This window comes from Cyprinus carpio, chromosome A12 (assembly GCF_018340385.1).
Source record: "Cyprinus carpio isolate SPL01 chromosome A12, ASM1834038v1, whole genome shotgun sequence".
NCBI lineage: Eukaryota > Metazoa > Chordata > Actinopteri > Cypriniformes > Cyprinidae > Cyprinus > Cyprinus carpio.
The window spans coordinates 26712303-26936884 of NC_056583.1; the positions used below are offsets into that span (position 1 = coordinate 26712303).

General features: G+C 37.3%; 9 protein-coding genes and 5 pseudogenes across 17 annotated transcripts; 6 read left to right on the plus strand and 8 right to left on the minus strand.

The window, feature by feature from the left end:
• Positions 1 to 1101: 1101 nt before the first annotated feature.
• Positions 1102 to 15125, plus strand: LOC109084708 (casein kinase 1, delta b). Its single transcript, XM_042768219.1, has 10 exons — positions 1102 to 1600; positions 8391 to 8501; positions 8652 to 8800; positions 8901 to 9135; positions 10191 to 10361; positions 10479 to 10624; positions 12613 to 12781; positions 12856 to 12998; positions 13457 to 13527; positions 14779 to 15125. The coding sequence occupies exons 1-9, from the start codon at positions 1525 to 1527 to the stop codon at positions 13487 to 13489; spliced, it is 1233 nt and encodes a 410-aa protein (XP_042624153.1). The 5' UTR covers positions 1102 to 1524; the 3' UTR covers positions 13490 to 13527; positions 14779 to 15125.
• A 2409-nt stretch (positions 15126 to 17534) lies between these two features.
• On the minus strand, positions 17535 to 23673 carry LOC109084713 (monocarboxylate transporter 4-like). Of its 2 annotated transcripts, none has more exons than XM_019099394.2 (5): positions 23452 to 23673; positions 20155 to 20397; positions 19819 to 19962; positions 18972 to 19739; positions 17535 to 18753 (listed from the first exon to the last, which is right to left on the minus strand). In XM_019099394.2, the coding sequence occupies exons 2-5, from the start codon at positions 20375 to 20377 to the stop codon at positions 18377 to 18379; spliced, it is 1512 nt and encodes a 503-aa protein (XP_018954939.2). In that variant the 5' UTR covers positions 20378 to 20397; positions 23452 to 23673; the 3' UTR covers positions 17535 to 18376. The 2 variants fall into 2 exon arrangements, with proteins under 2 accessions (XP_018954939.2, XP_018954941.2); XM_019099396.2 differs by lacking the exon at positions 23452 to 23673 and adding an exon at positions 21638 to 21982.
• Positions 23674 to 23695: 22 nt separating this feature from the next.
• On the plus strand, positions 23696 to 32963 carry LOC109084666 (annotated as a pseudogene).
• Positions 32964 to 41189: 8226 nt separating this feature from the next.
• LOC122147070 lies at positions 41190 to 63461 on the plus strand (annotated as a pseudogene). The gene is made up of 33 exons (XR_006161399.1): positions 41190 to 41295; positions 41855 to 41920; positions 43880 to 43921; positions 48614 to 48732; positions 48843 to 49072; positions 49238 to 49372; positions 49483 to 49667; positions 49736 to 49957; positions 50113 to 50204; positions 50306 to 50342; positions 50429 to 50538; positions 50668 to 50864; positions 50952 to 51163; positions 51649 to 51992; positions 52090 to 52329; positions 53370 to 53490; positions 53673 to 53836; positions 54182 to 54432; positions 54516 to 54651; positions 54719 to 54915; positions 55406 to 55524; positions 55627 to 55755; positions 55872 to 56100; positions 56219 to 56449; positions 57359 to 57522; positions 57608 to 57702; positions 57778 to 58177; positions 58269 to 58459; positions 58692 to 58918; positions 59377 to 59588; positions 59676 to 59774; positions 59956 to 60207; positions 61877 to 63461. The product of XR_006161399.1 is annotated as a fatty acid synthase-like (transcript).
• Positions 63462 to 63567: 106 nt separating this feature from the next.
• Positions 63568 to 66265, minus strand: LOC109084707 (cytochrome b-245 chaperone 1 homolog). Of its 2 annotated transcripts, none has more exons than XM_019099379.2 (7): positions 66056 to 66265; positions 65693 to 65780; positions 65552 to 65593; positions 65370 to 65443; positions 65187 to 65283; positions 64964 to 65108; positions 63568 to 64286 (listed from the first exon to the last, which is right to left on the minus strand). In XM_019099379.2, exons 2-7 carry the CDS (start codon positions 65778 to 65780, stop codon positions 64145 to 64147), a joined length of 588 nt encoding a protein of 195 aa, XP_018954924.1. In that variant the 5' UTR covers positions 66056 to 66265; the 3' UTR covers positions 63568 to 64144. The 2 variants fall into 2 exon arrangements, with proteins under 2 accessions (XP_018954924.1, XP_042624156.1); XM_042768222.1 differs by lacking the exon at positions 66056 to 66265 and adding an exon at positions 65863 to 65886.
• Positions 66266 to 67037: 772 nt separating this feature from the next.
• Positions 67038 to 73738, plus strand: LOC109084718 (nuclear prelamin A recognition factor-like). Of its 2 annotated transcripts, none has more exons than XM_019099400.2 (12): positions 67038 to 67343; positions 67811 to 67910; positions 68052 to 68117; positions 69595 to 69732; positions 69817 to 69949; positions 70065 to 70199; positions 71298 to 71416; positions 71704 to 71833; positions 72070 to 72142; positions 72303 to 72440; positions 72566 to 72723; positions 73033 to 73738. In XM_019099400.2, the coding sequence occupies exons 2-12, from the start codon at positions 67821 to 67823 to the stop codon at positions 73281 to 73283; spliced, it is 1431 nt and encodes a 476-aa protein (XP_018954945.2). In that variant the 5' UTR covers positions 67038 to 67343; positions 67811 to 67820; the 3' UTR covers positions 73284 to 73738. The 2 variants fall into 2 exon arrangements, with proteins under 2 accessions (XP_018954945.2, XP_042624155.1); XM_042768221.1 differs by having other exon boundaries at positions 67038 to 67322.
• A 1676-nt stretch (positions 73739 to 75414) lies between these two features.
• LOC122147071 lies at positions 75415 to 96778 on the plus strand (annotated as a pseudogene).
• A 3611-nt stretch (positions 96779 to 100389) lies between these two features.
• On the minus strand, positions 100390 to 110155 carry LOC122147091 (MBT domain-containing protein 1-like). The gene is made up of 16 exons (XM_042768223.1): positions 109971 to 110155; positions 108722 to 108923; positions 108061 to 108194; positions 107867 to 107981; positions 107676 to 107758; positions 107437 to 107554; positions 107197 to 107331; positions 106956 to 107044; positions 105837 to 106067; positions 105661 to 105720; positions 105472 to 105576; positions 104876 to 105023; positions 104697 to 104779; positions 104375 to 104609; positions 103942 to 104013; positions 100390 to 101625 (listed from the first exon to the last, which is right to left on the minus strand). Exons 1-16 carry the CDS (start codon positions 109989 to 109991, stop codon positions 101507 to 101509), a joined length of 1950 nt encoding a protein of 649 aa, XP_042624157.1. The 5' UTR covers positions 109992 to 110155; the 3' UTR covers positions 100390 to 101506.
• A 1434-nt stretch (positions 110156 to 111589) lies between these two features.
• On the minus strand, positions 111590 to 121346 carry LOC109053162 (tudor and KH domain-containing protein). Of its 5 annotated transcripts, none has more exons than XM_042768225.1 (16): positions 121194 to 121346; positions 119135 to 119240; positions 118899 to 119056; positions 118659 to 118750; positions 117630 to 117822; positions 117367 to 117506; positions 116952 to 117258; positions 115818 to 115984; positions 115537 to 115712; positions 115317 to 115381; positions 115085 to 115236; positions 114391 to 114501; positions 114256 to 114310; positions 112734 to 113675; positions 111765 to 111853; positions 111590 to 111638 (listed from the first exon to the last, which is right to left on the minus strand). In XM_042768225.1, exons 2-15 carry the CDS (start codon positions 119155 to 119157, stop codon positions 111798 to 111800), a joined length of 2637 nt encoding a protein of 878 aa, XP_042624159.1. In that variant the 5' UTR covers positions 119158 to 119240; positions 121194 to 121346; the 3' UTR covers positions 111590 to 111638; positions 111765 to 111797. The 5 variants fall into 5 exon arrangements, with proteins under 5 accessions (XP_042624159.1, XP_042624158.1, XP_042624162.1 ...); XM_042768224.1 differs by having other exon boundaries at positions 112734 to 113717; XM_042768228.1 differs by lacking the exon at positions 112734 to 113675.
• Positions 121347 to 122200: 854 nt separating this feature from the next.
• On the minus strand, positions 122201 to 145541 carry LOC109053161 (transmembrane protein 94-like). Its single transcript, XM_042768229.1, has 32 exons — positions 145385 to 145541; positions 142285 to 142545; positions 138852 to 138971; positions 138642 to 138769; positions 138417 to 138553; positions 137933 to 138141; positions 136991 to 137142; positions 136712 to 136814; positions 136317 to 136403; positions 135245 to 135361; positions 134839 to 134895; positions 132970 to 133074; positions 132329 to 132502; positions 131936 to 132151; positions 131533 to 131845; positions 130712 to 130885; positions 130520 to 130622; positions 130209 to 130417; positions 129445 to 129626; positions 129217 to 129352; positions 129005 to 129114; positions 128763 to 128862; positions 128428 to 128530; positions 127961 to 128171; positions 127178 to 127255; positions 127004 to 127089; positions 126829 to 126910; positions 126558 to 126721; positions 126382 to 126473; positions 126192 to 126285; positions 125891 to 126061; positions 122201 to 125191 (listed from the first exon to the last, which is right to left on the minus strand). The coding sequence occupies exons 2-32, from the start codon at positions 142306 to 142308 to the stop codon at positions 125119 to 125121; spliced, it is 4110 nt and encodes a 1369-aa protein (XP_042624163.1). The 5' UTR covers positions 142309 to 142545; positions 145385 to 145541; the 3' UTR covers positions 122201 to 125118.
• A 611-nt stretch (positions 145542 to 146152) lies between these two features.
• LOC109053231 (unconventional myosin-XV-like) lies at positions 146153 to 172794 on the minus strand. Its single transcript, XM_042768088.1, is given in 66 exon segments — positions 146153 to 146481; positions 146586 to 146723; positions 146818 to 146951; positions 147055 to 147182; positions 147345 to 147469; positions 148034 to 148182; positions 148280 to 148376; positions 148451 to 148528; positions 148626 to 148720; positions 148858 to 148988; positions 149201 to 149277; positions 149371 to 149447; positions 150468 to 150540; positions 150628 to 150673; positions 150758 to 151121; positions 151488 to 151599; positions 152418 to 152559; positions 153004 to 153122; positions 153217 to 153332; positions 153463 to 153538; positions 153637 to 153696; positions 153813 to 153928; positions 154876 to 155086; positions 155199 to 155289; positions 155602 to 155764; positions 155928 to 156026; positions 156126 to 156198; positions 156289 to 156531; positions 156628 to 156731; positions 156821 to 156925; positions 157507 to 157585; positions 158004 to 158074; positions 158253 to 158371; positions 158470 to 158643; positions 159397 to 159469; positions 159663 to 159832; positions 160060 to 160295; positions 160415 to 160510; positions 160629 to 160753; positions 161444 to 161501; positions 161673 to 161735; positions 161902 to 161967; positions 164030 to 164120; positions 164213 to 164384; positions 164499 to 164617; positions 165001 to 165125; positions 165253 to 165298; positions 165457 to 165602; positions 165921 to 165998; positions 166145 to 166193; positions 166195 to 166265; positions 166537 to 166668; positions 166816 to 166911; positions 167081 to 167204; positions 167308 to 167366; positions 167787 to 167900; positions 167988 to 168149; positions 168267 to 168379; positions 168449 to 168519; positions 168604 to 168707; positions 168790 to 168883; positions 169316 to 169390; positions 169504 to 169613; positions 169707 to 169770; positions 169957 to 170021; positions 170200 to 172794. Coding segments are annotated over 66 exon segments (9828 nt in total). The 5' UTR covers positions 172780 to 172794; the 3' UTR covers positions 146153 to 146385.
• A 2347-nt stretch (positions 172795 to 175141) lies between these two features.
• Positions 175142 to 190507, minus strand: LOC109053160 (LLGL scribble cell polarity complex component 2). The gene is given in 27 exon segments (XM_042768230.1): positions 175142 to 176175; positions 176420 to 176478; positions 176573 to 176615; positions 177061 to 177108; positions 178010 to 178038; positions 178151 to 178313; positions 178402 to 178663; positions 178745 to 178911; positions 179455 to 179571; positions 179687 to 179837; positions 180026 to 180173; positions 181370 to 181662; positions 182638 to 182742; positions 182849 to 183002; positions 184052 to 184119; positions 184374 to 184585; positions 184718 to 184872; positions 185218 to 185272; positions 186422 to 186451; positions 186454 to 186553; positions 186658 to 186760; positions 186762 to 186833; positions 187332 to 187475; positions 188636 to 188751; positions 188958 to 189039; positions 189589 to 189686; positions 190341 to 190507. Coding segments are annotated over 27 exon segments (3054 nt in total). The 5' UTR covers positions 190416 to 190507; the 3' UTR covers positions 175142 to 176170.
• A 16113-nt stretch (positions 190508 to 206620) lies between these two features.
• LOC109099940 lies at positions 206621 to 211384 on the plus strand (annotated as a pseudogene).
• Positions 211385 to 221575: 10191 nt separating this feature from the next.
• On the minus strand, positions 221576 to 222507 carry LOC122147093 (annotated as a pseudogene).
• Between the last annotated feature and the right edge of the window lie 2075 nt (positions 222508 to 224582).

Consider the following 224582-nt stretch of genomic DNA (forward strand, 5'->3'; position numbering starts at 1 on the left):
GTAAAAAAAAAAAATAAATAAATAAATAAAAAAGTTTTTTCCGCTGCTCCGTTTGTTTTCTGCTGTTCATATCAAAGACCACTAGATGTCCTCATTAACAAATAAATCGTATTGCAAAACAAAAACATTTCTGTCCATGATCATTAAATAATGATCTGTAGAGTTGCTATATTAGATTGTTTTTACTTGTTTATTATTTCTGGTCACTACATAATGTCCATACAGCCATTTACACCCATAATGTGTGAAAACTGTAATAATAAAAGAATAAAAAAAAGAAAAAAGATGGCTTTTATTACATTGGCATTGTGATAAATTAATCTGTATAGTGTTATTACAATATTTTATATACTTATGTTTCATATTTATGTTATATTTCCTGAACGAGTCTTTGAGTTACTCCGAGATGAGCATTGAACAACACGTGCAAGACTGTTACGCAATCTACTGGAAAAATATTACAGCCATGTGACTGTGCCCTGATTGGATCCTGTGTGACCAGGCGAAAGAGCGTCCGCCAATCAGCGAGCGGGTGGGCGGGACCAGGACCCTGCGAACTCTTGAGAAGGGGGTACAAGATGTTACTGTTCCACTATCGTCCCACTGCCTTGATTATTAGGAAGTATTTGTAGTCAGCTGGGCAGCCATAAGAGCAAAACAGATGGAGCACGTCTTACAGAGATGACGCATTGTCTTAAGATTTTAAGCCGAGTGTTTTTCCAAAGCATTTACGATTTTAAATTGTAGATTTGTTGTTGAACCGAAGCCAAATGTGGGTGTTCTGTGTTTTTTTTATGTTTCTTCTTATTTCTATTTATAGTTATGTTACTAATATTTTGTTTTATTATTATTGTTTAAAATCAATAGTCTAATAGTGATTGGTACCTATAACTTTTGTAACATTAAAAATTTAACGTAACCTTGAAAAATTGGAATAATAAAATGCAGATCACTGAATAAGATCTAACTGGGACGAATGTAAAGATGTCCATAATAAATTAATTGGTGTTCGAGACGGTTAATGAGGCTGACCTAAAGAAACCCATCCAGCGTTTCTCCCACGTGACTGTGGCGAGCGAGGCGTTGCCAAGGGTAAGTGACGTCACGGCGCTACGTTTGCGTTCACCACAGGAGATACGAGGCCTGTGACAAGCTTCTGCGACGGTGGTCCGCTCTTAAAATCCACCTCCATCTTCTATATACTTGGGGAAAATGGTGACCAAACCGATAAGAGCATAATCTACAGACTCTAAGCTTTCGCCTGATCACAATATTGTGACATTTCGGACTTTTATATATTAGAAAAGGAATGGTGAAAAGTGAACTCCGTCGGAAGAATCCGAATTCTCCTCAGGGATTCGGGGGGGTTGGGGTCGCTTAAAGATAAATAGGATCGTAGCCGTTAAATAACGCGTAAAAATATTAGCGTAAACCCAGATTTAAAGGCCGACGGAATCTGGTTTAATAGAAATTAGCTGAAATACAATCGAGTGACTCGTTCGAGAGAAACCAGTAAACACAGCGATGGAGCTACGAGTTGGAAACAGATACAGACTGGGTAGAAAAATTGGAAGTGGATCATTTGGAGACATTTATCTGGGTAAGTCTAAACTTAAACACACGTATACACTCTTGCCATAAAGCTGTCAATAATATGACACGGCTAACAAGCGGTTTTGTTTCATGTATCTGTCAACTAACTGTCAGTGGCGTTTTGTCCAAAGATTGACTCGTTATAGTCTGTTTATGAGGTCCGTTTCTCAGTCCTTTGGGCATTTATTTATATGAAAACCCGTGTTTTATAACCATGACAACAACGTATTTCAGACTACAAGTGGTTTATTGATGTTGCAGAGTATATAGACTTTACGTCCCGTTTCGAATAAGCTCATATAGGTTAGTGGTTTAAACACTCCAGGATGTCATCAAGACCATAAAAAGATGTGCTTTTGACATTAGATACAGATGTCAGTGACTCCAAATATAATACACCACTTGCTGTATATTGAGGTGTAATTTCACTGAAGCTGTGAACATGAGTTTCCAAACAGGTCCTTCCTTGTGCATAACTCTGAATTAATTTTACCTGTCCATACAGGTTTAACTGAACCACCCAAAAGGCCAAGCCTGACACATGACGGACATCCAACCAAGCCTGGCTGATGCTTTTGCAGTCTATTAAAAGTCAAATCATACTATTAGGGCTCATGATTCATTGCAGTCTCATTTTCCCGATCACAGGTTGCCTGTGCATTTTGGGGAAACAATTTTGATTGATGATGCTGTCGTGAAGCAACACAGTCAGGAGCCAAAGGACCTCTTTATTTTCATGCTAGGTGGCTTCATGGTTGAGAGCATCAGTATCCACACCAGGATGTTGTTGTTCATTTGAGTATCTATGGTAGACATTTAGAAATTGCATTGATGAGTATCTAGAGAGCTATTGGTTTGTGCTGCAATACAGAGCACCAAAGTAGGTCATTGTTTTTCTTTTGAAAGTGACAAAAAAGTGAAAGTGACGTGACATTCAGCCAAGTATGGTGACCCATACTCAGAATTTGTGCTCTGCATTTAACCCATCCGAAGTGCACACACACAGAGCAGTGAACACACACACACACTGTGAACACACACACCCGGAGCAGTGGGCAGCCATATGCTGCGGCGCCCGGGGAGCAGTTGGGGGTTCAGTGCCTTGCTCAAGGGCACCTAAGTCATGGTATTGAGGGTGGAGAGAGCGCTGTACATTCACTCCCCCCACCCACAATTCCTGCGGGCCCGAGACTCGAACTCACAACCCTTCGATTGGGAGTCCGACTCTCTAACCATTAGGCCACGACTTCCCCCTATTGGTTTTTGCTGGAATAGAGAGTTGATAAGTGGGTTTTTGTTTTTTTTAGTCTACTTTCAGTACTCTTAACCACCTTAGCATTTCATTTTCGACTCAAGCCTGTGATTAAATATACTTTTGTAGAACAAGATGTGACGTTCATCTCTTATTCAGGAGGCATTAAAGGACATTTTGCTGCTGCTGGCCTTAATTCTTCTTGCTGTGGTCTCCTCATTAACAGGGTTCCTCTCACATCATGGATTGAAACTTGTCAACAAAATGTTTAACTTAATCAAAGCTCCTCCAAACATCAGGCTCAAATGCAATCAGCTTACTTTTATTTTGATAGAGAAGCACTTTTTGGAAGGGGACTTTGCTCATCATGGTGTTAAAGTGTGGGGAGACCTTTATCCTGAAGCTTTCTGGCTAAGATGGGATTGTTTCAGTCTGTCTGTGTGTGAGAAAAGGGTTGGTGGGTGTGTTGAGATTGTAAACTCCATCTGCTCAGTTGTGTTTCATAACTGCACCCACTCTTTGGTACGTCAACATAATTAGGCTAAGTTGATTAATGCATAAATGTCAGGTGTGATCAGAGGCAGTGCTACTGAAAGATCTACAGTACATTACTTTGTGTGAATTGCATTCAAATCATCTGCTATATCATTGGCATTAGAGGCTCAGAAGATCAAACCCAACCTGATTGGACTAGTTATATCATGCTACACTGGTTACTGGCTGTACAAATCATCCAACAGTCAGCGTAAATGCAGCACCTCTCCCTTTTTCTCAGGATTCTGTAATGTTTGCATCACATGGCATCATGGGAAGCCTCAGGTGTGTGAATCACCCAGGACTGTCCCACTCTTTTACAATTCTGGTTCATTTCCATCAGCTTTTATGTAACCTCAGAGTGTTTGGATTAATGATGTGATGATGTTTGTAGGTTTGGACTGGAAGCAACACCTGTAACTTTCTTTCATATTTCAAAGCCAAAAATGGAGATCTCATTTAGCTATCAGGCTGCAGTTTGCATTGAACACCTTATCAGCAGTTTAACATCTTTTTCATGTGAGTTTCGAGCGCATTGAGTTTCACGTTTGTCCCCAATATGGCCCCATTAAGAGTCAGCTGTTGAATTGACACTTGTTTTTTTTTTGGTGAGCTCTTGGATAACCATGTTGTTTACATTGTTCATTGGCAGAGATGGGCTTGGACCTGCTCTCCATTTGAATGTTTTTCTTGTTTGATCTAAATGTAATCATGTGGTACTGACTAGAGCCTCGACCGATATGGGTTTTTTTGGGGGCCGATACCGATATTAGGGAGTAAAAAAAATAAGCAATACCAATATATCGGCTGATATTCTTTATGTGTGAGCTATATTACAGTACAGTATAGTCAATTCGTACACCCATTCGTGTGTGTCCAAACGTTTGACTGGTACTGTATATAGAATACAGTATATAGCCTACATAAACAGTGTGTATATATATATATATATATATATATATATATATATATATATATATATATATAAAATACATAAACCGATACCGATTTTTGCCGATTCCGATTTTCTTTCTAAGTGCTATAATTGAGAGCATATACAAACAAAAATGTATTTTTCTTCAAAGCAAAATTTTTTCATGCTAAAATAAATTATTAAACATTACAATTTCCCAAGTTACAGGATCTTCTCTCACTTAAACAAACAACGCTCAAAAAAATTAAAATGCTTTGTGACAGGAAAGAAGTAGAAATAACAATTAACTGAAAATAAGTTGCTTTATAAAACAAAACAACTTTATAAATTTACCTTTTTCTCTTTTTTTACTTGTCTTACAAAAGTCAAAAGATCCTATGAATGAACAACTGAAGTGTACAGTACTCTTCCAAATAATATTAATAGTGCAGTAAGTGGGTAATAAATGTTGCCACCATGTGTATAGGCAAAATGCTACTTGAGCATTAATGGCAAGTGGTTCCCCCCGTGGTTTATTTTAGCCTTAGAAGTTTCACAAATAGCAAACTTAGTGTCTTCTTCACTCATAGTAAAAAACTTCCACGCCAACGACATGTTTGCATTAGGGCTGGGTTTTGACACAAATTTCATGATTCGTTTTGATTCTCATTCACAAGCTTTCGATTAGATTGGATTAGATTACCGATTCGATTCAATATCGATTATTTTGGATATATATCAGGTACAGTACTTGCCAAATTTTCTCAAGGGAAAAAAAGTCCCAACTAATGCTGTAAAATATACATGAGTCATTTGATACTACATTATTATAATATTGAAGGTTAAAACTGATTTATCAGTTATAGCATACAACTGTTAAAATTGCACAGTGAAGTTTTTAAAATAATAAAGTTACAATTGCATAATTGTATTTCTTCTTCAATTAGTATTTTTTAAATATAAAAATTTAAATAGTGGCGTTCAAAAAAATTTTATGGATTTATTCAAACATAAATTAAACATAAGAACAGTAAAAATTATAATGAATATTTTATATGGTGCATTTAGCAAAATACCCCTCTCTACAGTTTATTTTTTCTCTCTGACCAATGAGTTTTTATGGTCACCGAATATGTTTGTTTCTGAGGTAAAATATGACATTATGTGACATTGTTTACAAGTGTTTTATATTGACATTTGCGCGGCTGAAACTCTCGCTCGGGCTCACAGCCGCATGTAGACAGATCGGCTCAAAATCGGAAAGACGTGAGACTGATTGGCCGATCACCAATCGGGGCCGATCATGCAGAATATCAGCCAATCCCATGATAAACACATTTTTGCAATGGTAACTCAAATGTGGTGATCAAACACTTATAATGATGTGACAAACTTAGGCCTATGTAGTGGAGGCAGGGTATTTAATCATTTAACAATAAATTTTATTATTAAAAATGAGTCTGACATCAGTGCACTTAACAGTAAACTTCACTTCACTTATTATAATTAACTTAACACAAATAGAACAAAATATGTATTGTATAACTTGAATTAAGAATTTAAAAAAGGTAACTATGTAAGCAAGCTACTGCCAAACCAACAGGGGCAGGGTTATGCAGGAAGCACAGCTTTTCCAAATGTAATCTACATAATAGAATGAATTTTTTTTTTTTCTTTCATAAACTTTGTGTTGTGTATTTTCTGGTAATCAAATGAACATGCAAAACATTCATATTTAAATTGTCTTTTTGCATTTTAAAATTCACATCAAAAATAAGACAAATTCCATGAAATTCTCTGTTAAACAGTAAATTCCATTTTTTATGACTGGATTCCGTCCATGTTTTCTGAATCGCGGAAATCATAGGGCCCTACTAATGTAGCAAACAAATATTATAAGCTCATTGTGAGAGTAAAAGATGGGGGTTGTTTATTTACTTAGCATTGAGTCTCTCCAACTATGTGACAACTTCTATGTTACTGACTGTACTGACAAATTATGCTGACACCGTGTCTGTGCCGCAACAGGACGCAACAAAGCGACTGTTGAACTTTGTCAGCACGTCATAAATAGAACGAGGCATCAGTTTACTTCATCTAGTGTAAACAACATCACTGACTATAATGGGTTCTATTCTACACCGGACGAGAGCGGCACGGTGTGACAAAATACAATAGAATTCTATTGTATTTTGTCGTACAATGTGATGTGACCGAATAATCATGAGTTCTGGGCCGCAGCGTGGCCGGTATAAACACCAGCATTAACTGAATGGCCGCGATAACTCCGGTGGCCGTAACACAGGCTTTAAATGGGTCCAAACTCAGTGATCCTCTGAGAAAACTAATCCCGTCCGAATGCGAATGTCTGTGTTTTGTCGGCGATAACAATGCATTTCCTTGTGTGTTTTGGCCAGCGTGAATTACCGGGAGATGCTCTTACCGCACGGATGTTTGATATATTTGCTCCCGGCCACCCGGCAACAAACAAAAAATAATAAAATCAAGAGCCAGATCACGTAAATGTTAAGACTGGCTGTTGTAATATCAGCGTCAGGTAAGATCTCACATTTATTTATGCACTCAATACATAATGATTTAATTACAGATGAAGCTATTCCTCCTTCAAACATAATGATGGATGAAGCCTACCTTAAACAGTAGGTTTACTACAAAAAAAAAGTTAAACTAAAGTAACCACACATTAACATGGTTTTGCTATAGCCCTTTTAGCTTCACCATGGTATTTGTGTGATAATACTAATGGTAATCAATCCGAATGACTATATGCAATGCACGCTTACAGAGTGTGTGATCTCTGTGACGCCCAGATAACAGACCCTCCCACCTCTGTAATAAACATGGAGATGTTAGTCCCGTCCAAATTGGTACATGAAAATCTCAGACATCAGGTGGTAAGAATCACAACTCAAACGTAGTTTAGAAAACTAGTCCCGTCCAAATAGGGCTTACGGTTAAACAAATGAATTAATGTATACAAAAAGTATTATAATGATTGCTTGTGTATTAAAAGTAATAGAAAGGCAAACATTATAATACCCATTATAATATAATTTGCCAGCAGCATTAAGCAGATACACATTGATATCATTAAAACAAATCTTTGAATGGCCAATGAACATTTAATTTCACAGACCTTGCAAACTTAGTCAAATCCAGCTGTGAGATCTTGTGAAGTGTGCATGTATCCAGCATGATCACGTGTTCTCTGGTGTTTGGTCAGTCCATGTGAATTTAATGCTTTCAAACTCATGCTTACAAATTTATGCTGCGCTTCATGCATTCTGTATTCTTTATGTAAAAGGGTTACCCTGGCTTTATTTGAAAAATATGATTCCCAATGCACACAAACTTCCCAGAATACTGAGTGCCCTGTTCGGTTACAGTGTTTTACTACTTCCTTTTTAATTATAATTTTATTAAATATTTGTTTATTTTACACATTTATTTTTAATCCATTGTCAAATGATTTCAAATTTCTTATATATATATAAGTCTTTATATCGGCTATCGTTCCTGGCTGCTTTCCAAGATATCGGCATCGGCTGTTCATATCGGCGGCAGGCTCATATCAGCTGATAATATCGGCTAAATGATATATCGGTCGGGCTCTAGTCCACACCACAGTTATGACGATAAAGGAACAGAGAAACAATATTGGTGGAATCAATTTCAGAACGATTTTTTCCAGCTGATGATTAAAACATTGACAGCCAATCAAAATCAATCCTGCTATAAGAACCTCAAGAATTTAAATCTGCAAATGAGTGTGCACTTAGAATAAACAAGACGATATCATCTGCTGATGTGGACGCTAATATAGTTATCATTCTTGGTGTGAACGGGCTATTAAGGTTGGTTGAAATAATGACTGAATTTGCTAAAAGAAATATTTTTATTCAGCAGGGGCGCATTAAATTGATCAAACTTTTTTGAACAGTAGTGTATGCACAAACTATAAATGTAATTTAATTATGATCTACAGTCATGTCAGCTTGTGGGAGATTCAGGCTGTGTTCTGACCCCATTCATGGTTTTAATGGCTCTGTTCCTTCTCTGTTTCTCACTCTGCCCCAGGCACAGACATTTCAGTTGGAGAGGAAGTGGCCATCAAACTTGAATGTGTGAAGACGAAGCACCCACAACTCCACATCGAGAGCAAGATTTACAAGATGATGCAGGGTGGAGGTAATAATCAAGGGGTTTTGATTGATGTGTAAATAAGGGGTTAAGGGGCTCAGTAAATCAATGTAATCAATGAAATGATCCATACTTGCCAACGAGCATCTATTGGGTTTCATGCTGTGTATTTAGGTGTTTTATGTGCTGCTTTTGCAGTTGGTATTCCTACTATAAAGTGGTGTGGTGCAGAAGGAGATTATAACGTGATGGTGATGGAGTTGCTCGGCCCCAGTCTGGAGGATCTCTTCAACTTCTGCTCCAGGAAGTTCAGCCTGAAGACTGTCCTGCTGTTGGCTGATCAGATGGTATGATACAAAATTATGTTGGCAATAAAAAAAAAAGTAGTTTTATGCAGAAATATAACTTATTTTAAAATGTTTTTTTTTTATACCTTGCATTCATTAGATTAGCCGCATCGAGTACATCCACTCCAAGAACTTCATTCACAGAGACGTGAAGCCTGATAACTTTCTGATGGGCTTGGGAAAGAAAGGCAACCTGGTCTACATCATTGACTTTGGCCTGGCCAAGAAATACCGTGATGCACGAACACACCAGCACATACCCTATCGCGAGAACAAGAACCTGACGGGCACTTACACTGCACGTTACGCATCCATCAACACACATCTTGGCATTGGTAAAAACACAGACTCATACCAGTTAGCTTGAAAATTTGACTGTGACACGTATATTTTTGTGTGTGTGACCCAGATTTCCTGCCATAGAAATCTAACATCACGATAATGGTAAAACTGATCATAATGATTATTTTTCTCAACTTGTAATCACGGTTATTGTTTTTGCATTTAAGTAATATTATTGAACTTTCACATAAGCACAAAGCAGGTGAACATCAACTCGTATGCATGGTTGCATGCATTTACCTCATCTTGTTTCCTGATTTATTATATCTAGCCTATCTTATATATTAACACTTTCTCTATGCTATAAATAATGGTTAATATAGAAGCTTCTCTGGAAAGCTAAACCTGGGAAATTCCTATTTTTATTTACAAACTTTCTTTAAATTTTTAGATTTTATTTTTGTTCATCACTGAGATGGTTTGATGGATTTAGTTGCAACAAACAGCACAAATGGCCATGTGAAGGAACACAGACTGCTGGTTGTATTACACTTCCATTTCAGCAGAATATCTCAATGGAGATCACTAAACTCCTACATGTTTTCTGGTGTTTTTAGATCATAAGTGCATACATTAAGTATTACACTGGACAGAAAATGTTCATTTAAACAAAAGGCATGAAAGCAGGTGGAGGCTTGTTAACAATGTAAGAATACAAATGTCAAATGGCCAAAAAAAAACCTTTCAGGATATATAAAAGTGACCAAATATCACAGATAATTATTCTTAATTAATCAAGAGAAGCATTACTCACGATCACATAAAATACGATAATCATCCAGCCCTAGCATGTTGGCTGTGGTTACTGATCATTTGACAGCATTTCCAGATAAATTTTTCTTCCCTAATTTCTCTGCTGGCTCTTTATGACATCACTGTGTGCTCATGCTCAAGTGGATGCATGTGTATTTTTAGCATTTCCCAGAAGAGACTGATTTGTGTACGTGTGTTTGCAGCAATATGAATGCATATTCATGAATCATGCAGAAGTAGTCATCCTTTCATGCTCTATGCAAGCGCCTATAATTTTGTGTGCGTATCTCTACAGAGCAGTCTCGGCGGGATGACCTGGAGTCTCTCGGTTATGTACTGATGTACTTCAACTTGGGCTCACTCCCTTGGCAGGGACTGAAAGCCGCCACCAAAAGACAGAAGTATGAGCGTATCAGTGAAAAGAAGATGTCCACCCCCATTGAAGTTCTCTGCAAGGGCTACCCATGTATGTTCAAAGGCTTGTGTAATTTCTAACATTTTCTGAATGTTAATCAGACTTTGTCTTTGAAATGATGCCTAAAATCCTGGACTGTAATATGGCTGCTTGTTTTCTGTCCCACAGCTGAATTTGCTACGTACCTCAACTTTTGCCGATCACTGCGATTTGATGACAAGCCAGACTACTCGTACTTGAGGCAACTCTTCAGGAATCTGTTCCACAGACAAGCTTCCTATGACTACGTGTTTGATTGGAACATGCTCAAATTTGTAAGTACATGTCTGGATGGTCTTTAGAGTGTGATCAAATATAACAAGCAATGCAAGTTTCAATTGTTCATTATTAATGTATATCAGACTTGCATTGTTATTCATTGGTTATGTATGTTTCATTGTGTATGGGTTACACATTTTGTGTGTAGATGGTGGTTGGATTTCTGAGTTTTTAAATAGTACACTACATTATAAAACTACTTTAGTAATGCTTTGTAGGATTGGAAGTGTTTGCTTACAATAATTGAAATATGGTAAGCGAAGTTCAAATAACAAAATCTTCAATATATGCCATACTTTTTTAAATCATTAATCTCTATCTTGCTAGTATTCACATTACTTACTTAATAGTTTACATTGACTGCAGTAGGGCTAGGCGATATAGCTAAAAAAAAAAAAGTATCACGATATAATGTTTTACATCATTCGGTGTTTTTACAAAGTTTCTTAAAGAGCAGTAGACAAAAAGGGTTAAATTTAACCACTGTATTTTTCATTTACCCAATTTAATGAAACAAACAACTTATTTTAGTTTTAATAGTCAAACACAAAATAAAATTGGAGCAAATATCTCCTTTTTTATATTTCATATGCAGATTAAGTGTTAAGGAAAAATTTGGCCTGTCTCCTGAGGCCACTGGAGGGCACAATGAGCAAAATAATGCACCTCATTAAATTGTCTATTCAATGCATTGAAATGACGGCTGTCTATAAAAAAGTGCATACCATCTAAAACTAATATTTATTAATCAAGTATAATCTCGTAAATTGCATAAACAATTATGAACAAAATGGCATCATGTATTTAAGTATAGCTTAATACAAATAGCCAAAGCACCGATCACACAATTGCATTTAAAAACAAATGAGACGCAGTGGAATGGAATATAACCTCCACAAATTCTTTTAACTTTACATGGCTTTTTATTCATGTTTTGTGCCAGATGTGAGACCTAGTTGTGCATCTCAAAAATGCTCTGAATATGCGTTCTGTGTGAATGGCTTGGTTTCGGTTTTAACCTGACCAATATCTTCTCCGCATTGAACTTCTATATTTCTGTAATATTTTGAATGAAAAATGCAGCAGCGGCGCATCTTATGGGTTCCACTGGATAGTCTTTACAAAAACATGAAAATGCAACAACACTTACATTATCAATGTACTGTTGATAAATACAGATACCGTTTTGTCTCTCAGCCCTAGACTGCAGTAATCGTGACTTTCATCTAATCTCAATTGCAATCTAAACATGATTTTTCTATTTAAATATATTTTAAAATTACATTTTATGACATATTTTAGTCAGTATTCAGGGTTGCGTGGTCCTTCATAAATTATTCTGTAGAAAGTGTCCCTCCTTCGATACATGGACTCTTCCAGTCACCCGTCATCCAGCTCGAAATACCAAAATCTTGTGAATCTGCACTCTATTGCTAGTCCAGGTTTGGGTAAGACATCATTGTTGTGCCCGGACAAACTGTAGCCTTCACCCAAACCCAGGCTAGCAATAGAGTGCAGATTCACAAGATTTTCCACAATCTAATATGCTGTTTTGCTGCTGAAGTAATTTTTCATATCAGTGTTGAAAACAATATTTTAAGCTTAACTTTTTATGTGGTAACTGTTTTTTTTTTTCTTTGAATAAATACTTTTATTTCAAATAAATGCTGTACATTTATAAATATCTTTACTGTCACTTTTGATCAATTTCATGCGTCCTTGCTGAATAAAATACTTTCTTTAAAACAAATCTTGCTGACCCTAAAATTTTGAATGTTTGTATACTTAATTCAGTGCTGATATATTTTTTTTCCTGTATTTGTTAGGTATGTAGAGTGTTTTTTGTGTGTGTGTTTTGGAATGTAAAATTTACTAGAGTATTGGAATCAATTTTGTTGATTTTTGTTGACTTTTAAAAGTCTCCTGTGCACTTCATGTAGCACTATTTGCTTCTGTGTCTAATGTTGCATTTACCCTCTCTCAGGGTGCCAACCGTACAGCAGAAGAGGCAGAACGTGAGAGGAGAGAGCGAGATGAGCGGATGAGGCACAGCAGGAATCCTGCAGCTCGAGGGATCCCAGCAGCCTCAGGCAGACCCCGCCCCACACAGGACGGAGCTCCTCCCACCCCCCTCACACCCACCTCTCACACAGGTAAACAGTCTTTCACTTGCCTCTGCCACTTCCCAAGTACTTGAAACACTGTAAGGAGTCATCTCATCTCACAGCGAACACATCCTCACCGAGACCGGTCACTGGCATGGAGCGCGAACGTAAGGTCAGCATGCGGCTTCATCGTGGCGCCCCAGTGAACGTGTCGTCCTCAGACCTGACGGGGCGACAAGACACTTCCCGCATGTCCACATCACAGGTATAAGGCAGATCCTGCTCATCCAAGCCTTCAGCAGAGCAATAATAAACCCTATTACAAAAGTAGCCAGTCGCTATCTGAATGATCTGTTTTGATGTTTGCTTACTGATTAAAGACATTTTACTTTGAATGGTTACACTAGGAATTCTTATTTTGTACACATAAAAAATGTTCACAAAAATAAATACCCGATGAAATGTTAGTACATCTTTTATTGTTTGCCGTAATTGACCTTTTGATTCTCATGATCTATATTAGAGTTTCTGACTGGTGACATTTGAGCTTGAAAAGCCTTTTCTAGGAAGCTGTTGACCTAACGTTTGTATTTCTGGGAATAGTCATTTCAGCAGCATGTATTATTTCAGTATGATGGACAGTAGGCATGGTATGATTTTGTGTTTGTGTGAGTAGTGTGTTGTGGGGGTGGAAGGCTGTAATGTTCTCTCTCTTCACCCCAGAATAGCATTCCCTTCGAACACCACGGCAAGTAGTTGATCGTCACATCCTTGTGTGAAGGCAGGTGCACCAGGTGAGTTTGATTAGCTTGTGTTAGCTGTACACTGCTTTGTGTTTTCTACCAACTGGGTGAAACTTGTCACTGGCCATAAACTTTAAAAAAGAAAAATCTCAAAATTATTATCACAATGATTGTTGTCATTTGAGAAATCTATTTTTACATTTCATTAGAAGTATTGCACTTTCACCAATAAGCACAAATCAATAGAACGTCGAATCATACTCAGGTTTTTATAAAAAAAAAATTATATCAAAGACTTAAATATACACTTTCTCTCTCTACATTATGAATACAGGTAAGACAAACAAAAAATATTATAACAGTGAAATTCCTAATAGCAGTTCCAGTAATTCCAAATTGCAGTGTTTCTCTATTTAAAACAACAGCAGTGGGGAAAGTGCATTTATTCAGCTTCCACAATTGCAAACAATGTAGTTGAGATCCATGGCCCCGCAAGCAGCTCATGAAAGAACACAGACTGGCTGAATGACAAACATAGTAGCTTGCATAGTAGAAACAAACAATATTGGTATGAGGCACTGCTGTTTATATCGATATACAGTAGTTTGAATATGAGCTCATCTAAAAAATAGCGGAGGAAGGATACATTTGCTGTCAGATACTTGCACGTTTAATGCATTTGAGATGTGGTGTTTTCCTCAGTGCATTTCACAGGTGTATCCTTCATCTGTAAATGATAGAAAGTTATGGAAATATTTCCATTTTGCTGTCAGGAGTGCTTGAGCCTTCTGCATGCGATTCTCCGCTAAACTTCACAGTCTTCAGTGAATAGGCGCCACGATGCGCTTGTGAGCTAAACAGACAGAGCATAATAAAATAGGAGTGCAATAATTCTGACTAAAATGTACATTTTACTAAAATATTTGTAGTTGGACAATAAATGTGCCATGTGTAGAATTCCATAAACACAATCGTTGTGAAATCGGGGCATACAGGAGAAACAATAATGTACAGTATGTGGAAAATGTGTTTTTTTTTTTTTTTTTTTTTTTTTTTTTTTTTAAACCCTAAACCACATAAACACATTTCATTACACCAAATACGCAAAATAATGTTATTTTTAGCAGCATCATATGACCCCTTTAAACCTTTTATATAATTTTGGCTTAAAATATGACCCTTGCATTTTTGTGAGATTCATCTTGCTGATATAAAATGCATCGTTCATAAAGAACCTTTTAAAAAGACTTGGTTTGTGGCAATTGTTTATTGAGTGTCTCTGTATCTTGTTGCTGTTTACAGATTGTCTCCATGTCCCAGAAGCCTCCACTTTGCAGTATGGAGCAGGATGGGCAACCTAACTACACACGGCTGATTGACAGCTCTCCACCATCAGCTAATAGACCAGGCGACAGAGTCTCTCTTCTATTGACCAAACCAAAATGGTGTAGAACCAACCTGACCTCTTCGCTCACAGGCTCTCTCTCCTCTTCTTCTCTCTCATGTTCTCATATTTTCTCTCCCACACTCTTTAAATGTTCTCGTGGACATGAGAGCTGCAGCCTGGTGCGAATTCACCACCAGTTGGTTGACCAATCAGAGACTGGATCAGCCAGCCACACCATTGTCATTTCCTGCTTTCCCTTCACAGTTCCACTCATACACATTCTGCTGCACAACTTTTCTCTGGTTCAGGCTCCTCGTGATTGAGGCTAATGTATCGTCTGTGTGTTGTTTTAAATGGGTCTTTTTTGTTTCGGTGTACTGAATTCTCTTTTGTATTTTAACCTGGGCAGCAGACAAGTCAGTCTGGTGGCCTTGTGGGTTCACTTTAAAAAAATGTATTTACTCACTGTATTTATTTTTTAATATACATTTTAATAGCCCTCTGTAGCTGGTGAGGTTCCTTTCCCATGGTGAAGCTGGTGGTATAGAGTGGATGGACCACAAAGGGGCCAAAATCCCAGCATACTACATCGCTCATGGTAAAATGAATCCACAGCGTGGTTTTCACTCGTACACGTCCTCACAGTGGGACCCTGTGAACTTCACCTGTTTTTGTCTGCTATATTGATCTCTTTAACTGTACAATACTGCCGCCCCCATTATTGTCTTCTGTTTCTAAGCTGTGAAATAACTGTAAAATAATCGTGTAAATGTATCCATGCGATTCTTCAGAAAGACTATGAATTGACTGCAGATGGTTTGAGTCTGAAAGTTATCACCAGTTATTTTTATGAAATCTTTCATAAAGCCACAACAATGAAGTGCCAGACTTTGGGGGTTTCATGCATTCTGAGCATGAACTTTGACTCTTGAGGATGTTGTTTTGACTCATAAACGGAGATCATGCTTAGAAATTCTATATGATGTGTCTTTTGAAAAGGTTGGCTGTGCTTTACTGCAAGTTTTTTGTTCTGATGGTTCAGATGTGTGTTTTAGAAGTGAAAAATCATTCGTTAGAGTTATCGCTTGTGTCTTGCAAAGGTTGAAAGAATGAAAATGAATCAAAGTCTTGCTCTAATGTTTAGTGATTTTTTTTTTTTCTTTTTTCTTTTTTTCATTTACGAAATATTCCAGCACTGATGTGGCTTCTCTAATGCACCTTGAAAGCTGGTCTGGTCATCTTGATCCCCTGTCATCTGTAAGGGGACATTGGCAACTTCCTGGGTGAAATTTTTCATCTGATTCGCCCCCATTTTGAAGCCTGTGGCTATTTTGGGCTCCACATACTTTTGTGGTAGTCATGCCAATTTGTCAGTTCTGTAAGAATTTGTATTACCACCGTATTTGTGTATTTTAAACAGTGTAAATAAATTAATTACTTGTATTTGCTTGTGGTTGTCTTTTTCTTTTAAATATTAAATGTGAAAATTATTATTGGGGCAAGTTGCTTTGTTCTGGGCTGTCATTTGCAAATGTAATTTTACTTGAATTTAAAAATTCTGTGCATAGGGTATAGACAAATGTAGTTGGTTTTGGTTATTCACCATTAAGGTTTAAAAAAAAAAAAAAACTTGTCCTGTTTTCTAGAAAGCATTGGGCTGTGTAGTTCATGCCAGTATCACAGTTACTGCCATTGATACCTCGGGCAGTAGAGAAACCCACTATTTCTGTCACTGTGAATTTCTCATGATGGATTTAATTCTCAAGGAGCCATGGAGCTACATCTGTCTTTCCTTTAACCCACTATCCTACTGCCTTTTGTCTTTCTATTTTTCCTGCTCTTCTCTTCGCATGCATCTGTAATCTATTTTTTTGTCTTGTATGCATCTGATTGCATAGTTGCACTGAAACATCCAAAATTGCTTTGACTGTCAGCATAGAAAACAATGTGCAATATCTTGCTCCGCTTATTTGAGTCTGAAAAAGTACTTTAGCTACTCTTCATTAACAATGCAATAGCGAATTTGTGTCAGCTTACTTTAGCTTAACATTATGTTCACTTGATTGTTAAAGCAAGTTTAGATCTGAACTTCAGATGTTCAGGACCGATGAACATGCTAGTTTAGATGCAGTTACAGATGGACACCATCTGGACTGAAAAATACTACACAAATCCTGTGCTAATAGGATCTGAATGGTGTTTGAGTAAACGGTGTGGTCAGTTTTCACTGACTTACCTTTCTATTACGATTACTAGCTACCATGATTTCAAACCATTCAGTTCACGAAGTAATTTAATACATAATTTTGTATCGAACACCAGTGAAGTAGCTGATTGAGTCATGTTGGGTTTGAGTTCAAAAAGATACTAGAATCACTGTTCAGATTTAAAAAAAAAAAAAAAAAAAAAAAAAACACATATTGTTAAACCACTGCAACACCATAAAAATGAGTCAAGGTTCAGTGGAGAGTGAAGGATGTATTTATTTCTAAAAATGATTCACAAATTCTGTACGGTTACAAAAAAGGCACAACCAAAAATAGCTCAAGTGTCTTTAACAACATAGAGGGTCCCTACTCAAACTGTTGGTGAAAGAAATAAGGTAATGTTTAACAGGGTTTTATCCATACCACCATTTTTCATAAATCCTGTAGTACTATTTGGTTTTCAAAAAAAAAAAAAAAAAAAAAAAAACACCTTCTGAGTGATTGAATTAATGAAAATGTTCCATTACCAACATGTCCACAAGTACAAGCTGTGGTCCTCTTCTTATAGATGCAGTTGGTCTGGACATTTAGATGAATAAAATACAAATATGACACTTTTATATAAATACTGAATCTAAACAAGAAGGTCGAAATGAACAGAAGAGCAAAAAAATAAAATACCACTAAAAATGTAACAGCTTTGTCCTCCAATAGTTATATATACATTGGACCATTACACAAAAAAAAAAAAAAAATAATTTCTGAACTCTACACTCAAGAATGTTTCCTATTTTAAAAAGACTATCTAGGATCTCCATTTCCGTGTCGTACAGGTTAATCTTGTTCCATTTGTCTGAAATGCAGGAGTTTAATACAATCCTGTGCTCTCCCAGGACCAGTTTAAAATGTTACAGTGGGACGATAAAAGGTACTATGAACCAACAAACCACATTAGCAAACACTGAATGCCACAAAGAAGCAAGCTGGTAATATTCAGTATAATGCTAGTGACCTGCTCTGATGTGGAGTGTTTACTGGCCTAAAAACTGGTGCCACAGTATAAATAAAATATTTTTTGAATGCAAGTTTGAGAACACATCCTGACATATCTGCTAACATACAAGGTGGTGATCTGCTTAAAAATGGCTGAATCCTGAACTGGAGAGCAGGTCTGAAAGCAGTCCTTTGCAACCACATTTGAAGTGCGATACATAAAGCATACACTACAACATCAAACGCATGTCCAGGAGTCCTACAAGGGAAGCTCTGTCATGTCTATTGTTCTAGTATCTTCACAGAGAGGATTTCAGGTTTCTACAACCACACCGTTTGGTTCAGTCACGTTTTTGGAAGCCGTCTCCACCTCTATTGAGTCCGTCCCTATGCTTTCAGGCTCTTCAACCCTTTTATCATCAGATTTTGTCATTGCTTCCTGTTCAACGGCTTGCTTCTTCCCATTTTCACCACCTCCATTGTCTTGGTCGTTCTTTGGTGCTTTGTTGAGCTCGTCCATCTCAGTGTCGATAATGGCCATCTCCATCTTGGCTGGAGGGTCAGGCTGTTCGGGCTTCCTTTTGATGAAGAGCATGTTACAGATTGCGAGCACAAGGGCCGAGAGAACCACCTCACACCCCGCCAGCAGGAAGACGAACATGTAGTTATTTGTGGCATCCAGAAGACGACCTGTGAAATGAAACAAGAGAACTATGACAAAAACGTCCCACATGGATCAGCCAGTTGGTGGTGGCGGTCCTGACAGGTCACCAGGGCAAACATATCAATGACGTATGAGCTGCAACGGTTATTGTTGGGACAACTTACTACTTGATTCACTGCGTATCTTATGACTTTTTTAACAGCACAGAAACTACAGAACATAAAAAATTAACTGCAGCACTGACCTGCTCCAGGTGGTCCCACCAACACAGCAAAGGCTTCAACCAACAGCACCAAGCCGATGGCACTGGAGAACTTCTCTGTCCCCACAATGGCCATCAACACTTCAAACTGTAAGGCTCCAACCATGCCATAGGAGATACCGAAGAAGATGCAGAACACCACGAGAGATGGATAGTCTTTGGCCATGGAGCCGATGAGATCAGTGATTCCATTAAATATCATAGCGAAGCTGAAGAGATAAACACATCGTGGCCGAACCCACTTGAGCCCAGCGATGATACCACATGTTGGCCTGGCGAAGATATCAATGAACCCTAGTATGGTGAGCAGCAAGGCAGACTTGGTGTCCTCATTACCCAGTTCCTTGGCATAGCTTACCACAAACACAGGAGGCACAAACAGACCTAACACCATGATGGCCGCAGCCACAGTGTAAATCAAAAAGCCACGATCTCTAAAGACGGTAAAGTCAAGAAGCTTGGGCTTTGGTTTGGGTTTGGTTTCCTTTTCATCCACCTCGCTTGTTTTCGGTGCTATCAAGGGTCTCATGAGGGCCCCACATGCACAGCAATTAAGTAGAATCCCTCCAAGGATGAGGAAGCCTCCACGCCAACCATACTTGTATTGAAGAACCTGACCAAGAGGAGACAAACAGCACAGAGCCACGGGACTTCCAGCTGCAGCTAACCCATTGGCCAAGGGCCTTTTCTCACTGAAATATCTGTTCAGCATGATGAGGGATGGCTGAAAGTTCAGAGCAAGACCCAAACCTGGAGTACATCATATTTGAAAATGTTAATACATTGAAGTACATCAGAATTTCATAAGCAATCACAAAACTTTACTCACCTGTTATGACTCCTGTGCAGATATAGATGTGGATGATGTTGGTTGCAAAGGATGCTAAAATCATGCCCAGCGAGGCAAAAAGGCCCCCGACCATCATCACAGGGCGACACCCAAACCGGTTTACTAGGATGCTGCATATGGGCCCTGCAACAAGCAAACTACTATTAGCATGCAGAATCATAAATTCCCAGACAGATTAGGATGAAAATACTTTTGTCCTTCCAAAATGTCAGTGTTCCACAGACCACCTAGAACCCTCTTGTGGACCTGCAGTTTGAAAACCCACTTAGCTACAAAACATTCTCATCCATCCCTGCTGCCAGTGGACTTCTGTACCTGAGCCATAAAGCATTGCAAGAAGTATGGAGGAGATCCAAGCAGTGTCACTGTAGCCCACTCCAAACTCCCGGATAAGTTCTTTGAAAAAGACGCTGACCGCTTTGGGAAAGGCGTAGGAGAAGCCTGTAATAACGAAGCAGCCAAAGAGGACAGCCCAACCCCATCCTCCATCAGGTGCCTTGACCCCACTGTCACCAGTGTCTACAACCGCTCCTCCCATGATGCTTTGTCAGATCGCAACTGCAACAAAAAGACAAGAAACAGTCTCATAAAATGTGTCATTGATGGTGCTACTGTTTATTTCAACAGGAAAGTTAGAATACTGATTGGTCACAACATGACTAAAAAAAGACCCACTAATGTTTATGGATAATAGTACTCGTTTACGAAGTATCCCTGTACATTTGTACTGTTTGCCTGGCACACATTAAAACTCACCACCAAGTAACAACTTGTAAGAAACCTGGCATCACAGGCAGTTTTTATTTTAGATCACAGATAATTATGTGGCTTCTAACCCAGAGTTTCCCAATCCTGATCCTGGGACACTGCCAGCTCTGTACTTTCTGTGTCCCTTATTTTACACACCTAATTCAGTTCATGAGCACTCAACTAACGACCTGAGGAGTTGAATCATGGGCAATAAATGGGGAAGGAATCCAAATGTGTAATGTGGGGGCGCTCCAAGACCAGAATTAGCAAAACACTTCTGTAACCTACTATGCAATGACTGAACTGTTGTGCCCTTTCAAATGTCTCTCAACAGGAGGAGCTGCCAGACAGCACTTGATGGCTACCCAACTTCCTGAAGACATCTGACATCTTGCTTGAGAGTTTGTTTTTCTCATTTCTACCCATTTAGCAAAAAATAAATAAAACCACAGATGCACCACAACTTGATTTGAACAACGTGAAGATAATGTGACATTCATCACATGCTGCTATAAAAAGCCATGACAGAATGCTCAGCCTTCCTATATTGACCTATTTAAAGGGCAAGACTGCTCCGTGACTCATTAAAACTAAAGCAACTGGTCAATGTATGCGAATACATACTCATTTTAAAACAAGCTAACGGACACCTGGTCCACTGTAGACACAGTACTTTAATCAATATGTGAACTCTGAAACTATTCATCTGCATACCAAGAACAACTATATGGCATTGTGTACTATATACATATAATAAACAAAAAATGTTTTTAAAATGTTTTTAAAATAGTAAGTTAAACCACTTAACTATTACCACTAAAATAGCATAAGACAATTTAAGCCATCTTTAGAAGTGGTGTGGTAAAAGTGTGTTCAGATGCATTCAAAACTTTTAAATCTTAAAAACTTACTATTAGTGGCATACAATGAAAATAGGAAAAGGATTTGTTCAACATGTTACACAGTGGAAATAAGTTGATTAAGAACTGTGATGTAGAAGAGCTACATTATAAGAAAAGGTCATGCAACCGATGCATGTTCGACCTACATTGCTTAAGGTCCGTGAAAACTGATTTGTCTCTCACTGTTCTAAACCTTCCCACATATCTACCGCTAGGGGCAAGCAAGGGGTGTGAGTTGAGGGGCACACCTCTACCTACCAGCCTAAATTAAGACCCTGGCATTTCTCCATGGGATTTTTAAACAGAATATGGAGTTGGGATTCAAATTATGTGTGCTATGCAGGGTTAGGATTCATTTTAGAAAGGCCATTGAATTGTTTCTCTGAAACAGGTCACAGCTGGCACTGGGCTGGTTGTTAATTATGGATGCTTCTTGTCAGGTCCATACTAATTAGTGAAACGGCTTATTTCAATCTGTCAGTCGCAATGCAATGACAAGAAGATTATGGATTTATTTATTTATTTTGGATTTTCAAACATCTACTCAATGTATATCCTATATATAAATCTGCTAATTTGTCATTGTTTTTTATGATTATAGTTCTGAATGGTATTGGATATAGTCAGGCTGCGATTTGTGAAAAAAACAGAGGGGGGGGTGCTTTTGAAAATTTTTATGAAATGTTTTTAATACGACGGAAATTGTATTTAGTGTGATCTCAGTTTAATAAAAACATTGTAAGCCTACGGTAGGCCTATTAATTGTAATGATTTAATGTCCACGGTTATTCAAACAACAAATTACATAGAGAAAGCGAGCAAAGAACACAACGGAGGTTTTTGAAACTCCGAATCAGTTAAACCATTGCGTCGCAAAATGATTCACTGTTTCGAAGCGCTCTAATCGGATCGCGTATCGCGAATCATTTGATTCAGATCGGGACTTCAAAGCGTGTATCGCGAATCATTTGATTCAGATCGGGACGTCAGAGCGGGTTTGCGTGATGTTTTTATCCCCACTGGGGATAAAAGTTATTCAGCAGAGGCAGGGATGCATAGACCAGAGGGGGGAGGGGGGGGATTTCCCCCCCGGCAAATCGCACCCTGGATATAGTGATAAAGTTAAGTCTGAGAAGGGAATTAAGGCAGATTATATACACATTACACATACCTTCATTATATATACCGCCTCCCCACACAATAATCTACACAGGTCAGTTCTTAATATAACACAAATGATTTCACACCTGATTATATATACTTGAGCTGGTAACCACAGAAACAGTAGGCTGATTGAGTATTTTGGTTCATTTCAGGATAGTACGCCGACAACGTCATAGATTTAAATACGTCACAGAGGTTAACTGTTTCTAAAGACAAATTTCCTGTCGAAATACCTTTATAAAATCAACTCCCCTGTAAGTTACTGCATGTAAAATTCGTACACTTCATGTTTACATTAATTATTATGTAATTCTCTGTTTTAATATTTGCATCAAGATCACCTGATGCACGGCGCTTTCTGGTCTACGTGCTAAACGTGACTTTTATACTCTCTCTCCTTCACCAATACACTGGCACTGCCATATATATGCCATCCTCAAGTACAAATGTTCTCATTTAAACAATTGTAGCACTATAATAGCCACAACTACTCGATGATCACACTATATCAGACTAGTATCAAATATGACAATTGTATCGGTATGTGGTTACACTTAATTAGAAATGTTTCTATTCTGTAACACGGTGTATATTTTCAACGATAAATTGACAAAAGAATATTCTTTGTGTTTCTGAACCAAAACCAGTCATCAGTCAGTCTCCACAGCATGCAACCGGCATTCAGCATCCCCATTCCGACGACGCACGCATGCATACGTAGCATGCGCAAAATCACCCAATCGTTATCTTAGAACAGATGTTGACATATTTAAACGCATCGGTCTTATATACATACCTTAACGATGCTCTGTGATTAAGGTTTTTCACTGATGATGCCCTTCTGGGACCAGGACCATCACGTTCGCACGGCACACATCATTTGAAGAGGCATTGAATGAGATCCGCTCAGCTGACTGTGGCGCTGATCTGGCTGTAGCTTGTTCTATCACCGATGACACACTTGTGCCACACTGACGTGCAGCCAATGATGCGGCTGTCTGTGTGAGCTCGGGCAGTACGTGCGCTTCCCCACCGCTCTCTTCTCTCTTGTTCCTATTCAAACCATGTGCTCGTGGGATTTATGGACCTTCCCTCCATATATGAAGCATCAATTTTGTTTCTCATTAGCTTAGCTGGGTGCTGAACAAATATATATATACTTCGCATTTCCTCCCCACATCATAGTGACTCAGGTAAAACTGAAGAGTTGCAAAACAGGGTGATGACACTTCCTTGCATTTCAGTTATTTATCAACAACTCAAAACACGTCTTTAGATACAGTGTTTGTGGTTATATTATGTATTGTAGCATGTTCTAATTGTTGTTGTGCTTAATGTTAATGTTGCACTTTATTCATTTTTGTGTTGTGAACTGTTACTGAATGTTCGAGTTGGATGTGAAAAGATGCTCCGCCCGTGTGTGTGTGTGTGAGGAGAAACAGAGAGAAGGATGGGACAGAGAAGTGCGGTTCTCTTAGAAGTCGTGGTGTGTATGGCGTGGTTTGTGGCCGACAACAGCCCAAATAATCATGGTACATTAAAACGCCTCGTCCTTGTCTGAGAACGCTACAGTATGACAGCTGTTGGTTTTGTAGAGATTGGTGAATGAGTGTAAAACATACAGGCAGATATTACAAAAACTGAAAGGAGGAAGCATCCATCTTAATAAGACTAAGAAATTATTTACATGCTACATTCTTATCAATAAATGATAGAAAATTAATCATTTATACACTAAGTACAGGTACAAGTTAGAACGTGACAGCAGGCAGGTAGAAAGCACGTGAAGGTGTCTTATTTCCCCTTTGCGTCAGTCGCTTTTGTACAGTTTTGTAAGCCGCAGGAAAAGTTGTATCACAGGTTTACAACTTTGTGAAAACTTAGTTTCAACTTGTCTTATACCTCTGGCGGGGAGGTACACAATGTACTTAAGCCTGACAGACGTGCCGGAGTCTGTAACGTAAAACGTCCTTTGTAGAACATTGTCAGAAACGTTTAGTAGTATAACGTTACGTAACTTAACCAAAAATACAATTCAAAATAACAGAATTTTCTATTTCTTATTTATGAACCTTTAATTATTTATTTATTTAATATTTATTTTCAAACAAACGTATCGGAAACGTTTTATAACTTTTATAGCGGGAAATGATAGTCATGTCATAAATAGAGCTTAATCAGAAGTGAACTCACAATTTCCGACTTTCAAAGTAAGCAAATGACGCTCAGTTGTAACATAAAAAAGGGAACTCATTCATCTGGGAAACCATAGAAACGGATGTTGCTGCAGACGCCCATTGTTGCCATAGCAATATGGAGTTGTGGTGGCACCATAGACTGTGGGTGGCACCGAGCTAGAACTCCTGCTAAGCCTTAGCTTGTTAGCTTAGCTAACCTAAACGTTAAATGCAAACTATTTTAGACATATTCCTTCGGGAGCAGCTGATGTGTATTTTGACTTTTACACAGTTCCGGTCATCTGAACTTATGACAAGAGCATAAAATAAAACAATATTCGCAGTGCAAGCTAACCGAAGTAAATACTAGGCTCTTCATTTATTCTTGGGCTGATATACGCGTGAAAGTGAGTAACAATTTTATTGAATGAAGTAGTTCTAATTCTGTTGAAATTGTTTAAAATAGCTTGTTTTTTGTGACGGTTCAGTATTTTGGCGGGAAGGACTTATGTTTCTCCTTGTAGCTGAACTTTTACGTCAGTTGTTTTTATTCTTTTCGGATACAACTTAAAATACATGCCATTATCAGATGCCCTTTTAACCAATTTATGGCTTTATATGATGTGTAGGGTTTCATTTAACATGTTTACTTATAAACTTGTTCTGAGGAGCACTTTGTAATCACTTCTTGTGTCTACAGATTTGCTTAACAGGATGTCAAGTGTTTCAGTGCCCAGCTGTTCAACATTTGCTTCGTAACCATGCAGGAAGCTGTTGAACTGGAGGCCCAGCTGGCTTGTAAAGAAAGAGAATGGAAAGAACTTAAGGCTTTGTGGATTCGACAACTGGAGACTGCTCTAAATGAAGCCACATCAGAGCTGTCCACCCCGAGAGAGTGTTTCCTCTGCTTGAGGGATGACTTCAAGTATAAACTATGTGTGTTGGAGGAGAGGGACAAAGAGCTGGAGCGTTATGGTGCCTTGGCAGCCCGCGCTCAGACGTAAGGGAGTGTAAGGCGGGAAGATATCAGTGAGCTGAGGATTGAGACAGCAAAACTTCAGGATGCCCTGGAGGAGCAGTAAAGGGTAAAGGAGGATATAGAAATGCAATGTCAGAGGAGGGGAATCGAGCATAGAGTCAACTTTGAAAGAGTCCAGAGGTATGGCCTTGTTTCTCAGGATCATCTATATTTGGTCATCCACACTGATTTCTAAATTTGCTTTTTGTGGAATTTTGATGAAATTTGTTCTGGCTTTTTAGCATGATGGAATATGAGATTCAGAAACTTCAGGAGGAGAATGAAACATTGAAACGGGATCTTCGGCAGGGAATTAGAGAGTCCGATGGTGAGCTGGCACTGCAGAAACAGGTATGGCGCAACCCGCAAGATTACGCAACATTTATTGTGTTCAAAAACACAGGGGGTCGTATGTTTAAAAAAGCTGGACTATATTTAACTAGACACGTTACAATGCCTGCGCAGAGGACATTCAAAAACACTGCAAGATGTACTGTAATGGCCAAAGATATCTGTCTGCACACAGGTGGCTGTAACACACTAAAAACACAGCCACAGAATAAAAAATAAAAAAAATTGACTTGATTAACTGACTAGACATCTATTATGGCCCATTCCTAAATTGAAGTTACAAGATCTAAAGCTGTAATATCTTTATTTGTCTTGCATATTTTCAGTTATGATGCTGTTTCTGGTCTAAAAATTAGTCCACAAAGTGGATGTCCTGGGATTAATGCCAGGACATTGTGTGTTATTTAAAGTAAAACCACTGACCTAAAGGGGTTCCAGCTGGCAGGGAGTTCTTAGTTGTTGAGCTATGTCAACTAATCGCTAAAGCAATCCTCACCTCACTCAGTCTGTAAAGTAAAATGATAAGGCCGTGAAGGATCACAGATAATGTCGGTGAACTAAAGCTATTTAGGGTGTAGGTCATTTCAAAAATAGATTATTGCTCAGTCCTCAGTGTTGTTGTTGTCGCTTGACTTTTGACATTTGAGTGTTTTATAAGCACAGACATATATGTGTTTTGTAAATCTCTTTTTGCCTGCATTATTAGTTTAAACAATATCAATTAAATACGGTGAATCTTGTAAATTGCAATCCACAACAGGAAATGATGGCAGATTTTGACAGTGAGATGAGGAAGCGGGTGCATGAATTCCATCTGAAGCTGGATGAAATGAACAGTGTGGTTCTTTCACATGAGCTCAAAGTAAGACCCATATCACATCAAACCTATTATAAACTTTATATTGGAAGTCAGGCCCATTTAGACCAGTGGATGTCAACTTTGAATCTAAGGCCTTGCTGAGGTCTCCTGGTTACGAACCATTGCTTTAGACACTACATGATCAAAACTACTGTATGTTGATAAATTGAAACGCCAAACAGGACCCTAGGCACCATTACCTAAATGTCAGTGCCTGAACTCATACAGTACATCTGAAACGTGGCATATTCCCACAGCCAGGTTCCAACCTAGTTTGGAAAACATTTCTAGAACAGTAGAAGCTGTTAGAGAACATATTTTAGATGTAGTGTTCAGGTATACTTTTGGCCATCGTATAATTCTGGCATGAGTGATCTTCTGCAAGGATAATTTTGAGTTAAGTAATAATATTAAATTGTCCAGGAAAAGCTATTGAGCAAAAAGCTGGAGGTCCACGCCAAAATTCACAGGCCTCTGAAGAACTTTACCAGCAGGCTCAAAAAGAGATCCAGTGCAGAGACAAGGACTTAAAGAACACCACAACAATGAAAGACTCCAGGTAAACTGGTAAACTGTGTGCTAAAAAGCATTTCTTTTTGAATGTTGAATATAAGAAGATCAATCATGATTACTGTTCTACATGATAAAAGAGTTTGAAGACAAACTAAAACAATTATAAAAAAAAAAGAGCAAGAAGCCTACAGCAGGAAGCAAGTACTACCCCTGTCAAATCCAGTTATTACACATAAAGATACAGTAAATGCAAATGACATGAACGTTTTTAGATCCTAATGACCAATGAAAAACATTTGAGGTCATGAACCTTTCTTTGGATGATTATTATGCATAGCTCAGATTACGCTGGGTAGGTCAGCATGTCTTGCTCTTGATGTTTTGAAATTTGATATGTGCAGACATGCAGAGCTGGAACGAAGGTCTCGGGTGAAAGAGGACGCGTTGGGTCTCATAAGAGAGGCTAATGCCAGGGAGCTCCAAGAGATCTCAGAATTGCAAGCCCAACTGGACATGATGATTGTGGAACAGGAGAGGAGAGAAAAGAGCTATATGGATGATCTTCATCACCGAGACCAGCAGATACTTGAGTAAGACACACAATATCGAAATTACTATTCACAGAAATGTTCAGTGGTTCATTTTTACTTGGCAAGAAATACTTCAGCTGTTTGGAGTACATATTATTGCATACAGATTTAAATTTTTCATGAAATTTGAAATGGTCCATTTGTGTATATAGAAGGGAGATGCATTATGCGACTCCTGCTGATGACTAAATTAGTGTAAATACATTGAGAGGAAATGTGTGGGTGTCTGAGCACTAGGATTACATAACATGTTTAAAATTCAAGGCCTCAAGGTAACAAGTGCTCCTAATGTTTCTGTGCTTATAATTTAACGATGTAAGATGCATAGGTTAAGACAGACAACATGGCCTTATCTGTACTCAGTTGAGAGACTTAACTTGTGTTTGTTACCACAGCTGCAACCAGATCCGCTTTAGATTTGAATCTCTTATTTCAGTGGTTCTCAAACCTGTCCTGGAGTACCCCCTGCCCTGCACATATTGTATGGCTCGCTGAATTATCATACCCGATTCAACTCATCAGCTCATTAGTGGAGACTGCAAGACCTGAAGTTGATTTGTAAAACGTGCAGTGCTGGGGGTACTTCATGGAGAGGTTTGAGAACCCCTGTCTTATTTGATAATGAAGGCTCAGAGTGCAGCTGGAAACAACTCGATCTGGCTGGGATACTTGCATCACGCAGATCTCAAAAGAAAATGTTGCCAAGGATACAGAGCTGCTTTCTGCCGGGGAGAGAGAAGCCAAAGGGAGAGCAGAGCTGAAAAGGTTGTAAAGAGGATATAGAAAGGTGAGGGGTCACAGGATAATAATAATTGCATACCTTTTATACAACATTTAAATTGTTTAACTGCATTGTACTGTGAGAAATAAAAGTAAGAGTACGGAAGCATCAATATTAAAATTCTGGCTGATACATTTTTTTTTTTTTTGTTATGACCAATAAAAGTCAATAATAGCCAATGAGTGTCTGATATAAAATTCTATACTACTTTTGTTCAAAATAAATTAATAAATACTAAAACACATTGTAATTATAATGTACACTATAAAATGTATATAATTATAAAAATCTAAGATTACATTTAACAGTGTAAAGTAATCAGTGTTTTTAAAGATTAACTTTATTTATTAAAGTGCTGTAGATTAAATCACTATATATTCCATCCTAATTATACAATACTGCCTTATTTGTACATGTAAATTAGATAGTTTTATAAAAAAATAAAATAAAATCATTAATTTCAACAAATTTATTGTTGTCAGTGTAGGTGCTGCATCCATTGCATCCAACATGTTTATTCACTGACACGCCCCCAACTAGGAAATTCTGGGCTTAAAGAACGTTCTGAGTTTCCCACTCATAATTGTGACTTTGTAATGCCTTTTGTGTGTGTTCAGCTCTTAAAGATGATCTTTCCAGCGTTGTGAGGAGGTGCGTTCTGAGCACTACCTGAGGAGCGAGGAGCTCACCCAAAGCCGTACACAGGCCAGAGACCAGGTGAGCTGATGCACAGACACCGTAAAATACAAACATATTCTCTTAAATATTAAAAATAAAATAATTTCATGAAGAAAGAAAATGTAAACATAACCTGTAGTTCATATTTAACACAAAAATGTATTTTATGACATATATTTGTGACCTATATTTTCTAATCAGTTAGTGTTTCCCACAAGCTTCTGGACTTTATCTTATTCATAAGGTTGTTCTGTAGAAGGATGTAATGATTTATATTTTGGTATGTGCCCTAAGAACGAGAGTTACAGGAGATGGTGACACTGCTGAAAAGTGTCACTGTAGAGCGAGATCAGGCATTACGTGGAACCAAATTAGCACTAACAGGAATTCAGGTTAGACCACACACAGCTTTCTCTGTTACACCATTCAGACTGATATTTAATACTGTGAAGGAACACATTACCATTTAGAATGTACTTTAGTAAAACAAACACATGTGGTATGATGACATCTAAAGATCTGGTGGCATCTCATCCAACAGTTCTCTGGCTTTCATGCCAAAGTGTCTGAATAGAAGGAGTCACACAGCATATGAAGCGAATCATCTGACCCTAACTTGCCCCTGGAGGATTGTCTGTCTAGTTGCTTAGAAAATGTAGCTTAAGTTACTATTTAAATAAAACAGCAGACATTATCAACATCCACATCATTTATTTCATGTAAGACCTGCTCTTTCATTCATTAAATAGAACTATAGATGAAATCCACTAGGTGCAATGCTATTACAGCTATTCTGAAGTTATATGTCACATTTAGCTGTTCAGATCAGCCTTGTCAGCTGTTTTGGTAGGTAATTTAGTATGAAACATTTACGAGACTTTAAATAGCATATCAGCAGAAGATGCTTGACCCTCATAGAATGTTGCTGTGAAAGTTCACAATCTCCCTGGACATTATGTCCAAGGAAAGGTTCTATCCACTGATATATAATAGAGAATATATATATATATATATAGAACAGTCATATTTAGATCAGTGGTTCTATCCCATAATGCCAGGTATCCATATATTCAGCATAGTATAAATTAGCTTATGTATCAGCACTTTAAATTGCCAGCCTGCATTTTTTCGAGTCTGACCGTAAAGTAATACATATCTTAATAGCACACACATTATTATGTTTGTGGTGTGTGCTCAGTCCTGTAATAGCTTGTTAACTGATTGAAAATTCAGATCTTTAAAAGTGTGTCAGCATGCCACAATCTCTTGCCTCCACCTAGTGGTTGCTAATTGGCTTATAACATAATTTTATTGTTTCATTACTTTCTTACATAACATAAAACTGTGTGAACTGCATCTGCAGGTATCTGCAGTAGACAGCAGTAGTTTCCCATCAGAAGAGATCAGGAGACTCCAGCAGCAGAACAGCACTCTTAGAGCAGTGGTGGCTTAAATGAGGAAAGAGATGGAGAACCTGAGCCAGCAGATGCCTATAGCTCAGAGTCAGACCGTAAATCCAGAGCCCAGCACTGCAGGTACACGAGAGTCTTGAAAGAAACTTAAAAGAATATTTTATTATTTCTGTGACATATTTTTCAACACTTTCAGAAATTTCTAAATTTTTACCCTACTTGTTGGGAAATAATGATCCCCATGTGCCATTTTAAAAGAATATTCTGGGTAATATACTATAAACTATATACTTTGTAAAAGAAAACATAAATCGCAGGACAATAATGCACTTACAAAAGAAGGCTCAGGAAATTTAACCTCCACCCTGTTGTAAGACAGTGATTTGTCTATTTCAGGGACTACAGGCTACAGTCAGACTCTGGAGAAAGAGATCCTGGAGCTTAAGGCCAAATGTTGTGATTTTGAGGAGCGGTTAGAGAAGTCTTTCAAGACAGTCAATACTGACAGCATTCCTGCCCTTGCATTCCCTGTTTCCTCTGACAATGCATAACTTCAAAACCACATTAGATCACTTAATGAGACCATAGGTGATTAAAAATTAAAACTTGTGTACTACTGTGGATTGTTTTCTGCGCCCCACTGGCGAAAAGATGAGGTGAGATAAGATTTTGGTAGGAGGACAGTGTTCTAAAGAAGAGTATTTGCAGGGTGGGCTGTGAGTGGAGAAAGTAGCCTGTGCCGCTGCTCTAAAGAAACAGGAAGTGAGGTTGGCTCATTTGGAGTCTTCTGTGGGAACAGTTTACCCCAGCAAGTAATAATTTTAGTCCATTGCCCAGGCGTCTTATAATTATAAAAAAAAAACCATAATATGATGTAATTCATGTTTAGATGGAAAAAAAAATTAACAGCTAACACACACACACACACACACACACACACCAGTTAGCGGAGAGCAAGTATACATGATGTGCAGTCCCTAGTTGCTTTTTTTTCTAATAAGTATGCTCTTCTGTGGCATTTCATGATGAGTTAGAGGGAAAGTTGAATACATACTGTATATGTGATTATATTTCTCCAGTGTCACTCAAAACACATGGAGAATGAGAGCTTATGTCTGGAGCTGGAAAATCACAAGAGGGCAGCAGCAGCTGAAGAAGCAAGGCTGAAGCAAAGAGTGGCAGCTGCTGAGCTGGAGTTGAATGAAGTGAGACGGGAGGCTGAAGAGTACCAAAAAGGCAGTTTGCTCCACAACCTAGAGAGTGTTACACTTGGCAACCAGGCAAGTTTTAAGTATATAGAATTTAACTTTAACCAATACTTTTGTAGTAAATGCAAATAAAGGCATGATCTTTCTGCCTTAAAGAGACATTGATTAATATAATTCCTTTCTTTATTTAAACTACTATATATTATATATATATATATATATATATATATGTGGCCAGGTTTCAGCACTGAAGGTTGACCTTGCAAGCAGGAGAGAGCCCATTGTCCTTAATCAGGTACAAAAAAAATCAGGTACCTAATAATAATTTGAGCAAAGCTAATATAATGTGTATTATATGTCATTTTCTTATGCCGCTTACATTTTACTGACATGAATTGTGTCTTATCAGAAGTATGTTTTATGATTGCCTAAACAAGAATGTATGTCCGGTTTTCAAGAGTGAGATGGTAAAGCAGCTTCAGGAGGAGAACTTGTCCCCGAGACAAACAGCTGCTGCTGCTGCAGAGTTTCATCAGAGGAGGCACTGTGGGTGATGTTGCTTCGCTTCAGTCAAAGCTCAAACAGGCTGCACTATTGATCTCCAGCCTCAGTCAGGACAAACGGCAACTCATTGAAATGGGCAACAGGCTCCGCGCACAGCTGATAGAAGCAGAACTGGAGGGTTAGTATTGCTTTTGAAGCATAATAATTGGTTTCAGTTGTATTTTTTCATCCAGAAGGAACTGGCAATGTTCCATTTCCAAATGTTTTTAAATTATATAAGGAATTATCCCTGGCTCAAGAGGGATATAAAGGAACTATATTCTGTTATTTTGTTGAAGCTTCACCATGGGCCACATGGGGTTAACAACCATAATTCACCACTCATTGTTATGCTGTTGCCCCATCACAATGGGCTGATCCACGTTTTTTACCAAGGGATTAAAGAAGCCTTAGTTTGATTCTCAATAGAGAGACCCCAAAGCTTATTATTTTGTCCCGGGGGGAAATTCTCCATGCTTTGTGTGTTTTTGTCTTGATTCAGATTGGTTATACAACTCATTTGAGAAATCATTCACTGGCACCCCACAATCATTGCTGAATATCAACACATTCAAATATTTTTACTTGCTACAAAAAACATCCTCAGTTTGTTTTATCCTGTTCAATTACAGACAAAATTGGAATTGAAGTTATGGAAATTGACTAAAGTGGACAAAAGGGATGCAAAACAATCACCTTTATGTGAAAAATTTACTTTTTTCATGTGCCCTCTAAAGCTTTTAAATAAGTTGTAAATAAAACAAAATTATTAAAGTATGTTTTACAAGATTTCAATTCTTTTTATTGTTGTTTCTTTGTAATTAATTATGAAATGAACTAGCAATTTCTGAATGAAAAATTTTTTCCTACACCAAATTTAGTTTTTCTTAGTTTCACGGCACTCAAAGATCATTCTCAAACCGACTGATCCAGAGCACAGTCTGGTGGAAAAAAGACCCCCTCTTAATGTGAGCATGGGGGGTGCACTCAAAGAGCTGCTTATTTACCCTGGAACAGCTACAGTACAAGCTAACCTCTCAGGTGACTCCTGCATAAAACAGCGTAGAGAGACTAGGGGACTACAACACCTCTGCAAGACTTTGTTCAATCAAAGCAAGAAATGCTCTCTGTATTGATACTGAGAAATATATTTCATCATACTAATCAGTTTTGGCCTCTGTATATGTACTGATGTGATATTTTAGACATAGCTTTTATTGCAATGCTATTCTTTGTCAAGGCCACTGAAGCATGGCAAAGGTCAGCGATCACTCCCTTGTCAGATGTATGAAGTACATGGTTAATTATGGTCACACTAACATTAAATTTAAATACATTAATTTTGATTCTCATTCTAGGACCTTTCTTTTCGTTCTTTTCTTTTTCATTCTTTTTCATTCTTTTCAGTGTATTTATGATTAAATAAATGCAGCCTTGGTGAGCATAAGATACTTAAAATTACAAAAATCTTACTTATCCCACATTTTTGAACATTGGTTATAATCATTGTGAGTCTTTTGTTGTTTCATTGTTTGAGTTCCTTTTCTCTGTTCCTTCCTCAAGTCTGTGGGCAGTAAAGTAAAACACTCCTCCGCAGAACCAATCTGAATTGGTATTGCTTTTGTAAATTAGGTGGGGATTCATGACAGAGGCGCATGATTGGACTCAAGGCCAATTAAATTGGCCCAATCTATTGTCATAATACTGATTAGACCATAGAGCCATTTGATTTTTTTAACCAGTCAAGCCGAAATTTACTACTTGTCCCTCTTCAATAGACATTGTCTTATACTGGCATGAAATAAAGATCCATTCTGACTTGTTTGATTTTGAATGAGAATAGTCCATATAGTGCATATTTTGTAAAATGTATAGTTTCGCTCGCTTTGGACTTTGTATTTCTTACAGTAACTTTCCTTGAATTGTGGCTCTTTAATAGCTGTGTCACGTCGTGATGGTACATCAGTTTCATCAGACAGGTGATGAAGCCATTTAGAGGAGTGGCAAAATGTCTTCAATAAATTGAAAACAAAGTCCAGTTGACTAAAAAAATTGCATCATTTGAAAACCTTGGCACTGAAACGGGTTCTTGCAATGTCAGCTCTGCGATCATGCAACCAAAGGTTCAGTGTCAGTGTGTTTATTCATAGTACATCATTTAGTCCAAATATCAAATTATTGTTTACTTAGAGAGCATTTCAGCATCAGTCACATGCACAAGTAAAGAGTTTTTTGATTTTTGCACCTCTGTCAGAAAGATTAAAGATGCTAGTATCTGATTACAAGTGCCGTTTGACCTCTATTTGGGTCAATGACAAAATACGAGATGAAGGAGAAATTTTATTTTAAACACATACATGTAAAACACAAATTCTTAGGAATGTTATCTTTGTATTGGTCTTTTATTGATTGATTTACACACTACAAAAAATTTCTCTGTTTGTTTAATCATTAATAAATGTACTGGAAATGTTTTTCAACAACCTGCCTTGCCTTTTTCTTAGAAAGTTATGCCACTTTTTTTACTTTAAGCACCACCAAAAATAGAACATTTAATTAGGAAATCAACAATTTTGAATTTAAAGTCATTGCTTATTATACAAAAGGTGTATTCAAATCATTTATTTTTAATCAATTATTTTTATTATTTATTTATTCAATTTTCCCTTTACAGAATTCATACAAAATATGCGTGCATTAATATTTTTAGAATAGGATTGATACAATGACACTTAGCATTCTGTGTAATGTGCCTCTTGTAAATTAAACCGCAGTAACCCTCTGGCCTAGCTGTCCAGCCCCTCCCTCATGATGACATCACAGCCTCAGCAGGTGTAGGATTCCACTCCTCCCCACAACATTGTCTTGACATCACCCTAATCTCCTAGCACACACCCTTGGCATTCATTCTGATTGGGTGGTTCTAAACACACCTCCGCTCACTGATTGGTGAATCTCTTTTCCACTGGAAACCGTCCAAACTTTTCATGCACTGTGTCTCTCACGTGTCTCCAGAGCTCCACAGCGCCGCCAATAGACACACCTGCTACAACACAATCTGTGTGCTGCCTTCATGCGCTGTTACTTCTGCATCTAACCAGTTACATCAATACAATGTGTATCAAACGAACATCAATTTAAACAATGTTCTCAGTATTTTTTCCCCCCCAAATTTATAGTGTGCATATTTGACTGCTCTATTTAGATTGGACCCTTTGGCATAAAAAAGCCAAATGGCCGCATTCATTAATATTTATCTTCTGTGTTATGCAAAAAAAAAAAAAAAAACACACTGATACAACTCCCTGATTCTCTGCTTATTAAAAATTTGTATTCATTTATATTAGAAATGACTTGAATACCTTTCTGTTATGAATACTAATGTATAAGGTAATCCATTTAGAGACGTTTGAAATTTTTTTTGAAATTCTTTTAAAAAGAGATGATGAAATCTATTTATTTAAGATTTCTTTAGGGAACACTAGCAACTCAAATTGTATATAGGTAATGAACAAGTATGACAGATAAAATATCGGTGCTGAGTTTCAATAGAAATCCAGTTGTGCGTGCTAAATTGACCCAATTTCACATTGTTTCCAAACCGCAGACATACGACCCGGATCAACTTGAACTTGAACTTGCTCGCACAGACCCGTAAAAAGCAGAAATGTGTGCTGCTGTGCATGTGATCATGCCGGGATGAACTCTAGTAAGCCCGGTCTTTATAGGAGTTTTTTCTCTGCGGCGGCAGGAAATCAGCCCATCACTGGCTGCGTCTACAGCCCAGCCTCCTCTCTCATTGGACTGCACCTCACAGCCAAACTGTCAGCCCATGTGGCGTGGCCATCGAGGATTTCAGACATTTAAATGAAACAGACAACACAAGGACTCAGAAAGGCGAGAGTAATTTCTCCAGGGCTTGGCCAAAGGGGGGGAACACTAAACTCTCCCATTCTGTACCGGGAGCCGACAAAGATTTAGAGGAATAAAGAAGTCAACTCTATCCCAAAGGATCTGCGTGTAACACCGCGTTAAACTGTACCCACATCCAGGTAAGCGTGCATGTATTATTAATCGTGTCAGTTCTGGATCTCTAGTTTAACCAGATGTAGACTGGCGTAGTAAAGGTGGAATCTCAGGCATAACATACAACATCGAGACACATGGGGGGGGGGAATAATAATACAAAAGAAATTAATTATTCTTGTGAGTCATGTCTTTTCAGTGAATCACGAAACAGCTACGAATCTTAGGTGAATCACCGACTCTTTGAACTGAGAGTCAAAAGCATTCAGAGTGAATCGAGGATATTATTGATGAGGCAAAATGTATTTTAATAGCTGGACAGCAGGGGGAAAACTCTGCATATAGCATTTTATTAAAACACGCAAAACATTTTTTTTTTTTTTAATCCAAGATAAGTAAATGAATTTAGTTTGTAACGTGGTGCATGGAATAAGGATGTTGGGTAATTACGCCATGACGTGAAAGAATTGCAGAATCACTTTTTTTGGACCTGTTCAAAAGAACCGATTCGCCAAATGAGTCGAACTTCCCATCACTAATTTCAACCATAGACTGTAGCTTTCAACCGAAGAATACTGCACATTTCTGAATAAACGTAACCAGCAACTCTTGACCTAATGTTCACTCACATTAGTTCAAGAGTGCTGGTTACGTTTAGTTGGCAGAATGGCGGCTGCAAAGGCAGCATGGGATGACAGCATCTCGCGCTATTTCTGTGTGATTACACTACGAGGCATTTTTTTGTAGTATTATGAGTATTATGCTTTGAATCTTTTTGTGTATACACAGAAAAGGAAGGGAATAGATATTACACCTAACAATAATGTGATATGCTAAGATGTGGAAAAGTATCAGGACGAATTGTAAGGTCAATGCGGAATTTGTCACTCTGTGAAACCTCCTCGAGGTTTGGCACGTAACCAGTCGATATAACAAATGAGCAAATTGGAGATGCTTTTAGGGCAGGGTTTTTTTTCAGCCTATCCATAGGACCTGTAGTCTAGTTTCAATTACAGTGTACATCATCATTGTCTTGTCAGGGTTGCAGCCCTAGTCATCTATGTATATATGTGTGTGTGTGTTTAATATATATTTAATTAACCATTATGTTCAGTTTACTGTATTTGTGTTCTTATATGGGCTCCTAATGGTGTGTGTGTTTTACACAGGTTAAAAAAAACACACTAACGTATATTCTCTCTTATTTAATAAAAACTCAGAATGCAGAAATGATCTTCATTAATCTATCAAAGAATTTTTTTGCAAATTCATTGTATTTATTTTATGGTCTAAAGCAGCAAGAGTGTGGCTGATGTTTTAAGGACTTTACGACTATAATAGTGTCATCAGCTAATGATAGCACTGCATCATGGGAAGTTGTTTATCGGAGCGCGGTCCGCTACATCACTAACTCAACTGCTGCTTGGGATTTGGGTCAGGTAGATTAGTCCATTCGGAAAATCTCTTTATTTTCTCAATCTGCTTCTGCCAAGCATAATGTGTGTTGTATTTGTAGTTAAATGTAAAGCAATCAGAAAAGTAATTTCTCCTAGTACTAATGTAATCCTAACCAGGATGGTGTAGTCTGGTTCACTAAAAATCTATTTAGCTGTTTTTGTGGTGCCAGTAGTTCTATCTACTGTATAGCTGCTTCATTATGTTGTGTTCAGTTCATTGATTGCTTTTTGACATGTCTATATTGTACTGTTGCATTAAATGATACTTTAATTGACTAATACGCATGCACGTTCACAGACAAGCTGGTGCATATGAGCACCTTCCCGGCAAAGACTTCTTCCGGACAGCATCCTTCCGGTTGTCACTATGGCAACAGAGAGCCTAATTCCTAATATATATATATATATATATATATATATATATATATATATCTATATATATGATACACAAGCATGAAAGTAAACCATTACACAATGTGCATTATATTTATGTGATAGCTTTGATTGAGAAACAAAAATGAAAGGGGTCATATGAACGTTGCTAAAAAAGAGAACATTACTTTGTGTATTTGGTGTAATGAAATGGTGTTTTTATGTGGTTTAAGGTTCAAAAAAACACCTTATTTTCCGCATACTGTGCATTATTTTTTTCTCCTCTATGCTCTCTGCCTTTCTGAAAACGCATGGATTTTTTACAAAACTCATCGTTCTGAAAAGCGAAGTGTACGCTGATTGGCAGCTATTCAGTTGCGTTGTGATTGGTCAAATACCTCAAGCATATGACAGAAATTTTACGCCCCTTACCATACTGTGATGCCATATGAGGCATTTGTTGCATCCAGTGGGGACATAATTACTGATTATAAAATGACTTATACTGTCTTTTTTTATGCGTTGCGTTGCGTATCACGACCGCTAAACAAAACCATGTCAGCATTTGTGATCGTAAGAAACGACAAACAACAAACTCATTTGAATCGTCAGTGTGCGAATTCTTTAAATATGAAAACGTACTTAACAGACTGTGAGTTATAAACAGCCGACATTTGTAGGTTCAGGAAACAGTCCACCATAAAGTGCGCTACACACACACTCTGCTCTTACATTTGTAAATGTAAAATACAGCTTAACCACTGATTCTAGTTGTGTCCTCTTTTGGAAGGCCAAACAAAGTAGTTTCGATTTTCACAACGAAACACACAGCATCTCCACGACATGGTGGTGGTGGACACAGCATCTCCACGACATGGTGGCGGTGGCAATAATATAGCGAGAATAAAAGTTACACCTTACTTCTTCATGTAAAAGTACATGGTTTTTGAGTCTTTTTTGTTTTGTTTTGTTTTCTTTTATAAAGAATATCCTTTGGGTTGAGACTTTAGTCTTTGCAACTTTAGGTATCTTATCTATTCACAAACAGCTTGTAACACTCCAAAGAGAAGAAAAACTTGAAAATGCGCATGCATCATATGACCCCTGTAAATTAAAAAAAAATATTATATATATAAATAAATAAATTTATATACTCTTTGAAAATCCTGCTTTTGCTGTTCAATGCACATTTACGATAGATGCAGCATGTTTTCGTTCTTGTTTTACATGCTCGACCCTCTAGCATCATATTTTTCACATAAATTACAAAAAAAAAAAAAAAAACATTACGACTGCTGAACAGATTATCTGCATAGTAATATGTTTTCAGAATTTTTCATCTGTAAATTAATGCTGTACAAATTAAATGAACTTGGTTCAAGTTTAATTTTCCGTCTTACTTGTTGAGGTTTCATTTTTAGTTACTGTGTTTGCTTTGTAAAGATATAAAGATATCAGATGGCTTTGCCTACAGTTTGCATGCTGTACAGTCAGATGAGTTGATTTCTCTCTTGGCATATTTAATGAAGTTTCTGTTCTTTGGGTCCCACCAAATTAAAATGAACCCGCCTTTGTGTTTTGAGGAAAGTGAACAGAGGGACACTGCGTTTGTATTTGTCAGCGCTTCTTGGTTGCATGAATGAACAGGATCCCATCCATGCTGTCGCTTTTGAGTGCTCTGACCTGGAAACGCGGGAACAAAACTGTGCAGGCGTTTCGCAAACCATTCCCCCCCCACACACTCCGCACTCTCACCGCCTATCCGCAGTTTTGGCACCAACTCGGTGACCCGAGATCTGACAATTCACAGATTGCTGATTTAAAATGAATGACACACTCCACATTCACACAGTTCTTGATAATGCCCAGTGTAGATCAAGCTGACAGAATCCCCAATCTGTTTTCACAAAGTTTTCTGTTCACTGACTGCTTCTTTCTTTTATTTTTTTTCCCCCCGTAGAATCAAGAAAATCTAACCAGACATGGAGGATATTGTTATAGCGGGAATTTCCAGGTCGTCTTCCCGAGTCAAAACAATTTGGAAAGAATTTTGGCAGAACCCTTTCAATGGAGTGGACATGGTCCACAGAGATGACAGGCGGGTGGAAACCAGGTATTACTAATAATATTTGAATGTCTTTATCCACTTTGAATAATTTTTATATCATTTGAAAAAACTTTTAAGTAACAGTTAGACTTAAATAATATGGTTTTTATCATAATGCTTTTCCGTTAAGACCACCCTGGGGTTGGTATGTGTCTTCCCCCGTCTGCTGGTCTCCTTGCCTACCTTGGCTGCTTGTTCTGTGCCTTTCCTTGTCCGTCTGCTTGGGTCTTATGAAGGGCCCGTCGCTCTTCTCTCTGTTTGGCACCAAGCCTAATACATCTCCAGTCATGTGCTAAAGCACAAGCAGGGCTTAGATCGGCGATGAGTCTAGAGTGCGCGTTTTGATTACCCTTTTTTTCCCTCCTTTTTTAAAAGTTTTCTTAGGTCTGTATAGGCCTTTCCCCGAAGAAAATGGAAAACTAAAAGAAATCGACAGGATTTGATGCAGCCTTCTTTGGTGGTGCATCCCAAACAGGCTCCCCACCATGGACCCACAGCTGAGGGCTCATGCTACGTAGATCGTATCTACGAGGCCATCGTCGATGGAGGTTAGTCTCAGCTCCCCTTTTAGATAATAGGTATTTAATATAAGGTATTTTGTCGGTAGTTTTAATGCCCTTGAAAAATATTTGGATAAATGCAATCCACCAAATGGAGTAATGTAAATGTTTATTTTCAGGCATTCGCTCGCTATATGAACTGTAGTGATGTCTTGTGGTATTACATGGTATGCACTTAAAACAATGTAAACATTTTGATTTCGTATATTTTTATTCAGTTACTGATGCATTGAATGTGAGCGTAAAGAATTTTATAACGTTAAAGATTTCTCTTAAAATGACTGTTCCTTTTGAAACTTTCTAACTCATCAAAAAATCTTGAAACAAGGCTCAATCATAGTGCGTCCGCAAACAACAAAATATAATGCTAGCCCAACTTTTGAAACAGATTGATAATAATAAGAATTGTTTCTTGAGTCAAATCGTATTTTGTGAACAGATAATTGTTCGTTTTTATTTCATTTTTTAAACCTAGTTTGTTTTTTTTTTTTCGGTACTTTGTGTTGAAAAGAAAAACCTTGTTGAATTTTTTTTTGTTCCCCTTTAGGGCAGAAACCACGGGTGTCTACGCCGTCGGGCAGCTCAGCTAAGACTGGCGGGTTTTATATTGGATGTAAGTGGCTTCTAGCGGCAGGATGAGGGCCCTCAGGTAAAAGACCCCCAGCAGAAGAGCTGCTTGGGATACAGCATGAATCAGTTTTGAGGCCCCCACGGGCCATGTTTGCCACCGCTTCTTTGTCTTACTTCTTTTGATTTCAATGGTATGCAAACATTACAAGTTTAATTACCTGACTCAGGTGATCATGCACGTGTAGGACAGAAGCTGCCCTTTTTTTTTTTTCGGTTGTCAAAACTCTTGTTTTTGAAAAGACTGTGTTGCTCATCTTCTTTCTGTATGATGTGATGTGGTCGTCTGAGGTGATTTTGAATAAGTGACTCATTAACACAGTCACGTCTTCCACTGGTGTAACTTGACTGGTTACTATCACATTAGGACTGATGAAAACAGTGAGGTTTTTGATTGGATTATTTGAAATCCCTTCTTATGCACCGAAGTTTTAATGTTTTTCATGCCACTTACTGCTGTTTGCTCTGATGTACAATTTGAACATTCAGGCTTCCTTGCTTACGTAAAGCCATGACCACCTAGCTACTGCTCATCTAGTCTACTGGCTCTGGAGAATGCCTTCAATGCTCCATTCGCCTCGCCCCCACTCGGCCAATGTGATGGCAAGCACCTTGTGGGCGGAGTCAATACTGCTGCTCGGGGGCTCAAGCCCAACACACTCAGTGCAGTTTATGTAAACCGGGGCATGCTCAGTCCTGAATGGATTGCAGGCAAAAGTCATTTGAGGGCCGTCAGGTGAAGTGACGTATATCACTGTTTACGTCTTACAGCTTTTCTCAGAAAGACATTAAAGGAATCTGGTTCTATTAGCATCAATCATTGCATAATATTTTTAAGAATATTGCCATCCAAGTGTTTATTATACTGAAATCAAAATAGTATTTTTTTTGAAGCAGCATAGTAATGCGAATTGCATGGTCAATTTAGCAAGTGCTGTCCACTAATAACATATTTAACTTTAATACTGTAGTTAAAGTTTTGGTAATTTTGATGTATTTGTCAATTTTTAGTTTTAGTTTTAGTATTATTAGATACGATATATATAAACATTTTTTTTATTTTAGTTATTTCATCAAGTTGACCATAGGGAATGTTAACTAAAATAACAAAAAGGTTTTTTTTTTTTTTTGGTTTTTAATTTTAGCTTTTAGTTAACTATAATAATCCGCTGAGTTGAGCACATTGGGCATTTTTGATATTATAATGACACGCAACGCTTATGCGCGATTTGCTAATATACATGTACTCAAAGTAGTATTCCATAAATTTGGGAAAGAATTTTGTATCCTGCACAAAGTTTTATTGTTTTAATAACCCTCTAGGAAATGCATTTATTGTCGCTCAGAGGCTGCCGTCGGCAGTACTCTTGACCAAGAAAGTCAATGGCCAAGAGAATCTAGCGCATATACACTGTTTCTCAACACAGGCAATAACACAGATCGGATACAAAGAGCAAGGTAAAACCCATCCCTCCCATCGCGCCACAAACTATCAAATCTGTCTCAAAGCCTCCAGCATGAGTGACATCAGCTCAGTTAATACCCTGCTTACTTGCTGGAAGCCTGGCATTGAATACTGTGAATGCTGGCGTTATACGTGTGCCGTAGATGGCTGGCCTTTTCCCCTTCCAGTGCCATTCCTGCCACACTTTACACTGTCCTCGTGTTTTTTTAAACATGACACTTGGCTGAATTTCCGAGGGTTGAAGTGTTTTTTACAATCTGCTGGCATACGTTTTGATATCAGACCCCTATAGTTCCTGTTGTGGCGTCCTGTGCTGCTACATTGAGTACAGAACAGAAGAATCCATGGTGTAGCTCACAGATGTGCATTCCAGAAAGGCATATTTTAGAACTGCTACGGGTAAATCTACACATATTCTGGAATGTGGTATTTCTCCCTCTTTCTAAGGTCCTTCTTTGTGTGACATTTCCCATTCATCAGGTGAGATGCAGCAGCGCCTGGTCCCTTACCCTTTACGGCCAGGTAGGGCCAACATATCACCTGGTGCAGGTGGAGTACATCGAGGCCCACTTTTTTTCCCGGCCACCCGGCGGTTGACTAAGGTCTAGTTCATCTGTGAAATTACATACAACAACACACAATGCATAACTTATATTTAACTATTAAGAGAGATTTGCTTTTGGAAATAAGATTATGGTCGTTGATATGGTGGGTGTCCGTGATTTATTAGATGTTGCTCTTATGATTACATGGGCAGCAAACATTTTCCAATTTAATGGGTCCTGTATTCACCAATAAATAAAGACATTGCACCAATTATATCTTAAATATCGATAAAGTAAACAATACATTTTGAGCTTTCCTCATAATATCGAGATAAACATTGTTTTTATCAATGCCACTTAAATCCATATAATAAAAAAGCAAATTATTCGTGCCTGTTCACGTGCAAATGGGACATTTCTTAAAGGGTTTGCAACCCCAAAAATCAATTGGTGGGATAGTGGTGGTTAAAAAAAAAAAGGCTTTGTAGTATTTCATTTCATTTTTTCTCTTTGTTTTTGTGAAATGGTCCAAAAACATTAAATATAACTTAAATATGACATCATAGGTCCTCGTGTATTATGTGAATGCCCTTTTGTGTTTTCTGTAGGCTAACAGGAATGTTTGTTCGCGGGGCTTGTTATGTGTATATTGAAACTAACTCGGCTCTGCTTCTTACAGGTTTTGCCTGGATTCGCTTCAGGAATGTGAATGGGGCGTCTTTGTGAGTGTATTCTGTCAGGCAACAGAGGGATCCTCTTCTGATTGGGCTCAACGCAAATCCAAACGATCGGGTTCTCTTTTCCACCCAGAGCCTGCCTTGGCTGGATTGGGCATGCTCTTGGGGCCAAAGGTTAGATATTAAACTGATTTTCTTTAAAAATCTGAATGATAATCGCCTAATCGATCAAAAATGTGACTAGTTAAATCAAGTAACTTATATTGCAATGGCGACCAGCGAAGTGGTTTTGTCTGCTGGAACATGGCGTCTGGGCTCCCAACAATCGGCTATTTCCAGCGATCAGCAAACCCCAGTGGACATTCTGCTTCTGGAACAGTAACGGCCGGGTGCCGGTCGTGCTAGTGGTTGTCGGAGAGCCCATACCTGTTTCGTCGGTGGGCATCGTGGGCTATGCAACTCATTTGGGCTTCGTCAGGCTCAATGTCCTATATTATCCCCATAGGCGTCCACATGATCAAAAAAAAAACATTCTGGCTCGTCTGTACAACCTTCTCACTGGAGTCCCGGCGAAGGCACCTTCTGGCAGGCACTCATGGGTCGGCGTTTACCGAGGAGGGCGGGTGTCAGCTGCTCCTCCTCAACAACGCCCAGTCAGGCATAAGTCAATTTAACGCCAAGCTACCTGTCTCTGTCTGACTGTATGTGTCTGGAGTTCCCACGGCAGGCATGCCGGTACAGGGGCTCTATGGCACTGATCAGGTGCCTAAAGCACAGGGAGAGCTTACAGAGGTTTCAGCAAAAGCCCAAGCCCACACCGGGGCAGGACCGCTTCTGCGTACATTTGTTCATTGTGACTGAGGGCATTTATTTTTCCATGGTGAACAAATGCTTAATTTCGCCTGCAACTCCTTTGATGCTGTAAAAGAGCTTGGGTGTAAGAGGGTGCTTCATAAAATAGCATACTTTTTATTGAAACCCAGCCTGAAGAAAACTGTTTTGCTAGATTCTGTCAATGGTTGAAAATAGACTAAACACATGAAAGCTGGTCCCCTTTTGGTATTAGGATTAGATATATTACGTCCATTTAGAATGCAGAAAAGATCCAATAAAAAGTACAAATGATACTCCGGGAATGCTTCGTAATGCGGATCAAAGCATTTTATTGCTCATTTTACATGCAATTAGGAGCATCTTATTAAAGGCACTGGTCTAGCATAAAATAAACAGATATAATGTATTAATGGTTAGGTTCTGGTGTTAAAAAAAAAAAATCACACCCTAATTAGCTTTTTATATTAAATAAAAATATTGGATAGTCATTATATAACACTACACATCTCACGGTCAGAAATATGTTATGGCTCTTAAAAGGCTGCAAAATTCATTTGTAAACAGGGATAATATTGGTGGCAATATTTGCAATATCTCTTACAATAACCGTTTTCCTATTTTAATAAGCATTTAAATATGTATTTCTGTGATGACTACAAGTCTGCAATTTGCAGTAGGCCATTGCTCCAGGTCTTCCCCCAGTTGTCAATCATGATCCTTGCAGAAATTGCATTCTAATCTGCTACATGTGTGGTGCACAAATAACATTTCTCTAGTATTAACAAGTGTTGATGTCTTAAATGATTTTTGTTATATTTTTGGAGGGAAACTTATTGTATATGGCAATAGTATTATGTGTTCTTGTATGGCAAACATGATATACAGTGTTCTTTGTTTTTATATAAATATACAGCAATAGCGTAGGAAATTAACTGATCACTAATCTCCTATTTTAAGGTTGTGATATCAGAGCTATGTCCAGTCACTCATAGATGGAACGTCTTCTACAATCATGATGACTATTGGCTGGATTTTTATTTCTGTCTGCCTGTCTTGTTCGTATCTGTCTGCCTGATCATGTATGGGTCACACAGTGGGGCATGGAGATGGGGGTTCGTACCCTGTACTGCAGCTGGCCAGAATTGCCAAGCGGGAGTCGATCCTGCGATCTCGATGTGGGTCTCTCAGAGCACACTGGGTAATGCTGTTTGTGTACGTTTGTCTCATGGATGCTGATGAGAGGCACTTGCCGTACGAATCGCACGCACTGTGCTGACGAACCAAGCATATCAGTTGACTTGCAGTCCAATCTCAGGTGCAGTCTGCGGGCGGCTGCGCTCAGCCCTAGTTTCTCCAATGACCCCCAGTGGGGTGCCCAGTGTCCTTCTGCGCTGGCTCACCGTCGATTGCAGATCAGCAATCCCTGGACGCGTCCTTCTTACCAATGTAAAAAATCTACCCGCTGATCCACCGACTTCGTGGAGCTGCTTATACTTCTAGGCGCTGCCAAATGTTGTTGCATACTCCCGCACGTCGTCATGATTTCTTTGACAGTTGCTGCCGTCTGTCTATAAAGTAGATGCCAAAAATAGCAGTTCATGTCGATACCTTTTTTGGTTGTGCTCTTAACTCTCATGTTTTCAGAAAAGCAGATACCTGATCGATACTCTACTTTCTGGTACCCTACTCACTCAAACTGCTTCATTGTCCATATCGGCTAGTATTGAGATTCTATTTGGTCCACAACCACTTTCGTCGCTACTGCACTGCATATCTGGAACACTGAGATCACACTAACGTAGTCCGTGCAACCTGGTACTACAGACGTAGTTTTATAAGGAGTGTACCAGCAAGTTTAGTGCGGATGTTTGATACACATTGAAATTGTTTTGTATTAGTAGGATCATTCCATGGCTTCTATTTCTCTCTTTCACCTTCATCGCGAATGCACGCACTGTCAATTCCCAGGGTCGGCTCGCAGATTGACATGTTGGCAGCGTTTAGAGGTTATTATGGGTCTTCAGTGCATTCGATGGGTATCGGTGGTGGGCCACTCTGTGGGAGAGGCTAGCGTGTGGTAATAGAGCGATCGGTCCTCTGAGCCAGCAGGGGGGGGGGGGGAGATCCATGTCTAAGCGGCTATCCATAGGAGATGGACTGCTGTATTAATAGAGGGTACCCAACCTGCCGCGCTTCCAGGTGGTCTGGGCACCCTATGGAGTGCCAGTGTTAGTTTAGTTTTAGCAGCAGAATGATAGACTTGCATAGTGTTTGACTTGCATTTATCATCTATGATCGCAAAGTTGTGCAATCTGGCGCTCTTCTCCCCCAACTTTTTGATTCGGGGTGGGGAGGTTGTTATCCTTAACATCGTTTTGTTGTTCAACGGATGAATGTTATATCTAGATTTCGTGTTTAAACCGTCCAACTCTTGCCATCTCCCACCGCGGCCTTCTTTTCGTCTTGACCCTACTTCTACATAACCGCTGGCCTATAAGTTATGTTTTCCCCTGTCGCCCATCGCTTAACGTGGGCATAAATGGCAAATCACAGGAGTCCACAGTGTGTCGGTTCCTTCTTGGCCACAATGCCTATGACCACAGTGACATTGCTCAGGCCCTCGCATGTATATACACGGCTAGAGCACTAAAATCACCGTAATTTCACATATATTAAAAAAAAACTACAATAACAATAAAAGTGTGTGTGTAGTTTTCTTTGAATAAGCCTGCTCATGATGGCCTGGGCAAGGCTACATTTATGTAATTAAAAATACATGTACAAAAGGAGGAATCTGGTGAATAGAAACTTAATTGAATTCTTAATATATCTTAACATGCAATTTTTTTCTGATGATAGGCAAAGGTACAATTTGCAGCATCTTCCATCTTTCAAACCATGATCCTTCAGAAAAATCAATTCTTAAAATGCTGATTTAGTTGGCTCTGAAGCCAAACTATTTTGATGGAAATCTACTTATTTAAATGAATGAGGTTGCATTTTTTTTTTTTTTTATATTCAGAATTATGGAAATTGTAATAGCCATCTTTTGAACACAATTAACGCATGCATACTGAGTATTGCCTTTAACAGTAACGTTTTTGGTTATGGCAGGACTCTGTCAGTGGTGGCCTAAGTTTGGTATGTCCAGCTGAAAGGAGAGACGGTGTGTTTGCCAAAGAAGTTTGGCAGCAGTGGCGCGGTGATTGCTGTCTCATTCCCTAGTACCTGGACTCTAATTGGCTCCGAGGCCCTCTGTGTCTGCCACTGCGAGAAGGTGAGTTGTAGAGTGAGGCATTGCAGTGCGCACAGTGCCCTCTGGTGGCCCATTAGCACCGATTCAAAACCTCAGACTCGCACTGACATTCCTGTACTCTGTTCTTGTAGGTAATACAAGAACCCAAGGGTCCTCGTTCATCACGTTGGATCAGCACGTCCATGAACCCGACCCGCAGGCAGACTGGGGAGAGCCCACTGGCCACTCTACTCATGCTGGGCAGAGTACCAGTGTCAATTAAACTTGGTCAGAGCCCTGTGCTCTTTCAGGATGGGACTAAGCTTTGTGCCAGATAGATGCTGTGGCTGTAGAAATGCTTGCTCCACATGCTTTGCTGCAGGTAACAGGGAATTATTATTATACTTTTTTTTATTACATTAATTTGTTTAAATTATTTGCATTAACATAAATCAACTTATCAAGTCGCAAACCCCGTATGCATATCTTGGAAGATTCACATGTAGATCCATTTCTATTATTAAAGTAGCCCTTGTATCATCTTCAGGCCATCCTCGAAACGGAGCCTGAAACCTTACCTAGCTCCATCCTTTCGCGCCTAATGAAAAGAGGACATGCCAACAATCTGGAGTTCATTCTTCCTTTCTCATGTGGGGCAAGATCTACGACAATGAATGGGTTGGTTTTTATACTTCCTTCACTTCCCTAGCTGTTTGTTTCGACCTGAAAATTGTCAGCATTTGCAGTGTTGAAGATAATTGACTTGATGCACACACTCTCTTGCATTTGCAGATTAACGTGGACAGTAATAAATTGTTATCCAGCTGTTGATACCCTGTCTCCGACGGGGGACACACCCCTCTCATCTCCCCTCACATTCAGTGGGATCATTCCCGAGGTCTGGGACGTGGCCCAAGGTGGAGGACCTTCCCTGCTGGCTCGGGGGGATCCACCTCAGCCATTGTGTATCAATATCGGTGGGTTAATTGTGCAAGTTGAAATTAGTGTTTTTTTTCCCATCTTTTTGTTGTCATATCATGCTTAGTTTTTGAATGTTTTGTGCAGACATGAATCCAGAGTCTCCTGATTACTACATGATTGGCCACTGCATTTATGACGTCGGGTGCTGTACCCAGCCCACAGGATACCTGGTTCTGGCCTGGAGGACTCTGGATTGAGGATCTCTTGGTGCAGTCATGGAGCACACACCTGTTACATTTGAAGAACGTCACTATCCATAGAGCCACCATCCTACGGGCCAAGACAGGTAAAAGATTTGTTTTCTTGTAGCTGTAAGATTGGAATTCTTCAGTATTTTCTTGCAGTTGTCACATTGTCTATCACAGTGATGACTCGTTCTTGTAATTGCATGTGTGGTTGAGCTGCTAAACGTGGCAAATGTTTTGTGGCATGCCATCATAGGGTCTGTCCAGCTGGAGGTGCGACACATGCCCGCCACTGTAACCAGTGTTGTTGAGGTGTCAAGAGAATGAAATCTGGCCGTCAGTGGGTGAGTTTCCAGTCAATATGTAACATCATCGTCAACACAGGAGCTTGCACTTGACATTTTTGAGTAAACAGGAGCCTTTGTAAATTGACAAATATCATATTTGAGACTCATGATCGCACTCTGATATCCTTGGTAGTCTCAGGTACAGGTTAGTGTCTTGGGAGGATGCTGGACTTGATGGCTTTCCATGCTGAGCTGAAGTACAACACTGGGCTGTTTTTTGACAAGAAGATTCTAAACTGCTTTTGGAAAGCGGGGGGACATCTACAAAGAGCTGCGTATGCGTGGATATGACGACGGCAAGACTTTCCCGGGAAATCTGGAGTCTAAACATGCGGGTAATTCCCCATCACCTGCATCTTAAACTTAAAATTGCTGGAAATAATATTGGCTAACTACGGATTGTATGTGGTCAAATAACATGATTTCCTTCCAATCCTGAGCTCTTTGTATTGTGGTTCCTTCAGGTGACTGTGGAAAGCTTGTCACTGGACAGGTAAACTGGGAGCCGAGTTCTACGACACCATGACTGCATAATGAGTGTAGTGGGGACGGCCCTGGTCGCAGCTTGAGACTGCCCACTCGCATAGCGCTCTGTGTATGTGGACCCCAAAAACTTTCATGAGGACGAGGCGTAAACGAGATATTGCAGATGGCCAGAAAGGTATTAGACACCAACCTAGCTGAAGTCGGATGTAACCTGCACCAAATTTGAAAACGTATCTGACGCAAAAATTTCTTTCTCTTTCAGCTGTGGACGTTCATGTCAAAACCGTTCACCTGACAACATAACAGCTGGGAGGAGAGTTCAGATCTGTGGGCTCATGCCACTGTAGCACCCCGTCGCCAACAGCAGCAGACTCCGCCCACTTTGGAGGAGTTTGTCTTTGTTCGCTATGTGGACTCCAGGATTGCCTGAGGAACCAATGAAAAACTTGGAGGACCAACTGAGACTTTGCAAAGGCACGTTCTGATTTGTTACTTTATTTAGAATTGGCAGCATTAGTTATATGTTTACTTTGTTTTGGTGCTTTTGAAAGACGTCTCTTATACACCACCAAGGCTGCTTTTAATTTGATTCCAGTTTTGTAAAATATTACAATTTGAAAAGAAACAGTTTTCTGTTTTAATCATATTGTGGAATGTAAATTTATTCTTTCGGCAGCCATTACTCCAGTCTCAATGTAGCAGGATCCGTCAGAAATCATTCTAATATGCTTCTAGAAACATTTTCTTATTATTATCATTGTGGAAAACACCAGTTCTTGATACATTTTTTTTTTTTTTTCATGGATTGTTGATAAATGTAGACGTTCAATATGAACAGCATTTGGTATTTAATATATTACGAAACAAAAATTGGTTTACCTTGCTCATTTTACATTTAGAGTATTGTAAGTATAATTAAGGGACCTAAAATGATTTGGTTACCATGTTTTTTGTTCCAGGTCTCGTACAGCGCCTGCAGAGGAAGTTGGCAAATCAAGGGAGTGAGGATATCAATCCCTGGGTTAGAAGGTTTCGGCTTCGATGGCCCAGCTGATTGCACGAGCTGAGGCAGAGAATGGATGCCTGTTGCGGTTGCCTCTCTGTGCGTGTGCGGACTGGAACTTGAACGGAAACCTGCGCTCTGAGCTGGAACAGACGGTTAGAGAAGGAGAGAGAGACGGGTCTGTGTACTGCAGGACACTCTGCCTCTCATGCGCCTTCTTGACTCCCAGGCGCTACGTCCCTACACTGCTTTGACACGGCCCTTGAGAACAGCACTCCGGAAAAACTCAAAGTTGTGGAGGTCTGGTTAATTGATTTTATTTGATGAAGATAGGCATAGAAGTGGATGACCTGGTTGAAATTATCAACATGTATTCTTCCTTCGTTTTCTTTCCAAGGCTTCTAGACGACGACGGTCGGGTGTTTTTTCCCTTTCCCGCGAAAACTGGTTTGGTCGTCCTCAAATATCCATCCGATGTTGCGTCCGACTTTACACTGTTCAGGACGTCTCCTCATTTGAACAACCGTTCTGCACACCAGAGACTCCATTTGGCAAGAGCAGGCAATCTCATCTCTTACAGTGGGACCCTCTTCAGGGCCCAGCACACAGTGGTCGGGATGGGGCTCTGAACGGGTTGGTGTGTATCTGTGCAACGGGCACATGGCCAACCCTGCACTTCTGATAGGAGAAACCGGACTTCAGCTGCGACGCGACTGAAGTCTGTTTTGTTTTGATCCACACCCTTCTGAGAGTAGGACACTCCTGGAGGGAGAACCGTAGGCCTGCCTAACCATCTCTCAAAACAAGCCCTGAGGCGTTCTGTGGACACAGTGTGTGTGCTTAAAAAATCAAAGGAGCGAATCTTTCAGATCCCCCAACATACTGAAAAGTGACAATGTTGTTTTTACATAAGTTGGCATTGTTTTTGTCTGTTCTTTAATTTTGTTTTGTCTGGCCATTGCAATGGTGTTGGTGTCCTAAACCGAATTGTTTTTTGCTTTCAGACTAATTGGAGAGGAGCTCCTCAAAAGGCCTCTTTAAATTGTGGTCATGCTGAGAAAGGTTCTACTATCTGCTCTGCTCTCTTCCTCTGCCACCGGCATCCGACAGTCCCCTCAGGATCAACTATATCCTTATTTTTGTAGATTCTAACTGACTACAAATGGGGTGGTGGAAGAATCAAGGTGATTAGTAAACGTCATCATGACCCTTTTTTTTTCTTACTAAAATGTGAGCTCATAATGTTTAAATCCCCCCCCATGTAAAAATGGTTGTGCAACGTTGTTCTTCTGGTGAAAATGAAAGCCTTCTCTCTGGTATACATATGCAAAACGTCTCCCATCACTTTAGTTCCTCTTAAACCCTGCGACCCTCCACCTATTGACTGTGCACGCTTGCGTTCATTTTGTGCCATAAACACCCACATCATCAAATCCAATCAACAACAAATAGATTTGCTTACGTTACACGTGGATTTATATCAAAATACAGGACAAATGTCCTGTCATTAATTCAGTTTTCATCTGACTTTTAATGATACAAACTCTATTAATGGTGTTTGCCAAGGCCCACAAATTAACACTTGGCAAATCTGTCGCAACATGCTTAAACCAAACAGCAGACTCGTGTAATGAATCCTAATGCAGAACCGTGTTTGTCTTCTTGTTTCTTGTTTAGAGGCACTGTAAGCCGAGTCATCTGATTATCCCCATCTGGCTCATTGCCACTAAAAGGTCATAATGGAGTGGTGGGAATGGTGAATTGCTCAGGCAGGAAGCCTGGAGGCAATTCTTATACGGTCAGTTCCAATTCCTGTGCAATAGTGTTCCACATATGATGCTACTGTACTGTTATGTCATTAGATTTTTGATGTTTACATTAATGCAGTGTGTTGATGATGACTGGTTTTTTAGTAATAGCCGATGTAAATTTAATATCATTCACATTGTGTTTTTGCTTTTCTCCCCCTTCCCCAATTAGTGTTTGCATGGGGTTTCTAATCTAAGTAAGGGTGCTGAAGTCCCCTCCTCTTGTTCCTACCCAAAAAAGAGATGAAGACCATTACTAAAGAAGGATCTTGTCTAGAAACGTGTACCGTGATGGGACATTGGGGGAATTTTTTAGACACCAGTTGTTAACACAAGGTGAAATAGACAGTCATTTAAGACTTTTCCCGTGATCTCATTGATGTGATGTAAAAAGATTATTAAAAGGTTAAAGTATTGATTATTTCATAATAATACTTGCAACAACATCTGGAGGCAGTCAACTTTACGCAAATTGCACAGCAACTCGTGGGATGGAAGACAGTGATGAGCTTCCCATGATGCCAGTGGTATAGTAAGTAGCATATTAGCAATACTGTACACTAACTTTTGCGAATTTGATTAATGTGTTTCACTGTGAAGACATATTCAAGGATATAACTCTGCTTAGAGTCTTTTGATGCATGGTTTGTGATATCTTCTGTTCTGTGCATTCATGTTTAGATCTTCGTGAGGAGTTGACAGAGCAGGCAGTACTGTGAATGTACCTGACTCGCGGGTGACTCTCTCATCGCTGCGGATGGTGGCGTCCCCGGCTCTGTTTCATTTTGTCCCTTCCAATCCCAACGTGCAATCTCTTGCCGGGTTTACTACTACTACGTACTCCTCCCTCAAATTCAGAGACATCATGCGGGCCACCGGCAAACGGGCCTCCAGATGCCATCCCTGGTTTGTACCCCAGCCTGTTTTTGACTGTAAGTGAAAATCTTGCATGCTAGCTTATCCTATAAAAAGACTTCTCGTTTTGTCCCATGCAGGGAGACATAGCGCTGCTTAGCAGTGCTGCTGGGAATGGAGGTTTTCAGGGGCGAGACCCCAGTGGGCGAGACGTGTAATGGGTTTGCTGCCAGCTAAAGGTCTGGCCACATGTGTGGATGCCAGACAAGCGTTCCTTTGGGATGTTCCATCTAGCGGTGAGAAGCTCGCACCTCTGAATCTGAATGAGACGTCTTCTCCCAAAACTCTCAGTGCTAAGCGAAGCTGTGTTTATGTGCAGGACACTGGAGCAGGACCCCTGCCTCTATTCCTTGTGGTGTACGCCACCGGCCTATTATTCCCTAGTGGTGCGAGGGCGGCTGAGGCCTGGGTGAAAGTGTGTGATCCATTCAGGCTCTGGAGGGTTGGACAGGCCGCTATTGCTATTGCACTTAGTATGCGCTGCAGAGTCTTCACAAACTGTGGGTAAGTGACACCCACTTTTTTTTTTTTTTTTTTACAATTCAGCTCCAATGCAAGATCTTATACTTTTTTTTTTTTTTTTTTTTTTTTTTTTTTTTTTTTTTTTTTACCATTCCTTTAATGTGTGATATGGCTAAAGGCCCCCGAACAGCAGAAATCATAAATTTTCTGTGTTCAATTGAAATATTTTTGAAAGGCCAAAAATTATTGACTGAAATACAGTGACATTTAATCAGTAATTGTCCAATGACACGATTTGACTGTCACTGTCTTTTTTTTTTTTTGTGCATGCTACATAGATAAGGTAAAACTTGCAAGCAGTGTGGACACACTTTACTGTGACCACAAATGATGCCAGGCGGGTAGCCTGAAATATCAAGAGGCGACTAGTTGATTAAAAAACCTTACGATTTGTCAAAAGAAAAAAAAAAGCTATGACTAAAGCAACTTGTGAACAGACTACCTGACGTGTATCTGGTTTTGATACAGGCTCTGGAGAGAAGAAGGCGTACCTGCAAGAAAGATTTCCTCAGATTACGGCAGAATCTTTGCTAATTCTAAGAGACGGCCTCATTTGAACAGCATGTAATGCTCCAAACTCACGGGCAAAGGGAATAGAGTATATTGCAGTGACTCTGAATAGATGGCAACATTGCATCTAATATTGCTGTGGATTGGTGTATTAACCCCATATGTATGCGTGTTTTTTCAGGAGTTTGATTTGGTATTAAATCCCTTGCTGAAGAGAAGCTGCAGGCCAGCTTGCGTTGTTTTGGCCAGACATGGTCGTTTCCTGGAGATCGGCAAAATATGGACCTTTCCAAACAACACACCACTAGGTGCGTCCCAGATGTACAGCAATTCCTGAATCCATCAACAATCATCTTAGATCTATTATTCTCTACTTTTACACTTTCACGTATTAAATGTAATTGTCCAATCGTTCTTGATTCAGGTATGGCTCTGTTCCTGAAGAACGTGGCCTTCCACGGGCATCCTGCTGGATGCGTTTGTTTGAGGAGGGGAAACAGGGAATGGGAGGAGGTATCTGAGCTTCTGAAGAAGGGAATCGCTGGTGGTGTATGTTCAAGCCATTACGTACCACTGTCTTTGAGAGGACAACCAGGTGGAGGACGCCTCTTCCGTTACATGGTCAGGGCAAACACATACATCGGCAAAGTCCTGTCTGCAGGTAAGAACCTAGGTAGTTAATTTTTTAATAAACCTGTCTAAAAAATGTTCTTAGATCACCAATTTCTTATACTTTATCCAAATTGCTTGTCTCTTCCTTTCACCTCTCAGGTACGGTCAGCAGAGTAGGAAAAGCACCACTGTTCCTACATGTGGTCTCTTCCATTTCCTTTTTCTATTCACGCTATTCCCGCTATCTTCCGTACTTCTTCCCTGCCCTCTCTCTCGCTACATCATCACTGGAGGCTTGGAGTGGTTTCGGGTTGGAGTTGGCCCAGTGGCTTACTGAGAGAGGGTGCTCATAAGCTGGTGCTGACGTCACGTTCTGGCATCCCCGCAACGGTAAATATGCGCTAGATTTTGATCAGGTTTTCAATGTCAAGTGAATTGTCCATCTGTTTAAACACTTAAAACTAAAACAAAAACGATGTTAATTTAAATAAAACCCGGAACTCAGAAGTTAATATTTAAATCTTATTTAGGTAATGATTAATATTTGATTTATTACCTCAGTTAGTTTCCACACTAAGCAGTAATAAGTTTTTAAAATAAATCAAAATATAAATAGTAAAACTATAAAAAAAATGTATTAAAAAATTACAAAAGCACAGTAAATTACTAAAAACAAAATGCTCCTGGTGTTAAAAAATTAATTTTCCTTTTCATTAATTGAAATAAAACTGAAATAAAATATAAAAAATAGATAGAAAAAAAAACTTATACTTGAAACATTTTGAAAAATGTAAAACATGTCTTTGCAATTAACTCCAAATAATATAAGTTGAAGTACTAAAATGACTAAACTAAAATATATAAGAAAATAATAGCTAAAATAGAAACGGTAGCTAAAATTAAAGCTAAACTAGAAAAGTACAAAAAATAAAATAAATAAAATAAAATAAAAATATTAAATTTACATTTTAAATATGAAATCAAATAAAATATAAATAGTAGATTTAAAAATTTAAATAAACTTATTTAAATTAAATTAAATTAATATTACAACTGTTCCCATGGCAACTAATTGAAATATAAATAAGGTTTAAGTTGAAATACTAAAATGAGTAAAACTAAAATAGAAATAAAATTGTAAATATATAAAAAATTGCAGAAGCCTGATGACACATCAGGTTATGTTGTATAATTATTTAATATTAATTAATAATATATTAGATTATAAATATTATTAAAATTGAAATTAATTATTGGATAATATTTTTAAGTAATATTATAGCATATAAATAATACCAGGTTATCAAGCCAAGCGTATTCGAGAGTGGCAGGCCATGGGCATTCAGCGTTCTTGTCGGTCCACTAGTGTGTCATCTCCATGGCAGGGACGGAGCGTTCTCATCACCGAGGCCTGCCGCTTGGGTCCAGTTGGTGGCATCTTCCCACTTGCCTTTGATGGTAATGTTCAGTGTTGCTTTCAGTTCATTTTCCTTTGTAGGTCAAAGGAAGAACAAATACATAAAACTGATATTTCTCTCTATCAACTAGGTCCTTAAAGACGGCATGCTGGAGAGAATCGACCCCCACAGCACTTCATTTGATGTCAACAGACCCAAATACGATGGAACCATTCATCTTGACAGGTAGGGAATGGTTTTGATTGAATATATTCTTTCTTCAGCCGTTCACGAATTTGATAAATGACTCCTTTTCCACAGTGTGACTAGGCAGAAGTGCCCAGAACTTCAGCACTTTGTGGTGTTCATCATCGGTCAGCTGTGGCCGTGGTAACGCTGGCCAGAGCAACTACGGCTCGCCAACTCCACCATGGAGCGAGTGTGTGAGCAGCGCCGCCATGGACAGCCTGCCGGGCCTGGCCATCCAGTGGGGTGCCATTGGAGATGTGGGTGTTGTCTTGGAGACCATGGGTGGCAATGATGCACAGTGATTGGTGGTACGTTGCCCAACGCATGTCTTCCTGTTTGGAAGTCCTGGATAGGTTCCTGTGCCAGCGGAGGCCTGTAATGTCCAGCTTTGTGTTGGCGGAGAAAGTGGTGGTCGCTAAAGGAGAAGGAAGTGGACAGAGGGACCTGGTGGAGGCTGTGGCTCATATTCTGGGTAAAAGCTCAGACTTGAAATATTCAAGCGACTGATAAGCTATACTTTTTTTCATGCTTTTTGAAGTTACCGTGTCACCTCTTCTGTTCAGGTGTGCGTGATGTGAACAGTCTGAATGCCGATGCCTCATTGGCTGATCTGGGTCTCGATTCGCTGATGGGTGTTGAGGTTAGGCAGACACTGGAGAGGGGGACTACGACATTGTCATGGCAATGAGGGAAATCCGACAGCTAACCATTAATAAGCTACGGGAGCTTTCCAGCCAATCAGGAGGAAAAGAGGGTGAGCATGTGAATCGTGTCAATGCCAGTATCGATACCCTTATGTTTTTTTTTTTTCCATAACATATTTTGTTATTCACAGTATCTTGAATAAGCTATTGGGAAGTTGCTAAAAGAAATTCAGAAAATAAATTCAGGAGGTCTAATTTCATGTTTTGTAAGAAACACTGCATTATTTGGAGAATAATGCATTAATACAGTATATTAAATCTCTCTTATTCTGTTTCTCTCAGAGTCCCGAGCTGCTCCTGCAAAGCGATCTGGTGCTCAAGTTCTGCTGGAGTCAGATCTGAGCCGGATGCTGGTGAACCCAGATGACCCCACGGTGGCCCCACTGAATGAGGTCCAGAGTGCCGAAAGGCCCTTATTCCTTGTTCACCCCATTGAGGGCTCTATTGCTGCCTTCCGCACTCTCACAAGCAGCTTAGTGTGCCATGCTTCGGCCTGCAGTGCACCAAAGGTACAAACACAAGATCAAGGATCACTGTTTCACTGTTACACTTGGGGTGAAAAGCAGTTTACTCACTCAACATGACTTATTTTGATTTAAATTTAACTTCATTTTATTTTCAGAGTGGTTAGGTGGAAATTTATACTGTGTGCGTATATGTGTGTGTGTATATATATATATATATATATATATATATATATATTATATATATATATATATATATAATATATATATAGATATATATATATATATATATATATATATATACTTTCTAAATATCTAATTAAAAATTACTATATGTGATATTACTGAAGTTTTTTGCCATTTATATGGTTTTTAAATACTTTATCAGTAATATTTTGTTTGAAATGCGATTGTTTAATGATTATTTTATTTATTTTATTTGCTAAAATTCAGTCCTGTTTCTTTTTTTTTCTGTTTTATGTGATTTTTTTTTCCATCTGCAGCCGCTCCTCTAGACAGTATCCAGAGTCTTGCCGCTTATTACGTGGAGTGCGTGAGGCAGGTGCAGCCAGAGGGGCCGTATCGCATCGCTGGTTACTCGTTCGGTGCATGTGTGGCTTTTGAGATGTGCTCACAGCTGCAGGCAGCCAAATGCCCAGTGGAATACCTCTTCCTGTTTGACGGCTCGCACTCTTACGTGGCAGCTTATACACAGGTGCCATAAAAGAGCTCACAAAGCACAAAACAGAAATATTTGGTGCGCCAGGTCACATGGTCATCATTTTTGTTTTTTCTTTGACAGAGTTACAGAGCCAAACTGACCCCTGGAAAAGAGTCCGAGGCTGAGACTGAAGCTCTGTGTGCTTTTATCCAGCAGTTCACTGGGATTGAGTACAACAAGGTACTTGAACAACTGTCACTTTATGGTTCAGTCTTTAAAAGATTTTTGACCCTTTAACCTTTTAATTTACTTAAAATGGTCTTAACTATAGTTCAGTTAAACTGTATCTTAACTATAGTTCAGTCACATTAATTCAGTGCTACAGCTAATGCTGTCTCTGTATCCTTAATCGTTCACACAGCTGTTGGAGACATTGTTACCTCTGTCAGACCTGGAGGCTCGTGTGAACAAGGCTGTTAATCTGATCACACCCAGCCATAAGAATGTCAGCCAAGATATGCTCCATTTTGCTGCTTCTACATTTTACCACAAACTGAAGGCTGCAGACCGTTATGTTCCAACTTCTAAGTATCACGGCAATGTCACCCTGCTGAGAGCCAAGGCCAGCAGTGAGTACGGTGATGGTTTAGGATCTGACTACAAACTGCACGAGGTAAAGATATGGACCACAAATATAATACTCCTTCAGAGATCATTCTTATATGCTGATTTGGTGCATAGGTTTTCTTATTTTCACAGTAGATTTATATAAAATTTATATTTTTGTGGATACAGCATTTATTTGAACTATATATAATTTTTTTTTTTTTTTTTTTTTTTTTGTAAATGTGTTACTTTTAGCATTTCTGAATATTTTTTTACCTTTTACGTGGTTCTAGTTTTTCAAGCTATCAGGAATACTTTTTTTTTTTTTTTTTAGACAAACCTACTTTATAATTATGTGAAAATGGTTAAATCTGTGTTGTTTTTGTTTTTTGTTTTTGGTAAATCAAGTTCAAGTAAAATCGAGTTCTACTAGGTACACTTAATGAAAAAAAGATACATACATTTTATACATTGAAAAGTCAAACTATTTAAATTTTGAAAATACAATCATAATAAAATCTTTAACAGAACAATGATAAAAGACTATTAGCCACCAGTAGTAGATTTAGACCAAGTGAGAAAAAAAAGCTAAATTTGAAGACATTTCATACTGTGATCACCTTTGACATCTAGCTCTCATCCTGGTCTTTGTGTAGGAAGCATTGTTAAGATAACTGCACAAGAAAGTTCTTCTGAATCTGAGGAGGAGGTCAAGCTGAGAGAAAGACTTTTAAAGGGGTCATATGATGTTGCCTCAAAAGAACATTTTATGTTGTGTATTTTGGTGTAATGAAATGTTTATGTGGTTTAAGGTTCAAAAAACACATTATTTTCCACATACTATACATTATTGTTTCTCCTCTATGCCCCGCCTTTTTTGAAGCGCGTCGATTTTTACAAAGCTCATCGTTCTGAAAAGCGAGGTGTGCTCTGATTGGCCAGCTATCCATTGCATTGTGATTGGCCGAATACCTCAAGCTTGTGATGGAAATGTTGTGCCCCTTACCATACTGTCATGCCCGGTGCGACAAGACAAAAACATTAAAACCCACAATAAACGAGACATTTGTTGCATCCAGTGGGGACATATTTACAGATTATAATGATTTATACTGTCTTTTTACGAGTTGCGTTGCATCGCGCCACGTAAACAAAACCATGTCTGCATTTGTGATCAGAGAATCAACAAACAACAAGCGCTACTCTACACTGCTCAAAAATAGAGTTTGAAAAATCAGTGGCAAATCCTTTAAATATGTAAACATATCTACAGAGTGTGAGTCAGAACAGCCGGCATTGTCGTCTTCTCTCCCAGGATCAGGAAACAGTCCTCCATAAAATCCGCTGCACACATCTGAATATTTGGGTTGAACTGTTCTGGAACAGAAACCACTGATTTCTAGTTGTGTCCTCTTTTGAAAGGCCAAACAAAGTATTTTCGCTTTCGCAACGAAACACACAGCGTCTTCATAACATGGTGGTGGTGGCAACAGCGAAAATTAGTTACATCTTTCTTTGCGTGAACATTTGGGCGGCGTTATGCAAATCTTCCCACATTGTGATGTAGACATGTGGGGGGCGTGTTTAAATGAAGCGTTTTAGGAGGGCATGGACGAGTCTTAACTTTCATAAAGAATTTTGAAATCGCATCACATGACCCCTTTAAGCTCGCTGCTTTCTTTTTTGCTATAATGTCTCCCTGCAGTGTTAATAATTGGATTGTGTTGTGTCTGCAGGTGTGTGATGGGAAGGTGTCAGTTCATGTGATCGAGGGAGACCATCGGACCTTCCTAGAGGGAGAGGGTGTGGAGTCCATCTCAGGCATCATCCACAGCTCACTGGCTGAACCCAGAGTCAGCACCAGAGAGGGCTGAACCTTTCTGGCAAACATCTTTTACTTCTTTTTCACCCTTTCTCTGTTGTTTCACCTGATAAACCAAAACTGTGTCACGGTGTATTAAAGCATGCACGTTTATGATCTCTTCGTACCTCTCACCCACATGACAGCCTTTTCCTTCTCCTCTTTCTAATTCTCTTGATATCTTAGTTGCTTATCACCCTTTCCTTCTCACTTAAAAATTTATATTCCACGCTGAGAACAAAAGCGCATGTCTGTTTACTTGCTTTGTTTAAGATTCAATCAGCTGTTCATTGTCTTCTATAAATCGTCATACGTTACTGTGAAAACTAAAATATCACTAATTTCTAGCATGGGAGCATAGTTAAGTGCCAATATGTAGTGATCACTGCATAACCTGCATAAGTCTGCTAAAGGTTCTGTCAAAACTGCATTCATGTTCATATGCATTTCTATATCTAACCTAATGATGCGGACTGCAAGTCAAGGCCTCGCTGTACTCAAATCCACATATTAGACATCGCGAATCTAGTTGCACACATAGCTGAGATCGTTGTTTACCAATCGTGAGTGGTTACTGATGCTTTAGAAGTACTAGTTAAAATCGCCTATGTTTACTGTAGCATTGTTTGATATTTGCTGTTTCTCTTGTTATTGCTGAACATCTAAAATTATGCTGCAATAATTGTGTATTTAAAAGGGAAGATATGTATGAAAAGAACATTCCTGGATGAGAGTAACCATTGAGAGATCTGGTTAATTGATTTATTATTAATGTTTACGTTGAAGTTAGAAGTTAATAATGGAATATTTGTTACTTAAAAAAATAGATATTGTCTCACTGTGGCACAAGCTAAAAAAAAAAATTCAAATATGACACTGATTTGAAATGCTTGGCAGTCCAGAGTGAATTATCTCGGCTTGTACTGAAATGATGCTTCACTGCTTAATTGTAGACCAATAACTGGAGTATTAATATTGTATTGACGTGTCTAATCCTCTTTTTGAGGACTTGTTCCAGGTGTCTCTCAGATGTATATGTTCTCCCAAAACGATCTGTAATTAATTGACTGCTTTAATACTTAAGGTGTTAGCTGTAGTAGATTTTTGTGGCCAGGTCCACATTAAACACAAACTCAGTTCATAGTGCAAATCATATTTTAGTCTAAATCTGGTCAGAATCAAGGGTTATTTGGTGTAGGAGTGAAACTGGGGATGAATGACTTTATCTTTCTGTCACAGCAGAGAAAGGTCTCCTGTTAGAAAGCAAATCACTACACATTTCTGAGACTAAGCATTCCAAGTCGGTGACGAATTGTGATTTCTTTCTATGTTTAGAGCAGAGCTGGGAGAGCTATAGTGTTTGTTTTTCTATTATTGAAATATTTTTTTCTTTTGCTGTAATTTTTCCAGTATTTATTGTACTAGTCCAAATAAAAAGCTACTGTATTACTAACATAACACATCCAGAGTCTACTGGTTTGTTTTTTCCCAACCACATTGGATATTCCGGTCCTATAGATTTAATGATTATGCAACCAAGCTAAGCTAAACAGTATGATAATCCAGTTTAAACCAATATTATCAAATGATTTTATTATTTAAAAAAGTGAAATGTGTAACAAAGTATACTCGTTATCTAATAAAAAAGTAGCCACATTAATTTTAAAAACCATCTACTTTGAATAAAACTGATTTCTAAGCAGCTGCCATGTGTTTAATATTCTTTTTCTTGCTTGAGAGTCTTAAAAATAAAAGCGATTTAGAAACAAAAATTAATATTTACACATTTACAAAAAGAAAATTAAAATCACAAACCACTAAGGGCTTAACATTCAAGCATTGTATAAAGGCACAGTGTGATCTGAGTGGGCATGCATGGAGGGTCAGAGCACATGACCACCTGATCTTAGACCAAAGAAAGGAAATTCTTCAACTGTCAAATAAGTTATGCACGCAGCAAAGTATACAGAGAAATCTTGCAGAAGTACTGAATGTCATCTGGTAATGCCTCTTTGAAGATGCAAGTGAAAATACAAGCCACAATAACAATTAATGCTTTGAGATTGTCATCAGGATGTTCGGAAGACTGGAATGTTTGGTTGTTTCATGTAAGGCTTGATACAGTGTCTTCCAAATGAGGTTTTTAAAGTTCATCTTCATCTTTTGAATCACTGCTATCGCCCAATCCCAAATCTTCAATGTCGTCGTCATCTTCTGCCAAACGTTGCTGTAACTCTTCAAGACCCAAGAAGCGCTTCAGAAGTGCAGCAAGTGCCTCCACATCACTGAATGTAAGAAAAAAAACTGGTATTAATGCACTTCTTTGCTGTTTTTATCTTGTGTAAAGCTTCTTTGAGTACCCTGAAAAGTACTATTTAAGTATAAAAAATAGGATGTTTTTAATAGGAATGTGTACTTGTTATATTGCTATATATTGTTAAAATATAAAAACACTATTATCTATTTTAATATATTTTTTAAAAAGCTGCATATTCAGCAGCCATTATTCCAGTCTTCAGTGTCACATGATCAATCAGAAATCATTCTAATGCTCTGATTTGGTGGTCAGATATTAATAATGGTTCTTATTACTATCGATACTGCTGCTTAATATTAATGTTGATATTTTTTCAGGATTCTTTGAATGGAAAATTCAAAAGAACATTTCTTTGAAATGGAAATCTTTTATATCATCATAAATGTTTTTTTTTATTTTATCTTACTTAGTCTAAACAATTGAGTGGTAGTGAATAACCGTATGCACAAAAAAAAAAACCTTAGCAGAACAACCTTTTTTTTTTCGACATTGATGATGAAATGTTTCTTGAGCAGCAACCCAACACACAGTATTAGTATGATTTCTGAAGGATGATGTGACACTGAAGGACTTCAGGAATTAATCATTTAAAAAAAAAAATCTAAAAACAGAATATATATACTGTGTATATATAGCTTTAATTACCTCCGTGAGCCCAGCGTGGCACTCTGTGTAAGAGGGTGAGAGAAGCCTGTCGCTAGACGCATCACCAACAGGTAACCCTTCCCCAAATACCTCACCCTCTCCTCCTGAACACTCACGTCCCGCAGGTGCCGCAGATCTAACACCACTGACCCGGAGAAAACAAAATTTAACTTGACCAGTCATGTAGTGCCAAACAAATATCAACAGTTAACACAAAACTCACCTTTCTCATGTCCTCTGTTCCACATAGTCAATATCATGGTATAGAGACTAAACGTCTTTAATTCTATCTCACTCTTAGATTTGTCAAATACTGCCTCCTAAGGACAAACAAAACAGATTGTTAGTCAGGACAGCTGAATACATCCCTTAAAGAGGGATGTAGCGGGTGTAAAACATCTCCCACCTCCCATTCCTCCATATTCTGTAGGGCTACAAAAAAACAGCCAGTCACGTAGAACATCTTCCATAGCATGCTGTCTACAACGAAAGGAGAAAGCTAAATGAGCAACACAGATCACAGAGACCCTTCCTTTCATTGTTTTATACCCTTCCAGGGTTATTAGACATTCAGGACACCCTTCTCACCAGCGCTGTAATAGGCTGCTGCTAGTCCAACAGAAGCAATTCCTGCAAAAAGAGGAAGTGTGAAGACATTTATAGATACTTTACACATGTTAGACTACACACTTCAAGTCACCAAATTCCCTTTAAAAAATGATCTTATACCAACAAGGAGGGACCATGATCTAATCCCAGGAGACCTCTTCAGATGGAGAAGATCAGATGTGTGTTTCTCCACGACCATATACCCCATCTGTGAAAAAAAAAAAAAAAACATTTTAAATGTTTTAGAGCATAAAAATACACCTAAAGGATCTAGTTGGAGATATCCTCACTGCACTCATCATAACATGCCAGAATACTGGCAGCAGCTTTGCACAACGGAAGACTCGTCTGTGATACTGTTTTATGAACAGCATACTATATATATATATAATCATAATAAATCCGATCAGTTTACTATACGTTTGACAACATCCTCATTAATGTTATCAGTGATATCCTGCCATTAACTGACATCTTACTTACCTTAATAAGTCGCGATCCTCTTTCAGACAAATAAATCTTAATATTTTCACAAATATATTAAATCTAAATGTTGGACATTTGCAATAGAAAACTGGTGCAAAACTAGTTTAAGGAAATAAAATGTGTAGATCTTGCAACACGCATAACCCCGCCTTAAAATGACGTCGTCGATTTCCGCTCAGCGGTTTCCGTTCTGATTGGATAAAATCTATTAAAGGAGCCCGCCCTCTACAGGACAGGACACCTCCTTCTTGCACGATTGTAACCTCATTCTTGAACTTCAACGAGAGCTTGAGTCTTGTCTCGTGATTCGTGAATAATCTGAAATATATGTATGAAAAGAATAACAAATGCGTGATCATTTTAAGACTGCACTAACAGTTAAATGAAATGTCTATCCCAACTGTTTTAGTAACTGATGCAATGCACTTATTAAAATGTCATATATGGCGTAACTATCCCAAAATATACGACTGAAATTATTATTTACAGGAAGTCAAGCATTGTTTGATCGGCTCAGGAGGAACTGACATCAGAGTTGCTTATTCACGCATGCGTGGCAAGGAGTCATTCTCGCGGATTGGCTCTTTCAAACAGTTCGATTCTATGAACTGGTTCAAAGAAACAGTTCAGAGGTTCTTTTATGTCCATCACGTAGTCACTGACATCCCGGTGTGTGGCATGACTGTAGGCACATTTTTCTAGTGTTAACTGGAAAGGGATGCTTATTGTAAATTTATCATGTCCCGGTTCGTTTTGTTACAGCCTTGATTCGACTCGTAATAAAGTAATTTAGATAAATAGAATTTGCAATTTAAACAATACTAAAATTTTATTTTTTTAGCGAGTCGAACGTCCGACAATGTCGTTTAATCATGAATCAGATATGTTCGAAAAGAACGGTTAAGAGAAAACCTTACGAATCGGACATGATTGGTTCAATGAGTCGGTGACTCGGCTCAACCGATTCATTAAAAAGATCCGACTCAAAAGGACGGTTCCTTCACGAATCGGACACCGCTAAAGGACAATGGAGTCGGATGCGCCGGAGTCAAGTCGAGCCGCGATCCTTCAACCTCGAATGTGTACAGTTAGGATTAGCCGGAGCTGTGAAACGGATGACCGGAGGAACATCAGTGTTATATGACCGCAGTGCGCTGTTTTCTGATGACCAGCTCGCGCTTTCAAGTGTCAATAGGAGAAGTTCCTGCTGTAAAGACCTAACGTACTGCTGTTTCGTCTCCTGGGCTTCCCCCTGAACAATAAGGTCTTCATGTGATTTTTTTATGTGAGTTGTGTGGCCTGTTTGTGTTTTGTTGTAGTTAGGGTTAGGTTATTTAGTCATTTAGTTAGGTTATTTATTTACTCAGACGGTCGATAACGTTAGGTTATAGGACAGGTGGTTCAGTAAATGTCACGGGTTATCTAAGGAGTCCTCAGAATTACTTATTACCTTATTACATGCTGAGAAAATGAATTTAATCCAACCGCTTAACCTGTGATTGTGTGCAAAAGCATGAGAGCTCCTCAAAACAGTAATCAGGTGAAACTGAATAGAGCTCATCATGGGAACCTAAAATTACCACATTTCCCTTAAATTGGTGCTTAGGTGAATGTTTGAGGTTAATAACGGGGTTTTTGTAGCTCTGTTTTAACTCTAATCCCCGTCTTTAAGTTAAACGTGTCATATAGCATCCAGAATGCTCTATAAATACAGAAAGCTGCAGAGAGAGATGGTTTTATTATCTTTTACAGGGAGTAATTTATGGCACTGAACATATCAGGAGCTCCTTATACAATGTCTGAAGTCAGTATAGGACGGAAAAAAGAAAAGTGTGAGAACTGCACTAAACAGGTAATAAATCCTTTGAATACTTGTGTATCGTGTTTGGGTTTCTGTCTGAATCCGAGGATGTTCTCATTCTTTATTTTATGTCACCCATGTATTGTTTAGTCAATAATCACTGTCTATTTTCTCCTCAATTCCACCTCTTAGTGCAACAAGAAACAGAGTGATGAAGGAATAAACTCACTGCAAGAGAAAGGTGTTGCCACTGGAGAGGTATTTCTCATTTTTATATATATATATATATATAGTACAGACCAAAAGTTTGGAAACATTACTATTTTTAATGTTTTTGAAAGAAGTTTCTTCTGCTCATCAAGCCTGCATTTATTTGATCAAAAATACAGAAAAAAAATGTAATATTGTGATATATTATTACAATTTAAAATAAATTTGTTTTTAAATTTATTATACTTTAAATTATCATTTATTTCTGTGATGCAAAGCTGAATTTTTAGGATCATTATCACATGATCCTTTAGAAATCATTCTAATATGATGATTCATTATCAAAGTTGGAAACAGTTCTGCTGATTAATATTTTTTCTAGGGCTGTCAAATGATTAATCACGATTAATCACATCCAAAATAAAAGTTTTGTTTACATAATATATGTATGTGTACAGGGTATATTTATTATGTATATATAAATACACACACATAAATTATATATTTAGAAAATATTTACATGTATATACATTTATATATTTATATTCTTATATTTTTATATTATATTTAATATATTTAATATATAAACATAACATATTCTTCTTAAATATATACATGCATGTGTGTGTATTTATATATACATAATAAATATACACAGTATACACACATATATTATGTAAACAAAACTTTTATTTTGGATGTGATTAATCGTGATTAATCATTTGACAGCCCTAATTTTTTCAGAACATGTGATACTTTTTTAGGATACTTTGATGAATAAAAAGTAAAACAAAAAAAAGAAAAAAAAAAAGAGGCTATGTTTTTAAAATATAAATATTTTGTAATAACAATATACACTACTGGTCAGTAATTTGGGGTCAGTAATTTTTTTTCTTTTTTTAAATAAAATCAATACTTTTATTCAGCAAGTATGTGTTAAATTGATAAAAGGTGATAGTAAAGAAAATATATTATTAGAATATATATTATTAGAATTTTTTATTTATTTTTGAATATAATGCAGTTGTTTTTAACCTTTTATTCATCAAATATATTAGACAGCAGAACTGTTTCCAACACTCATAATAAATCAGAATATTAGAATGATTTCTAAATGATCATGTGATAGACTGGATGTTACATGTGACACTGAAGGCTGGAGTAATGATGCTGAAAATTCAGCTTTGCATCACAGGCATAAATTATTTTTTTTTAAGTATATTCAAATAGAAAACTATTATTTTAAGTTGTAATAATATTTCACAATATTACTGTTTTTTTCTGTATTTTTGATCAAATAAATGCAGGCTTGATGAGCAGAAGAAACTTCTTTCAAAAACATTAAAAATAATAATGTTTCCAAACTTTTGACCTGTACTGTGTATATATATATAATATGTGTCAGACACACTCATCGAGTTGTACTCATCTGATAAGCTGTGGTTTGCATCTGTTGTTTTGTTTGGGGGAGGATGTTTGTTTTGGATGTGTGGATGTTAATAATCTGATTCATGGTTTTTCTCAGGTGGCAGAGTCTACCTCAGTTCAGCAGGTGTTGTTGAGTGCGTGTCTGGCCTGTGACGGCTGCGTATCGGAGAATGAAGGCCAGAGAATTTCTCAGCAAAATCTGGATGAGCTCAACCACGTGCTTGCCCTCAATAAGGTAGTGTATGCCTGGAAAATGTCAGACTCTGAAAAGATGATCTGTGTGGACGTATCTCATGTTATTTTTTTATGTCTTTGGCAGAAATGTGACACTTCGAAGCACAAAATTCTCATGGTGTCCGTGTGTCCCCAGTCGCTGCCATTTTTTGCTATTAAATTTCAGATGGATGTTCCAGCGGCTGCAAAGAAACTCTGTGGCTTCCTAAAGAGTGTGGGTACGTCTGGACCCCATATTTGCCTTGAAGTCACTGTCACTTTGCCAACCTCCTGAATCAAAATGTTCACATTCTTTCATACTGTGTTAAAGGCCTCTTTCATCTGTCTCCTTAGGGGTTCATTATGTCTTTGACACTACAGTAGCTGCAAGTTTTAGCATTTTAGAAAGCCAGAGAGAATTTGTTCAGCGTTTCCGTCGTAAACTTCACGATTCTAATGCCATGCCAATGTTCACATCCTCATGTCCAGGTAAGACCATCGTGATAACCACTTAAGCTCATCTAACACATATTGTAAGGTCTCATTTCACCAGAAAGAGCTTATGCTAATATAAAGCTATCAAAATGGCAATGTGAAAGCAGGTCCACATAGAATATCTACAGATTTTCACAGCATTGCATGTTCATTTATAAAATTAATATTAGCTCATTTGATTATGCTGTCAGTTTGATCTTCATATCATTGGAAAACTCCTGAAAATTATAGGTGAAGTGGTTGCCAACTGACATCTTTCCTGCAACACAATTAAGCACCTTTGTGTGAACCTCAAGTTTTGTTTCTCAAACATTTTGTCTGTAAATGTAGATAAAAGCCAAATGTGGTGCAGTAAGTGTGGGTTGTGTGTGAATGGGTGGGACTGTCTTAGATAGCCACAGCATTCTGCAGCTGTGAGATAGATGAGTGAAAGCTGCCTCACACACCCTTCCTGCACTTTTCACAACTTTCCTCCTCGCTCTCAGTTGCTCTCAGCTCTCATTATTTCATTTTCAATATGGAGGATTATTAACTCACTTAACTGATGTGTTTATTCAGTCAGTGTGACTTACAGTATATTTAGTTCAATGTCAGTTTATATATATATGTGTGTGTATGTATGTATTATGGAGTGTTTTTATATAAATTTATTTATGTGTTTATTTATATATATATATATATATATATATATATATATATACACACACAAACATTTTTTAACTGTAGTACCGTATATGAGTTCAAGATACAGTAATTTTGTCATGATTTGTTTAGTGTATAGTTATTGAATTATTGTCAGAGCTTGCATTTTGGTCAAATATAAATAAATGTCATATTATGTTTCACCTTCTCATAGCACTGAATGGTGGTCACTTTCATTTTCCTCAAAGATAGTAATGTAAAAAATTAACTACACATTATTTTTGGTATGAGAATATCAAAGCAGTATTGTCAGATAAAGTATTCAGTATTGCTTACTGTTGTCACTAGTTACTGTATGTAGGAAACATCTAAAGAATAAAGAGGTATATAAATGTAAATATATGCTTCATTCGGTTATTAAATGTGCAATTGTGTGTGTGTTTTGCGCAGGATGGATTCGCTATGCAGAGCGTGTTCTTGGTAGCCTGGTCACACCACACATCTGCACCGCAAGATCACCTCAACAGATCATGGGCTCCATGGTCAAAGACTTTTTTGCAAGACAACAGGTGAGAGGTTTCTATGGCTCACTGGAAAACCTGTTTTGCTTTGCTTGTAATATTTAGCTTTGAGTGTAATATTTTAAATATATTCCAAATATCAGCAGAGAAATTGTGATTATTAATAAAAGAAATCAAATAATTTCCCAAAACTCATGGAAAAGTCATTGAAATGTATTTGTTAAAAATGTGGACCTTTGTATTTACTGTGTCACCTGTATCATTGACATGTAAAAACTGTCCATTTCTTATTAGTGGTGACTGTATGAGGCACCAAATCTGTGTTATCTCTGTAGAAGCTGACCCCAGATCAGATTTTCCATGTGGTGGTGGCTCCCTGCTTTGATAAGAAGCTTGAAGCTGTGAGAGAGGAATTCTACAACAGCATCCTAGAGACCAGAGATGTCGACTGTGTGCTGACGTCAGGTACGACTGTGAGCAGATACTGCGCTCATTCTCCTGTTACCTTTTCTGATCAATTATTAACAAGCAAACTGCTTTAGACCAAATGCTATAGATTTATTTCTCCTAATATAATATTTCCCTGGTCTATCTTTCCTTCTTGGAAATGATCAGCAAGGTTTATTGTATGTTGCACAGTGGAGGATGTTTTTGTGATCTTTGGACTCCTGAAATGTCACTAAATTACTCTTTTTGTTTAGGAGAGATTCTCCACTTAATGGAACAAAGCAAAGTTACTGTAGAGGAAGTGGACTCTGCTCCTTTGGATCATGTGTAAGTAAAATTAGCACCAGAATAAACAATCCCATAGTTCTTTACATTTATCCTATTAAAGCAAAGGCAATCTGAGTCTTGCTGAAGTGTTGAAAGTAAGAGGCACACAAGAGGGTAATGTGGCTGGATAATAATCCTGAAATGTGTGTGTTTGTTATAGATTTGGTGAGACCAGTGACCTAGGTGTGACCAGGCATGAAGGTCGTGGATCTGAAGGCTTCCTGGAGCACATTTTCAAACATGCAGCCAAAGAGCTGTTTGGCATTGACGTCCAAGAGATTGTGTACAAGACACTCAGGTGAGACATGGACCAGTCAGAGTTCGATGACTGTAAATGGATCATCTTTATTATTCAGAAATTCATTACTAACTAATAATCCTTATTGTTATCCTTCATGTAAACACCTGTTTTATTCCTGCTAGGAATCGAGACTTCCAGGAGGTGGCGCTAGAGCGTGATGGAGAGACTCTCCTGCAGTTTGCTGCAGTTTATGGCTTCCGGAACATTCAGACTTTAGTGCACAGAATGAGGAAAGGCAAAGTGCCCTACCAGCTAGTAGAGGTGCTTTCCTGCCCCGGAGGTATGCAATACCTATAAAAACAAACATATTTCAAATATTAAATCAAATTTATTTTGGTTTTTAGCTAACTTAATAGGTGCTGTCATTTATAAAAATAAGCTTGAACATATAGGGTTTGCATGGAAAACTTAAAAAGGCCTAGAAAAGTTACGGAAATATAGGGGGTCAACGTTTCTCATGTTTTTGAAAGAAGTCTCATATGCCATCATTAAAATATCAGATATAAATACATATGTGATATTGCATTATTAATTATTTGTGCATTCCTTGCTGTTTCCTTCCTTATCTCACCTTCTTTCTGACTTTCAGGCTGTTTAAGTGGACGAGGACAAGCTGAGGGAGAGGGAGGTCGTCCTGACCGGCCTTTGGTCCAGCAAATGGAAGAACACTATAGCAGCTTACCTGTCCGACTGCCTGAAGCCAACCCAGAGGTCCAGCGCCTCTACCAGGACTGGCTGGACGGCCACGACTCCCTACATGTGCAGCAATGCCTCCACACTCAGTACAAGAACCACTCGCAGCCGCCCTCTCATATACCAAATTCTGATATGCAGTGGTGATTGGAAATCATCACTGTATTCCCACATATCTGGAACCAAGCTTGGCATTAAAAGCACCAATCAAGACTGACTGTTTGATGCCATCTTGGGCTCACATGGACTGCAATGTGTCTGCAGTAAAAAAAAATAAATTGAATAGAGGACCAAATAGGCTTCCTGTTCTATGCAGTGAATCAGACTCTGCTTTACTAATGAGAAGATTTGCATTCGGTAACTAGTTTGTTACACCTAAATGATGTCATGCATGGTGGGACAACCAGCCTTGTTATTAAAAGGACAGTAGCAATAATACAAGGCAAAAAGCCCTGAGTATTATTGCTATTAATGACTGAACCCTGCACTGAAAGAAATATTGATGGCATTTTGTGTATGACTATAACTACGAAACAACTGTAAAAAGTCCAAAACTAATACATATTGGTGCAATTCATTAATTAAAGAATACCAACCATTAATTAAACCTTAATTACTTTCATTCACATATATATATATATATATATATATATATATATATATATATATATATTGACCAATTTAATTATGCTTTCACCTACTAAAAAAGTAGTACTACAGCAGAGTACATCTTATTTGTGCACAGATTCCATCTGGGTCTGGTTATAACTTATTATGTGTTTATAAATGTCTTATATTGACATGAAAACAAACTTTTTTGCATTAAGTGGCCAGGTTATTGGTTTTCTAATGAGACACTAGATGGCAGAATACATCACTACATAGGGATGGTGGATGGCAGTTGGGGCCTCAAATCCCTCACACTGTGCCCAGTATGTATCAACTGCTGCCATAACCTCATTACCAGCGGTTACAACTGGAGCAGGAGCAAGGTAGTAATGACTTTATTATTGAGTCTCTTGCTATTCACACAAGAACTTAAAAAGCACATGATCACACAATGCTACAGAGATTTTCTTTGAACTTTAAGCGTATTTAAGTTTGACATTTAAGAGTAAATCCCATTTGTGATTAAACGGTAACAAAATTTAGGGTGATTCTCATAACTTTGCTCAGGTATGTCGACAGGCAGATAATCTCTGCAAGCAATCTTTATTTATTATGATTATTATTATTGCATGGAAGAAAGCAAAAGGTTTCCACAGTAACGAGATTTGATTATAATGTGAGGAGAAATTACTTAATGGGTAAGCTTTTGGTGTTGGTTTAGATATTTATCATCAAAGCTTGTACATTCAAAAATCAGATTATATAGTGATGTTGCTTATTGATATGAATGACTGTTACTCTACACATAACAGAGGTGTCCTAGGAATTTATATGGCAAAATGTTACCATTTTATTCGACCTTGTAATACAGAAGCATACCATGTAATTCCAACTATGCCCTGATACAATCATGAATTCATCACAGAACTATTTTAAAGATACTTTTTTGGAGATTGGATATTATAGAGAAACTGTTTAAGACTTTTCAGAATATATCACAACAACAACAACATAGCAACAAGCTACTTTTTGCTTGTATAGCCCCTTTATTTATTTTTATTTATTTATTTATTTTATTAAACACTTTAAAAACATATTCCAAGGAAAAGAGCAGGGGAAAAGGAAGGCCAAACAATACATAGCACTTAAAATTCAGAAGAGGGAGAGAAATAATAATAAAAATAAAATAACAACAAAAAAACAATTACATTAAAAATAAATAAATAAATGGAAAAAAATTAAACAGATCACATAACAATAAACATAATGTTTCCTACAAAACAAAAATTATACAAAAACAAAAAGTGAGCATGCATTCAAAGTTTTAGTTGCATTTTTGTTACAGGAGGTAGACAAGGATTTAATGTAGATCTTAATATCTTCTTGAAAGTAAGAGGAAAAGGGGGGTTAACTTTCATAATCTTGCATTTGTGAATAAAATATTTTGCAACCTTTTTTATATTGCTTCCCAAAAGTGAAAGATCCAAACAAAACATCAGTGTCATTACTTATGAAGTTAACAATGAACTGGCAAATGTCTTGCCAAAGTTTTCTTGTATGAACACAATGCCAAAAAGATGCAAGATAGTTTGTGGTTGTGCCTTTTTACTGTGCCAGAGAGCTCGCGCAATGACGTTCTTCTGATTGACAGGTGAAAGTTCCAATCAGTGAGAGTAAAAGACGGAGGCGGGTCCGTGAAGCGCTGACTGTCTACACTTCAAAGAAAACTGCGATTTGACTTGCAGTGTTGCAACACAGTGAAGACGCGGAGTGGGAGTTTTCTCTTGACATAACTACTTTTCGTTGTTGACACCAACTTTAAGTCTAGCCGGACTGCTACTTTTGTGTATCTGTAAGTCTTAAAGTTTCAAAATGTCCAGCGACCTCAGGCCAAAGCTGTGCGTCTTAGAAAAAGGGGACAACGGCTACGGTTTTCATCTCCACGGCGAAAAGAACAAGCTAGGCCAGTTCATTCGGCATGTGGAGCCCGACTCTCCGGCCGCCGCCGCGGGTCTGAAGGCCGGGGACAAACTGGTGTTCGTGAACGGGGAGAATGTGGAGGACGAGAAGCATCAACAGGTGGTGTCCCGCATACGAGGCATCACGGGCCAACTAGAGCTTATCGTGATGGATGCAGAGACCGCAGAACTGCTGCAGAAGCACAACTTGAAGTGCCAGAAAGAGTATGTGACTGATGGCATACCGATAGCGAGCAGTGCTGGATCGGACCATGAAGACGAAGTGAAGAACGGGACACCAAGGGAGTCCACCCCCGTCCCGGAAACAAACCGGGGACATACGCATGGATAGACTGAGCGTGAGCTCCAAGGTGAGTTCAACTAAACGAACAGCTTAAATATTCAGTTCAACTAAACGAACAGCTTAAAAAAATAAGAGTAAATTTACATCACTTAAATGAAGATTATTTTGGATCTTGATGATGCTGCGAACAAGATGCGAGAGAAGTTGAGTCTTCTGCACGTGCGTCAAGTTCAACGAGTGTCCCCGTACACTTTGGGTAGCCTATATAATTCATAACATGACACAGGCCTAGTTAATATGTGTTTATTCACACTTCAGATATTTTTCATAACATGATATAGTAAATATGTGTACGTTGCGTCACACTTCAGATATTTTTCATAACATGATATAGTAAATATGTGCATGTTGGTTACATATTTTTGAAAGAATGTTTGTAGGCCTAACACTTTTTTTTCCACATATATTCTGATTTAGTAACTCTCAAAATGTTAAGTGGTGTAACCATTAAACTAAAATACTTTAACTGGACATTAAATACACTTGAGTTTACAGAAATTAATCGTTTTTTCAGGAATTCATCCTTTTGACTAGACTCTGGCTGGAAAGTTATAGCTACCACTTTTGACTTTTTGATTTTTGACTTTAATCCAAGCAAAAGCTATCAAAATGACTTTTAATTCAACAATTAAAAACATGTTCATCATAGTAGATGTGTATTCAAGTTAATTTTTGCAGGTATTGCATTTCATAGAGTACATTTTTTTATAACTTTAACGATTTAGACAAAAATCTTTGAATATTATACTAGTTACCAATATTATATTCCCAGCAGAGCTTGTCTACAGAAAAGCTAATTTTCACATTTTCTTACGGCAAGTTTCATCCATTGCACATTGTTTGATGACCAGGCCACTTGTTGTGGATATGTGCCCAAAACAACACAGTGTTTGGTGAGGAAATGAACAAGTGCAGTTTCAAGTGATATGAAATTTGTATGTAACAGTACAAGGTCTTCCAAGTGATTTGCACCAATAGCGCAATAAGTATATTAAAAGCTTTATCTTTATTCCAGTGATGTAAATTTGAAGGCATTGCAGTGGGCACATTCTCTTTCATGACACAAATACACCCAAAAATGAAAATTCTGTCATCATCATTTACTCACACCCTCGTGTTGTTCCAAGCCTGTTTGACTTTCTTCTGCAGAACACAAAAGAAGATAATTTAAATAACTTGAGGAACCAAACCACTTTGGACCCTACTGATTGTCATTGTACAGACATGAAATAAAAAATAATCTAACCTAATCTTAAAATATATTCTTTTATGTTTTGAAACAACATGAGGATGAGAAAATGAGGAAAGATCCCTTTAAGAGGATGCCCTATTATCCACATTCATTTAATTTTCATTCAGTCAATCAAAGTCATTGGAGACAATTTATTGATTTCTTTTTTTTTTTTTTCATTGAGTTTCAATGGAGCTCTATCAGTTAGACGGTAAATAAAACATTGTACTAAATATAGTTCATGGTTTTCTTGAGTTGTAATTGTTCGAGATGAGGACATTTGTTTTTAGACTAAGCTGACCCCAATAAAGTTTCAATCCCTTGCCTTGGAGATCCTTGAGCAGTGAAGGGGGTTATTGTGGAAAGTTACTCTTTGTTTGGGTGCAGAAGCAAGATTAGAGAGAAAGAAGCCCACAGAGTAGGATTGAGATCTTTTCATCCTATGTAATAGATTAGGATGTGCCATCAGGCTTGGAGAAGTTACAGAAGATCATCCTAATAAAGAAAGCAACTCTATTATTTGAATGATTGCTCAATAATATGGATTATTTTGAGATTATCATAGACATTTGGGAGTGACACAGTTCCCTAGCAACCACCCAGAATACCATAGTGACTGAGTTTCTGCACAGGCAAGCTCCACTTACATTTTCTTTAGAAAATCTAGTTACAAGTTACCATAGAAGGCAATTAAGTTTTCGAAAGTGCCAGCACAGCAAAAGCAAACATCAAGTGTGCAGTTTTTGATGCTGGTTATTCTTTTACTGCACATAAAGACATACAGGCCAGTGTTTGTCAGTCCCTTTTCTGATTATGTGGCATGAGCCAGAAATAACGTTAATCATCATAACCCTGGTGGACCAGAGAAGGTCTCTGCTCAATTACAGTTATTTAGAGTCTCCGGAACAATATGGATTGTAATCACATTTCTTTTCCAGCAATTATCAGTGTGTTTTTGAAGTCCTAAGTCACCCATGAATGGCCCTTCTGTTGTGTCGTTCTCCTCTCACCCTCCTGTGTTTCCATCCTTCCTCTCTGTGATCATTCAGAAGTAAAATGCCGCTGGAGGTTCCTTGGATCGGCTGTCAGTTAAACCCAGACTAAGCTTTGTTCTTGATGACAGTTCCCTGTGGGATGCTGTTTACTTTCTGAGATGAGTTTTCATAGCAGATAACATTTAGACAGCTTGCTCGCATTGTGTTTAGCAATAAATGATGGAAAAGAGGCAGAACGGATGATTTATGAAAATTAGATCAGTGTCTGAGTCTGAAAAAATTTCCTGACATTACAGATATTTGAATCATTCTCTGATAATGATTCCTTCACATAGTTTTCTTCAGGAATGCAGGTGTGTTGGGAGGAAAGAAAGGGTGTGTTTCTTTGGAACAATCCTCAATAGTTTGCTTTGATTCTATTTATAATAAGTGGCATGTGATGATATATCAATCACTACATTGTGTGCTTGTCATTCTGTGTGTTTGCAGTAGAGGAACTATGCTGTTCATTCAGTGTTTTATTTATTATTTAGATTAGCCTCATTTTAAGTGGACGATGAAAAGATGGAAGTGGCCTACTTCCAAACTTCACCAAATGTTACTGGTATAGACTGGTAAAAGTGGTCGTAATCACTGTACAGGGCTTGCAAAATCGCTAGCCCGACGTCCTGGGGGCTGTTGAGTTTTCCACTTGGGCTACAAAATGTATCAATGCTCTGCCCGACAGGCTATCTTGAATAATGATATAAAATTCCTTCCTTGATTCATGTTGTTCACTCGCTTGGAAATGGATTGTAGTTAATATTGCGCTCTCGCTGACTGATTCTGCTCTCTCTCCTCTCGCAATTATCTCATCATAAACAACAAAGTGCAGATGTACTTATGATGTAAGTAGGATATTCATTCATCAAACAGTGTATAGACAGGGAGGTTTTTTTTGCGCTAGACTTAAGTCAGCCATATACTGTTCCTTGACAATGTACATGTTCTTTCCTCGCTTTCTCTGTATAATGTATTCAATGTGTGCATAACTTTGGAAGGTACAGGTTAACACAAAAATGAATTCATTACATCCGTGAACATGATTCGGACATCTGGATGGTGAAAATGACATCTCCCATGATCGCTCCACTCTACTTCATAGCGTCATAAGGCTCGTTCGAGATGGCATCGGCGCTGTGCAGACCGAGGTCGGCGTATGACATCAAGTACTGTGGAGTGTGATTAGAGAGCAGACGTCTTTTTTAAAGCGTTTTGAACTGCTCTTGCGGTACTTTGGTGTCATGCACCGATTGGTCTGTGCAGCGCCGATGCATCTCAAACAAGCCTATTGTTTTTGAAAATGTGACTTCTAGCGGCGAAAAGTAACATATTGTGCCTTTAACAAAACAATGTAAAAGAAATCGCCTGTGCGTCATTACGTACATGCGGTTTTTAAGGGAACCCTGAGTATTAAGACTTGTTTGGCTTAAAATAACGTAAATGACTCCGGTCTCTTACTGAAATATGTAATAGAAAACCCCTGAAAGATTTACTTATTTAAAAAATACACATCGTTTTATACGTATTTTGGACCATGGGGGGGCCATTATTTCAATGATGTCAACTGGTTGCACTCGTATGAACTACAAACAACCAAAAGCCGCACAATGTGGCATCGTATCATATTCCAAGTGGTACAAATTAAAAAAAAAACGGATAGCGTCCAGTGTAGCTCAATCATTTGATGTCATTGAAATAATGGCGCCCCCCCCATATTCCCAAATATGTATAAAACGATGGTGGATTTTTTAAAATAACGTAAGTCTTTAATGGGTTTTTCTACCTACATATTTGAGTAAAAGACATCCATTTACGCTATATTAAGCCCTATGTCTCTCCGCGTAGCCAAGACCTTCAGTGGCAGCTTCATTGGCCAAGGCCCGCCTATGAGGCCGTTTGACGCAAAGACATGTCCAAACCAACCCACTCAGCAGTTTGCTTCATTCCATTCGTCCCAGTCGCGGAAATGTCACCAAAATGAACCCAATACCGGTGTTTAAAAACGCGTCAGACGTATTTTAAAGATTCGTAATGCCTGCAAACATCTTAAAATATTTCACATGACGTTTTGCGAAAATCCAGCGTTTAGCTTATCCTAGGATAAGCGCTTGTCATCACAGGTTGGAAACACGCCCGCTGTCTTCTTTCGTTGAAAGGGTTTTTTTTGGCGCTAAACGTAAATCCTTTGTTTCTTCCCGTGGAACGTTGGGTTTTAAGACCGCGACACACACAGGTCTCGCTGAAAATCCCTGTTAAATTCAACCAATCCGATGAACGACTTCGACACAGTCCTGAAGTGTTTTTTCCACTTTTGTGTCCTGTTATGCCTCAGACGTTTAGGCCCAACGGTCTGTTGGCGATTGAATGTCTGAGGCTTGAAGACGATATTTAGGCCATACAAGTCCCCTTTAATACCCGGGTTTCCCTTTAAAGGGGGAAGCAGCCGCCGATAAAATAACCTGGCTGTTCCATAAGCGACCACCTGCTGTCCAAGATGGACCCAATTCCCAAAACGTCTCATTCCACCCTTGTCGGCCGTTTTTGGTTTTTGTTTCAGTATTGTTTATTATGTTAGTATAGGTTTTCCACAAAGCTAAAGTCCAACCCAATTGTTGTTTTTTGCTTTTTTACAGTCGTGATAAACATGTGTTTAGCAACCTTCTCTTTTGATTTGTTTTGATTAAAATCCCGTGGTTTGCCTCTAATTTTTAATAGACGAGCGCAAAAGGCAAAGCCCTTTAAGTTGTTTTGTTTAGAGTAAGATATTGGTTTTTTATTTGTATTATTTAGTATTTGTGGATTTGTTTAAAAAAATGTTAGTTTATAGTTTTTAGTACTTTTGCCAATTTTCCAGTTTTCACAAAGAAATGTTTCAGAAGTTTGTCCTAGAAATACTATAAGCCCCCTTTTTCATTTATAATTTTGCCCTAAATCTTGCATTTTGTTAAAAAATGTGAAGAAACTCGTATCTAAAATCATTAATCAAATGTAATCCATTGTTGCGCGAGCCCTGGAGATAATAGCTATAATACACGTATTTTTGTATCTGATATTCTTTACCAGCTAATTTTCTCAACTTTCTATTTTAGGGTTTTAGGGAATAAAAACTATTTTTTTTCTGTTTTTCTATTTTGGGTTTTATGTTTTTGTTTCTAATGTTTTTTCCCCCTCAAAATTGTCTACTCTTTATTAACAAGAGGTTTCCTGATCATTTCTTAATTGAACCATATTTTTGGCCTGGTGAACAATTAATAGACATACATTCACACAAACTGTTTACTGTTGTCCGCCTAAACCTAAATCATTGAGGAAACCATATTATCCGTTGCCAAAATATCCTATATGTGAACTGTTTTTTTTGTTAAAATTGTGGCCTGTTTTTGACAACTAACCTTGCTTTTTCAATTTTTGCTGTTTTTCCTAGCAACATCACTTTGTTAACCCTAGCAGCGGCATAGCCACAAACACAAAAAACCTTTGAAATACCCCTAGCACAACCGAGAGAAAAGTACCTAGGACAACCCTTCTTTCTAACTCTCTAATTTATCAGTGCAGGACCTGTTTTTAATGGGGCCAAAGCACAAATGGTAAATTTTATGTCCCATAATGTTTTCCCATTTTTCAATTTTTTATTCCCATTTTCAATTTCAGGCAGACCCAAATACAATATTCTCTAGATGAGCACCACTTATAATTGCAAATTAAACTCGCAAGCTTGACGTTGTAACTTTGCGGCGAGGAGGGATGTTTAACACATTGTGTATAAACCACTTCCGCTGGGTTTACAAAGATCACCTGTTTTGTCCCTGCTGTGGTCCCCCCCCCCTGCTGCATTGTATATTACATTAGGGCAGTTACAACAATCGTAATAAGTCCCCCAACTCCAACTTCTCTTTGTTACCTGTCTTATGCATTTTGCTGTGGGTTCGCCGTTTTCAATTCCTCTATAGGTTAATAATTGGCCTGTTTTGAGCTTTTGGGCAAGTGCACATCTTGATTCAAAGCCTCAGTCCTGTAAATATATTTCTTGTTCCTTTTGGTCCATCTCTGCCCATCTTCCACAATTCATATAATTCATATTGCCTCATAACTAATTTATAAATGTTCCTTTTATTGCTTTTGTGGTGAACCAATAATGGCAAGTATACCCACATGACATAATTTTAGGAAGATTTTTAAAATAAAGCGTTTGTTTTTTTACTTTGGAAAAACCCAGGTTTATGTGTTTTTTTTAAGGACTAATTTTTTTGTTTTCAATCATCAGTTTTTCAATGTTTGGCACCAAACTTATAGCCGTTCAATCCTGCAAAGAGTTGAGTCAAACCAAAGGACCAAAGATTTATAAGTTACTGAAATTGAGCTATAAAGTCATTACCTTTGTAAATTCTTGAACTTGTAGTAGCTTTAATAGGGCGGGTGTAGATTTTACTGAGGGCCCCTGCCTTAAGCGGAGATGGGTTTAGTTAGGGCCTTTTCTCCCCGACTCCACTTACTTAATGTATGGGCGGACAAGCTACCCAAAAATAAACATTCCACAAACCCTGTATGACTTTTCATTCTTCAATGGACCACAAAAGAAAAATTGTCTGAATGTTTTTTTTTTTAATGTCACATAATGTAAAGTGTTTTTTTTTGAACCCTACTGACATTGTACTGTCAACTCTATGGAAAAAAACTTACATTTTTTCTCTTCAAAAATACCTTTTTTTTGTGTGTGTTTCCACAGATGAACGAAAAGGTTATAGGTTGGGAATGATGTGAGGATGTGTAAATGTTGACATAATCGTTAATTTTTTTTGAGTAAACGTCCATTAATCTGAAAAGCATATCTATACACCACATGCTGTTTGTGGAATTGTGGTTTGACCGTGTTATTTTTCCACATGTAAAAATGAGCACAGATTTTAAAAGTGATGAATTATGAATGCTGCTTGACTGTGGGGTGAGTTTGTTCCCCCGTTGTGGTAATAAACATTGGGGAAATATCCATGATGAGTTTGCATAATGTTAATACATGTCTTAATGATCTGATGCTATGATGCACTATAATATTCATATTGGTGTTTCCTCGGACAAACCTATCATATTTAGGCGATCTAGAAAAGAATGCACAAGTTGATGAAAACATTATGCAATGACAACGTTGCATCCTTTTTGAGGCTGGAAACTTCAGTCCCCATTCTTTTTAATAGCTGAAAAAATACTAAGCAGTGCAATATATTTAAAAAATTTGCTTAAAATCAACATGAACACTTCTCTGTTTTACAGTATGTGAAAAGTCAAGAAAGAGTCTTTTTAAGCCTAATAGTTATCGCTACATTTTATTTTTTTTCTGTGTAATTAGTTATTGACCTCTTTTGCCGATAGTCACTTTGAAGGCCACAGGAGCTACAGGGTATTGTTATGTCACACAGACTTTCAGGAGGATTAGCATGAAATGAAGGTCTTTGTCAGACACTGTAGTTGTAAAAATGACTCTTCCCCACATCTACTGTGGACAGGGGGAAATTATTTCCTCTGCTGACTCAGCTTCCTATATTGAAAATAACCTAAGGGCCAAAGGAGGCCCAGAGGGGACTATCTAGTCAGCAAAATGAACTCTACATGAAAAGGAACTTTGTTTTTCTTGCATAACAACAAAAGATCACAGGCTTTCTGCATTATGGCATGGTCATAGTTTAATGCTAGTTTATTGTTAGAAACTTATTTCCTCTCATCTCATTTCCGTTTGTTTTGTTGAGGGTTGTTCTTGCCCTGCTCGCAAAACTGATTCTCTTAAATGAAAAACTCCTGCTCGTGTGAGTAAAAATCAGACACAGATCTATAATAAGCACAAACCAAGTGTAGAAGTATCTCTTTTCTTCTTTTTTTTTCTAATCTAAAGTAAAACATGGGTTTGATAAACAGTAGTTTGTAACATTTGTGGAATAAAACCATTTTGTGCTAAATAAGAATGTGACAAATGATTGAACAAGCTATTTAACAGAAACATACCCATTAACTACAACTTTAAAAATATTTTACATATGAAGGCAAAATTAAGAAAGAGTTTTTGCATTGTGCATTGTGTTACTATATACATTAAATGTAGTACAACATGTAGAACTGTTTTTTCAAAGTATTGAGAATTTTTTTATGAATATAATTAGAATTATTATTGTCAAAAATAATATCACAATGCCAAAGAAAATCGTACTTCTAAAAATAAGCTTAATTCTTTATGCAAATACAATATCTTTTTTTACTTTTAATGGGATTGGGGGGGGTGAAATAAGTTGTTCTCGACAGAGTTTTGTGACTTTCACCTCCTTTTGTCTTAGATCATATGTAAAATATTTTTCTTTAGAGTGTCTTATCTTCATGTGGATTTGCTACGATTTCTTTCATAAAAATCATACTGCAGTGTTCCAGGGATCTTAATCGAAGCTGATGATGTCATCTTTGCATTGTGAATGAGTGGGCCCCTGCCAAACCCTTCTCAGAGATAGCAGACCACACCCGAGTCCTTTCCCACAATTCTCCCCCTTACTCACCCCCGACACGACCAAACAGAGATATGCCGGAGCCATCAGCTCACCTCACCCGCTGCATCTACATATCTTTTGCTTCTCATAACAGTGGCAATGCATCAAGTATGATTTCCATATCGTACTATATCATTCTCATCTGTTCAGTTCATAATTTCCAACCCAAATTTTGCTTATGAAAAGTGTTTGCCTTGGTTGGAAGAGTTTTTTTTTTTTTTGCAGTAGTTACATGTAATTGGTAATGAAGACACAAGAAAAACCAATACAGCGATAAGTCTATGGCTTTATCAGACAGCTTTGTATATCTTCACAGCGGGATCACAGCGGGGGTGTATCTTTTAGTACACGCTGAGTGATCTTCTGTCTGCTTGTGCGCATAGTATCACACGCATTTAAAAACATTGTGACCGTCACACGTGTTTTTGACGAAAAACCCAGCCAGAGAGCGGATAACATTGTATAATATCCCTGACTGTATGTCCAGTCCTCTCAGGACATTGTGAACCTTCCGTCAAACATTGTTGAACTTGGCTACAGCACTTTGGCAGGAAAGTTACCATTTCGCAGGGTGAAAAATAAGACCTAATGTTTAGTCTCTTGCCAGTTTGGTCAGTGCTTAAAGCCAAGAACATGTTTGCTAAATCATCCAGCATGTTTGTGCTAGAACAATACCTTAAATAGTCGTGAAGAAAGGTGTTTCTATAGTTTAAAGTGAGCAGCGTGTCAAAACAACAAAGCAGTACACACCACAAAGCACTCAGGGTCGTTTAAGCCCCATTTCCGTTCCGTTGCTTCTTTAAGAACTAAAGCATTTAAAGATGTAAAAGTGCTACAAGAGCTTCAGATGCTGTGGTTTATTTTTAACAGCACAGCAGCAGAAACACAGTGAGCAGAAAAATAGATTAATACAATTATTTTTATCTGTCATACAGTACATATATGACTCTTGACTTTTTCAAAAAAAAACCAGATTTGTAACAAGACATTTTTTTTATCCCCATTTAGTATTGTATGAGCATTGAAAATAATAATAAACAATGTTATCACTGGGAGAATTATTGGTAGATGGCAAGGAAAATACAAAAGATTGAGACACTTCTATTTTTTGCTCCCAAATATTTTTTTTACAAATAATTAAAAAATGTTGCAATTCACTAAATTATTTGGAAGCATTAATGACAGTGTGTGCTTTTTTTTTTTTTTTGCATTTCATTTTTCGCATCCTCTTGATCAGTCACCTGTTACTTAAGTGAATGTGGTGTGCACATCCTACTTTGAATAGATGGCAGGGAAAGGCAGCTTTGAAATGACTGGTTAACTTTGAGGCATGCTCACGAAAAAGCATTTTAATTATTATGCACATTTTTTGTTTTTAGTAAATACTTAATACTTAGTAAATACAACTAACAAAAATACAGTATTTTTTCTGTCACGTGGCCTTCTGCCATACATATTTTTATATTTAGATACCATATTGCTCTATAGTGAGCAGTTAGTCTTTTAGCTGACGCTTTCATCCAAAGTGACATATAGTACACTTATTACAGGGACAGTCTTTACCTGGGCAGTCTGGGGGTTAAGTGCTTTGATCAAGGGTACACTTAGTAATAGCTCATGGCTCTGATTACCAGGCCTGTGCTTTAAACCACACACTGTCCACAAAACCATCCTCAAACAGAACTCTTCAGTGGCACCCTTGTGTTCAGCAGGAGAGCTTAAAACGCTTAGCGTAACATATGGCCTCTGCGGCTAAGCCTGTGCTAATCAGAGCTTAGATAGGTCTTGCCTTTGCATAGTCACCCTGTTAGAAAGAGTTTCTTTCTTTCATTAATGGCTACAGTCAGGCACATTTTTCTTTAGGGGACAGTAATGGAAGATATGTTTGCTATTGTCAGCTGTATCTGCGACCTGTGGTTAGCCCCCAGCTAGGTTTTCTGTAGAGCAGTATTGCGTTTAATCGTGTCGAGCACATTCAGTGACCCTAGTCTAAACACCTTCTCCTCACTGCTATCCGGTTTCCCCAGAAGAGCATAACCTCCCAGGAAGTATGTAGCCTGTACACTGCAGCTTTGCTGTCCCTTTAGTATTGGCAGGGTTAGGCTATCATGAGCACCGTGGACACACTTTACCTGTGTGGTGAACAGGTTTGCTGTTGGTCTGTTCAGTTTCATTGATTGGGGTACTTGTAATGATTTTGAGTTAGCTTTTTTTAAGCATAAAACTGGTCAATGTAAAGATTATAATAACTTATCATGATTAATCTCATAAATGGTGTATCTTGTTTTACTGTTTTGGTATTAATTTTAAATAAATAATTTATATATTATTATTATTATTATACTTAAGTATTATTAATGGGACTGGTGGAGATGCATAAGACAAAATATCAGTTTTATATCAACTCTAATATAATATATAATTATTATAATATATAAATTAATATATTATGTAAATATGTTATTGTATATAATTAATATAACATCAACAGCAGCACACAGCATTTATTTTATTATTGGTTATCATTGTTGTTTTTTTTTGTTTGTTTTTAGTGAATCATGTGTTGGGGTGGTTTTATTTAATTATTTTATAATTATAGTAATTATAAACACAAATAATGAATATATTGTTATTGTTGTTGTTATTATTTTATTATTATTATACTCAAACTTTATTGATGGAGCTGTTGAGGAATGTATAAGAATAAACATTGGCCTAAAATCAGCTTATATATGTTTGTTTGTTATTAATAATAATAATAAGCAGTAGTAGCTTATTATTATTGTTATTGTTTTTATTATTAATAAGAATTAATAATATTATTGGGTGTTTGTTTTACTGTAGCATGTTTTGTTTTTGTTGATGAAGGGGTTTTTTTATTTGATTGGACATGGACAAAACACTGGACTCTATAAACAAAACTATATTATATAATAATTTTAATATAATTTTATAATAAACTTGAACAAAATTTCCTTCCGTATTTGTTTTCATACTTTCCAGTTCCTGTAGGTTTAGTTTTGACTCATCCATAAATCAATATGTGCATTTGTACACTACAGCATGTAGATGTTTGGTTTGTTATCTGTTTTTTATAATTTCAGCCATATAGTTATAGACTGGTTTGCTAAAGAAGGAAGTACACAGATGACTGGTCAGGTGGTATAGAAATAAATTACTTCTACTTTTCTGTGCTTCACATCTCGGGATGTTGACGTACTGAGTCCTCTTTAAAATGGTATACAAGTTATTTCTCCTCATTTAATAGATTTCTTTGTAGGTTTTATTTAGAAAGTGTTGCTCAGAATATTGTGGAAGCTTAAATGTTTCAGGAAGCAGGTGACTTGTTCATGTATCGATTGGGGTCGGTGGCTTCACTTGGGAAGTTCTTTCTGTTGTACTTTAGGATTTTCACATGCACATTTGTAACGTGAAAGAATTTATTCTGAATTTATTTCTGGTGTGTAGTGAAGGTTTGATTCCAACATTTTGCAGTGAAGGGAATTAGGATTGTTGCTGACTTTAATTGGCTTTGCACAATATTCTTAGCTGTAGTTTACATTTGAAAGATATATCTTATTATGATTGATAAGGAATTGATATGTATTTGATATCTTGAAATGTTCTCCTAATTTATACATTTTGCTTTGTGTGTTTAAGATATATCAGTATATCAGCGTTTATCATAATTTCCTTCCTTGTTTTATTGTCCCTCTTTTTAGGAATCAAAAGAACGAGCTGCGTCCACGTCTCTGTCACATGAAGAAGGGTGCCACTGGATATATGGCTTTAACCTGCACACAGAGAAGTCAAAACCCGGCCAATACATCATGGCGGTGGATGAGGACTCCCCAGCAGAAAGAAATCTGGACTTCGGCCTCAGATAAAATAGTGCAGGTATAATAACACCATACACCAAACAACTTTTGTGTGTGTGCTTCAGGAATGTATGGTAATAAAGTTTTGTGTTGATGATTCAGAGAGTGCCTCTCTCTCTCTTTCTCTGTATATATCACTGTAATTCAATGCCTCTCCTTAAAAGTCAGTATGATTTTTTGATTTGAAAGAAATGTAATAATTGTAATATCTAGCAAGAACTCTTTTAATTCGATCAAAAGTTAAAGTTTAAATAAATTTTTAAATAAATGCTGTTCTTTTGAACTTTATATTCATCAAAGAATTGATAATCAAAAAAAAAAATAGTCATGGTTTCCGCAAAATCAAGTAGAAAACGGTTTTTCAACATTGCTAATAAGAAGAAATGTCAAAGAACTGAAAATTCAGCTTTCCCGTCACCCATAAATTTTATTTTAAATTTGAAAACTACTATTTTAAATTGTAAATACATGCAGCCATGATGAGCATAAGACACTTCTTTCAAAAACATTACAAAAAAAATCTTACTGACAAAGGCATATTTTTGAACAGTTGGGTACATATATATTATAAATTACTTTTTTACTTTTTTTTTATTATTAATTATTTTTTTAACATAATTTTTCTATCAATTTCTGTCATTTTTTGTACATCTCAGTTTCTATAATTGTTTTATCTATTATGTATATAGTGACATTATATCAGCCAGAAGCCATTCTGCTTTCTAGATACAGCCATTGACATCATTCATTAAAAAAACATTGTATTTAGTAATAATTTCAATAAAAAATTCTCCCACCTTATAAAGTATTTCATTAGCCTAACCATAGGTTGTTTATGGCTGACATCAGAAAAAAAAATTATATATATATATATATATATATATATATATATACATATATAAAAAAATATATATATATATATATAAAGGATTAATCTTTCGAGCTAGAGTGCTATTTTAAACATTTTATACTTGCACAGAGAGCGTTAACTATAAATGCCTGAGCAGTTTGGACTGTGTTTCCAGAGCATTAATCTCATTATCCGTCAGTAAAGGAGTGGCCAATGTAATTACTGTCTCTTTGGGAGTGCTGGGATTACTGAACTCCTGAGGAGAGATCAGAGCCACATATCTTTATCAAACCACTGATATAAAACCAGGCTCAATCCACTTACTACGGCTAAGTGATAGAGGTCCCAAAGACCCCTAAGAAAGTTCAGACTGGTAGGAAGAAAAATACCCTGTTTATGTTATTTTTATGTATAAAAAAATCTACGTATTTATCATTGTCCTATTTTAAAATGTGTGTTACTACCTGGTGTAAATAAGGTCAAAGATATGAAGAAAGTGAGGTTAGACAAATAAATATAAATAAAAGACCAATTTCTCTTTGTGTTTAATCCTAATCTGTACACAGTTTGGTTTTTACTAGTGTGAAATCTGTTCTTTACTTGAATTAATTCCTGCAAAAATCAGGTAATGACAAACAGTGTATTGTCCGTACAAACAGATAGCAGATTAGCAGCTAGTTACTAATGATGTCATTAAAAGCATATCTGAGATGCGTCACTGTTTTCCAGTCAAGTGTTATGTTGATATAGATATTATTATGGTCAGTCATCATCAATTTGAGTGACATACAGGGGAATCACTCTTGGATTTAAATAAGGTTGTCACTCCCAAAGCCTGTGAAGTGTATGTACGTGACTTCAGTAAAAGTATGTAAATGTTCTGAGGGTCATGGTGAAATGGTTTTGGCTGCTTTGTAGTTCAGGTCTGTGGTTATGTGTGTTTTCACAGTTTTAATTTCACACATTTAAAAAAAAAATCATGCCCCTTTCACTGCCTGAAGACTGGTCGTGTGACTGGTTGACGTAGTTGTTCACCCTGAGCACAAATCCTGGCCTGACTGAGAAGACTTTTCATTTTAAAGCCTCGTCTCATTTCCTTTAGAATGCCACCGAACCCTTTTCTTTGAACGCTGACTTCGTGCAGCGGCCGTGCTTGAAAGCTCTGAGTGTTTTCACACTCTCACAGTCTCCCTGTTCTTAGTTTCACTCCCATTTGCCACGTCTCATTTCAGATTCCAGAGAGCTGAGACATTTAAATGTCAGGCATCGTGTGGAGTCACATGGCTTACCTGAACATGACGATAAAGACTTGCTATGCTATGCCTGTTCACAAACCCAAGTGTGTCTAATGCTTACTCAGATGCTAATTCTCCTTTCTGTGAGTGTGGCCTCTTGTTATGTGTGTGTGTGTATCTAATATGGCTGTGTTTAAAGGACACATAAGGGGGCTGTTGTTTTCTCTGCTGTTTTTTAATTGCCTGCAGAACGAGAGAGTGGGGGGGGTCTGCATTCCTAAGAGCCCACTCCTGCCCTGAATCTCCCACGCAGATTCCTTAGCCTCTGGCATTATGGGATAGATCGGCAGAACCTCAGTCTTTTCCCAGGTGTCTCCTCTCTGAGAGCAAGTCATGGTCATGGGATTAGACTCTCTGTTGACCCATAAGTACTTCAAATGAACATGAGCGTCAGAGAAAGGAGATGTGCTTTGTCTGGCTGGTATATATTATAGTATGTATAGACACAAAAACTCACTTGTTACACATTTGCACTTGCCAAAATTTTAGTCTAGCTGCATTGGTGTGAATAGTGCAAATTAAGTAATAGTGACATAAAGAAACAATAGTGCAGATATATCAGAATAGTAATATTTACAAGAAAAATCATAATTTTTATTTTAATTATTTTTAAATATAATTTATGACTTTAAATTTAATTATATTTTTACATTTAAGTTACATTATATTTAAATTGTTATATTAAAAAAACATTACTTTAAAACTAAAAATTAAATTGCTACAAATTGAATAAAGGAGAATAACATACAATAATTAATTTTTATTTAATTCTTAATTTGTAATTTTATTTTATGTAATGTATTTATATTTTTACATTTAAATTGAAACTCTATTTCAAATATTATTACATTAAAATTAAATTACCTTAACGCAAGAAAATTACATTTAGGAAAAAAGTAATTACTAATCAACAATAATAAAAAAAAATAATGTTATATGAGATAATTAATTTTTAATTTGTAACCATTTTTTAATGCAATTATGTTTTTACATTTAAATGAAATTACCGTAGATTTACCGTTTAGATTAAATTACCGTAAAGCTATTAATTAAATTGACCAGGAAATTACTAATTAACAGACTTTGTCATTTTGAAGTATAAAATATATTCTAATACATTATTTTTCATAGGTGTTCTTGCTTTTGTAATAAGTAAATTATTAAAAAATAAAACTTTCCATGAAATGTCCCCTGAAGATCACTACTGAACCACAGACGCTGACCACCTCATGCACATGCTTTGAATGATCCAGGGAAACAATTGTTCATTTAAATATCCAGATATATCAGAATGAATGGAGACTTCCTGCATTCCTGCAATGTTCCCACAACTCTTCCTTATATTTGAAGTCTCTATCTTTGCTTCAAAATCCATGATTTATTGTCTGTTGTTTCCTGCAGGTGAATGGCATTGCTGTGCACACAATGCAGCATTCAGAAGTGGTGGCGGCCATCAAGACAGGAGGAGATGAGACCAGACTGCTGGTGGTGGATCCTGAGACAGACGCTTTCTTCAGCAGCTGTGGGTGTCCTTCCGACTGAGAAACATCCTCACAGGTACCAGCGTTACAAATTAACCAGCTATTGCGTGTTTTTTTCATGTGCAAAGTGGGTTTCTGTCCATCTCACACTCGACCTTAAGTGTGGTTTTTGCTGATCAAGAACAACTTTGTTCACTTTGTCAGACATTTCAGATGATGTTACCACACACACACTCACATAGTAACAGACTGCTGGTTAAACATCAACTCGAGGCCTGCGGTGGCACTGTCTGTACATGAGAGAATTAGCCAAAGTCAACAGCGCACTGCCGGCATGTTGTCAGTGGTGATCAGGACCATGGCAGAAGTATGAGAATAGGGGAAGTCAGTCACCCCCAACCTAAATGTGCCAGACAGGCAAACGACTCCTGTTTGTGTTCCAGCCACCCCACTATGACACGAAGTGGCATAACATGATATATGACATATAGGTCACTTCATTGAAGGCTTTTTTGAGGGCAAATAGAGCAACAGGTGAAATAAGAAAAAAAGTTAATTAAATAAATAAAAACAAATGTATAAGAAAATTATTGGCGAAACTATGATGAGCTTGCCTCTGGGTTGTTGGACTTTTTCCATTTCTCACTGAAAGAATGTTGACAGCTGCATCCACACACATCTTTTATTCATTATTTCAAACCACAACAGCCATGTTTCCAAAAAAATCTCAATCAATTCCGTAAAAGGCTTTTTGCCCACTTCCGTTTTTTTTTTTTTTTTTTTGTTTTTTTTTTCTTGGAAGTTTTTTTTTCTTCTAAAAACTTACTGTTCAACCATTGTACTATGACTCTACTGTGCCATGGCATTTTGGTTCAAATAATAGTGATGGCCAGTAATCATGAATATGCTAACCCCCCCCACACACACACACATTTGCATTTGAACTGAGACCAATATATCTGATCATAAGTCTTTAAAAAATGCATCTGCAGAAAGCTATGAATTGATCTTTTCCCTTCCTCTTTGTTCTCAGGTCCTCTTCCGGAGTCTGTTTCCAGCCCTGATGCAGAAAGATCAGGTGAGTGACATCTATAAGGCTGATGATACACGGGACTTTTTAAGCAGTGTTGCTGTCAACGGGCAGCCAGGTGAGACACAAGGCCCACGGCCACGGCCTAGCTGAAGTATCCACATAGAAATGTGTTTACTCTTTCTCAATGGGAAAGTGCCCAAGCAACATTGCTCAAAAAACAGTTGCCCGGCTAAATTGCTCAAAAAAAAAAAAAGATGCCCTGTGTATCATCAGCCTAAATGTATTCAGACTTAAGTGGAACACTTTATCTTCATAAGTGTCAAGCAAATATGTGTGTTACCTATTACACATCTCGCAAAGTGGGCGTGTGATGTGCTTCGTTTAGTTGCACATGCTAAATTTGCATGATCACATTTGATTGGCTGATAAAGTGTAGTAGTGTCCGAGCATCAGTGATGGGATTAGACAGGCAGCATTAGGACGAGGGGGGTAAATCTGCGGAGGCTGTGATAACCAGATTTCAGGCCTCTTTTAATGCGTGTCCTGGTTCCTCTCTAGCAGCTCTTCTCTGTCAGTTTCCCACTGCTAGATTAGACGCGCTGAGAGAATTGATAACCTGGAGCAGATCATCACTGCTTCCTCTGACTTAATGGAAGCTCCACATGTCCCAGTTATCTGCTAGTAGATAAAAACATCTCAAGCGTGTGCGAGAGAGTTTTTGCTCTATTTCTTCACGACAGCACAAAACATCTGTAGCTTTATCAAACTCTACAAACTGGTACCGCTGGCGTTTCTCAGATCCTCTTTCACCTTCAGATGATTTGTCTGGCTCTTGCTCAGCTGGAGTCCATCACAGAGAGTTTGAGAGTAACTGGAATACCAATATTACTTTAGAGATTTGTGGATCATGTGGTTTACATCAGTTGTTCTAGAATGGGAGCTATAAAGCAATTCTATTTTAAAAATATTTTTGGAATTTAAAGTTTCTAAACAACATACTTGAGAGCTATGACATATATACAGTTAAAAATATTATATATATTAATTTTTATTTAATAAATATGTAATTATAAATAAATATAATATTAATATTATGAATATAATTATATTATAATATTGAAATAATAAATATTTAATTCTTTAATGCAACAAAGTGCACAGTTTCAAGATTTCTTTTCTAACACTTTTATTAACATAATACTCCAAAGCAATGCTGAAAAAAAAAGAATCATAATATCCACAAAATGCTTTAAGCAGCACAGCTGTTTTCACATTAATAATAAAAAATAATAAGACACCAATCAGCATACAGAGTAAAATAATTTCTTAAGGATCATTTGACACTGAAGGTGGAGTTAATGGCTGCAGATAATTCTGCTTTGCCATCACATGAATAAGTAACATTTGAATATAATTTTAATTTATAATAATATTTCATAATATTACTATTTCTATTGTATTTTAATCAAATAAATGGAGACTTGTGAGCACGCGACACGAACATTTTGGCTACATACAGTACAAGCAAAACAGAAGCAAATTTTCATTTGCTTCATCTAATCCATCAGAAATTCTATAGCAAATATAAATCTCTTTAGTTAGGCTCTGCACTGAAATATTTCATTGGCTAGAAATTGCTCAATCTGTTCAGTCTGTATAAAATGACTTTTAAACTTTACAAACAACTTTCAAAAGAGTTTCAAAGCCCTAGATGGAGCTTGAGATTTGTTCAGTTTAGTCTGTGTTGTGGAGAAATGTCTCATTTCATCTGCATTACATCAGGGTCCCCATGCCTGTTGATCAAAGTGGTTTGGTGATGGTATAAAAACTTGTAGAAACTTCTGGTTTGAGGATCTAGTATTTCGTAACACTTTCTTTCAGTTCATGGCTATCTGAGTCCCTTCCAACTCACTAATTATTCTTTGCAATTTGTTCAAATAGAGAAAAAAAAGATGACTGTAGCTCTTGCTAATTTCTTAATAGCGTCCACTTACAGATGTAATGAGTAGTTTCTTCTAAGCACAGGGCCGTCCCAACACCCAACACTCATGTCTCTGCACTTGACCATTTGTGCGCTTACATGACATGCTTCCTGTATTCAACTCAAGACGGCGAGAACGTGAAGAACACACAAGTGTATGTAGAACATTTGATTACCAGATGGGACGCACTTATAAAACAGTTTTGTATAAATGCAAGTGAAGTTATTAAAGAGCTTCAGTTTCCAGTACTATGCACTTTAAAATAAACTTGTAAATGTAGTCCCTGTGTAAGAGACAAAACAACATTTAATGTGTGATGCTTGGAAAATAAAAACAGCCCTTCTAAATGTTTTACAAAATATGCATAGTCAAACAATATGTGCAACACTTATATATGTACGTAACATCAAATTAATTTAGCTTACACTGTAAAGTTTTCTTCAAAATCACACGAGTTCATGCACATGATGTGTTATTGGATACTCTTAGCCTCAAAAAATGCACCAAAGCACTATTAGAGATAGTGTGGATTTAGCTTTGGCATTTATCCTACTTGGGACAGTCTTGTGTGTGTCCTTCCTGTCACATGCACTTGGCCAAGACCTACCTCATGTGTGGCTGTTGGGACAGGCCCCATAATCAGACTGTGAACTGAAACCTCAGGGTCCATCTAGGGGTTTGTTTTTGGTACTGCACTTAAAGGGGAAAACCCACTTAATTTTTGTCATCATTTATTCACCCCACATCCTTCCGAACTTACTATCTTCTGTGAAAGAACAAGATATTTTGAAGAATGTTGGTAGCACTGTTATGGACAAAAAATACAGTGGGAAGTCAGCAGAGATAGAAAGTGTTTGGTTATCAACATTCTTCAAAATATATACTTTTGTGTTCTACAGGAGAAAGAAATGCAGACAGGGTTGGAATGACATGAGTGTTAGTAAATGATGACAGAATTTCCATTTTTTTGGTGGACTACGCTTTTAATTGTTGATGTTGTTTTTTTTTTTATTAATGGCAATACTTTGTTGAAGGTGAATGGAAAAGCAACTCAGGAGGAACCTAAAGTAGCTATGAGCCTGTCGACCTCCAGCACCTCCTCCAACACCTCCACTTCTGCAGCTCCAGCCAGCACCTCACGAACCAGAGGTTTGTGTCCATGCACCACAGTCTTGAGTACATGGAATATTAACATAACATCTTCATTTTAATGATGGAATGTTTGCAGGACAAACCAAAAAGAGAAGGCTCCAAGTGAGACCCAGGACTATCTCTGGACATATCGCTGCAGCAGGCCAAGGAACGCGCTCACCAGAGAAACGCTCTAACAAGAGAGCCCCGCAGATGGACTGGGAGCAAAAGAAATGAGCTCTTCAGCAACCTCTGAGCCTCCCCTCTTCCTCTCATTTCTCCCATTTTCTTTACTTCCTCTACAATCGTCCGTCCCATCATGCCTCTCTGTTCCTTTGTTCTCTTTTTCAGTACACTTGTACACATTTTTAGAAAACCTTCACATGTATATTTTTAAACCAGTGTTATTTCGACTGTGATTTCTAAATCTGTTGGTTTTTAATGTTTGATCATGATCTATATCTCCGATGTAAGATGAAATATATGGATTTAACATTACTGTATAATGTAAGTCTAGAATATAATTTTTTTTTTAAAAGAAGAAAGCGTTAACTGATATCTGAAACATATCTGTATATTCTCTTGCTTTGCTTTACAGTAATATTGCTGCAGTATCGATGGCCCTTTGAAAGCGCTGTATAGTATCTGATGAGTTGCTTTAGGACTAGTCTTAACCATGGAGAGTTTGAAATAACTTTTAGAGCCAGCAACAATCCATTGACTTTCCTGTTTCGTGGTGTGTGTGTGTGTGGTGTGTGTGTGTGGTTATGATCAGTTCATAACATGAAGTGTAGAAACTGCAGCCTTTTAATTTTGTAAATGTGAGCTGTTCATGGTTTGGGACCCATTAACCACTGAGATGAAAGCGTTTGACTGAACTGACGCTGTTGGCTGATAAACCTTCTAATTAAAGGTTTTTATTTAAAGTGCTTGTTTAGTGGATGTACTGTGCTTTTTATACAGCACTTGGTAATAGTGGGAGTGAGCACTGAATGTTTAAGCGTACGTTTTACTTGTAAATCTTGCACAGTATTTTATTTCCATAGCAAACGCTTGCTTCACTCCATATGACTTTAGTAGGTAAATTTTTATAGTAATGAAATGTACCTGCTTTAAATAACTTTTAAAGAACCATGTCTCTTTGTTCTACACCAAAAACAATTAACATTTTTAAAAATAGCCAGTCTGTTATGACTATATTTATACACGTGTTGCACAATATATACCGATGCCAGAAAAGCATTGTAATACCCTGCTGTTAAAAACGGTACTATTCCTTGACAGCATTTTAATAAGAGTTGTATTTCCTAAATTGTGTCTCTTCAAAGTATTTGGCATCTTGGATCTGTGCATTAGGTCTTAAAGTGACAGCAGCCTAATAAACCTGCTGCTCTCTATGTCGCTGATGTTAATCAAACAACAACACAAAATGAGAAAATCACGCACTCTTGACTATGAATAACTTTAGTAGCTTGCGTATTTAATTCATACAGAGAAGACTATTCAGTGCTTTTTTTTTTTTTACGTTTGGTTTATCCAATTTTCTGTAGTATTTCTTACATGATTGCTACTGTTAAATATTCTGTACCTGAAAAATATTAAAGCACTGTTTATTTAATTTGTTTCTTATATTGTATTTTTCCTGTTGTTTGTAATGTGCAGTTTTTGTCCTTATTTTTAGACATTTACGAAAAAAAAATTAAATATGCCTTAAAGTACTAAGAAGGGAAAACAAACTTCAGCAGATAAAGTGTTTGAGTATCCTTTTTTAATTCAGTGTAAAAAATTTCTTCTTTTTTTTCAAATTCAACAGCGATACATTTTCACAGCCATGCGGAAACAGTTTGAAATGCTTGTAAACAAATTAACAAAAATCCCAACCCAACAAAAGCTTCCCCCACAGTTGAACTATATACATATAAGCTATCAAACCCCATATCACAGCACGCATCATCATCATCAGAGAATTAAAGCAAAGACTAGATACAGACTCTATCAAAAAAGTTCAAACCCACCACCTCACCTCTATGTACTATGAGGGTCAATGTTAGTTCTTTATTTTTTTCATCGTTATAACAAATGATTTCGGCTACTTGTATCCAAAATACAGATCTGAAGTTATAATCACCAGCTCTCCAACTCATAATTACAGACTTAATTCTTTTTAATAGACCTAATGAATGAGTTATCAAATATATTATAGTATAGCACCATGATGTGATTTACTGAGGACAGAGGGAACATCACAAAAAAACCCGTGTTAGTATCGAGACCAGAAACAACACTGGCCCTCATAAGATTCTCACATTGCTGCATGGCACTTATAATCACTCTACTGGACAACATATTTTTCTTTATATTTTGTAATCCGCTTCTCTATGTTTGACTCAATAACTTTACTTATGTAGAGAAAAAACATAACAGAGGATAAGGCATCAGTTCTGCTGATAAGAGAGTGTTTACTTAAAGGTGAAGTTGTGCGGTTAGGGCTTTAAATTCTTTTGAGGGTAGCAGCTAAATTTGCCTCAACAGTCATATTTTAGTTGCAAATGATTGAGATTTTGGTCTTATTATAAAAATAAAAAAATAGTTGACAAGCATGATAATAACCAGTGTGTACCTAAATCCTGATCCTGATGGATGGGGTTTATGAAAAAAAAAAAAAAAAAAAAAAATTCTGACATTGAAATAAAGCAACATTTGCATAAACAATAAGCATTAAAAGTATGAATGTGACGATATTGATCTAGTTGCTGATGTAAAAAGTAGCCATAAAGTCCCAGCTTGAATTTTACAAAGTAAATACACAACAGTGCCTTTCATTTGGAAAACTACACATGCATACAACACAACAGCTACTGAAGAAACCCAAAAATGACAAAAAAAAACAACAACAAAATAAACCAATTCATAATGATTCAGTACAAACATCTGCTCAAAAACCCATGAAGGAAAAAAGTAAATTACAAAAGAGAGAGAGAGAGAGAGAGAGAGAAAAAAAAAAAAACAACACCACTTGTTAAAAAAATACATTGGATCTTTATACAACAAACCATAATTTAACATGGATCTAACAACAACATGTGGGTGACCATTTACAAAATTTAATCAGCATTTGATGAATGCAAGCAAAGATGAACCAGAGGGAAAGAAGGGAAAACTACGACATGGGTCACATTTGTCAGGAGCTTCAAATATTGGAAACAAACAAAACAGCGGTATCATAAGTAGAATTGGATGATCTTAGAAGCACTTAGCCGCGACCCTTCAAATAAAGCAGAAGTCAATGAGATACGTTTCCTGAGAGTTCACCAACAACCTTACTGGTATTGAATAGAGCTTATAATTATACTAAGATGAACCACTATGCAAATGTAAATTGGTTGATTCTATATGATGTTATAAAGGTTTATTTACACTCAGACTGATCTGTAACAGGGAAAGCTCAAGTCTAGCTAGTAGAAAATTGTCCACAGTTTTGCAATATATTGTAAGAATATTTTATTTGAAGTCTATAGAATGTATCTAGTCTATATACTTATGAGCTGTGTGATTTTTGTTTCCAGAGTAAGACATCATAAAACAACAGACATTATTATTGCATAACATTCTTTTCCATTTCAAGAACTCTGTGGATAACATGCTATGATACAAATATAAATGATGTGTGGACTTTTAAAGTGAAATAAGCCGTGTGTCCAAGTGTGGATATTTGCCATTTGCATAAAATATAATGAATATACGGCTTTCAAATGGAGCATGAAAAACTACCCTATTGCAACCTTAGCGAGGCTGAGGAACCGCATGAATCCTCAACCTGTGTATTTTAAAATCATGTTTTCTTTTTAGAGGTAGTAAAAATGGTTTTATTCTGGAATGAATGCTGTGAGTAAAGGAAAAATGCATGGGATGGGATTCCTCGCTGATGCACGAACAAGGAGGCTGGTAAACAAACAAGCTGGCGCTGTTTTGTTCAGAGACTCGCAATACTACGAGGAAGTCTACCAGAAGAATCCTCTGCTGTGCTGTCAACATCAAAGATGACAGGAAGGTAGTGTTCAGGTAGCAGTGATTGCTTACGTTTTATTCTACGGCTCACAAAATACTTTGACCGCCCGTATAAAAATGGCTCTTTAGAAAGAAATCAAAACCATAAACATTGGTGTAAAATGTCAAATAATTTTTTGTTTTTTTTTGCATATCACAATATTCACTTTGACTTGAGCACATCCCACTTCTATAATTATGTTTGCTAATTACATAATACAATGAAGCTGCAGATTTTACTATCATTTTACAAGCCAATACATATATTTTTATCCCTGTAGTGCAAATTGTGAGTGTATTCCATTAGTCTACTCTTCATACCAGTAAGGTTTAATTTAATACCATCATCCCTCATTCCACTACTATATTTATACGTTTAAATATTTATATATGTGTGTGTTTAATATGAATGTCATACATATATGAATATACTGTCTCAATATAGATTTCTACTACTCTTACCAAATGCACACCCATCCAAAACAAATGAAACAGCGCAAGAAACACACAAGGTACTGAAATCTTACCCCCCCCCCCCCCCCAAAAAAAAAGTTTTTTTTTTTTTTTTTTTGCTTCCCTCACCAAAAGGGGAAATAAAGACAGAAAAAAAAGTGAAGAAAACTTCAAGTACAATGAACACTGAGGAGAAAAAGTCCATCGGGCAAATAGCTTCAACGAAAAGTCAGGACAAAAAAAAAAAAAAAAACACTATCCCCATTTCAAACCAAATCCCCTCTTATACACATCCTTCTCTCACGGATCAATGACTGAGAAGTCCGTTCTTTCAAGCTTTTCAAACCTGTAAAGGAACAAAAATACGAAAAAGAGAGAGAGACCTGGTGTGAGGGGAAGTCACTGTGTCTTCTTCCAGGCCTCGTGTGCATCGCTCTGAGAGGGATTTTTCCAGTGCTGTTGGCAGTGAGGTGAGGCTCTGTGATGGCTGATGCTGCTCAGGGCTCCTGTCTGATGTAGTAACTGCCTGAGCCGTTGCTTTCCTGGTCTGAGATGCCCTGCGAGAAGGTGAACTCGTCCATCTCAGGAGTCTCTTCTTTCAACTGCAGCGAGACCTCTGGAAAACAAAAACGAGAGACAAGAATACCAATCCATAAAATGAAACACACTGGTAAAAGAGGACAACTAAATGCAACAGTAACTGGAAAAATTGGCTGTGAGAACACCTAAGGACTAGCATTTTACACTCAGATCTACAGAAGTGTGGGCGGAAAGGAGAAGTATCAATCCACTTGAAAAAAAAAAAAAAAATCTCACAACAAAAGAAACATTTGCAGTAACCAACAGAAACCAACCTTTTCCATTTTTACGTTTTCAAATTTAAGCATACTGTAGAATTGCACACATAATGAATCAAACCAGGCAGTAAGTAATTAAGTAGGCTCATGAACTTACCTGTAGTATTTAGAAGGACAGTTCACTCAAAAATGAACAAATTTTGTCATTTTACCTTATTTCATCCCATATGGCTTGGAATATAGAAAATGGCCAGAGCGAACTACAGCTGAAGAATGGGTAGCTAGCTATTCTATATATATATATATATGTATGTGTGTGTGTGTGTGTGTTATGGAAGGGTTCTTTTTTGTTATGGAAGGATCTTTTTTTTGTTTGTTTGATTTTCTTTCATATAGCAGAATGTTTATTTTTAATTTGAATTTTTACTTTGGACAGAAAACATCAAAAAGAAAACCCATACAATTACGATTTTTATTGAACGGTAAATAACCTGCGGTGTTGGAGCACATACCTGTTAAAATACTGTTACCATATTAATAAGAATGTTCTTGTTTTATTGTAGAAATAATGCTTGTTGGTCACTGTACATGTTTTGCTTGTGTAACAAAATATGTGATTTGGGTTTTGATTTTTAGTTTTTAATTAATGTGGTAAAGTTTTTTTTTTAGGCCTTAACAATTTTTGTTTTTTTTAGTTTAATTTATTTTTTTCTTTATGCCAAAAAATCATTAGGATATTAATTAAAGATCATGTTCCATGAAGATATTTTGTAAATTTCCTACCATAAATATATCAAAACCTCATTTTTGATTAGTAATATGCATTGCTAAGAACTTCATTTGGACAACTCAAAAGGCAACTTTCTCAGTATTTAGATTTTTTTGCACCCTCAGATTCCAGATTTTCAAGTTGTTGTATCTCGGCCAAACATCATCCTATGCTTATTTATTCAGCTTTCAGATGATGTATAAATCTCAATTTCGTAAAATTTGACACTTATGACTGGTTTTGCGGGCCACAGGGTCACATATATAAACACTTAGAATATTGCTCACAAGTCATATGAGATAAAGTTTTTGAATGGTCATTTTAGAGCTTGACAGAACCAGTACCATTATTTGAAGAAAAAAATTCTCTTTTTTAAAATTCTCTTTTTTGTGTTCCAAAGAAAGTCATACAGGTTTTAAAGATCATGAGGGCAAGTGACAGAATTGATAGTATTTTTGGTCACCTATTCCTTTAACATCCAAATACTATTAATTCACACCACAGAAAGTGAATAAAAAGGTAAAACTGACCATGCACACAATTCTTCTGAGTCAAACGTAAAAACATCCTTTTTTATCATGCAACTGTTGTTAATGGTGTATGCAGCACAAATGACTCAGACACCTGATGACGTGCAACTCTTCAGCTGGCCGACCTGAAAAGTTCTACAGGAATGAGCTCTGGTGCCATCTCCCTGAGGGATGGAGAATTGAGTTACCTGAGTTGAGAGAGCGATCATGCTCTACACCTGAGGTGGGAGGTCGCCCGGACCCAGAGAAGTGGGACAGGTAATGGGGCGGAGTCTGCTCGTCATCGCCCGAGAAGCTCCTCCTCCTCAGAGGCCCACCCAAACCGATCGGCCTCCTCCCAACTGGAATCTTCCTCTCTAAACACCAAGCCAGACTGAGGTTACCGAAGTTACTGAGGTTACCCAGGCTATCGAGCTCCGCTCCACAACACTGCGGGCCATCCTCCGGCTGAGCCCAAATTTCAACTCAGATCTGAACCTTAATTTGATTTCTACATGTCAGAAGGGTGATTGTGAAGCCCTGAGAAAAGGCAATGTGGAACCCAACATGATAACTTAAAATCTGACCCCTACCAAACATTTGCTCTGATTCTGTCACCCTGAGGGAGGGTGCCACTCTTGTCATCCGAGTACGAGGATGATGGTTGTTGTTGTTTTTTGTAATTATCCGTGACCCCACTAAATCGTGACAACTGCTACCGACTATCAAGCAGAACCAGACCAGACCCAAAGCTGAGGGAAACCCAGAAGAAATGGATCCTGGACCAATTTTGCACCCAAAATCAGTGTTCGGTGAGAGGAGAGAGAAGATGAACAGACTGAAAAGATTGGACTCACTTTTCTTTTGTCCTTTATACTGTGCAGTCTTCTTTTTCTGTTTGGAGACATTTAGTGGTGCTTCTCTTGTGGCTGAAGACGAAACAGACAAGCTGTTATTCTATGCACAGTACATAAGTCATGTGACGCATGCTATCCTTTATGTGCTCTGTTAAAGGACACTTGATTGATTAGATCTGTCAAAAAGACGAGAAATGATGGCCTAAGTTTACATATCAGTGTTTACTCAGTATTCAGTAACTCTGACATGTCTTTTAATCATAGAAGTCATTTACATATAGATTTCAAACTGCTTAAATCTAAGGGGTCAGGCAGAGAGTAGAAAACAGTTTGGAAAAAAAATAAGTTTAGAAGACTAATGTGAGAACAAACAGTCTTGCTATGAAACAATTTGAAGCTTCTAGAATCAGAATCTTCTGGGCTGTTCACTCACTCTGTGTGGCAGGCGGCTGCAGCTGATAGCCAGTCAGTTGGCACCAGCCTACGGGGTACAGATCTGCAGACTCACAGTCCACCCACTGATCATACTCATCCTCCCAGCCATCAAAATGAATGCGCAGGAGTCTGTGGACGATCCTGGTCACTGTGGCAACACACACCAGACGTGGCTCCATCAGGTCCACTGCCTCCAGCTTCATACCTACACGGAAGCCGTGATTCGGTACTTCCTGAAAGCAAGAGAAGGCATACATCCCAGTGTGTAAATGAAGACAAAACACAATGAATTATTTCTAAAATAAATTTAAAAAACGTACTTTGTTAAAGAGCTTCACAGGGGCTGCAATTGAACCCATTTCTCTGAGGTAGTCAAACCATTTGAAAGGGAGTTTGGTGTACCCTGTGGAGCAGTTTCAGATTCATTAACAAAAATGGCCAAATTTCATTCAGTGATGCAGTCAGATCAGATCACACTGCAGAAAGAGAGGAAAAGCACCTCTTGGGGGTGTGAGCTCAATGCTGTTGATTTCACAGAAGCCGACTGGGAAGATGGAGGGAGAGGCTGAGTGGTAGCAGAACCAGTCTGACCCATCAGCAGCCTCAGAACCATCAATCCCGATCATTAGGTACCCGTCTGCCAACACCTGAGAGAAGATAATCAATTTCAAGTTAAAATACTTCTTCCTGACCATTTCACTAATAACTGATTTTGTTTTAGCTGTTTTACCCATGTGTGTATCAAGCAGATGGAGAGAGGTGGGTGGGGAGGGCGGATGGGTAATTAATCTGTATTATTTACAATTTTCGTTATCTTTGAATATAGGTACTTGTTCACATGTATATGTACAGGTGATGGGTATTTGTATAGTTATATAAAGAAAATTGTATGTATAGATGCCCATATAAGATTATACTGTATATTTAAAAAAAAATCTTCCTGTATTTCACAATTTCTAATCTATTTTTTTTTTCTGAATTACAAATCTCTACTTTGTATTTGTAGTACCGTAGTAGTCGTAGTTGTGATTTTTTTTTTTTTGCCCAAATCAACATTTAAGTCTAACAGAGAAAAATGACAAAATGGCATTTTACCTTTCTTACAGTAGCAACACATATAGCAGAGAGATTTAGAGGGTCTATTGCCTCTAACTTCATTCCATCTTTAAACCAATCTCCACTCTGATCCACATCCTTAACCTGTGGGTTCAAAAGATGACACACATGAATGTGACTGTAAACACGTTTTTTTTTGTGTGTTTAATTCAGCTATTACAAATATACCTTAAGAAACAACTGTGACGGAGCATCCATCTGACCCTCCATTTTCTTTGTCACCTCTACAGAGGGCAACATTAGACACACTTAGATCCATGAGCCACAACACCTTCATCAAATGTAATTTTTTTGTTGAACCAATTTTGAAAAGGTCAATCAGACTCTCACAATGATGAGATGTTTTTTTGAAGGTGTGTAATGATGCTACGTGACCAGCCAATGGAGTGGATGAGAGGGCTGTACATGTGACACCAGAAGTCATCGGTGCCGTCCTGGCTCTCCTCATACACCAGGCGCAAACGCCCGCCGAACACCTGCTCCACCAGGGCCACGCGGGTTCGACACAGGTGGGTCTTATCCACAACTTCCACACGCATCAGTTTCTTAAACGGGTACTGCATGTTTTCCTGAACCTTTAGTTAAACATTTAAACAAATAGTTCTTGCTCACAAATAGAGATTACTGTCAAAGGTTGGGGTTTGTAACATTTTTAATGTTTTTGACAGAAGCTTCTTATACTCACCAAGGCTGCATTTATTGATCAAAATTATATGAAAAACAGTAATATTGTGGAATATTGTTTTAATTTAAAACTAGATTTTAATAAAATAAATTTATTCCTGTGAAGGCATTCTGAATCACTAGTCTTCAGTGTCACATAATCCTTCAGAAATCATTCCAATATGCCAATTTGGTGCTCAAGAAACTTTTATTATTATCATCATCATCATCATATTTATTTTGGACACTTTTTTTTGTAGAAGTTTAATATTTTGTAGAAACGGATATATTTTTAAAAATTCAATTAAAAAAAAACAGCATTTATTTAAAAATAAAAACCTTTTGTAAAATTATAAATGTGTTTATGGTAAATATTGTTCAATTTAATGTGTCCCTGCTTAACCAAAGTATTAATTTCTTTTGAACAAAGAAATTGAAATCGAATATTAATTACATAATTCATTATATTTTATATACAAATAAAAGTAACTGCATGCTACTTTCAAAAAGTCAAACAACAGAGAAAAAAAACCGAAGAAACAAAAACACAAAAATTTAAAGAAATTAACAAAAACGTTCACACAATTTTTTTTTATTGCACTTTATCACAGTGACAGGCAATGACATGCAAGTAAACATGGTCAATGATGTCTGCTTCCTGTGTTATAATAAGGCAGTCTGACACCTGCACCACAACAACCTGTGATCTTCATATCAGGAAGATCTTGCTCTACTGGTTTTTCTAGAGCATCTCTCTAGTGGAAAACCGTTTCATGATCACTGCTGGGATAGTGTCTTACCTTTGTGGCGAAATCTGGTGGAAGTGTTTTGGCTCCAGTGAGTCGTTTCACAAGAAATGCTTTCCAGTTAGAATACTTATGGTGGATGGCTATGAAAACAAATTATATATGTATAAAAAAATTATTTATAAAAAAAATATAAAAATTTATAATTACTTCCATTCAGCAAAGGCAACTTCACACTACTTGAACAGTAAAGAAACCAGCAAATTCCATTTGATTGGCTTAATGTTTCACATACATTTCGGAGGCACCAGTGGCTTTCCACTAGAAGCACACCATCCAACAGGGTGGATTTCTGGGATACACAGATTACGCCAGAAGTCTTTGCTTGAGTCGTTATCAAAACCCTCATAGCGCAGAAGAGCTTTAAAACCTGAGAAATGATGAAAATAAATAAAATATCATACATTTTTCAGTTGTAATACTTGAAAGATTCTTAACAGAAAAAACCTTGGCAGTCATTAAACTACAACATTACCTGCCAGTTTGACAATCCCTGCTACCCAGTAAACTTTTGTGGAGAGGTTTGTGTCAGAATTGAGGACCTCCACCCTCACCCCCTCTGCTATGTCACCCCAGCACATACCCATGGGCACCTGGAGAGTGATCAAGTTACAAACAGTATATATATAATATATATATATATATATATATATAAAAAAGTCAAAATATTAGATACAAAAATGTAATGTTCCGTCAACCTCTGCCTGTACTCACATGTTTGAAACAGCTGACTGGTGCCCCAACAAGATTATTGCTACAAATGTACTGGCCCCAGTCAAAGCCTTCAACAGGTACCACTAAATGAGCAAAAGAACAAATGATGCTTTCGTTAAGTGATGTGACAACAGATTATTAATCAATTAGGAATATAATTACATAATGACACTTTAAACCTGGATATTTACCTGATTTTGATTTAGCTTGGTTCTGCTGATTTGCTTGATACTGTGCATAAGCTGCCAACTTTGCCATTAATGGCTGTTTCTGTAAGACTTTTGCCTTTTTCGTAGGTGGTTTACCCTTGATAGAATACATACATTTAACAACAATAAAGGTTGTGTTTTGATTAGGAGTGCTTCTTAAGTCCATGAGTAGTTACCTGAAGTCTTGCCAGTATACTGGCCTTTTTAGAATTGGAGGAATAGCTTCTAGAGCAGGATACACTGCAGAATCTCTTTGTTTTAGAGTAGAAAGCATCTCGTACACCAACCATACCACACATCTCACAGGTTGCTGCATGAAAAAACACAATCATTAATCATATATTCACACGACTGAATTAGTGATTTACTGAAATTTTGGCAAACATTTTCAGCTCAATCTGACTGAACCCAGCAATTTTTGGAGGGCTAAAATACTTGTCTGAAATAGTGACGTTTAATTTACGCTTTTCCAATTACAGTTTCGGAGTCTATATTTGTGCAAACAATGTGGATAAACTACAACAGGTACACATCTGTTTATTTTATCTGTCTTTAATGTGGTGTAACAGATTACTGTAGCCACCTCAGTTCAAGTGGCACGTGAACTGACCAAGTGCATCCTGAATTTTCAGCTTCAGCCCAGAATTTTTATTTCAGTGCATCATTATATTGAACAATTATCCTAGATGAAATGCAAACCATAATGATACTTTTTTTTGTTAGGTAGGAGATTAATGCTCATAATACTTTCTGTTTATTTCCAGGAAAAATAAAAACTTTTTTATTTGTTGTGTGTACTCAGACTTTTGGACCCCATTATACATGAAAATTACTAACCCATTCCTGCTTTTCCATCAGGATAGGTGTACACTTGGCCGTTGTTTTTGATGATTGGCAGGCTGGCGGGGATGCTAGGGACTTCATCCTCACTGTCCTCTGAGCTGGAGCTGCTACTGCTGTCTTCACTGCAGCTGTCATACCCGTCAAACATCCCAAACGAATCTCTCCTCTTCCGCTCTGAGCGGGGAGTGTGCTCAGCCTAGGAATGAAAAATGTGGAGAAATTAAAAAAAGAAAGAAGCAACGTTAAATTAATGGAAGAGCAAAGAAAGACAAGGATTAAGACTCACTTATATACCACTAATACTTCAATAAATGATTACCTCTGACATAATACAGCCTGATTAATATTACAGTCAGTGATAACCATAATCTTTATATTAGTTCATCAATGCTTTAATGAGCTGGGAATTAGGAAGCAGACTATATCGCATGAATAAAATTGAATGTTCTCATGGGTCACAAAAAAAATGCAAATATCGTGTTAAAAGGGTCAATATCATCAGCACCCAATATCCCCACAGTACATTTCAAGACAAGAGACCGCCAAAGCAAAAGAATCTCATTTAATATTTCCAATGACATCTGCTGTGTTTTCAGGTTCTACATATTTATATTTTTCAGTATTGAAGCTGCAGACTGGTGGATCACACACGGATTTGTCCAAGCCACTGTAACCTGATTTCAGAATGAATTTCAGACCCCTTTCTTCATCTGAACGCATGTCATTTCCATTACCACCTGCTAAAATACCATTTTACTAAAAATCTACACATTTGATATCCCCATAACGCACCATAAAGTGATTTTTAGGTCATATCACAACATAAACGTACATATATGCTGTGCCTGAAAACATAGAGAGCTTTCTACATAGAACGTTTTCAGAAAACGTGCTTAACGCGTTTAAGATCCCTATAAATACTGTCTACTAACTATGTTTTGAGAACCAAACGTAAACAAACATTTACACATACATGGGCCTGCGGGTATATTTCACCTACACAAAACATATACATTATCAGTTGTATTTGCATCGTTTAATGGGACAGCTAGTTTGAATAAGCTGTTACATAACATAGAGAGTATTACGAGTGATTTGAATGAGGTAAAGTTTGTAGTAATTTTTTTGTTTGTGTGGATATGTTTATGTCAGTTTATGAAAAAAGAGGAAGGGTGGAAGGGTTAGAGGGTTAGTGGGTTAATTCGCTAAATCAGGAAGCGGGCTCAAATAAACTCTTTCTTACCATATCCCTTGGGTTTTCCATTAGCCCTTCATGCAAGTCTGTATTTTATGTTCGTTGTGGTATAGTCCAAGAGCCCCCTTGGGGGAAAGGGCTTGGGTTGAAATTATTTTACTCTAAAGGAAAAAAATAACTCCAGTTGATTATCAACAATTGTCATGGCTCAAGTGCGCGTGCGCGTGTATCAGAATGATTGACGTGGATATTAGCCAATCACGGTTTACCTGGTCTGCACCTTTTACACCATAAAAGGTAATAGGAAATGTTTAGGTGAATTATTACAGATCAAATAAATACCGATTTTGTGGGGCCATAGCAGATTTATTGACTATAACTATTAAATATAATGTGTCCACGGTCATAACTTCATGGTAATAGAAAATGACAGGATGAAATGATAGATGGGGTGATAAATGTTTGGATGTGTGGCCAGCTTAGCAAATAGGATAGTGAATAGTTCAGTGAGGTGTGCTGTTGTCTCCTATTGATTAAAAAAATAACAACAAAAAAAGAAATTCTTTTGTTCCGTTTTTATACTTTTTCAAACCTGTTGTGTTTATCAAAAAGGATTAAATTTCCCATCTTTTTAGTTACGTTTGAGTCATTTATTTGTGGTATACACATTGTGGCAGAAATATGTTTAAATTGTAGTAAAGTTTAATTTAAATTTAGCAAATAAATTGAAATCTGATATTTATATAATTTTTATTGCTATAAAATTGTAAAATCCGATTTGGATTCGGACCTTAAGGTTGACGAATGAATAACATTTTATGAAGGTTAAGCATATCCTTTTTTTATATCAATTTATTGAGAAAGGAAAAAAGTGCCTCTTATATTGACGAAAATCACGTAAATATGTTATTGTACATTTTTAAGAATAGAGTTACAATCAATAGATTTACAACTTATTTATAGTAAACATATTGATGCACAGCCATTTTCACATAACATCTTATATATCTTATAACAACCTTTGAATTATTCTATTATTATTAAAAACAGCGTTCATTCATTTTATCACAGAACAATGATCCAAAAACAATTGAAGGACTGTGTCCACTCCACTGGCTAAAAAAAAAAACGGTCATTAAATCATATGGGGTATAATAATAGTCTTTATTTTATTGTACACACACACATATATACTGTAGCATTCAATGTAATAAAATTCAATTCACAACAAATAATTTCTGACAAAGAAAATGAGAAACAGAATACAAACAGTACAAAAAAAAAAAAAAAGACCCATCAACATAAACTGTACCATCATATCTCTGATAAACACAACCCAAAGGAACTTTGGTGCTACACTGCAACAATACTGAGGTTTCCAACTAACTCAATCATGAGTTCCCTGAGTTCTGCTCACTAACTGTCTTTCATCTGTTCTTCAGACGATCAATGCAATGCAAAGAATGACTGACATAACATTATATATGTAAATGAGATGAACACAATGAGAACAGTAAACCGTAAAAATAAACCATCAAATGTCTTCCAGATGTCCAGAAAAGTTCAGACAAGATACAAACTGTGAATATAATTCCTTAAATGAGAGAACTTATGCAGTAAATACAGGCAGTCTGAGCAGGTGGCGTAGTCAAGTAAGGCTCTTTTTCAGAGACAGGAAGTATGTGTTGAATGCTAAATGAGGATAACACCTGGTCTCTGGGGAGGAGAGGAGAATACAGTGAGAGTGACATCATTAAATCAATCATCTGGTCTTGAATGGAATATTATATACAGGAGCATCCAAACTATATATAATATGAGATTATACTGATGTTAGCTTACCAGTATCAAGGCATACATGTCTTTGGCCTTTTGTCAGTTAAATTCCTCATCAATAGTGTCATCCACACTTCCAGAAATCGAGGCAACTTCTGAAAAAAGAAAAGGACGTTCAACGGCAAAACTGATATATATACACATCATATAAAGGACACAAACGAAGAAAATTTTACTCCCAAATTTAAAGGTGCTAGACGCTTTTAAGGCATTTTAAGGTTGCCTGACCTGTAACAGACTAAAAATAGGCCTTTGCATGAAAATTTAAATCAAGGAAAAATTTAATAAACCCTGCTGCTAATGATAATTTTTGGCTAAAACTAAATCTTTTTCGTAAATTAAAATAAGGCTAAAATAAAATATAAATACTAGAAAAAATATAAAAAATTAGAAAAGTTGCTTAGGCAAATTGACTAAAAATACATTTAAGATGAAATATTATATAAAAACATAATATAAAAAAACATTTAAATAATACAACAAAAGTAATAAAGAATAAAATATATATATATATAAAAATGACAAAGCACAACAAAATGACAAACTCAAAAATATAAAAATTTAAGTTAATTTAAAATATTAATATTTATATAGTATATTAATACAATATTTAATATATAGCAACACTGCTAACACTACTAATACATTTTATTTGTATACCATAATCCATAAAGAAAAAATTAAATAAAATGATTAATAAGCAGCTTGTCTAATTTAAATAGTTAAAAGTTTCCAGAATTTTGGGCCATAATTACATTTATAACTTAAATATTTAGAGTTACGTTTTTTGACAACCCTTCACCTTAAATGAGCGCCAGCAGTAAAAAGGTAAGCATCTCTCCCACTGAAGCTTAAACCCACGTGAAGTGTAAAGTTGGACCAAGGTGTATTAAAGCCCTTCAGTGCAAACCAGTCACATCCCACAGAGATCCAATGTGCTCCAGTGTGTTGTTAAGTTATATATAAAAGCTACACCTCTTGAATCGCCTTCACCACTGTTGCCTGTTTCAGTTTTGAAATCCATGTTCTTTAGTTCCTGAAAATTTTGTCCTCTTCCTTCAGTTGCACTGCCTGCTTCATTATGTAGCATTTCATCACACAAGCTTGACTTCTGGCATTTCACATTACTTTTTAGTGGGTTTGGTTCATCTAAATTTTCTTCTGTAAAAGATTTATGTTTACACTCTTCAGAAGTGTTAATTAGGTCACTTCCACAGCTGCTACTGTCACTCAGGGTGATGACCTCTGGATTCGGGTGTGAATGAGCCCGATTAGCTGGTCTGAGTGGCATTTCAGCACCTTCAGCACTGTTGGATGAATCTGAACCAGAGGAAGCAGTGGTTTCGTCACAAGATTCTGTCAAATAAGATGATGATGTAGTCGACGACTGAGGCATGGTGGTGCTGAGAGACGCTTCAGACGAGTCCCTAGAGGAAGTGAGGTAATACCACACTCCTCTGATGCCATCACTGCTGTTGCTGCTCTCTTTATTTTCACTTGAACTCTCCACCGTACAAGATGAACCCGTCTCTTCTAATGCAGAAGATGTCATCTTATTCTTCCTGCTGTAACAGTTCATCCCAAGGAAAATGTCATCACTAAGAGTGAAGGAATCCAGCGCTGATGTCACAGCCTCCACACAAGATGTAGATGGAGACGAAGATGAGATCTCCTGCACTGGTGATGCAGGGGTTAAGTTATTTGATTGGATTGGTGGGTCTAGCATGGAGGAAGACGACTCAAGTATTTGGCTGACTAGATCACTCAGGTTCTGAGATGGAGTGGAGTGGATTAAGGAAGAGGAAGACATGAGTCCAAAACACAGGGTCTGGTCCACGTCTGCTCGCTCCATCTCCAAAGAGCTTGTGAGAGATGAAAACCATTCCAGCCGCTTGCTTATCCATGGATATTCTGTACCTTCAAATAAGCCATCCCGAGGACTGGTTAAACTCTGCTGAACTGAAATATACTAGTTTATAAAATTTTGGGGTTGGTAAGATTTTTCATATATATTAAAAAAAAAAATAATAAAAAAAAAATAACACAGTAAAACAATTATATTGTGAAATATTATTACAATTTAAAATAATTGTCTTCTATTTTATTATATTGTGAAATATAATTTATTTTTTATAGCAATGCTCAATTTTCAGCAACCATTACTCCACTCCATTGACAAGTTTCAATCATTCTAATATGATGATTTGGTGCACTTTTTTAAATATAATTCTTATATTATACATAAATGTCTTGTTTCCTTTTATTGTCACTTTTAATGCATCTTGCTAAATAAAAATATTAAATAAAAAAATACTAACCCCAAGGTTTTGAACAGCGTATGTGAAAGAATGCAAGCATGTTCTGATGCATGCAGAATTTTGAAGACAATTAAAAAAAAAAAAATTATAAATTGCATGAACAAGGAAGCTGCCCATGGAAGTTAGTGTGTCTCAATTTCATTTCTTCATTTCTGAGGAACCACCCTGAGAAAACGTACCTGACAAACTGATACAGGACATACTGAGTTCAGATGTTGCTCCGGTCATGTCGTCCTGTAAAAAAATTAAACAATGATTCTCCTAGTGCTGCTTCCACATGTAATACACTGTATAACAATACATATGCATCTTACCAGCATCTTCTGCAGTGATCTGGACTCCCAGTCTCCCCTCAGCCCAGCCCCTTCATCCTCACAGCTCACAGCATGACCGAGACGAATCAACTCTTTACCGAGATCCAGAGCCTGAGACAGATGACAGACCATAGAGGATTAAAAACAAAAACTTTTACACTTTCAGAAGGAAACGTGAGTGGTGCCTGTCCAAGAAACTCTCGCCACCACAACGTCTGTGTCTCTCTGTATATTTTAGGGTGATTTGGATGGGTGCTAGACATTAGATGTACAGAGCGGTTGTTACATCATTGCTAGGTGGGAGCAATTCTGCTAAAGAGCATATAACAGTTTATATAGAACAGTTTTATTATTATTAATGAAATCTATTTCAAATAATAAAAATAGTTAATATTAATAAAATAAATATATTAAATAACTGAAATAAACTTAAGCTGAAGTACTGAAACTGAAAAGATTTATACTAAAATATACTTTTTGAATTTTTTCAAAAATAAAATGGCAAATAATACAATTACTAAATTAAACAAATTAAATGAAAAACTTTAAGTCACTTTGGATAAAAGTGTCAACTAAGTGCAAAAAGTTAAATGCAATATGACAAAATATTCCAGACTGAAGTGCCTGTCAACATGGTCAGAATTTATACAACAAATGCAAAATTCAAAAGTGAGTTGTGATGTTGACCTCTAACCTTTCCCTGGCTGTTGTCATAGAGTTTCACACTGGGCCAGGATGAGATCTCAGAATGAGAATAGCTGTACAATTTGGCCAGTAAAGGTTTCCATTCAGCACAGTATGTCATGCGTTCAAAATCATCCAGGGCTGCCTCAGTCCAAACCTCTCCTAAAACAAACAACACATTTTGACTTTATTCTTTTGAAATTCTATATTTCACTGATAAACACCTGAACATCACTGTTTACCTGCAGGACGGACCCCAGCTAGGCTGCACTCAATGGCCTGGAAGGGCAGGCTCAGGAAGTCACTTCTAAACGCCACAAAATAATACACCATCAGAATGAGTATTGTATACACACCACTCCCAAAATGCATCTGCGTTTGTTCATAGAAGGTAAAACACAATAATCAAGAGCCCAATAAGCATATAAATAGCTGATTCTGCATTCTCCATCTCTTATTTACCTCATGCTTCGTAAATGTTCCCGTGGAAGCTCCCCATTGTCCCCAAAATCCACATAATACAAATCCACCAGGCCAGAGCCCAGAATTCCCAACACTCGAGCACGATTCCACGTGCCATGGTCCCTGTATAGAGCAGCCACTATGTCTCCAACAATAATGGTCTCCACTCTGTGCTCCTGGGGTAAGAGAAGAAATAATTATTTCCTAATAATATAGAAGAAATTGTTTACTCATCTATTAGGGTCATGGATCCTAAGTCAAGTGGGGTCAAGCAAACTTACTTGTGAGGTATCGCTGTTGTAGAAACGGCTCATTTCAGCTGTCAGTTTATCCAGTTGTAGAGATCGGACCCCCAGGATCTGGATCCAAAAGTGTTGAGGATTCTCAGACGCAGACACATACACCTCCAGATGCTCATCGGGCTGGAAGCTCAGGTCTGGACTAGGAACTGGGTAGAAAAGACTAATTTTCAGTTATTGGGTCTTCTATGGGAGTCTGGAAATGATTCATGGGTGGGGCTGAACAGTTTGGGGGTAGAAAAAGTAAAATTGCAATTTTATTGTGCAGTTAAAAATGATTATTTTTTAAAAAAAGGTCTGTAGGGCTGCACAATTTGGCCCCCACAAAAATCATATTGTGATTATATATCAATATGACAATTTTTGTCATATTATTATTATTATTACATCTTTTATTATTAAATAAAAATATTAAACAATAAATACTGCTATTAAATAGTAATAATTGGGTAACACTTTACAATAAGGTTCATTATGAATTAAGATTGAACGATGCTTCTACAGCATTTATTAATCTTAGTTAATGTTAATTTCAACATTTACTAATGCATTATTAAAATCAAAAGTTGTGCTTGTTAAGATTAGTTAATGCACTGTGAATTAAACTAACAATGAATGACTATTTTCATTAACTAACATTAACAAAGCTTAATAAATACTGTAAAAAATATATTGCTCATTGTTTATTTACGTTAGTTAATACAGTAACTAACATTAACTAACTGAACCTTATTGTAAAGTGTTACCAATATTTGTAATATTAATAGTAACATACTAACAATTTATATACACTAACGTAGCAATATAGTAATAATATTGTACTGTTAAATAAATATACATATATTTTATTACAGCATTATTCCTTGATAAATTGCAAAAAACATGTTTTTTTTTTTAAGGAAACGTTCACCAAAAATTACTAAAATTATTACTCAAATTAAAACGAAAACACAAAAATATAAAAACCAACATAAAATACTAATAAAATCTACAGTAGTATCTCGATACTAAAATAACACTGGTTTAGAATGATATGAATGGGAGTAAATGACCATAATGTTATTTTTGACAATTCCATTAATTCACTGGCCTTGTGAAGGTGGGTTTGAATCATACTTTCAAATTTGGAGATCTCCAAAGGCGACACCGGAGACAGAATCTCCTCCTCCTCCGATTTAAGGGAGTTTTCGGCTGTATCACTGTTGTCTGTAAAGCCGTTGACCGTCACAGCTCCCTCTTGTTTAAGCTCAGTCACTGGAGAAGGTAAATCTTTTCCATTAAGCTTTAATAATTCATTCTCAGGTCCTTGAGCCTTGTTAAACTGATCCGTTTCCAGCGATTTCCTCTTCTGACGCAGGGCAGAAGCCTGACTTATTCGCTTTCGCACAGTTTCATTCTCTATGACCTTCTCCATGATCATCTCCTGTGAGGAAAAAAAAAATAAAAAAAATCAATCTAACACTGGGTCTCACTCAATACATGTGTGCATGCAGAAACTTTTTCTAAACCACACCTTTTGCTAAAATCTCACCTTTGCACTTTGAACCTCATTGCGCGTGCCAGTAATCGTGATCTTGCCCTTCTCATCTAAGGTGCATCCACGAGCTTTAGAGCAGTTCACTCTGGCCCCCGAGACTCTGTTTATGAACTTCAAGGTCTCACCACCACGACCTGAAGCAAACAAAATTTCAGACATATTACACAAGAGATTATATGTTGACAGAATGATGCGAAGCACAGATGCTCTAAAATCCAACAATAGGCACGATTACTTTAATTAAACTGTCCGCAAACCTATAATTCGTCCAAATGCCGTCTGAGGCACATCTATAACATCTGTGATAACCTCACAGTCAGTGGCCAGTTTCTCCAGAGCACACTGCGCCACAAGAATCTGCTCCGGTGAGCCCTGGATTAGAAAGTTCACCAGACTCTGCTCTTCAGTGTTCGGCAGCACATTTATCTGGGCACCCGACTTCTGATTCACCTACACAAGCGTGAGAGTCAGAGAACCGCATGATACAAATCATAAACCTTCTTCACCAACAATGTTTTTTTAATGTTTTTCTATGATTTTTGTCCCCCTAAATATCAATTGTTGAATAAGGATTTTTTTAACATCAGATTTCATAGAGAACACATTTAAATAGAAAATATCTTAATATAGCTACTACAGTACTTTCGATGCTTTTCCAATACTATGTTGATTTACAGCCCTGGAAATCACTTAAAATATTTAATATTCATATAGTAGACACTTTTATCCAAAGCAACTTACAAATGAAGAACATTAATAATTCATCACAGAGCCAAACAATGCGCATAGTATGACACCACTGTTCAAAAGTTTGGGCTCAATACATTTTTCTCCTAAAGAAATTATTCATTTTATTGAGCGAAAGCGCATTAAATTAAATTAAAGTGACAGTAAAGACATTCATTGTAACAAAAATACTTTTCTTTTGAACTTTCTATTTATCCTGAAAAAAAAAAAAAATCAGTTTTCAAAAAATTTATTAAATAAAAAATTACAATAACCATACCCACTCAGTATATTAGAATGATTAGGATGGCTGCTGCGAATTCAGCTTTACCATCACAATATAAATTCCTTTTTTTAATATATTTAAAAAGGAACAGCTATTTTAAGCTCTAATAAATTTCACAATATTACTATTGATGAAATAAATGCACATTTGGTAAGCATAAGAGATTCTTTCAAAAATATTTTAAAAATCTTACAAGACCCCAAACTTTTAAACGGTATATTGCATATACTGTATAGTTCTAGTGCCATACAATAAAGACAGAACAAACACTCACTATGTCTAGAAAGGTGCTCTGATATCTTGCGATAGATCGGTACACATCAAGAGGAACGGATATTCTGGACTCCTCTTTGCTTTGGCATTGCACTACAGAAATCAAATAATGGAATGAATAAAATCAACAATATACTATCATTTTTATACTTCCAATACAATATCATCTTGATCATCAGTGAGTGAAAGCTTGTCAATTGTTCAGGGTATGGAAAAAAGCTTGCTAGAGTTCACAACTTACCAGTGCTGCTTCGAATGTGACGGTAAACAAGGTATCCCACCGTGGCCCCCACAGAAAGGCCAGCAGCCAAAGCTACTTTCTTCCCAGAGCTCAGGCTCTTCCACGGTCCATCATTCACTGCGGCCATCACTTGGGTCGGACCAACCGGTATACTCCACCTAGAGACGCAGAACAAGCTGTAAGGTCCATGAACAGTGTGACACCTGAACTTTAGCCCGCACCATGTACCACCTTACATGGGCCTTCTCAGTAGCGCCATGCAGCACGAATTAATGGTTGATGACAACGGCAAAGATGAGTCTTCAGGTTGTCTTTAAATCCCAGAACAAAATCTGCAGAACTCTAATCAAAAAGTTATTATTTGAGCACTCATTTATGAGATTAGTTAGCCTAATTTTTGTTACCCAATTGGCTCAATAAGGAGAACAAAGATCCCATTTAACAAACACTGAGACTCTATAATTGGATTTAGGACATTAAAGGCTGTGGAAATCTTTTCTGGAACATATTAGACCTTTCAAACACAACACTTAACAAACGGTCTTTGTTTTATTAAATTCGATTTTAAAGTTCAAGCACACAGCAAAGCAGTGGACTGGACAAAGCTGCAGTAATATATTTTGTCTTCTTGCAGTAAAGGCAAAAATTCTAATCTCCCTGACCCTATGAAACCTCATTTCAAATCATTTGCATGAGGTATTTCTACAACAACTGGATCAGCTGAAGGATAATGCAGAGCTTCAGCGCAGTATTGATGCATAAAGCGGTGGACGTCCATCTTGCAAGACACATACAGGAGCAACACCATGCAGAACGATTCTCACTGTGAAAACAGGGCTGTGGGGCTGTAGTTCAGAAACACACGGGGTTTAGGGATGTCCATGTCCATCTTGGACCCCAAAACTCCTGTTCCGCCTCTCTTTAACAGGAGGAACAGGCAAAAGAGTGAAATATAATTAAAGACCAGCTGAAGGCACCATTTGGGGTACCTAATAAATTTCCTTAATAAGCACCTGCAGCATGCAAGACCACTTGTTTTTATTTTTAAAAACAGCAAATACACATTGATGGTCATTTTAAATTTAATTTGAAGCCAAATTAATGTTCAGTTCTAATATTGCTGTTTACGAAGCCCATGAAATAACCCATATTTCCAGAATCCAGTGATTAACGATACTTTTAAAATTTAGAGATTAATAAATTGCATGCAACCAGTGTTGTTATTGTTAATGAAAACTAAAAGCATTAAAAATCGATTTGTAGTAACTGAAATAAAGCAGAAATAAAATAAAACTATAAATATATTAGAAGAACCTTGGCAACTAACTTTAAATAAGTTTAAGTACAAAAATTACTAAAACATGGAAAAAAAAAATTCCAACTATATGGAAACATATTTAATAATATAAACTAAAACGCAAACTAAAAACATAAAATAAAAGGTCATAATAATTAATTAATAAATAAATACAATATTATTATATAAACAATACTAAAATAACACTGTATGAGAACTAATGTGATGCATTTCCTTGGCATTATTTTGCATTTAAAAAGATGCCCATCTGCTCATAAAGATACAGCAGATGTGGCAGAAAAACCAACAGTGTTGATAGTCATATTAAAAAATAACATTTTAAACACTTCATGCACTATCTGTTATTGTTATCCACAAACATAACTTTTTGTCAAGTGGTTCACAAAATAATTTTAAACCAACTTAATATCTACTAAATTAGATTATATATGAGCAAATATGCAAACTCAGATTTGGCTGGAGTCAGTATGGTCACTGCATGTAGGTCTGCTTCTCTTTAAAATGCATTCTTTTTGCAAACCTCACTAAGATTTTAGCAAGTGCAAAAATAAACAAGGCGGCATTCACGTGCATCAGTAACATCTACCTTTACTGGGTTTTCTTTTGCTCCGTAATTCTGTAGCTTGTGTGACTGCATTGTTATCAGATATATACACATTAAAACTGGACCTGTTGTGCATTAAGACCATGCACGTGAATAAGTTACGCGTGTGCAATTGTTGATGCATCGTCTGTTAGCGCGTGATGGATGTCATGTCACACAGGGTGCGGTGCGTTTCTAACCTTTCTTTCCCGCGTTGTATAGCCCTAAATGTTTTAAAAACCCTATCTCTGACACAGGTTTGTTTGGCTGGGTCATGCCTTTGCAACATATACAGGAGGTCGTTTGTGTTTTCAAATGGCATCTTCCTCGGAAGCCTAATGCACAAACATCAGAACCAAACAAAGCACAAAAACAGACGTTCCGACATATTTACCTCTAAACGGGTATAAAATGTGAAGAAACCCACGTAGCGAATCCTTCAAATGATCTTATAACACCCTTCAGCGTGCTCCTGCTCCACCGGCGCTGCCGTGCTTCATTCTGTAGTACGCAGTACGCAGTTATCCTTTCAACAATGATTGGCCCACATCCCGTTTGTCAACCATTAGATCCAATCACAGCCTCGGATGTTGTGGCACCGGACAACGCCCCCTATTGGTCAATTACAGCAACACACAGTGGGCGAAATAATTTCCTACAACCTTGATGGTTGAGTGAGGCATAATAAAGTCGTAGTTTTTTTAAAGTACAATCATGGAATGTGATTTTTATGTTTATAAAATGGAAAAGTAAGTAAAAAATAAAATAACCTTTAAAATGGCAGAAGTCTTTAAAAATCTGAATATTAAGAGTGTTCCTGCAACTCCTGTAACTTTTTCAGTCAGTATTTCATCACAAACGACTTTTCCAGTTGTTCCAGTAGCAGAATGTGAAATATGAAATATCCGAAATATAATAAAGCATATTAGTTTTGCCCATATCTCTGGAAGAAGCATTTTTATGGATTACTATGGATTCGAGTGTTGGCCAGAAGCATTGGTTTAGTGTTAAAATGCCTTAATAATAGATTTGTTTATTACAAACATGCAGCTTTTCACTTCACAAGACATTCACTGATGAACTGGATGCATGTGGATTGCTTATGAATTATTGTGATGTTTTTATCAGCTGTTCGAACTCTTATTCCGACGGCACCCATTCACTCCAGAGGATCCATTGATGAGCAAGTGATGTAAAGCTGAATATCTCAAAATCTGATCCAATTAAGCAACAAATTCATCTTCGATGGTTTAAGAGTGAGTATATTTTCTGCAAAATAGCTTTTTTTTTTTTTTTTTTGGTAACATGTAAAATTGCAGATGTTGGTAGGGTGGACAACAAGATCCTGGACAGTTGAATATCACAATATCATAAGAGATGTTCTTAATGAAAGAGCACGCCTTTGTTTTGAAATGAACACATTTATTAACAACGTTGGTTCACAAATAATCTCTGGGGAAGTGGAGAAATCAATGTTAAAGATATCTTAAAAAATACAAACTGTACAACATTTATAAATCTTATGAACATTCATAAATAGCAAATATATCGGGTCAGTCGGTGTAGGTTGTAGCCCAGGCATGTATTTTGCAGAGAGGTTCTGTACAGCCCTCTAAAATGGCCTGATTCATACTCCTGGTTTAAAGATTACAAATTTTCTGACTGATGGAAAAACATCAGCAACATGTTTTAATCCATGCATGACTGAGTCAACATATTCAATATTCAGCAGATGAGTAAATCAAGAAAACCTTGCATTCTGGTCTTTATCATGCATACATCAGGAAATAAGGGAAAAGAGAAAATTTTAAGAATAATTACCAAAAAATTACTGTACAACAAATGCTGCTCATAAACTCATATCCCAAAATGTTTTTTCCCCCTGTTACTACCATTTGTAAAAACAGAAGATCAGTGCTTATTAAAATAAATTCCGCTATACTAATATATTTTACAATTTCCTTAATTGTACATTTTGTTATATAACTAATTCAGCACCAGTTAAAAATTAACTACTTAACTTTTTGATTTCTCCGATATGTCTGAATTAGGGGGGCTTAGTTACACAGAAGTGGTGCTGAACAGAAACATAGAACCATAGCTACAGTTATGTAATGGGGCAGTATAACCTCTCAACACTTCGTACAACTCGCCTTCCTGTTGAATAAACAGAAAAATTAGAAGAAAAAACGTACACCTATGAACATTCAGTGCCTAAGAAAATGTAGATGCATTATGGAAAAGGCTGTTAGGTTGCAATCATTTGCTGATGTTCAGGCATATGTAATCATTTCAAAATAAAAATCAACATTAGATTAGAGGTTACAGTATGTATTTGTGATTTAAACTCAAGTATTACAGTGAGACAGGAACAAAAAGGCAGGAAATCAATAAATTAAGACATCTTGCAGTTCATTACATAGAAAAGGGGACAGACTGTGGCTCATTGGAAAGACAGATTCTTTAGAAAATACTAACTGGGTTCTTGAGTATAGGGTCTAGAGGCCTGTACACATGAATCACATTTAAAAGTACCACTTTATACAGCTCTACCAGCAACTTAAAGGGACAGTTCACCTAAAAATGAAAAGTCAATCCAAAAATAAAAGAAAATTTTTATAATTCCAAGCTTGAATGACCTTCACTGTATGGATACAAATGATTAACACATTATACAAAATATATCCTTTTATGTTCTGCAGAAGAAATAAAACAGGTTTGGAACAACATGAAGTTTTGTAAATAATGACAATTTAAATTTTTTGTTGTACTATTCCTTTAAATTCTCCTTTTGATGAGTCTAGGCTAAGTCAGAGGTTTCAGTCTACATGTTAGTGGATTACTCTAGTATTGGGAAAAAGTGCTGGTAATTTGGAGATTAGCTGGTCACTGTCAGAAAATACCATTTGCATGTATTTTTAAATAAGCACACCTGGTGACACTGTAAAGAGACCCTTATACTCTATAGCTGCAGCCCAACTGAATCAATTAAAATAATAATAAAACCTATTAAAATCATGACATTGCCTAGAATTTATATTAGCAATCAGCTAGAGGTAGAACAGAGTAAAAGTTCAATATCCCTCTTTACCAGTAAACACTGAATTCTCTGATTGGGGGTGGAAATAATCATTTTAATTTAAATAAGCCTACCCCATCCAGAGTTGTATATATTCATTACAGAACATCGGAAATAATACTCACGAAAAAACGTGCGGTGAGAAATCAGGCAAGTGATTTTGTTGTCTTGCATGCAAATGTACGCAAAAAATAAAAAATCAGTGCATTCTGGCTGACGATCACACATGAAAAAAACATTTTAAACGTCTCTGTAGAGAACAATTCAAGTTGGAACATTCTTCCTTCAGCTGTAAAGCTACTGCTTTACCTGGTTAAAAAAAAAAGTGTTTGTGTTTTGAACTTAAGAGCTTTGCAGTAAAAATAGTTTAAAAGAAGACTAAAAAAAAGATTCTAGATATTCCTGCATTTCATCTGATATCGATCTGTAAGAGGAAAAGAAATTTAAAGCCTGACTGATTCTATGTAAGCTAGTAAATGAGTTTGCACACAGTCTCACACTGACTGCATTTGATTTTGGAAGCTTAGTAGCTCTAGCGGATATATTCTCCTAAGTAAATTCACTTGTACATATGATCACAAAAGAAAACAGAACGTAATCTTTCCCCTCTGAATATGAGGTAAGTTGAGGCGATGACATTCACATTATAACCTGTTAAAACAGGCTTCATCGAGCTCTTATGACGTACTACATGAACTGCACGAAACCTCTCAGCAATGTGATAAAGAACCATACAGCTAAAATACGAACACAGAGAACCTACAGCTAAAGCTCATCTCATGAGCGGTCAACTGTCTCATGTTTGAATCCAAGGAAATCAATAAAATCCCCATTTCACAACATCTTATAAAAAAATAAAAAGTAAGAAGAAAAATCATGCTAATTTAGCCCTCCGTTGTAAATTTTGGTATATATTCTCTATATCGTGCATTACAGTTTCAGGTTTTGAGGGGGTAAAGGAATTGCCTCGTTAAAAAATAATCCCTCCATTGAATGTCCCTGTCCAAACCAAAGCAGCACGCAGGTAAACATCCCTCAAACAACACAGAGGAAATCTTTACTTTGAGTAAAGCCTAAATCAAAGATAGTTCAGGTTCTCACGGATTAAAAACGCAGCCCTTCAGAGTTCTGTTGCAGGAAGAGCTCTGTTTGGGAAATCCAATGCATTCTTCATCTTCTCCACCACTGAAATGAACATGATGCTGACGTGTACGACCATGCTGTCCTTTACAGACGCAGGTCAGAAGGGAGAGTTCATCCCCAGCTTAGTCTCAAACTGAAGCTTCTGCCTCTTCTGGTAACGCACTCGTATCCTGAAATCAGAGCCATATTTTCATAAGCTGTGGGTTAAATGATAAATGGCATATTTAGGCTAGATTTGGACTAATTAAGAATTGAAAGGAATCACATAGGAAATGAAATAGTACATTCTGTCAATATAGTGAAATTTCAAAATAACTGTTTTCTATTTTAATATGGTTTAAAATGTCATTTATTCCTGTGATGGCAAAGCTGAATTTTCAGCAGCCGTTCTTATGATCGTTACACGATTCTTTAGAAATCATTCTAATATGCTGATTTTTCTTATTATCAAGGTTGAAAACAGTTTTAGCTTCCTAAAATTTTTGTGAAAATCATGATATATTGTTTTATGAAAGTTAAAAAAAAAACTGAAACATTTTAAATGACTTTAATGTCACTTTTGATTAATGTAATGTAACGTGTCCTTACTGAATAAAAGTATCATCATTATTTTTAACCTTACTGAACAACAGTATACATTGTGGCCTATTCCTCACATAAATCTATCATGCAGCTTCAGATGACTTGGAATATTTTAAATGAGTTGTATCATATGGTCCACTTTCATGGCGAATTTATATTTATTTTAAATATGCATTAATTGTATCAAAGAAAGAATGTCTTGCAGGGTTGGTAATGACATGAAGGTGAGTAAATGATGACAGAATTTTTATTTGTATCCTCTACATTAAAGCGATTTATCCTCTAACCTGATTTCATGCAGTTTTACTACTTCATTGATTAGCACCACAAGTACGATGGACAGAGAGACCAACAGCCAGACCAAGAGGGGGATGTGACGTAGTGTGAAGACCACCTCTGTACTCCTGTCCTGCCACAACTGATAATCTATCACAGCCTGCACCACCTGTCCCAACAGTCTGCAAGAAAAAACAATGGCAAAGTGCATTTACTGTAAATGATCCCTTGGAAGTGACAATAGTTCTCAGAAACTACTTTTAGCATGTGACTTTGCTAATAAAATAACCATTCTCTACAAGAAACACTCACACCACAGGCACCGTGAGACACCACCATGTGTTACTGAATGGGTTCTTCCTCCACAGGGGTTGTGAACGGTGCACATAGCTCAGAGAAATGACCACTAAAAGAGAGGAAGAGAGATAATATGTGTTTTTTTTTTCACTCGGATACATCTAGATAAATATTCAAATGAGACGATGTATTTGATTAAAGTCACCTGTGTGCAAAGCCAGAAAACCTGCCATGATCTTCTGAATCAAAAGCAGCCCATTGGACAATTCACTAAACCACTGCGGGCCATCCTGTGAGCTGTATGCATGAATCATTGATTAGTACTCATAACTAATTCATGGCATCTAAACACAGAGAAAATAACATTCAGTGTTTGTCTACCTAGATGTGAGTATGTGAGAGCAGGTAATGGTGCTGTTATCAGCTTTTGTGAGGTTAGCTGCTATAACACAAACTTCCTGTAGAGAAAACCCGAAGCCGACTAAGTAGGCCAACATCGTCAGACCGAACTTCAACAGGAACCAGCCTAGGAAGTAGTGCTGGGTCTGAGGGATGGAGTCAAAAATAACATGAATGCACACGTGAGTTACATCAAGTGTGTTTAAACAGTTTGCGGTTTAAATCGAGTGCATTGTGTGGTCTCATGACTGACCTTGCGTGGTATGGAGTCCAGATTCTTTCCAGTAGCGACTGTCATCACTGAACTGTCTGGCGCTTTTCCCAGAAAGGACACGCTGTGAATGCCAACATTTTGTTTTACATATAAAGATCGCTGGTATGACATAGTGACCAAGATTTACTAAAATGCAAAATTTTTTCCTTATTACCTTAGCAGTGGGTAAGAGAAGCAGGAAAGCCAGAGTATGTCTGTGATGTTCATGGGAGGAGGTAGCTGAATAAGGCAGGCCAGGAACTATAAAACCAAGATATCAAGAGTATGAATATGAGTTCTGTAATTTTTATGTCCTGTAAATAACATGCAGGTCTGTTTTTTTTCTCACTTGAATGATGACCAGTGTCAGTTGACACTGCAGCAGGAAGAGGAAGCACTTGCGGATGCCATAGGTGGTGTGTCTCGCCTGAAGATACATCAACAGACAGCACTCAGATTCAAACTTCTTTTTTTTTTTTAAAGATTGTTTTATTAGAGATAGTAAAAACTGACAAGAAATTATGATGAGGGAATGGGATTGGGACTGGTTGCAAGCAAGACTCAAACCTGCATGACTTATATTCATGTACTTAATCATTTTTCTTTTCTAATCATTTTTTTTTTTTACGATAACTGTCTACATATAATAAGCAGCAAAAATACCCCCCATGTTTTTCTTTTCGGTTGTAAGCATACTACTGTTCAAAATCTGGGGTCAGTAAGATTTTTTTTTTTAAAGAAATTAATACTTTTATTCAGCAAGAATGCATTAAATTACTCAAAAATTATTCAACATGCATGTATATTGTTACAAAAGAGTTCTATCTCAAATAAATTCTGTTCTTTGGCTTTCAATTCATCAAAAAAAGACGATCATGGTTTACACAGAAATACTAAAGAGACACTTCAAACATTGAAGACTGGAGTAATAACTACTGAATATTCAGCTTTACCATCACGAATAACTGCAGACTTGATAATTAGAGACTTATTTCAAAAACTGCACAGACTAAACTATAGTAAATTCACTGCATGAGCTTGTATCTTCTTGCTCCCATGTGATGAACAGCCTCATCAACCCTTCAGCATGCCAGCTGTATGTATGTGTATGTATGCATGCATGTATGTATACCTGCTCTATGAGTTTGACCATGCTGACACTCTCGCCCTGATGGAAGGACATGGAGCAGGCGAGGCTGTTGAGACTAGCACTAAGCCCCATTGGAGACAGCTCATCACAGTCTCCATTCAGCCCGCAGCCCGCAGCATACCCAAATGTCTCCCATGAGCACCGAGATGGGTATAGAGGATCCAGGGAGATACTAAAACACACAGAGAGAAGGCTTCCGAATCCCCACATTCACTTTATATTCAAATAAGCCATGGAGTACTCTAAAAGAAACATAATTTTTGATGTACACTATATTTTATCATCTCACATATTTAGAATTATGCAATAAACAAATGATCAAAGCTATCTTTCTAGTTTCTTGAAAATAGCCATTCTTTAGATTGCAGCTTTGCATAAGATTCTAGGGCATATTTGATTCTGGTGTACAGAAGAGTATAGAGACGTGTGTGTTACCCACCTGATGTCACTCTGCAGAAAGAAAAAGGCAGCTGTTACGGAAGTTTGCGGAGCTCCCCAAACAGCATGTCACCTCTCTGTTCTCCTGCATGATTTTCATCATTTCACACATTGCTGTGAAACAAACATTTAAAGGGTTCAACTCAAGAACACTAGCATATAACACACGGGAACTTAAGGCGTCTTTAAGGGGTCACCATGAAATCAAAATTTAGAAACTGACAAAAATCAAGTCCCACCCTACATTTGTTTTCAACCGAGATATACTGTACGTCATAACAGAAGAAAAGATGATCACAACTTTTGCTTAATGCTGACATTGAAGCAGGTGTTGAGGCTGACTCACTTTCAGGGGTGCAGTCTGTGAACAGGGGCACCAGTAGAGGCACATTGTCTATGTTCTTCAAATGAGGACGAACCTGATGAATGCCACGAGGCAGTTTGGCCTATAAAACAACAGAGAGGAAAGAGCATCAATCAGTATTTCAACAACTGCAAAACATTTCAAACTACCAAACTCACACTGCAAAGGTGGCACGGAGGCACTTCTAAAGTGGCATTTAAGTGCCAATGGAGTAGACTGCTTACTCTGTTGCAGTCTTCTAAGAAACTGGGCACATCACTGTCAGTAGGCTGGAAGCTGGCGAGATCTGATTGGTCCTCAGGCAGTAGTGGGCCCTCTGCGTCATCACGAGAATCTAAGAACACAGAGAGGTTGTATCATTTAAATAATTTCCAAATGAGGAAAAAATGTAGTGTATGTAAACTGTGTGTACCGGCAGGCAGAAAGACACACTTACCATGCAGAAGGTCATCATGTAGAGATCCTGCTTGGCTAGGGCTGGACGGAGCACCATCGTAGTGACCATCTCCGTTTGGGGTCAGAGAGATGTGACAGTTCCACCCCGTCTCCAAACCCATCTTCTCTGCAAACACCTACAAGCAAAGCCAACATTAAGAGGTGATAAAATATGACACAGCAAATGCATCGTGTTTTTACTGAGCGTGTTTTCTCATCAGTGTCATACTTTGCTACGCAGCTCGTCCTCCATGGAGAAGTACACGAAGCGGATACAGGCTACCACCAGGTTCTCAATGAGCCGTACAGTGTCCAGTCGGGCCTGGAACTGGGACGACACCATTCCCATGAAGATCTGGCCACTCAGAGCCTGCACACAGTCCTCCTTCTCCAAACCTTCTCCAATACCCTCTGAAACATGTACAGTAAACAAACATATTAAGAGTTGGTAAGTTTGATTCATAAACCATCCACTACAAATCAAAAAAATGGATCAATCTACTAATCTATCCATCCATCCATCTCTCTGTCTATCTAGATACATATCTATTCATCCTAGTATCTACAAATGGAAAAATCCATTCATTCATGTATCCATCTGTCTATCCATCTATCCACTGAGCTATGTATCTATCCAGCTACATATCTAGCTGTCTATCCATCTCTGTATCTATCCATCAATCCATCTTGTTATCTATTCAGGTATTTATCTATCTATCTGATTATCCTTCCACGTATCCTTTATCCATCCATCCATTCAGCTATCTATCAGCTACGTATCTATCTATCCCTTGATGTATCTATCCATCCAGCTATCTGTCTATCCATTTATATATATTTATGTAGCTATCCATCTACGTATCTATCCAGCTACTTAAACATCTATATCATTTTTGCATCTATGAGATCGGCTGATCGTCAGACAAACATATCAAGATATATATTTTTAGCTTCAGTGTCCAGACTGGGAGCTGAGCAGACAATGTCTCTTACCATCAGAACTCCAGCTGTTCCTGCGGCTGCCATGTTTGATGGGGGTGGTACTGGGAAGGTCCACCCCAGAAAAGAGCGAGGGGCCTGGAGCCAGCTCCACACATTTTCCATTGAGCTGTCCAGACAATGCCACCTGCATAGGCTTATAGGCGAATGCAGAACAATATCCTGACAGACAGGCACGTTGGTAGAAATCTAAAACCTTTTTCCTATGGGGCATAATACCAGTACTTTAGTACACATACAAACTCCACTCTGCATATTAAGAAAACTAAATGACTAGTGTAAGTTTTTTAATTAGTGTCCCTGACCTATCCGAGCCAGACAGTGGATAGATGTCCACCCCGTCCCAGAAATCTGTGCAGGCTTCCAGGATGAGGTCGGCCGAGCCGTGGGAGAGCATCTGTACATTATCTTAACGGAGTTCAAAGGGCAAAGGTCAATGACTAAACAAAACCACCAAGGACAAACAGGAAGTGGGATAGGAAAAAAAAGGGCCGTACTGGTGGTGCTGTCCCTGACGAACAGACTGATGAGGTGACTGATGGGAGGCTGGCGTTTGGTGAAGTGATGGAGACGCCGGGGGACAGATTCTTTGGTCTTCTCTCCGGAAGGAAGCTGGTACAGAGACAGATGATTCTCATGCTTAAACAGTTCCCTCGCTCCGGGAGTGAAACCTGACATACAACAGAACAGGAAAGAACAACCCAGTAATCTTAAGAAAGAATGTGAAGATACTAAAATGAGTTTAACGTCACTAGAAGTACAGCCAGAGTAGAAGTTAATAATTAGGGTTGCACAATATCCAATATATATTGCGCATCCATACTGGCCAATATTAGAGATTTTTTTTCATTTATCATTATGGGTTGAGGCTTGTACCAATATTAATATTCTGCCTGATATGAAAATTCAACATTATTTCTGTTGACAAAAATTAAAAAATAAAGAAAGAAAAAAGGAATGTCTGCACACTAGGGAAACCGCTTCTATAAACTAAAAAATTGTCATTTTAATTGCTACAAATGAATATAGGCCTTACAAAATAATACAAAGCATGAAAAAAAATTACTTTATGTTTCGCTAAAGAGTTTTTTTGTGAGTTTTTAGATTTTTCATGTTTTTTAAATATCTGTCGACAACACTAATACAGATTAAATTTGTAGAATAACGATAAAAAAATAAGTCTTTGTGTTTGTATAGCCCTGTATTCTCGTGATGGGAAGCCCATAGAAGCTACAGGAGTCCAACATTAATGAAAGATTATTGTGCAATACTATAAATCCTGAAAATATAAGTTTGGTAACATGCTTCTCTCGTTTACCTATAAGGCGAGATAGTTCACAGAGGCCCCAGGGAACATGAACGGGTAGAACCGCCCCGTGGCATTCCTGCAGCGCCAGGTTTGACAAGTGGTCTGAGAATCTGCAGAGCTGCTGGGTGACGGTGGCATTGCACAGGTTCAACAGGATGTTCAATCCAAGAGGCTTCAAAGAGGGCAGGTGATTCTGCCAACCGGAATCATCAAACTGGATGCTGACAGGGTTCTGCTGATCCTGGGACAGACTTAACATCTCCAGATGATAGTCGCACACAAAATCTTCTGCTTCGCACAGATCATCACCCATACCGCATTGCTGGAAATAGAGAGACATACAAATACATAAACCATCTGCATAGTTATAACCTGAGCCAGCTCCAGCAGCAACAAAAAGATGTAGTCCTACCTGAGCAATGCCATCTTCACCACCCTCAGTGTCATGGCTGAAACTGACATTGGATCCTGAAGGGTGTTTGGAACGGGTGGTTTGGGGTCCTCGATGCTGACGCTGGGTGTCTGAGGAGCGGGCGGTGTCATGTGATGTCTCGCTGGGTTCCTGCTCAGCCATGTGAAGGGAGGGTTCAAACACTGGTAAACACAGCAGTGCTTCGCCTTCCTGAGGCTAAACACAGGAAAACACACACAGACTGAAGTGAGACAAAACACTGGCTAAAATAACAACTTCCTCAAGTCCAGCCTTATCAGGTACAAACACATGCTGTATTTTTGCAGAAACCTTATTCAAATCATCATGATTAAAAGAAATTGTATGATACTCCAGTCTAGCTATCAGCAGTACCTCGTCTCGTTCCTCCTCGCCCTCTGTCCTGCAGAGGGAGTTGACTAACAGGTCATCTCTGAGGTCATCCTGGCTGTCATGAGGAGGTTCCACTCGTCCGCTGAAGAACAGCACAGTCTCGGGACTAGGGTTGGGCCAGGATAGAATACCTTGCTTATCCACACAGCACAGCACCTACGAGCGGGTCAGGAAATATGTTAACACAATAAAGCTTAAGATTCTCTGAATTTAAAGCAATACTAATGGAATCATTTTCAAGCAAATGTCTATTGTTTTCACCAAATAATGCAAATTTGTTTTTACATACTGAGGGATGTGTTGTAATTATTGTTTGTGGTAATTACCAGCATGATACAGATGCAGTATGTCAAGGATGTAAACAAACATTAAAGAATGTGGACAGGATCAAGTTCTTAGAATGGTTCTGCTATTAAAGAGACATATTAATGAAGCACTAATTTAAATATTTGAGCAGAATGTCTCCTGAATGTCTATATCAGGTACAGCCCTGCTGTAATTGATAATTAGGTTGAAAATAACCCAGAACGCTCCTTTAATTTGTATTCATTTTTAAACTCAACATTTTTTCAAATTGCAAGCAAGTGTAACATTTCCAATATGACAGCAGGGGGAGCACTTACAGTGACTGAACCCAAGGAGTGGAGCAGACTGGAGGTATAACAGAGGGTCTGGGACTCTCCCTTCAACACACTGACCAGGTGTCGCCACACACAGCGTAGCATCTCCTACACACAAGCACGTACACACACACGCAAACAAATATGGAGTGAGTGTCATCTTCTCCCCTGACTGAAACTCAAAACCATGCATCAGCACCTCTAGGTTGTGAATGGCTCTGCAAAAGTGTCAGGATTTATGAAACCTGAAACCTAGTTCTGGATGTCATCCTCAGACAAAACACACACACACACACACACACACACACACTTAAAGAGAATCTCTGTAAGACAAAGCCTGGGAGAGTTAGGCAGGAAGAAAGCAGCAGTAGCATGTCCAGTCTTGGGTTTGTCCTGGTGCATTCAGAGATTTTAGGATTGTTTCATAAAGATAAATGCAGCAGGAAAAAGGAGAGAAATTGAATTGACGTGAATGACAGAAGATTTCAAACTTAAGCAAACAACTGAAAGCTTGAGGCAGCAGCTACAGGAGAGCAGCAACTGAACTGAAGAACTGAAAGCTGTTAGTTGCAGGTGAATCTATCTGACACACATCAGATGTCAAAGTCAAGACGAGATCAAAACTGAACTAATTTACTTTCTTAATACATGTTCCTGTTCCTATTGTGAATGATTTATCAGTACATGTAAAGAAAAACTGGTTGCCGTTCAAAGCATAATGACTTATTCTGCCTATCAATTGACTTTCAGCATATTAGAATGATTTCTTAAAGGATCATGTGAGTAATGACCGCTGAAAATTCAGCTTTGCCATCAAATTAATAAATTACAATTTAAAATATAATAAACAGTTATTTTAAAATGATAATAGTATTTCACAATTTTACTGTTTTTATAAATTTTGTAAGCACTTTTTTAAGAAACATTAAAAAAAGTCACTGATCCCAAACTTTTTAACCTTAGTGCATTTATAAATTATCTCTTTAAATATATCTTTTAAAAGTCAACTGTTAGGGACTATACTAGGATATAGGCGGCCTTGAATCTAACAGACATGGAAACTCGACAAAAAGCCACAAAAGTCTCATTTTGATTTCACTGGGTCTTTAAAGACACATCATCGAAAACACACACACACACACACACTCAGACTTTAACTGTGCACAAATGTTAAATAAACCCCTGAGAAAGTTTATGAAGATCATATTAAAAACCTTTCTTTTTTTGTATTACAAAGTCTTTAAAAATAAAACATTAAAGAGCAGAACACACAGTAGAACACTTTCAGCCTGTTCATGTATCTGATCTATCCATGCAGACAAATACTTACCACACTTTGGAAATTTTAAAAGGAAAAAACAGAGGCTCGATCATGCAGTAGTTCTCAAAATGTACATTAACTCAGATAAATGTAGTTTAGACACGCACCACCACTATAGAAAGAGTGTATACTCTATCATGCAAACCTCAGGCAGACAGAAGGTGGGCAGGCAAAGGCCGAGGGGTCACAGGTCAGCGTGTGCGGTGCCAAACTAACCGGCAGCACAAGAAGCCAAAAAGGTGTAAATAAATAAAAAAGACCACGGGTGTATTGGCTGATTTTGCAAACTTGATCGAACAAGTGAGATGAAGTGACGTGTTTTTTAAAAGAAAAAAATGAGAAAAATCTGCAAAAAAAAAAAGTGACGCAATAAAAAAACAGGCTCTTTTCATAGTGATCCTCTGATAAAGAAGTTGAAATGAGTAATTATCAGAACAAAAAGATGAAGAAAAAGATGACGGTTGTGGAAGGGCCCAGAGCAAGGGAGAAGGATCACAAGAAGCGTGTGGTGAACGGGTGGGAGAGGAGGAGGAGGAATACAGAGGATATACCTGGGAGGACACCACTTCCGTGTAGCTGCTTAGAGTGTCCTCAGAGAACTTAGCAAGCTGGGATGAGAGAAAAGTCTGATTAAACACCTGGTCAGCCCTCCGTTTCAACTCTAGCCTTATCGCTTCACCTCGGCTCTGCAATCCCTCCCTAAGCCTCTCTACTACTAGTGTGAGCTGGGCCAATGAGCTTTACTTCCTCATGCAGTGTTAAGGCTGCAAATCAAAGTTAATACACACAGTAATCTCAGACAGAGCGAGTTACAATTTAGCAGCAATATCCGCTGGTGTGGGATTTGGGAAGTTCTGCGAGTTGTGCATGTTTTGCGTCTGCATATGTACGAGTGTGAATTGTTAACGAACAATTCACGAACAAGTACATGAATGTGCTGTGTTCTGTTTGTCTTACCAGGCCAGTGGGAGAGTTACGGCTGGACTCGGCTAACACGCGGGCCTCTCCGTACGCATTGACCAGAATCCACATCACAGGAAACAGTAGAGGTAAAATCGGCAATACACCCATCATCTATTCATCAGAGACAGCAAGAGAGGGAAAAGACACACATTAATAGCAGCATTGTTGGGGCAAATAAAATGTTTGCACCTCTTTGTGTCTCTAATTCAAATTTATTTTGTATCTCAGTGCAGGTTTAATAAAAACAAACATGTAAATATTGAAATAATGTTTTCCAATAGTAGGTCATTTAAAGCATTACAACACTGGCTCTCAAACTTTTTCATTCCATGACTTCTACAGTTTTTCGTGATTTACTGTATATAAAGTTTAACAAGGATTTTTAACACAATTAAAAAAATTGGCATAACTAGAAATCTGTATATTATAAAAATGCCCAGTCTTTTCATCTCTTTTCCAGATGTATAAATCATCTCATATTTTAAATCACACCTGATATGGGAGAAGTGGAGATATAACTTGATTTTTAGTTCATTTGAATGCTTGTTTTGGCTTATTTCAAATCATTTTAAGTCACCTTGTCACCCTCTTGGAATTTTGCTGAGCTCCCCTGATTGAGAACCACTGTGTTATAGTGATGGCTTTTAAAAAAACATAAATAAATAATCTCAGGTTTCATAGCATATTGCAAGGACACGCTACCCAGGATCTCATATTCATTACAACAAAAACTGCTTCATTACAGTGACCATTGTATGTAGATTTCACAAACAGTTTTGAGGAAAGTCCCCCATATCAGAAATTTAGCTGCTTGCTTTTATTTGGAACGATTATGAAAGTATCGTTCCATTCCTGCACTTCCCTTGCAAGGGTGCAACAATGTGATTTGAAACTTGCCTAATCACTCTAATGGTTAATAATCTAAATAAAAAAACTATTAAATGAAAAAGAAAATGCTATGATGACTTTAACCTAATACTTACTATTCTCAGAGTGTGAAAGCAGCTCTAAATTTAAAAAAATGAAACTGAAAGAAAATTTTGACTTGTGATTAAGTATTATTAACCTGCAACTGAAGGAAGTTGAAGGGTCCAGGGGTGAGACCGGGAGTGTCACAAAAGTACCGGATCGTGTTAATAGAGAAAAAGGCCACCTATAAACGAAAATTTGACCAAAGATCATCATCAGTAAATAGACACACATTTTCACACAAATTTTTTTTAACTGTTATCACACATGTTGCATCTGGGGCATGTGAGCATCATGACAGCTTTCACACCGACAGCTCTGCTGAGTTCAGCGGGCTCAATAATAAGAATCTACATACAGTACATACTATGCAGTACGAATACAGCAAACTGTTAATGTGGGTGTCAAAAAGGATGTTGTTTGCAGGCGCAATATGTGTGAAACAAACCATTTTGAAAACTTAAAGTGTGTATGCGTTCAGTTTTGTCATACCAATACAGCTGGACAGGCAAATTTGGCAATGATGGACTGCGCTGTGAACCGTTCATTATCAAGGGCTGTGATTGGACGGGAGAGAGCCAGGTCAAGACTGTTCCTATTAGCCAGAAAAAGGTGCTTAGTTACTATTAGCTGCTGTGAGAACACAAAAATGGTCACATATCACAAAGATAAAACGGAATGAAAAAATTTATAGTTATCATTTCCTTAAATTAATCAAACCAAAAATATTTCAGCTTTCATAGCAAGTTTGTTTGGCTCGGAGGTATTAACCTGACACTGTCGAGTATAGGTGTGCGCACCACCCTGAAGAGGCGGTACTGCTGAGGACTGTGGGGGCCCCTCCGCTCATTCCCGCGGGGGGAAGGAGGAGGAGAGAACGGCGGAAAAAGATCTCCTGGCTCCAGCACGATGTGTTCGTCGTCCTGGTAACAGAACATACAGTGATTAAAAAAAAAACAGGGTGAGAGGAACACTCATTAAAAAACAGCACGAGTTCTCCAAGGTTTTCTTTTGTACTGTTTCAGATTCTAGCACAGAATGCCAGTATGTAGTTCAGGAAAATCACAGTAACTTGATAGTGGATCTCTATTAAAAAGTGTAAAACCATTTCCTAATCAGCCACGATGAGTGAGAGGACATTGTGTTAAATGCTTTGTTTTTATTTCTAAGGCATCGCTATGTAGCCCACTGAAAACCCACTGAAAGCTAATTGGTTCAAAATCTCATTCCTTTAATAGAATTGCACATTAAATATCAAATACTTCCTGATTGGCTGTGTTTGGGTCACACCACTAAAGTAGTAACCATATATGTACAGTAGTCACTGTTACTTTAGTTACCATGCAGTATTGTTATTGTTAACTAAAATTTTTAACATTTTAAAATTTTATTAGATGAAAAACTTAAACTTAAAAACTTTAAAGAATTAAAAATGTTGGCAACTAACTGAAATAAGCTTAAGTACTAAAATTACTAAAACTAAAAAAAAATTAAGCAAGACACACAAACTAATAAAAATGACAAAAGAACAACTAAAATGAAAACTGAACTGAAAATATACCTTTTTTTTTTTTTAAATATTAACAAATGCTGTAATTATTTTTTTTTTTTTTTACAGAAAATACTAAAATAATATTGTTAACATGCTAATTGTTATGTATATTGTAAAATATCTATATCTGACACAAAAAAGAAACTTAAATCTGACATTACCTTGATGCCTCTGAGAGATGCAAAGGCTTCCTGGCCCGGTCTAAGAGCGATGACATCACCTTCCACCAGGAGACTGACAGGTAGATTGACCATCTGCCCGTCTCTGAATGTCCAATGCAGTGACCAGGAAGGGGAAGTCGGGGTGTAGAGGTCAGGACACAGAGAGGGGGCCCATCTGATTGGATGTCCTGCACTTCTCTCCAAATAATCTGGCAAACAAACGTGAGAGTTAACAAGTGAACATTTACTTTTTGGACTTGGAGCAACAAGTCTAGCAACATGGAACGACATAAGAGTGAATAATGACAGAATTTTAATTTTTTTTCCGGTGAACTTTATCATAATTCCAGTTATATCAAAGTGTATTTAGCATTGCATGGAAATATAATGCAAACGAATGGATAAACCACAGCATGACCATCATTATTATTTCCTGAAGCATGACTAATTCCTTTAGACGTTCATACACTCGCTGTTCTCTCACCATTCAGCTGTGAAATGATGGACTTGAGCCTCCGCACCATCTCACTCATCCGTAACCTCTGCTGCCGCCCAATGAGAAAGAGGTTCAACAGCAGAAGGAGGAAAAGTGCACCCGCATTCACTAACTCTATGCCTTGACTGAGACAACAAAAGAAAGAGACTTACATAAAAATATCTGATAGCTAAACTCGACTATGTGATGTTTTTTGCACTAAGCCCTGCCCACCTGCCCACCGGCTGGCTGCCATGACAGCACAACAGCCCAACAACCACAACCAGAGTGAGAACAGCTCCCGGCCAATGGAAGCATGAATGCCGGTTGTCATGGTGAAGGAAGCTCTTAGCCCATTGCTCCTGTAAAACAAAGAGGAAAACAAAAATCAGGACAAAAGTAATATACCATAACTATGTTGATAACATGCATTCAGGAACAGACCTGTATGGTAGATTTACGCCTGCTGGATTTCTGGTGTTGCCCCAATAAGTTGGACAGCTGGTCCCGTAGGGTGCAGAGAGCCTGAGCCGTGGACAGTCCCAGTGGAGTCGCCTCCTCCTCCTACAGCACAACCGGATGTCACAGTAAGTTCAAGTTGGCCACACAAATTGTCGGCGATGACCGACAGAAATCTGCTTTGCTTGAAAGTGAAGAGGTGTGCTTCATACATCGCTACATTATTTTCTATAGACAACGGACTTGTTTTGCCAATGAAATTTGGCCAAAATTTACTACTGTGACCATAACTTAAGAGTGCTGTCTGTTATAGACAATAGCTCCTTTACTACAGATTATAAAAACAAACACAAATCGTGTTTACTAATGCACTTACAAAGTAAGAGAGTTTAAAAGCAGAAATGTGAAACTTGTATTGTCATAGCATTTCTAACAATTATAACATATACATATAACTGTAAAAATATATATTTTTTGTGCACTGTTGGTTGGTTGTATTTAAATTTATTGCCGTATCAGCTTCACAGGCTATTCAACATTCAACAATATAATAGTATTTTATAAAATTCAACTTAGAATTAAAAAGAGTAAACAATTTTGTATATACAACTCTTTAAAAGATCCTTTAAATCTAAGAGTGTATGCCACCTGCGTACTGCTCAGAATTGCCAAAATGGCATTACCCTGATTTAGAGAGACACAGAGGAGAGGAATTGTTGAATAAAGTCGTTATTTTTGTTTTCTTCGTGTACAAAAAGTATTCTCGTCGCTTCATAACATTACAGTTGAATCACTGATGGCAGATGGAGTATTCTGACGATGCTTTTTATACTTTCCTGGACCTTGACACTGTTATTTACTTGGCAGTCTATGGGACAGTCTCAAGCCTACCGGTTTTCATCCAAAATAACTTAAATTGTGTTTCGAAGACGAACAAAGCTTTTACGTGTTTGGAACGACATGGGTGATTAATGACAAAATTTTCATTTTGCGCTGGAGTATCCCTTTAATCTGTAACGTTTCATCATGACATTGTTAGTAAATAACCACCAGTTGTTGTTTTTTTATTAGCTTTATTCACCAGTTTTCAACTACTGAACCAAAACATTGAGGGAAAGCAGACGCAGTTACACAAACCTATTTATTTAGGCAGAAACTTCCATCGTTCAACATGCCTAGTATGGTCACAAAAGAAAAGTCTCTCTCCACTGATGAATTCTTGCTATCCTACCAGTAGACTTCTGGGACGGCCGGGGTCCTGTAGTAGCAAATGAAGGCCTCAGCGCTATAAATAAACACGCCACTTTCCCACAGCCAGAGAGGCACTAAATCCCTGCACGAGCATCTCTCACACATGAAAAAGCAGGGATTTACTAGGTAGCACATGGACACATTACGGATAAACCACTCAAGACCTTGAAAAATGCATGGAACATTTACACCCAGAGACGCAAAGAAGAGTGCACATGCACCTGCCATGGCACTCTCACCTGTTCACACACAGTACTCAAGATTAATCACACACAAACAACAGATTTAAGCCTTTCACACACGAGACCGAAACACTGGATGTCAGACAGTCGGATTCAGACAGATCACAAACAACTGGGTTTGTTACCAGAAGTGTGCACAAATCCACTCACTTTAATCTTCCAGAACCAGGCCCCATTTTTCAGGATCATGGCTATGAATATTCCCTCTGCTGCAGACAGACTAATGTACGACTGGTGTGTGTGTGTGTGGGTTGGACACGAGTGTGCCAGGGTGCTACGAGATAATGTAAGCTGCTGTTTCAGCACCAGTCGCACAGACTGGACACACAGTCTCTTCCTCTGCGCGTTCAGGACACATCCCAGCCACACTGGTGTAGTCTGCCAGCTAAAAAAGCTTTGCAAACTAAAACCAGTACAACTGACCAGAGAAGATGAACACACAACCGTTCTTTTCAACCAATAACAGTGTGTAGGTCTCCTGAAAACAGTTAAGCTTAAGAAGAATGAATAGAAAATAAAGGCGATTTTGTGAATTGTAGTGTTAATTAAGCTGAGAGCTCTGCAGAAGCAGCTGCGACACAACGCCTGAAGAGAAACAGGCAAAAAGGGTGTAAAATGACAATGAAAAACTGAAGGGGATGAGCAGGTATCAGGGTTGAGGAGCTTTTGAGAGAAAGAAGTGGAGTATGAAGTGAGGGAGAGGGGCTTGACAGACAAGCAAAAGCATGGTGTGCCCTCGCCGCCCTGTCCAGGCATTCATCCATTCCAGCTGACACAGCAATTTACAATCCTAGCAGTGATGGGGCACAGCAGGACGAAAAGCATCCTCAATGAACTTCACAACCTTACTAAAGTATGGATCAAATGATCAGCAAATGATAATGAACAATGTCTGTTTCAAATATTTTTTTATGCAAAAAAATAAAATCTAATTAAATATCAAAAATTATAAAAAATAAAATACTAACATTGATGTGATATAAAAAAAAATTTAAAATATATATAATAATATATATATATATAAATTGAGCATAAAAATATAAGATGTGTATGTGGTTATATTATGCACAAATATAATTTCTATTTTTTTTTAAATATTCCAAATGTAATCTAATCCACACTAAATGATAAGTAGCCTATATTAAGTAGTATATTATACATAAATTAAAATATAAATAAATCACCTTTTTTTAAAAAACGTATATGATATAAAAATGTTTATGTAAAACATATAATATACTACTGCTTGAGTACCTGACAGATAATTCTGTTTTTCAATGTTTTATATATGGTGTTGTAAAGTAAAATATTTCAACTTCTGGAAATGCAGCATAGCACCCAAAATATCACTTTACCCCCCAAAACTAGTCATGCTATTATTGTACTTTCATTTGAATCATTACTCATTACCCTAAACAAAACTTCACATCCTCACTGAACCTCACGACCTTGCAATGCACTCCAGATTCAGGGTCTGAGTCAGATCCCCCTGTTCCTGCACCACAGAAACAACCATCCCAGCACACTTCCCTCAACTCAGCAAAATCAATACAGGTAAGTCAAGAACTAAGAGCGGAACACAGCAACATCAGCACTGCCAATTACATATAATGACTTTAATGATGCTGTCAAACACAAGCAATGTTAAAAAATAAATTCAGACAAAGGCAAATTTAGACATTCAAGGCCATGCACAAGGTTGTTTGCATGAGTTTTCAATTGATGATAAAAATAATAAATATGCAGACTCAGCATTGCTGAAGCCCAGGGTCAATGAGTTTGAGTTACATGAGAGTAATTAATGCATGCGGCTGGATGTTGTTTCAAAAATGTGACCATACGAATTAATTAAATTCTACTACAAAACAGTAAGAATATTTATTTATTAAACATTATTATGAGACTAGTGTGATCATGAGACTTACATGTTTCTTATCCTGTAGCTCCATTGCAGATGCTGTCTCTCACCATACTCTGTCGAGATACCCAGAGCTGGTATTTACGGGCCACACTTGTCTCGATCCCAGCCCTTCTGGCAGAGGAAGGCAACTGTGGCCCCCAGCTCCAAGACACCGCACCTGCGGCCACTGCCAGTCTGAGGGACGGATGTCGGGGCTGTCGTCGAAGCCCAGGGGACTGGAATCAATAAGAGGGTGTAGCTTCTCTCTTCTTACATTCAAAGGGATCTGATCAGGCCAGAAAGAGTTACAAAATGAGTTATTACATATAATCAATGACTACAATTAACATCATTATCCAAGTCAGGTTTACATGCTGTAGTTATTGGAAAATTTATGTACTCATGGTATCAGTATTCAAAATCATTCAGAATTCAAAATGGTAAATCAGTATTCAAAATAAATACAAAATGTTCCCACTATTGATGTACAGACGATGATCAGACTGGCCTTTGCCTACTTCCTCATTTCACTGACAACAGCACACAAGAGTGCAATAAAGAGCAAGAGCAAGTCTGTAAATAAGGGTAGTTGGCACACAACGTTTCTTTTTTATTTTAGGTTAAGTTATGGCAAAGTTTAATGGTCCAACAGGATGACAAAAGTACAAATATCCCTCAATTAATACGGTTAAAAAACCTGCATGTATAATAATTAGAAAAGAATAAGCAAAATGTGGGTTAAAACACTAAAGATGGAAAATTATAATATTCAGTTAAACCTTATTTTATAATAGCACATACAGTGGGTATAGAAAAGAATCACCCCCCACCCTCCTTTACAATAATCAAATTTAGTTGATTTGCAGCCTGAAATGAAAATGGACACAGTTTTTGTTTTATCCAGCTGTATTTATCCAACTTATAACATCCAAGTGAAAGAGATAACACCAATAGGGCTGTGCGATTAATCGAAATCGTAATAAAATCACGATTTGAGCGTGCGCGATTTCTAAATCGCTTTATAGCACGATTTTCCGCGGGCCCGACCTTCCGCAGTATGCTATCCGATCCAATCAGAATACAGCGCACCTAAGTGGAGCGCGAGAACAGAAAAGACTGGGCATATCCAGGTTCACACACTGTCTGTGATCCGAGCCCATGTTAATGGATTAGAACGTTCAAACTGCACGCGGTAAAAGATGTGAACAGAAAAGGTTAGAAATTGAAAGGTGCGAAAAGAATAAATATCTAGCGCATGAGCATAGAGAGAGTTGTGAGTGAGTGAGAGGAGACATGTTTTAAGTGTGCGCACTCTCTCCGGATGAGAGCAGCGTGTATCTGAGCACGTGTGTCTGGTTTTGTGACAAAGTAAAGAAAATCTGCGTGCGAGTGGAGAGATTCGTGCTCGCGCTTTATTTTAATGTGCTTTCGCGTTACAATAACGCGCTCTCGCTGCAGCTTCTGCACCGCATACACATACTGTATCCGCACTGCAGACGGAGTACGTGTGAACCTTGGGCAATAAATATATTTCAGCACCTGAGGCACCGCTACAATGAGCTCTATGACCAATGCATGGCAAAAAAAAAAAAAAAGCCCTGGACACGGGATTTTTTTTTATTTTTTATTTTTATTTTTTGCCGTATGTCTAGACATTTTGTTTGACATCTTTACTTAGTGATTATTTTGACTTATGTCTGTTCTAGAGGCATGTTACAAGTTTTTGATAAAGCTCTCATTGGTTTTCTTTTGGAAAGATGTTTCAAATTTATACTGAATGCATTTATGACTGTAAAGCATGTCTGTGTGTGTCAAAATCGTGATTAAAATCGAAATCGCAAAATTGATTAAAAAAAATCGTGGTAGGTTTTTTTTTTTTTGTCCATATCGCACAGCCCTAAACACCAACATCTCAGAAAATAAAAATTGAAATTATAAAACAGAATCACTGACTTGAAAAAAAGGCTAATTCCCCCACCTAAAAATGACTTGTAAACTCAATCAGGAGCCCAGACTTAAACCCCAGTGAAAATCTGTGGAATGACTTGAAGACTGCAGTCCACTAACGCTCAGCATCAAATTTAACTAAACTTGTGCAGTTCTGCAAAGAAGAGCGGGCAAATATCGCAAAGTCTAGATGTGCAAAGTTAGTAGAGACATATCCCAACACACTAAAGGCATTAAAGCAAAAGGTGGTTCAACAAAATACTAACACAAGCAGCTGATCCTTTTTCCAACTCAGTGATTCTGCTTTTTTTTTCTGAAATCGTGGTGTTATTTTCACTTGGATGTTATAAGTTGCACTGAGTAAACACAGCTGGATAAAACAAAAACTGTGTCCAAACTGTGATCAATTAGACAATGACAGTCTAAAATTAGACAAGAGAAATTATATAAGAGTGCCAGCAATCTGCAAAAACAGCTTTTGACTACAACCTCAAACAATGCAGGACATTTAATCATTTAATCTGTGGCTTTCTAGGTAAGAGGCTACATTTGACAAACAAATCACTAAGAGTTTGGCTTATTATTTAGAGAGACCAGCAAACCTAACCAGGAAACTTACTCCTCACGCCGAAGATCAAAACTGGCTCACTTTAACTGTAATTAACCATCACTGCACCATCACTTACATTATCTCATGAATCCAGAATATTCAGAGAGAACAGGTGCTGACAGTATTACACAGATACATAAGTACTTTACTAGTAGTGCTGATGCTACTTTAATATTTAACTACAGAGAGTGAAATGACAATGCAGGATTCATCTGAACAATCAAATCAGCAGTGGCACTTTACAGCAACAGCTTGCATTTATGTATTACACATCCTAATGAAATATAATATCCCAGAGTTTTTCCGATTATTATTACACCTATGTTAATGTGAAAGGCAGCTCCCGTTTTGCATGTTTATCGTTTGATCAAAGCTTGCGACCTGACAGAAACAACCCTGCTGTATCTCACTGTTGAAATGAGCTGTCAAAGTTACAATCATTTATATATAAATATAATTACACCATTTAGAAACACTGTACACAGCTGGTTCATGTTAACAGAGGTGGCCCAGGGGTTAAATGATACTGGCTACACGTTCAGATCACATTAAATCGACGTACACTTACGTTATAGAGCTGCAACATTAACGACCCGCAAGTGGCATCGTTAATCATCAAGAGCGTTTAAGCAGAATCAAATAATATTGGTCTCAAAATCCTTGGACTCACTTCTTAGTGACGGCCATGTTAGTGAATAGAAGGGCGTGGTGTGTTTTGTGTAGGGGACGATGTAGTGGAATCTGATTGGTCCGTGATATCTGAGAGGCGGGATTTGCCTTGTTTTCTGTTTTGTGATTGGTCAGTACTACAGGGAGGGTATTCAGCTTGCTGTTGTCTGGCTCATGGTTTTAGGCGTATTTACCCGGAACATCAAAGTGAAACCTTTGATGTCATATGGGGTTTATAATAAATGCATATTTATAAATATCGCTCTTTAAATATGTATCTGCACGCAAAATGCAAAAACAGACAGAGAAAGGACGAGAGATAGGCTACTAGTCTTTATATTTTTTGAATAGTAATGTAATGTAAAATTCAGTTGAGATTTATTTTATACTTTAACACTTTAATATTTTAACATCTACACAAACTAATCAGTTTTTTTTATTTGGAGGCAAATAATTAAACAATTATAACACATATACATAGATCAATAGATCAGCCTTATAATAAATATAATCAAATCACCCCCATTTAGTGGTATAAATTCATAATGATACTAAATCAAACACACGATATGATTTGTTTTAAAAAAAAAAATGATTACATTAAATAATGCTTAATAAATCAATAATGTTCATCCCAAACAGTTCAAAATGTCATGATATTTTTTATAGAAAATCGTACTGTATACATCTTCTCTGTAGTATCTTTATGCCCCTGAAAAACCCTGGCTATAATGAATTAAACATTTGGTTAGCATTAACCTTGATCTTACATAAACGTTTGTACATCTTTTTTTTTTTTTTTTTTTTTTATATAACGTCTTAATATTTCATGGCAGGAGACATCTTTGAACTTTAGAGTAAGTCATGGGTTATTAGGTGAGCTTTGCATATGTTGGTTGTTTAATGTGGGGTTCCGGCCCGACTGGACAAATTGCTGTAGGGGGGTTTCACCACCTCTTCCATAATCACAGCAATGGTGTGGCACAGCTCTTTCGCCTGGAAGACACAACAGATCAAATATAAGAGCAATCTCATTAATTAAAACCAAAATATTAATAAGCCCGGCTCTTGAATAATGATTGTATTATCTACATACGAACCTGCTTTAGACTGAAGCTGACAGTCATGGGTTGAGTTTGGCCACTAAAGCTGATCTCAACTGATGGCAGCTTGTCTTTCTTGGGACGGATTGAGCGCAAGGACTGCACGTCCTCCAGAGACATTGTCAAACATGCGTTCTGCAAAGTTCGTGATTCTTTAGTTGTGGTCGGGTATGGTTAAAACACACAATTAAGATCAAAACATCATGGGAACTGAACAAGGATGTCATACCTGTGATTTGGGCTCAAGGATTTTGATAACTTCATAGTTGACTGCGACCAGGGAGGGAGAGGGGCAGCTGCGATTACTTACTTTCTGAGCAGTGAATACATCAAATCCAAAGAAAGGCAGCAAACTGACACTCTCTGGAAAGTTGAAGAGTTTGTTTATATGCATAAGGATGTGAAAGCAATTACTGAAATGGTTTAACAGCTGTCTGGAAACATTAAGACAGGTTTGTTCACTCACTGATAAAGCGAGCTTTGGCATCAAGATGGCCAAGGGGGCCTAAGGTAGAAAACTGTGCCCGTATAGTATCAAGAAGTCTTTCATCACTGAGCCGATCCATTCGGGGAAGGTACTGCTTTACCTCAGCGCTGAAGATAAAAAAAATTGATTACAAATAATTTAAACCATATTTAAATATGGTTGACATAGTGTCATATTTAAACCAATGATTTGAATATCAATTAAAAGTTTCACTGAAAGGTTTAGGGATATGGAAATCACAAGGTTTGAGATAGGCTTTATAAAATTACTTGGAGGGTAAAGCAGTCAGCCCAAGGGCAAGGTGTTGAAGAGCGGTCAACTCAGCCACCTGCTGGTAGATTGTAGGGCTGTTCATGGGCAGCAACAGCTTCCCTTTCAGATAATTAGCCACAAGCTAAAAAAAACATAAGATGGCATCCATCATACAATACATGAAAATGATATATATAAAAACAGATTTTTCAATTTTTTTGAAAATAAGTTTCTTATGCTCACCAAGGCAGCATTTATTTGATCAAAAATAATTGTGAAATATTATTACAATTTAAAATATCTATTTTTATTTTAAAATATTTAAAAATGTAATTTATTTTTCTGATGGAAAAACTGAATTTTCTGCAGCCCTTGTGTCAGTCTTCAGTGGCAAGTGATCATTGTAATATGCTGATTTGGTGCTCAGGAAACATTTCTCACTATTATCAATGCTGAAAACAGTTAAGCTGTTTTCGTGGAATTGGAAACTATGCATTTTTTTTCAGGATTACCTGATGAATAAATAGTTGCATTTATTTAAAATGGTGTTTTAAAATCTTTTGTAGCATTATAAAATTTACAGACACCAAACTTTTGAATAGTAGTGTATACATTTCCAGAAATAGATCTTGAAATCTTGGATATTCATTAATGTAAAACAGGGTTGTGTTATGACTAATGAATTCAAAAGTGACTGTTTTTGTACCAGCTGGTAGTGGAACTCCAGATAAAGATCATTGTTAAACTGGAGTGGCTGTTTCCAGATTATTCGATGAAAGGAGAGGGAGATGGAGCCATCATCCGGCAGGAAGTCAAACATATACTCATCAGAGTGAATTGGGCGTGTCACATCACCTAAAGAGAGGGTCAAAAAAAACAAAAACAGTATGAAAGCACTGATTGATGTGAATGTGTGTTCATCTGAGCATAAGAGTGACTAAATATATCTTACCTCCTTTCTTAGTGGCATGGATGGAAAATTCCTTCACTTCTGCTGGATTTATGATGCCCATCTCAGTGCAAAAGTCTTGTACCACCTCAAATGCAACCTACAGAAAAGCATTTCATGTAAGCAACACATTATCTAAATAGAATAAAAATAGAAAGAACAGCCCTCACTTACACTAAAGCTGCGAATCTTGCAGGAAAATTGGTTTCCACCAGGCAGCATGATGGGCAGCCGACGAGAGTTCCTCCCAGCCTGCATGTGATTCAGATATCAAGGCAAAGAAAACTATTTCACATGCTTTCATCTTCTCTGTTCAACCTATTTTCTTTTCTCATGCATCTTCACTTACCAAAATGGCCTCCATCTCTGAATGTGAAGGGATGTACCTGCGTCCTCCAAAACTGAGTGTCCGTTTGAGATTCTTCATGCACACACTTGCCAGTTCTATATCCAAACATTATATTCACAAAACCCATGCAAACACAAAAACACATATGATGTAATCTTGGCTCATATTGGTGGGGTCATTGAATCAAGTCTGTACTACAAATACAGTATAAGATGTTAGGGGAATACTGTACCTTGGAAAGGGTGGTTGGCATCCTGAAAGATGGCCTCCAGGTGACGGGTGCAATATGGCAGGAGAGTGTTGGAACAAGGGAAGAATCCAGTCACCAGACTGAACAAACGCCAGCCACGGGTACAATTCTCCCTAGAAAATCAGCAAACAATATGCACATTCAAAAGTTTAGGGTCAGTAAAATTTCAGAAGTCATTAATGACTACAAAGTTCAAAAGAGCAACATTAATTTGTAACATTGTAAATGTCTTTACAATCACTTTTTATCAATTTAATGTGTCCTTGCAAGTATCTAAAAAAAAAAAAATCATTTGAATGGTAGTGTACACATATTATTTACTCACTTGACTGGGTTTTTGGTAGTCTGCTTGATGACCTGACAGTAGATCTCATCCCTGAGGAACTCCTTCTCTTTTCCCAGCTGAACCAAAACAAGTTGTCATGTTACAGATGTATACTATAAATTCATAATACCTTTTAAAAAATACACTGTAGGTTTGGAGGGAACACTTACCTGCAAAATGAAGTTAATACAGTCACTCTCTGTCTGATTTTTCTTCATAGGCTGATCCAACATAAACTGCATCAAAACTACAAAGAGATTATTGTGTCAAATACTTGTTCTCTCATTGGTCAATCTGTGATCAAATATTTTGGTATATAAGCTGAATATAATGACCACTTTCCCAAGCAACAATTTTATGTATAGCCATGCATGCTTCTTTTTAAAGGGATACTCCATCCCAAAATGAAAATTTTGTCATTAATCACTTACCTCCATTTCGTTCCAAACCCGTAAAAGCTCCGTTTGTCATCGGAACACAATTTAAGATATTTTGGATGAAAACCTGGAGGCTTGATGTGCTGTTTCTACGTGTATTTAGCATTGATTTAAAATAAAACAGCGCATCCTTGTTGCATGGATGACACAGAAGAGCATACACAGCATACGGTGATAATGAGACACAGAGGAGACTGTTGACAAATGAATTATTGAATAAAGTCATTATTTTAGTTTTCTTCGCTTACAAAAAGTGTTCCCGTCGCTTCATATAACCCAGATTGCACGTCTGATGGCAGATGGAGTATTCCGATGACGACTTTCATACCTTTTATGGACCTTGACACTGTTATTTACTTGGCAGTCTATGGGACAGACACAGGCCTCCCGGTTTTCATCCAAAATATCTTAAATTGCGTTCCGAAGACAAACAGAGCTTTTACGGGTTTGAAACGACATGGGGGTAAGTGTTTAATGACAAAATGTTCATTTTGGGATGGAGTATCCCTTTAACGTCTTTTTTATTCCTCCAAAGTCTATTAATTTAAAGTCAAATCAATAATTCATTTTTTTAATTTACATATAAATGTATTTTATTTTATTTTATATATTTAATGTATTTATCAATGTGGTAAATTGCCATTTACGGTAATAAGTGGGATAATGTAGAGTTATTCTCTCATTTTTGCAAACTTTTTTGCTTCTCATTTTGGTCCTGATTTTATTTTACATGACCCACTGACGGTACACTATCGCAAGGATCCCAAAATGTATGCTGTTATAATGGATGAGTTTACAGTATGTATTTGTTAGTTCATTAGTTCACTTACACATGAAGTTTTGAGCACCCAGACGATTGAGATCATTGTCTGAGAAAAGGATCAGTGATTCCTGAATGGGATTCTAATAAAGGAAAACAGCAAACAAAAACATTTAAATAAACGTATAAAATCCCAGCATGCATCGAGAGACTAAGAGATGCATACATACTGGAGTATATTCCACCATCTCATTGAGACTTTTGTCTTTGTTTGTTCTGAAAAAAAGAGAGAAATAAATCAATGTCAAGTGGCGTTTGTGAAGTATGATGCAAACTCATCTGCTTTCCCGAAGATTTCACCTGCTGATAGCATCCGTGAAGAAATTCTTGGCGAACTCAGTCATGATATACTTCTGACGTTCTGATTCAGATCTCTGGATGGACCCCACTTCCACACTGTATTCACTGCCAGACACTGAGCGGGAAACAGGGGTGTTGGAAACGGAGCCATTAGCAGGTATGCTGGCCCCAGGGCCATTGACAGGTGTGTTGGTGACAGGTCCATTGGCTGGTACATTGCGGGAAGAGCCGGTGAGTCTCATACTCTTTTTCCGCTCAAGCTGCCGCTCCATGTTGCTGCTGTGGTAGTCTGGTGGGGCACAAGGCTGAGTGACGTCCACCGGGAAGAGTCCAGAACGGCCCCCACTGGAACCAAACATCCATCCTGCAAAGATAAAAAACACAATAGTAAACATCTTTTAGGTTTTATATTAAAAGTGATATTCAATATACAAACGTCACACTTTTTCCTTTTTTTTTTTTTTAAATATCGTGCATAAAATGTTCCTTACTAACAAATACGTGTCCAGGGAAATAACACTTGTGGCCTAATAAATGAATCTAATCATATCCTTAGTGCATTAACAAATTAGAAAGCCTGTTTTTAATGGTCAGACATGTAAATTATTGGCTCAACCAACCAACTTTTTTTTGCTATTCTGTGTCGCTAATGGTGTAGAAATTACACATATTAACTTAAAGTTTATGGAGATAAACAATCTGAAACCGTTTTCTAAGGTTCTCATCTCACCGTCCTTGAGGCCATCCATGTTCAGGATTTTGATGACGTCGCCTCTGTGTAAGGTCAGCAAGCTCTTGTCATCTGCCACATAGCTCTTCACAGCGATCAAATAGTCTGAGTTCTGCAAATAAAGAATCAGTCAATTTTCTGGCAAAGAAAATTAAGATGCACATTTATCATTGTTTGGCAAATTTTTGTGAGTGAAATGAAGAAATTATTTCTTTAGGAATCCACACAATCTGGAATTTCACATGAGGACAGAAGATTTGCAAATTTCACAACAGGTTGAAGTTGTTCACACAAATTTGCTGCAATGACCAGCAGAAACTTGATTTAAAAGCAACTTCTGTGTGACAATAGACAATTTATCTTTCTGCCCATGAAAATTCACTTAAATTAGTGATAAGACTGAGAACTGAATCAAGCATAACAAATGTAAAAGGGCAAAAAAAAAGAGATCATGATACATAACAATAGTTAACGTCATGGTTAAAGTCAACATGAAACCTCAACCCATTTTACTTCTGTAATGTAGTGAAAGAAATAGGAAATTAAATTAAATATACAAATACAACTTGGTCAGCCTCTGAAACAACTCAGGCTCTCTTTTTCAATTTATATATATATATATATACACATGGTGGGATTTAATCCTTTGGCATATGTTTGGATTGTGAAAAGAAGGTTTTGCATACCAGAGATGAAGTAGTTGAAAGAAAAGGGGTTGAGAAATTGAAAAAAAAAATGTACTTTTTTTTTCTTATGAATAAAATGTACTGAACTGACCATTCCTTATAAGACCATGAATGTGCATTAATAAGAAAGTAAACAGGCTGACCCTGTTTACTTTCTTAATGCATATTCATAGTATGTTGGCTTTAAATGAAAAAATAAAGCTACATGAGTAAAGGTTAGTATCACAAGATTTAAAGTGAGCACCGTAATCAGCTCCATGAGGAAGAGATGAATCACAGCAGCGATCTGTGCTGCATGTTGAGAGTGAAGTTCCAACTCCTCATTACTCAAAGTGATCACGACATTTCCAGCCCCTTGCTGCTGTACTGACAAAACCTGTGAAAAACTGAACAGCAAAAAACATATAGTTATATAAACTGCAACACTAGAGAATCTTTTATACTACTGTTCAAATGTTTGGGGTCAGTAAGATTAACAAAGATAACAAGCAACAAAGTTAGATTTCAACCATTAACTTCACTATGATTTCAATCTTTGACATGGTCTTACTCAGTCAGTAATAAAGATATCAGTGTTACATTTTCACAGAATGTTCTTTACCTTATGAAGGATGATTTTATATAGAAAAAACATTTTTTTTATATATGTGGACAATTACCATGGCATCTGTTTGTATATAGTTCAGCAGAGTTTTGACTATGTTCTTGATATGGAAATTAAACTCAAATTAAATGTTGATCACAAAAAAAAAAAAAAAAAAAAAAAAAAAAAAAAAAAACAGGTTCAGCCTGTTTAACACAACATTTCTATCCCCTCAGATGTTCTGTACCTGTAGCTGTGCAGTAGTCTGAGGTGTTTAGGGTTTATGCCTGAAGCTCCTGCAACCTTCAGCAGTCTGATTCCTCGATGCGACACTCCCAGAATCTGAGCATCTCCTCCGTTCCCAACCTGTGAAGCACACATGCAAAAACATTTCTGAGTGCTTAACAAATTTCTGTATGCATGTTTCTGTGCATTATGTAAGAAAAGCCAAGTATTTCACCTTCACATTAAAGAGACGTGAAAAGTAATTGGACCAGTTGTCTCTTGCTGCCATGACAATTCTTTTCTTCATAGCATCATCTAGTGAACTGATATTGGTTCTGATATGGAAGCTCGCTGGTAAGAGAAAAACAAAGATATACAAAAAAATAAAAAAAAACTAGCTGAATTGTCCATAATAGTTTATCTGAATTATTAATAGACAGATACATGGTTTCACATTATTAAAAAACAGCATTTGTCATACCCAAAAGGTCTTTCATTTTACGCCTTTCTTCACGTGAAATCCTCAGACAAGAATCTGAGTAAGTGTCTCGCATGATCTGCAATTTACAAAAACAGTAGACAATTTGATGTATATAAAATATATTCATTTTTGCATTGTATACAGAACAAATGCAATGCAATGTTTGCTACTGACCTGCTCACAGAGTAAATTAAGAACGTATGGGTGGTTGAATCTTTCCCTGGGATAAAACAGCTGCGTAGAAGAAAGCACAAATACAGTGAGTACACTGTACATAAGTTAGCCAGAAGGCAGTGATAACCTTTGTAGGGGTCATGCAAAGTCACATCAAGCTCTCTTGACTTAGTTACCTCCTTGCGCAGGAAGAGTTTGCCAGGCATACTGGGGTAGGAAAAGTAAACACTGGCAGAGAATCTGTGCAACTGGGAGCGAACACTCTCCTCCTCTGCCATCCTGTTGAACTGATCTTTAGAAACACATAAAGGGTGAGATTACATTAGCAAGTGCAATCTGTCTACCTTAATATTTGAAATTTAGAGATAGAAAGCTGCACAGCTTGCTACAAATTTGCATATGTCTAACTTTAATTTCTATGAATATGTCTGTGCTGCAAATTAAAGTATTTTTGATATATATAAATATCCACAAGACAAGAAAGTTGCTTGAATTGTTTTTGTAAAAAAAAAAAAAAAAAACACTTGGAAAATTACTTAATAATTTTACAGTTTTTCTATTAGACAGAAGGAAAAAATTAAGAAACATTTCCTTAATATATTTAAAAATTTCTTCATAAATTGTTATGTATTATCTCAAAACATAAAAAATAACCCCAAAACATAAAAAAAAAACCAATAAAAATGTTATTAGTTTCAAAAACATATACATAGTACATAATACATATTTATATGTAAAAACCTTAAATTAAAATCGACAAAAGATTTCCAATTAAATTTTATTTGCTGAAAGGAAACACAAATGAAAAAGTAAATAAAAATTATCTTAATAAATACTATTTTTTCAACATCTAGAATATTTTGATTACAAGAAGAAAAAATAAAGCATCTAATTTATTTCTTTGTCATTATTTCTAAACTGTCAGTTTTCAACATCTGGAATATTTTGATTAGAGAATGAGAAAAAAGAAAAAAACACTTGAAATATTTCTTAACAAACTGTCAGTCTTTCATTTTAATGCATAGCAAATGTCAAAATCCACTCAAACCTACAAATTTGTGAATTATTTCATTTCACCCCATGAACAGTTAATTGTGCTAATTATGGTTAAAGAAAACTAAGTTATATGATTTGTAATATTTTAATATTTAACCCAATATATTATGACTTATTTGATGTACTATGTGTACTGCATATATGTTAGAAGTGACTCATAAAAATTATTTGAGAATCACTTACTAGGTCCAGGTGGAGACATCAGTGGTGGGTCGGGGATGCTGGGAGGTGGAGGAGGGATGGGCTCACGAGCTCGAGGCAGAGCATGCGAACGCTGTGAGCCGAAAAGATCAGCTAGTGAACGCTGCTTCTGTTTCATATCGTTAGAGATGGCACGAGGACCATGGGACTCAGGGGGCTGAGGAGGTGAAGGAGGCTTCTCTTCCCACTGTTTCTGCAGCACAAATAATACACAAAAGATTCATGGTCAACTTCTGCATCCTTGACTTTGAACTTTGACCTCAAAAAGTTTATTATGGCTTGTCACTCAGGTCGGTATCATCTACCTTCTGTTGAGTGACAGGTCCCTGAGATTTGAGAATGGCCAGAGCCTCATCTTTGGGGTCATTTTTCTTTAGAAAGTGCTTGGCCGGAACCCTGTGATGATCAAAGTCCACATTATTCCTCTTCTTACAGTCTAAAATCCCTCCAAGTTAAAAGGTCAAAGCAACATAATATCATGCAAGCATTCAGTTTGCAGCAGAGGCTGCATTAAGTCAGTGTGAATCACAGCTAGCAACCCATTTTACTTCCGTAGCACAAAATATATAAAGGCGAAACAGGACACGTCACAAGAAAACAAGGGCAAGGCTTGATTTTATCCATTGTGAATTCACTGGATCATGAAAAGGGGTCTCTAGGTGGAGCAAGGTCTTGCTTTAAAATAATTCAGGTCAATTCTTGACCCACCTGACAGGCTCGAAGGCTCTAGGTTCTGGAGAGGGCCGGCTCTGGTACTGCTTGATGATCTCTCTAATTTTACTAGTAGGTTCTGGTTTAGGAGATGTTGGTTCTGGAGATTCTGGTTCTGGTTCAGGTTCTTGGATGTTAAGAGGAACTGGGAGTGGTTTCACTGTGTGAAGAAGAGTTTATAAACTTCAAGAAACATTATTTTGGATGATGGTTTTATATAGTAACACACTATAATCTTAAAAAAGACATTAAAATGACTTGAGTTTAAATTTAAAGAATTTATCACTAAAACTTAGTTCTAGGTGTTGTGACAAACGTCTGACCTTCAGTCTTTACTGGTGGAGGTGATTTGGGTTGTGTCACCGGTGGAGCGGCGTATATCAGTGGCTTAGCAACCTTTGGTGCAGGCTTTGGGTGTGCTTCTGACGTACATGTGATGCATAAAGATAGTGAAAATCTTATCTTTTATGCAATTTTATTTTTTGCCATTTTAAGGATTCTCTTTGACAGTGTGCACTCACCAATCTTTTGAAAAAAATCCCTCTTCTTTTGAAAAGACCCTTGAACTTCCGGGAAGTCTGTCTCAGGCTGTGCCTTAAAGAACAAATTAATGCACTGTAAAAATCTGAAGCGTAAACATGACGTTAAAGAAAACACAGGCACTGGTCAATATTGTGCTTGTACCTCTGGCCTGCTGAGCTTTGGAAGAGTCTCTGGGGCTTTTTTGGGGGTCTGAGGGATGGTTCTTTCTACCTGGGGGCGGCTTCGGGGTCTGGGTGAGGGTGAGCGTGAAGGTGAACGTGCACGTGGAGGAGAGCGCCGCCGCTGACGTGGTGACTGTCTCTGTGACTCCTTTTCGCGTTTTCGCATCTCTTCCTGCTGCTGCTTCTGGGACAGTGTCATCGCCTGCATGGTCATCTGCTGAGCCTATAGGGAAAAACAATTTTTTTATACATATTATAAAAAATAGATATAAAAAAATGATTTCACCTACTCTAAATGTGTTTTGAGTGGTGGACTCACCAGAAGCAGAGCCTGTTGATTGATAAAGGCCTGTTGCTGAGCAGCCATTTGCTGTGTGTTGACAGCAGGTACGGCTTGTGGCATGGCAGTTGGCATCATCATAGCTACGTCCAAAACAATCAGTAGGAAGAGAGTAAGCATTTAACACTTTATGCTATCAGAGATGCACAACATCAGCAGTAGGGATGCTTACGTTGCATGGGTTGCATTTGTTGCATCATGGGCATAGTAGCGGGCATCATGTTTGGCATCATTGGTGTGGCAGCATAGCCAGCCATGGCAGGATTCATTGGCATTCCTAAATGATAACAAGGGAGTAAACAGTCCAGTTACAAAATAAATTCTAATGTCAGGTCTGAAAAATTAAACTAAATAAAAAACAATTAATATTAAAATTATTAGATATTAAAATTACATTATAATTATATTAAATAAAAAATGAAACTAAATTAAAATGTATTTGTAAAATATATATACGTATGTATGTATATATATATATATATATATATATATATATATATATATATATATATATATATATATATATGTATATATATTCATATTTTTATTTTTATTTTTAATTTAAATTGTTCTACTAAAACTGCCATTGTATACTATGAGTATTGTTGGCTATATGGCAAATTGCTTGTGAAGTTTCTCATTTGTAAGTTGCTTTGGATAAATGGGTCTGCTAAATGGATAAATGTAAAAGTATGGTAAATAAAAAAAAGTGTTTAACTTCAGCAATCTTGTCTGTTTCTTATTTGTTACCTTTAAATGGTAACATATTTATCAGCATTATATTGGCCTAACTGCTCTCTAAATATCTGTATCACCATCAATCAATGACTACACACTAAACAGATATACAATCTGTACCTGCTCCGGCGTACATGCTGGGCATCATACCTCCTCCTCCTCTCATTCTACGATTCAGCATGGCCATCCGTTCAAAGTCCTACCAATAAAAAACTGCACATAAGACCTCTGCAGGCCAGCCCTCAAAGATAAAATGCAATACAAGTAGAACTTAGAGTTAATAAGTGCCAAAGCTACGTAATCTTTGCTGGCTTTGACATGAGTTTAATTCGTGACTTGTGTTCCAACTCTATAAATGTAAAACAATATATTAAAAAATATATAAATATCAAAAAATCTACAGTGGCTTTTATTTTAAAGAAAGACAGCACAACTACACTTTTTATTTGTAGTTCACTAAAAGAAGTTTAATAGGTTTTAAATGATAAATTAACAGATATATTGCTCAGTTTCTATAAAATATATTTAATATATAATTTTTTTTTAATCAAAGTAGCTGCCGGTTTGACTGTAAACTGTACAATAATGTAGATGTATTTGAACTGGATGATACTGACCCCAGGACCCTGATCAAACACAGGATCAAAAAGGTCATCAACGTAAGAATCCATCTGTCGACCACGAGATCCTAAAAGAAAGATTGTTTCAGGAGTGTCCTTTATAAAGTTATTTTATTTACTCTTCCCAGCCCTCATACTGTAGCTTTTATTCACTTTGATCTCTTTCATTGTCTCTCTGAAAAGCTATGCAACAGAACAATGACTCAGAATGCACTCTCTGTTTCCTAGTAATGGCTGGACACTCACTTTGGGATGTTGAGGAGGGTTCATAGGTGTCCCATGGGGATGCTTCAAAGGGTGGGAGACCAGGGGCTTGCATAGGGGGAGCAGGAGGTATAAAGTCATCCAGGTCTGTAGGTGCCATCCTGACAAGAGAAAATTAATCATTAAAGGAATTAAACTGTACTTTGACAGACAGTTTCCTTTGATTTAACTGTCAGCACTGAGCTCTACACAGGCATACCTGTCACTTGTGTTGCTAAAGAGGTAATCGGTTTGAGTGGGTGGGTGACCCAGGGGCACATCAGCCTCCACTCCAGCCAAGAGATCCATTACAAAGTCACAGCCTGCCAGGTCGGTCCAACCCTCCCCAGCCAGCAGAGACACAGACCAGCCCCGTGTAGCTTCAGTAACACCCCTGAGAGAAAGAAATATGACTTTAAAATTATTCTGAACTCTCAGGGACGTAACACTACATAAAGCACCACTCAACATCTACAAACACTGCTTGCGTGTTTATGGTACTCTTATAATTACAACAAGGGTGAATCTCATACTGTATATAAAAAAACTATTTCTTATAGTTTATTTACATATTACATAATTACATATTAAATCATTCTGTTTTATATATTGCATATATTATATATAAATTGCAATTAAAATATGTTTATATAAATTTAAAATATAAAATATGACATAATTAAAATTAACTAATTTAACATATAATATTGCATTTTATTTTATAATGATTACGTATATAACAATTTTACAGTACACATAGAATTTAATTAACTTAATGATATAAAAACATTAAACAAGCTTACCAACGCCAAAAGTTGGAACAGTAGTACATATTCAAATTTCTCAATGATATAAAATAATTATAGAATTACTCTTTATTTTTCTTTAGATTTCGGTTTCAAATGTGTCCCAAAATAAAACCTAGAAAGAAACTTGTATTGATGCTACTTTACATAAATACATACATGTACATACTGTACGTCAAATTTTGTTGATTATAGCATTGAAAAAATCCTAATTTTCATGAACACGATGTCACAATGCAAAATATTTTCAGGGGCTTAAAATATGCCAATTTTTTATGTTAAAATATGGGAATAAATATAACCTGGTTGTTTTTTGTGAGACATCTTTATCTATTAGCTACCTGTAGCTAAGAAGCCAAGAGGCCAGTTGTTCCCCTGTGGTCCAAGACTCCACCTCCACAGTTAACCTTTCCTCTGAAAAATAAAAACAGTCAACATTAAATAACTGGAATACTTTCACAATGCATTCATACTCCAATATATTTAATATAATTTATTCTCTTCGAATGAACAGTGCAAATGGGAATACAATATTATTGCTGATAATTATTCCAGTTATCAGATACAGCTCATCAGCTCAGTTTTTTAAGAAAACGACAGTCCTTACCATTGAAAGTGTTAACCTCCACCACCATCTTTCCTTTTCTCTGATTGGCTGTCCACTCGAGTTGACTTGGAGGGTGTTGTCTGCAGGCAGGCGAGGGGAGCTGGAGGGATGTGAGGATTTTGTGTTGACACAGAGAGCGGTACTCCCCTGGACCTCGGTCAGACACGTACCTGACAATCATAATACATACTACTTTTAATTCTGCTGATAAGCAATAGCTGTACAGAAAGACTGACCTCTGTCTGCAATTATCTATTATCTATCGATCACTAGGAAATGTTCATTTGTAAAATCAGTCAGTGGCAATGTTATATCAGTCAATAACATTACACTAATAATCACTTCTTGTTCTAAAGACCCCGCTTTTGCATTTGTAACACTATAACTGAAGACGTACTTGAGGAGGGGTTTCTCCAGGGCAGGAGAGGGTGTGAAGGCACTCAGACAGCAGGCCAGGAGCAACCAGCCCCGCAGGGCACTCTCCTCATTATCCCCGTCCCAAGTGTGGTACACCAGCTGAGCTAGAATCTCATCTCTGATGCTGGGCTGTGATTGGCTCTTCTCCACGATGTAGTTCCCCAACATCTGCTCTTGCCATCCAGTCAGATCAGAGTCACCTGTGAAACGCAGGATCTATAAAGAAGAACGTAGACACGTAAGGATTCATTTAAATTCCGACATTTCATATCCGCTTAAAGTTGATATTTGTTGATTTCATTTGTGGTAAAAGATCCATTTAAAACACTACTGACAAGTTTGTAGATTTCTAGAGCTGTACGGGCATCATCATAGTCCAGAGAAGTCAAAGGCTTCTGAAGCGGGAAACCTTGCGGTTGGCACCATCCATCCTAAAGGGAAAAAGCATATAACTGATATAACAAAATGCATGAAACTAATTCACATGCATGAAAATTGTATATGAATTGAAAGACCACAAAACTCTGCTGTATGTTTTTCAGTGTCTACCTTCAGGACTGTGTTGGCATATTGAGAGAAAGGGTGTCTGTCAATGTCTTGGGGCAGTGAGAGGTTGTGGTCTGCTTTGACCTGTGGCAGAGCTACTTCTGTTACTCCAGATCCTTGAGGACGTCCTGAAAGCCATCATTGTAAAATGTGAATATAAATATTGCATGATGGTTTTCTTATGTTGATGGACACTCATCAGTCACTACAATACAGTTTTTATCCTAAAGCAATACAGTTTAATTATATCCACTACTTAAGACAAATTAACTCAATTTGAGTGTGAACAAGGTCAATCAGTCTAAAACTGAATACTTTTACTCAGGATGCATTAAATTAATCCAAATTGACAGTAAGGACATTAATAATGTTAAAAAAGACGAGCTGCCTATATTCATCAAATAATCCAGACTTACTTTAAACTGCAATAATATTTCACAATATTCCTGTTTTTACTGTATTTTTAATCAAATAAAAGCAGCTTTGGTGAGCATTACTGACTTTTTTAAACTGTAGATATATTCAAAATCAGCTGTTGATGAATTAAAAAAAAAAAGTCAGGAAACACCTTTCAGTATCTTGAGTTCACTAAAGTTAAACAAGGTCAAACCACTGAGAAAATTGTAAATAGGTTGCTTTAGGAAACTTGTCAATCAAAGTTACTTTAATGAATTACATTTTACTTTTAGGCACTTATATAAATATATATGGAAAGTTTTTACAGTACTTTCACTTTTGATTGAGCAAAATGACACAATACCTATACTTCAATTTAAGTATAGTACTTTTTATTGGTTAACAAGTATCAAGGATCTCACCTGCTGCACTGCGTAATCGGGCCGACAGTTCTGCCGGGATCTCCAATATTCCCACATCTTCAGGAAAAACAAATTTGTGTTGTTCAAAATGAACTTTTAACTCTTAAGTGACCGGTTAAATTATGTCCAAGTCCATACAAATCAGATGCTCAAAGACCTTGAGCACACAAGTCAAAACAAAAGAAAATAAAGAAAATCTATAAAATTAAAAAGATTCAGAGTGTCTCACCATCTCTGAAGAGGAAGATGTAGGTTTTGCTGCTTCCTTCACTCTGGTTCTATCAGTATGTTCCTGGTCAAATCAAAATACAATCAAAAACACAATCTAACTTATAAAAACAATAGGTTTAATATTAAGCCACCCTCTGTCCATTTGCATATTGTAGTGTTTTATTCCTTCTTGACTGAACAATGGGACATTTATATTGTAAAGCTATTCCACTCTTTTATTCTATTACCTGTCCACGGCATTGTATGCAAAGGTAAAGGCAAACTATTCTTAGCAGCTCGCCTTCTTTTATATCCTAGGAAGACCCTCCCTCGACTCGCTCCTCCCCAAACAAAAGAATTACATGAAATATGAGTCATCAAATCCATTTTTATCTGAACATTTAGTATTATCATTGTGTTTGACTGGCCTTTTCTGTTTTGTGTATCACTGTTGCCAGAAAGCAGTGTGCAGAAATAAGGCCACTGATTTTTACATACTGTAGAAACAAATCTGGGAGTATCCTGGAGTGTTGCCAACAGATACTTTTTGCCTGTTCCATTTTTATACTAAATAAATGAACTTTTATTGGACAAGCAAAATATAATCATACAAAATATACACAAAGCTGCTTAACCCACTAAATGAGGTTCACGTCACAAACCAGTCTTACCACAAATGAATAACAATTACTACAAAGTGATTTGACAGCAGAGTACATGACAGCTGAGGAGGACAGAGTCCAAACTGCATAAAACAATGATGGGTAACAAGAAAACACAACTGAAAGTAGCAGGTTATATAACTTATTGGATCATTTAAATATAACTCAGTACCAGTCAAAGGTTTGGACCGACTTTATGCTTCTGATGAACATGATAATTGCTTAAATGCTTGAAATCAGTTTTTTTTTTATATAAATATAAATTGAATTTGTTTACAAAACTAACATTTTTAGTCATATTCTTTCAAATCAACAGATGATTTGGACCTCAGAGAAAAGCGGCCAAAAAGTGTCCAGCACACATGGGAACCATTTAAAAGCATCCCATGATGCCGAGAGAGCATGTGAAGTGTTGTCATCTAGATTGTGAGGAATCTCAAAAATATTTTAACATAATTCCCATATATCCATTTGTGTTTTTCAATAGTTTCAAAACTGTACTATTATTCTACAATATTGAAAATAGCAATAATATAGAATAAGTATATCATTATAAGTAAAAAAAAAAACATAAAAAAAATTAAGTATTTTTCATTTCACTTGAAAGAAAAAAAAAAAACTTTCAGATGTACAGATCCAACACATAAGATCACATTTTCCGCCCTGAATTCTCTCTGCATCATTAATCTTTCTGTTTGCTATTAGCATGTGAAATATGGCTAAATATTAAACACTACCTACCTAGGATGATGTTAAAACAAAAGCAGTCGTCCCCATGTAAAGTGCTCTTTAACTGATGAAATTAGTTAAAATCCGAACACAAGAGAAGTGGTGCTTAAGTGGGACTTTGCAGGAATGAGAGAAAGAAAGTGAGGAAAAAGGAGAGAGAGCCTAGGATCAAAGATGAAAGGGCAGGCGGGCGGGTGGAGCTCACCTCAACTAACTCTGACATTTCTTACATGTGTACACACTCTTAAATTGCCCATGACGCACTAGAAATCAAACATGCTACATGAATCAGAAAATAAACATAACTCTATTAATAATGGAGTTTTTTTTTTTTTTTTATAATGTGTAGGTATTTTTTTTTTGTTTGTTTTTACAAGAAATTAATAAAAAATGAATGAAAAGCACCACACTTTTTTTTTTTTATTTAATATGAAATGAAATTGTAATTCTTTTCCTATAGATGTTAAGTAATAGGAAACTATGGGTGTCATTCTAAGAGCGATAAACCGAATTTCACAATCCCATAAATTCACTCAGCACACAAACGGGTCCAAAGTCCATTCAAAGAGTTAAATATATTATAAGACTCATAACTTATGATGCAAGTTCACACTCTGTCCTTACACGTAATGAAAGGAAACAGCAGTGGCTCTTGAGACTCATATGACTATCTTGGAAATGTATTCGACTGTCATTGCATTAGATAATAAAATATAAAAACGAATGACATTAATTAATTTAATGATTAATATAATAATCCATTATTTAGAATGGGAGGAGTGAGGCTGGAATCGTATTAGCTGTCACATCTTAATAAAGTAGTTTTGGTTGCCTAGCAATGGTCCATAGCAGTAAATAGATGATATAGTGAAGTGTGTGCATTTGTATATGTGCACATTAAGCCAAGAAGAAGCCACAGACACATTGGGGAGAAGGATGGAAAGAGCTAGAGACAGATAGAAGGAGAGATAATAAAAGCTCTCACCCTCCAATGACGTTTCTTGATGGTGTCTCTTGTAATCATCATCGCTGCCCAAAACTGAGTGAAGGACTGCTTCAATTTCTTGTAGTACTTCCTGTAACAGAAAAATGGCGCCACTGCTTCACATTCAGAATCACTCCTGTTTTTATCATGAGTTTATCAAATATGAAATCGCTGCACAAATACCGGGCCTGGTGGCCCCTGATGTGGGACTGGATGACGATAGCCTTCTGTTTAAAGAAACGGAAGTTTTTTCGGCAGATGAATCCGCGAATGTTCCTCTGGATGGTGACTGCCGCCCATGTTTGAGTGTTACTCCATTTCTCCTCCACCCGCTGGTACAGACTCTCTTCATAAACACCTGTGTTTTCACATTAAAGGAAGTAATTTGAGGGTGGGATCTTTAGGGTTAATGTAGTAAATGAATGAGTCAGAATAACCCAGGCTGAGGTAGCTAAAGAGTTATGTTACTGTACTTTAGTGAGTCCTAGTTGGTACTGGCCTTCCTCTGCTCCTATAGTCTCCAGTAAAGTCACTACTTGCTCTTTACAAGACTGGTGTGCAGGTCTCTGGGCCAATAATACACCATATCTGAAATTAGACATAGAAAATGTAGTTGAAACTCACCTAGTGGAGATTTTATGGAGGAAGAGACAGTGTAGTGTTGCGTAATTTCTTACTCAATTCTGAGTGATGTACCTATACTCAGGGTTCACACACATTTTGACCAATGCAATTACATGAATTTTCCATGATTTTTAAAGATTTTACACCTTAAAAAATAAATAAATTATACAATAATTATAATTATATACATATATAATAAAACAATACGACAATAAAACAAGTAAAAATGTTATTTTCAGGCATGGAATAAATACAATTACAAACACACACAAGTATGATAACAATTTATGATTGTTAAAACACTAATAATGTATTTGAATGTCCTAGATTCTGCCATAGTGTATTACCTCTCCATGAACAGAGCGAAAGGGATGCGAATTGGAAATCCTTCTTTTCGTATGTGAATAGTCTCCAGTATCCCTCCATACCTTAGCTGTGTGGTTATATAGTCTACATCAAATATGCCTGGAAGCTGAAACCACACAAAAACACCAAACTGAGGTCCACCAATCCACCATTTGTGCTTGCTTACTCTAAACATAATGGTTCACAAACAGAGAGATTAGATGTAAATTACATACAGTGTCAGCTGAAATTACCTTAACATAGTTTGGCTTAAAACATCGTATAAATGTAGTTTTACACCTAAACAGAGAATAAATAGATGTTAAATTATCTACACATATACTCACATTGGACAACTACATAAGCCAAATGGCAATACCAAATACCCTGTGTATAAAATACATAGCATCCATTTATACAAAATAAAAGCTGAATAAATATTTGTGACATCTGTCGACCTCTCCAAACGAGTGGTGAGCTCTATAAGTGACTGCTGGAAATGAGCAGCTACAGTTGACATCTGGTTCCGGTAACCTCTTGCTCTTCCCAGTTCTTTCTGTTGGACGTAACGCTCTTGAACCTTCCGGAAGAGACCCGACACCATCTACACAGACAAGAAAACACACACACACACACACACACACACACACACACACACACTCACGCCAGCAAATGATCTTTGGTTTCTTGTTTGTAGGTTTTTGTTTACAAACATTGGTACTTTTATTAATTTGTTAGAGCTAAAGCTTGCATAAATGATATGGGTTGTTCCTAACTCTTTTGTTTTGTCTGGGTGTGTTGACAGTCTCGTGAATATATAATAGTGGACACGTTATTGTATTTCTTTGCAATCATGACACATCACAAATCACTGAAGACAGTGTGAAGTGAGCTTCCATGAACACAGCTTAGATGAATTTACCTGTAAACGACTGCGGGCAAAAAGCTCTAATACTTCTGGGCGAAACTGGTCATGATTTTTATTTAGAAAGTTGTGCACCTGGTGAGCAGAAAAAAAAAAATCTTAGCCAACATTTTGCCAAAAAAAGTATTTTAGTCATGGAAATCAAAAGATTCTTGGAAAAACTGTCAGAACATTCATTCTGCATGAATAAAACATTTTGTGAACGCTGAGATCAGGCTTGCCTGGTATGTGACAGCCCCTGCATAGTGATATATTGTGAACACTGGCAGAATTGGGCTTGGTGTAGTAGGGACTGTTGCCATGGTGATAGTGACATTTCTGCAAGAACGTGTGGTCTGTAGCCTGGGACAAAAAAGTGGGAGAGAGCCAAAGAAAAGAGAAAGGCAAAAAAAAGCGGCCCATAAATCCATTGTAGTATACATAATTTGCATTTGAATCAACACTAGGCCATTTTGATGGAAATTCAAGTTTTATGATATTTAAACATCATGTTAGACACATATATGTAGAAGAAGAAACTTCTAAATCCATTGTTGTAGTATACGATTAGTCAAATGAATATTGACTTTAAGATCTCTAAAATATCTGGATTGAAGCTGAAATGTGAAGTTACTTGAGGAAGGCAAGTCTGGTCATCCAGGATGCGAAGGATTCCGTACGGCCGTGCCGAGATAAGATCCAGACAGCCATTAGAGTCTTCCAGAATGATTGGATACCACTGGATCTGCTCTGTGCTGTATTCCTCCTAAGAAAAACACACACAGCCAACCACTTGTTTTATTTATTTATTTATTTATTTAAGTCCCCTAAAGTATTAATTATTTCCAAGGCAAAAAAAATGAGAAAATGTGAGAATACATTTTAGATATGATTGCTGAGGACACACACTGACCTGCTCTTGGGCCACCAGAGCTTTGTTCACAAACTGTTGCAGCTGCTCGTTGGCAAAGTTTATGCACAGCTGCTCAAAACTGTTCACACTCAGGTCCTGTAATGCATTTTTGTTCAGTTTTCTCTCACTGACTTTTTAGAGGTTTAACAGGTGGGAATTCATTGCAACTATGCAGATTTGATTCAGATATAAATGTAAAAAAGACTATCAAAAGATTTTTTACAGTAAAATTGTCACTTTAAGGGCATAATGAGAGACAGGATACCTCAAAGCCGTATATATCCACAATTCCAACAGTGCTGTCCATCTCTGTGGGGATCAACCACTCATTGATGCGTTCAAGAATCCAGTCAAACAGCACAGAGTACAGCATCTTGGCAATGGCATCTCTGAATCAAGAGCAATCTGTCAGTATTCATCAGCTACCTCAGGGGTCAATGCATATAATACATGAATTAATCTAAAAATTTCAGTAACATTTCATTGTCTAACCTGGATTCAATGGCACTTTCCACGGATAGAGGGCAGTAGATCCTATCATAAGTTGTTTCCTGTGGAAAAAAATAACTCTTTGTATTCTTAGGAGATACTTCTGTTGTATTAAAAGTAATATTTGGGGGGTGAATATATTTTGTGGCAGAAATTTACAAAAGCACTACCATTCAAAATTTTAAGGTTGGTAAGGTTTTTTCATGTTTTTGAAAGAAGTCTCTTATGCTCACCAAAAATGCATTTATTTAATCAAAAATACAGTAAAACAGTATTTCTGTTAATTTATTCTTGTGATGCCAAAGATTTTTTTTTATTTTTGTGATGCCAAAAAGAATTTTCAGCGTCAAATGATTTGTGCTCCAGAAACATTTCTTATTATCAATGTTTAAGTTATACTGAACCCAAAATATTCATTTAGTTCCGAGATCATGGGAAGAAATGAACATGTATTTGGGTGAGAGTGTGAAAGAGTTGCTCACAGTCACCCGGTGTGTGATGACCGTCTGTAAGGCCTCGGCGGACACCTGCAAGAGGTTTCCCACTCTCCGAGCTTCGGCTTCACTAAAAATACGGGCAACCTCAAACGATTCACTCTAATTTTTGAGGGGACAAAAATGAACATAGTTTGGCTTAAAGACTTAAGAAACTGTCATTAAAAGGGGTAATCCAGGCATCCACACCTCATAGGAACTGAAGCAAATGTTGCCCAGCTGCAGGATCGATGACAGAATGGCCCAAATGGTTGCAAGTTGATCAGCATGTAAACCAATGGTCTCCAAGCAGTGGACCAAAAGCAGGAAGTCTTGCTTGTCATGCTTCCCTTGTAGGTCACAATCCCTGCCCTTAAAAGCATTTAAAAGATAAATATTATAGAAATATTATCTATATAATATATAGATATATATAATAATATAGAAATATTAGACAAATATCATAAACTAATGGGGCTCTTCTTTTACCTGGTTGAGGTAGAAGTACGTTTCAGCTCCTTGCAGGTAAAGATCCTGCTTGTCCCACTCATTCATCCCGGCCAACAGTTCATAAAACACATGGTAGTTTCTCTCCTCCTTAGCTTAAGGAACACAGTTTCAGTCAATCCCTTGCAGGTATAATAAGGTGCATGGCAGGTTAATGAATAAACATCTAACCTGGAAGACGATTCTTGATTTTTCAAGGAGATATTTTGACAAAGACGTCCCGACAACCACACCACTGAAAAAATAAAGGGGGATCATATCATGCTTATTTAAAGCTCTCTGCCCCTTAAATCGAACAGACAGCATGCAGTACACTTACTTGCGTATGTGGATGTGTAGGTACTTTCCAAATCGGCTGGAGTTGTTGTTCAGTATGGTCTTTGCATTACCAAAGCTCTCAAGAACTGGTAAAACATCCATTGGCTAATGAGAAGGAGATGATCTTTTTGAGTTAATAGAGCAAAACATAATTTTCCATATATCTCGATATATTGATTTACAGTACCTGGCGTAATTTATCATTTCTTCCCTGATACATGGAACTCAGGTAATGGACAATGAGCTTTGCAGCCTCTGTCTTGCCTGATCCACTTTGTCCACTGTTAATACATTCACATTCATTCAAATTTATAATATACAGTAGGAATATGTATATACATATATGTAATGATATGTTATATACGTCTAAATAAATATGAAAATGTGTAGATGTGCATGCATACTGTCAGCAAAAATTGTACCTTTAAGGGTAACAATAGCTTGTCAGTGGGGCAGTACCCGCAAAGGGACACCATTGTACATTTTCTTGCTCCTAAAGGGTGCATATTATTACTTTAGAGTAGTAATACAGTATGTACACTTAAGGTATCTATGTATTCTACAAACCCTTTAGGGGGTAAAGAAGTTTCAAAAGGTGTCCCTTTGAGGCTACTGCCCCAGTGACAAGCGGTTGTACCCCTAAAGGTACAATTTTTGAATGTGTGCATATGTAAATCTATATACATATTAATCATACCCATAATCCTCCTCACCTTATGATGATGCAGTGCTCCTGGGTGGTATTCTGAGATTGGTAAAAGGCAGCATCTGCTATGGCATATATATGACTACAGAGACAATAAAAATTAAACTCTTTAAACTCTTCTCAGAAAAAAAAATAAAATAAATAACACATCTACAGCCAAACACTACTTGAGTCATCATAAGTGAAAACACTCACGGTGGATTACTGTGCTTTTCTTTACCCTGGTACTGCTGTCTCAGATCCTCAGTGTAGATGCTGAGAGGCTTGAAGGGGTTGATGGACAGCAGCATATCACCAATATATGTCTGTTGGTTTTAATAAATAATTTTAATAAAGCTAAAAAGACAACTGAATGTGAAGAAGAACACATTTGATTTTCTGGAAAAGGTAATGCATACATAAATTGAATCCCGATGAAACCGCTTCTTCAAATTCAGCAGAACAGAACTCTCACGCACCTCTCTGGAATAGGATGTGCAGTTTGGTTAAAGTTTTCATGTTTTGAAACAATTCAAACAAACCTAATACGCTATCTGATGTGCAAATTAATGTTTTGTTCATATAATTCACTTTTTACTAGTGTGACTTTTCTTGCTTAGAAAGTCTACACAAGCAAGTGTACTTCAGCTGATTGCTGCGATGACTCACTCCAGCTGTGCCAAATCTTCCACCTCATCCACCTCCACAGCTTGGCTGCTTCCTGGCATCATTACCTGAGACGCAAAGTAAAGGAAACAGAGCAGAGCTGTCACTGAAAACCCCTAGTGGGCAGACATGTGGATAACACCTACACTTTTTCCCATCTAGGACTTCTTGTTTCGAATCAAACAATAAACACTGTAGATGAGTTCAACGCCAATAATTGTGTAAATTATTCTGCATATGTCATACCTGTGTGCTGTAAAGTCTCTCCTCTAGCATATTTTGGGTCGGATCTTCAGATTCCCATGGGCCCCTGCCATTATGGACTGGAATGATGTGGGCATGTTCATCATCTTGATACACCGTCCATTTAGTAAGCTTTTCCACCGTTTGATGGGGCATGAGGTTTTCTGAACGTAGCCAGTCTTGAGGATCACCACACATTTGTTGAGTCTGAGCCCAGTGTTGCTCCATAACGGAGGGCAAAAGACCCTCACCCATCAGTTCTGCCACTTCTCTGTCTGCATCCTCCTCATAAGAAGGTTGCATCACTCCATTCCTCCATGTCTCGGCTTCTGCTGATACATCTGAATTCCTTAGATTCCTCTCCACTTCTTTGCTCTGTCCCGTACTTATACCATTAAGCAAAGGTTTAGACATAGACAACTTGGTGATGTTTACTTGCGATCCCCCAAGTTTTCCCTTGGCGGCTTGTAGTATACTTGTACCATCTTTGATGCCTGATATTGGTTCTTTTTTGTCTGCTTTGACCTCAGGCTGCCCCTCAGTCACTTGAGAGTTTGGGCTGCCATTCTTATCACTTTTGCTCTCCTGAGCATTTTTCTTAATGGACTTTAGCTGGCTAAGGTCTGGCTTGACTGGAAGAACCAGACGAGCACCAGGCTTTGGTGGTTTACGTTCTGTTGTGACTCCATTGCCTGTGCTGGTGCTAGTAGATGGAACGGTGGCTTCATTAACCTTGCCGATTTTGTTCATCCTTGGGAACACAATCGCATATTTAGCATCTCCTGAGTTGGCCTTTTCTTCTACGTCTTGTGGAGAGGAACAAGGTTCATCAGAAGAGTCACCCTGGGGATCAGCAGTAGTATCCTCATCTGTCTTTTCCTTTGAGGTTGATACTTCCTTCTTTGATTTTCCACCACTTGCCATTTTCACAACCATCTTGTGTCGGATAAGACTCTTCTTTGACTTGGTGCTGCTAGTCCTCTTCTTAACTACCAAGGCAGGGAGCCATTTTGAGATCCCGATCGCTTGGGTGACCGCTGATAATTTTCTTCGAACATGGATGCTCTTTGGCATCTTCTTTTGAATCCATCCTGAGACACGTCGCAATGTCGTCATGCCTCTTTTCCGGGCCAATAAACGCTCTGTTGACTTTGAGGTTATTAATTCTTCAGGCTCAGGCTCAGTTGTGTCTGCCACTATTTTCTCACATGGATCTTGATTTGACTCTTCGACAGCATCTTTGGTGTCTTTCGGAGGTTGCTCTTTGGCGTTCTTGCTTTTATCATCTTTTCCTTTGCCTTTCATCGAAAACAGCATACGAGACTGTCTGTTCAACAAACCTTTGGGGCCTTTTGTTGGGGTTGCTGCCTGATCTTCCTCTGTCTTGCTCATTGCCTTTGTTTTACTTGCCAACTGTAGAATTTGAGACTTACCTTTAGTGGCGTCACCTTTGGAGAGAGCCATTCCTTTAATATGGACTCCTTTTGAAGGCACAGAATCAACCTTCGGCTCCTCTCCTCTAGAAGGCCCCTTCTTTTGTAGTATCTTAGATTTTAACATCTTTTTCTGGCCCTTGAGGTGAACTGTTAGGTTAAGCGGTCCTGGTTTCTTTGACGAACGGGCTGTCTCTCCCTGTGTGCTCTCTTGCCCTGTATCGCTCAATACTCCCTCAGAGTCTACTTCTTCTGCACTGCTAACAGGTTCCTTCTCGGGTTCCTTCTCTTCATTGGTTCTGCTCTCATCTCTCTCACCTTTCTTCTCTTCTTCTTCCTCCCCTTCTGTCTTTTGGCCTAGATCTTCTTCTTCCTCCCCTTCTGTTTTTTGGCCTAGATCTTCTTCTTCTGTCCCTTCTGTTTTTTGTCCTAGATCATCTTCTTCCGCCCCTTCTGTTTTTTTGCCTACATCTTCTTCTACGTCCCCTTCTGTTTTTTTGCCTACATCTTCTTCTTCCTCCCCTTCTGTTTTTTTGCCTACATCCGAAAGTTCTTCTTCACCACTTAATACACTTCCATCTGTCTCAGCGGTGTTCTCCACGTAATCTGACCCCTCCTTCTTATCATCCTTTCCTTCTTCATCACTCTCTTGTTCTGAGCTCTCTGCTTTCTCGCTCTCTGACTCGTCCTCTTCTGTATCTACTATTTTAGCACCTCTCTTTCTCGCAACTTTTGCAGGAGTTTTGGCTGGATTTTTTTTCTGGTCAGGTTTTGATTTGACAGCTTTCCCAGCTCTCCCTCTACCTGTTATGCCATCAGTCACCTTAGCAGGTAAGACTTTGCCATTTTGCTTTCTTGCTTTGGCTATTTGCCTAGAGGTCTCTATTTCTTCCTCTCGAGGTTCCTCAGTTTGGTCACCCTTGCCAGTTTTCTTCTCCTCATCTTTTTTGTTCTTCCCTTTCCCAGCTATTTCTTCCTTCTTTACAAATTTACCACCTTTTCCTTTCCCACTTTCATTATTATTTGAGAGTATTTGAGATTCAGTCTTTGCTCCTTTTTTGGGGGGAACTGGTTCTTTTTTGTCTGTCTTTCCTGTCCCCGCTTTCTGCTTTCCTCCTCTAGCCCTGGAAGGGGATTTGGCTGGAGGCATGATTCTAAGTCAAAGTAACCTCACAGGTCCTGTTTCTGACTTTTTTCTCCAATGTCAGAACATTTCTTTGATGACCTAAGAATAATAAAACATTTTCAAAGATTACAAGACCTCAAAAACATATTATTCAAACCTTAATGTCGATAAAAATGTTTAACCTTTGTGCAAGTCTAGTGAAACTGATGCATATCAGCAACCTAAACCACCATGGGTGGAGATCATATGTCATGTCTTTCAACTAAAGTGCAAGGTGTACCTGACCTAATGGTTACCATTAGGACTGGGTTTCAGGCATTTAGCTCATCACTCTCAATAATGCCGGTTGGATCAGAGATGCGACTTTAGATATAGACAGATCAAGCACCATTAAATTTGTACCATAAGAGGTTTAACATAATACACACAAGTACTCAAATACCATCTCAGTTCAACAAGTTTCTTTTTCAGAACAAATTCAAACATACAAAAAAAGTAATGCCGTCTTGCATTAGTGTAATACCGAATGACTCACCCGTCTTCTCAGGTACATATGAAGCATTGAGCTCTTGAGACGATTTCTGCTAGTCCCAATCACTCCATGGATTGATCCTGTGACCGGACTCAAACACCTATACAGTCTCTCTGACACAAACACACACACACACACACACACACACACACACACACACACACACACACACACACACACACACACACACACACACACACATACACACACAAGCATGCAAAGACATTCTAGGGCTCTGGTAAATAATTTATTTGACGGGACACCATATAGTTATGCACCCATTCATATTGACAGCTGCTGAACAGATGGTGGAAAGGTGAGAGGCTTCACTGCAGGGGTGACAAAAGGTGTTGATACATGAGAGAGTAGGAGAAAGATACTGACAGATGCTTACATGCTTACAAAGAAATTCCAGAAGACATTCCTTCCACAACTTTTCAGAAAAGTCTGTTATTGTATTCTTTCTCCATCACAAAAAGGTCTATATTAGAATGTTGAATTAAAAAAAAGGGACAAAAAATATATATAGTTATAGTTATTAAATTGATCAGCATGCAATTATTTATAGTAAGTTATCATTTTTTTATATTTAAGTTTCAAATTAAGTAAAATTACTTAACAGTGGTCGTCTATTTATTTATTTATTTTCAAAATATGTTAAAAAATAAAAATCAGTCCACAAAAAATAAATAAATGTGCTAGTCCTTAAATCAATTTGGTCTTTGTTACTAATATTGTTGCCATAATAGAGAACTATATACACAAGTATTACCTGGCAGTTGTTTTTAATCATTTGAATCTCATACATATTTAGAAGCTACTACTAGCCCATGCTATTATACAAACTCTATTATTTAATTTAATTAATTAATTAATTTATTTTACATTCTCTTGCTTGTGCTGTGTGACACAATTGTGGAAACGGCTATTCTCTAGGATTCTTTAAGAGATGGTGTCCAATATCAGGCAAACATTTGAGCTACTGCGATTAGGGAACAAAGCATCTCTCAATAATAGATGATCAAAACTCTTGGCTGAGTGTGTATGACAACTGATCTGACCAAAGGGAGTTTTCTTTCCAATTTTTTTTAAAGACTACAACCCTCTTATAAGCAGCCATAAATTGACTAGACAGACATAGTTATGGTTCACTTAAAAAAAAAGATAAAGAGTCATTTCATGAGTTACTGTATGTTCACGTTCATAATTCTTTTGCCCCTTCACACTTGAAAAGAGATTAATTCAATTACAAAATAAAAGAATTTGAATGAACATGAACACGAACCAACTTAAATCACCAATATAAGAATTTAACGTTTAATTATTAATATATACTCAGAGTTTAATAGTTCTTTATAGTTTACAATAATTGCCCAATACAGTATGCCAAGTAATTTTTAAGCCCATTTGCCAACACCCAAACATGCAATCGGAAACATAAAAACAATGTCAGCATATTGGGCAATTATTGTAATGCATATGGCTGCACATTACATTCAAATTTTATTCATATCAGTACTATTGCATAAAAAAATATACATAGACAACTTTGTTGTGGAACTGGAATGCACAATTTGCATTTCAATGTGGAGGAAAACTGTATAATGAGGTGTCTACAAATTTAGATTAAGTGCAAAAACAGTATGAAGACAGTGTAATTTTAAGCCATTTTAGTATTCAACTAGTGGCCTTGAACAAAATGCTCATTTCAAATAATTTCTATTTTCAATAGATAGAGCAAAATGTCCTGCCTGTTCATATACTGCACTAATCTATATGCACACCAAGTACCTCTCAGAAATCCCTAAAATGAAACCTAATGAGATTATTCTTCAAAAATGAAGAAAAAGACAGTTTGTGTGAAAAAGTTTTACTGAGAAGACTGTAGTGTGAAGTTACAAAGCATAATAATTAGTGTTCTCATACATAATCATGTATCTACAAAAAAATATATTCTAGACCCCCCCCCCCAAAAGAAAATGCTAAATGCATTTCAGGAGACAGTACCAAAATATTTCCTAAGATCAGAAAATACAGCCCTCCATAAAAGAAACCCAGCATCAAAACAGGTAAGGATTTTCATATACACATATATTAAAACATTTGACTACAATATTTTAAAATTACATTCCTAAATTACATCATTCATTATTGGCATAACAAAAATGTTTTACATAAAAAAAACAACAACAACAACAACAAAATAAAAACCTAGCCCCTCAGAAAGCTGTACACCCTAGAAACTACAGCATATGTACTACACAGTAGTGTACAAGTACCTAGAAGAACTTTTATCTAGCCACTGTTCTCATTGGTGTGGACGGGGAAAGGCAATACTACTTGTTGTAGAATACCAAGTAGGGTTTTAAATGTGGATGTGGTTTATTAGCAACTGTATATTAGCATCTAGTGCTAATGTTGCCTTGTTGTCCTACCCTAATTCATCAGCAACAGCTAATGGCGTCTTTATCTAGGTATTATACACCATCTATGCAAATTCTGAGGTCGTCAATCAGGTATAAAAGAAAAATCATGCATTTAAAATTAAGTTAAAAACAAAATTGTCTCAATTGCCAGTCTTTCAAATGCCAATGTTTTTGCTCAGGTTGGCGCAGTGAATCGCGCAGATGCTGGTGGTGTGAATAGGGGTTGGTCAGCATGTAATGGATTTAGTGGAGATACAGTGTTTGGTCTTAGCAGGCACAGGTGGTGGTCCCTCGCTCTCCTCTCTCTGGGTGTAGAAGCTCTTGAGTGGGAGGTTTCTCTCTCCAGGGCAAGGCTTTCTCATGGTTCAGTAGTGATGCTAGCAGTAGTGTTCAGATCGTAAGCAAGTCTGGAATGAAGAGCGCATCCAGAATCATTCAGGCACTGGGAATTAAAGGCTCAGTCTGTGGACACAGCAGAAAAAAAGCAGAAGAATGAACATGAAGCTCAAAAGTTATATAATATTTTATAAACACATCATGGTTGAATTAGACCATTTTGGCCGACAATTAAATATTATAAATAATTATGACGTCATGTGACCATTAAAAGCATATTTCTCTCAAATACTTGCAACAAGGCTAGTTACAATATTACTATTACAATGCATAATAACTTTATGCTAATTAGGAACAGAAAAAAAATCACCTCCATTGCTCAGCATGTTGCCTTTTGGCTTAGTCTTCAGATTGTTCTCTAGGAAAGTCCTTTAAACAAACAACTTGCAGATTATTCAAACCATATGGGCATTAATGCATATTAATAAAGTAATAAGACCTACATTAAATTAAACCTCCTTACGTTTGATCTCCTTCTAGAGACTTCTGGATCTCCTGTAGCACTCCTGTGTTAGAGCAAGACATGAATCAAGCAAATACTCAGACTTTCCCGCAGGTCACCAAGACACTATAAATACTACTACTCCAGCAAACACCGTCCTCACTGGAACTGCATGTAAAGAACTCAAAAACTAGCTCTTCTGTTTATAAATAACAAATCAAAACTTTTGCACAGATACAGTATTAATACAACAATATTACTGTGCAGGCAAGTGGAAGTGTTAAAGATCATGCGAACACATGACTGCCCAGACCAGGCCATGATTACTGGAAACATACAGCATGTTCAGATTATTGTTTTAAGCCATTTGCATATGATCTGCATGTCACAAAACATACACAGCAAGCAGAGATACAAACAATCTGATACTGCTCTGAGGCGCTGGTCTAACGTGTTTATTTTGCATCTAAACTAATATTCTGTCTAACTGCTGATCCTCATGTACTCACTCTCGTCGTTGAGCAAAGCATGCTCCATTACTTGTCTAGCAGAATTCTCTGGAACACACAAGCACATTGATCAGTCAGGCGAAAGCTTGCAAACGCTTTGAGGAGGAGTTATAAATACAATTCAGAATTGATGCAACTGGCAAGCCACAACAGTGTTATTTTAGTATTTATTTAGTATTTTCAATTTTGTTGAAATTTTATTTTAAGTAATTTTAGTTAATTTGTTTTTATTTCTATTTTTTATTTATTTATGTACTGTAATAATATTCATTAATATTTTTAATTGGCTTTTATTTATGCTTTCATTTTATTTTCATTTTAATTAATATTGTTTTTAATGCTTTTTTCATCTTTTTTTATATATAATTCCATTTAGTTTATTTTCAGTCATTTTACTACTTAAACTTTTTTTACTTAATTTTTGTTTACGTTTTGAAATTATATTTAGAATTTATTTCAAATAACAAAAAACACATTTTTAATAGTTTTAGTTAAAAATAACACTTGGCCACAAGCATGTTTAAAACAAGTGGCCTCAAATTAATATATAAATTAACATTATTATAATATAATATAATAAAACACTGTCTTCCAGTGCACCTAATCGACTCTAATACTAGATTGTGATTGGTCAGCTGCAGTTTGTCTAATCACAAGCACAAAACTCAAAATTATGAGTGCACTTAAAGGCATAATACATATATCAGTATGTTTTTTAGTGCTTATAATATGACTCTAAATATAAACTTTTTCTTTTAGCAAAATTTCAAGTTATAATGTGGCATCGTTTCATCAATAACGGATTGTGTCTGTAAGTCTTTTGCATGAGTGCCTTCTGGGAATAACATGGGGAAGCATTCAACAAAGCACTTAGAACATGCATTTTTTAGTACTGGATGCTTAGTTTGCACAATTCACACAGATCTGGAAAAAGCACACTGAATCTCACCATATCCTTCACTCTCCTTTTTGAAATTTCTAGAAAAACAGAACAAACAAACATCAATACAAAGACACTTTTTTATCAATCATTGACAACAGGAAAGGAATAATGGATCATGAACTGTTACACAGCTACACACACACACACCTGTGTTCAGTAGGTACTCCATCCGGCTGGTCCCTGTGGACGGGGCTTGATGGGTTCTTGAGCCTCATCTGGAGGGGAGCCTCAACCAGACAGCGCGGCTCCACCACCCAGCGGGTGGAGAGAGAAAACCGTTCAAACTCAGATGGGGACATCAAGTAAAAACCTAAAAGGTGACCGGACAAACAGTTTCAGAGAAGATCCATGCTTTTACTTGAGTAAATGCACTGTGTGTAAAAGTGACCGTTTCCTACCTTGGCCATATTTGGTGAACACACACGATGCGATTCCACTGACGTCTTCTCTTCGTATGCAAGGATAGTGGACCATCATTTTGATGGAGGGCAAGGAGATGACGTGTAGCTCACCCTGATTGGTCAGCACAACCAGGCTGCTCTCCAACTGTTCATCGGTCCGAGAGCCAAACCAAGCCACACCCACACGTCGAACACGAGAGCCGTCGACCGCTGTCAGCTTCAGCTTTGACTTACTGCTCACTTTAGGCAGTGTAAACAGCTGTGTACACACACATATGGTGAGACTCACAATCTATGTCGGCAATGGAGGAAAAATAAGTTGTGTGGTGTAAATTCTCACCTTAAATTGCTCCTCTGACACAACCAATAGATGGTGAGAACCGTGCATTTCAGGACTGCGCGACAAATCATGGGCCACCTCCAGGGGTTCAGGGAGAGGGGCACCCTTGCCATCCAAGACCACCAAACCAACAACCGGAGCACGATGCATCAACTGAATCTCTTTAGCTGGTGATGAAGAAGCACTTTTTATAGAAGATCTGTTTGTGTAAACATTTGACTGCTTTATATCATGGGTTCTGTGTACACTACTGTTAAAAACCTTGGAGTCAACACAAGCCAAATATACATAATCATACATTATTAATATTTTCCACGTATAATAATAGAAAAGTCATTAAAAATAATACATTATGTACGGACAAAAATTACATGACCCTTCAAAGGTTTGGGTTCAGTAAGATTTTTTTAATCTTTTAAAAAATTTTATGCTCACGAAGGCTGAATTTATTTGACCAAAAACAAAGGAAAACAGAAATATTTTGTACAATTTGAAAAGTAGTAGTTTTTTTTTATGCAATATATTTTAAAATGTAATTTATTCCTGTGATGGCAAAGCAGAAATTCCAGTCTTTAGTGTCTTAAAAAAAAAAAATCTTAAAAAAAAAAAAAAAAAAAAAACATATTGACCCTAAACATTTTAACAGTAGACTATATTTGTCGGTATTTAAAAAAAAAGTTTGTGTCATTTATATATCATTTTCTTTTTACCTGCATGAGCCACCACCGGATCCTCTGCCCTTCGTTCCAGTGAGGGGACACGGAGGACATATGCAAAAACAGCTCCACCATTGGTTCCTGCCCACAGTGAGGGTGTACTGTGAGAACCTGAAAAAGAGAGAAAGATGTTGGACGTCTTCTGCTAGTCACACACATACCATCTGAGAGGAATAAGACTGATGATAACCTTATATTTATTGATTAGAAACACTGTGGTACTCACTATCACTGACGAATGTATCTGCGAAGTAGAGTGTTCTGACGAGGCCCGTGAAGGAGTCGTCAGACGAACGGGCTTCGATCTTTCTCTGTACAGGTGCCAGCTCCATCTCCTGTAGAGCTTCGGCCTCCAGCCTGGCGTTGATTTCTTGCAGCTGCAGAAACATTCCTGATATTCACTATCAAGCTGTCACCACCCTTTTAACAACTCTGAAGTATGCAATGGTAACTGCTGCTGAAATAACTGCATGCACAATGTCTAGTCTCATGTTTAGTTTAGTTTAGTTTAGTATCTGCCGGGTGAATAACTGCAGCATAAAAGAAAAAGAGAGCCGATGTGTACCTTGGCTGCATTGGTAGTGTGGTGTTTTCGCATGGAGACCCGGCTGCGGCGAATCCTGCGGAAGGACTGTCGCAGGGACTTCTTGATGGACTTAACACGCGAGAGTGGCCCCTCCATGGCCATCTGGTCACTTGGGTTTAGGGTGCACCTGCAAATGGACAGTAAACATCTATCAGCATGTCTATCAGTCTTGATTCTAACAGTTTAATCTAAACACTTGCGCTCAGAAACAAAAGGCTTACAATTACTTTAATATGGACAATATAAATTGTGGCGTATCTTTTTAAAAAGCTAAAACAGTAAAAAAGTAAGTAAAATTCACATTTTTTTGTTTTTAATTGATGGATATCGTCAAAAGGTCACAATTTCGAAGACCCTAAAATGCATGCGACAGTAAGATTTTTTTTTTTGATCATTCAAATGAAAAAAGTGACAGACAATAATGCTATAAAGAAATCTATTTCAAATAAATCCTGCACTTTTGACATTTTTTATTCATTAAAGAATCCTGGGAAAAAAATGCAGCACAACTGTTTTTACTGATAATAATAAGAAATATTTATTGAGCATCAAATCAGTATATCAGAATGATTTCTAAAGGATCATGTGACACTAAAGACTGGAGTAATGGATGCTGAAAATTCTCATTCAGCTTTGCATCACAGGAATAAATTACATTGGAGAATATATATTAAAAGAGAAAACGGATTTTAAATTTTTTAAATCTTATTTTAAATTATGATATTGAATTAAATTATGTTTTGATCAAAGAAATGTAGCCTGGTGAGCATTAGAGACTTCTTTGAAAAACATTAAACAAACCTTACTGAATCCAAACCTTGAACGGTAGTGCAATTTGGTCTAAATTTTGGTCAGAACATAATATTTTATAATTTTTTATGACCTTTCTATTAAATGTGGAAAAAATTATATTTGAAATATATAATGTAAAATACTTAACATGTTTAATATAAATTATTTGAATGAAAAGCCTGTCTATCATATGATAAATGAATCAGACTAGTTTTTTCCACTTCCTAACCACATTTATCATGATAAAAGTACATCATAGTGACCAACACTGTAGCTATAATAAAGACTTCCCTTTTTTAAGGGAACATTTCTTTAATTAGACTATTCTGATGAACACATCAGCACATGTATAATCACTCATTAGTCTGAACCAACTAAAAAAAAACCTTAAAAAAAAAAAAAAACGTCTTATGTGCTTTATGTTAAGGTCATTAGTTCATGTTAATTTGTGATATTCTAACAGTCTGCTTGTTTTAACAGCTACAGATCGACCTTTTAAACTAATAAAATTGTAAATGTGATTCTTCTCACTTGACCATGATGTTATTCTTCTGGTGGTAGTCATAGAAACCAAAGCCATGGCTGGTACCGAAGGCCACCAGTTTCCACTCCGAGTGCAGAGCGATTGCTGTGACCACAGCGGGCGGCTGGCACTGCACTAGAGCGAAGGGCTGGAAGCCTGGAGGGAACAGCACTGGCTCCTCCCGCACATCTAGACGCGCCTGGCCTTTCCAGCGGAAGCCCTCCTGACCATGCAGCAGGTCCACCACTGTAGCCTCAACCATCTGCTCAGCAGCCTCATCATTCAGCTCCATAATCAGAATCTGAGTGGGAGGAAGACAGAGAGAAATTACATTTTATTTAATACATTTTGACCCAAACAGATGAAAATAAAACCGCTATATCTCACTTCTGTACAAACATTTTCTCTCACAAGACCTGTAAAACAGAGTATACACTTGTTTTGTCCTTAACATAATTCATATAGCATGCACCATGCTTAAGAGCTTTGTGTACTGTTCTGCCCGAACATCAGCATAATTATCCTTTCAGTAGTTGAGAGTGAACATGAGAGTGTTTGATCCTGAAGAGTGGCTTTTCACAAAGCCCAACCCATTTCCAAATGGTAGACGTGATGTGAAGTGGACTGTTAATAATCAGCTAAATCAGAGTTTCAGTCAAGTTCTCTCACATGCTTAATTATCAGCAGCCACTAAAAAGTCTGAGAACTGGGTGTACTGGAGAGATCAGATCTTCAGCACAAGCCAACTGAGAATAAATTCACAGACATACAGCTCCATGAGCGACAATCAATGTTTTTGAAAAGAAGGATGCATTCAATTGATCAAAAGTGATTGAAAAGATATTTGTAATGTTATAAAAGATTTCAATTTTAAATAAATGCAAATCTTCTGAAACAATCTTTGTTGAATCACAGTTTCCACAAAAAGGAGTATGCAGCACAACTGTTTTCAACATTGATTAAATGCTTCTTGAGCACCAAATCAGCATATTACAATGATTTTTTTTTAAAATGATCACGTTACACTGAAGACTGGAGTAATGATGCTGAAAACTCAGCTTTGCTATAACAGGAATAAATTACATGCTAAAATATATTTAAAACGAACAATTGTAATAATTTCACAATAGAAATCTTATTCACATAGATGTAGCTTTGTTGAGAATATGTAGTAGTTTAAGTAACAACTGAACAAAAGATACCATTTTAATATTGCTTGCTTTAATGATGTGTACACACATTGTCTTCACTTAAACTCCCACTGAGACACACTCACTTGTCCTGCAGTTCCAGCCACTGTGAGATATCCACTGTATTTACACAGGTGGATCTTCTGAATGCCAAGCCGTGGGTCGTCGCTATATGGGTCAAAGCAGCCCACCTGATATTTTGAAAAACAATAAATACACCCAATCACATGTCTGATGAAATCAGTAAACAACGGTGTTAACAAGAAGTTAAGTGTACGAGTGTCAGTCAAACCAGACCTTGCGGAATGGAGGCCACTCTCCCTCACTGCCCTGGTTCATGTTGTCATTTGGGTCAGCGTCCGTGAGGAAGACTCCCGCTGTGCTGAGCTTGTACATGGGGTAAAGACAGACCCCTGAGGCGTCCCAGAAACGCACAGTGCCATCTTCATGCCTTTCAAAAGGAAGATGGATACAAAATATTTAAAGGGAAACGTAATATACTGTACATTTGAACCATCAGTTCCTCATTCCTTAACTGTAAAGCCATTACAGCATCTCAACAGAACATTTTTCCTGGTTATTCACATGGTTTTCATGGAAAGGGAAAAACCCAGATGTATTGAGCAAACATATTCTAAATAGGGTCTAAGCACCAACAAGTTGCTTCATCAAAGTTACTAACAACTAGCTTTGAAGAAACATTTCTCAGTTTTTAGGAATTGCAAAATAATCAATGATTTAATAAGCAAAATAACAAGAAATTGATCTTTCCTGTTTTAATTATCTGACGGAAGTGATGTGAGCAACTCAAAACAGCCTGAAAAAAGAGCTCAACAGTTGTGTCTTCTAACTCTATTATCTCAACTGAAAATTTCATTTCATATTATCATTTTTTCGACAGTTTTGGTAAAAAAAAAAAAAAAAAAAAAAAAAAAAACTTTACACAAAAATACTAGACAGCACGGCTGTTTTCAACATTGATAAAAATAATAATAATAGTTGTTTTCAGAGCATCAAATCAGCATATTAGAAAGATTTCTGGAGGATCATGTGACACTGAAGACTTGAGTAAAGGCTACTGAAAATTCAGCTTTGCTATAACAGGAATAAATTACATTTTAAAATATTACATATTAAATTGTTAAATCATGATAATAATACAATATTACCGTTTTTACTGTTTTGTTTTGTTTTTATTAAAAAAATGCAGCCTTAGTGAGCACAAAAACATTTTTTTTAACAGTAGAGCAATTTTTTTAAAATAAATATTTATTAAAATAATACAAAATACAGTATCAAGCGGAAGACAACTTACTGTCTGTTAAAAAAAAACACTATTTATAACCCATTGGTATGTTCTTCATTTTCACACGCTTATAATTAGGTACAGAATAGCTCCCAATATTTTGCAAGCTGACACTTTAAAAGGAAACCAGTGAATTCAAGGCTGTGCAATATCACACTAAGATCGACAGCGTTAGCTTACACAGGTCTACTCACCCTGTCAGGAGCAGGTCTCTCTGGGGAGGGTCTGGGGCAAGATTCTGGCCTCCAATTATAGGCCAAGGCTACAAAAAACAGATTGACAAAAACAAGAATTGAATGGCTCAATAGAATCTAGGTCAGTGATTAAAGTTGTCTGTGCTGCTGCCAAACAGAATCATCACAACAACACTTGACATAGTTGTTGAAGTGTTCTGAAGGCAACAGCAGTTAACATTTAACCCAGCAACCGGCAGCTGAAGTGAGCACTCTCTTTCTGGTAAATGGTTTTTATTGGGCAACATGTGATCTGTTTTAGTGGGTGCATACGGTTTCATACCTTCCTGGAGTAGTGTGTATTCTGCAGGGCTCCCGCAGCTTGCACTCTCTCCCACAGTTTGAGCGGGATGGAAGAGACGTGGTGCGAGCAGGTGATGGCTGAGCAGTGTAATGGCACCAGGTAAGGCGTCTGGATGACGGGCCACCCCTCACTCTGCAAATCCACCACAACCAGCTCCTCCTCTACCAAAACCACGAGAGCGCTCGGCTCACCTGCGACACAGACACACATTAAGACCATTTAGAGGAAGCGCACCTATCGCAGCTCAGATAAAATGTTAAGAAGATGTAAAGGAAAGCATGTAAAGGAACCAAAAGAGTGTTTTTTGAAGCATCTCTCCTTACCTCTGTGGTTCTCTCCCTCGCGAATGACGAAGAAGTCGATAATGCGTGAGGTGAAGTCCAGCGCCTCGTGGGTTTTGCTGTGGATGACGGAGATGCAGTGTCTGTCCCCGTAACTGGCCCTCGGCATCCCTCCGCTGAAGATGAGGAATGGGGGACTGGGGGATGAGAGGATAAAAGACATTACTTTGGATAAGGAAGTATTTACTAAATGACAAATTTCCCTTGGCTCTTTCAGAACTTTCCAAATCAGTGGTTTCAAATATAAAGCAAGAGGAAATCAAAGGGACAGTATGATAAAATAGGCTGGAGATTAGCAGTAAAAGAAAAGTCAGATGGAGGATCTTACAGTGGAGCAGGTCGTCTATGGAAGGTTTAAATATTAACCAGAAGGCGTGAGTCATAGTGAAGCACTCTGGGTTAATGACACCACAAGCAAACACAACTGTCTCAGCATCAGCAAGTGAACACTCACAGTACTGTCTAATAATGAATATACTCACCCTTGTTTTGATGGCACCTGTATAATTTTGGATATGGCCTTACAGGGGAAGGCACCTGTGGAGATATTGTTCACAAGAAAGGAATTACAGATAGTTCAACATGAACACATTTTACATGAGGATAACATACAGGGTTCCCACACCTTGATTTTGAATATACAAAATGGAAATGTTCCGGGGGCGGGGGGTACATACTTTTAAACATACTAAGCCAACATGTAGGTGGCGGAAAGTCACTTAATGAGTGAGTCTAGTGACTCATTCATTCAACCGATCACTGAAATATTCAGTCAAAAACACAGCTGCGTGTTGCTTGGAGATTACGCTATACTTCTGCTGTGATCTTTGTTTGGAACTATTTTAGTTGGTGAAACAGAACAAAACAGTCAATACTGTGTCTAAAATGTATGTAACCCAATTACGTGACTACTTGACTATGGATCTGTCTGTCCAATGACATTAAACAGTCACTGGGTCCTTCAGACTGGAGGAATTTTTGCGGAACTGGGACTGAAAATATTTAAGACCCATAGAATCTGAATTTAAGACATTTAAGACTTTTTAAAAACCCATGGCCACCCTGTTAATGTGGGGACACATTTCAAGTGAGAGCAAGGTTACATTTTAAGATGCATTCAGTTTTCATCTCTGGCAAGTGATTGTTTTTTATCTTTTTTGGTGAGTTAATTGTATTGTTATTTGGTTTTTCAAGTATTTTAGTTTCAGCGGTTTCAGCCTATTTTTGCAATGTTTAACAGTGTGTGTGTGTGTGAGTGAAACGTTGAGGTACCACTGTAATAGATTTGTGCACACATGAACGTCATGGCAATGTACAAAACAAAGTACCTCACGTGGGAAACACTTAACGTAACTTGTAAATATAACATAAATCAAGCAAACTAATGTGCATAGGCCACGAAGTGTTGGCGAAATAACACATTAGCGGACTGGAGGGAATAATATGATTTTTTCCCAGAAAACTTCTTGCACAAAATAAATTCAAGCACTTTCAAGGACCTGTATCTATTTATGCTTATTTTACACTGGTAAACCAGTAAATTCAAGACTGCATTCAAAAGTTTGAGGTCAGTGAGATTTTTTACATTCTTTTGAAAACAGGCACAGCGTAGGTTTTGGAACAGGTTTTGGAACATGTTTCCAGTTGCGACAGAAAACACAAGTCATTCCGGTAATGTGGTCTCACCATACGGCATCTCCTGATTCTCAGGCTCCGCTGCGGATCCTCGCCGGTCACTGTCCATTGGCAGTAGCTCCCATCACTATGGGAACTGAGTATGTTCACACCATCCTCCATCCACCAAACACTCTCTAGTTGCTGTACAGGACACAGAGAGAGACAATTACAAGCTTCTTCTTAAAAACAATATCCTCAATAAGAGTTTTCAGGTTCAGAGCTTAAGTCACTGCAGTATACGGTACCTGTGTGCCGAGAAAGTGCTGGATGGGACGCTGCCTGTCCAGATCCCACAGTACCATCAGGCCTCGGCTGTAGCCAATCAGCACCTGCCGTGGGTTGAGCGGGCTCATGCAGAGCCTCCACACACTCCAGATTTCTGCGGCCAACATAATCCTCTGGAATTCTGGGAAAAGTTGCAGTGAACAGATCAGCGATCACAAAGAGTAACTGTTACAGTCGTCTCAAGCATGTGAAACTGTTGCATAATACCATTCCACTGAAACTATTTAAAGAATGTACGCTGTATATATAGGCAAAATTAATTGAGAGATTAGAACTGAGGGACATTGGGTCACAGATCAAAGTTAAGTCTATTAAATATGGTAGTTTTACGCTCTCGCCTTAAAGTACAGTGTTCATATGTAAAGTGACCAAAAATTTATTTACTGTATGATAACCTTATTTTGCAGAAGATATAAGTCTCTAACATTTTATATTATGATGAGACATATAATATGCACTTTAATACTTTAATATGTACAAACCCAATATTTAAAGCCAGCTGTGTGTTATCCATAAAGAATATTACATATTAATGAAAGAATGGCACATGCATTTTGCTAGAATTTGTAACAGGTGTTCAGGGCTTTAAATGAATTCCTAATTCAGATCAACATGTCTGACCTGTTCTGTACATTCTCCACGCTGATGTTGTTCTCCTCCAGCTCTCTAGCCTGGCACTTCCACAACAAACACGTGTCCTCCTTCCGTGCCCAGCAGCAGCAGCTCACCCGATGAGTGTGCCAGGACAGCAGTGACCCGCGTCACACTGGGAGGGGCTCTGTCAATATTTGGCATCACAAGGGGGTCAAAATGAAAGCGCTAGTGATTTTTTTTTCTCCCCCAGTTTTGCTTAGATTAGACACTGGATGAAAACTGTATGCTGGCTTATTTTAAGGTTATCTACATTGTTATTTTATTTTTTTATTTTTTTTATATAATGCATCATCAAATTTGTCCCGATGCATTTATAAGGCATGTAAAGTATTTTTATAATAAAAATGCATCTTTTCTTTTTGTATTTTCATAAATAATCGTAACCAATTACAATACCAATAGATGCTAAAACTTGAAGCACATAATATTTTAATTATAATTATATTCTTATAATACATTATACTCTTTTTAGGCATAAATACAAGACAATGTAATGTACAAAAATCATGATTACAAATTTCATACGAATGTGGCTCCATCAGAAAATATCTGATGTTTAATATGCTGCTATGTGAAGTGGGTGATAAGACTAATGATGTTTTCTTTTTGGTCAGGGCTACCCAGCATAACAAAACAGATACAAAATCCAAGACTGCATCTGAAATTGCATACTTCCATATTATATAGTAGGCAAAAAAACAGTATGTGAACGGCAATATGTACAAATTCACTGTATTCATATAACAGAAGGCAAAACGTTCCTGGAAAGCCTACTATTTCCCGCAGGAAGTGTGCATCTGATAGAAACCTTTCTATCACATGATGTCACAGGATAGGATTTGTGAATGGTAGTGAAGCAACGCAACAGACGCTGGTAGGTCATGTGACAATGACATACATGATGAATATAGTACATCTGCATTACATTCATACTATAAGTACCTACTCAGTGAGTATGCAATTTGGTATGCAGCCCGAGAGATCATGATGCCCTGTCACTTGTTACTGGATAACAAAAGTATTAGGAAAAATAATAATTCATGGGAGGATAGGATATGACATCATAGGCTGCAAAAAAGCTACTCTGAATCATGTAAGTCAGCTGACGGTATGCGTACATCTATGTATGGATTCAGAGCACAAGTGAGCATCAGTCATGTCTGGTTCAGTGTGAGTCAATGCTCCTGTCTCATTCATTGGGTGTGTGCATGAGCATACCAGCAGGTTCATAAAAACATCTTCAAGCATGATAATATTAGATTGAGGTGTGCTTTCCTGACTCACCCAGGTGGACCAGAGAGAGTGAAACGTCCTATCTCAAGCAACTCGGATATGCCGTTATGGGCCCGAAGCGTCCACATGTGCAGACTGTTGTCATCCAGTAATGTTACCATCTCCACCTACAAAAAAAAAAAAAGACAAAATCAAAACCAACATCTTTTTTTCCAAATAAAAAGAAAATATAAAGACAACCTCACCCAACCTCTTAACAACCTCACCCAAACCCACTGATGATTTACTAAAAACTGAATACCAAAGATTCAATGGAAAAAAATGAATTCCAGGTGAGATCAAAAGGGATCAGGATTGAAGTTCAAAGCCGTACCTGTTTTGGCAGGAAGTGCACCTGTGTAACTGCCGCATTCTCGTCGTGCAGTCCCATGAACTCCACACCTGGAGTTCCGTACCTGAAAACTGGTTAAGGAAACACATGGCAACCATTCACACAGCACCTTGTTTTTGTGGCAAGTTTTTAAAAAAAATAAAACATTCAACTTGCATTTTTAAATAAAACAAAAATACATCAAATATATTAAATTAAAAAAGTACAACAACAACAAAAAAAAACGATTAAATACCAGACACATAATGATGGCCACATACCAGTTATTAATTTCTATTATTTTCTTTTCTGTGTATGACTAACAGAGAAAATGATGCAATAGTATGGGGAAATATTTTTTACATGGACATGCATTCTCAGCGCTATGAACTAATATAAACTATTCCGCCTTTCAATATACCTGCATGATGGGTGTGTACCATTGAGCCATTAGACAACCACGAGACGAGCTACAGGAAATCTCAGTACATTATCATCATATCACATTGTAGTCACTCTGCCCTCTGGATTCAGAGACAGGGGAATGGAATGTGATAATTCTAGTCAAGAGTAACGCTAAAACACAGATAAAATAACCCAAAATGTGGAAATGTCAACGTTTGTTGAAGGATACAGTTTGATTGCTCCTAATCTGGTACCGATGGCCAGGAGCTGCAGGCTGGGGCTGAATCCCAGAGCACTGGGCTGATGGGGAAAGCCATGTTCTACAGTCTAAAGCAGAGAGGGGAGAAATGAGAGTATCAAATGTTATATTATATGTATTATACACATTGGCTCTGGTAAACACTTACCAAACGGGCAGCTTACATTTTAAAGACATCATAGTTTTTCACTGTTCCAAGTGTTTCAAAGTCTGTTCCAAAATGGAACATATAAAACTATGGTGCCTTTAAAGATGCCTCATTTTTGGGCAAAATATAAGGCAGCATGTCATGCATCCTTCACAGGAAAGGCAATTCAATTCTAAAGAGCTCGGAAATCAATCCAAATTGTAAGGCTGCATGATTAATCAAAATCACATCAAAATTGCATTATGGTTAAAAAGGCTTTGATTTAACTGTTAAAGTAAATACATTAATTATCAAAATAAATACATCTCATGATCCAGCGTTTTCAGTGTCTCCGAGCATCTCTGATTACAGTAAATGCTGCTTCACATGAACTCTGCTCTGAGTTTGTTCAAAAATGTTGATTATAATCTACATAAAATACATTAAATGCCAGAAAATGATTATTAAAAATTTGTTTACTAATTATAAATCAAAAAAGGTCTGCAAGAGAGATCCTATAAAAATAGCACAAAACCAGTCTTGTGTATGTGTAATAGCAAAACAAACTTCCAACAGAAGATGTGGGCTTGATCACCTTGTTGAACTGATAGAGATCCTGTTTGTGCTTGTCCCTCTGAGACTCATGCCCATGACGCCTGAACCTCTTCATCGTCCCTGGATGAACAGGGACCTCACGCTACCCTCTCTCACCGTTTCTCCTCAGCCACCTGACATGAGAGGAGGGGTACAGAGGTTTTTCAGACAAAAATAAAACTGTATAATGTAAAAACATTACACGTATGTATAGCGACAACAACAAAACGGAATAATCAAGACTTAAAGCGATCGTTCACCCATAATTTACTGCTCTTTACAGCTGTGGTCACCATTCATACTCACTGTATGAAAAAGAGGATTATCCAGCTTTTCTATTGCTTTTTGCACAACAAATACATTTTTATTTTTTGGGTGAACTATGCCTTTAAAAAGACACAAACTGAAGCACTGTAAAGGGTGCATAACCTAAAGAGACTTTGCACCGGGGTATGTGTGTAATTCATTTAGATGGAAAAAAAAAAGAAAAGAGAAAAAAAAAGGAAAAAAACGGATCTGATAGGATCAGGAATTCCAAGGAAGGAGTTGTGTGCTGTTTGACTGAAACTACACCCCCTCACCACTCCTGATTCCTCTCTTTCGCTCTTTCTGCCCAGCCCCCACAGGGAGATTGTGGATCTCTGCCGTCCTGACTGAAGCAGCTTTTGTTCGGAGCTGAACACTATTACAGTCCCTCCCCTCATCTGAGCAAACAGCACCTTGATGAAAACACCTGTTGCTCTGGGGAAGCCAAATCAGAAAGAGCCTCTTTCAAATGGACAAAAAAAATGTCCCTACCTGCTTTGCATTAAGGAGACCACTCAGACTATAACAATACACAATAACCTGTAAATGGATGGGAGTTTCTCTCACCTGAAGCTTGAAACTATTTGGATTTGTTGTGGGTGGAAACAAAATCATCATTGGCTATTTTGCTCCATTTAATGCTCCTTAAAAACTATTTTCCCACGGTAACCAAAGCAAGCGTTATAATTATTTTAACTCATGTTTGTTCGAAACTAACCCTTACCCAAAACTGTATTATTAAACTTCAGCACATAACTCGGCCCACACCATTTTATGGCACAATACACTACTATTCAAAACTTTGGGGTCTGTATTTTAAAAAAAAATTTTTTAAAGGAATTAATACTTTTATTCAAAAGTGATACTAAGGATATTCATAATGTTTTTCATTCATTTTTTTTCTTTTCAAATACATGCTTTTTTTCTATTCATCAAAGAAACCTAAAAAAAAAAAGTTTCCACTTATACATTAAACTGTCTTCAACATTGATAATAAGAAACTTTTCTTGAGCACCAAATCGGCTGAAAATTCAGCTGTGCCATCATAAGAATGAATTACATTAAAATATATTGAAAAAGAAACGATTTTAAATTTTAATTTATATTTCACAATATTACATTTTTATTGTACTTTTATTGTAAATGCAGTCTTCATGAGCATAAGAGAATTTTTAAAAAAAACTAAGTTTTTAACTATAGTTCCTTAACTACAGATATTATGGTTACCATGGTATATGTTAATAAGGAGAAAAAGTCATAACGTTCTACATGCAGATGTGTGTACATTACACACACACACACACACATACAACCCATCCACACAGAAACGTGTTTAGCTGTATATGTATAAATTTTGTATTGCATAGGTGTTTCGTCCATGAGGATCCGGCGTTTTGGGTGAGTGAAACCGATATTTTTTGAAAATCGGGTCACAGAGTGGATAAATATGAATATGTCACCCTTGCGTTTTCATGTGGACAGCGAATCCATATATTTTCTGAAACGATAACATCATCAGCCCATGTCTAGCCCCTAGTCAGACACCGCTACATCACGTAACAGCAACCAAAACATGAACAAACACTGAACGATTGTCTTTTTATTAACTAACATTAACCCAGATTAATAAATGTATTGTTCCATGTTCATTTGTATACCGCGCACAAGGTTAATATGCATAGTCCAAGTCTTCTCCGTTTTTAGTGCATCTCTGTGGCAGAATTACAGCGCCACATACTGGGGTTGGCATGTATACTACATCGTTTTGTGTCAGTTTCATGATTTCGTGTGGACGCAGATATTTCTTGAGACCAGAGGGAAAAAAAGACCGGATAAGAAAAGCTCTGGCTTTGTGTTGATGTAGCTTCAGTATCAGCAACAAAGAGAAATTTTGCAGGAAATAAGGCTCCCAGGATGCAGGCAAGCAAAACAAGAAAACAAACATTCAGTCATAGTCTTTGACATTGAATAATGACAATAAGAACTGCATTCAGATTGACATATCCAGGTAACATTAACGTCACATCACATTAGAACTGCCCTGAGAGCGTGTCTAGACAAGAATGCCCTCATAAATTATAACACTTTCCCAAGACGGATCACATCAGCATATCAACAGGAAAAGAGAACTTTTTCCAGCCCCAAATCAATCCCTTCCAAGCATAATCTTCCCAGTGACTCAGTTGCCCCACTCGGCTCAGACACATACTTCTGTGATTATCGCCATTATTAGCCAAGAACTTTTAGTCATCAAGCATGCGTCTCTACAAACGCTTCCAGAGAAGGAAAAGAGCTCCCATTTTCCTTATTTTTAGGATCAGAAATCCAAGGATTACAGGACCTTGAAGGAACCAGTCAACAAACTAAACACAAAAAAGAGAGAGTCTGTAAAGCTTAGCTTAAGGGACAATGGTAAAGTGGGAGGTCTTCTACTTAAGAGTGAGCTTGGCTTTATGAGGGAAAACTCTCGGCAGGAGAGCTGGAATGGAGTGAAGGCGGGAGAAAAGACACAATTCATTCACAACTAAAGAGGACAGAGGGTCCAAAACAATCTCTCTGAACACCACATTGATCATTGGGAGCCTTTCGTAAAGCAGCTTCAGAGAATTTTGTCCTCAAAGATCAATATTACAACTCCATCCATTAAATCCCAAGTTAATTAGAGGTAGAAAAAATAAACTCTGTTTTGTTTTGAATCCTGCTGGGAGGAATTATGGCGGAGGTGCATGTGAGGGCATTGATGTGGGAGTAGTGGCTGTAGCTTGTCTAAATTAGAGGTAGGAGGCCTGTGTGGAGAATTCATAGACTTTAAGGAGAAATGGTATGTGGAACTAAGCAGCTGCCAAAGAAATGCTCGGCGTAATCAGTTCAACCATACAGATGACAGATTCATGACAGTGGAATTTAAAATGACATGGTACATTAGCAGAGGAAGTATTGATTAAACTCCAAAACACCAAATTATGGCAGAAGTATATGATTATCAAGTAGTAAAATCTAGATTTTTACATACAGATTTTTCATTTTCGAAACGGCACACCTTCCCATTAATAATTTATTTTCTTATTATTATTATTTTGCTAATAATATTAAAATAAATTTTTTTGTTTTATTAAATTATTTATATAAAATTAATTATAAATGGAAACATTATATTGTTTCACCAAAGGTAGTTAGTTTCAAACCAAGCAGTAGTTACTGCATACTGATAAATACCAATTTAAGGAAATATCTCACCAATGGCAGGTGCAAGAGAATTTAAGGACCAGTTTTATCATCTGTCAGGTGAAAATAACAGAGTAGGAAATTGTATTTTTCTAAGTTCAGTATTAGAACAGCCCCAAAAAGTGTGGGACAAGTTATGCCCAGTCCTTTACGTAGGGTTACAGGTTTGTTTAAGTATCCACACACCATACAAAGAACTAAATTTTTTACTAAATTTAGGTATGATTGGCTTTTTTTAAAGAGGCAATTATGAAAACCCTGCAGTACGGCTGGGCGATAAAACAACAACGATAATTACTGCAATATAATTTTCCTCAAAACGTTAACGAGAGTTCAATAAATGTTCAATACAATGATTATACACCAAAAGTGGAATGAAACAGCACTACTCATTTGAACGCCATCACACGGAGCATTTATCCGCTTGGCTCAAAGTGCAGCGCAGGGCAAGCTCACTAGAGAAGATGCACTGATAAGTCTCAGTTACACGACCACTAAACAGCACTGTGAGATCCAGTGTGAAAGGCTTGAATTCAGTGAAGAATACAAAATGACTTTGTGATTTAAACAAGATTAAAGCCAGATTAAACAGCGCTGACAAACAGGAAACACTGTGAGCAACGAGACAGCCATGAAGCTTTTCAATCTACAAATCGCCATCATTTACCATGGATTTACTGTAGTAACACTAACTGCACCATGGTATTATGGCAGAAATAGGGATATTCATATCGAATGTTATTATATCATTAACGTAGACATGTTTTAAATGTATTAAAGGAATAATGGAATATAATTATAGTTAGGGCTGCACGATTAATCGAATGCGATTGTCATGCTAATCTTGTCAGTAAAGTCGATTAGTAGTAAATCTCCATCACATGCTTTCAGATGGGGCAGCATTTACTACACAGAGCCGTAGTTCACTGACAAGCTATGCATAAAAATTGCGACGATATAACCGTAAGATTATGAAATCGAAAAATTGTTTGCGATAATGACAGCTGTTTGCGTAGCTTCTCAGTAAACTACAGGTCTGTGTAGTAAATGCTGCTCCATCTGAGAGCACATGAAAATACAACATTTAATAAAATGTTTTTACTCCAAACTCACTTCATAATATCAGCCAAGTGTGTTTGAAATAAATCATTCTGTGAGATGATGTCACTTCTTAAACAGAATAAGGCACACAACAAATTTCATAGTATTCTGAGCAGTGATAAAGGCTATGTCGATTAGCACTGCATTACAGATATACTTTATTATAATGAAAATTATAATAATAAGAACTCAGATAAACCATATATTGCCATAGTCGTGTAAATAATAGTAATAATGATAATAATAATGTAATAAACATTAGTCACGCTGAATCAATGAAATCAATTTTACAGATGTTACTGTTTTTAATAATGAACATAAATTTACATCTGCATCCTCAAGCTACTGCTACTGCCAACTCAAGCTACTGTCAAATGTGCATTTCTAAAAGACAAATTTTTTTAAATATATATTATTAACATTGCAGCCCACACTTCAAACAGCTGAAGATACGCGTCATCAAAGTCAGGCAACACAAATGTGATTCATGATTTGAAACATTATCACTCATTAGAACATGCAGAAACTAAGAAATTCATTTTTCTATTAAGATATTTATTTTGTTAAGGAAAAATGACTGGAAAAGTGTAAAGTGTGTGTCAAGCTCTGACCATAAAGAGTATTTAAAACCCACAATTAATTGTTTGTTTTCTAAAATTTACACTTAAGAGCAAAAATCTGTTTTAAACTTTAAAGAAATAAAGATTTGAAATTTATCGTGACGATTTTCTATTTTTCTTTTTGGCCATTTCTCCCAGCCCTACCCTGCAGTAATACTGTGATAACTGCTGAAGAATCAATATGCTTAGAGATTCCTCTGTTAAAGGTCATGGTGAGGGGGTGACATCATAAACACATCAACATGTTTGACAACTAACTCACTGAAGTGTTACTAGCCAGGACTAGGCCTGATACCCCTCAGGACAGCAGCCAGAAAATAGCACCCTATGGTCAGGAGATGTCAACTGCTCTTTAGTTTAAAAACCAGCCTGTGCAAGCCCACAGTAAATTCGAGACCGACAACACTCTCTCATTTCATGACACAGCACAACACAAACTGAGCCATGCTGCCAGAACCAAAACGTCCCACCCAAACTCGACAACTGTTATTATGGGAGGCAACTATATGTGCTACTCCTATAGCCTACTTCTATTACTGGTTGCACAAAGCAATCGTTAAAAAAAGAGAAGCAACAATTCAGATGTAATTTCAGGTGTTAAAGCTTCAGTTTCTGATGCCCATTTTCAGTAGAGCATGTTCCCCTTCTCCTTGATTTCAAAGATGCCTCTGGTAAAAAACAATAGCCTATGAGAACAAGAGCTCACAAAGACAGAACTGCACCTAAAGCCAAAACTCAAAGACAGTGAAATGGAAATGAAGACATCTAAAAAATAAAAAAATACAAAAATAAAAATTAATGTTTAGACAAACTACCTTTCAAAAGTTCAGTTAGATTTTTTTTCTTATTTAAAAGAAATGAATACTTCATTCAGCAAGGATGCATTAAATTGATCAAAACTAATAGTAAAGACTTGTTATTATAAAAAAAAAAAAGTTATTTTGAACTTTCTATTGTATCAAAGAATCCGGAAAAAATGCAGCACAACCAACAAAGAAAAAAATCTTTAAGCAGCACAACTGTGATGACAATAAGAAATGTTTCCTATTATTAGAATATTTTCTGAAGTACTGGAGAAATAAAAAGCTTTTCCATCACAGGAATAGACAACAGTTATTTTAAATTGTAATGGCATCAAATTAAGTGTTTTGGCTAAACACAGTCAGTTTGACAGCGAACTGTCCCTGTTAAAGCATCACTAGTGACATCACTACATTCTCAGCATAGCATCCCACAGGAAACAAAGATCAGAAGAGAAGGCAAGAGTGGAGAACCTGCCCTGACATGAGTGTGGAACTGTCAGTGAACTCACCACAGACTTTCTCCCTCAGCTGCATAACCTGGTTTCATACGGCACGTTAATATGTCATGTTGGTCTTTCTGGGAAATCGAGGAATTGCACATCCAATTTTTAGACTCAATATGGGTAAAAGGGCACTAAAGAATTCACTAAATGATATTTGAGGTCAAGACAAAGGCAGTGAAATACAAATAGGTCAATCTCTAAAATAATCATCAGCTACACCCTGATTAAGGAGAAAACACCGTGCAAACATAATGAAAACCAGTTCAACCGCCACAAGCTGACGACACGGGACGAGCGAGTATAATACTGAAAAGATCTTTATTTTAGGATACCAGAAGTCAGCGTGTTCTTACATTTAAATAAACACTGACACTCATGCATTGGGGCTAAACAATAAGAATCGCTTTTCTGCAGAAGTTCAAATATGCACTTTTCAATATTATTTAAAACACATTTTTACCTTTTGAAATTCACATTACTGTTCAAAAGATTGGGTTGCTAGGATTTTTGAAGGGAATCCTCTTTTTTTAAAGGCAATATTCAAAATGACATAATATGGGAACTTTAAAAACATTTCTTAGTATTATCAATGTTTAATAATATTTTTTGTGGAAACACTTTTTTTTATTAAAAAAAAGTTCAAAAGAACAACATTTATTTGTAAGAGAAATAATATTTTGTAACATTATGGATGTTTTTACTGTCACTTTTGATAAAATGTAACATCCAATGACTTAATAAAAGTATTAAATTTATAAAAAAAAAAAAATTAAACTGAAGTGTCAAAAATATTTTTTGCTTTTAATTGTTATAATTACTGTTAACATTTATTTACAAAACGCATAAAAAAATATTTTATATATATATATATATATATAAAAACACACACAGTATTGAAAACTTTATTTTATTTTTTTGCAATTATAGCTGGAATTTATGCAGCAGAATACCAGTTCTAAAATGATGCAATATTAAAAAACCAATGCATGACAGGAAACAAAAAAAGTTAAGGCATAAAAACTAATTTATATCATCAACTAAGTGAAATGCATAGTACACAGCTCTGGACCGACAGGCCTGTGTATTGTAATTAAGTCAAGTCTGTCATAAAAGATATTGCAGGTACTTAATATAACAAAGTCCATAACCTACGGTAAGATCATAGACGACAGCCATTTTTGTTTGAACAAAACTGTCCATCCCAGTCAGACATCCAGCAGACAAAAGTTCATAGTGCTTAAATAGAGAACAGCTGGACAGGATGAGGAACTGTGGGATGAAACTTCCTCTCATTCTTAATGGTCATTGTAAAGCTGATCTCTCCCTACATGCTATCACCCACGCTGACCGTTTGTTGCTGTGGAAGTGAGAAGCTTGTTTACCTTCTCTTCCTCTCTGAGAAAATGTAAAAATAAGATCTTGTCTATGGCTATGGGGTGTGTCCTGCTGCCACAGGATGTCAGTCCCCAGACTCAAGCCTTTCCTGTCTTCTCTAAGATCGGCCATGAATTGAAGCATAAAACCACATTTATACCCGAACATCTCAAAGTGATATATCAGTTTGTTAAACCAACTAGTTTGCAATTGATACGGGACATTTGCCACTTGAGTGTCAAGTGCGGTATAAAAGGTAAAAATACTAAGGGGGAGTGCCACCACACTTACAAACGTCTTCTGTAAACAGTCATCATCTATCTGCAAGTCTTCATTAACTGATGGCAAAAAGTTAAATTTCCCTGGACTATAAGAAACATAAAATATGAAACAACAGACATGCGCATGAGCAAGAAACAATAACATTCTTATAAAACCGTGGCCTAAATAGGGCAGCCTAGCTGCATTAACTTCGAAGTAAACAGGTGTCAAACAAGGCAATTCATACACTTGCTAATGTTCAAAAATTCAGGCTCTGTTAATTTTTCGTTTTTGAATGAAGCCTCGTGCTCATCAAGAGCTGCATTTATTTGATCAAAAACACAGTAAAAACTGTAATATTGTGAAATGATTTCAATTTAAAATGACTAATTTATTCCTGTAATGGATGCATCCCTGCTCAATAAATGTATAAACTTTTTGTATTAAAAAAAAATCATACTGACCCCAAAGTTTTGAATGGAAGCGTGTTTTTTTTTTTGGCAACAATTTTAAGACATCCTGGTAGACTAAAATGTGGAATTTTTTGGACATTGTGTTTTACAAAAAACATCCTTCTCTGACAAGTATTTCAGGTCAATCCTTGTGTCAACACAAGCATGACGGGTTTGAAAGTTTGAAACCAAGTCTAGTTTGTCACAATTTTAAATGTGTTATCCGAGATCACTCTCTACAAGCAAAGCTCAATCCGGCCATACATTACAGGCAGCTACTAAAATGAAATGACCCAAGATTAATTACAGACGACATCACAATTCATAATCTCGCTGTTGTCTATGGCACAACTGTTAGCCAAAGTTGGTAACAATATGTTTAATACACAAATTAACCATGAAGGCTGATGAGTCAACTTTTAGTTGCTTTGAAAAACCAGAGAAACACTGACATCAGGAACATGGCTAAGTGTGAAGCAACATGAGAGTCTGAAAGGCGGAGGCTTTTATCATTCTCGATTCTCAACCTGTCAGACCGGTGGGACAAGCCTTCCACCAATCTATGCCAAGGACAACCAATTCCCCAGTCCTTACCAAAGCACTTTAACTTCAACACTCGAAGACAGGTGCAACACTATTCTCTGATCTAAACAGAAAAATAATTATGCTGACCAATGTATTCTAGCAAATATCCACACCTTTTAACTTAACCGGTTCTTTATTATCAAACCTACTCACAATAAAACCATTTGTGGGGTCTCATAATAGTATTTACAGCAGAGGTGGAAAGAGTACAAAAATATTCTACTCAAGTAAAAGTACCATTACATTAACGAAATTTTACTTAAGTACAAGTAAAAGTACCAGTCTAAAAATCTACTCAAGTAAAAGTAAAAAGTAGCTCATTTAAAATTTACTCAGAGTAAAAGTTACTTAGTTTACATTTTAACAGTGGGAAGGGGGCAAAAATGGGACAGGCCCAAGGGTGTCGAAACTCAGTTCCTGGAGGGCCCACAGTCCTGCACAGTTTAGATATAACCTTAATTAAACACACACCTGATCCAGCTACTTTTAATCATTTAGTCTTATTTGAAAACTACATGATATGTGTGCTGGAGCAGGTTTAGAACTAAACTCTGCAGGAACTGGAGTTTGACATCCCTGGGAAAGGCCTATTAACATCAAACTAGTTGTTTTTTAATAAAGGAATCAGTTATTTTAGAATATGACGGGACATTGGGCTGTTACCCAGGCACATCAGTAATCAACAACTCAGCTTTTCAATGCAGAGGAAATGCAGAAGCTTCATTGAAAGTGGCATTTAAATGTATTTTACACACTGTTTGGTGGCAGGACAAGAATGCATTTTTAACCTGCATGTACAACAAATGCATGGATAATGTGTTGATATACAATGACATAAAATGTTGGAATCCCTCCATGTTGAAATTCTAAGAAATTAAATTATTTAAAAAAACTCAAAAGATACTTTAATGTAAAAATGTAAATTAAAATGGCCAGTATGTGTCAGCAACTCACTGTTAATAAGTGAGTCCTTTGCGATTGAACCTAATCATTTTAAAAAACGGTTGATTCATTCAGGAACGAAACCAACTGTCATGTTGCTCAGAACGCAAAACTGTGGCTTTGGTGGCTATGTTTTGGAATTGATTTTTTGGTGTAGAAAGAGAGCAAAACAGGCAATATGGTGTCTACAACTCACGTCCTCTTAATTACTTTGTTAACTGAACCTGTTGTAAATATTAATATATATATAATATATATATTATATATATATATATATATATATTACTTTATATATATCTATTATATTGTGTGTTACATATATCATTAATATATGATTCCATATATAATGGATATATGTAATCATGATGATTTTTTGGAGGAAAAGACGTCAAATTCTTTGTGTGATTTTGATTTACTATATGAAAATGTATATAAATATGTAATATCATTTTCCTGCACCTATACCTTCAGTTTTGTTGATCATTCTAAATGCATTTTAGCAGACTGAATCACAGCAGTTGAAAGAACGCAACTATAAATGCGCGCGCACATCAATTAAAAAAGTTGAGATTATTCGCAGGACGATATATATAGCACACGCCGCACCAGTCTTTTTGGCTAATTTGCCGCAAAACCTCTTGCCTAAACTGTCAAGCTTTTCACTTTAACCACCACTGCACGATGCATTATTTGCTTACCCTCTACATCTTGCGAAGGGTTGATGTCCTTGGTCGTGAGATTTGTATTAGCTGGTCTCCCTACGGCAAGCCAGTTACACTGCTTAATAAGCACATAATATGGCCAGGGTCTCACTTTATTTCCTTTGAGTTCAACTTCCGAATACTACGGGGTTTCGTTTTTAGCGGTGTCTGCACCACTAACGCCTGTTTTGTCCGTCTGCATCTTTCTTGTGATATTAGCGCCAGTTTGCCCTCCTGTCCATATTTACGACGTATGGTTTCCAGGGGGGTCGGCTTCCCTCGGTTCGTTTTGATATACAAGACATAAAATGTTAATATCATTGAAATTTAAGAAATTAATAATTTAAAAAACTCAAAAAGATACTTAAATGTGAAATTTAAAATGGACAGTATGTGTCAGCAAAATCACTGTTAATAAGGAGTCATGCGATGAACCGAATCATTTTAACGGTGATTCATTCAGGAAACGAAACCCTGCATGTTGCTCAGAGACGCAAAACTGGCTTTGGTGGATTGTTTGGAAGTCTTTTTGTTGTAGGAAATAGAGCAAAAACATGAATATGGTGTCTAAAACGCAAGCTTCTAAATTTAACTTGTTAACTGACATGTTGGAATATATAATATAATATAATATATCTATATATTCTATCATATTATACTATTAATATATATATATATAGGGGGTGTACATATTCATTAATATGATTAAAATATAATGATATATGTAATCCTGATGATTTTTTGGAGGAAAAGACGGGGCATCTTGTGTGATTGATTTCACATAGGAAATGAATAAATATGTACATTTTCTGCCACATACATTCGTTTGTGATCCATGCTAAATGCATTTTAGAGACTGACTCACACAGTGAAAGAACGCACTATAGAATGCGCGCGCAATCATGAAAACAATTTATGATATATCGCAGACGATATATATAGCACCACTCCGCACCAGTCTTTTGGCTAATTTGCTAAAAACCTTTGCTAAAATGTCAAAGCTTCACTTTAACCACCAATGCAAGCGATGCCGTTATTTAGCTACCTCTACATGCTTGCGAAGGGTTGATGTCTTGTCGAGATTTTATAAGCGCTTGGTCTCCTAGGCCCAAGCACAGCTTTACACTGCTTAATAAAAGCATAAATATGGCCAGGGGGCTCACTTTATTTCCTTTGAGTTCAACTTCAGAATACTACGGGTTGCGTTTTTTAGCGGTGGTCTGCCCACTAACGCTGTTTTGTCCGTCTGCATCTTTCTTGTGATCTTAGCGCCAGTTTGCCCTACTGTGCCATTATTTACTGGCCGTAGTTTCATGTGGGAGCGATTTTTTTTTTTGTTTTTTTTTTTTGTTACCCAGTAATTAATGTGTTTTAAAATGTAGCGAAGTACAATAACTTCAAACAAAATATGCCTACTTAAGTAAAAGTAAAATTACAGATTTTAAAAATTACTTTAAAAGTAGAAGTACACAAAAAAGCTACTCAATTACAGTACGCGAGTAAATGTAATCCGTTACTTTCACCTCTGATAATTACAAATGCTTGTAATTACCTGCCTCCAAATTCAAAAAACTTAAGACCAGGGTTGTAATCACTGCTGTAGATCTAAAGGGTCATTGCATTTTACCACCAGTTGTTTCCAAATAGTCATGATAATATACAACCATGCCCTCAAACCAGATAGCATTTTGACTTGTCTTTTAACTAGCAAGCAGGTGGGGGCGGTGTTGCTGAGAAAAGCATCATAAACTGCATTATGAAATGAGATGAGTTTGAGGTCATGGAAATGTTCACCCGGAGGTCATGACTATAAAACACGCATGGAGAAAGCTGGGTCAAGACCCAATGAAATTTACCATAACACAAGCGAATGGAAACGTAAGAGGTTGTGTGTGCCATACAATGATGTTCAAATGTTTCAAAACCATCTTGTAGGTCTTCTAGGACGACATTTCTATGAGATCTTTTTTAATATATCTGTCTAAAGTTTATTGAATTCGTCTCAAAAAAAAAAAAAAAAAAACTTTTAACTTAATTGTAAAAGAGATGTTGATCTTAATTGGATTTCATGCTAAAATAAATTGCAAAATAAATATAAATAAAAAAAATCCTATTTTATCAAAGATTATTTGCGTATTTCAAATTTACTCCGTAGTTTTGAACGAACACACACCACCACACAAATTAGAAAAGTGACGAAAACGGAGAAGCCTTCTTACATTTGCGTGGGGTGGAAAACTTCAGTTTATTCACTAAACGCCATTTAACCTTTCATTTACCATTACTGCAAAGTGTGAATATCAAGGTCAAAAACACCCTGACCTGTAGGATTTGAGATTCTGTCCTGTTCGGTTCCTTCATGATTTCAGCACACAGAACTACAGACAGGGATTCCTGCAGATTGACCAGGACTGAAACTAAAAATGTGTCTGGCGCCATCAAGTGGCTGTAATAGGAACCTCAACCACCATTTATTTTAGGTAAAGGTAATCGAATTGGATACATATGAGTCATTAAGCACCATTTTAAGGGCTTTTGATTTCTTCCCAGGCGGTCAAGGAGTTACTGCCACAGCTGTCCCAGAGATTTCTGTAATGACTACCCAAAAGGTTTCCTGTCATGTATAAGAGACCGTCCTATTTTCAGCATTCCTTTAAAGCTCTGAAGGTGGCAGACAGGCCAGAAAAGAAACAGGGTCTTTATCAGCATCAAAAGGGGGAGACTGAAGAGTGAAGGAAATAACATTTAAAAGCTAGGAAGTACCAGGGTTTACATATAGTTTCAAAAATTTTGCAAACAACATATATCTCAAAATGATTTACAGTCTGTCATACTGAGCACTAATCTTGATATAAAACACTTTTCTGGAGTGTGAAAGTACATTGGTTGTAAAGGCAGCCTAAGAGTTATTCATTATCAGTGTGTCTTTATTCTTTTTCACCTATGGTACAAAATGTGCTCGAAATTAAATTTTTCAACGTTCATTAATGCATCCAATTAATTTTCAACATGATACCGCAGAAAATCTCAGCAGTGTACAGGATGTTGCAGAGTATTTCCAGTCAATGACACAACTCCCTCTGGTGGAAATGTTCGTGGCAGCACAAGGTGTATCAATGAGGTCGTCTGTTAAAGCAACCATCAGGTAAATTGACCGTACGGTACAAAATGGAAAATCTAGAGTCATTCTTAAAACTCCTCAGGACAAAGTTTGGGGAAACAACAAAAAAGTAAGACCAGATACACTTTAGCTTGCACTATGAAGCAGTACAAAAATTGAGGTTATAAAGATTTTCAAATAAATGTGTCATCACACATAGCCTCAGTGATTTTCTTAAAGCCCATGTTTTAAACAGACTGTTTGTTCAAGTACTGTACTGGGGATGGAGTTGTGGGAATGAATGGTAAAGCCTGAACACTAGGTCACCAAAATGCTAAATTTTATTCCAAACCAAATTTTACAGTATAGTTGACCAACTAGAAACTAATATTTGTACAACATAAACTTTATATAGCTTGGATTTTATTTAATATTATATGCAGTGAACTATAAATGAATTATAAAACTATAAGGAAAAGAGCTGAGTAATTGCCTGTGCCCTTTCAATTTGATAAGGCTGTCAGATAATGCAAGATAACACAAGCATGCAATCCTTCCCATAAACCTCAATGATAATGTTAAGTCTTAAGTCTGCAAAACCAATGCCAAGCACCGGATAAAAGATTAAGGCAAAATAGCTGACAGCTGAGAAAATTATAATGCTCAGAATTTTTTTCGTGTAACACAGTAGTGTCCCTGTATGTTATCTGCACCGTGCGTTTGCGCTAATATTCCCAAGAGTCTCTCTCTCGCGGCGCCCGCCACAGGCAAAAAAACAAACTACTGCTGACCATCTTTGATGGGGTCAGGTGGGACAAAACGACCGGGATGATGTAAACCCTTTGACTCTGGCATAATACCACTGAATAGAAAACTGGAACTGCAAATCTGAGGCACTGAAAGATTATAATAAATGAGAACCGTACAAGTTTAAAAACTAAAACATCTGTCCATAATTTTTATCATGTGCTTATCTTAAATAATATAATTATGAGGAAAATAGGAATTACATACTATGAGTGAAATAAAATATTTTAACTCAAACCCCTGATTGTGTCAACGACTATTACTTTATTCTCTTTGTTTTGAGAGAGAGAGAAGTTGTTGTAAAGTTTTACTGCTTTAATTTCCTGTTGAAACACAACATAATAAGCTACATTAACTTATCATAATAACATAAGTTTCACAACATGGGTCTGAAAGTCCATTGGAAAATTGCTGTCATGCATAAAGGGATGAGCAAAATTTGAAGAAGAGAAAGGCCTAGTAACAGAGAAAACACCCCTCTCACTCTGGTCAGAGTGGCCCAGTGTAAAGTCTTGACTTCAACTAAAAATTGAAACGCCTTCGCAAGACCTAAAAAGAGCAATTCACACCACAGTTTTATAAAGGAGCACAGTCCAAAATTACTCCTGACTGTTGGTGCAGGTCTGAACCACAATTTAGAGGATTACACTAAATTAGATTAGGAACATGAAACTACATGAAACTCACAATGCATTGCCATATCTCATAACATAGACATTCCTTTGGGCCGACAAAATTACAATTTCAAATGTGCATCATTTCAGAAACAAAGAAGAAGAAGAGATGATGCATAAATATTGTGTGGTTACAAACAATGGAAATACCTTTTGTCAACAATGATCATGCATAAGTTAACATAACCTGGTTAAAGAACTAGACTGTAGGACTCCATGCTGAAAAGACCAGCAGGAATGCCAAGCTGTTGAGTGTTGGTCCAGCTGGTGAAGCGGTTATCCAAGGAATTGTGGCCAGATAAGAAAGGCTGGTGGGAACAAAACACAGCAATGGGCCGCTGATCTTTTCAGCACGGATGAATTCCCAAGGTGGTTAAGATCAGAAATTAGTCAACAACAGCCCTTACACGCAGCTTCCATTCTGTAGCTCACCTTTTGTAGCACTGTCTGATTATTAAAGTCCAAATGCTCAGTTTTTTTTTTTTTTCATCCCAATTGCACAAGCATAGATAAAACCACTTAGCAATGAGTCTAATGACTGTTACACACTTATCTTTACCTTCACACAATACAGCCTGATAGAAAAACACAATGTTTCATTTTATAAGCAGTCGAGCTGTAAATCTTAGAAACGCTGATCAGAAAAGGCTGTATAATTGCTTTTGTCTCATGACTTCTGATAAGACACTTGATAAGATATCAAAAGATAGCATAAGCATATAATTCATCACGCCATAAACATCAATATTGTGAACTTTAGTGTGCAGAAAGGGATGGAAAAAAACACAAAGACAAAGGGATCAGTCAAAAGCTGAGGCTGTTAGATCATGAACAACCATCAGACCACCAGAGAGAAGCAATTTTGGTTACACATCAGCTGTAGTAGTGGAATACGTCCGTCATGTTATTGGCACTGAGTGTGTTTGCTGCTAATACTCCCTGAGTCTCTCTCGGCTGGTCGTTCCAGTCAGAGGTCACTGCACTACAGGCAAAAACCAAACTGCTACTAATCAGCTTTGATGGGTTCAGGTGGGACTAAACGACCGGAGATGTGGACACGGTCCAAACCTGGACAAAATGGCTGAGGAAGGAGTCAAGGCAGCATATGTCACTCCACCTTTCCTCGACCATCACCAGTCCTACACACTTCAACCCTGTTATCTGGTACAGGAGAAAAAGACTTACAGCAATACATTTCTAATTTAAAGTAATAGATACAAAATGCAAGTTTTAGTACATGCTGCATTCCAATAGTGTTAAATATCTACGGTATGAATTAGTTCTAAATCAGACCACTGAATACAGAGGTGTAAAATAAACTTGAGTAATTTTAAGGTTGATTACTGCTACTTAAGTACTTATTTTGGGGAATTGGTACTTTTATTCATGTACAATTTAACTGGTTACCTGTACTTTCCTTGATTATACATTTCTGGAGATTTTTTTTTTTTTTACTTTTTACTCCTTACAACTTTTATTTCATCTTAAAAAAGTACATTACATTTTTAGTTTATCTTATGCACAATAAATATGGTTAACAAAAGTTCAAAATGTGCATGCTTGATGTGAGAAACCAATGATCATTGTTTTCACGCATCAAACACCACACATTTCTACTTCAGTTGTGACTTTCATCAAGTAAATATCAGTAATGTATATATACATGTATATATAGCAATTAAAGTAGCAATTAAAACTGTCAGTGAGTATTTTTTTTTTTTTATCGTTTAATAATTATAGGATTTGCTTATTAATTAATCTATTAGTCCACAAATCAGTTATTTATCAATATTTGCTTAGAAAAAAAAACTCTAAATACCTCAAATAAACAATTAAAGATTTATTATCCTTAGACAGTGATGCATTGAATAGACCACACAAAAAAATGTAGCCTTTCAAAATGTTAATGTATGTTTTAATTCTATGACTCTCCTCATTAATGCAAACAATTCTTGTATTCTGTCTGGAATATGTGTTTAGCCTCTGCATCACATTATTGCTATTCAAAGGAATAGTTCACTCCCAAAAATGATAATTCTCATCATCATTTACTCCACCCTCATGTCTTCCCAGATGTTTTAGTGACTTTCTTTCTTTAGGATGAACACAAGAAAGATTTTTAGTCTGTATAATGCAAAGGGGACAGGACCACTTCAGAAACCACGCAAAGTGAACATGACGGTCAAGTTTAAAATATTGGTATTTGTATTTATCCTTACACTTAAGAATACACTGATTCATTAAACAGGGGTTGTATGAGTGTACTGTCTGTCATATTCATTTTTGTGGACGTACCCATTCACATTGCATTAAACTAGAGAGATGATGATTTTTTTTTTTCTTCTAAAACCTCTTACTTTGTGTTCATCTGATAAATGAAGTCATTTATTTATTGGACTTGGCAGGTTGATGGAAAGGATAGATTTTCATTTTCCAGTTTTCCCTTTCCTCCCTGTATTTGTGTGTGTGTGTGTGTGTGTGTGTGTGTGTGTGTGTGTGTGTATGTTCCACTGTGCTGCATTTTAAATGTTGTTGCACTAGTATGTGTATGATCTGTGCATTTTGTTTTCATTTTTTCCCTTTAAACAAAACTGTCTGTATTTCTGTTAGAAAAAAAGTATTCTACTTTTAATACGTGAGTACACGATTTAAAGTTGTATTTTTTTTATTTTTACTCAAGTATGTTTTTTGGCCAGATACTTGTACTTTTAATTGAGTAAAATTTTTTCACTAAGTATCTGTATTGTCACTTGAGTAAAATTTTTTGAGTACGTTTTTACAACTCTGACTGACTGAATATATACCTGCATATGTAAACATGCTAACATTTGGCATAAACATATAAAAGCCTAAACAGGTATAAAGTCACATTATTATTATTTGGGAATTTACTTATTTTTACTTCTAAAAAAATAAATTTAAAATGTGTCTAAATGTGTCTTTGCAGCCAAGTTTAGGTTGCTCTTTGCTTGCGCGAAAATCATTGTAAAGAAATATAAAAAAAAATGAATGCAGATTAAATTATGTCTGCTCTGACCACCTTAGTCCCTAGTAATCATGGTATACACAGTTGAAATTGCTGGTTAAATGCATTTTATGCCACCTCTGAGCAGCATTAAACAATGTGTAAAGGCACTTAATTACCACTTCAGAAGTGCTGCTGTGCCACCTTTTGCAGTGTTGGTATGAGCAAAGCATTGTTTGCAAATGCCACTTGCTTTTTATATAATGCAATGAAATTTACATAATTTTTTGCTGTAAGTGCAACTTATATGTCCAAATATTTTTAGGCCACACTGTGTATCATATTAAGACAGAGAGAGTATAGACAATGAATGTTTAGTAAATTGACAGCTAGGAAAAAAAAAGGAACACTAACACTGATGTGTTCATATAGCTCAAACATACAATCATAATGCTAGAAATGCTAATGTCATGGGGTTTGAGTCTTGAAGAATGCACAAACTGATAAAACATATACAGTATACCATGAAATGCAAATGAACGATGCTTTGGATATATGTAACCGCCAAATGTACAAACCCAATAAAATCTTCTGGGGAAGCTTCTCAGCATAACCCAAAACTCATAAAATTAATGACACTATAAAATATATATTTTCCCAGGAAGGTACATTGAGAACCATGGTGTGATTCATAACAATTGGTTCAACACAACCACACAAGAGAAGAAACAATACTACATGACACAGTTTTTTTGTGGATGAATACTGGGATAATGGCAGTCTACCCATTTGGATCACTGCTCAAAGACAGGTCGACACATCTCAAATAAGAATAAAAATACTATATCACATCCTAATATACATTTGCTTTAAATAAGATATGCAACTAACTTGTAAATGTGTCCTTTCTTAGGGTAAAAAAACAGGATCCTTACATTCCCTGGCACTGCTGCCACTTACGAGAAAGAAACAATCCAAGTGAAGGAGGTCGAACCAAGGTTTTATGACCACACCAATGAGACGGCATGGAGGGAGAAAGTGGACAAGGTCATGAAGGAATGGTTTAAAGGTAAAGACTTGGATTTTGTCACTTTGTATTCTGGCGACCCAGAATCTACTGGCCACAAGTATGGGCCTGATTCACCTGAGGTCCGCATGGCAGTCAAGAAAGTTGACCGAACTGTGGGCTACATAAGGGAAACTGCTGAGAAACACGGACTCAGTGACCATCTGAATATTATCATCACAGCTGACCATGGAATGAGCACTGTCTTTAAAGGGAGAGCAAGTAAAAGAGATAATACTCACCGACATCCCAGGATTCTCCTTGAAAGATTGAAATTCCACATGGTGGGACTACGGACCTTTTGGGCTGCTGTTACCCAAAGAAGTGGATGCTTGAAAAGTTTTATCAAGCCTTGAAAGGAGGTCATCCAAACCTTCACGTTTACAAGAAAGAGGACATGCCTGCTCGACTACATTACTCCAAACATCCACGTATCCTACCCATCGTTCGTCTAGTCCGCAGACCCAGGATATGTCATCAATGGGGTGAGGTATACAGTAAACACCTATAATGGAAACAATAAATATACATGGCAAACATTGTGCTATACTGTATGTGATCATTTCATATGTTCTAAATGCTCTTCCAGTTCTACTGCAACATTCCAGACGACCAATAAAGGGGAACATGGCTATGACAATGAGGTCATGGACATGAAGCCTTCTTCAGGGCAGTAGGACCAGATTTCACAGAACTTGTTGGTTGGACCATTTGAGACGTGGTGTCGTCAACTGTGTTTACCCTCTAATGTGCCACTTACTAGGGATAAAGCCAGAAATCAATGACGGGTCACTGGATAACACCCAACACATGCTGATATCCAACGGAGAGTCATGCGATGCTTGCTGGAGGCGAATCTGGAGGTAAATCTAAATAAAAGTAGAACTCTTACATATCCGACCAATATAATTTAAATATTTATGTTATTTAATATCTTAGAGGTCCGAGATAAGAATTACTTTGATTATTTTAAGAGGTAAAAAAAATAATCATACTTTAGAAAATATGATCATTAAATCATAAACAATATGACAGTTAAACAGACAACTTATCTTGATAGTCATCAGATGTGGTATTTTGATAAGGTATTATAAGTATTACAACTCTTCTATGTCCCTGTCCTTCACCATATAATCCTATAAACCAATAATACATGAAACCTACAACTATCATCATCTTATCACAAATTGCATAAGTTACAGGTTCCTCAATGTTGTTTTCTTCTCCGTCGTCTTCTTGTAGAGGTCCCCAAGTCAATTCTTCATAACGTGTTTGTTGGTCTTGCTGCGTGATGTGTGCCCTGCGGGGCTTGGATTTTTATTGGTTGTGTTTGTTGTTGTTACATCCTACAACATGTATAAAAGATTGAAAGTGAATAAGAGGTAGGACAGTTACATTGTCTTATTTATTTATTTTTTTCACCACATTACCGATTAAAAATCTGACGTATTACTTTACCTTCACTCTCCAACAGAGCGAAAGGTCATGGATGATGAGGATGAGATAAAAGCTGACTCCAAGCAAACCATCGTTCTAAGAGGGACATTTACTTATTCTTGAATTGCTTGTCATTTAATACTACAATTGGTGGTTAAAAAAATCTGAGACCACATTGAGACAATATTTAGGGGCCCCTTTTTCCCTACGTTAAACCCTGGACGTAAAAATAGATAAATAAAGTAAGCAAGTAAAGTTCAAGAGAAAAAAAATGTTTTTTAAGTATTTTGTTCATATTTTCCATATTTAAGTATTTCATGTCAAGGCAATCTTGAGTACAAGTGTCATCAAAAATAAAGAGGAACAGACTGTACAGTACTACGATATTTAAAAGTTCATGTACATTTTTCAAAACGGTAACCAGATTGTTATGCTCATTCCATAAATTGTTATGCTGATGAAATATCATTTGTCAGTTCCATTCGCAAACTTAGAAATGCGGTGACTGCAAAATCGTGAAGGCATTTTGGAGGTGACAGCGTGTCATTTTAAAAAGTTGTTTTAAATTGTTTAAAAGCAAACTGCAAAATAGAAGCTTTTTGACTGGGTTGTCTCAGACTCTTCACTGTTGATTAATATGTAGCATATTTTATACAGTATATACTGATGCCATCTAGTGGAAATAAGTGAGTATTTTCAAACTCAAAACAAGTATGTAAAACCAACTGCATCCAACGAAATACTAACTGTAATGATGACAATCACACATTATTTACTCAAGTCCTTTCCAATCCCCTCGGCAATGCAAAGCCACCTGTAGAAACTACACACAATAGCTGGACAATACCAGTCATTCTATGGAAAAACACAAACGCAGAAAAGGAGCTTAGGAGGACTAAATGGCTGACAGAAGTTATCATTACACAAAGCTGCAGATTCAATGAATTGTATGGTGAATATCCATCCAGTCATGTGGAATTTTTCCCAAAATAAGTTTACAGTATCAACAGCTCCATGACAAAGAGGCACTCAGAGGCAGGCTGGGTATGCATAAACAGTTTGAACAGTGTGCTGCAGTGTAGCCACCCTCCAAAACACATTCACCACATACATACACACCAGAGCAGAGCCAGTCTGGAAATGTGGAGTCTCCCCCTGGCACGCGCGCAGGCAGACTCTCCAGGGTGCGGGGGGGGCATCTCGCAGTGCAATGCAACATTTCTCTGTCTCTCCGTCTCCTGTCTATTGCTCTACTACGGTTGCAGGACACAACACCGTAGTTCTTCCTGTCTGCAGAGATCATCCTTTTATGCTGCTGGATGCAGGGTGCTTTTTAAAGCAACACAGGCTTGAATGCAGAAATTTTATCCAACTACAGTCAATTGAGATGTCATCAAAGGACATATTAAAGCTAAGAATATTAAAGTTAAAACTCATTGACAACACTTGTGCATAATGTTGAAATCCACAAAAAAATACATTTTGATGTCCTTCTTTTCTTTCAAAAAAGTAAACAATCAGGATTACAGTAGGGGGGTGCTTACAATATGAAGAGAATGTGGCCAAATTGTAAAACTTAAACAAATGTCCATTTTAGATTCCTTGCCTTGTCGTGCTAGTGTAGTTTATTAATATTATGCATTGTTAGTGTACCTGTATTTTATTAATAATTTTTTAATGTTTTCTTTATTTACTTTTGTATTTAAAAGTTTTTAGCTAATTTAAAAAATTTTTTTTTTGTTTGTTTTATAAGTTGTTTTTTTTTAAAGGTCTATATAGTTTTTCATTCATTTTTCAGTTTTAGGTTATTTTATTACATCAAGTTAAACTACATGAAAATTAAAATGTGGCCTTGGCAACAAGCTGAAATAAAATAAGTTTTCATTTTTATAAATATATATTAGATTTAAATTAACTTTCTTATTCATTTCAAGTAAGCAACAGTTTTTATGATTTTATTGTTTTTAGTATACTATCATAACCCTGATGCATTTTTTTTTAGGGATTTTTAGTGAGAAAAATCACTTCCTTAAATCATCGCTTACTAACCTTTTCTATAGTTATATGCATTACTGTATATGGAATGCTTATAGGCAAATTTTATCAGCTTAATCACATAAAAATGAACCATAAAATTACTAGAACTACTTTTAGTTTTTAATATAATTCAGTAAGATCTTAGAAAAATTTATAAGCTCGCTCATTGCTGCTTTTAAAGCCTCAAAAATTGCCCATGGCTTCCATTGTAAGCATCTCACATATATCGTTAATTGCATTTTTAAAGAAATTAATTGAAATTTTTTGTGGAATTTCAGTGGAGCTTATACTGAAATATGAAATGTTCCCTTTTGTCAATACACACATGTATCCTTTTAAACTTCCACTCAGATTTTGGATCTGTCAGTAATGACAGTTAGGAGACAAGTGTTAACTGCTTTGCTTCCTCTTGAGACCTTGTTATGACTGTCGTTTTGGCCGGTCCATAGTGTAAACACTTGAGGAATTTACCTCTGAAGACCTACATAGCACTTTTATTCCTATCACAACATGTCAGCTTCTAACCAGGCTCCTCTCTAATATTCTCTGCTCTCATCCATTATAAGCTGTGAGAGCACATGTCAAACAGGCCCACATTCTTCTGAGCGGAATTTTCTCCTTCTCTCTCCGACTATTCACATGTCCTGACGATAGCTCCAGCATTTAGAAGCACGCTTGAGCCTTTGGGGAAACAAGACATGTTACATCTGAGGCTTAACAAACGTGCTGAGCTGAATCGGGAATGCAGAGAACTGAATATCAGAGAGGATCATGTGGACTATTTTTTACCCAGAGCTATTTCAAGTTCATAGTGTATTGCTCCTTTTTGACAGCAACAAAAAAAAAAAAGTGACCAGCCATTTATTCCACTCAGAGGGCAGAATATACTAAAATAGTCACCTTTAATTTTGAACAGTCATATAAATTGAAATTCAAATATAGAGCCTTTTTATTGTGGTCTATCCAATAAAACCCTCAGTGGATGAGGTTTGAAACCATCTAAAACTATTTCACAAGGACAGGGCAAGATGCACTGGTGGTCTTGGTCAAACGCCATGTCCTTCCTGTGGCCTTGTCTCGCGGGGGACGGACAAGAATCATGTCGCCTGCACTCTGGTGAGACCTCGGTAGGCGGGCTTGCTAACGACAGATTTACTCTATCAAGTTCTGTGGTACAGCCGCCTGGCTCTGTTACACACCAGCACACACCTCTCTGACATACTGCAATCAATGTGCGTGTCTCACTGCACAGTCAAAGTGCACCCATGCTTTCTTCTCCAAAGCGCCGCTATGGAAAACACTGACAATACAACACCTCCATATCCTCATGGCTCACTCACAGGTCGCTCGCTCCCCCAAGCAGTTACTGATGAGGCATTCAGCTTGAGCTGAAACAAGGCATTAATCCATGATAAACACCTCCTCATGTCCAGCATGGGTGGCAGGTCTCTCGTCTCCTCAATGCTCTAAGCCTTCATGCTTTGCGATGCCTGCCAGGTTGAATAACTCAAATGTAGCTGCAAGATTTAGGAGGTGAATATCTATGTAAAGAGGGAAATGGTCTCAACGGATAAAGCCATAAATCTGTCATTCCAACTTTGATGGATAGACGCTTCAGAATCATTCTCACAAAGCAGCCGACCCACACAAAAGCTGCCATTCGTCTGTGTCATATATGGTTTGGTTGTATGTATTTGTGTGAGCAGTGAAAGTGTACAATATGGCTTTAATACGTAAGAATGCTTTTTGCAACTGTCAAAACAAATGATGTTTTCCTACTTGTAACATTATTACAGATGGGCAGAAGGCTTTAATGCAAAATCGGTTTATGGAGTTCTCGTGTATATTAACGTCAAATCCGAGTACAATGAGCAGTGCTAAATGAGCCAATCTCCCTGAGATTGAATAAAGTACAAATTAACCATAGGGCAACGGGCCATATATGCCCAAGTCCTATGACCACTCACCTACCATCATAAAACAAGCCAGTTAAGCTGACTTAGTGTACAAGGTATATGGGCTAATTAATCCATTTCTTTGTGGATGTGATGTGAAAGGGTGCTAAACAGCCTCTCATGTCACATATCTGTGTTTCTAAGTTTACGACAATCATACATTTTTAGCGATTTCATACTAAGCTAGAGACAAAAATGTACAGCTGGTTGGTGTCCGGACCCGTTATGGTTTTCTTCCCCTTATTAAATCCGATGTCCTTATATGGCCCACTGGGGGGCGGCGTCGGGCTTGGCAGAAAGACAAGGTGTGTGCTAGCCCATTTCTCTATGCTTCATTGGTACGATGTGCATTCTATCACGTTCAGTATAAAGTATCAAGACTGAACTCGAAAGTGATTTCTAGATGGGTGCACGTCTCGGAATTAGCATTATTACCTCTAGACGAAAGATGAAATGCAAGCTAAAAAGAGGTTTAGATAGATAGGGTTTTGAATTGAAATTTTGGTTTAATTGAGTGACATGAATCCCAAGTGTCAGTCTCGTCTACCATTCCTTGTACTAATCGCTCTTTCATTACATAGTAGTTCATACGAACCTCTATCATGGTTTACGACTCTTGAGTACACACTATATATGTACTGATATTAGTCCATTACGTTCCAGTCTACATGTCACTGAATAAGGGCCGTGCTGCCATGCAGTCAGCTTCTGGACAGCCTAGACGGCTTCTGATGAGCAATAAGATAACCAGTTGGTGTACATGTTGTTGTTTTGTTTGGCGGTGTGAGAACCCCAAAGGCACACGAATAAAAAGCTGAATTCATGTCGGGGGGGGGGGGGGGAACCTTGGATTAGACAATTTCTCGCCTGTCCACCTTCGTACTTCCATCAACAGACCCACACGCCTCCCCGTTAACATTTGGAAACTGTGCAGCGAGGACCTTTAATGGCCGTGATTGCTTTTATACGACTCTCACATCTTCTCGTTACACCGTCGTATAATGGTAACGAACAACGGACTTATGTACCTAAGTGTCAAGCATTTGTCAGCTCCTGAGACACGCATTGTTGGGGGGGGGGGGGGTGGGCGAAATAAATAGTCGGGGTATCATTCATGAGGATTCCTAACTTGATTCCATTACATCATGCAGCCACACCTAAAAAATGCACTCCTTTCATGCGGTATCAGCCATCAACACACCACACACAGACACAAAGCAATGCTCATTGCAAGGCACATCGCGAGAGTGGCGTCACAGTCTGCCCTGTGGTGGCTTTGGACTTAGGGTCGTCAGCTTCTGCCAATACACTTCTAAACACCAGTCCCCACCTCCTTCCAATACTAGCTAACAGGCCGATACGTCATCGCATCCCTGCTTTCTTGCGTAGAGAATCACTGCAGGACAAATGTTCCTACTCTTCGGCCACCTGTCGGGGGCTGCGCGCAAACATAACCACCTACCTCTCATTCCCACGCCTCCTCTATATGGAGGAATGCTACTGGCACAGCGAAAACGGCTGCGATTTTGGGCCTTTGCTGAGTTTCAGTCCTTTGACACAGATTCAGTCCCCTGGTGGCTCAGTTGGTTGCGCTCGTGCTGAGCTTCTATGCATGTTATATTTAGCTTGAACACCAAGCAAAAAAGCCTGTTTCATGAGGACGGAGAGGTGCTCTATCTTCCCCCTCAGTACCAATTAAACTCTTGTACATTCATCTAATCTCCTGTAAAATCTCTTAGTGCAACCCGCCGAGCCTGCCCGACCGCACGGTGCACTTGTCAAACCGCGGCCCCTGCTCTCCACTGGAAACTATTGAGGCACGAAGCCTACTGGGTGGCACTGTGTCCCAGAGATTGGTTCTTGCACGTCCGGCTTACAGTTGTTCCACGCGTTAGTAAGGAGCCAGCCAACAGTCGCCTTCTCTGTCCGGGACGCGTCTATGAATACAGAAAAAGAGATCCTTCCTCTTGCTTACGGGTGAACGGGCCCGTTCTTTACATATAGACAATATGGTGGAACGAGTGGCACAGACAGAGCCACATTGTCCTGGCGATGGGGAAAATTATAGGGCTACGCTGGGCCAATTTCTAAGATAGGAAAAACAAAAAAAGCAAGGAGGAACAAAAGGGAGATGAAGCGGTGCGAGTTTGATTAACCACCTCAGTTGAGTCAAGTATTTACCATCCCTCATGTTTGTGTAGTGTTTTGGAGGGGGAGAAATGGATGAGAACTTGAGCTCAGACTGAAGGCTGAAGGGGGGTTTTAGCATTTCTATCTGTCAACCTTGAGGTAAAAATGCACAATTATTATTATTATAATTTTTTTTTTTAGTAGGAAACCAGAATTCAAGGTTGCCAGACACTGAAAAAAACAAAAATAATATAAAAAAAATAAGAAGAATAATAAGAAGAAGAAAGAAAAAAAAATACAACTCTTTATAAAAATAAATTAAAAAATAAATAAAAAATTAAACTGCATGCATTATAATCTTTTTGGATTTGGATCAATTTGTGGTCCAGATGATTGCGCATTGATGTTCCTCTTTCATTAATAAGGAGATGTACTTTAATCATATCTGGTACCAACTCTCTTTCACTTCAAAGTCAATTTGAGCCTGCACGTCTGCAAATATAGCTATGATCTTACAACATCTGACATGCTGCAATCACCCGCCCTGACCCCATTGCTATGATCTCTGTATGAACTTGGGATCACGCTGACCTTTCTTCTCGGTGATATTATCCTCAAGAGCACACTCAGATATCCCGATAACACCTTGCCATTTTCAAAGGTGCCTAACAAACAGCGTTTTAATGTCATCCAAGACACACAGAAAATGAGTATCAATATAATGCTATTGAGATTTTAAGAGAGAAAAAAAAAGATTTTAAAATGAAGTGAATTTCCTTGTAGCAGAGTAGTGATAGACATCAGCCTGAGGCTTATGGTTGATACATGTCTCTTCCTGACATCATTCCCATCAACTGTAAATGTAAGCTATAATAAAGAGTTTTACCACATGTTGTTTTTTTGAATGCCATACTCCATAAAATATGAAAAATGTTGTCAAGGCTGTAGTGACACTTTCACTGCCAAAGTTAAAACAAGATCATCTCTCAATTCTACAGATATGTTTTTCACAGTTGGAGGCTGATTCTGTTTTTTGGAGGCTCATTTGGTCCAGCTTTTAAAAGTAGAAATGAAAATGTGTATAATATAGAATACTAACAAAAAGCTAATGGAACTCCACAGCATAGACTACAAAAACAAAAAAATATATATGTCTATGTTTCAATAGAGATTAGGAAAGATATATATATATACATATATAATATATATATATATATATAGTATATATATATATATATGGCTTGTGACTTGACATTTAGCCAAAACATAGTATTTAATTTTAATTGGCTGATTGCCATTTCACTTTTTTAATGTTTAGTTAGCGTGTAATGTTGGTTTTGAGGCATAGAAACAATATCTGCGAAGTTACGACGCTGAAAGTTTAATGCAATACGGAGATATCGTCTTTTAAAATTCTGGCAGTTTAATGCCTATCAAAAAACTGCTTGTACGGACTACAATGAGTTACTTCTGCCGGGTTTGTGACATCACAAACCCTGATAAACCCCCGCCCCCAGGAACATGCAACACACAGAGGGTGGGGGCCACATTGGCAGCCTGCTTTAGCGAAGAGGAAGAGAAAACTAGGGGTGCACATTAAAATCTATTCATATATGAATCACGATTCTGTCTTCTAATGATTCTAATGGATTCACAAGTTTTAAAATTGATGTTCTAAAGCAGCGGTTCTTAATACTGTTCCCCTACTCTGCATCTTTCTCTCTCTCTCTCTCTCTCTCTCTCTATTTCTCATTCAGATCACCAGCTCAGCTCAAACAATGAACTGTTCTATTTATACACTTATTTTCATAGTGAGCTATGAGAAACCTGGGTGCGCATGCAGTTGCCGTACTGTATTAAAGCTATAATCAGGATAAACCCGTATATTAAAAGCTAACAGAAGCAGTAGCATTTACAAATAACAGCGTATCTAAAAGTATGAGCAGACAACAAAAAAACATACCATTGAGAGCCGTGCTTGCACAGGTTCTGCGCAATCCTCTTCGCTAATATCCTCTGCGTCTCAATCGGGCAAGTATTGATAAGCAATATTGATGTCGCCATTGTTTACAATACAACCGGAGCACATGCCACTGAGGTGAGGGGCGGGACGTTTAGACCTGCACTAGAGGCAGTTTAGACAATCACAACAAATAAAAGCAGGAAACTGATCAGTGCATTTATAGGAGAAGGGACAGAGCAGTGTAGAATAAAGTTAAATTATGTGCATTTTATTTTATTTATTTTTTTTTACAAATAATTAACACGTTAGACAGTCTTAGATTAAGTGAAAACACTGCATATCAACAAGCTTTTAAGGATGGACATTGTATGAACTTTAAAACTCTGAATCATTAAATCATTATGTAAATATATTTGCAAGTGAAATTGGAGCTTTTTTTTTTAGCAAGGAGTTTTCCAGCCCATTGGTGTTGCCCACAGACCCACTCACATCCCCAAGTTCCTTTGGGTTTGGGTTTCCTCCGTCCTCTGCACGCCAGCTATTTGGACAGACCAATCAGAGGCTTTTCTCTTTAAGGGAGTGTCTGTGCAAAAAAAACAATCTGAACATTTAATGACTGGTGGTTTTTTCCGCTCTGTCATGGTTAGAGAGAGCGCCTCGGTGGCCAGACTGTCTTTCATCACATCTTATTGTTAGTGATACTGGATAGACTCCAGAACTTGGGTGGCATGTTACTAGGCAAGATGAAAGTTTCCAGTTATATCTCCTGGATGTGATGCCCTGAGAGCGATGAAATGGGGTCATTCAGAGCATCTATGAGTGTTTAGGTTTGTGCATTGCAGATTGAGGTACGTTAAGCCAGTGTTGAAAACCACGCATGGTGCAGCCCAAGTGTTCACTGTGTGAAAATATGCCTCATGAAGAGAAAAAAGAAAGACTCTGGCGCACAGCATTTCTTTTTAAGTACAGTGGAAGTGACAGGTCCATAATCTTAGTTTATTGGTAAGCTTATTCTGTGGTGAGCTGAAAAAGTATAAAAATGTAATGTTTCCTTCATGTAAAAAACCCTCCTTACTGTTTAAAAGCAAGTGATGTTGGACAATGTGCTGCTGGATTAAGTCAAAAATCTATGTAACAAAACCAGGATTCACCTCTTTTGGCATGAGGGAAAGTTTCATTTTTTTTTAAAGCTGTGTATTAGATGTTACGTTTGAAGCTTATGCATGAATGATCCCTGACTGAGATTTACTCTAAGCAAAATTTCACTCTTTGGATTTCTTAAAAAAGCTCCAGTGTAATGTGTGTCATAGATGTCAAGCCATCTATGTGACATTTTAATCGATACAGAGTGGAAATTCACGATCTTTATTCCTTTGCAAAGTCAAGTTGTTCTTTTCATGCCAATGGACTTTAGGCAGCAGACAGAGCAGAGAATGTTTTTTACATGTGATCATCCATCCAGCATGTGTTTCAGGCGCCACACAGATTAAATGAAAGAATCTGAAAATGAAGGTCTTTAACTTTTAATCCTTTTACAAAGACCCTTCAGACTGTCTGGGGACGGAATGGCATCTCGGAGGAAAACAAACAAAAAAAAAGAAACTGATCCACTCCCTCCGAGGAATACGAATGACCAATTGTTCATTACGATCCAGACTTGACTTCATAAGTCAAATTAAAAATATCACCTTAATTAGCGTCACATCAGTGTGGTGGGCTTTATAAATAGTGGCAGGTTTTACTGCATGCAGTGCATTTTAAGCTGATTGCATATGTACAGCAAGTGAAATAAGCAAAAAACAGTTCATGCCATTTTTAGTGGTTTTATTTTAAATGCATTTCGACTACATGGACATAAAGAATAAATAGTTTTTCTTTTAATTTACATGAGCAGTTATTTTCCATTCCCCTTATATATACAGCACACCAAGACTGTAATCTATATTCTCCCATCTGAGGTGTATATTTAAATTATTTTTTTTTCCGAAATAATGGAAAAAGCTTGGAATTCCTTCAATAAACGCACTTTGAATGCGAAATGTTCTTTGACATAAATATGTATAAAGTTACATTACAACAAAAGTTACAGTAGACACTGGATATTATAGGCAAATACTGACCTTTTCTTTCCATTTTTTTTTTTTTTTTTTTTGTTTGTTTGTTTGTTTTATAAATGATACAGGCACCACTTTACCATTACAGTGTCCATGTTTACAAACATATTACTATAATTATTTATTAAAATGACTATAATACCAAGCAGCTCCACAAAAGAATCACATGTTAAGTACACAAAGTTTCATCAGCATCACTCAGTTCTTCTGTATGAAATTACACAGTAACATGAACACCAATGTAAAGTGTAACCTAGAATGGCATCACATATACATCAAATATACATTCCTACACTGGACAGTGCATGTGAGAATGAGCACAGAGCTTATTTCAGTTCGGGCAGGAGCATTTGCACTCTGATATAATGGGGGGTACTGAACTTGTATCCAGGCACATTTGAGCCCCACCCTTCTCTGCTGCTGGCACCTCCATCGCAAAACCGTAAAATGGCTGGATTTGGCAGGTTTGCAAACCATCCCTTCTGGAACTGAACAAGACCTTTTATTGTAGCAGTTGCCCCACCTTCACATAGCGGGGCCCAGAATCGGTTCCCCAGGTCCTGCCATGTGTGCACCACCGGGCAGAAGGCATATGACCACAGCCACAGCTGAAGCCTTCTTCTTAGTTTCTTATTGGACTTGTGTTTTTTCCCATGCTGGATCTCAAACTCCATGGCTTTGATTTCTTTGGGCATGGTGCCGGTGGGACGCTTTAAGAGTTCAGACTCATTCAGGTCGTCCTGTCCTGCGTATTTGTCCTCCGGTGGGCTGATGGACATGAAGTTCTGGTCAAAGTGACTGCCTAGTATGGCTCTGAGTTCGGTCTCGTTCAGATCCCGCTCCTTAGGGTCCAGTATGGGATCCGGGTCCTCTATGAGTTCCACTAAAGGCAGAGTGTCACTGGGAATGGGACGGAGGAGGTAGTAATGTTGGCACATCCCTTCTTCTATCCTGAATCCGAGGGAGAAAATGAGCACGTATGTAGCCAGGAAATACGGCACGTTATCCATCTTTTCGGCTGATTAATCCTCGCGCTTAAGTGTTCGCTTGAGTTTTTTTTGGCGAGCCGTGAGCGCGCGCACTCTCCAGCGCGCGCGGTGTCTCTCCACGAGCGATCTCCTTAGAAAATGTTCATTCAATTCAAAACGGCACTATCCTCGATGCCACTTTCGCGCGTAAATGTGACGGGACATCCAAGTACCATGTGTCAGTGTCTACTTTGTGGTCATTCCGCGCGTCTCGTTCCGCTTTTACGCACAGGTTCCCATCAGCAGAAGGGCTCATGACAGCATCAAGCGTTTTCAGCCGGACCCGGTCTCTTTTTTTGAGCTCGCGGGCTCCTCGTGTCTGAATCCGGAGTCCTGGTGTCTGAGGATCCGCATGGTTTCTGGTGACGGGCGCCGAACTAAGAATCACCTGGCTCGTCTGATTTATCCTCGCGGGTTTCGCGATAGAACCCAAAGACCCATTCTCAATTGTGGGTCTGTTGCCAGAGCTCCACGACACCTCCTTCTCTTTAGGGAAGGGAGAGGGGTGGGATATGGGGGTCGTGGGTGGGGTAGAAGGGGGTCCGGAGGGTTGACTATCGTTGGTCGCCCTCTGCCGGTGCGCGCGCGCACATGAATGACATGTCACGAGATGAATGACAGCAGATTCTTTAAGATCTGGGTGAACTAGACTGCAACGTAAATTGGTCCAATTCATTCATTCATTTATTCATTTTGAAGCAACATTTCAATCATCATTTATTTCACTTATATAGTTATATTATTATTCTTATATAATACGTAAAGTATTTCTGCAGAAGAAGTATTATGTGTGTCAATGACAAATAAAGTCAAAAAAGAGATATCTTCTAAAATCCCATTTAAAACACGTGTCTAGTCCTTATAAATGTAATCTCTGAAGTAAATTTTATACATTTTTGAAACATATTCATACAGTTTTGTTTTGTTTTAAAACATTTAAGGTAACCATGAAGTAAAATGCATTAAAATAATTTTCCTTGCACCTGAACACTTGGGAATATATACAACTTAATACATTTCTTTTTTTTTTCTTTCTTTTTTTTTTGTTAAAAAGTGAAAGTTTTCAAATATATCTCAAATATCACAAGTATTGACAAAGGTTCCATTTGACCTGAAGGAAATGTGCCTCTTCATAAAGTTTTATGCTTTTGTCGTGTCAATAAATATTATTAAAACATTTAAACTAATTTAAAACAAACTGCTTCACTCATTGTTTTTAAATAAAAACTAATAAAAAATTAAATAAGATATCAACATTTTCAGTTTTGCCCTTTTAAAAATATAGAAAATTACAGTAAAACAGAATACAGAAAAATATATTTTATGAATATTTCTTTTTTTGTAATATATTCCTGTTTTTATTGTTTTTGTTTATAGATGTGTTTAATATTTTTTGTAAATTGTTAAGAAGCTTGGTTTAGAATGTTAACAACTTAAACAAACAGGCCAATAGCAGAACCAAACAGAGACTGTGTTTGTGTGTATACCTCTTTGTATTTAAAACTGAACTGACTGCGTGTTAGCTGCAGTGAAACCGTAACTTTCCAAATCGAGCGCTTCAAATTGCTCTCTTGTTAGATCATCAAAGGTGCCCCAAAGGTAGGGAACTAAACAAAAAACAAATGACATTTTTATCTATCTGGGTCATGAAAGAATCAGGAATATTCTGACCTCGAGCTGGGAGGCCTTCTGATCCGTCATTAAGATTAAGTGAACTTCAGAGTCAGATCAGACGTTGATGGTCATGGAGGCGCGACTGGCCTTTGCCCAGATATTCCACGAAAATCAAAGGACAAATATACCTCCAGATGATTTGAAACACGTGGATCTCGCCGTCAGTTAAGGGAAAGAAATGAGAGTGTATGTGTACATTGGAAACGAACTCAAACTGTGGCGAATATTGCTATCAAGGAGACAATCTGATGATTAGGTCCGGAATGATGCAATGTTCTCAATTCACAGCTAAAACTGACAGGAGCCTGTTTGAATATGGTATCTAATCCACCTTGCTTTTGTGTCCAAAACACACACTTCCATGGTAACCATTGTAACACAGTTAAACAGTCATATTCGTAAAAATGACAAAACAGAAAC

Excerpts from the sequence above, each read along its gene's own strand:
- LOC109084708 (XM_042768219.1), top strand. The coding sequence starts at position 1,525 with ATGGAGCTACGAGTTGGAAACAGATACAGACTGGGTAGAAAAATTGGA. Across the intron at positions 8,502-8,651 it reads CAAGATGATGCAGGGTGGAG|TTGGTATTCCTACTATAAAG; the intron begins GTAATAATCAAG and ends CTGCTTTTGCAG. Across the intron at positions 9,136-10,190 it reads CAACACACATCTTGGCATTG|AGCAGTCTCGGCGGGATGAC; the intron begins GTAAAAACACAG and ends GTATCTCTACAG.
- LOC109084713 (XM_019099394.2), bottom strand. The coding sequence starts at position 20,377 with ATGGGAGGAGCGGTTGTAGACACTGGTGACAGTGGGGTCAAGGCACCT. Across the intron at positions 19,963-20,154 it reads TGCAATGCTTTATGGCTCAG|GGCCCATATGCAGCATCCTA; the intron begins GTACAGAAGTCC and ends TGCTTGTTGCAG. Across the intron at positions 19,740-19,818 it reads CTGCACAGGAGTCATAACAG|GTTTGGGTCTTGCTCTGAAC; the intron begins GTGAGTAAAGTT and ends GATGTACTCCAG.
- LOC109084707 (XM_042768222.1), bottom strand. Across the intron at positions 65,594-65,692 it reads ATCATGGTCCCTCCTTGTTG|GAATTGCTTCTGTTGGACTA; the intron begins GTATAAGATCAT and ends CTCTTTTTGCAG. Across the intron at positions 65,284-65,369 it reads AGAATATGGAGGAATGGGAG|GAGGCAGTATTTGACAAATC; the intron begins GTGGGAGATGTT and ends GTTTGTCCTTAG.
- LOC109084718 (XM_019099400.2), top strand. The coding sequence starts at position 67,821 with ATGGCACTGAACATATCAGGAGCTCCTTATACAATGTCTGAAGTCAGT. Across the intron at positions 72,143-72,302 it reads TCTGCTCCTTTGGATCATGT|ATTTGGTGAGACCAGTGACC; the intron begins GTAAGTAAAATT and ends TGTTTGTTATAG. Across the intron at positions 72,724-73,032 it reads GGTGCTTTCCTGCCCCGGAG|GCTGTTTAAGTGGACGAGGA; the intron begins GTATGCAATACC and ends TCTGACTTTCAG.
- LOC122147091 (XM_042768223.1), bottom strand. The coding sequence starts at position 109,991 with ATGGAAAACCCAAGGGATATG. Across the intron at positions 108,924-109,970 it reads TGGAAAACCCAAGGGATATG|GCTGAGCACACTCCCCGCTC; the intron begins GTAAGAAAGAGT and ends TTTCATTCCTAG. Across the intron at positions 107,555-107,675 it reads CAGTCAGCTGTTTCAAACAT|GTGCCCATGGGTATGTGCTG; the intron begins GTGAGTACAGGC and ends ATCACTCTCCAG.
- LOC109053162 (XM_042768224.1), bottom strand. The coding sequence starts at position 119,157 with ATGGCGCTACTGAGAAGGCCCAT. Across the intron at positions 118,751-118,898 it reads TCACATTCGAAGCAGCACTG|TGCAATGCCAAAGCAAAGAG; the intron begins GTAAGTTGTGAA and ends TGATTTCTGTAG. Across the intron at positions 115,237-115,316 it reads AGCTGGGGTCCGTCCTGCAG|GAGAGGTTTGGACTGAGGCA; the intron begins GTAAACAGTGAT and ends TGTTTGTTTTAG.
- LOC109053161 (XM_042768229.1), bottom strand. The coding sequence starts at position 142,308 with ATGGAGCTACAGGATAAGAAACAT. Across the intron at positions 126,911-127,003 it reads TTCTCTTACCCACTGCTAAG|CGTGTCCTTTCTGGGAAAAG; the intron begins GTAATAAGGAAA and ends TGGCATTCACAG. Across the intron at positions 126,062-126,191 it reads TGTCTCACGGTGCCTGTGGT|ACTGTTGGGACAGGTGGTGC; the intron begins GTGAGTGTTTCT and ends TTTTTCTTGCAG.